The sequence below is a fragment of the Lytechinus variegatus genome, chromosome 7 (assembly GCF_018143015.1).
Source record: "Lytechinus variegatus isolate NC3 chromosome 7, Lvar_3.0, whole genome shotgun sequence".
Taxonomy (NCBI): domain Eukaryota; kingdom Metazoa; phylum Echinodermata; class Echinoidea; order Temnopleuroida; family Toxopneustidae; genus Lytechinus; species Lytechinus variegatus.
The window spans coordinates 32,502,630-32,790,987 of record NC_054746.1 but is presented as its reverse complement, the minus strand read 5'-3'; the positions used below and the strand labels follow the sequence as shown (position 1 = coordinate 32,790,987).

General features: G+C 35.1%; 9 protein-coding genes and 1 long non-coding RNA gene across 16 annotated transcripts; 4 read left to right on the top strand and 6 right to left on the bottom strand.

The window, feature by feature from the left end:
• Nucleotides 1-28,919: 28,919 nt before the first annotated feature.
• Nucleotides 28,920-39,353, bottom strand: LOC121419049 (39S ribosomal protein L48, mitochondrial-like). The gene is made up of 6 exons (XM_041613334.1): nt 39,236-39,353; nt 33,741-33,819; nt 33,058-33,224; nt 32,383-32,494; nt 31,088-31,177; nt 28,920-30,612 (listed from the first exon to the last, which is right to left on the bottom strand). The coding sequence occupies exons 1-6, from the start codon at nt 39,292-39,294 to the stop codon at nt 30,550-30,552; spliced, it is 570 nt and encodes a 189-aa protein (XP_041469268.1). The 5' UTR covers nt 39,295-39,353; the 3' UTR covers nt 28,920-30,549.
• A 2,482-nt stretch (nt 39,354-41,835) lies between these two features.
• Nucleotides 41,836-79,369, bottom strand: LOC121419048 (RNA helicase aquarius-like). The gene is made up of 41 exons (XM_041613333.1): nt 79,248-79,369; nt 69,043-69,174; nt 68,429-68,469; nt 67,519-67,600; nt 67,029-67,103; nt 65,772-65,915; nt 64,666-64,734; nt 64,292-64,392; nt 63,861-63,937; nt 63,408-63,472; nt 62,540-62,653; nt 62,014-62,127; nt 61,582-61,685; nt 60,935-61,037; nt 60,544-60,664; nt 60,230-60,322; nt 58,601-58,701; nt 57,883-57,909; nt 57,044-57,143; nt 56,507-56,674; nt 55,955-56,124; nt 54,849-54,958; nt 54,161-54,292; nt 53,423-53,572; nt 52,936-53,005; nt 52,556-52,666; nt 52,017-52,126; nt 51,442-51,577; nt 50,303-50,470; nt 49,818-49,859; nt 49,334-49,471; nt 48,789-48,860; nt 47,725-47,912; nt 46,971-47,142; nt 46,158-46,328; nt 45,697-45,782; nt 45,000-45,111; nt 44,475-44,537; nt 43,328-43,441; nt 42,339-42,601; nt 41,836-41,892 (listed from the first exon to the last, which is right to left on the bottom strand). The coding sequence occupies exons 1-41, from the start codon at nt 79,248-79,250 to the stop codon at nt 41,868-41,870; spliced, it is 4,437 nt and encodes a 1,478-aa protein (XP_041469267.1). The 5' UTR covers nt 79,251-79,369; the 3' UTR covers nt 41,836-41,867.
• A 2,745-nt stretch (nt 79,370-82,114) lies between these two features.
• On the bottom strand, nt 82,115-128,252 carry LOC121419047. 5 transcript variants are annotated; one of them, XM_041613328.1, is made up of 23 exons: nt 128,017-128,252; nt 116,216-116,307; nt 110,173-110,330; nt 100,867-100,997; nt 99,861-99,996; nt 99,429-99,571; nt 98,478-98,575; nt 97,902-98,130; nt 96,606-96,790; nt 95,581-95,682; nt 95,036-95,107; nt 94,377-94,427; nt 93,961-94,025; nt 93,208-93,348; nt 91,577-91,773; nt 90,752-90,939; nt 89,500-89,546; nt 89,093-89,134; nt 87,573-87,762; nt 86,765-87,019; nt 86,416-86,537; nt 85,895-86,014; nt 82,115-85,036 (listed from the first exon to the last, which is right to left on the bottom strand). In XM_041613328.1, exons 1-23 carry the CDS (start codon nt 128,114-128,116, stop codon nt 84,898-84,900), a joined length of 3,003 nt encoding a protein of 1,000 aa, XP_041469262.1. In that variant the 5' UTR covers nt 128,117-128,252; the 3' UTR covers nt 82,115-84,897. The 5 variants fall into 5 exon arrangements, with proteins under 5 accessions (XP_041469262.1, XP_041469263.1, XP_041469264.1 ...); XM_041613329.1 differs by having other exon boundaries at nt 98,478-98,569; XM_041613330.1 differs by having other exon boundaries at nt 98,478-98,551; nt 128,017-128,251.
• Nucleotides 128,253-137,724: 9,472 nt separating this feature from the next.
• LOC121419046 (cryptochrome DASH-like) lies at nt 137,725-150,166 on the top strand. The gene is made up of 13 exons (XM_041613326.1): nt 137,725-137,841; nt 138,645-138,764; nt 139,100-139,272; nt 139,785-139,884; nt 140,299-140,426; nt 141,971-142,119; nt 142,754-142,842; nt 146,400-146,473; nt 146,860-146,949; nt 147,453-147,532; nt 148,002-148,219; nt 149,267-149,386; nt 149,933-150,166. The coding sequence occupies exons 2-13, from the start codon at nt 138,699-138,701 to the stop codon at nt 150,149-150,151; spliced, it is 1,506 nt and encodes a 501-aa protein (XP_041469260.1). The 5' UTR covers nt 137,725-137,841; nt 138,645-138,698; the 3' UTR covers nt 150,152-150,166.
• A 7,656-nt stretch (nt 150,167-157,822) lies between these two features.
• On the bottom strand, nt 157,823-162,520 carry LOC121419045 (trafficking protein particle complex subunit 6b-like). Its single transcript, XM_041613325.1, has 5 exons — nt 162,357-162,520; nt 160,299-160,478; nt 160,055-160,138; nt 159,005-159,098; nt 157,823-158,494 (listed from the first exon to the last, which is right to left on the bottom strand). Exons 1-5 carry the CDS (start codon nt 162,435-162,437, stop codon nt 158,463-158,465), a joined length of 471 nt encoding a protein of 156 aa, XP_041469259.1. The 5' UTR covers nt 162,438-162,520; the 3' UTR covers nt 157,823-158,462.
• A 7,222-nt stretch (nt 162,521-169,742) lies between these two features.
• On the bottom strand, nt 169,743-198,478 carry LOC121419044 (transmembrane protein 62-like). The gene is made up of 15 exons (XM_041613324.1): nt 198,019-198,478; nt 196,384-196,573; nt 196,030-196,141; nt 185,938-186,075; nt 185,336-185,381; nt 183,080-183,227; nt 181,745-181,878; nt 180,923-181,045; nt 177,968-178,123; nt 176,448-176,607; nt 175,556-175,666; nt 174,941-175,025; nt 174,340-174,438; nt 172,964-173,082; nt 169,743-172,456 (listed from the first exon to the last, which is right to left on the bottom strand). The coding sequence occupies exons 2-15, from the start codon at nt 196,567-196,569 to the stop codon at nt 172,124-172,126; spliced, it is 1,950 nt and encodes a 649-aa protein (XP_041469258.1). The 5' UTR covers nt 196,570-196,573; nt 198,019-198,478; the 3' UTR covers nt 169,743-172,123.
• Nucleotides 198,479-220,936: 22,458 nt separating this feature from the next.
• Nucleotides 220,937-242,473, top strand: LOC121419042 (estrogen-related receptor gamma-like). Of its 2 annotated transcripts, none has more exons than XM_041613323.1 (9): nt 220,937-220,960; nt 227,622-227,765; nt 229,452-229,713; nt 235,656-235,772; nt 237,189-237,296; nt 239,109-239,279; nt 239,755-239,882; nt 240,607-240,754; nt 241,378-242,473. In XM_041613323.1, the coding sequence occupies exons 2-9, from the start codon at nt 227,694-227,696 to the stop codon at nt 241,623-241,625; spliced, it is 1,254 nt and encodes a 417-aa protein (XP_041469257.1). In that variant the 5' UTR covers nt 220,937-220,960; nt 227,622-227,693; the 3' UTR covers nt 241,626-242,473. The 2 variants fall into 2 exon arrangements, with proteins under 2 accessions (XP_041469257.1, XP_041469255.1); XM_041613321.1 differs by lacking the exon at nt 220,937-220,960 and adding an exon at nt 220,996-221,118.
• A 14,218-nt stretch (nt 242,474-256,691) lies between these two features.
• Nucleotides 256,692-269,947, bottom strand: LOC121419039 (ADP-ribose glycohydrolase MACROD1-like). Its single transcript, XM_041613318.1, has 9 exons — nt 269,626-269,947; nt 267,797-267,934; nt 263,717-263,842; nt 263,017-263,112; nt 262,101-262,121; nt 261,466-261,819; nt 259,839-259,912; nt 258,609-258,693; nt 256,692-257,491 (listed from the first exon to the last, which is right to left on the bottom strand). The coding sequence occupies exons 1-9, from the start codon at nt 269,945-269,947 to the stop codon at nt 257,448-257,450; spliced, it is 1,260 nt and encodes a 419-aa protein (XP_041469252.1). The 3' UTR covers nt 256,692-257,447.
• On the top strand, nt 269,867-287,998 carry LOC121419040 (ribonuclease H2 subunit C-like). 2 transcript variants are annotated; one of them, XM_041613320.1, is made up of 6 exons: nt 269,867-269,956; nt 271,013-271,204; nt 285,744-285,812; nt 286,306-286,349; nt 286,761-286,880; nt 287,364-287,998. In XM_041613320.1, exons 2-6 carry the CDS (start codon nt 271,051-271,053, stop codon nt 287,430-287,432), a joined length of 456 nt encoding a protein of 151 aa, XP_041469254.1. In that variant the 5' UTR covers nt 269,867-269,956; nt 271,013-271,050; the 3' UTR covers nt 287,433-287,998. The 2 variants fall into 2 exon arrangements, with proteins under 2 accessions (XP_041469254.1, XP_041469253.1); XM_041613319.1 differs by lacking the exon at nt 269,867-269,956 and adding an exon at nt 270,157-270,244.
• Nucleotides 271,482-283,428, top strand: LOC121419041. Its single transcript, XR_005970544.1, has 4 exons — nt 271,482-271,854; nt 277,080-277,262; nt 278,239-278,333; nt 280,392-283,428. It is a non-coding gene; the product is annotated as an uncharacterized LOC121419041 (long non-coding RNA).
• Nucleotides 287,999-288,358: the final 360 nt, after the last annotated feature.

The window sequence follows — 288,358 nt, the reverse complement described above, 5'->3', positions numbered from 1 at the left end:
TGACATTTTATTTCACACACTCCCCGGATTATCATTACCTCGAGAATGTCAAGCACTCTCTTGCTTGAGCATGTTTAAGTGGAAGCATTTTCTAATAGAAAAACACAAGGATGATATGATGCCCGTTTTGTCAAGATGCAATTCCCCTTTTTTGCAAGTATTGTATTTTCGTATAGTCATTTCGTTATTAATGTTCTTAGGTAATTCTGTTTTTGCATAGTTTTCACTCATATTTCCATACCTTGTCATGACTTTAATAGTAAATTGAGTTTATGTTCATTATTTTAGGCTTTCATTCTCTTTACTGAAGGGTCAGTTGTTCATTTTTAAATGAATTCAATTGCAAAAAATATTGACTTTAAGTCTCTTAGAAAGGCTGTTGTATATGAATCATTTTTTTATATACGGATTAAAACCATCATTATCGTCAATTTTATCATCATAAGCGTATTTGCCATCATTATGGGCATCACCCCTTTCCCCTTTTTATATTCAATTGTTATTATGATTTTTACATTTTTTATTACCATTTCGACAGTACTGGTATAATCAAGACTACAATTGTTGGTGTTGTTATCTATTCGTTGTTCGTTCTCAATTCCATCTCAGTTCTATACAGTTAGATTGAAATCAAGAGACAAATGATAAACAAATCGAGTGAGAGAATTAGGTAATATGTGTGAATACATAATGAGTCATATTCATCGTTAACACTTATGTAACGAGTTCGTATAACGAGAGATATCAATCGTGAAAATATGAAGATACTTGCAATTTCTTTAATGAATAATAAGTAGAAGAAGAAGTAGAAGGAGAAGAAGAAGAAAAAGAAGAAGATGAAGGAGGAGAAGGAGAAGAAGGAGATGATGAAGATGAAGAAAAGCAGAAGAAGAGGAAGAGAAGGAAGAAGGAGAAAATGAAGGAGAAGAAGAAAAAATGAAGAAGATAGCAGGAGGGAGGGGAGAAGAGCATGAAGAAAAATAAAAAGTATTAAAAAGGATGAGCTATAAACAAATCGATGAGAGGAAAATGGTTTGAGTTTTAACTTCTATTATGTCAGTTTTATCACTTGTAGAAAGCGTCGTCATCATGAACATCTTTCAAACGCCAACTCTGTGGTTATTTTCATTAATATACCACTAATCTGATTTATATGGTAGAGTATAGATACAGCAGGTGTATTATATTTTTAGCTAAGATTTTTCCTTGTGAAATATAAATTCATTCCCGTATAGAAATAAAATGTTTGCAAAGCCTAAAGCTTTTTATTCAGGCTCTCGAAACAAAAGAAGAAGATCTATGGAGGTATATTTATTTCCTTCAATATTCAACACACAGTGTAAAAATGAAACGCATATACTAAAGGGATTACAGTAATAAATGATTATGTGATATACAATGTATCTCAAATATTATTTTCTGTCGATAAAAGTGTGATCATGTTTGTGAATATCATAACATTTTTTAGATTATATTAATGAAAGTGTCCTTAAATTATCTATGCAGTCGAATTACGATACAGATATCACACTTTCAAGAAGACATTTCACACTCTTTGTATTTGAACGATATTACCGTATTAACTGCATTTGTTTATTTCATATTTGAATTTCGATTTAAACTCTCCTGTTTTGCCTATGACATGAACGCACTTGTGCTTGATTATCATGATTATATTTTACTTGTGTTTTAATGCATCCGTTTCTCCGACTTGAACCACATTTCACAGAGACAAACGTATATTACAGAATTAAAAGTTTTTAGTTTTTCCCCCGTTTTCCTGTTTTTTTTTTCGTTTGTAATTTTTGTTTTGGTTCATTCTCAATACCTCTCTTCATGATATCCTTTTCTCTCTTCCGTCTCTCCCATTTTTTTTCTTTTCTCTCTCTCTCTCTCTCTCTCTTGCTCTCAACTTGTGTGTGTGTCGCATCTCTTTCAAACTGAATAAGAGTCGTATTTTATTCGAGTTTTTATTCCTATGGAGTACGCTATTATCTAGCGCTGTTTGCCTGTTTCCCACTCAGGTTATCTGTCTTTAAAAGTTGATGTCGGGTTAAGAGTAATGTGAACAAATTTCCTTTATGTTACACGTGTTAGCATCCAATGGATTAAAAAAAATTGTGGCGACCAGGAATATGGTGGCTTTTCTTCCTCCTTCAGAAAAGATCAAGGTACGACGGAGAAGATTGAAAAGATCAAGCCACGATCAAGCTACGATATACCACGCTTTGTCGATTTTTGACGATCGCAGCAGAATCGCCATCTCGTGAGGTGGGGGTATAATGAATCGGAACCTCAGAGTCTGATGGAAGATGCGATAGGAACTTGAACTACAGTATCGAGTTTCTTGACTAGACAGATAGCAAAAGTGTCAAGCTGTAAACACGCTCCCCCACCCTTATCTAGTCCATCACCCTCGCCGCCCCTCACCCCCGCCTCCCCCCCCCCCGCTCTCTCTCCCCCACCCTTACTTTCTATTTTTCTCTTCTTCTCCTTTCTTTTTATCTATTTCCCTCTCTATCGCCCACTTTCTCAACTCATCGGTGGGGGAAAGAGATTGACCTATTTCGTGCTGACATGTCCTCTACAGGGTGTTTGTCTGTTAATAAAATATGAATGTTCAGGTCTCCTTTGACAATATCGATGTGGATATCACAGGAGGGAGGAGCTTGAAAACAAACTGCTAATGAATATCCATCAATCATTATCTCATTCACTTCGTCATAGAGATACGTAACTATTAGCTTCATTTTTTATCGTGTCATGTGCTCTTAACTATGGGCCATGTCTCTCTCAACTTTGTGAGTCCAGCATGTCCGCAATTCAGTTAATTCTTATTTCATTAATCCTCTTAATCTAAATCCATTCTGATAGGCATACAATTGAAAGACATCTATTATGAAACTTTCAACATCGGTTGGCGGCATGACTCATTGATTGAACGCATACTGCATAAACACCACTAAGCATTGTGGTTGGACTAGTTGGAATTCATAATGTTGAAGATACAAAGTAGCTGTGAAGGGGGGACTGTGCAAAACTTCAGATTTTTTTTATCAAGAAGGTGTTAGCTCTTTAACAACCCATCATAAAGTGTGTCCTTACCATGACGTCATGAATAAAAGTGCAAGGAGTGAGATCGTGATGTCATCCCTAGGATGAGGGCAAAGCTTCATTTCCTCGGAGGATCTCTGAAGTGGAACTACCCCCACCTCCTCCTCCACACTCATACACACAGTCACACACCCTTTCCCCATTCTCCATCAACATCTGTTAAACTTGTTCCTTCATTTAAATATGTTAGATTTGGTTCGTTCATGATCTATACCGTGTTTACCCATATCGCGCATATCAAAGAAAAGTTCCACAAATATCTGATATGGTTATTCTAGTTGCATACAGAATGGGATGATATCATTTAAGTCAGAATCATTACTTATTCATCATGCAATTATTGTCTTGTCACAGATATCAAAATGAACTCCAATGACTCCGGTCTGTCACAAAACTGCAGAATATATATTACAGCTGGTACTCCACAGGGACCATAACGCCCCCATGTTTCGAAAATAATTTTCATTAAAAATGCAAATGCTCGTTGTGTAGAGGTGAGATACTGCTGAATGAATGACACAAGAATATTTCTTATCCATTCATGATTCGGATGATCACTTGTTAAATTCCAGAGCACTTATTGATAATGACAATGATGACGATGATAGTGATACTAAAAAAAAACGTTTTATTCATCAAGGATAATCGTTTAAGTTAAACTGATCTAACAACATAGCCTACATAAAATATTGTTATCATTATCTGCCTCCAATCTAAATAGTGAGTATTTCATGATTAGAGCTGAATAATATACATTTTTGTATTTGTCAGTCTTTGGTATGACTCGCGCGAGGATCGAACCCACGACCTCCCTGATAATCAATACATGCATATTAAGATCTATCTTTCCCTTTATCTCTCTATCTTGTTATCAACAATGAAGTTACAATTGTCATATTTCAACTACCAAAAAAGCGAAGGGCCCTTTTCTCAACGGGATAATGTAGGTGAACCATGTTCTAAGAATACTTCACCCCGTAAAATGCATTCACCTAGGTTATTTCGTTCTTTTTTTTCAAAAACTGTCTTGGGAATCCATCAGGAAACTTTAAGAATGGGGCAATATGGGGCACCAGTTTTAGTCAAATATCTGTTCATCGCTCGAAATCAAGGGCAAGAATTGCATCAAGTGATCTTCATCTTGGTAACCTTCATTTGTTTCCTCTTGTAGAAACCAAGGCATCCTTTTGGATTCATCGATGCCGATCTCGCTTTCAATGTCCTTGCTCTATTTCAGAGGATATCTTCCTAGTAAATAGAATGAACTTAATCGTAATTGAATGTACCCTTCTCTTTTTCCAGTATTGTGCAATATAAAGCAAAAATCAGTGTTTTAAAAACATTTCTACAATTCACTTACATCTTTGGAATCCATTGATGCCAGACGAATATTGTGTGAGAGATAACCAAAGGAACTATACTAATTGAAAACAAATACATTGTCAATGAAATTTTCAAATGTATAAGAAGTATTTTAAATGTGTATTTTCTGTATTCATTACATCATTTGAAAATGAAATTACATTGTGTACTCAGTATTCATAATACACAAAAGATATTCGCCCTTCCCAGCTCATTTTTACTCTTTCGTTCTCTCTCTTTGATAAAAATTCTTGTTAGATTTGTCGTACAGAAGACATTTGAAATTCAAATGTCTTCTTCTGTACGATAAATTTTGAATCGAAAAATCTATGGATTATTTTTCTTCCTTTATTAATTAATACAAGCTGCGGAGGTAAAGCATCGCTGGTTGATCCTCTTCTCTTTCATCAAGTGTTACTTCCGGTGGTAATATGACCACAAAAAATATTCTCTAAATATGGGTCATTATTGCTGAATATTTGATGAATTTCGCATCGCGATGGTCTCATTATAAACCAACTCAATTTATGTCTCTTTTAACGTTGTCTTGAAATAAAGTCTGAAACTTTAAAATAAAAAACGTTACTGGTTCCTCATCTTCCTCTTTCATCGTCCTTATTTCCCTTTCGCTTCTACTTTCTCTCACTCTCTCTCTCTTTGAATGATGTCTGTTTTTTCTTCTTAATTCTTAACTCCGTTATCTCCTCCTTTCTCTCCCTCTTCTTTCTTACCTTGTTCCACTTCGTCCTCTTCTTCTACTTCTACTACGACTACCACAAGAACTGCTTTTCTCATTTCTTTTGGTCTCTCTCTCTCCCTCTCATCGTCTTCTCCACATTTTCCTCCTCTTCTCCTACTTCCTAATCATCACACCATCTTCTCCATCATAATTTTCATCATAATTTACACCGTCATCATTTTATTCTTATTGTTTTTTTTCCTTATAGTGTGCCGCAGTCAACCCCAGAAAACTCTTATTCTTTACCCCTCCTGCGCAAAAGAAATAGAGTATCTTCGCAATAAGGATTACTTCGCTAACATTGTTACTCCTTTGCTTGTGATTACCGAAATGGGGTCACGACTTGGCGCTGCAGATTATTAGCGAGTTATCTGTAGGCGAGAGAATGACATTTGATTGAACGTTGTATTGCCGGTAGCTACATGATGGTGGTCAGAATGGTAATAAGAAGATATTTGATTTCATTTCTGAGGGTATGCCTACACTCCTGACAACCAAAACACCTTTATGTGTCCCTGTTCGTGTTTTTTGTACTATATTTTTTTATCTGTCTTCATCATCTTAACGATCTTCCAACTTGCAACAATTCCCCCAAATAATGTCACATATACCTTTCCTACCCCGACTTTTCGCCAGCTATCCCCACTCCCTCTCTCTATCTATCTTTCTCTTGGTCATTCTCTCTATTTCATATGATCTTCCAGATAATGTATTATCTTATTGTGAAACGACGATCTAAGAGACATTTTTTGCCATTACAACTAGTAGTCAATTTTAGTGATGTTTTTTTACTCTACTACAAAAGTTCAATTTGATTATATTCAATTGAAATCAGTTTCTCCTAGCGATAGAGTGCGGAAGATGTGATTTCAACTTTGGTCCCAAATAGAAATGTTCATACCAATTTGCTACGAAACTAATGGGGGTATTTCTTCCCCAAATGAACTTATATATACATGTATATATATATGTTTTAAAGGGCTTATGCATTCACACCCCGCCCCCGGTTAAAAATTCTTTGGATTAAAATTTGCTCTTTTTTAAAGAAAAGAATCTATATTGAAAGAATCTATATTTATCTCAAAACACAAATATTTCAAAAAAATTCAGCTTATATTTCTTGTGACACGAAAGATTATTGTCGGTCTGGACAAGCCGGGGGAATTCTAAGATTCCGGGCTAAGATTAAACTTGTCTATAACCTCCGACGTCAACGTCTGGATGAATAACAATGTGAATATCATAATTATGATTTGTTTTAATGTTTGATTGTTTACTTCCGAACACACTATACAGGTAGTACATTTTAAAATACTTGAATACGTCTAGAAATATTCAATTCAATTCAGCATTTATTTTCAATTCATTAAAAACAACTTGATATCGTGATATTTACAGACAAATAAATAATAAAAATTTAAACATATCATTAAAACATGAATAAATGCAGACGAAAGAGATAATCGACTTAATAGAGACAGTTTGTGTAGATGACAAGAATATATTTCCCCAAATTTAGTTCCAATAGGTCAAATGTGAGAAAATAAGTGTTATAAAGAATAAATAAATGTGTTTTAGCAAGTCATATTTGAGTCGATTTAAAACTCCAATAAAACGAGAAACCTTATTACAAATGAAATTAAATATGAACATCCCACAGAGTGTGTTACTCAATATAACACCTAAAATTTGCAGAGTCATAGAATTTGAGACGGGTTCCGTCTACCTTTAAAACTATGTCGCAAGAATTATACTGCACACACCTCTCTTTTGAAAGATCACACATTGCGTTTTACTTTTATCTAATGAAAGTTGACTGCACTTGAACAATGAAAATTATCGGGCAGGCTTTCTATGCAGAATTTCAGTTAAGATATCTATATTTTCATGAGAGGCACGAAGTAATGTGTCATCTGCATATAATATAAAAATTAGAGTTATGGCAAGAATTAACAATATCATTTATGTGTAATGAAAATAATAAGGGTCCTAGAATGGATCATTGGGGCACAACCATATTAACATTTCTAAAATATGATTTAGTTTAAAGTGAATTGTTCTCTATTCAATGAATATGACCTAAACCAATTAAAGGGTACACCTCTAATACAATAATATTTCAGTTTGTCCAATAAAATATCATGTGAAAGGGAGTCAAACGCCTTTGACAAATCCATGAAAATACCAATAACCTTTTTTATCTTTATTTAATTCACTTATTATTCGTTCTTGTATTTCGATAACTATACCATACGCCATATCTGTTGGAAAATTCTTGCAAAATACATATTGACTTTTATATAGAATATCATTTTTCAGTAAAAAAAAAAATATATATATATATGTATATATATATATATGTATATATATATATATACATGTATATATATATATATATATAAAACGCGTTTCCTGCTAATTCTGTTAAAACCCAATTTCTCTAATATTTTTTACATTCAAGGCGATATTGGGCGATAATTAGTAAATTCTTTTTAAATACAGGTACTACCTTAGCTATCTTCAATTTGGAAGGTACATATACAGAACTTAAGGAACAATTAAAGATATGGCTAAGATGATCTACAATATAAAATATCAATTTTCTAACAATAGAAGGATCGATTTCATCGAAGCAACGACTTTTTCCAGACTGAAAAGATTTACATATCTCTAGTACGTCACTATATAGCGATGTTTATTATGCTTTATTGTTTAAATTTTGCTTGAGGTATCTGTATTCAGATTATTTGTATCAATTGGCTTTTTACTGACATTGAAAAGAAATGAAACTTAGGAAATTGAAAATAAAACAAGACCATAGATACACAAAGGAATAATAATGAAAAGATTAATAAATGAAATAAAGTCAGATATTCCGCAATGTAACGTTTTTTTCACGTCTACTTTGTAACTGACACATTATTATACTTACATGTATTTGGTTTTATAGATTTTTTAATGGGACACGCGATCCATTACTAAAATTAAAACGAGCCATTATTTCCTCCGTACTTTTCTTCTTTATTTTCCCATTTTTACAATTATGTCATTTTTTGCAGTTTATTTTGAGGCGCATTGAAGCGACTTTTAAAGCCTTTTATAGTCTTTTACGTATTTTGTTTCATGCGTTCTGACATTTGTGCGGTTCCAATACACAATCCTAATAATCTATCACCCCTTAGAATGACGATAAAGCGTTCTTACACGTATTAAGAAACACGCATTATTAATGTAATTCATACTATACTATCAATCCATATTCATGAGTAACTGCAATTTCAATTACTCATGTTTCAATATGCGCATTGAAGGTAATCCCAAATGGAATACATAACATCGACTCGATCAGTATCAAAGTCATGTCTCTTTTTTTTCATGGTTATTCCCAAATGCCTTTTTGATAATGTATTTCTTACATTGACATGATTGAGATGCCGGTATGTACCTGAGAAAATAATTCCAGTAATTATTAACTTTAATTTGAGATATCCATTTCATTTGATCGCTTATCTCCCACCTCTCTCTCTGTTCTACTTCCAAGACTTTCCCACCAAAGAAACCATGAAGTGTTTGCCTTGATATTTAAAAGAAAAACATATTCTTTGATAAAGCAATTCAAAAGAAAATTATTTCTAGGATAAATATCAAACCATTTCTCCTCTTGTAAAAGAAAAACTTTATCCAAGTGTATTGTGATAATTATGCTCCTTTCGATGAATGTTGAAAATAGTAGGAATTCATTCAATTTGAGTATACATGTAGTGCATCTGATGCGAGGGTACATTATGAATATTGCATTCTGGGTATAGGGAAACGGAAACAGAAGAATAGTAGAGGGCTTGTTACAACCGATAATGTCGCAGCAACGCATAATGTCGCAATAGTCGCGATAGTGGGGAAAAGGCAGTAGACGAAATGGTAATAAAGCGACAAATATCCATACAAAGAGTAATCCTGATTTCAAAATAATTTCATTCTCTTTTTCGTGTCTCAAAATACTAAGTCAAAGCATGTTTTATATCTTATCTGTAGCTCGAGTCCTGAAGAAAATACCGCTGTGACATTATGCGTTGTGACATGTGACATTATGCGTTGACGATTTGCTGCGACATTATGCGTTGCGACATGTGACATTATGCGTTAGAAAAACTACGACATTATGCGTTGACTGCGACATTATGCGTCGGACGCTCTTGGCATAATGTCGCAGATTGCGACATTATGCGTTGCTGCGACATTATCGGTTGTAACAGGGCTGAAGCTGATGTTTTCCAAGATAACGGTGATATGTTGCCTTAACTGTTTAAGCAGTTAAGAGGCCGAAAACCCCTCAAATTCAAATTTACTGTTGCGATAAATTATAAATCGATCTTATATACATATGCTTTGATGACCATTGGTTTGGTCTGAGTTTGAAATCCGAGAAACGGAAATCACATATTCTATCCATAAAATGAACCAACAACATACCGAACAACCACAATGTATGCCTCCCAATCGTGTCAAGTTTCATATGCATATCGTGTAACCACACTACATGCGATATGTGAAATAAAATAACACTGACGTTACATATAAATGTTTGCAATACAAAAAATATAAATTGAGTGTAGTGAATAACCAATACTTTATCGAAGATATATATAAACATGTATTTTTATTTGGAAAGAACATTGAATCAACATAAAAATGTAAAATGTTTACAATGACGCAGAAATTTCGAATTGCATGAAAAGAAGTACAGGACATTTGTAGGATAGTATGCTGCAAAGATGCAAGAAATATATTACAAGCATGTAGTAAACTATTTTTGTTAAAGTTGGTGAGGAAGAAATGGTTTAAATTTAATTACAATAGGCACTTAGGACAAAATTAATTTCTTGAAATTATGATTATTGATAAAGAAAATAGAATGAAAATAATGTATAACGACCGTGGTTGACTTTAAAATTCTTTCACTCTAAACCTTTTATAATAAACCACTTTTCCACAATCACTTTCGCTGAATATATAATTGGATAAAGGTTGCTACTTCTCTCAAAATTACATAAATTGTATTCAAATTAAATTTGTAGTTTATATACGGTGGTTTTATACATGCGCTGCGCTGTAGTAGGATAAATAGGATTCCGAGAACTTACATATAAAATGGCTTTTAACCAATAAAGATTCTACTCTGACAAATAGTTGAGGGTAAATTCAAACTAAAAATGGACTTACCCCGATTTTTTTGTTAGAGGAAAATAGAATGCATTAAAATAAACTAGGTTCAGACCATCATGCTGGGGGGTTTTATATACTAAAAAAAAGAAACATTGGAATCTTTATTATAATTGTATGGAATTGGCAAAATAAAAAAGCCACAATTGTTGTCACAGTTACAACGGTAATATTTTATTCAATATTTGTTTATAATGACAAGAGGAATTTTGAAGAAATCAGACAGTGGAGAAATTATGAAAATGAAATATGTTAAATTTCAAGGAAGATATATGCATGGAATCATGACCACTAAGTGGAGAATAAACTTATTTAACAAGTAGACATCGGGGCGGGGGTTCAGAAATAAAGATGTTAAGATATCAAGTCAGAAACGGAATATTCGAAATATTCATAAATGTACGGATAAATGATATTGGCACTCGATTGTTTCCAATTACCTTTTAAAACTAAGCAATCAATTGATCATCTTATTCTATTATCTAAAGTGATTTATTAAATTTATCTGGCACAACAAATTTCAATGACAATGATAACAAAGAAGTTATATTTCGAAGCTAAAATTAAATACAATAGAAATAATCTTTGCATCTCATAAATACAAGAATCGCAACAAAAATATTTTTAAAAAAGCGAAAAAAAAATAAAATCGAGTAGACGTGTTTTTCATGACAGTTTCAGAAACAAATTTTGAATTATTATTTTGTTTTGTCACACATATGGTCACTGGAGAAGAATGAGACTTTTTTTAGAGCTATGCTTCCTTTGCTTTTAAAATTTATGATTTTTGCTTTTATGGCATTCTATATACACATAATTATCTGTAAAAAGAGAACTCACAAGTCATATACCATTTGCATTACCAGTTTAAGTTAGATCATTATAGTTGGTATCTTTTTATTTCAATAACCCTTTTTTTAAGCTTTAATGATTTTCATGTTTTCAGATTTTTTCTTCTGTATTGTTTTTTTTTCAAATATAAATCAATCTACGCATGCTTAGTCGTGATATTCCTAAGGATCAAACATGCGCAGATTTCGTCCTACTTTCCCTTCCGCCGTGATTTTGAAGCTCCCTTATGTGAGCAACAGAGGAATGACAATTTCTGTAAAATATGGTCTGAATATTGCAATAGTATGATGGAAATAGACAACTGAGCTATTATCCCGTCGTCTATATCAAGACGACAAGATTTGATATCGATAATGGTGATCGAATGGAATAAGGATCAACGTTCCTCTCATCACCGGAAGTATGAAGACGCATTGAGTGAAACACGTGTAATAAGATACAATCCGAGGAGGGGTGTCTTTACTACATGCTCCGAGCCCTGCTCTTAGGTTGCATCTAAACTCGGCCTTCGGGCTATTAACCTTATTACAATGTCATTGGGCTGATTTATGCATGGACTTGCTTACTTCATGATAGAGGAAGTGGGATTTGATAAAAACAAGATGTATCTATATTGTATACCTTTTTTGGATTGAAATTCCAAGAGATCTGAATGATAAGACTGATAGAAGATCGATCGATCGATCGATTGATTGATTGATTGATTGATTGATTGATTGATTGATTGTTAAAAGAAAGACAAAGAAAAAGAATTATGTAAACTCATGATTAATAGTTTACAGAGGTAGAGATTGGCGAGGGAGCGAGTGAATGAAAAGGTAGTATTTTGTTCTTAAGAGTGCAGCAAGAAGGAAAAAAGAAAGAAAATAAAATGTGTGTGTGTCAGGGTGTGTGTGTGCGTTCGTGTAGGTGGGTGCACGCGATGCGCGTGTGTGTGCATGAGAAGATAGGTGAGTTTGTACGTGTGTATGCGAGTGTTTTCGTTCCTGTGTATGGTATGGATGCGAGCAGGTACATGAGTGTGTACATGTGTGTGGTTGTGGGTGTAATTGGCTTTGAGAGAAGGTGTGGGTGTGTGTCGAGACAGAGAGAAGAGAGCACGTCCAATCTGAAAATAATATAATTACGTTGTGTAGTATACAAGCATAGGAGAAAACTTTATGTTCAATATTTCAGTCATTCATTAGAATTATTTTCAAGAAATCAGTCAAATACAAAACTAACAACCTATTCCTAACAAGTAAAACAATTAGAAAGAAATTAGAAAAGAAAAATCAGAACTTACTTCAAATTCTAAGAGAGCTATTGTTAAATTACCCTTAACAATGTGCTTTATGTAATACGTATAAAGTGACAGCTAAAGTAGTGTAAGAAAAACAACTGAGCTCGATAAAAAGCAAACCTTTACACGGAAAGATGAAAGCAAGGAAAATCGGGTGCACACAAGTTACCAGACAGAAGCATACAGAATGCTGTCTAGTATTTGTTATCAAAATTTATCATCACAATGGATAGATTAGAGGTCATTATCGAAATTTGATGGATCGGGAACACATCGTATTAAGATTCGGACCGGACGAAAAATTGCAAATATGTGGTTTGTCCAGAGTCCAGGACGGCACTGCTGTTTTGATTCACCGATTCTCGACAAAGGCTGTTTTTTGTGAAGTGCATTTGACAAAAGATTGTCAGCGTTAAAGAAAGCGTTTCCGAAGTGATTGCTAATAATGCTTCAATAAGGACATCAGCAACACAGCACGACGTAATTAAACCTCAACAACATGTCTCTTGATTAGCGATAGTTTTAAACACATCTTGCAATATCAATACAAATCTATGAACAGTTCAGATTCTTAAAAAAGTAAAAACAAATTTAAAATTATAATTTGTTTACAAAGATGGTTGGACAAGTCATAGCATTATAACTCAGGGTGTTATACCACATCTTGGTAGCATGGGTTTGCCTGCGCAATTATGGTTTTTAAAAAAATCAGTGAGAAAGGAGTTTTTATTCCTGTAACGCGTATAAAGCGTGATGAGGGGATGATTTCGAATTGTCTATGTCTCGCTTTGCATTGTAATGTATTTTCTTGTCTTTCCTTTGGTTGAGTCACCATAATTCGGTCATGGGTTTACACGTATACTGTTATCTTCACATTTACACACATCACACACATCTATCATATACCATGATGTTTGTGAATAGACGTGCTTGACAATTGAAAAAAAATCACTTTATTGAATCCATATAATGTTATGCATTCAACAAGTCACAGTTATCATCTCCATCATTATTTATTACATTGATTGTGTACTACGAGTTTTAATGGAGTTCTTAGAAGGTATATCGCTTTCTCATTGCAAGTTTAGTGCCGTACATAATAATAAGTCAATTAGATATTGGTAAAGAAAGGGAGTGTCTCCTTTTTACAAGCCCATGACAACCACAGGTTGGGTGCTCTCTTATACCCCCTTTCTCTCTCCCCCCCCCCCCCCCCTCTCTCCCCCTCCCTCTCTCTGGCTGTGTGTGCGTGTGTGTGTGTGTGGGATGTGTGTGTGTTTGTAATTGAATGCAAGACACGATGGGCACCGTACATTCCCCCCCCCTTCATCGTTTTCCATTCTCAATTGAAAAGGATCATATAGTAGCATTCACATAAATAATCTTTTAAGGAAGGTAACAAGGTCGTGTTGGATACAATTCATGAAATATCATAAGAATGCATTGATAAGTTTTTCCTTACCTATTTGTACTGCTCCTCTGTCTCAATCTCCGTCTCTCTCTCTCTGAACTTCTTATAACTTTAGTTAAGAAACATCTACTAGTTGTATTACGTGTCAGAAAAGGCCACGTGTAACATACAGTTTAATCACTCGCCACCTGATTAATCCAAATTAAAACGCTCGTATATGTAATGTGTCTGTGGTTTGAAATGTCTACAACCTACGTTTATTCCTCTCAGTGCAGGTACAGTAAATCGTCCTTAAGTTAAGTAAAGTGTCTGGACATCAATTAAAACGTTACGGGGCAGCGAGGATTAAAGTCCATCTCACTTATGTTTGATCTTGTCCAAAATGAAAGCACTCAAAGTTGAGATGTTCGGGTTGAGTCCCACGAAGCAACCAGTGATTGCATATTTCCCAAGCGATTTCAATTCGGCGGCTCGGGGATCGGGGATCCACGGGAAGAGTCATGTATTGATAAGGTTGCCAAGGAAACGGTTAGGCGGGTTACTTGACAGGAGGAAGAGTACAAGTCAAATTGTGAAGAACCGACTCATCCAAGAACAAACCGAGTCGTGGCGCGCTACTTATTGTGTGGGAGGGGATCATCGCATCACCACATCAGACGACACAATCCTATCTCTCAACCTCTACGAGCTTTTTCCTTCTTTTGGCTTCCTCCACGATGTAAATATTGACACCCTTTATCTCTTCAATAAACTGATTATCGTGACAAGTTTTGTTTGCCTCCCTTCTCCTATCCTCCAATTTTAGCTGGAATTCGGTAAGGATCCATGGGAGGATGGCACGACAAACCTGTGGAGGTGTATGTGACGTATGGTAACATGTTGCAATATCGGTTAAATATTGAGAGAGAGAGAGGACGGCGAATCTCAATCGCGTTTGATTAGATTTGTGTGTCAATATTAAGAAGACAGTCATTTAAACTGAATGAGAACCACTCAATCCCAAAGGAAAATGCTGACACTGAATAACCTCCAAATACCAAGAACTTAGAAGACTAAACGTGCAGAAATTTTACTGACTAACGACGGAACAAATTAACTTGTGGATAATCCCCAAAATACACAAGTAATAAAGATTTTGCTATCGTAATCGGTTTGAGGTACTATTGTGTTCGTGTTGTGCTTCACGGTTTTAATTCGATTTCTTCATTATGCATGATTGAACTGAATTGACATCTTGATAAAATAAATTGACAATGACATCGAAAAATGTACGAAAAATAGAATTCCACAATGAGATCAGTATTATTTATTTATTTGTATTCATTTTAATGGAATTCGGATTCGTATCATAATCAATTTCTAATTCATATCTATTAAGCATATTTTGTTATATCAATTCAGTCATTTCATCTTTTCAGTTCGTCACATTGTAATGATAACTCTATTATTTTATTTTTATTTCATTGACCTTTGTCCACATAATATTCATTAAGCCTATTCCATACTACCTTTTCTTCTTCTACTACTACTACTACTACTACTACTACCACTACTGCTGCTGCTACTACGTTTTCTTTTTCTATTGTTGCTTCTAAAAATATTGAAGCATTGAAGCAAATTCCAGTATCTATCCATTGCCGTTCCTTTCCCATGTGTAATCGTATTACTGCAAATGGGGAAAAAATAGAATAAATATTATGATGCTAAATAAGTGCACAAATAAGCATTTCTGATATGGTAGAATGCTCCCAAAGTCACGTTCCTCCGATCAGTTTTATTCCTGTCGCCTTTGTAGAAAATAATGCCGAGTGAAATACCAGTTTTACGTTTCATTGTGATCGAGGTAGATTCCATGTTCACCGTGCATTCCCGCGTATTCATCTTGTCTTGACTCTCGTATGCTATACAGTGCGTATCAAAAAAAAGTTTACACTTAGAAAAAAATCCTGTAAAATTATATATTTGTAATATCGTGAAGATTTTTCCACATTTTAACATTGGTACCGATCCATTTAAGCAAATGACGATATAACTGTCGAAAAATATTTCCGCTTGAGTGAGCACCACATACTTTTAAAAAGTTAGTGAAAAATGATTTGCGCAGAACTTTAAAATAGTTATGTGAATAAAAATAGACCTTAATCACGAAAAACACATGGAATTTAGCTAGTAAATTGATTTCAAGATATCTTCTACTTTTTTTAACCCGTTTCCTTGCCCAAAACACTTTGAAGAGTGCATTGCGCCCCACCCCACTCCCCGACACACCGAGGCCATCGTGACGATATTTGCTTTACACTGAGCTGTGATTTACACGAAATGGTTTAGGCTTGATTTTTATTTTGTTAATCATTGTCAAGCTTTGAAAAAGTGTGGAGAAACAAGTATTAAATGAAAAGTGAAATATAAACCCACTTTAAATGATAAAAACTTAGTGGAAAAATGCTGGAGATTTTTGTTCAGATTCAATATTACGTCCTCAGATCCAGCTGGCCCAAATGTGTAAAGATTGTGCTTACTAAGTGTTGAAATTTTAATTTGGGTGGCAAAATTGTTACAAAATGCTTGAATTTATCCCTTTTATTTAAATTGACTTAAAGAGCAAGGGAAATGTATGATAAATGTTTCGCAGGGTAAGTTTGATTTCGCCCTTTCACCTTGACACAGCGTGAAAACGAGCATTTCTGCGCAAACAGATTTCTGCGAGCTTTACAAAAATGGACAGTGCTCACTCAAGTTTGACATTCTGTCAAAACTTTTACTTTCATTGGATAGATGAGACCCAAACCCAAGATTATATGTGAAAAAAATTACCCACATGTTGTATATTTTTTAATTCCCAGGGCTTTTTCAAAGTGTAAACTTTTTTTTGATACGCACTGTATATTTCCAACAAAATACACCACGCGTCGTTAAGTGAAATCTTATACATTACTTTTGTTTATTCATTAACATTATCAAGATATTTTTTGCAGGCCATTCGATATTATTGTAAATTCGACAGCCACATATTATTGTACATCATACTAATTACAAATCGAAAATTGAAGGGACATAGAAGAGTATAATAATCTAACATCTTAAGTTTAAAAATGCATCTCTAAGTCTTGTAAATCCCTTGGATTACAAATAGTATCCTAAGACCGAAATTGTTACTATCCCTGTTGAAAATTATAGAATTATTGATATTCGTTATTCGATATTTAACGCTTTTTAAAGATATTAATGATATTCATGCAGTGTGAGGCAATGTTCTTCAGTAAAAATGATAGCTGCTTTAAATTCCGACTCAAAGAATCTCTCTTAGGAATTGTAGTTTTAATTTCATTTTTAGTTTGAATCACTTTTCTAAAACAAAACGAAAATTGAATAATGATTTTAATCATATAATTATATGTATAGTAAACGATGAGCCAGTAGAAAGAGCGTCGGTATAAAAGAGATCTAATCTATATAATTTCATATTCTAGCAAATTGGTTCTACAAAGTCGTGATAAATATCAGTTGTTCTGTTCACCGTGCATTGACTTTTTTGGGGGGTCTTATATTGCATTATTGGATATGCATTTGTATGGTTGTTATCTTTTTATGTTTTTTTTTTCTGTTTAAAGATAAACAAATTTATCTTGTTAATTGTGTGAAAATTGCGTAGTTATTCCTGTTGAGTTGAAATGAAATAAGCTGAAAACGTGAGACTTGAAACTACAGAGGTCCCTTTTAGTTAAAATGAATGGAGTGGAACTCGTCTATGGTTGTATTGCTAAATGAGTGGAACACTGGTGGCCCATAATTAATTTCTTTCATAAGAATAGTAATTAGCATTCGGTTGGTTAATATTGTCCTGCTCGCAAGCTAAGAGATTGAGTACTTCGAGATTCACCTTACCTTCACTTTCTCTTTTCTCCCCCCCCCCCCTTTTTTGCCAACAGATTGTGAGAACGTAACCACCCCCCCCCTCCCCCCGCCCCGCGCCGCACCTAACATCGCCTCTAATGCGGAATAAAATGGCAATTATTAAAGTATGGTCTGTTTAAACGATAAAGCTAATAAAACATTTAATCAATAACTTTCTGTTCATTATGTTGCACACACGAAAAATATTCTACCACAAAAAACACTAACACATCTCCACATGACATTTCCCTGGATTCTTTTTCAGTGTATCATTCTTGTTGTTATTTTTTTCTAGGTAGCTTCAAATTTAAACTGTTTATTGATGTTGACCTATTTTCTTTTCTTGTACTTCCTATAATAATGTCCTCCACATCCAATTTTATTAATGATCATTATTTACCCTCGGAATCTTCAGCGACCTACAGCTCTGAAAAATAAAGATAAATGCTTTTTATCTAAAGTGGCTTTTCCCATCAAGACAATCAGTGTAAATATCCTGCAATTTTCCACTACGAGGCCAATCACCAGAAATAAATTGATAATTTGAAGTCATACATATTTCATGGCTAGCATGGTTTGGCTGCCATACTGAGCTCATGAACGTGAATGGTATATTCATAATTCCATTGATTCCCTTTTATTATGGATTGAGATCAAAAATACCACCAAATTTACTAGGCCTAGTCGTTTCTTTAAAAACGAAATAAAGAAATATAATTTGTTTGAATTTAAGTACACCCTTTCCGCAATGAATCATCTAAATTGATTTTTTTTTATATATATCATTACGTCACTGCGAGAATTCTTCCGGTTTCATCACCTTTGGCATGAATGAGTTGATTTTGTTTTAGCTCAGCAACGTCTCTGCAACGGCTCGGAGACTCGTTGAAATTGAGGGGTTGTCACATAAACGTCGGAGCCATTCGTTTTGAGACGTTTTGGAGGCGTTGCACCTATTGACTTCTGTGTTGTGGTCGTTTCTAAATTTTATCGAGAGGGGTCACGGAAATGTTACACGACGTGTCTCCTTTGTTAGAACGCAAGGATTTTTTTTATTAATTTATTTTACACGAGTAGCAGATCAGAGCAGAGCATTGTGAAACCTGGCCTTCAACAAATTGGGGAGAGCACAACGTTCATTGGAGTGTCAATTATACTTCATGACCATAATTTCCATAACAGAAGTAAAGAAATAGGTACTGATAGGTCCTGTGGTAAATGTCTCAAGCCTAGATTTTTATTAGAGCTCGTTGATCACAAGTATTGTGACTCTGCTGTCGACAAAAGGTGAATGTACAGAAATATTCGCAGCCTTCACCTCTGATTTGTCATCCGAGCCGAAAGCCTCGACTAAGTTGTTGTAATTAAAGACATAATATGCTTTTTAAGAGATGAACATTCTAGTAGACGGGAATATCAGAATGAAATCAATTCTAAGATGTATTTATCTGAACGGATTTCAGATGGATATGGAATTATTTGGATTACATGGTGCAAGACATATATTATGTCTCTTTCCGTGATGATACTGGTAGTATTTTTAATGGGGAATGAAACCTTTGGAACAAATAGACTTGTGTAGAAACAGAAAAATCAAAGAATAAGAATAAAGAAAGTTTGAGAAAATCGGACAAATAACGAGAAAGTTATGAGCATTTGAATAATGCAATCACTAATGCTGTGGAGATCCTTCTGTTGGCAATGCGACAAGGATGTGTGATGTCACTGATGAACAACTTTCCCTTTGGTGGACTATAAAATACCCTCAAAATGTCTCTTTTTGCTTTTTCTAATGATGATACAAACTCTTTATCCATGATGTATTCTTAAAAAATATGTAATACATGCCCTCATGTAGAAAGAACACATGATCTATGGATAGATGTGATAAAAGAGGCAATTCAAGTGAAATATATACTAAAGTAATGGGGAGAGTTGTTCACAAGTGACATCACACATCTTTGTCGCATTGCCAATTTGCTATCTCCATAGCATTAGTGATCGCAATATTCAAATGCTCATAACTTTCTCATTATTTGTCCGATTTTTCTCTAACTTTTGTTGATCTGTTTCTTTGATTTTTCTGTTTTCACACAAGCTATCTTGTTCCAATGGTTTCATTCTCCTTTAATGTTAGAATCGAGAGAATGATAGAACTATATTTAGAAGTACTTTTTAACTTTATACTGTAAATGTTTTCGAAGTAAGTTAAGTCCATTTTACTTCTTAAAATCATAGCTTCTTAAAATCATAAATTTCTATTACAATAATTATAACGGCAATCATCATGGCTGATTCATTCAGGTTTATTTCACTTGTGTTCATTGGTTTAAATTTATTTTGCATTTATGTTCATTATTTAATGAAGTGGCCTTTAGCAAATCAAAAATATGGGAGGTTGTGTTCTTGCTGAGATCAGGTGGAAGCAAAAAAGATTATTTTGCCCCTGTTTATCTCCTGTAAACTATTTTTCGACGGGCAAATACACAGCAAAAACTGTGGTGTTAACCGGTGTACATAGAGGACCACACCAGTTATTTTACACCGGTGTTAAATTGATGGTGTTAGTTTTACACCTATAGGTGTTATTACAACACCTATGGTTATTACATTTACACTCTTTGGTGTTATGTTCAATCTCTAGGGTGTTATTTTACCACCTCAGGGTGTGGTCCTCTATTTACACCAATTGGTGTCCGTTTTAACACCACAGTTTTTAGTGTACATCCGATGGTGGTGGCATTACTTTGGCGTCTTTTTATCTTTTGTTTCCCTCTTCTATAGCATGTTAAGAAAATCCTAGATCCCTCTCTTTTATCTCTTTCTTCGTCCATCCCCTTCTTTCTCAAAATGTTGGGGTGCCACGTGCCTAATTAAAACAGGAAGGCAAAAGATATTCATTCGACCCAACACATTTGATATTTTTTTATACTGCTGATTGACAAAAGTGTATGCATGTGATTGACCATCCAACATTGATTATAAGGTGGCAACTGCTGAACTTCCTTTTCCCAAATTAGGACGAAATATTGATGACTTTGGAACTATTTTTTGGCTGGCGGAAGAATCAGGGCTACTTTACTGTGTCAGGTGATGAATTAAATCCCTTGAGGAGATGTCCTCATAAATGCCGAATTATTTTTAGAATGAGCGAGCTAAGGTACCCTATTCTGTTCAGATATGGAATGTCTGATATATATACAATCCACTGTAAACATTCAACCCTTTAATTTAAACTTTATCTTTTAAATTATTTAACAATACCATTTTAACACACGGGTCTATGGAAATATTTCTTGCGCGTGATCCCTTCAGCTGGGAAATCGAAAATCCTAATAAGTGAGAAAATCTTTTGTTTTGTTGTTATTACTTTCTTGATTAGGAAGAATGTTAGTCTAGAGGCTCTGATGATAGAACTTTACAGCTGAAGACGATATTTTAAGTTAACAGTTTGGTATGATCATAACTATAGATGTTAAAAATATTATCTTCTGCATCATCATATTATTATTATTACCAATAATTTTATCATCATTATCATCAAAATTATTTTAATTCAATACAATTCAAAATATGATAAAAATAAAAATCCATAATTACTAAAATTCATTGATGTGAAAAAGGACACAAACAGAAGCAGGGCTTGTAAACAAATTATTTCTTTCTTTCTTTTTTACAAATATCATGGATAATGAAATAGCAAGGCAATGATATATACACAATACAATTAACAAAACACAAAGTAATACAATAAACAAACAAACTAGGAGAAAAACTATATATTGATCATTATATACATAGAATAGGTTGAGTTTCATTTTATATTTGAATGGACTGAGACTATTGCATTTTGTAGTATTGTTGTTTACAGAATTCCATATTCTAGGTCCCTGATGTCTAATTAATTTAACGACCTTGTTAATTTTGCTCTTGTTTATCTTCAATGTTTTTTGCTATTTATCTTTGTTATACTTGAGCAAATGATTATCTTGATCACGACGTGAGTGCAAAACATTATTTCCAGCATTATGCTGTCGAAGTGGGTATAATTGGGACTGATTGATAGACGGAGGAGGATTTTTCTCCTGATGACGAATAGGTCCTCGTAACTGAGACACGAGTGATGATGTAGGTACTGCCTTCGCGAATCTTGAGCAAAGTGATCATCCCTCTTTCCTTCCGGTACGTCCTGCTTCCCGTTGCATTAATGAGTTTGACATCGCCGGTAATTTCGGCACTGCCATGTTCGGGCACACTTTGCTCTTCGGTGTCATAGCTGGGGTACAGACATTAGTTGGCACTCAGTGTCAACGGGGGCACTCTTGCACTGGGGCATGCTAGATTGATGAAAACAGTCATATTGATCTGGGAAGAGAGACAGGGGCACATAAAGGCATCTTATTTTCTAGCCGCCTTTCTTAATATCACTCTTTTACCGGTGCTTAAATTTCCTATTCATACTCCCCCTCTTTCTCGAAAGTCTATAGGGTAGGGTCATGATATGGGGCAAATTACCCGAGGCTGCGAGCGAGCAAAAATAACCCTTTTAATACAAAAATCAATTTTTTTTTATTGATTTGACATAATATACATGAAATAGAAAAAGGATTTCATATTTCACAACTTTTCCTTTCTTTTCCTTTCGTTTTCTCCTATTTTATTTTGGTTGTGTAACTGTTCTTAGGCATGGCCTCTCAGGCCCACCCCCCCCCAATCTGTACCCCAGTACTACCGCACAGACTATAAGACACAGGATTGAAAGAGCTGGTGTGTAGGACAAAGGAGTTTTTCTTTCAAATAATAAAATATCAACAACATACATGTATCAGGAAGGTAAAATGAACTCTTCCTCTGAGGCCCGTTGCATAAAACTTTTGCCATAAAAAAAACTCTAGCAAATTTTTGCCAGAGTTTTGTTATGGCAAAAGTTTTATGGAACGGGCCCTGGTCTTTAATTATCGCCGGTATACATTTCCAAGTCTCGGTATTTTCGACGGGGTGGCATTCCCCTTTCCCGTAACGCCATTGACAACTATAATGAACACGGTTTGTCCTTGGAGGAGATTCTGTGCTCGAGGAACAAATTTTTGTAATTAAGAACACAATTATATCTAAATTTAGGATGGTTCAATATCAAACGGTATTCTTCCTGTGGTTTACGATTGGCTCGAAGGTTCGGGAAAAGCATTTCCTGACAAAAAAATTAGCCCCCCCCCTGCCGTTCTTGCAATTAAATTTCACCCCCTTTTTTTAAGGAAAGAAAACGAAATGGAGGGATCTAAGCTTACATCGTTTAATGACGTCATTTGGGAATTGGTCATCCTACATGTAATGATCACTTAATTGGACAAAAGTTATGTCATTTGTGACCCATCGTGTGAATAATGAAGAGACAATATTGACAGCATGTTCTCAATGATGAAAGTACACGACACAGAAACATGCTAAGATAACCTTATTTAGGTTTGGGGATCCAACTTGACTTCTTTGAAAATTGAATTACAAGTACTGGATAGATATTTCATTTTCATTTCTTCAAACAATATTAGACAGTGCAATTGGTTTATGTTTTGTGGTCTACAGTTCTACGAATTTTTTTTTCTTTGTAAAAAAGAAATATCTAACATCTAACTTTCTTCATATATAACTTCAGTCCGAAATCCTAATGAATGTATAAAACAAATGTTAACATTAAAACAAGAAAACAGAGTTTAAATTTTCCTATGACTATTAAAAGATAATTCCAGCTTACGTCACGTCCTATGTTATCTACATGTGACACATAATTTCAAAAAGTTGTCGAAATGATTTTCATCTTCTCTTGAGTTGTATTTCAAAAATAGACACAAATTATATACCTATATCAACTAATTTTCGTAAGCACTTCAAACTGGAGAGCATTTATCCAATGTTGCCGGTGTAGTATGACATCGTCAATGACTTACCAAGTTATCATTGATTAACCCATTGCGGCAATTACGGGATCTCAATTTGGAATAAGCATTTCACCATGACGTGTTATTTCTATCTTGTTCTGGTACAAGGTGATTATCGCTGGTCATTAATGAGAGAAATTAGCCAACGGACTCCCACTTCACCCATCGGTTGACTCGTTTGAGTCCTCTTCTATCCGATGTTATCTCGTTTCCATAGCAACTAATTATTTCCGTACCTCGTGGATAAACATGTCATTGATAGCCTGGAAAGAGTGAAATTAAAACTTACTGAAAATTTGATGACATGCAGATAACCGCTTCCGACATTATTTTTGTTTCCATTCAGCTTATCATCGATGATAAATGAAACTAGCCAGTTTTCAGATATCAATTGTTAATTATAAGTTAAATAGAAGCTTAGGGAATCCCAAGAAAGCATGATATAAAAAGATATTTCGAGGTTGACTGATTATCAGCCATATGCTTCCGGTCCATTGCCTCGGTAAGTGACTCACGAGGATGACCTAAAGTGGATTATATTCTAACTAAATTGATATTAGGTATTATCATCAGATATTCAACCAAAAAAAAATAGTTCAAGGAAGGTTCAATATCCCTTTACTCTTTTCTTCTAAAACATTTCAGCTGCACCAAAGGGATTAGGAAGTTATTAATGATTATTGCATATTGACGTATGAGCTCTGATCGGCAATGAGTATGACGTCACTGGGGAGTGATGGACATAAACAAATTGATTAAAGAGTGGGAAAGTAAATAATCCACATACTCAAGCTGGATAGAAACAAGAAGTGTATATATGTCATTAAGAAATGCTAAATCGATATTTTTATCAATAAATGACATGAAATTTTGAACACATGTATAAGTTCATGATCCATTTCCCTCCCACTCTATTTCATCATTCCTATTTTTCGTTGGTCATTTGTGAAGTTTTATCCCTAAGCGGCGCCTTTTTTTACTACATGTGAAGTCAGATTTTGGCAACTACAAAATATATATGTGTATTTTTAGAATTGCGTTGATTTTATTGCATTTAATATTTATCCGCTCCTGTCTGCAATAAAAAAGAGGACTTCTTAATCTCTAATGAAACTATGATAAAGATAATGTCTCGCAAAATGGGGATAATTTTTTTTTCTCGACGTGCATGATCTAAGTGTATGGAAAAGGGAAAGGTAGTTTTTGTGAAAATGATGCTTCAATAATAATTGTTTAGGAGTTGAAAAAAAATCCATCCTTCATATGTGTTTCCTGTGAACATCATACCCGGGACAACATACTAGACTGCTAGCATGCTTGGAGTAAGCTGACTTCCACGCAATCTTATCACATTCGTGAATAGATCCCCTCACTCTCTTTGTTGTAAATGTTGAATGAAACTGTCGTCGGTCAAAGACAGTTCAGTGGCTTGCTTTAGTCTTGTTATCATTAATCATTTTAATAATACAAGAGAAACCACAAAGCACTATATGATATTCATATATCTTACCAATTTCGGTTTGGATTGCTTGGTCAAAAGTTGTGGGGCACCACAATGAGATATATTATACAAGTAAATAACTGGGAGGTTTTCATTCCTTGTAAATTATCCAGGATTTTGAACTTTGTGTCCAGATTCTTCTTGTATATTTAATTTCGTTTCTCTCCTCCCTGTCCACCCTATTCTCTCTTTCTTCTTCTTCTTCTCCTTTTCCTCTTCGATCCTTCTTCTTTTTCTCCTATTCTTCTTAGTTGTTTATTTCTCGTTTATTCTTTTCCTTCTTCTTCGTCTTCTCTTTCTCCTACTTCCTCTCCCTTTCCTCTTCCTTCTTCTTTTTTCTCCTATTCTTCTTAGTTGTTTATTTCTCGTTTATTCTTTCAAAATTCGTATATTTTCGTTCTCACATTCCTACATTTTCAAAGGATATGGCCCTTTTAATCAAGGAGTCAGCAGTCACTGCCCTTCTTTTCATCCTACTTTTACATCGATAAATTGTTGAAGCAAAAAAAATATATATATCACCAGTCTACCCAAGCGCCAATATTGCAGTTATTGTCATAAATTTCAGATGTCACGGGGATGCAGATTTACCAATATATCATTCGGGTCGAGTTATTAAACCTTCTGAAGTGTCAACGAGCTGGACATCGTATTTCAGAGTCTTCCCCAATATTACATGCCCGTTGTGTCATTGTATTCTATAGAGTTGCCATCTTTTTTTCTCTCTCATTTTTTTTATTATTTTGTTTGCCTTTGGCCAAAGTTAAAGCTCTTCATGATGATGATGAAAAAATTGTCGTTGGTTCTTGTCAAACAGTGAACTCCCGAAAGGGACTGTGCATCAAATAAGAGATGGGGTAGCATCTTTATTTAGAATCTATACTACGCCTGTTAAAAATGCCAGATAAAAATGAGTTGGTAATTATAAATATATCGTCAAAATAACATTAAGATATAGGAAGCATCAACATTGCAACTTTGAAATCATACAGTGTTGTATAGTTTCAGGGGCGCGGAACCCCGCTCCCACCCCCAGAAAAGTGTATTTGATTAAAATAATATTTTGGAAGGGAACTTTGACATTTATATGATAAACCTTTTTACTTGTTTGTCAGATTTAATGTGATGGGATTTTCTTATATTTAGGGTGAGGAGAACAAATTTTTGACAAAGAATTGTCCCTTAAAGAAAATGATTATAATAATGATGTTATTAATAGTAATAATACTAACAATAACAATAATAATATAATTCTAATAATAATAATAACTGGAAATGTATCGGTAAGAAGAAAGTATGTTAAGTATTATTCAATAGACATAGACACAATTTCTTTTTTTTTCTTTTACACATTTATCTATCACTCGTTTCTCTACAAAAAAGTGCCCCTCCAAGATGCCGCACCCCTCGACTTTCTCTTATTCACCATCGTTCTTACTATTTTCACATTTATTCCAATGGCCATCTATACGTTATCTAATTCTGGCACATATAGATTTTATTCTTTCAAAATCAGTTTTACATATCAGCTGTCCAACTGTCGATTTTATGCATAAACCATCGCATTAAAAAAACATCACTACCAAAATACCTTAAAGGGTTGTAAATCGAATATTCGTTATTGACTGCAATAATGGAGTTAGGTGCTCCTAGATTTTTAAGAAAATATAGTTTGGCTTGACATTTAGACGACAAATTTACCCCCGAGTGTTTAGTTAGCATACATTTTTCTTCATGAATTCGGCAACAGAGACAATTTAAGACGGGTCCTTTTCGTAACATTAGTGTAAAGGTTATTTATAGCTACGAATATATTAGCCTATAAAATTTATGTTGTCATAAATGAAATATAATTTTCCATAGATCCAATATTTTGGTGGATAAGAACGTTACATTATTTGTCATTAATAATAATTTATGCAGTCAGTGAACTCTCAGATGAATTATTTTCCAGGCTGATGATCAAATCATACAACACTGGTGCACAAATTTTCGCCGCTAAATTATTCTATTCTCCAGACAAAAATGAACAAAAAATTCTGAACTTTGTTAAAATTAGAATCACGTTATTGAAGTATTATCTAATAATACTACGTGTTATTTTCCAGGCGTTGTGAAAATAAACTTTGGTACCTGAGAACCAAAATCTCACAAAATGAAGGTATAAAATTTCTTGCTAGCTTTAAACATCAAGGACGATTATTGCGAGGTTTAAAGCAATTATTCGCAAATATGAACAAGACAGGAACGTGAGGCAGGTTGAACAGTTCATATCGCGCTCGACTTCCTATCAAAACTGGTTATCTTGAGAATCAAATTTAAATCCTCGACCCACAATTCCTCATTCCCTCTCGAATTCGAGATTAATGAGGAGAAAGACCTGAAAAAGCACCCAGGTTTAATGTCTATTTTAAATTTCGGAATATCTATTTCCCTCGTTTGTCTACAATCACATCTCCGTCATGGGAAGAAAAGCCTTCTTTATCCCCAAGACTGGGAAAACTCCTCGTATTTCGGTAAGGATTTGGATGCTTCGGCGATTGATAACGATAGGGGAGACAGATAAAAAATAACATATTCACGATCTGGGAGGGACGGAAAAATCAAACGACTTCCCTCACGCTTCTTTGCTTTTCTATCCCAAATCTGTCTCATATTCTCTCTCTCTCCCAATTTTTAATTCTTAACTCTCTCTCCTTTTCTATCAATTTCCTTCCCCATCCTCTATCGCCCTCTCTATCTTTCCTGATCTTCCTCTCGACTTCCTCTACCTATTCACGGACCTCTTCCATCCCTCTCTCATAAAAACACTCTGTTCGTGTATCTCATTTATCTCCACCCGCCCCCCCGCCCCCCCCCCCCCTCTTCTCCCACCTTCTCCATTTTCAATCTCCCCCGATACCCCTCTCCCTCCCCCTTTCTTTCTCTCTTCCTCCTTCCCATCTGAATATTTTAAGCATCAATTCCCTTCGAGACAAGAATTTGCGTGGCATTTCTTGTATAAAACAGCACACCGCCAATCAACAAATTGACATCAGTTTCAGTCGCATAGAACAGCAACCAAATATCATCCATCAGAAACTCGGACCATCTTTTTTTTTTCCTTTCCTTTCCTTTTACACAATTTTCAAACTAATCCTCACGTAACGCATCGTTCAATAAGATAAGCATTGTAATTGGAGTAGAGATCAATTCGAAAGGTATCGATTACCTTAAAACGTGTGTAATCACGGATCTCCAAAATGGTTTCTCTTGCTCCAATTAAACACTGCTGTATTTTCCCAGAAGAAATACAGCAATCACTGCGTCCCCTTCTAAATCACACGTCCTCATCCCTTTTTCTCACTTTTGAGAAGGTATTGAACCAGAAATTCCGCGATCAAACAGATATTTAATATCGTCTTTCTAAACGAATCGTAAACGATCTAAATTTGTTTTTGCCGATGAACTTGATCTTCATCATGTTTGACAGCTCAAATGGCCATCTAGATGCATTTAGATAATGGGAGTGTGTGTGTGTGGGAGGTGTGACGTCACGGCGAGTATGAACTTGGAAAAAAAAGAGGCCTTCCCACATCAAGACAAAAGGATCACATCAAAAAACTGGATTAAATTGTAGCAACACATGTTTTTAGGATAAGCGGCAAGTAATTATATAGCTGCTCGAAGAAAATATAGGCCTACTGCAAAGTTTCTACATCACAAAAGGCTACGTGAGTAGAAAAAGTGAAAATATAAAGTAGATCAATTGAAGAGCTACAAGAATAGTTTGAAAGATTCAAGGTACTTTGGGGTGAAGAAGGAGAAACGGTAAACATATTGAAAAATAAGTTTATAGTGAAAGCATATGAATACAATTGAAAAGTGAAAGAAGCAGAAATATTTCTGAAGATAATTTTTTTTTGCACAAAAGTCAGAGATACTACCTTTTCAATAACCATCAGTGAGGACTGAAACAGTAGTATGAGGTACAATAACAGCAACTTCCACGAAACCTACAATAATTTTTCCCAACAAACATATATCTTTTGGCCTCACCAAAGTTTTCACAGGATAAATAGCTCTGGGCAAACTCGATTCAAGCTACGCCTACCATTGTTCTCTTCATTCGTTTCTATCACAACATTCTTATATGTAAATAAAAAGAGTTTCCAAAGCTGTTGTACACGTATAAATTCTCACATGTATATATACGCACATATATTTATATAAAGTAGAAATTAAGAGCTGGCATATGGCTCATCAAAATATGTGACAATGAAGTTTCCTCGTCAATCAAACAGGAACAATTCATAGGAATGAATACAAAATGAAACAGCTTTCAAATAACTCAATTCACCCACATCTTTATTTGTACTTTAATATACTGATTTTCAAAATATTTAATAACTTTACATGGATAAAGTAAAGACAGTAATGCAATTCCAATAGCAATCATTGTTATTCAAATAATAGCTCGTCCTAATGCATATTGTCAATAACATTTACAATAATTGCACTGGTACATAAGTGCCTTATACTTCAATACTTCAATACATGTTGATTCATACCTGAGGTAAAGGTAAAGGTAAATCTTTAAGTTTTTAACTGTAGCAATAGTCGCCTAAAGGAGATGATTTGAGTACCACATGTTTGAAATGTCCTTTTTTCAGATTTGTATGATATTGGATCGATTTACTGTTTCAGTACATTTTCATAGTTGATAAATGACCCAACATAACATGTTGAATTATTTTGCCTTTACTATGAAGAAGAATATCCCCGAATAAAATAAATAAAGTTGTTTCCTGTCATTTTTACTTTCCATTATCTTGATGACATCATCCATGTATTTCAACATTGTAATTTCTTTCAAGAATTTTTGACACCTCTATATCTTCCAAGAAGAATTTCAGTAATCAATTGCTAAATCCTCCAATTTCAACAAACCAATGGGGGATATGGAAAGCAAATGTGAAATCCAGCATCTCAACACAACCTTCATTAATCTTCAAATATGGCTGTACTTTCTGTCAAATCAAGATTTGATCAGGTCACAAGGTCACATGATCAGGCCAGGTGATCGGGTCAGGTGGTCAGGTCTGCAACATGAAGTAGCATCATCCAGAATACTGATCACTCTCTCTTTACACATGCTGCACAATATCCATATCCTGTTTCATGTCTATCTTTCCAAGGCCACAATAAATTTCTACACAAGATGATAGTCTTTTATGCTACAATATTCTTGATAGGTCTTCATAATAATGAGTCTGGGATCTCCTTCCTGATGTAGCGCTCCTTGAAGTGTTCTTGAGTGTGCTGTACAGGAAAGAATGAGAGCAAGAAGAAAGAATACTGGAAAAGTTAGATCGTAATCAAAACTTAAATGTCCAATCTTATTAACAATAATCCAAATATTTTGAGTAATTAGATTATCACACATACCAAAAAATAGTTATAAAGAACATTAAGAGCAATAAAGCTTGTCTTCAAACGCTTTCATAATTTTAATCCAAACTAATATGCATACATGGAATAAGTTGACATTTGATTAGTTTACTGGATTTATTGCAAATGACATAAACACAGAAAGACTAAGTATCTAGTTACTGACTACGATAGGCAGAGGCATAAAAAGGAGATAAATGTTACCTACGTTCAAGATACCAAAGTCTGATGGCCATCTTTAAAGAATTCTGGCAAAAAGATACTTGACAATACTGTTTAAGTTCCATTTCTTTACTCAATGCAATCACTTTCAAATAAGAGTAAATGTGTTTAGAGTTCAACTTACTGGTTCTATCTTCATTTGTACACCCTCAGGTAGATTCAGCTGAAGCATTTCAGTGAAGAGAGGTGCTGTCGTGCTTGGAAGATCTTGAATCTGAAAATAAAACAAAACAAAAAATATTTCTGAGGCATCATGGTCCACTGGATGCATCTACAGATTACACCTGTAGATCACTAGGTTCAGGGTTCAAACCCAACAGTGGTACTTTTGTCCTTCGGTAAGACTTCAGAGGTCAAGTCCACCCCAGAAAAATGTTGATTTTTTTTAATCAATAGAGAAAAATCAAACAAGCATAGCACTGAAAGATTCATCAAAATAGGATGTAATATAAGATAGCTATAAAATTTTAAAATTACACTTATTTTTCATAAAACAGTTATATGCACACCTTAGTGACATGCAAACGAACAAGTCGATGATGTCCCTCACTCACTAATTCTTTTGTTTTTACTGTTTGAATTTGACAATATATCAATTTTTACCGATTCGAAAATAAGGCCCAACTCGACTGAACCATAAAATGTTAAAACAATAGTAATACCTCATGTTCAGGTAGAAATAAAACTTTGTTTCACATAATGAGGAGAAAATAAGAATAATTCATATTTCACATAATAAAATACAAAAGAAATAGTGAGTGGGTGACATCATTAGTCCCCTCATTTGCATAACACCAGATGTGCAAATTACTGTTTTGTGAATCTAAGTGAAACTTTAACATATAGGTTTCTAATTTAACACCTGATTTCAATGAAATTTTCAGCGTTTGCTTGTTGGATTTTTCTCTTGTTATTCAAATCAACTTTTTGTTGGTGTTGGACTTGCCCTTTAACTTATATGTTAACGTATCATGTTCAAGATTTTGTTAACTTTTCACTGATCAAAAGTTATACCCCTTCAAGATCCTTACGTTCCTCCTTTTCGAATTCTCTTGTTACCCCCAAAGTTTCCAAAACCTGGGGTGAAAGATCATTTGTTTACTCATCCTCTAAGTTATGGAATAGCCTCCCTGAAAACATCAAACAGTACTTGACCTCTGAAACTTTCAGACATTACCTCAAAACATTTCTCTTCAATTCTTCTTAATTTCTTTAATAATTTCCTAAAAAGTGCCTTGAGCACTCTACAGAGTGGATTTGGCACGATATAAGTATAATTATTATTATTATATGAAAGTTTGCTAAACTCAAGCTAGGTTAGGTAAATGATTACCTGACAGGAACCTATAAAAAATATATATATACATTTTTCATTAAATGTTTGTTTTACAAACAACCATATCATAAGAGAAATCTTACCTGTATAACTCTTTCATGTGTGTGTAAAGTGAAGTCTCTAACTTTCTCTTTCTCAGGTGTACCTGGTTTTTGTATTGTATGTATCAGCGTTGATTTGGTGGGCATAGCATAGCTGTAAAATTTAATTATTTCATAAATGGCAATTGAAAAGAATCAGAAACAAGAAACTGAATATAATTCTGGTTCAGAAGATACTTAAATTGTGTTCAATCACTTAGGTTTCAATGATAATCCAAGCGATGATTAAAAGAGGGGAACATTTCTATTTTTACTTTATTACCAGCGCAATATATTACATAAATAAAAAAAATAAAAACATTTCAAATTTCTTGACAAGATATATAACTGCTGCATGTTTTGGTCACTTGTCAGATGTAATTATTTACATGCACAGGATTAGTTTGATGGAAGTATGATAAAAAATATCTGAGAAATTTGTTGGAAACTGCATGATTCACTTTTGACTCTATATTACCATTTTACCTAAGATTCCAGTAATGTACTAAAAAGAAATGAGAATGATATGACTTAAGATGAAAAAAAAATCAAGGGGACAATAAATAGTTTCTGTTTGGGGGCTATTCTTTCTGCTTCAATTCTCTCCATATGTCATTTGTCATTTTTAAATTGAACTAAAGGCATACTCTTCTGACTCAACCAGGAAATGATAAATACCTCTCAAAGATATTGAGTTCCATGTTCTTGGCTAGGTTATGGGCATACTGAGCAAAGTGTTCAACCAATGTACAGTCATACCCTTGGACCTTGAAGTTCATGATTTCATAAACTGTAGAGTCTTTGGCTGGAGGAATCTCTTGGTCTGGAACCTGTTGTGTCTTCATCTTTATGTGTAATGAAAGATGGCAAAATAACAAAAAATTATACCACAAACTTGAAACTATGAACTGTTCATTAAGAGTATGTTACCCCAGATTATTTGACACCATTTTTGCATTTACTTTGGAATAAACAAGAGACTTTCTTTAGGTGCATTAGTATAAGAGTCATGTCGTGCAGAATTTCCCACATACTGATTGAAAGCTGCCATTCTTTTAGGTAACAAATTATCATCCCTCCATACATTTACATAGCCTATTTGGATGGTGAACAGCTGAAATAGCTTTGTGCCATTCAAATCCAGGTTATCAATATCAAATGAAAATATAAACCCTGTCTTAGTGGCAACCTGTCTTTAATGGAGCTAAATCGACTCTAATTTGAAAGGAATATGTGTCAAAGAACCTGTCTTGTAAAGTTCAATTGTCTACAGTGACCACTTTCTCTGTTTCCTTGTGGTGGCCTAAACAGACAGGTTTAACTGTACATTAAACATCCATTCATTATGTGAATATTTTTACCTGCTCAAATTCTGTATCAAAATCATCATAATGACGAACTTGTTGGTGAACCATGGATGGCAGGAGATATTTGTGAACTCTGTAGAAGAAAACAAAAGGGAAATATTTAATGAGATGTACTGTAATTATCACGATTAGATGTTTTTTATTATTTTGAAGTGTTAAACGACAAAGTGAAAGATCTGTAAATTACTGCTGTCCTACCCAAGTTAGATCTCAACCCTAACTGCCTACTCAGCCAGCGACACCAGCCGCAGATGTGCATTTCTCCAGTCCAGATCCAGTTCCCTTCGCAACTCTTGCACACCCCCCCCCTTCTCTTTCTCATAATTTTAAAATTTCATGGCTGCAAGGCTGGTCTTTGAACTTGTAAACTGCATAGATTAGTTACCTAGCCAAGTAATATTAATAAAGAGGAACTTGCCAAAAATTTGATAGGTTAAGCTTTTGTGCAATGTTTTTTCTAAAAGATATTTTCACAAAATGAAATTTGCATCAATGTTTGTTGAATACATTTGCCTATTTTCAATTGCAATGTTATTTTTAACTTCCACCTCAATATTTGAGAAAATCTTGAAATGTATCACCATACATTTATTTTGCGGCCACAATATGACAGCTCCCTCCCTATGTTTGACACAATTTGACAATGCATTTGAGTTTTACTGTTTTTCTTTTTCAATCTGTCCTTTTGAAGATACTATCCTATATTTTCTCACAAAGTTCATTAATTTGGAACCAAAACCACACTTCTTCACTTATAGCGCATTTTTGCGGCGACCCCACTTTCTTAAATTTGAGCTAAGCCGCCGTTTGCACTGGATACATGGTGCAGATTCTGCATATTTAAAGTTTGACTTGGGGACTTTGGATTTGAAATCAGGAGTTTCCAGAATCTGAATGGTCAAGTCAGCAAAATGTTATTAATGGACACTAGGCCAACTGCAATGATCCAGTGAGCTGTATTATGGGGGGGGTTTGGGTGTCTGGACACTATTTTTGAAGCCTTCTTTTTTGTCTTTGGATTACACTAAAAATATGAATTCAATAGTTGTAATCATCTTCTATTTTGTTCCCTATAATATTTCCTAAAAATTTATGAAACTTCGCTTGTAAATTTTTCCAGATGACTTTCTAAAATTGATCGTCCAGACACACAACTGGGTATACCTGTATATAGAAGAACAATGACAGTGTGTGTAGTGATGACCGATTATGCTGGCTTGTGTTAACATGGCGGCCATGTCAAATGTTGTGGCGGCCATGAAAAATTCCAGGCAGGGCTGGAGTGTTATATTCATCGCTTTTGTTAACATGGTGGCCATGAAAATTCCAGGCAGGGCCAGGGTGTTATAGTCAGACTTAGACTGATAAATCCGCTGCTTCAGAGGATTTTTTCCTGATTTCTAACATTTTCTGACTTTTTTTGTCCTCCTACACAGACAGATGATAGCCATTCGGCTAGTAGTGGTTGAGCTCCACCGATGCCTTAACTACTGCATCTATGGAGAATAGGGTGCAATTTTGCACCCTCCTCGATGACACAGGAAAAAAGAAGAAATGATTAAGGTAAATCTAGACCCTCTTTAATAAATACTATCAGCTTACCACCTTTCCAAAAAATATGCTGGAATACAGCAAATTTTGATGAAAAACAGACGAAGTTCAGACTGTTTTTTCTTTGATCGCCGTAAGCTACAGCCCAGCATACGGACATGCCAGCCAATCCGCTAGTGCATTTGTACAGCGATGCCAAGTTCAAAGACCAGCTATGCGTGAGATTTTCTGTGAATCTGAGTGAGATCACAGACATTGTGTACAATGTATATGGGGATAGGCTGTGATAGTTGCGTGAGACAGAGATTTGAGGGGATGAACAAGAGTCCAAAATGCTTGCGTGAAACTTGGTAGCTCTGTTCGTGTGCTCAGCTGTAGCTGACAACTAACAAAGAACCTAGCTGATCCTGATCTGTTTTTCATAAAATTCGCTATTTTCCGGCATATTTTGGGGAAAGGTGGTAAGCTAAACAGAATGTATTTAACTTTATCTTAAAATTTGTTCCATTTTACCCTCTCAAAAAGCAAAATTTAGGGCATGCCAAATTTAACAGTAATCGAGGGGGTTGCAAAATTGCACCCTTTCTCCACCATGCTGGCATAGGGTCTAGTCATAAAAAGTTGGACATATTTTTCATAACGTTAGACGCTGTCGTTAATCAGTGGTTGTTTGCCGGCATTGACAGAAATCTTATCGGTCTGTCATGTCATGCATGTCGATGTCTGTCTTAAGTCAGAGTCGATTAGGCCAAGTAAAATAGGAAAGTAGTTGATCGTCCTCGCGCGCGTCGATTTTGGCCGCCGCATGAAATTTTTTGCTATTTGCTATTTTCTAAAAAAAAAAAAAAAATATTGTGTTGTTTCTCGTCTGCGCCCTCTTCCCTTTTTGATTGCAGCATCAATTTTCTTGTTATTACCTATTTTAATGGCTACTGAATAGCGAAAAAACTCACAAGATTTTTCTGGGATCTCTCTCGCAACTTCAAAAACAATTGCAAAGTCTGATATCGCCGTAATTGCAAGAAAGAAAAAAAATTCTGATTTGGTTTTTTATTGGAATTTTGAAGATACCATCATAAATTAGCGAGGAAATAAAGTTTGCAAACTCGGATAAGATCACGGATTTCTTCATTTTTAGTGCATTTTCGGGGACCCCGCTTACTGAATCTGAACTAATCCATCGCGTGCTTTGGAAATATGGCGCAGATAAATCAATTTTAATGACGTAATTTGTATTTCAGCGGGGTTTTTTGGTGAGTGAAAGCGCCTGTACTTAGACGTGTGTTACGACTTACGGTGATTGTGTGCTTGTGACTCTGTTGGATGAACTGCATGTGTGCTAGGATGATGTGATTGACTGTGCTGGCGTGACATGTGAATTTGTGAAATGCATTGAATTTTCTGGCGAGTTTTCTAATGTCAGCAGGCAATGCATCGAATATTCAATGAGGGATTTAATATTCAATATCAATTTTAAAAATGAATGAAAATTGAACAGTATTAAACATTTTGTAAACGAACAAGCAGCTGGAAACTGCAATAGACCTTATCGCAAATAGCGTCTGTCGCGTGAGGGCGTCTGTCATCGCAGAGGATCATGGGATGCGAAAGGGGGCAAACGCAGAATCGGCTATTGGGAAGCCATACAACGCCATATGTTTTGCGCAGTGTCACTCAAAATCCAGGCTTTCTTTTAAGTCTGATTTCTTCGTATTTAAATTACTTTGGATACTTGAATGTGGATTTATAGAACAATATATGTATCATGATTGCCCAGTGAAAGTATGAACTCAATACTCACCATATTTTCGTTTTATGGGGCTAAACTTGGGAAGATTTTGTGGGAAAAGTGAGACGGTGATTGCGGGTCAACTTGCCGATCGACTTAAGAAAAGAGCACGTCGGCGATCCCAATTAGATAGCAAATTTTTCCATGAAAGAATATTCATGAAAATCATAATGTAGACCATATATCTCCATATAATTTAGCTATATAGCTTTGTTATTTTGGGGCAAATATAACTCGGGCTCTTTAGTTTGATCATACAAGCTCTATATAGGGGGTGAGACAAATCTAAAGTATATCAAAAATTAGCTATATATATATATATATTTATTTATATATATATATACATAATGAAGGACATATAAAAATGACTTGCAGAATAAATAAATCCCTGAATTTGAAACATCCCTCCAACTCTCTGTAATTTTATTTTGTCTGAAACTTAGTAGATGATGGATATTTAATTCATATAAATGATATATATTCCATTCTTTTGATAAAAAAATCTTATTTCAACATTTACATCTTCAATTTATTTCATCGCATTCAGTCACTTCTCTTACAGATCACCTTCCTCATTAATTTTCTTTTTGTATCTTATTTTTCTCTCAATATATTTTCGTCTATGCTCATTTTTTATTTTCTTTTTTTTTCTCATTATTTCATTCATTATTTTGTCTAAGCATGCCAATGATTAAACTTCAGAATGTCCGACCACGATCCTGAATAATATGCAACTATTATGTAGCCTACTGTGGAGAGAAAAAGAAAACACAGCTCGGTTTTTAGGCCTACTGAATAAAATCATGATTGAGATAATTATTTATGAAACATGTATTCTTGACTATCGATTGATATTACAAACATACATAACTAGAATAAAGTAATCAAATGTACTGCAGAGTTTGTTTTATTGATCATCATTTTATTTTTCCTCCACTGCCTCGCCGACGTACAGTGTCCTCGGGCCGAGAGTGCATGCCCATTGTCCGTGCATGCACAGCAGCTGCGCAGCTCAAAACACGCACAGACAGTGCGCAAAAATGAAAGAAAATTATACTTTTCTTCATAAAATCTGTGGTAATTCTTGCAGCTATAGATAGCACATCTATCTCTGCCACCCATGATTAAGAAGAAAAGTGATGTTAGACTCTGGAACAAATATGACGAGGCGTTTACTGGAAAATTTGCAAAATGTCGGCTGCGGGCGTCGATCGTATTTTGATACACTATGGAAATCGTACACTTTATTGTCGGCTGCTTGCGCTCGCATGGTCGCATCCGGACAACAGCGGCGCTATTGCCCCCTTTGCAATCCCATGATCCTTTGCGTGAATCTATTTGCGATAAGGTCTATGCAAAAACATGCCCAGAGCTTAAAAAGAGATTGGCTCTGGAAAACTGAAGATGACTCCATCATTTCCATGGTAATAAAAATTACCCCCCCCCCCCATGCATTTTTTGCCCTTACATATATAATGTTGAAATTATTCACTTGAACATTCTGTTTCACAACAATACAGTATCAGTATACATCAGTAATGCATCAATATATTTTATCGCACAATAGGCCTACATTTTTTCCATAGATTTCCAATCAATCGTAGATATATTGATACATACATATATTTCTACTCATTTATTATTAATATTGAGCATGCATCGATCACATAATTCGAGCTTGACATGGCCTGACAATCCTTTGAATAAAAATAGCAAAAAAAATAGTAAATAGTAAGGACCTCCCTCAACACTGATGTCAAACATCGGGCCGAGAAAGTGCCTCCTTGTTTTTAAAAAAATAGCAAGATAGCAAATCACCGCTCTCAAAAAACCCGATCAACTACCATGACTACTATCTTTTTTTACTTGGCCTTAACCTCTCTAGTCTAGATCTAAGTAACAGTCACCCTGTTGTTGCCTCTTAATCAACGTGCATCTGCCCATTGACAATGTCATTGTCAATGATTTTAACTTTACCGGTAGACCTACGCTACCGGCGGGGTGCAGCTGCTGTTTTATTTGACGATCTGCACATTTCCTACATGTATGATTACGTGTGGGACCGAACATAAACTCAAGATATAAAATCGTGCTCGAAACAAGTATTTTTACCAGTTAAAATATTATTTACTCATATATTGCAACTCACATTTCTTTCCTTACAAGGACAGTGTGATTTCGAACAACATTCAATATGTTTTTCAACATTTTTATCGCAAATTTGAAACTGAATTGTGAGGAAAACAGGCGATGACTGTGACCCTTCGTTTACGGTGTCGCTGATCATCAAAAATGAAAATGTTGAACTGACTGCAAATGTCAAAACCGGGAGTAAGACGCACAAAGGGCCCAATTTCATTTTGTTCACATTGTAAAAGCTCCGATACAGACAGACTGCTGACTCTAGGATAAGGTTAGTCAGGGCTGAGAAGGGGTCAGGAACAAAAAGTTCAATTATTTCCTCTAAAATCTTCTGACGAAAATGTTATTACTCCATCCCCCACCCCCATAATTAAGGCCAGGGGCCAAACACTTATATAATTCATATATATATTTTCAAATTCTACATTTTCCTGAAGAAGTGAATCTATTTAATTGCTGCGACTGGCCAAGTGAAACTTTACACAAATATTATGACTCTCATTATTATGCGCATATACTATCAATGAAATATATTTTGATACTTTGTTACTAGACAGTCATTAATTTTCTGAATCTGCTCAGGACAAGTTCCGACTAATGATACATCATCATCATCATCATCAACAACATCGTCATCATCTTCATCACCATCAACATCATCATCCTTGTCATCGTCATCGTATCACCATCAACATCAAAATCATCATTGTATTTAGGCCTATTATTACTATCATTATTAAACTCTATAAAGATCTATAAAAACATACCTAAACTTTTCAGATATTATTTTAAAAATGAGCCAATACAGGAATATGAATATGTTGTGTTTGTAAGAATCGGTCATTGTCTCATGGACGATCAGAAAGAAATCTGAATGATTCTCTCTTCATCCAATGTACTCAATCATTTGCAAAAACAAAAAATTTTGTACTCAAAAATTGATTTTATTTCCATCCTACGTACAAAAGGTAATATGTACAATGGTTTGACAATTCAAGGCTTGATATAATAACTTACAAAAATTATAATCATGAAAAATACTGCAGTATTTAGGGCCATGATGGGAAAGATGTTACCATGTTTATAACTAGGCCCATAGTACAAACAATTTTAACATCTGTTCAGACACTATAGATTTTATAAAGACTTGTTTCTGTATCATAAAAGATGCATCTAATAATTGAAGATGTTAGGAGCCAGGGACATTTTTTTCTTCCAAAAGCAGATATTTATAGAAAATTACAGGAAAAGGGTGGCTCTTTTATGGTTAAAAGCAAAATGGTGTTTTCTATTAACAAAATAGATTTTTTTTATGACTTTCTAGAAATGTGTCACCACATGCTTGTGACAATAAATGGTGAGAGACAAGTACTTGAAAATAAATAGGTATTAAACATCCTCATGGTGAATATGTATTTGTACAATTGTGCCAAACATGATGTGAATACATGCAAACACAATCACAGCCAGCAAGATAATACATGCCATTAAACCTACTGTTGTAACCAACTGATATACAGGTAACTCTGCGTATGTCCTATCTACCAGAATTTGGACCGAAGAAATCTGTTCAGTTTCAAACATTTTAAATAATCCGGTCTGAAATATCATAGAAGGTCGACTTATATAGAGTTTAACATTACATACCATTGACATTTGAGAGTATAACTGTTACAGGACTTTGTTCTGGAGAATTTATTGAAAACAGATTTCATTATAGGGTTGTTTATATACACATACAGGAATGAAATGTAATTCAGGGTTTAATCTTAAAATGTGATTAAATGTAGCTGTGATCACTGATTTGAAAGTTTAATTGAGCTCAGCAGAGCTCAGTTTTATCTAGCACAAGGGTACAACCCAGCATGATCTTTTTAGGCCCATTTGTACCAAACTCCTCGGATGGCACAGTGCTATGAATAAACCCTGTATGCATCACAGGCATAATCAAATATTTCCTCAGTCCCTAAGAGCCTCGGTTGACTTGGTAATAGTTAAAGGGATCGTTTAACTTTGTGAGCAGCTGATTTAAAAAATTCTCAAACTGAGACGAAACATGTGTAGGAGTGCCTGTATTTGTCCTCAAAAACCCTGAAACAGACCACAATATAGGATGAAAAACTCTAATTTAGGTACAAGTAGCAATTTATTAGCCTGATTTTGAGAACCGTCTAGTAGATGGGTTCCAGCTTATGACCAGTTTTCTCCAATTCAAAAAGTCCGTTGGCTATGTTGACTGCCTTCTGCTGTATCTCCTATACACACCATATTGTTAGGTGCACTGTACATTCAGTGTATACCTTGTAAACACTGTATGTAGGTCATGCTGTGTTCATCTGTGTTGCACAGATTCGCTCTATACACATAGTCATTGAAACCAATTCCCAATTATTTTCAAACTTTGGTTTACATTTCCAAGGTTTTGAAATTGATCCTGTAGATATAATACTTTGAAACTTTTGGGATGGTATTTTTACACTATAAGCCTAATATTTAGCCCCTTTTCAAGAACCAAAATGAGAATTTTTTAAATCAGAACAAAGTGAAATGATCACTTTAATCATCATCATCATTGATTTTTGTGGCCATCCTTGCTGTATCCTTTTGAACGTCATGAAACCTTAAATATCCACAAGCTGTTAAGTTTCATCCATCTGTTCAATCCTGTTTGAAAAAAAATTAGAAAATTCAAAATTAAAAGTTATAAGTCAATAACGGTGAGTTTCATTATTTATTTATCAGAAAAACTCCAATGAGGCAACAAAGAAAGAATAAGGGGAGAATCATCAGAAGCTGCAATGTGTACCTTAGGATGTTGACAGAACAAAATTACACAGATATCCAAGGAACAGCAATAGTCAAATGACTTGTATCATCGATGCAAATCTTTTCATATGCAAGCTTGATAATGATATAGAAGTATAATTCTTGCAAAAGCCTCTTAATACCCTCTGAAGTCACAACTGAAATTTGGAAGGACTCCCTTGCACAAAAAAAAAATCATAACTATAAATATCACAATTGCTAAATTCAATTCCTGCTATCAAATTTTCCATCATAAAATAACACCAATAAATGTATGATACAAAATCATTAAAGAAATAACTTACGTTTCTGATTTCTCTTTCTCCACAGTGGTCTCTACCTGCTCTTTTACTTCCTGTGTTTCCTTCTCATCATCCTCCCCTTCTGATTCACTGCTGCTCTCCCCTGGATGTTCTGGCATCTTGGAATGGTCCACCTCCTCCTCGGTATTTACCACCTCTTTATTGGCTTCTTCATCTAGTTTAGTCTCCATGGGTTCTTCCACCTTCTTTGGAGGGGGTTTGTGAGACACTGGAGGCTTGGCAAGACGTTCCATTCTTCTTTGGCGCTACACAAGATCACCAAATCATTTCAAAGGTCAATAAGTTTGGGGTTTGATTGATTGAATTGATTGAATTTATGTCCGTTAAAAAACAAACAAGTATATAAATTGAAACATGTGAATTCATATATGAAAACGGGAGGATGGCCTTACTCAGCAGCATCAATCATGGTGCTGCTGGTCCTCGAGGGGTGTAATAAATGAGAATGCAATGCCCTTTTGAAGCTCCAACATAACCATCAGTAGTATAATGAATAACTACCCTACAACATCCCATTATGCTTAGGGGTATGTTCAGCTCGTTAGTAATCAACAATTCACATTACTCATAAACAGAAGAATATGGCAAGGCAACATTATGTAGTTTCTGTGCATATCCTCATTTCACCCCTGTTCTACCTTTAGGCCAAATAAACAAAGGAATATTATTCAGTTTCAAGGCTGAGATGGAGCCCCATAGCTGTGTAACAGAGATTTCATTAAAAGTCTGTGGTCAGCAAAATGAAACATTCTTTCAATGAAATCTCAAGTAAGATTCATGATAATTTTTCTATTGTCAGCCATAGTCAAATGAATGTAAAATTTATCATCATTCTTTCACTTCATACTCTCACTGCTGCTATTATCATTGTGATAATGTAACATATGTATTTTGAAAAGTGATAACTATATAAATCATGGATTTTCTATTGATAATTTGATTTGGTTTGATTCAGTATAAATCATACTTACCCCAATCTGTGCATGCATTCTTTGCATACCATCATTGTACATGTCAAATACAAACTGAGCCATATGAGGCATATCTTCAATCACCATCACACGACCTTGTACAGGTTGCCCAGCCTGAATAAACAAAACAAAAGGAAAAATCATGATGCGTTGTCTCAGAACTAAGTGCTACTTAGTGTCATAAAAGTTTCCAAAATGTTGTACATAAAAACTTGAGATCCAGGGCTCGGGTCAGAGGCCAGATTCATGCCCTTCTCCTTCTTAGATCACATTTTCGGATTTAACAGCTGTTCTGAAGTGTGACAAATGTGTTTAAAGATAGATTCCAGTTCTGGTAACTATCTCAAAATTACTTTTTACAGAAACTAATATAATGACCACCCAAGTGTCTGTTTGTATGAATAAAAAATATGTGCCAAAGGATTCTGGAAGAAATTGTGTAATTGCTGAGAAATAAGCAAAATAAGCGCAAATTTGGTCACTTCCGTCGGGTCTTTATTCCAGCAATAATAATACAATGTCCCATGTGTGCCTATTTGTGTTGGTGATCTTCAGTGTGAACATTTTTCAGTGTAGATTTCAAGAGTTCACAAAGTTCAGTTTATGTAACTGTACCAGATCTAGATCCTCGATGATATACTGACAATTAAGCCTGGTTTTACAGACTTTCTCATGAAATCAGTGTTTACTGCAACTACTGGTATTTCTCTTTAAATCGCTCTTTTTTATATCGTCTTTTGTCTCACTGTCAATAAAAATAAAATAAACAAAGATTAAATCACAATCCCAACACGATGAATCTCATGAACTGACGTTTCAATTTCAACCATTTGTTTTCCTCTACTTAAAATAAAAACTCTGAAAGGCTGGGTGAGGGGTGTAACATTGTATCAGTATTACAAATCACATTCACAGTTTTAACTGGTAAGTCAAATATTAATTTAGGATCAATTACTACTAATATTACTATTATTACAATGCAGCAATTATACACAGATAAATGGCAATACCATCACCTCAATTAAAGCATGACTACATTGATAAGGTGCATGAGCAATCAAGGAATGTCTTCCTTTAGAATTCCAATTTCCTTCTCCAGGATGGATTACACATAAGAATTATATTAATATCAGGCTTCTTTACTTACCTTTCTTTGTGGTGGGTAGGTCTCAGTTGGAACGAGATGGAGGTGAATTGGTCTCGACATCAGCTGCAAATAAAAAAAAGATAAATACGTCATTTCTCTAATTATCCTTACTCTTTATCTATAGAACAATATATCAAGCACCATACCAATCTAAACATTTATCCTTTTAAATTTCATTTAAGATCTTTTTTATTGACATGGAAATTACTTTATGGAAGCAATAACTTCAAAGAAAGTTAGATAAATTCAAGAATGAAAATTACAAAACAAGAAATACATAAAAAGATCAATAAAACTTTGGAATTAACATCCATCATTGTAGAGAATGATCAGAATCCAAGAAAATATAAAGTATGAACCTGTCACTCCCAACTACTACATCTATAAAAGTTTGAAAAAGCTGAATTGACAGTTGCTAGAAACTAAATGGTTATCAACAACAAAGGAAGTCTATCTAAAGTTATATAATCATAACATTCTATTTTACAAATACTTTAGATTACTGGTAAGTGTGATTGTTCTTACATTTTGGAATGTTGGTGATAGTTCATAGCAGTTCTGGAACAGAGATACCCTGGCAAAGACATAGAGACCAAGCCTAGCTCTAGACATGGCCACAACAAGTCTCCTCACGTCTCTGAAAACAAGGAAAGCATTTTGTACAATTATCACTGATGCCACTTTGATTTTCATCTAAAATATGCCCTTTTTCAGAAAATAAGGTGTATTGTACAAGGAGTCAGAATTACTGAAAATTGCCCGACTGCCTAGCCATACACTGATTCCTAACATAGACCCTTAAAATTTTGTTTGGCAGGGATAAAGTTATAAAGATCATGACAATATTTTATATTATTATAACAATTATTACTATCATTATCAACATTATTATTATAAATATCATCATCATCATCACCATCGTCATCATCATCAATATCATCATTGTCATTGTACATCAGAAAGCTAAATACAGACTTACTCCCATTCCACGATTGAGCAAACCAAATACTGTACTTGTATGTTAACAAGCCCCTTTTTCAGGCATCTCTGTAAATTATACATTTTTTTTAATTAGACCTGATATTAACTCTTTCACATGTTTTTTATGATTTAATCATTCTCTCTTTTTTTGCTGACAATGAATCAAAGCACTGTAAGAGTAACTATAAATTACTCCACAATAAAGCTTATAAGACATTGATAAAGTTCTATACAATTATACCTGATGTGTCCAACTGCCTTTGTTCTCACGAGTGAGAGAAGAATGTAGTCATTCTGTTGTCCCTGGAAACGATCTACTGTTGTCACCTGAATTTAAACAACAAATCAATATTGCGTTTCAATCCAAGCATTGAAAACAATTTCATACACAATTGTTGAAAACCTCCTAAGAAGACAATACACTGAAATAATCTACATTTGTAACTTTTATTTCACTATCCATCATCTTTATGGAAAACAGGTGAATTTATGTTCTGTGTAGGTGCTGGTGTTGACGTTGGAAGCACAAACTTGATTGCCTTCCCTAGCTTTAAGCAAGTAATTCAAAATTCAATATATCTTCAAGTTACATTATTTTGAGATTCCTCCCGGGACTAGATCTATTTAGGTTTGGTGTTGTGTTGATATAAAAACCAGCCCAACCACCAACAGTGAACTTGAAATCATCCAATGTGTCATTACCTTGTGAGGTTGACCAATCAGAGGATTGTCTGAGCATCGTTTGTTGATGACATCACGGATGAGATGCTTCTGACCATTGTATGTAGTGAGGATACTGATCTTCTCTGCCGGGTATCCCAGCAATCTCATGTACATGAAGAGCGCCACCACATACTCAGCTTCAGCCAGGTTCTAAAAGCAAAGGTAGGAAAAAACAGATATTTAATAATATTAACTGCACACTAAACAACCGATCTGTGATGAAATTTTGGAAAAACCAACTTTCAGCCGACTTTATAGAACTATAAACAAATATAATTATCTAAACTGAGAATCAAAATAAACATATAAATACTGGAATCATCAATAAATCTAGATTGGCTACAAATCATTGACATGTGTAAGATTGCACTGTTGCGATTAAACCTGACTTTGCTGGTATATACACATAAACAGGGTTCATACCATGAACGTTAAATTTAGTACCCATCCAAACATTAAATATAAAAAGGGGGTCTACAAAAAATGTTTCAGGCCAGTTGTGTAGTATGTGGTTAGCTTAAGTAAATCATAAATATGAAAATAATCTTATGAAATGTCTACTTCTTATTCACTATCTTTCCAACTTGAATTATTTTTGACCATCTGTTACATTAAGTAACAGATTTTTACTTCATAAAAAAATTAAAATGAAAATCAATGCAGTAATATCCTTCAACAAACTGATGAATGAATTACTTCTCATCACATGGCCGCCATTAGATTCATGAAGGTAGTCATGAATACAAAAATGGATTTGATATTAAGACCAAAATGGAACCTCTTGTGTTTTACCTGATAGAAGTAAGGATTGGGTTCTGATTCACCGACTCCATTGAAATTATCTACATTGATGAGTTGATAGTCAAAGGCCAACCCTGGGTTTGAAGTCTGAAACTCAGGCATCCTATTCACATGAGGCAGGTTTCCTAGGCTACGATACCTCCAGTTGTAGAGAGTAGCAATGCTATGAGGAATTTACAACGACAACAAAATGAGAAAGACATTGATGACAAGAGGATGGTCAGGAACCCTCATTCATTGCACATTGCTTCCAGATTAGGCACCAAAGCAGAATATCAATACCAATTCATTGATAGTTTAAGCAACCTATTCAACAAGAAATATGCAAATGATTTAAACCCTAAAAGAAGCTGGGTGAGTGGTCCCGTAATGCACTTCCCAATACTTTCCATCAAAAAAATTGTTGATGATCATAAGTGTTTATGTTAGAAAACAGCTGTATATATTTCAACTCGACCACATTATGAAGTTTGGCCAAATGACTTTCAGTGCAGAGCCCTAAAATAATGAAAAATATATCCTCACATTAGCAATGAAATATAAGTAAGTTGCTGCTTTTTCACATGAATTGGCAAAAGTAAAACTTCTTCAGACATATTTTATCAACTTATATTAGCTTTTAAATGATGAACTTTTATGTTTGCTTGTATTAATCATTATGTAAAATCAATTAATCAATTGTAATAGATCAGTTGTAGAACAATTCATTTGATTTCAGGCTAGAGTGAATTATTTATTACCCTACCTTGATCTTGCTCTACCCTGTGCATCCAGATCGACGGTAGGGACACCTAACCTGACGAACCGGGTGAAGAGAGATTGCTCCATGTTAGAGAACTTCTGGAAGGCCATGTTCTTGATGACCGGTGGCAACTGATGATGATCACCAATCATTATCCATCGCTTCAACCGATTGAAACCATCCTCAGGATTCTAAATTGTCAAATATAGGCAATTCCATGAGCTGGTGGGTGTTTCATAGAGCTGTTTGTAAGTTAAGAGCAACTTTAAGAATGGCTGGTGAACCTTTCTTACATGCAAAATAATCAAAAATGAACATTTAATGGTGAGTATCATTTACCTCAAAAAAAAGGACTACCAGTCATTCTTAAAGTCACTATTAACATTATACGAACAGCTTTATGAAACGGCCCCCAGATCAACTTTCTTGTACAGAAGGGATGTAAGGCATCACAAATAAAAAGAGCTGAAAAAAACTGAAAAAGTGTCAAAGTAAGCTGAAATTGAAGAGTTCCCATACTTTTTGTAAGAGGAAAGCTAAAATAAGTTGAAATTAATCTGTAAACCAAAAGCAAAAAAAGAGTTTACCTCTCGCAACCCTAGTACGTCTAATGCTGTATTTACTTCACAGAAAGAAGTACACAAGCTATGATTACAAGAGAGTATTACATGAAACTCTGAAAGGGTTTCTTAAGAACTGACTATGAGGTGTAGAATACAGAGCCTTGGAAACTACAATCTACCAGACAGGAGAAAATAAGTCTAAGGGAACTATAAAACTGGAAGTGTGAAAATATGAGACCTTGATAGCTGCATATACATGTATGTATAGGCCTACATACAAATCCATAATGAACCTCTTCACCTTATCTATATTCTTTGGCCGCAGTCCCTCAAAAGGTGAGTGAACAGCAAAAAATATTTGTGGCGCTTGAGCACAAAAAGGTGGCCACAAATTTGAGATGAATGATCTAAATTTGATAAATTCTTAGCAATACTTTATTTATTGTTAAATGAATAATGAACACCTTTCTCGATTACCCTGAATAAAAAAAATGGGGAGGTTACCTGAAGGAGCAGAGGGATGAAGGTTTCTATCTCTAATATTTGAGCAGATTCTTCCATCAAGATGTTATCATACTGTCGGGGAAGATAAAGAAATACAAAACATTAACAGTAACAATGACGGGAGCATGAGCCGTTCTCATACAATGGGTCATTTACTGGAATAGAGTTAAGAGTAAGCTTTGTTAAATATATATGTATATACATGTACTTGTATTTTCGAATCCATTTTTACATTACCAAGCAATAGGAATTATCATTGTTATTGCTTGCTAGACCGCTAGATAGCACTCAAAGTGTAAAGTAACAATTCCATGTCAACATGAACATTTCATAGAATTACAAATTTATGTAAACATACATATTCCAATTCAAGGTCTTTGTTCAAGTAGGAATTGTGTATGTACATTAACTCTAAGTGAAAAAATTGTAAACATACTCAAAAATTTATGACACAACCTCCCACCCTCCTATTTTTTATAAAGAAATATTCATGTCAATTTTCAAATAAGGTGAACTCTAGAATCAACATGAAAGGAGAAGCTTACCTGGAATCTAACGTCGACCAAGTCTCGCCTCTTGAGGGCAGCATGTGTACATGTCATTGCGATGATCTTGGCTTCCTTGATGAGCAGGTACTTGGATCGGTCTTTCCCGCTCCGCAATAGCTCAAATGCTCGGAATTCCTGTCAATGTAAAAAAATTCCATTATTAGTCCTTATTTTAGAAAAAATTTTATTAAATTGCATTATCAAACACTGAAACAAAATAATGAGAGCAATTCATCCCCTCATGCAAAAATAGCCATTGTAAATAGCAAAATAACTCTCTTGAAATAATTTAGGTTCAATTCAAAATGAAATATTAGATGTAATAATGAAGAAAAAAGTCACTGCTCTGAAAATCTTATCATTTTTTTAATCCAAAAAAGTGGTGTTTTCAAAGACTCAAAGAATGATGAGAGCATACCTCCTTGAAAAATGAAATTCAGTTTCTTTGAAAAATAAAACAAAACTTTGATACTACTCTTACCTCAAGCTGCTGGAAGATCTTCTTGATATGGCGATAACAGCCCTGTAAAACAATAAAAAAAATTATTTTGCCCCTTTTCATAAAATGTCATAAAATTCAAATGATTTGGAAGTATGTTGGAATAACTAAGTACAGTTTCCTTTAATAGGCAATAAACAACCTATAAAGATAATTGAATTGTGAAATACATAACTACAATCTTAAGTCGATGCTCCAGATGAGTGGGCAGACAAGTATTTGCTGTGGTGAGTCCTCATGTGAGAGTAAAGACCAATTTGTGATGCACACAATCGACCACAGCTGCTACAAGGGAAGGAATCCAAAGTGAGACTCCACTCTCTTTTGTATATACCTTCATGGGAAAATGCTCAAAATTTGCCACAGCAAATTTCGCTCCAATTTACAATATCAATAGTGTGAAGAATTGTGAGCAGAACAAAAAAAACATATTCTATGTTAAATACTGACAGAAACAATGAACATACCTCTGCAATGTCCATATCCTGAGCATAGGTCTCCCCTTTGAAGACTGGTTGTGGGGCATTCTCAAAGAATTTATGGAAAGGGAAGTGAGTGACAATGTCTTCTACTCCAACCTCCTTGCCTCCCTTAGGCTTGACCTTACTCAGAAACTTCTCCCATCGTGCTACCACCTGTTAAAAGAATGACAAGGGTGATTAGAAGGTCAAATATTAGGAGGGTGACATTACAGAAAACCTTATTTGATTGGTCAGATATTTCAAGGAGCTTTAACCGATTCACTCCATTCTTAGAAAAATAAATTCTTTTCACAGAAGCAGAAAAAATACAACTGGATACACCTAAATATTCAAGGTTCTTTATCCATCTATCTGAATATTATTTGATACACCATGCTTGCTCACATAAAAGGGGAAATATCTATGTTCTGGTTCCATGGTTCCATATTTCATGAGATGGGAGGCCGAACAGATTTCCAAAAATGCAAGCCTCTGCATTTTGTGAGTGAATCTTGAAAGGAATTCATTCATGACATCACAATGATCACAGTAAAAAGAATGCACATTTTGCCAAAGAAATTTCTGCGCAAATAGTGGTGCACACTGGATGCTTAGATACGTTCACAAACAAAGTAATACGGTCTCATATTAAATGGTTGAAATGAGCGGTCATGCAAGTATTTTGTCTTACAAACAAATTGGCTAATCACAAAACAAAAACTCATGAAATAATGGCCACATTAGAGATAAAACCTATTTACCACAAAAAATAAGAGTTTAACAGATTCCTTTCAAGCTTTGAAAAAGTCCCCTCTGAAAAAAAAAATTTGAAAAATAGCCAAGGGTCACTAAGTCACCGCCAAAGTCAGAGGCGCCTCGGTCAGGGTTACAAGCTCTTGCATAGTAAAGAAATCGAAAGTGATTTTTCAAGGTGAGTCTGCATGATAGTGTTATCATTTTACTTAAAAAAGCAGTTAAAACAGCATGAGAATGTTCTTAGGCAAAGGATTTCACCCCCCCCAAAAAAAAAAAAAATCTGAACAAAAATTATATATTATATTATTCAGATTTCAGTCAGGAGTATATCATGCCTGTTACTGCTACACATTTCCACATGGAAATATGTTTTCAGTACTGGAATTTACCTGATAGAGATAGAAGTGACCAGCTGTCTCACAGGTGTATGCAACATCACCAGGAACTCCAAGACTCTCCTGTAATCTCTCTACCTCTTTGAGCAGCTCAAGACGACGACCAAGAACATAGTTTACACGGCCATACCTGGTAATTGCACAAAATGAATTCCATTTAGGGCATGTTGCAATAAGGGAATACTGCAGCTTAATCTTGAACTAGTAACTATTTACTTGTATCCTTAATTCCAAGGAGATATTTCACCGTGATTACTATACTACTACTAGTAATAATAATTGTTTATAATTGTTATCATCTTTATCATCTTATCTGCCTAAAACCTACCATAAGAGGAATCAACATTAAGGAGAACATTGGGCTTATTCCATAAAACAACAGGGCAAGTGATGATAAGGAGAACCGAATCTACATTAGGAAGGATTTTAAACAATTGGAGAGGACAAAACATTTCCCAGTAACATTGGTATAAAGTAAAGGAATTTATATCATTATCATTATTTTCATTATAAGTATCATTAGTATTAGTATCAATATCATTTATAGTATGAATATAATCCTCACAAACCTGCTGAAATCTTTTTCTGTCTCAAGCGCCTCCTCACCATGACCCAACCTCAATAAATGCCTCTCATCGATATCTAATGCCATGATCTTCTCAAACAACTGATTCAAAGCCTGATTAATACAAAAACAAAAAAAATCAATGGTCATTGCTTAGTACTAATCATATACAGAGAAGTTTATCAATATAGATTTATTTTGAGAGCAGGATATGTTTCATTAAACTGCCCATAAATGTATGCAAGAATTTACAGCAAATAACTTTAATATATGAAATCCCAAAATGCAAAGCCAGAGATATTTTTTTTTATCTAGCTGTTTATTAAAAAAAATTCCTTGTTCAAATTGTGACAAAAACCGTACTTTAAATTAACAACATCTCTTTTAATTAACTGGTAGAAACTGGGAAAATAATATTTTTTTCCAGTTCTCAGTTTTAGAACTGCTGGATATAGACAACTTTTATGAAAGTGTCCCCAGGTCACCTACTCCATTGGGGAAGAATTTCTTGGGGGATAATGCTTTGTCCATTGTCTTTCTTACCTGGTTAGAATGTGTGACTATAAGAGTCCTCTGCTCTGGGAAGTTATGATAGATGTTGGAGATGATCTGAACAGCAACATCGGTCTTACCAGTTCCAGGAGGTCCAACAACCTATCATCAAAACAGAAAATTATATTTTCATCAATTTCCAATCAAAAAGTACATTGAATTGGTACTAAAACCTGAAAATACAGGTTTGACTATATTAGATAAAAAAGTCAAGAAAATACTACTCCATAAATAATGGTATTTTGTTTTACATTATTTTTGGTGAACCAGTTGCATGCATTTCATTATAAATATTGAATATTGTTTTTCAATGCCATAATCACTTTACAGGCAAAAGTCCAATATTATATAATGAAACTGAATCAATTTACCATTGTAAGACCTGGTTGCATGCCGGCTCTGACGGCTTCTATCTGTGTTGGAGTAAACTGGATGGCATTCCTGTGGAAACAGAGAATATGATTTAATAAACAGAAGAGATATTTGAATCCCTGCATCACTAATACTTTAATAAAAAGGAGCAGTTTATTCATTAATTTCAATTCATCATCCAGCTATTTTAGCAATAATATTCTCTATTAACTGCAAAACCATAACAGAGTAAACCAAGCCACTGAGTTACTTGGGGATAATATCAACAAATCAAATTTCATATAGTACTTAATAGTGAAGTTTCTAAGAGATTTACAAAAAAAAAAAAGAGGGATGACAGCATTACAGAATTGAATATATGAAAAGATTTAATTGAAGATTGAGGAGGGGAAAACAGTCTCCATTCTTGAATTTAAATAGTAACAATGTACATGTAGATGTGTATTTTTTATGAAATGATAACATTTTTTAATTATATTGACTGACTTTTTGGGTTGGTTGTATGGATAAGGGCCTCTGTTAGGTATGATGTGAGGTTCAACGATGATTTCCTTCTTGGCTTTCATCGGAGTGGTGTCATCCACCTTACGTTTCTTTCCTGAAGTACCTCCTTTCTCAGCTTCTGGAAATGTTATCCTGCAATCAGAAAAAAGGGAGGGTAATCTATCTATCTTTTTACAAAGAATCAAAGGATATCATACTTCTTACCCCCCCCCCACCACCACAATCACCACCACCAACACCACCACCACCACCACCATCACCAACACCACCAACACCACCACCAACACCATCACCAACACCACCACTACTACTACCACCACTACTACTACTACTTCTTCTTCCCCCACCTCCTTTAAACTTGATTCTATTTCTCCTCATTCTTTTCCTTCTCTTCATTATTTATTCTCATCCTCCTCCTCCTCCTGCTATACTTTTCACTCTCCTCTCCTCCTCTCATCCTCCATCTCCTTCTCTTTCTCCTACTTGTTATCATTCACCTTCTCTGTATTCTCCTTCGTCTTTTTTAAAATTTTCTCCTTCACTCCTGTTTTTGTCCTTACTTTCTTCATCTGCATCTTAATCTTCTTCTCCATGGTCTTCTTTATTTTCATCATCTTCTTCATCTTTAACCTAACTGAGGTTTTATCATGCATATGCTTAGTAGTAAGGGTGAGAATTTCAATCTGAATATGAGCCTTTCAGTTGTTCAAAATGACAAACCTGAAAGGAGGCACTAATTTGGCTGGGTCATCAGTTATTAACTTGACCGTATGGTCTGGGAAGCTAGCCCTAAGATGGTCAGCATTCAAAAATGTGTCGTTCCAGTCCAAAGTTGAAATCTGTTTGGCCATCCTGTAAAAAAATGAGAAGAAATTATCAATTTCACAGTTGTAGATAAAAAATAAAAGATGAAGGGGTTAAATAATTGATTTAAGTTGTCATGTTCTTTACATTAACTCTGAATATGAACAATTTTGACATCGTTCTCGTATCATTTTAACATTCAGATTTCATCATTATTAGAATAAAATTTGTTAGAATAGTATGAAATCTACATTGAAATCCTCAAATGCACACTGTTGTTGAAAGTGAAAGGCAACTTCTTAAGCCAAACTGAAGAAAGATAGCATATCCATTCATATTGCTGTGGAATGAACCCTGTCTCATCCAATTTAGGTATCATAAATACATGAAATTTTGCTAAAATAAACTTTGCAATTTCTAAAGATAACGCTAATTTTAAAGAACAAAATGAAATGAAGTCTAAATCCCACTTTTTTAAATGGTCATGACAAATGAAACAAAAAATGAGGAAAAAAATCAATGATTTTACTCCCTGACAACAAACAACATACATATTTTATTAGATTGACCTTAAACCCCAAAGAAACAATAGTTCAGTTCTTACTTGGAGTAATGAGCTGCTCCTGGATCCCCATACCCTAGAAGAATATCATGTAACCAGTCAGGTACTACACAGTCAGTATTCATCAGGTCACGGATAGTCTCCAGAACAGCCTACAAGCAAGGATCAGATAACATTACATAAGCATTACAACCAAACTTATGACCTTGGACTGAGGAACTGTTTATTGTAATTTTTGTTAAATGAAATGTCATCATCCTGGCTACTGTTGTAATCAGAATTCATACATGTTTATCAAGATGTCAACAATGGAAAAATTCCTATCTCGATAGGGTACAAGAACTCTTCAATTTTTCGGAGAGGCAAGTCTCAGTGTGTTGCAAACTGGCTGTGGTCACAATGGTACTTGCGGGTCAGCTGTGCACTCTTAAAGCCTGTGTATAGCTTTGGTAAAGGGTCAATAATGTGATTGATAATCGAATATCATCTAATATGACAGTCTTACTGAAGCGTAGAGACCGTTAGATATTTTTCCAACTGCACTTCTCTGAGAAAATTTCAAATATTCAAATCTTGGATATATAGCGCCCTCTCTCGGCGTTGCTTGTTTTAAATTAAAACATGGGCATTCAAGCACTTATCTTATAAATTTAGTGATTAGATATCCAAAAGTTACAGACAAAGAACATATCTTGAAAGTTTCAGCCCATTCCATGATTTGGAATAGGATTTAATGGAAAGACAAAAACACACAGATATTTTAATTTGATCGGGTGACCCGATCAAGTTAAATTTCCATGTAAAATCGCAAAATTTATCCCGTAAAACACATTTTCATTTCATATCCTCCACATCATAACTGTTATAGGGCATATCCATTCATATTAGCTAGTTTTGAATTAGAATAGTGATAGGTGCATTTTGGTGGATTTACCAAAACTATACACAAGCTTTAAGGCACAGTGTACAGCAAACCTTGATTATAGGTTGTTTTTTCTAGATAGCTGAAAACTACTATTTTATCTAAAAATATCTGATGTTCTTAATCAGATACTTTGAAAATGCTTCAAAATGTTCTCATTCCATCAGAATCCACTTATTCTAAATTCAACAAAGTTAATTCATTTTTACTGATTGTTTCGACATACCTTGAAATTGTTTTCCTTTGGCTTTCTCCTCATCATGATATTGAAGCTCTCATAAACATCCTCAGCCCCAGAAGAAGCTGTCTTGGCCATGTCCTTCTGGTACTGGTTAGGGTCTAGCCATACTCTGTAGGTTCTGGTGATACCTGGTAAATCAGGCTTGGGTTCTGGACCTAAACAAAAATATAAAGAGTAAATATGTGACAACAAATCTCAAAACATTTCTTCTCATCATGATTATAAAGCTCTCATACATGTCCTCAGCCCAAGAAGAAGCTGTCTAAGCTATGGAAAATAAAAACATTCATTTAATAATGAAATACTAAGTTTGTTGTCCTCAAATATATTTTTGAATGTGACTGAGAAACTAATTAATTTTATAATATTTGTGATATCAAATTAATAACATGATAACGATGCCATCGCAACTGCTGACTTCACAACCACCACTGCTATGCAGGCGAGACAAAATTGTAAGAATTGACTATAATTATGAACATTATTATCATAATTAATACTTGGTTATACAGAATCAAATCACATATTAGAGCTCACCTTCTTCAATCACTTCTCCTTTCTCATCCAACATGCCTTCTACCTCACAACCTCTGATGTAAGCAAGTCCAACCTGATCAATGAAATGCTCTTTATTGGTGAAATGACTACCAATCTTCATGGTTGGACGGACAGTTACAAGGAAAGCAACATCATGCTTCCGAAGAGCTGGATGGGGGAATGAATGGAATAAATGCAATTATCATGGACAGGTTAATATTTACAGTGCTGATGGCATGTTTGTGAGACTACATTTTGAATTGACCATTTCTTCAGAAATCTTTCAAAATATATCCAAATTAAAAAGATATATTGAATTTCTGAATTTTTACCATTTACATGTATATGTGATGAAAGACAATAAGCTAATTTTCTTAGATGTTTGTCAATTGAGCATTCAAATTATATGGAATGTCTTGACTGCAAAGTTTAAGACATTTTGATCTCTCTAATTTAGCAATAATCTGGTGATAACATTGATAGCATCAATCAAATAGTGCAAATGTTAGAAATATATAACAGTTGTTGATTACTTACATTCCCACTCTGACTTGATATGCTCACGGAGGTTAAGGGTCAAAGTGATATCAGCTCTTACACTTGCTGGGTGATTCTCACCAATGTTGGGTTTTGAAACCTGCAATGATCAAACCAGCAAAATAATCCCGTTTTAATAATCTACTGGGAAACAAATAGCATCTCATTCTGTTGTATTTATAATAATATCTGTTTTAGAAAAGATGGGAACAATAAATAATAAAAAAACTTGCACTATGAAAATAAAATTTTATATGATAGCCTTTATTAGAAATTGGGATGAAAAATATAAAAACTCAATGCTAAAAAACATAAAATCACTGAACAAATCACATTTTTTTTTCTTTTTGTTTGTCTCCTTCCATATGAGAGCCAATACATATCAAAAAAAAATTTTAAACTAAAATCTCCTTTGAATTTGTATAACATTCCAATTAAATTTTAATAGATCACTGGGGTTTCATACTAGTATTACAGCACATGGGACATGGTGGTGATTTTTTACCTGATTGCTAAGAAAGCATAAATGCTTAAATAATTAAATGAATAAAAACATGCACTATGAAACTAAAATTCTATATGATGGCATTATTAGAAATTGTTTTGAAAAATGTAAAAACTAATTGCATTAATGCTTAAATAATTTAATGAATAAAAACATGCCCTATGAAAACAAAATTTTATATGATGGCATTAATAGAAACTGTTTTGAGAAATGTAAAAACTAATTGCTTAAAAAAAAATCACTAAACAAATCACAGACTCTTCTGTATAAGCAAGCATATCTTGTTGAAAACTTCTCAATCATACAGAATATTTGTGTATACATAATTTCTTACCTCAACTACTGAGAATGATGTGATCGGCTGTAAGAAAATACAAAAAAGAAAATAAAACAATCCAAATTAACAAACATTTACAAATGAGAGTGAAAGGTTAGCAGGAAGGGTGATATTGAATGTAAAAAAAGTACCTGTCATTATTAGATATAATGTATATTGATACAATCACCTGGTATTGAAAATAATCATGTCTTTACATGAGAATTGGCATATCGTCAGTCATGATCACATGCATGTCTGGACATGGCAGGTAAAAACAAACAAAAAACTTTCTAATAAACTGGAACTGGACTTCAATTATTCTGAAATGGAAATCCATAATAAAATTTATAAGGCATAAATATCAAATTCAGAACAGACATGGATGGACATACAGATTTATAATACTACTAATAATAACCTGCAAGTACAGTCAGATAATGCATGGTAGTAGTAGGTTTGTCGTGGTCTAGTGGTTCTGACTCTCGCCTTTCAGAGGGTTGTGGGTTCGAATCCTAGCCATGGCGTGTTTTCCTTCAGCAAGAAATTTATCCACACTGTGCTGCACTTGACCCAGGTGAGGTAAATGGGTACCGGCAGGAAGTGATTCCTCAAAAAGCTGTGCGCACCAGAATTGGTAGACTAGCTTAGCCGGGGTAATATAGGAGCGCCTTGCAAGGTGGATACGTACCCTATACAAATCCTATATTATTATTATTATTATTAGAACACTTACCTGTGCCATACGAGCCCACCCTCCAAAGAAACAGCTCCCATCCTCAGCCTTCCAGGGTTTCATTCTTAGTACAGCATCCTCTATGTCCTGTCTTATCTCATCTAAAAAAGATAGTCAGCAAAATAAAGCAAATAATTAGATTCAAATACTGCTATTATAAGAGATAGTCTTTGAAAAAAAACCCATTGTATTACAGTCTTGTGATGCAACAGTTGTGCCTCTTGTAGCATTCACATACTTTTGAAAAGATCTCAATCTACACTTTGCCAATCTGAGATGAGAACATCAAGGTGTTTGGCTTAACAATTCATTTGACTTTACCATCTCATTGATGGTTAAGCATTTATAAAAGCTGAATATTTAGCTAATACAATATACCCAATTAAAACTCTTCAAAAAATAAATGTTTCAAAAATTTGCAAGTAATTGTGGAAATCTGTGTGAATTTGGAGATGAAAAAGTAAGAATGTGACATCACCAGGGATGAATTTCACAAAAGGGTGAGCATGAATTGAAGTTGCACTTGGAGGGGAAGTTCACCCGGACAAAAAAAAATTATGTAAAAAAGTAGAAAAAAGAAATAAATATATTGGCAAAGATTTCAGGAAAATCCATCAAAGAATAAAAAAGGTATTCGAATTTTAATATTTGATTTGTGATGTCATATGCGAGCAGCATTCCTACATAGCAAAGGGTGAAAAAATCAATGAAATATCATTTTCTCTAAAAATTGAAAATTGTATTTTTTGTACCATCTGCACATCAATAGACAAATCATTTCACAACCGCTCCTAAAAAGAAAAAAAAATAGTAATCACGAACCATTAAAAAATTTAATTTATGCATTTCATATTACATGGCTATGGCCCAGCTACTCGTAAATGACATCACAAATCAAAAACTTAAAATTCTAATAGCTTTCCTAATCTTTGATGGATTTTCCTTAAAACTTCACCAATATTTTTATTATTTTTTTCTATTATTTTTACTACAAACTTTTTGTCAAAATTCCAATAAGGGTGCAGTACAATACACATCAAACTTTATCACACATTCCTTTTTTTAGATCATGCTTAACAATATACAACAAGCGAATAGGCATGAGTGCGATGGTGCGAGATTTCGCATGAGGTGAAAGAAAGATGCTCTATTCAACTAGGCGTTAGCTGAGTTGCATAGAGAACAGAACAGTGTTTCGTTCTTTCACCGAATGCGTAATCTCGCACCATTGCATGAATAAGAATATTCGCTATTTGTGTTGCACAACACCTTGGAGTTAAGCAAAAATATGGGGAAAAAGAGTTTTTTCTTGCAGTATCTATGAAAAGGGAGCAAAAAATTGAAAGCAAAAAGCAAATCCCACAAGCGCGCACATGACCTCAGGCAGCTTTGCGCATGTAGCCAGCAAGCTATGCGCGTATTTCACCATCATTTACTGTACGCAATGAATTGAAACATATTGTGACGTTACCTCCCAAAGCCGTGCAACGGTACATTTTGGATGGTACATCTTTTGTGCAACAGCACAAATGTTTGACATTCAGCCTCCCATTTGCTTGCGTACAACAAACAAAGTAGGCGTTGTACAATATACATCAACAGCAATGAAACATTCATTCTGAAACTTACATGTGGACTCTAATCTGAAGAGATGAAAGTTTCTGAGTAGGTAGTCATGTAGTGTTAGCATCTGAAGATTCAGTTTAGGAAGGGCAAGACAACCTGAGAAGAGAAAAAGTTTCAAGAAGTTTTATCCAGTTTTTGAGAACGTAGTAATCATTCATTCCTATGGTGATAATGATGATAAAATGAAGCCTCAAATATGAAAGACAAGACAATTTTTGTCTGCATAGTATGAATACTGGGAAACATATTCTTTGAAAAAAAAATGAAAGAAATGCAATTTTTTTATTTGAGTGAAAAGGAGTGATAGTGAATGATACCTTCACCCGAATAGAACTCAGTAGGAACCACATTCTCATCCCATAGGATCTCTTCAGTTGGGTAGAGTGGTGTCTCATTCAATGACTGTATTTGGGATATCCTTCTCTCATGATGGGAAACCTGAAATAAAATATATAAATAACAAATCACATTTAAAGAATAATGGTCAATAATTGAAATAATCTGCTTTGGTATAGCGCTTAGTACATAGGGATGGCATCTCAAAGCACTTCAAAAGATAATTACACGTCATTGTAAGAGTGCCCACACACAATGTATGCATTTTCAACACTCCTTGACGAACATTCCAGCAAAATCTTCAAAATTAAAATGCTGAATTATGCGGTGAAAAGAAAAACAGAAGATATAATTCTTATACACTGTTCTTACCATGAGATCTAAAAGGAAAGTCTTCTCTACCGTGGTTTCATCATCTTCACCAAGAGGGGGCAGCAGATGTAAGAAAGCAGCAAAACGATGTAAGTCTGATGCACTGGGGTAGAAAAAGGATTTGAGATGGCGTTATCAATCATCTCAGTTGGATCATATGATGCTGCACATGTTCAAGATAATAATAATAATAATAATACATTAAATTTTCATAGCACTACTTCCATTCCGATTAAATGCTCAAGCCATTTTGAAAGAAAGGGGAAAGGGTCACTGAAACAAACATAATTTTAATTTGCTTTTAAAGGAACATCCTGCATGAGCAACAATATCCAAGTAATATTTTGGGAAAGTGGCACATGTAAAAGGCCAAAACTGAAGGATCTATTAGGCCTTTTTGAGGCTGATTACGACGTAGCAATACTTTTTATAGTCATGGGCTATAAACCTGAAAAACAAAACATTGGGCATTTCTTTATGAGCAATTATCAAATTTCTCTTAGCAACAAATGGGAAAGTTCTACTAAAATAAATTGATGAAAGGTTAACAGTGAAATTTAGTCATTTCAACATTATCTGTACAGAAACAAGCCAGTTCCTGAAGGCAAAAGGTTAATAGATAGTCAATATCAATAGTATGTACCTACCTTAGCTGTGTAAAATGCTTGGTCAGTGTTTTTCTTGTGTCAATACTGGCTACATTTGACAAAGCAAATCTCTTCAACTCTGGAAACAGCTTGAATGCTGCTCTCTGCATGACAAAAAAAAACATTCCAAAATGAAATCAGTTTCAAAAGGAGAGCACAAACATAACAACCTGTATCTTTCACACAATATGCCTCATGACATACTCTTCACTTCTATTATACACTATAAAGAATTATAATCTTCGGATTTACCGAAAAATTACTACAGGCTTTGACAAGTAAATCTGTTTTGCAATTATTCGATTAGTTTTAACCCAACCTTCAATAGGAAAATTTAATTGATTTGTATAAGAAAATAATTAAAATGTGATTATAGTGAATACAATAATCATAAGGTGTGCAGTGGCACTTCTTAGAGGAGGGAGTATGTACCTGTAGAGAGCTTATCCTGTCATAGTGTATATCAGTCATTTCATGATCTGTAAGAGCTGTTCCTGTTGAATCCTTGATCTCAAATCCAGCATAGAATGTTAACATGTCCAGTAACTGTCATTCAAACAAACATAATGATTGTTTCAGAAATAAACAAAACTGATGAATAAGTTAAGGATTTGAAAATAAAGACATTGAATTAAGTTGGCTTGTGTGATGTATGTGCCAATACTGACAGCCAGCTAAGAAAAAGAAAAAAATTACAACGGAATTCCAGGGAATAGGAAAATCCTTAAATTTCCTTTCCAATGCTACAGAAAAAAATTCCACACAAATAGGAAGAAACAGGTTAAATTGGCAATTTTGTATGCTAAGCTTTTTTAATTACATTTTCAAAGCTGCTAAATAAAACATAGAGTAGAGTATCCAATAAGTATCCAATATGGTAAAAAATGATCAAATGGAATATCACTCCAAACTTCTACCTATCATGTTCATGCAGAATTGAAATTCATTGATACTTTACCTCACTGAATAGCTTGCCTTCCTTCCTCTTTGCTAGTGCCGAGAGACGACATCGTACAACTACATGGGCATCATCCATGACAGCATTGAAAAATCGCCTTGTTGGTAGTTGCGCCTTCATAAATTTAACAAATCAGAAAACTTCAAAGTTTTAGCGATGTTGGACTCGTTTCATACTTCTAAATCCTTGTTAATAAAAATATGCAACATAGTTCAGTAATATTTTTCAGTGTTGAGACAGAACATGTATGCTTCAAGTCTTCAAAATTGTCCAAAAAAAGTTTCACGGATGGAATGGAATGATTGGTGGGGATTTTTACCTGATTGCTAAGAAAGCATGAATGCTTGTAAGCACGCAACCAGAGGACCAACGGCTTACGGTCCCCTCCGAAGGACCAGGTAATGAGGATTAATGCCTTACCAAAGGGCACTAGCGCACCAAGTGGGAATCGAACCCGGGTCACCGGAATACGAATTCCCCGCTCTACCAACTGAGCTACCGTGCCTCCATAACTCATAACATGATATGACTTGATCATGTCATGATGTGGATAACAGAGCTCAGCAGCCAGTCAAAACCAGGGTTTCCAAGGTAATTAAACAATGAAACATACCTTAGTTGTAAGGTTTTTTTTATGAAAAAGGCCCAAGAATTATATTTATTTTTACAACAACCCCTACCTCTTTGACAAGAAGTCACTTCTTTCTCAACCTTTTTCCATGAAATATTGAATCTGATCCTCCAAGGGATTAACTACGTGAGAATGGCTACATGGTAAAATGACAATTACAAAATGATTGTGTCATGTACCATAGAATTAAAATGTATAAAACAAGGACTGTAGCCTACAACAGAACAAGCATCATACCTCTAAGTCTACCATCATCTCTACAAAGCGCTCACAGAAATGAACCTTGTCCATTGGTGCATCACCTGCAAACAAACAACAACAAAAAACAATGAAATAAAAAGGAATAGAGCTTTAAAATTCAAGCCTGTTTCTTCAGGTTGACTTTTATATCAATCTACAGTGCTCTCTATAAATACAGATTTGGTAAGTTTTTGTAAGTTCTCTGCAAAGAATTTTTGAATAAATGTGGCAAGAACTAATTATCTGCTTTTAGTTCCAATTCAAACTACAAATGGAGGGAAAAGGGAAAATTAGGAAAAAGATATAATGACAGCACTAGTAGGTCAATAAGTTTGCTTGATCTATAAGTGGAAGCAACATCCATAACAAATAAAATACAAGAGAAAACACTAGCTGTCATTAGTCATTTTTCTGTTAGATTCAATAAATATTTGGATGTTTTATATTCACCTTCCTCTGGAATGGAATCCAATATTGTATAGAAGAGCTGGATTAACTTAGCAAGAAATCTCCGCTCAAAGTCACTCCTGTTATGATATAAAGTAAAGAAAAGTAATGAAAGAGTAATATTGGATTACATACAATTACAAATCATGAAAAGTAATCAAAATACCCTCTTCTTGTTATGAATAGAATAGTTGGCTCTAGGTTAAGGATAGGGGAGTTTGCTATTACATGCATATTCAAAGAACATGCTACTAGATGATATGTTGTGTATTTTCATTGTGAAACTCCTTGGCTTTGAATTTAGAGTTCCGATTGTTTTAAAGCACCTAGTTCATACAAAAAAGTGCCTTCCCTTGAGATTCAAACACAAAATACAAAAAATGAAGTTGAGGATAATAACTTTATCTCAGTCTCCTAATTAAATCTTCTCTTACCTCTTCTTTGTCTCCTCAACTTGTTTTGCATCATTTTTCTTGATGATATTCCAAAATTTCTTGTATTTCGGATAGGCTTTCAGCTCTGTTTCTAGTCTTCCCTGATGGCAAAAAATAGTAAAAGGGTAAACTTTATTGTTTATATATATTCTATTTTATATTTCACCTCACTTAACCTGTACTTTAGAACAAATCGTCGCAGTACATCAGAGCCGAGACAACAGTAGAATCCTTCAAGAAAGCAGTCAAATATCATCTCTTCATCCTAGAATAAACTTTCAACAATTCATCTATTGTACTTGATTATGCTGTCTTTAACTAATGCAAAATTGAATTTCTAAAATGAAAAACAAAATAATGGTGATGTAACCTACCGGTAGAAGACACACCCACATTGGAAGGGATACCAGCCTCTGAACTTGCTCTCGTATCACATCAACTTCCTGCAATTACAAAACAAGTCAAGTGACATTTAATCAACATATCAGATTATCATGACATCCTTACTAAATAAGGCATCATCTTGCAAATAAAAGCTTTCTAGATCCATTGTAAATTGTAGAACAAAAGGATTATTATTTTTATGCATATCTTTTTGGAACAGAGCCAGGTAAAAAATTCATGTAGATCATCACTTATGATGACCATCACTATGTAGATAATCACAATGTTGATCACTATGCAGATCATCACTTTCATTATTAATCATATTGATCATATTAATCCTATTGCAAAATACATAAATCCAATTCCTCAATGACTCTGTGATGTGCAAAGAGATTACATTCTTCATAATGTTAGAATTATATTCACTACCATCATAGGAAATAACTATTTTTCTACAGGGATAACATAAAATGTTATTTATTAAATCAACTTTCTTTATTTTTTTCAACAGGCCTATTATGAAGTATATTTAATGAACAATCAATTCATCTCACATTACAAACAAAACAAATCAAGGAGCCGGGTGGGTGTTTCATAAAGCTGTTCGTAAGTTAAGAGCGACTTTAAGAACGACTGGTGATCCTCTCTTGTGGTAAATGGTATATACATCGGCGATGGTTAAGCGCGTAAGAATGGTTCACCAGTCGTTCTTAAAGTCGCTCTTATCTTACGAACAGCTTTATGAAACGGCCCCCAGGTCTCCTAGGAAAAATCAATAAACAAAGTACATGCCAATAGATGCCAATTAACTTTAAATGTCAGAAACTTATGTATTGTCAATATTCAAAGGTTATGAATATCAATCAACATCAATAAAAAACAATAACCCAACTTGCCATATGAATTGGGCACTCAGAAAAATCCATCTAAGTAAAAAGAACGAATACTCTTTACAATAGGGGTGCTTAACACAAAGCATAATGATTAATCACAGGAGGAATTAAGTAAATACATTGATAACCATGTACAAATCAATTGTAATATTGATCAAGCAATCAATAATTATAGCTTTGTGTTGCAAGGTTTCACCTACCAGACTGTTGAAACAATGAATGAGGAAGATGAGGAGTACTGTTCGTTCTCTCAGTGATATAGTCAGATCCTTTATGGTACCCAAGGTAAGCTCTAGAACTTGGTGGAAGAATGCTGGAAACTGCTCAGGTTTCTTCTTGCAAGCCTAAATAATCAAAACGGTAATAAATAAGAAAATTTTCATGAAACTAAGTGTTACTCTTAAAAAGTGCGCTTTTCAAATGTCATAAAATATAGAAGTGATAGCAACATTGTTAAAAAGCATACAGATCCATTCCAAAGAATGCTCAAAGTACCTGTAACAATATTAACAGCAGAGACATTAATCTTACAGCATACACTACATGTAATTCATTGGTGCATTTCAGTCTTTTTTCCATTTTCAACTCAAAGGTTTCAATAGTGAAAAAGCAATAGCCAGTCAGATCATTGTTGCACATACATTTTGCTCCAACCATGATCATGAACCAATAAGAATTATTTGGTGCTATTGTATTAATTCATCAGAAAAAATTGTAGCCCAGAACTTAAAGGTCAAGTCCACCTCAGAAAAATGTTGATTTGAATCAATAGAGAAAAATCAGACAAGCACAATGCTGAAGATTTCATCAAAATCGGATGTAAAATAAGAAAGTTATGACATTTCCAAGTTTCGCTTATTTTTAACAAAATAGTGATATGAACGAGCCAGTTACATCCAAATGAGAGAGTTGATGATGTCACTCACTCACTATTTCTTTTGTTTTTTATTGTTTGAATTATACAATATTTCAATTTTTACGAATTTGACGATTAGGACCTCCTTGCCTGAAGCACAAAATGTTAAAATAATGGAATTCTACGTGTTCAGGAAGGAATGAAACTTCATTTCACATGACAATGACGAGAAAATCAAAATATTTCATATTTCAAACAATAAAAAACAAAAGAAATAGTGAGTGAATGACATAATTGACTTTCTCATTTGGATGTAGCTGGCTCGTTCATATAACTGTTTTTGTGAAATGAAGCGAAATTTTGAAATGTCATAACTTTCTTATTTTACATCCGATTTTGATGAAATTTTCAGTGTTATGCTTGTTGAATTTTTCTCTTTTTATTCAAATCAAGTTTTTGTTGGGGTGGACTTGTCCTTTAAGTTTAGCTTGAATGTTCAGATTTTCCATTAACTATTTGCATTTTAGCTTCACTTTGTCAACATAATTGAAAATTATAGAACTTCCATGACAAAAATAAAAAGCATTTTTCAAAATCTCACCTCCCATGCTGGAACTCCTTCTCTGAATTTCTCATTTATCATGACTGCAATAGAAATCAGGTGACTGGGGCTTGACTGAAATAATAAAAAAAAATTGTAAACACATCCATCAAGTTTTTTCATTAATAAAAGGCAAAATATATCACCAAAAATGACAGGGTGGTGGATTGCAGTGATGCAAACATAATTTTTTTCATTGAGATTTGTATGTTCAAAGTGACCATTTTACTTATTTCATATATTGCAAAACAATTTTCATTTGCCTTCTTAATTCATATCACACATGCATGAGGAGATGAATGCTTAGGGTGAGCTGTCTCTTTGGAACAGTCTGTATAATCATTCATTTTGTTGTTTCTATAAACTATTATACCTGTGGAAGGGTCTCCAATAGATAGGTAAACATTTCAGCAAACACCGGTTAAAAAAAAATCATCCAATATACTTGCATTGTAAAAACAACTTTTCAATTCCAACAATTGTGTCTTACCTTTTCAGAATCATAGTTTGGCCATAAGTAGTTTTCAAGATATTGGCTAAACTCGAGCACCATGATACGACGTGCAGCAAACCTGCATGTAAGTAAAGATCCAGTTTAAACCATTAGAAATGTGCATTACAACTTGAGGAGGTACAAGTGAATTGAGCATTCTACATCACACAGGTGACAACTTGTTTTTTATTGATCACATCTTTACATCTGATAACTTTCTTATTATCTATATGTATATTCAATCAAACTCTGTAACACAACCAATACATGAGTAAGGTAACCTTAAACACTACTTTTTATGTCGTTTGTTTTCAATGAGTTTCAATTAAATTAATTTTATTTATTACAGATATTGCAATTTAAAAAATATGCATAAAAATAAACACAGGTTGCAATTCAAGAAACTTAAGCTTTTAGTAGGTACTCTCATACTGAAACAAAATGACATAACACATAAAAATACAAAGAAAAAATGAAAGACTAAAAAACAAATTAAAATTTAAATAAATGTACAAGAAACAAAAAGTTTATGCATATGTTTAACAGAATAGGCAGGAAATTTTAAATATGCATTTTAAAGTCAATATCAGAGGAATTACAGTTTTGATTTCAGTGCTTGGACATGTGAAGTGGTAATTGGTTAAGACATACTGAATATAACTAAGATCAATATTTTAATAGAACCTTTTTTCTATTTGGCGTATTGCAAGAAACTTTTAAATTGCAATCCATGGCAAGTCAAATTAGAAAATAATCCATTTCAAATCTCAAAATCAATTATAAATCATGCAATCATTTACAATTATGGAATTGACTGCTTGTCTCCTTCATCCATAAAATGCTATATCGCTTGAATCGCATTCTATTAACATTTTAACAAATTCCCTTAGAGTCATTTTGATCTTACTTGTTCTTCAAGAGTTCTTTCTTGTAAACATCTTCAATCACCTAGTGAATAAAAGAAAAGAATACATACTTCTTGACATTTAAAATAAGAGGCATTCTGTTAAACATTTTGAAGGGTTTTCAAAGATATTCATTTTGCGAGAAGGGTTTGATATTATTACAATATGAATGGGAAATTACACAAATGGGATAAAAAGACTGTAAAAATACTGTAATTTATTTTATGTGAAGAAAATAATCTTCAAGCAAACATTTAAGTATGAATACTCTTGCTGCTTTCGACTTATAAACAAACAGAACACCAATGAGAGTCATTATGAGTTCAATTTTGTTACCTCTGCTTCTTCTCCTTTGTACGAATGTCCGCTTGTTATAGGTGGGAATAATAGATTTAACTTGTTGTCTTCAGTTTACATCTCTTTATTAAAATCCAGTACCTTAATTTAGTTTATAATCTCAAGGACTGGGGGGGGTAAGAACCATTACAATGTATCATACATTATTTCTGATTCATAAACATCTGATACAATGGATTATTTTTATCAAAACAAAATGAAGAAGAGTTCTGCACAGCAATCAACTACTATTTGGATTTATTTATCTCCATTTACCCACCTTTGGATCATAGGCCAAATGTGGTGTAGGACTATTTGGAGCCCAAAATCGACTACCAAGCTGTGTCAAAAAGTCTGCATTAAGCTGCTCCACTGTAGGAGCATAACTCTTCCTTTTCTGACTGCCACTCATCTGTAAAATACAACCAATACAGAAAAATAGGTAAAAAGTAAGTATGATGAGGGGACCTAAAGCTACGCACCTTGTTTACAGACAATAAAAACCATGCCAATTTTAATATTCTATTTCTAACAGATCATCTTTAACAAATTTGTGTTATATATCGTAAAAAACAAAACCAATAAGAAAGTATCACAAAACTCACTAGACGAAAATCGCTGGAATTAAAAACACGGGAGGCGGACTTACGAAAAAACTCATCACATGTGATGATGACATTTTGAAGCTTTGAATTATAATTAATGCCTATTGTAGGATATCATGCTGACCTATATGCCCACTTTGAATAAAAGGTTATTTCCTTGCAAGCCAAATCCCATGATAACCCAAAATTACTTTTCTTTTTCCATTCAACTTTTCTTTGTAATTTCCTTTGTGTTTTTTTTTCTTTCATTGTTATTTCTATTACAATCTCTAATCATCTTTTTTGTTTTTTTTTCATTTGCTTTTGTAATTTATATAATATGTTCATTTTATTTTATATACATTGTTGTATGTTTTTCTCTTATATATTATGTGTGCATCTTGACAATCTTCCTTTTCATGCTGACATGTTCTTTATGGCGCAAACAGTTAGATTTCACTTGAAATTGTATACTCAACATCCAAATGATTAGTATAGAAGAAGCCATTTGTAGCTCCTTAGAAAATAATTCAAGAATACTAGAGCTTAGTGATACTGATGATTTAGGACATGCTTCTGCAATTAACTGTCAATACTATTCAGAAAATCAGTTTATTAATAGTTTTCAAGACAATCTTGAAATTGCTACTGTCTTGCATTTAAATATGAGAAGTATGCCTAGGAACTTGGATGCATTTAGTACACTAATTGACAAATTTGAAGATAGTAAAACAGTGATTGGAGTCACTGAGACGTGGTTCTCGAGTGAGAATGACTCAAATCTTTATCGTATTCCTGGTCATAATCTTGTGTCTAATCATAGATATGCTAAAAAAGGAGGTGGAGTCGCTTTATATATTCCAGATTCGGTGGACTTTCAATTAAGGGATGAGCTAAATATGATGGCTGAGCATATGGAATCAATATTTGCAGAGTGCTTCATTCCAGGAAAAAGAAATGTTTTATTTGGAGTTGTGTATAGACCTCCTCAGAGTAACTTAGAGAGTTTTGTGAACGAAATGCATAGTATTCTTTCAAACCCACTTTTCGTAAACAAAACAATTTTCATAATGGGTGACTATAATATAAACCTCCTTCAGTGTGATGAAAATTATCATTATGATGCATTTCTTAATATGATGCTGTCTTTTTCCTTAATGCCATTAATTATTAAACCAACAAGGGTAACTGAAGCTTCATCTACGCTCATAGATAACATTTTCTGTAATAGACAACCTTTTCCATCCTCAGGGATCATTGTATCAGATATTTCAGATCATTTCCCAATCTTCGCTCGTCTAAACTTGGATAGAGGCTGTAGACAAGAATCCAAATCAATTCGGAAAAACACTTCCGCTAATATCGCAAAGCTGAGAGCAGCATTAATGGAAACTGACTGGAGTGAAGTTCTTAAAGAAAATGATGTGAACATATCGTTTAAAAGGTTCTTACAAAAATTCATGTCTCTGTATAATAAAAATGTACCAGTCGTAAAGCAAAGTAGAAGAAATCGTAAAACTGTTCCTATTATGCCATGGGTTAGTGCTTCTTTGTTGAGATCCATTAACAAGAAAAACAAGCTGTATTATTCGTATAAAGTGCGTGGTACTGAATCTTCACGTAAACGTTATGTAAATTATAAAAATACTCTTACTTCAGTTCTTCGTACTGCAAAGAAATCATATTATTGCACTCAATTTCAAGCAACAAGAAACAATATCAAGGGAACTTGGAAAGTGATTAAGAAAGTATTCAAGTCAAAGGAAAAGATATCACATGTAAAGAGTATTGTAATTAACGGTCATGTGGTGGAAGAAAGGAATATTATAGCAGACAACTTTAATGATTACTTTTGCAGCATTGGTCCAAAACTTTCACGGGCAGTGCCACTTTCTCAGCAGACTTACAGAGATTTTATGAAAGAGCGAAATAGTAAAGTTTATTTTTCTTACCAGTAGTTCGGGAAGAACTGCTTACCATTGTGAAATCTCTTAAAAACGGGAAAAGTCCCGGTTATGATGGGGTTACTAACAACTTAATTAAAGAAATTATCTTAGGAATTATTCAACCCCTACTTCATGTCTTTAATCTATCAATGTCATGTGGGGAAGTTCCTACTGACATGAAAATTGCGAAGGTCGTACCTATTTTTAAGAAAGGGGACCCTCAATATCTGAATAATTACAGACCTATTTCTCTATTGACTGCATTCTCAAAGATTCTTGAGAAAGTGATCTATGTTAGAACTCTGAAATTTTTCAACAAGAGTAATATATTTTCTAAATTTCAGTTTGGCTTTCGTGAGAAACATACCACCACCCATGCCTTGCTACATTTTATTGATAAAGTATCACAATCCATAGACAAAAAGATGCATACAATTGGTATATTTCTTGATTATTCGAAAGCTTTTGACACAGTAGATCATGATATTTTGATTGGCAAGTTATCACATTATGGTATCAGGGGTACAGCATTGGACTGGTTCAAGAGTTACTTAGCTGACAGGAAACAATTTGTCTCGATAAAGGATGCTGAGTCAGGTTTACAGAATGTCACTTGTGGTGTTCCCCAGGGATCCCTCCTTGGTCCGTTATTATTTATTGTGTATATTAATGATTTTCACTATTCCTCTGATATTTTATCATTCATTTTATTTGCAGATGATTCAAGTTTGTATTATTCCCACAGAAATCCTGAGACCCTTTTAAAAACAGTTAATAGTGAACTGAGGAAAGTCACTTTGTGGATTCAAGCAAATAAATTATCTCTAAATTTGCAGAAAACAAATTACATGCTTTTTAGCAACAGGATTAGAGAAGTTCCAGGTGATGTTATATTTAATGATGTGTTAATAGATAGAGTAAAGACGACCAAATTTCTGGGGTTGCATATAGTGAAAAGCTGATTTGGAAAACCCATATAAATCATCTATGTAAGACATTATCAAAAAATTGTGGTGTAATATACAAATTGAAATCCTTTTTCTCTACTGATATTCTTTGTATGATGTATTCAACACTAATTCTCCCTTATCTCAATTACGGTGTTCTTGCATGGGGTAATTCTCTTAAAACTAATCTAGAAAGGGTGTACTTGATTCAGAAAAGAGCTTTAAGAATTGTTTGTAATGTTAACTATCGCTCGCATACTACCCCACTTTTTTATGAGCATAGAATTCTTAAATTACAAGATATCTATGATTTTCAACTTGGTACTCTAATGTATGCATACAATGCAGGCATCATGCCACCAGCTCTGGTCACAATGTTCATGAAAAATAGTGACATACATAAGTATTATACACGAAATGCTTCTGCATTCCACTTACCAAAGTTACATACAAGTTTTGCTTTTAGGACAGTTGTAAATACAGGACCCAGGTTCTGGAACTCTCTCAATTCAAATATTAAAAAATCTGTAAGCATTTATACTTTTCAGCGTGTACTTAAAGGTTATCTTCTTAATTGTTATTTGTGAGTTGCTTTAGGTTAAGATATGCTTTTATATACTATGTTATTTTTTAATTTTGGAGCCTATAAAAAACTGTATATAAGACTGGAGAATGTTATGATATATCAATATTTATTTATTTTGTATCTTGTCTAACTGGATTCTTCTGCAGAGGGTCAGCCCATGTTTGTTTGTTTGTTTGTTTGTTTTTTTTTTTTCTTGTGTATCTTTTACCTTTGTCATGTTTTGTTTTTTACTTTACTATTTTACATACGATCTTCCTCTTTTTTTTCATGCCATATTATCCATACTTATTCCTTGTTCCATCATATATACCTTAATTATATCATATTGTTGTTAGTTTATTAGACTTCATAATTGTACATTCAAGCAATGTATTCTATTTTTTAGTGTGTTTTTGTCATTGATTAGTTTTAGTTTTTCTTTTTTGTGTGTGTTTTATTGTTGTTGCTTTTTTTTAGTTGTTTTGTTTCTCTTGTATTTTTAAGGATATTACATGTACACACTGAATATTATTTAGTCATGTACTTGAAACAAAGGAGACCCTAGCCTTACAAGCCTTGCTTTTTCAGGGGTTCTCCTTGTCTTTCTCTCAATACGTAATTAGTTATTTGCTGTGTTTCTTTTTTTTTCTCTACTGTAACAATGATTTATGGTTAATTGATTTTCATTTGTAGAATGTGAAATCACACTTGTAAGATAAATGTATGTGCAGACAGAAAGACGAATAAATATCTTATCTTATCTTATATCGTAAAAAACAAAACCAATAAGAAAGTATCACAAAACTCACTATACGAAAATCCCGCCGTGTTTTCCGAACACTTCTTGATTTCACCGCCCAATATAGAAGGGGTCCTAAAGCTATGCACTCAATTTATCATGCAAAGAAAAAGTATTTCCTGTGCCTAAACTTCTGAATAATGTTCATATTCTTCTAGGAAAATATAAAATCAAAGTAAATATAACTCCAAAATTCCAAAGAGTTGTTGGTTTTCTCTGCACATAGCAATTTATTGCAGCCTCTGTAGAAAAAACTGAATAGGAATCGTTCGTCACACTGTAGAAAAAAACTGAATATAGAAATCGTTCGTCACATCTGCAGTCACTAGCTCCACACACAGAGTGCACATTTTGCAATTGAAATTGCATGCACATTGTATTGGTGCATAGCTTTAGGACCCCCTACCACACATAAATTGTTCTTAATTTACATTTAACATTGTTGGCAATTCTAGCCCATTGGCATCATTTATTCAGACCCGCTTTAGTTTAGTTTTATTCCACTAAGTGACCCCGGGGTAAGTGACTAACCTCATTTTCCCCTCACTTTCAAAAATATTTTTATTGTTAGACACAAAAGCCTTCATAAATTGCCTGTTCAAAAATGAACAAAACTCACTTTCTTTACTTCACACACTCACGCAACATGCGAGTTTGTCACGACTCCCTGGGTTATATTCAGTGAGCAAGTATAGTTGTTGTGTGTCCAGACAGGTTGTGTGTCCGGACGATCAATTTTAGAATTTTAGAAAGTCATTTGGAAAATTTACAAGCGAAGTTTCATAAATTTTTAGTACAAAATGTTAGGAAATATTCTAAAGAACAAAATGGGAGATGATTACAACTATTGAATTCATATTTTAGTGTATTCCAAAGACAAAAAAAGGCTTCGAAAGTATAAAGTGTCCGGACATCCGACCACTCCTAGTACCAATGAGGTCCAAACATTACATGTATGGACCTCATAGGCGACATCAGTGCTAAAATTGGGTTAGAGATTTATGTGGATCTAAATTTATTGTAATTTCAACAAAAGTACTAGCTAAATTTGAGGCTTTTGTTGAAATTTTGCTTTAATGATACATTTATGCTTCAATAAGTAACAAAAAATTGAAAGAAATGAAGGGGAACTTACATTTTGACGACTTTTTCCTGATTTTCTTGGCAGTTGTCCTTCACTTCTGACTCTCGATCGGACCTGATATGCAGATCACGTATACGCGTTCTCGTCAGGTGATCGGTCGGTTATTCTTTTTGCCAGATGTTGATAATTATATATTTCATAACGCAGCGTTCATCGCAAATTTAGCTGAAAGAGATTGAAGTTGAACAGCGCAAGCTTTAATTTATTCAGAAATAACGTTTGATTGCACAAGTTTCGCCTCGGACATTTAGGATCATTTGGTCCCATATTGGCGTAACTACGGGGGGGGGGGGTGTCCCTACCACCGTCCACACCGGGCGTCCACAAGCCAGCAATTATCTTTTTTCTCTCTTTTTTTAACCAAAATGCTTCCCATTACGAAAATCTCCTGTTTAAATCTCTCCGAGTTAGCCCTGGCAAACTCGGAATTGAAACATTGACTTCTCTGCAGCACCCCAAGAAAACTTATCTGTCCCCCAGACCACAGAATGCCCTCGGGTGTGATAAGGGCATAAAGGGCTTGATAACCACAGAATATACAACTACTGAATTCCTACTAAGCTGCATGGTTGAATGATACTCTCCTGTCACAAAAGTTGTCTCTTTTTAATATAATGGAAAAGTTGTTAACAAGAATTTGTATCCCAGAATAAGCTTTAAAGCATGAAAATTTGATTGGAAATAGATGAAATATTACTCAAGAATCCTCTAAACACAGACATGATCAACTTGCATTGCGAAGGGAGTAGCCAAAATATGTTGTTTACACAATAGTCATCGCCCATCACTGACCTTGGCTGTGGTTTTTAGTTTTACCGCAAGTGCAGATTAATCTGACTAGCTTGAATTTCTGGACATCATGATTCGTTTTCTTGTTAGTTATTTCATCTTCATTTTATTATAAGGCTTCTTAAATTGATAGCTACCCCAGATATAACTTTGAATTTCTGAAAAGGACCGAGTATAAGCCAAGATATGTTATATTCAGTGTCTCTCTGCTGAGCGTGCTGTCAACGCTCTTCATGTGTTCGTATCGAACGGACGCATTTTGCCTCGTTTAAATTGAAACATTGACTTCCGAGTTTCCCATGTAGACAGTCTTCGGGAACTCGGAAGTCAGTGTTTCAATCTGAAAGACAGCAAACTCGTTATCATTGACTAGTCTAATTCATAGACCAGACTACTGTTCTATAAGTGTATTTTTGGTTTCTAATGTAAATGAGAGGGGTGTGAATCACTTCAAAACTTTTAATTAAATGATGGAATTATGAGGTTAAACGTGGCAATGATAATACTCCTAATAAATAATATTTTTTTAAAGTATGAAAGTAGATCGCAATAGATATTAAAGAGTGAGTATGCACTCATTATCAATTGCACAGATGGAAAGTGGAGTGGACCGGGGGAGTGGATAGTGAAACAGCTAGGAGAATGAGGAAGGAGGATGAGGCAGAAGGGAAGAAGAAGAAGCAGAGGGAGAAGTATATAAAGAAGAAAAAAAGAATCAATGAATGATGATATCAAGCGGAAGAGTATAGAAGAAAGAGGGAGAGAGGAAAAGAGAGGGAGAGATGACCATGACAAAGTGATACAGGCAGGAGCAAAGAGAGAGGGGGAGAGAGATGAACGACTATAAATTGCGCCAACAAATGTCTGACTACAAGACTATCCAACCTAATGGGTTTCATTGATGCGGTTAACTGTTGCCCACAAGGGGGTACTTGTGTTTACTTTCTTTGATAAGCTTCTTCGAGTTGGAACTCTCCCCTCTTTCAAAGGCAATGACTCAAAGTTTAAACGAGAGGTTTTCGTCATGCCCCCAGAAAAAAAAGAACCAGGGTTAAAGAGAAAGACAATTATGATAGAGGAACACAAAATACTTTATTTTTTCAGCTTTTAATGCATCGACTTATAATCAAATATTAAATGGGGCTCAGAACATTTTTTGAAAAAGTCATTTAATAAAAATATTCCGCTCTTCGGGATTTGAGCTTTCATGAAATATCAATCTTTTTCATGATTACCGAAAATACTTCAAATGTCCAAAAAAAAATTATCGGTGTATTAGCTGATACCTTGCGCCCGCCTTAATTATTTTAATGTTGAGATACTTTGCTTTAATTTAATGAATTCCTAAAAGCATTAATTCTCAGATCATTTGTCGCAATCGAATGATTCGATTGGTAAGCTAGTTGTATAATTATTATGATTCATGAATTGTTTAAAATGTGTCTCTCTATCAGTTTTGAATATTTAAAAAAATGTCAGCTCGTGCTTTTTGCTCGCAATATTTTGATTAGTAAGAAATTCTTGTGTATGCGAGTTTGATACATAAATAACTAGAGAGAGAGAGGGGGGGGGTGTCCCTCAGCTACTTGTCCTTGCTTATTCCATATTTTTTTATTATGCTCGTGTTGTATTTCAAAGTCTTTTCTTTTTCTCACCCTTTTTATTGTCTCGGAGCTTCCCTCTATTTCTTTGCTACGATGTATAGCCCATCTTACTTGTTTCATTTTTTTATGTTCTCATTTCATTGAAAACATAATTATTAAACTGACGTAGAAGACTTTGCAACAAAATTTTGATATTGTTTTTTCTTGTTAGTTTGTTTGGCTTTCTTTTTTCTTCTCCTCAGTCCTTTTTCTAATTAGTTTCCCTTTCCTTATTTTATATTATTTCATTTCATGAGGCATCCGCCAACTTATATACAACAACAAACGTTAGAGGCGGATATCCAGTAAGGGGGCGTGGTGGTGTGCCCTCTAAAAAGAGGAAAATAGGAAGGAAAAAAAGCAGGAAGGAGAAAAAATAAGAAAAAAAGACGATGATGGCAATGATGATAATGATGATGAAAATTATCTTGGTGAAGATGATAGTGGTGGTGATGGTGGCGGTGATGATGATGATGATGATGATAATAATGATGGTGGTAGTGGTGATAAAGATGAGAATGAAGTTGGTGACGATGATATGATGATGATGTAATTTTGTCTTTAAAAAATAATAGTGCAAAGGCGAAATCATTTAAAGTTTATTATGAAAATAGCAGAAAAAAATAATTTGAAAAAATTGTACGTATGCATATGGAAAATCCATCCCCCACCAAAAAAGAAAAAAAGTGAGATTTTGTTTTGTTATTTGTGACGGCGTAGGCCTATGCGAGCAGCTGTGTGATATAATTGTGGTAAAAAAGTAAATGAAATGCCAAGAAATACATGATAATGACTTTTATTGTACATTCAGTATATCAGTAGATAAATTCATACTCGTTCCAAAAAAGAAGAAAGTGGGTGTATTATGGACCATTAAAAATGGGCAGTTGCTCTATATATTATATTACATAGAATATATAGAGCAACTGCTCGTGTGAGATCCCCCATAATTTTGTTTACCCATCACATTTCTCCTATTTTCTCCTCCCTTTTATTTTCCATTAATTTTTCTTTCGTTCACTTTTTTTCTGTCGCCTTTTCCCATCTAAGTTCTATTTTTTTTCTCGTCTCACCGCTTTTCCTCATCCCCAGCCCTCGATCGACGCCCGTGCAGATTCGCAAACAATATCAAGAGTATGTCTACTTGCAAGGGCGGAAATCTCTCCCCAAAGGTAGGGGGACCAGGGGCTGGAAAATTTGACAAGAAAAAAACAAACAAAAAAAGAAGGTTTATCACCCTCTAAAGAAGGTCATCTTGACCAAAAGAAATTTGACAAGCAAACAAGCAAAAAAAAGGGGGCATGCCAAAAGTAAGATCGTCTCTTCCAAAATACATTTCGAATTTGAACGAAATGACCAAAAATAGTAGGGGGACATTTCATAATGTGCCCCCTACTATTTTGGGTGAGGGGACATGTCCCCCGGCCCTGGGGTTTGCGCCCATGTGGGTGGGGGTGTTGCGCCTCCCTATCGGGATCATATCACAGCGAGTATACACTCTTCCATATTGGAAGAGTGTTTACTCGCTGAGATTTCGATCTCACACATAATTTTATAAAAATAGAACAGCTACGCCTTGAACACAGGCCAAAATGCCTAACGATTTCTCCGCGGCATTAACAACTCTCGTAAAGGGCGCTCCATTTATAAATAAAGTTGCATGAACAGCTCTCTATGGCGACAAAATTTAACGCGGAATTGTAGCCAACATCGTGGGAAATTGGCAGAAAATTCAAGAAGAGAACCGGTGAGTACCGATTTAACAGTATTCATGTATTAATTAATATTTATTTAATCATAAGAATAATTTTTTTTACGGAAAGAAAGCTTAGTTCTAAGCTAGGGCGGCCCAAATGCGAGTGAGTGGAGTCCCAGTTTCTTAACACGGGTAAGTATTGCGGTGTCGCCTAGAGTGCATCCGACCCCCCATCCTAACACTAATTGAGTTTGAATGCCTAACGTAAAAATCAACGTGTGGGACTGTCTCAAACGGTAGAAAGCCCTTAATTTAGAGGCTTAACATGTTTTACTGGCTATATGAAGATGCGATTTCAATTAAATAACTCACCATGATTATATACACATAAAGCCGTTATTTGACGAATTCTTAACCTTCAATGAATTGCCTACAATTTTGTTGGAACACGATTCACAATCGCCGCAACATGTCCATGGCAGGAGCCATCTTTGCCTAGGGTTACCTTTTTTTACGTGACAATTGTAAAGGCTATAGCTATGATGCGCAAGCAGCGCGATCGCGCCGCCGGCGCGAGATGCCGCCGGGGCCCCGGGTTGTGGGGGGGGTGGGCTTCTGGGGCTTCCCAGGTGCTGCCCCTCCCCTCTTATTCAACATCATATTCCACCCTCTTTTTTTCTCTTGTTTCATTTACTTTTTTACATGGTCTTTTTTCAGGGCAATGTATGTTATATAGGCTTACTTCCCTTTTTCATATTTTGCTTGCCTTTGTTTACATAACACATTTAATTTATACACATATAGCTAGCATCACTGGTATTTTTGTAAAGGGATACTGATAGGCTACTCCTGGGTGAAAATTTTTTATTCAAATTTAGGGGAAAATTCACCTTGAGCAGAATGCTAAAAAAATGTTATCAAAATCTGATAGCAAATAAGAAAGTTATTGAAGTTTATCGAGCAATATTTTGTGGGAACATTTATCCTGTATGCAAGATGTAGGCCTACATCATGAATATTCAACAGGTGATTAGTATGATGTTCCCATTTTCCATTTTTTTAACATAAAATCATCATATCTCCATACATGTTTGCATGATAAGTGATGTCCTAGTTGTTACAAAATGAGTTAATGCAGAAAGTCAAAGTGATGCGGCACTTATAATTTAAAAAATATTGGGGCATATGCAGAAGCGCATTTACCTTACATTCTTCAGTCTGTTTGTTTTTTGGGGGGGCGGGGGACAATGCTACTGACGGGGGCCCCACCCGTACCCGTATTCCTCTGCAAAGTCAATGAGAGGCAATTTTCACTCCCCCTTTAAAACAAACACAGGCAAATTCTGAGTGCTTATATTGCAATTTATAATGTGTTCCTCTCAGGGAACTTTTAGTAGTTATGGGAAATATTAGAAATATAAAATTAGGCCAATGATTCGTCAACTGTTATTCACCGTTGGTATATACCCTAACATTATATTTTTTACACTTTTACCACAATACCATCACACCATTACAATTATTGTTATCTTTATCACCACCATTTTCACTATCACAATTCTTATCATCATCATCACCATCATCATCATCCGTTTATCATCACCATCATCTTCATCATTATCATCATAAATATCATCTTCATCATCATCACCAACATCATCACCATCCTCCTCCTAATCATCACCATTATCATGACCAAAACAGTCACCATCAAATACACACTTTATTCAGGCCTACTCAGAAGGAAGCACTTGAGAAGATGGATGTGACAGGGCTTGAGTTTACCCCCCCCCCCCCTCTCTCTCTCTCTCCCCCTGAATACTTCCCAAGATGGAAAAATTAAAATTTAACTTTTTTTGGGGGGGATAAGCATGTGAATTACAAATAAAGAACAGTATCAAACAAAATATTAATAACATCTAAATGAAATTGTTTGTTGGGGAAACAAACTGAAATCATTCCTTTTAAGTGCACTCACACGGTTTTTGTTTCCCTTTATGTTCAATTCAGAATTTGCATATAGGGTCAGGGTGAACGTTTTGTACAGGCTGGTAGAGCAGGTTCCTGTTTCATGAAACTTGAACCAACTCGGCCAATAAACTGCCATGGCTTCATTTTAAAAAATTGTGAAAGAGGGAACCTATCTTGTAGAGTTTGTGGGAAAGTTTTTTTTTACCAACAATTGTCTTGACCAGTTTATAACATTTATCACATATTGAAAATTAAGCATTGATGTCTCGAAAATATAGGACCGTATTTAGACATTAATCTGGCATTTGAAGTCCCTAGAAGCAATAAATTAGTTTGAATAGTATTTATCCAAACATTTTCAATTAATGAGAGAACATAAAATAATGAGAACTGAGAGAATGAATGCAATGATATAAATATAAACTTAATATTTATTGCTACTATTTCATTTGAAATACTCAAATCTGTAGATATCTTTTCTCTTTATCCATTGATGACAGGCATATATGTTCATAATCATGAACAGTTGAATTTTGAAATTATATCACTATTAATTCCCATTAGGAACTTTATCAAAAATCATATTTGTTGTTTACCATTACATCATATCATACAAGAAACAAAAAATAACTTGAAGCTCCTTCACATGTTCAGTCATAGAATAAACAGAAAGACTCTGTAGATGAATTAAATAACACTACTATACATTGAAATAAGAAACAAATACTGAGCCAGTACACCTGGGCCCCATCTTACAAAGAGTTATGATTGATCCAATCAACCTCAAGTATATGGAAATCCATCAATAACATAATATTTCTTTAGGAAATTTTTTGCACAATGTCCTTCGTAAACAAAGAGAATCACACTGAACTTTTAAGAAAACTATGAATAGACAAATCATATCTAGAAAATGTTTTGAACAAATATGAATATTCGATGTTGACGTTGCTGGCTTTCCATAGTTGTGGTTGATTGGCTCAATTGCAAGTCTTTATAAGATGGGGCCCTGTAACACAGTTGCAACTATATGTACACAGTTTGCTATTGACTTACAATCATTCTTAAGTGTAAGTTTGATTGCATCATTTATTTCACAAGGCCATGGACTTGATCAAAATCTGAGGATGTTTTCTCTCCTGAAGGGGAGTGGTTTGTGTGGCAGATTCTATGTGATTCTTATCTACAAATTTTATCTCAGCCAATCAGAAGTAAGAATTTCTGTAGCTTAAAACAACTGTCAACAAAAATCAGTGACTAATTGGTTCATGACAGACTTCCAGAAGCATATAAATGTATAAGATTGACTGTGAAACCATTCTTGGATTCAATTATAAAGAGATACAATAGTTCTATTTTTATTTTTTCTTAAACATTCATCTAGATAAAAATCAAAACTTAAATCACATAACTAGACATTGCTCTTGAAGTAAATAACAACGTAAAAACAGAAAATAAGTATAATTTTCAGAAATATAGCATTAATCTCAAAGAGATACTTACTAGATCTACTTCCCTTGAATACAGCTTTGCTTACAAGAGATGTCTTACCATACAAGTCAGGCAAAACAAACTCTTTGTACTGAACCAATAATACCACTGTAGTAATTACATTCTTTTCCACACAATATGCATCATCTCCACTCCCTGAGGAGTAAATTGGAATTTCAATACAAAGTGATACCGCTATACAAGGAACATTCATTTCTTTTTATTACTAAAAATCATATTACCCCCAAATATTCAGATTATTTGCAAATTGCAAGGAATATTCTAGCATATGGCACTATATGGATATCAAGGAAGCAGCTCTCAACATAAAGGCATCCACCATCCTATCCCATATGAATAGTGAATAAAAATGGCAGCAATCAGTACCAGCACCATCACGCTATGAGGCATAATTTGCCCCACTCTATCCTTTCTTTGGGGGAATGTACATGCTTATCAAATTATCAAACACTGTCTGCCATCTTACCATATCTCCTGGCAAAGTATATCCTATCATTCCATTCCATGCTAAAAAAAAAATCTGCCTACAAAAATAAAATTAAATGCATTTTTTTCTCACTTGCTAGTACTGAATCAAAGGTAGTGTCAATAAAGTAACATTGTACCAACTATGGGTATTGTACTAATTACTACAATAGACGAAAAGGAAAATGCATGCAACTTCAAGATCAATGCAGCACCAAGATATTTTGATAGGGGAGAACAAACCCCTTTCTTCCTGAATTCTTGCATTAGTTCTTTTGGACCACTTTTACAAAATGACAGGGAATGGCTTTCAACATGGACACTTGCCCATGGTATTAGTCATTATGGTGTCCTTAAAAAGCAAATAAATGAGGGGGGGCAAACTACAATACAGGGGAATTGATACCATAGGACAGGAAGGATAAAGAGTGAAAGGAAAGTGAGAAACATGTGAATTAAATAAACAGTAAAACATACCCTGGTAAGGCACTTTCATGGTTGGAAACCATGACCACTACTGTATGGAATAAGATAAACGTAATGTACTTTTCAAAGCATTTTATATACACAGAGAAAAAACAATTCTGTTCTTACGCCTCTTAGCTTTCTCAACTCAATCATCCACTGATAAATATCTAAAGAAAATGAAATGTTCAAAAAGAAACGATAAATTTATAGACATAAGCATAATGTATTTTAAAAAATCTTGCTTTTGTTGATAAAAGCATCTAACATGAACACATACACCAAATTTCAAGGTGTTTTGCAAACTCCTCCTTGAGTGAAATATCTCTCACAGATTCATTACACATTTCCAAGTAAGCCGTCTGCAGAAACATTTTCAAAGAACTGCAAATAAATAAAATAAAAATGATCATGATCAGCCTTTCAAGATGGATTCTTTATCACAGATATTCCAGTAACTAAACAATAACTCACGAGAAACAGATATAACATGTCAAAGTATAAAAAAAAATATTCACAAAAAGACACCTGGGGCCCATTTCATCATTGTCATGACTCCAGCCTGATAACATCTCTATGGAAAGCCAAGCTGCACAATACAATGATAGGACAAGATGCCCAAAAGAACGATATTTGAACATAGGAAGCATACGTCTGTTCACAGACAATTATTGTCCAGCTTGGCTTTCCATAGAGATGGGGTTGTGCTGGAGTCATGATGCTTTCAAGAAACGGGGGCCCTGAATATGAACAAAGTACACACATTGGCTCTTATAATATGCCTAGTGGAATGAGAAGAATGTGTGGTCAAAGAATTGCAGCAACAGGTTACCTCTCTTAACAACATCAGGATCTAATAACACAAGGCTCAACAATTGATTTTAATGTTGATAACGATGATTGATTGCATATCATAATCTACAATCTAGTCAGTCCCAGGATCAATTGCTACGTTTTGTATTAGAGGACCAAGAATTTGTCTTGCACTTAAAATCACTATCTGAGGCAAACACAAAACATTCAAGTCATATAAGATATGGATAAGATGACCCACCAAGAAATAAAATTCACAATACATTTAATGTAAAAGCAAAAATATACATTTCATAATAAATCTATAATTAATACTTCTAAGTATCATATAAACATATTTGTTCACCATCTTTGAATTGGAAATATAAGCATTAGGTAAAATATGAAATCATACAAAAAGTAAAATCATAGAAATATCCATTATCAAAATAAAGAATTGATACAGGTTACAAGGTCATTCTAGGAATCATTTTCCCAAAATAATAAATTTCTCAATATCATCTTATATATTCATATATATTGTTGCAGATTTGACAAGACCTCCTATCTAAAATTTTTGAGGAAAGTTAATAATTAATTTCTTTTAATTTTCAATGACTTGAAAAATTATTAAGTGTCCTATTGTCCATATCCAAGCTGTTTACCACAAAAAATGACGCCACTATGCGATACCAAAGCAGAGACGATCAAATTGTATACAGTGTAATATTTTTTTCCCCCACTCTCCTGAATATTCTGAGATATGATATAACTGGCTCCAGCACTGATGGCTATTATAAAGTAAATCCTTTCAGTACTAATCTTCTGTCCTTTCGGCACCTTCTGGTACTAAATGCTTGAGGACACCTTTGAAGAACATCCCTGAATCCTCAAGACCAGGCTGGAAACATTGATCTAACCAAACCGTCCTGTACTCTTCCATCATACTCAATAACCTGGGTAATAAAAAGGGACAGTGATGTCATGGTTAACGACCATCATAAGGTGCATTTGTACGTAAAGTTCCAAGGGTAGAATGAAAGTTTTGAAATGTACATTGTAAACTCAAGGGTCAACAGACAATGAGCAATCTCGGCTTTCATGGGATATCCTATCAGGGCATTTGAAACTTCCAAACCTTCTTTGGGTTATGTATTGTTATACAATGAGAGTATATGAAAAAAAAGACCTTCTATGTGTCATTCCTATAGGGGCGTCATGGTGGAGAACAGCTTTCAGAACTGAAGTGGCTACCCTGAGTAAATATACCATTATTATCATGAAAATCAAAATGTGTACTGTAATCTCAAATCTAAGATTGAAAACTATTGGGCACTATTTGAGCAACCTACAAGATATATTAAAATACATGTAATTTTTCAAAACTAACTATATTTGGCATATCAGGTCCAAAATTACTGTCTTTTTTTTTTTTTTCAATTTTAAGCCTGTGCATTTGTATTATTTGCATTCATTGGCCCATATTTTACCAATACATTAGAGAAATTCTATTGGTTTAATGAGTTTCATCAACTTTTGTCATCTTGCCAACTTTCCTTGATTTTCAAAGGCTACGCACATGTGTCAACTGTTACTATGGTAACTGTCAGACTAAACATCAGACAAGTACTTTCATTAAATACTCCCTGGGAAACCTGATGAGTAAATGGTCTTTCAAATTGGATTTTCATTCCTATGAAACAGATTGAAAAAGGTGTGAGCTATCCTACTTCAGCTAAAACAAAATGGAAACAAAAAAAATGAAAATCAATTTAAAACCTAACACAAAAAAAAGTAAATATCTATATGCTTACTTATTAGCTGAATCTGTCTTTGTGGTGGCAGATAAGTTGGCAAGTCCTACGTTGATGACATTGAAACCACTCTGGGCATGGTTGGGTTTCTTACCAGCAATCACTAAAGCTCTTACAATCCTAGGAAGAAAAAAATGTATGTCAAGCTATATCTCTCATGGTGCCAATTTTCTTTTAAACTCTGAACAATGGATACCTCTAACATCTACACTCTCTATTACAGTAAATTCACAAAGTTGTTCACAAAGTTGTTAAAACTGCATTACTTTTTAGAGTGATTCTAAATATGTGTAATTCATTCAATTTTATGTAAGAAACATATTATGCAAGAAAACTGGGCTTTATACATTTTGTAGACAATTTCCATTACATCCACATTGTTTGCATTGATAAATTTCTACACACATTGTTTTGCTTTTTTGTTAAGCAGTTATTACGCAGTACTGATACTCTTGATCCATATATTTTTTTTTGTGTTGCCCCTCATACTTGATTCAGCATTTAAAGTGTTTGATACTTACTTGCAAGCCCAGAACATCAAGTCTAGAGTAAGATGAACCTGAATATAAACCCTCCTGTCGAGCTTGAGTTTATCTACAGCATTCAGAGAAGTTTGTGACTTGCGTATCCTCCTCATGGCAGTCTACACAGAAGGAAAAATGAATGAGGAACTGTGAAGATGGTATCAAACCAAGATGAGGCACAAAGAGCAAAACCAACCCTATAAAAGATCAGTGGGAGGATGGTATGAGTCCATCAATAATTCACAAATACAGACCCATCAACCTCCTTTTTAACACTCTTGTCCACGTAACCAATACAGTCTACATCTAGTCATAATACTACCACCATGACTCTAGGACAACTTACATTGATGACTTCCAGTGACATGAACTCCAGATCAACACTGTCCGTATCCTGGATGACACGACAGAGGAAGGAGCCTTCTTTGGCCGGTATGACCACTGATTTGTGAGTGATGGGTAGATCTAGTTGATTGAGTGATGCCTGGGTGAGGTAGGTATCGATGCGACCGACCTCAAGGATCGCTTCACCAAGCGGTGAGTCAGGGTCCTGTAGCATGTGACGATTGATCATTGCAGACAGGTTGCCATGGATAAATTCCTGCAAGAAAACAAACAACAATATTACTTGATAGCAAAATTTTTCATTTTGGGTCTGAAAATTTTAACACCTTTGAAAAAAAAATGTCATTCAAATGTATACTTTGTCTTTTGCAATCTTAGTCACTCACAATTGCAACCACAAAAAAATTTAAAAAGAGACAAAAAATTTGAAGCCTGTTGCATGAAATGCAAGTACCAAATATTAGCATTTGGTTGGTTGAAAACCAAATTAAGTTTCAATTTCTAGTTTCATTTGATTGCAGAAAACGCTTGGTTATGTGTTGGATAGTGGAAATAGAGGTATACATACTGGACTACACAAAAATGTTTCGCCTGAATTCTTCAGCTGTTCCTTGTCACATACAAGAGTAATCTCAATGATCAATAAGAGGTGTGGAGTGCTTCTTAAGAGTATGATCTAACCAATTTGTGATGCATAATATACCACTCACAACTGGAAGATAAAGGTAGATTTTTAATTACACTTAAATCTTTGTGAACCCCCCCCCCGAGTTCCCGATGATAATGACAACGACGTTGATATAACTCACCAGAGGTGTTGATGCATTCCAAGACAAGCCTGCTGCAGCGATGTAAGCTGGCCAACTAAGTACTGGATGGTTTGAGTATGTACAACCAGCCCAGTTGGTCAATAGGAGACCAATGGCATTGGGGTTTGTAGTAGCTGTCTTGATGGCATTAAATATGTTACAGATAGAGCCTTCTGGACCACCACCCAAACTGAAAGAAGCAAATTCAAAGATGTAAAGGAATAATAAACAATATCAAAAGAAATGCAAAAATAACATCAGATTCAAACTATAGAAAATATAAATATATGTATCACAACAGTAGTGTAAAAGATTGTGATGCAAACGTAATTGATTATTTCAACAAATTATACTACTTTGAATGAGGGTGTTCTATCTAATTATAAAGGAATGCAATAAATGATAAATGATTAATAATGTGAGATTCTAACCCAAGTAACAACAACTGAAGTACTAGTTAGTCCGACCTCTCTTATCCGGCCTCCCCTTATCCGGATCTCTCTATTATCCGGACGCACACTTACCGAGATTTTTTTTTTTTTTAAATCTAGTACAGGTATGTGAGGAAATGAGATTTCAATCTAAACTCAATCCTATACATAAACCCACTCTGATTACATATATATTTCCCAACATAGTCACCCTACACCAAACATATTTTTCATGAAAATATCTCACCCAAATCACCAAAAGAACTTTAGGAATGATGATTTCCAGTAAATCCGGTTGCAGCGCAAACATTTCATCACGTTTCTCTTTTTGATTCGCGGGAAAAACAACACATGTCTTGCTAGCTAACTTTAGGCCTCAATACGGACAGCGCCATCTATCATGTTTGAGCCTACAGTCAGTGGAACAATGGCTGACATTGCGAAGATGCGATACTCGCCGCGATGATCTAATTTTAAAACTTGGTTTCATCGAGTCATTCACTTTCTTTCGAAGTATGCTCGATGTATACCTCAGTCATTTTAGCAGGTAAATTATTCAAGAGTTTTGGCCATCGATCGATTTTCATTTCAATAAAAAACACTGCCTATAAAGTATAATTTGCACTGACTCTGCAGTGAATATTGTCTTTACCGTACGCCCACTACAATAGTGCAGTGTAGCTACCGCCGGTGGCCTGGGGAGGCAGCCGGCAGCGCAGCTGCGTGTATTTAATATTGGGTCTCCCAGATCCGGATAAATCCCTTATCCGGATTGGTGCTGGTCCCAACGTGTCCGGATAAGAGAGGTCGGACTGTACTAGTTAGTCAAAAGAATGTGACAACTATTCAAAATGATTTACATAGTCACTTGATCATGGAACATACATGTACAAACAATTAACACTTTAAGGGCAATTAGTTGAATATTATTCTGTAAATAAATAAAAACTTGTTTTTGGAAGAACACATAACTTGAATGTAGGATTTAAATAAACCATTCCCCTTTTCTATAATAATGTAACATCTAATTCCTGAGATGTATTCTGCAAGAGTACAGTTTGAAAATTTGTTGAATATAAATAAACCTACCTATTCCAGACACCTGTTCCAGGGCACACATAGAAACCTTGTCTGAAAGGAGATGAAAAATTAGACCAAAAAATGTGATAAATGTAAATTAAAAAAATTACATATCAACTCAGCCTGCTTAAAAACTATGAGTGGTATTCTGATACTTAAACTGGGGTGTAACTTCAGACTAAATTGAAAGTTTAATCCACAGGTTTATGGAATGTTGAGCTCTTCTTCCTTATTCAACATTCATAACAAATATAACAAATATTTTAGATAACTTTTCAAAAGGGGATTACAATAGTTCGTACTTTGTTTATGAATTGGCAATTGGCATCCATCAAAGCAAGCAAGAGAGATAGGAGGGGGGAGGGAAAGTAGTCCTATTGCAACCAAGAATATGTGACTGTGTACATATAACTCACCCATTTCCAAGTAGCTTCTTTCCTGATTTCTGAAAGTCAGAGTTGCTCTGGAAACAAAATAACCATGCTTACTTTTAAAGGGATGAATTAACATTGTACAAATAAGGATAATATACTTCTGATCAAATGAAACCAACATAACCAATAATGTCAGAATGTCTAAATAAACGAAAGATAATAAAAGCTTACTTTACACCGTGCTTGCAATTTAAAGGCATTCATACATTATAATACAAGAAGTGTGATAAGTTATGAAATCTATCCTATTCTACACTTGGCTATTGCATATTATCAGATATTAATAATATTATTTAAATAGCGCACGTATCCACCTTGTAAGGTGCTCAAGGCGCCCCTATTATACCCCAGCTAAGATAGTCTACCGATTCCGGTGCTCACAGCTTTTAGAGGAAATACTACCTGACAGTACCCATTTACCTCAATCAATCAATCATACAGTAGTCAGCAGAGGAAGAATGAATATATACTACTCTAAACACTGAATATATACGACTCTACACATACAAGAAATCACGTAGAATGTCTGTACAAGAATCCTTATACAAGGGAGTATTGTTCTTCACACCAATGCTAATCAGATGATCAAGGTGATTTTCATGAGGATATAATATATGACAATAATGATCTGTATAGGAATCATCGCACAAGGGTATTATGGCTTACATACCCTTGCCTCGGAATCTTATCTAAACAAATGGTTCAGTTACTCTCTCTGCTCAAACAAAATGCCAAACTGATGATCTTAAAGTTCAGCAAGGTTTGTACAAGCAGATATCATCCAAATACATTTTTTTTGTAAATGGATTGGGAAATTAAACATGAGAAAATAATGACTTGCTCATTTCATATTCATTATAGTAGAAACAATTACATTGAAAATTCCAAATACCATATTTATTGGATCACACAAAGCTCATATGAACAGGAATCAAGCCATAATGGTCAATGCTGATAGTCAGATTTGAAAACACTTGTGCTCTGCAAATATGACTAAATTTTCTAAGAGTACCATTTCCATAATTAAATCCAACCATAGCACTAATACAAAGAATTGCACTTGGGGAACAAAAGTGCCCAGGTGTTTGAACAGAAAACTATTCCTCACATTTAAATATAAAAAGGAAGGTAAGATAGAAAGCATGCAAACAACCATTACAAATATTGTCAACAGAATTTCATTGACCATGTGGAATTTTTCAAACTGGAAAAGGCAGTATAGAGTGCAACTTACTTTGGAGCCATACAGCATAGCTACACTTCCAATGGGGAGTTGTTTGAAGCTGGCCTCATATACAGAGATAACATTAGCACAGAAGAGTGCTGTTTGATTCCTTCCAACGCCTATCAACCTCAGTTGATCTTGTATACTTAGGATGAATGGTGACGGTCTTGGGAGTTCTACTTCATCCTCTTGTGGTACTGCCATACAGAAAAGAAAATCAGTCATTTAAAACATGCCATTCAATCATAGTTTAGAGACATTTTCACATCAGAAAAAAAAGACAAATAATGAAAACAAATAAGCAATTTGCACATTCAGCATTTCTCCAAGTACTCTAAGGAGATGAAATTTCATTTGTTTATTAGCATGCAATGTGACATTCACATTTCTTAAGAAAATAATGCACATTCTTGCCTTCCTAAATGAGTTCTTTGAATTTTGCTTTCATACTGCAAACATCCATGAAAACGTTCTGGTACTACTAACAAGATGTTTGCATTCACACTTGCGCATTCTCAGGTATCATTCTTATCAGCAGGAGTAAAAGAGTATACTGAATCTTTCTCTTCTCACATTACTTTATATACCATTTCATTGCTTTTTCTCTATGAAGATTAACAAATCAAAGTTGATTTTGGCTGATTTACCGATGATTTTATTACCTCTGTGGTCAGTGATTCAAACGACAAAGGTTTGCGATTGATAGGAAATACTGAGTATGAAAGAACGACATTCATTGGTTTCTGACCAGTGTTTTAAACAAAACGTGCATATAACATTGATCTTAAATGGCCATTGCCATTTAACAATTGATCACCAAACTTCCAGGTTTACCTTCTGCTTCTGGTTCCGTCTCTGTTTCTCCAGACTCTGTTGTCTTGGTGTCCGATGATTCCTTCTTTGTAGTAGGATCAGGTGTCTTTGACTGATCTGTTGAGGTGTTTCCATCTTGTGGTGTTTCTGGACGAGGGCTTGGAGGAGGCACTGAATCTAACAGCTTCCTTGTCAAGTTTGGTCCAATGTTCACAACCCTGCAACACAGAAAGCAAAAGAAGTAGAAATGCATTTGGTTACCATAGTGTTCAAAGGCATCAAGATTTGCATTAACATACTCATTAACAATAATTTTGATGTACAAAGATCAAGAGCATTTCATCAACATTTCTTGTCCAACAAGTTGTCGGACCTGACAACTTTCTTTGATAATGATTTGCTGAGAAGCACTGTTACTGTATAATGTATAACAGGTAACTGTCGGATAAACAAACTTTGTAGGATAACACATCTGACAAGTACTTTTATCAACCGTTCCCTAGATTTCAACATGATCTGATGGGAATCACTATAATTTAGCAACTTAGAAAAGGTCACAGATCGTGAGTAACATACAAATAACTTTCTGACAAACCACCTAGGCATGTTATATCAAGTCTGAATCAATACTTTTAAAGAAACAAAAATTTAAAAAGCTGATTTCTTGATTTTTCCCCCTGATGCTTCGTCATAAAAGTTTGAGTAATATATGTCCTGTTGTTCTATTATCTTGCATTTTAATAGTTCTATATCAGGTTATAATTTGATGTTGCTAAACCAATATGTTCCCCCACTAGGGTAGCCAACTCAACAAAACTTGACAAGCCACATGGCTTTTGTTAGCCTATCCCTAAATTCCCTTATTACATGTACATTTAAATTATCATATATGTGTGCATGAACCAAGGTTTATTTACCCAGTTTATTCTTCCTCTTCTTATTATACATTGTTTGCATTGTTTGTATATACATACTGTGTTAAATTCGATACGGAACTTAACTGGATACCCCAAGCCAAGATCACACTTTTAAAAGCTCGAAGTAGAATGTTTTTCCTTCGAAAGGTTAGGACCGCGCATGTTCAAGAGAGGATATTGCAGGTCTTTTATAAAGCAATGGTGGAAAGTGCACTTCTTTTTAATTCAATTGTTTGGATACATGCAAGTAGGAAAGAGGACATACTCAAACTAGAAAGAGTTGAAAAGCAAGCCTCTAAAATAACAAAAGAAAAGGGGTGCTTTGTGGACGAGAATAAAGGTAGAGTCATTGAAAAAGCCAAAGAGATCCTTATCAATGAGAAACATGCCCTTCATAAATATCATAATTTGATGAGGTCAGGCAAATGTCTGAGATCCCTTCCCGGCAGAACCTCACGCTTCGTAAATTCTTTTGTTCCAGTGTCAATTCGTGCATTTAATAGCCATACTTGAAATTATGTTACCCCACTGCCTTTATCTTACTTTCTCTTATCTTTGCTTGTTAATTTGTATAATGTTTATTATATGTATCGTGTAATCTTCTGTGTGTATCATGTAATATTCTAAATTATTTTGTGCGAACAAATTGAATTTCCATTTGTACTTGATTGCAATTGGACAATAAAAATATCTGAATCTGAATAAATGAACTTAAAATACATGCATGGCTCTTACTTGGTGGATCCAAATCTTGATAGGACTTGTTGGAAGATTGAGAAGAGAGGAGGTGAAAGGTCACTATCTTCCATCAGATCAATGTGAGGAACTAACTTGATGAACCTCCACTGACAAAACACTTCCAGGTCAAGCAACTCACTGCATGAGATCAATCAAAGTCAGCATGTAAATGTAGTGATTATAGAAGTTGAACACTCTTTGAAAATGTTTAATGTGACTTCCAGAAAATGTCACAAACTGCATACATATGATTCATGATTATATGAAAAACAAAATGCTGAAAACAATGCAAAGAAATGTAACATTGATGTTCACTATTGTACAAAAATATACATGTTAGACATTTTGGGAAATTTTGAACTTATCACATTTTCCATAACCTAAATAAGTCTTAATGGAAGTTTTTAATTACTTTTATTCATCTGAACTACACCACTATCGAACATGTGTAGTGAACTCTGAACTAGTAGTCTGAAGTTCAGATCATACCTATATGTATAAAACCAATATTCCTATTTTTTATAATGGCTTGCCTAGGTCACCAAGGTTTGATGGGCCACATGTGGTATATGAGCTGCAAATTGAGAAGCCCTGATCTACATCATCAAATTGCTGAATCCAGATAAATACCAATACATATTTCAACATTCTCTTATTTTCTAAACTGAACTAAACCAAGTACACATTATCAATTCTGATTGAAAATAAAGTAAATTAAAAATACTTGGTTGAAAACTGGTTGAAAATTACCTTCCAGAATATGGCATGGTGTCATGTATAGGACTATCCTTGTATGCTTTCACATACAGATGAAGCTATGGTGGAAAGAAAAATCAGAATGAAACAACAAAGTTAATTTGGTGTCAAATATTTTTAAATACAAGAGCAATACTTATCTATACAGTTAGATTATTCTAAACAAAGGATATGTGACAGCCAGTGTTTTTATTTTCCTTAAAATCATAATTTTCATTGTCATTTTCATCACCATCACTGTTCTTATCACGTGTGGAAACAGCACATTTTAGCAAGCATCCCAACCAGCATCTCTGTAAGTCTTTCCCCTATCCACTTTTATTTGTCTATGATGAAAAGGAAGGGAAAGGAATGAAAAGATGTTTATAAGGATTCCCACTGAATGTGGTACAGACTTTCTTATTGCTTACCTCATTGTATTTTAGCTGAGCAAAACTATTCACAAGTTGAAGTAGGGTATCCTGAAAATAAAAACAAAACTCCAATTACAAACTTGATCACAAATTTCATGTTCTATCCAAGTATACATTTATTTACATGATTGAAAACAGATGAGCATCCAATCCATATAAATATCTAGTTTGTTTTTCACCCATCACTATAAATACCTTGCTTTTTTAAAACATTGATGAAATTCTGATTCTTATCCTTTAAAAAAAGAGCTTGAAGTCTTTAACTCTATTTCTAATGACCCAATTCTTAGTATAAAAGTACAAAAACAAGTGAATAATAACAAGTCAATGAGTATATTAACTTATCCAATAATATTATATAAAAGAGATACTGTAAACCATGTGAAGGTCAATAGTTCTAGTCTAATGCAATCTTCGTTTTGATACATTGTTTCACAAAAAGTCAAGTTTGACTAAAAGTCGTGCTAAACATTAGAAATCCATGTAAAAACGGTATATGAATTTAGGGAACATTTGGTAAATTTTAAGGTGTTTTTTTGTTCTCACTTTCTCCAAAACAAAATTTGTGAATGGTCTTTCTTTTAGCGGTCGTTTGAACATCAGTTAATAATTTTGACTGGGGTGAAACACCACTCTGATACATGAAGCTTACTCACCATCCTTGGTACTCTGCCAGCTGATAAGTCTAACATGACAGCTCTATGTTTGATACTAGGCCAATCAGATATCTAGTAGACAAAGAAACATGAAATATGAAATGTTCATCATCTATGTGTAATATTTTCATTCATATGGATCTGGATGTAATTGTTTTTTCGTTGCACCTGTGTGTAGAAAGATGGATGCAGACAAGAAAATAATCAAATACATCTACATAGATGCAATTTGCTCATTTTCTTTGATTTTTTTTAGTCACATTATGATATACTTTGATTTAAATATTTTTTTTTAGAATTGATTAATAATTTTACCTTTGTAATAACTTACTTGTTATAGGGCATACATTTGCTGATTGATATGTTTACTTCTATATTTTGTTTATTGTCAAGTGCATAGATAAGTACACCAATTATCATGCACTCTTATTATCTATCATTATTATTGAGATCAGTATTGGCGATTAATTCCTGGGAAAGAGTAAATTTGAAGGTTAAATAAGATTAAGAACCCTCTCTTGGTAATGTTTATAGGCTTGACTTACCTCAAGTTGTGGAATGCCATCCTTGTGACAGAGTTGGACCAACTGAACAAATGTACTTGTAGCATGCCATAGACCGGGAAGATCAGCAGCAACAATCGTCACCTGAAGGTACAATACGAAAAATGATTGGTTATTTATTATTTTTTGTGTATCACCCCCACCCCCCACCTTTCCAATGGTGGCTCATTGATTTCCAAATTGCTTAATGTTTCTAAACCCCAGAAAATATCATGGTCTCATTGAGGGTGAATATTAGGGGTTTAAAGTAAAGTGCATTAAAACACTTTCAAATTTTCTGTATTACGGCAGCTCATCTCCTAAATTGGAATAAGTTTGTTCAGACTTGACTAGCATTATCTTACACTTAAATACTGCAGCTTTCAATCCTATTGAAGCAATTGGATTGTTTCATTGGTCAGAGTCACAAATGTAGACTTTTTTTGTATGACCTATGGTCAACACAACAGTGAAAAGCACAAGAGCATGTAAAGAGTACAAGCAATTTTTCCAATGAAGCCCAACTGTAAGTTTTTGTCAAATCATGTTCAAAATGTTATTATCAATAGTTCATAAAAGTATAATTGTACAAATGTTTTGTTTAAAAGGCTTATCTGCCATTTCTTTATCGCTTTGTTACCTGGCCAAGAAGGGATTTTTTCCCATCTAAGCTGTAGGACCTTTGCAAACTATGAAGCCCTCCAGCACACAATCTCTTTGGCCTGAATTCACAAAAGTGGTTTGGAAAACCATCGGTTGAACCCATCCATGGTTTAAGCAGATTTTTGTATAAATTATGCTTAATTTACCATGTATGATTAAAAAATGTCCAAAACTGACATACGCTTATGTCATAGTGCACCAAAGTGGTGCCTGTTGCCATGGTTAAGAATGCTACTTTATTAATGATTCCACTGTTTTGAACAGTAGACTCATTAATTCAAAACAGTGGACTCGTTAATAAAATAGCGTGCTTAACCATGGCAACAGGCGTCAATTATGCAAACCAATACGAAGAGGTTACTCACCATTTTTTCACTGACTGATAACCTATAGCTTTCCTCTCTGCAAAATGGCAGAGGGTTGATAGTACAAACAATCTGAGCAGTAGGATCTAAGCATACTACAGAGTTCTCCAGCACACAACGATAGCCTTTCTCCATCAAGACGGCTGACTGGATCGTCCAGAGGTCAACCATGGGTTCAAGGGTACCTGTACAACGTCAAATCATCAACTACCATGTTGAAGCTAGTATTAGTTGATAAATGGTGTCATTATTTTGACAGATGTAAAATGAACAACTAATGATGAGATCAATGCTGAACAAAAAAAGATTGTATTTTTATTTAAACCACCATATTATTGTAGATTTGGGCAAAGTGTGTCAAGATTTGTCTCAATCCCCTAAATTTTATGCATTTTCAGATGTTCAGAGCTGCAACCAAATTTGGAAACAAAATCAATAAACACATCTTAAAACATATCTCATATACTTTTCCAGATGCAGAAATTTTGGTATCATGTATAAACTTAACTATATGTAAAACTTCTGCATTCAATATCATTTTTTATGTTCATGTCTATATTAAAGGTTAAGTCCACCTCAACAAAAAGTTGATTTATATAAAGGAGAAAAATCCAACAAGCACAACACGGAAAATTTCATCAAAATCAGATGGAAAATACGAAAGTTATGACATTTAAAAAGTTTCACTTAATTTCACAAAACAGTTATCTGCACATCCTGTTCAGTATGCAAATGATCACAATGATATCACTCACTCACTATTTCTTTTGTATTTTATTACATAATATCTGAAAATTTCTTTTTTTCCTCATAATTGTCATGTGAAACTAAGTGTATTCCTCCCTGAACATGTGGAAATGCCATTATTTTAATAGCTTAAGGTTAAGCCAAGTTGGTCCCCATTGTCAAATCTGTAAAAATTGAAATATTGTATAATTCAAACAATGAAAAACAAAAGAAATGGTGAGTGAGGAACATCATTGACTCTTTTATTTGCATATTACTGAATGGTTCATATAACTGTTTTGTGAAAAAATAGGCAAAACTTTAAAATGTCATAACTTTTCCTATTTTCCATCCGATTTCAGTGTTATATTTTTGGACTCAATCAACTTTTTGTTGGGGGTGGACTTGACCTTTAATGTAACTTTACACTAATCTATGTCAACTTCATTTATTGTATGCTCAATTTCTATTATTGATGTTTGTAAGCATTATAAATGAGCTGTCCTCATAACTGTTTAATTTGCCGTTTTCCAAAAAATGAAACCAAGTAAAATACAAATCAGTCATCACCTGATTGAGGCATAGCTGCTAGTTGTACACTGAAATCCTGGCTAAGAGTAAATTTGGCTCCATTCTTCTGAACAAGCTGCTGAGGTTTGGGCCAGAGGAAGGCCAGCCTTGGGTCTTCTTCGACATCCTCCTCCTCCTCTTCCTCTTCTTCTACTGTCTCTACCTCAACCTCCCCGTCATCTTCCTCATCCTCATCTTGGACTGATGATGATACTTGAGGACTTGCAGCCTGCACAGAATATTTTCAATAAACTATCATATGTATTCATTTCATATCACTTGTATACTACGGCCACTTTATTGAATTCACAATAGACAAATGAAAAAAATTTTAATGTAAATATTAAAATTTGACAGTTTACGTCATGATACATTACTTGATTAAGTTCTCAAAATTTCTTTAGATTTGATTTGATATATATACTGAGTTTATCATAAAGGAATGAATTTTACAAAAAAACGTAGACCTATTACTGTCAATGCAAGGCAGCAAGTTGCATTTAAATTAAACACATTGCAGATGGCTCATACATGTGACCATGTGTAAATAATCTGAAGTGGATAGGTCCTTCTTACCTCTGGGGTTGTAGTAGAATCATCCTTGACAGATGAATCCTTCTCTTCTTCGGTCTTGACCTCCTCCAATGTGACTGAAAAGAAAGGCACATCTACACCTACGTAAAACATAACAGTACTCAACCTACTCTACAATTAAACATGAAACAAGGCAAAAGCAATTTTGTGTCTCGCCCACTTATGAAAATAAAAAGAAATATCATGATTTTTGAGGGCACGCAAGAGGATTATATCGAAACTTCATTGTGAAATGACTGGGATGGAATAACACTTGTCATAAGAGCCTTGCACGTAAACTTTAATGTTGACCTGAAAATGACCTTTGACCTTACCATATGACCTCAGACTGCAGCATAACATGCAGGTCCCCCAAGTCCATCTACCATCCAAGTTTGGTTGAAAAGCGACTTACAGTTGTGGAGTTAGGTGTCATAAGAGAGTCTTGCATGTAAACTTTAACGTTGACCTGAAATGACCTTTGACCTTACCATGTGACCTCAGACTGCAGCATAACATGCAGGTCCCCCAAGTCCATCCACCATCCAAGTTTGGTTGAAAAGCGACTTATGGTTGTGGAGTTATATGTCATTACAGGTTTGTGACGGACGGACGACATTTGGATCCCTAAGTCACGCCTTCACCTCTGGTGGGCGAGACAAAAATAACATATCAACAGACTAAACCATACAAGCTTTAAGAGCATGTAGGGGCATACAATCTTAATTTGCAAAATTTGAAATCCCTTTAAATTGATTTGAAAAATTTGTCGGCCATAACCTCAATTTTTTTGGGGGGAATGGGGGGGGTGGTCATTAGCAAAATTACCAACATTTAATATAGTCAAAGCAGTCCAAATACCTTCTGTTATCACCTTGGTTATGTCAGAAATGTTAAAATCTCCCTGTGTAATTCATTAAATTCCCTGACTAATAATAAGAATAGAACACTCACTATCTGCATCATCAGACTGCTCTACTGTTTCACCATTCTGTCCATTCTCTGCATGTCCATTCATGATGACTGGTGGGACTAATACTTCCTTCAGTTCTTGACTATCCTCTGCTAAATCTAATGGACTCTTTCCTTCAGATTTACTGAATGGCATGAAAGCAAAACAGCAAATAAATTTTTAATCATTTAAAGATGACAAGGCAATAACAACTGTGCACCTAGGAATAGAATATTTGTAGATACATGTAGACAGAATCCCTAAATAAAGACTTTGAATATTCTTTGTTTCATTCATTGTCTGTTTTTAATGAAACCAAGTGTCAGGATAAACTTCCCCTTTGAATTAAAGGCCTCATATCCAAATGACTTTGTGTACAAAATGTCTCTGAGCTTTGATGCTGGGCCATCCTATACCTTAAAGACTTTACTCACCCTCCTGTTGCTTTAGTATTGATGTCTGCACCCCCTGCTACCAGCTCCTTCACAATGTCAACATCCCCCCTCAAGACAGCATCATGTAAGGGTGTGGTCCCATCGGAGTTAGTAGCATTCAGGTCTGCATTGTACTCTATATAACATGAAAAACAGCAACTTAATTCAAAGATTCAAATCACATAGTATCAATGGGGGATTTTGATGAATTTGGTCATTTGAATGAAATTCATCTGCGATCATCAACTAGCCATAATCTATAAAAATCCTTCAATGTCTTACAGAAAAAATATGTTGAAAATGTGTCTCTGCTAATGAAAAACTGATTATTTCCAATGACTTTTCAGACAAGCTGTAGAGGCATTCAAACTCAGTTATGAAACCTTTCTGTTGCTAGGTATCCATCCAATAAACTTAATTTAACTTTGTTAAACATTTCAATCAACAATCATTGTTATTGGTATCATTTATATCAAAACAAATGAAATATCCATATTAAGAGATAACAACTGCATAAACATCAAACATGGAAAACAAAAACCAACTTTACATATTGATACAAACAAAAATTATTTTACTAGCCAATGAATTTATTAAAGGTCAATTGGCGAGTGACCATAAATCTTATCCTTCAATAGAAAAGTGTATCAACCCAATGTTGCCAAGAATTACATTCAAGATCTTTCAATTAACAAGAATATTCTGAAATCCAATGCCTTGAAAATTAAGTATCTCTTATACACAAAAAAATCAACTGATCTGAGAATTAATTTGATTAACAGACTGGTATTATTTGAAATGAAATTAAATAACCATCAGTTATGAAGATAGACTGCATTTCAAAGCACTTTGGAGGCCCAGTATATGCAAAATCATATGAATGGAAACATAATAATAAAAAACAATGTTGAAAGATATGTATTGTCTCTTTGTGTATGTACTGTACATGTCTAGTAGGATTAAGGTGAACTGTGTTCTAAATAAAACGTTTTATTTCAAGCCTTACCTAAGAGTATTTTGATGATTTCTAGTCCTGAGAAGCTTGCAGCCCAATGTAGGGCTGTATTGCCGCCTGTTGCTTCATCTTTATTATTGATATCAAGACCACTATCTAGCAACTGCTTCACTTGCTCTGCCCTAAAAGAAAAATAGCCCAAAAATATCAAATGTTAGAAAGTGATGCTGTTCCTACTTTGATATTAGCTAGAAAGGCAGGTAAGCTACAGAGATGCACTGTGACATCTGCATATATGCCATTTGCAGGGGCCTCAAGAATCCCTAAAAAATAACCACTTTTAGATAGTTTACTGATTGTGAGTCACCACCATGATTGTCTTCTTCTACATCATCACCTCCTCCTCCTTCTTCTTGTTCTTCTTCATCATCATCATCCTCCTCTTCTCCTCCCCCTTATGACCATCATCATCATCATTATACCGTATTTGCCGGCGTAAAGGCCGCAGCGGCGTATAAGCCGCACCCCCGATTTTGCGAATCATCTTTGAAAAAAAAAAAAATGCGCATGACAGAATTGCAGAATTCCCGGCGAAGTCGGACAAAATCTTGGTTGGAAAATTGTTCAACAATCGCCGCGGAATGGGAAATAATAAACACGCATGCTTTAAAGGAGACACCCGAAGAATCCAAAGTATTTTATAATGCCTTTTTGTGGTCATCATTGTAAAGGGGAAGTATTACTAATCAGATATATAACTTCACTTTTCAAAATAGTCATTAGAGTTTGCAGAAATCAGCTCTCAAAAATGATTTATTTTCATGCCATATTTCTGCCTTCCATCAGTCCTCTTGCGAGCTCCAGCTGAGTGACGTCACACAATGAGCGTGAGCAGCTGAGCTGACAGCAGCCCATTGAAGACGATCTTTCCAATCAGCGTTTTTTGCTCTTAGAATTGTTTATTCCTCACAAGATTGGTCTTGTTATATAGATAAAAGTTTGAATTTACTGAACAGTGAAATAAAGTGCACATTTAACGTATTTTGGTAACCGATATTTAGCTTAGAAAAAATGATTTTTTTTTTCAAGAAATATATTTGAATAAACAAAGCATATTTTCACTTAGAAATCACACTTGCGACAAATTGATATTATAATCAATATAAAGCATAGACATTCTTCGTCACGACTGAAAAAAAATTATGAAATTTCATTACGTAACAAAGTCAGGAACCACAAAATAACATGGCAATATCCATCTCGAAATGATTGAAATTGCAGTTGAATTGCCGAAACATGATAAGCCCACAGCGGCGAGCGGACTTTGTTTCATATATCTTAAAAGCACACAGTAATGTAGAGAATGGTCTGTGGCCAAACGTGTTGGCCATCGTTTTGTCGTGTGCGAGGACCCTGGTTCAAAACTCGGATTAACTTGGTAATTTTTTTTTATTCCTTCTCGTCCCTACCCAGCTTTTTTTTCTTGTGAAATCCCATTCAGAACTGTATTTATCAAATCTTATTTAATTGCTGCTTTTGATTTTCAAGTTCTTGATTAGATTCTACTCTTATTTGGGATGGGAGGGGTACAGGATGAGTTAAAAGTCAAGTCCACATCAACTAAAAATTATTTGAATAGAGTAATTTCCCTTGCTGTTTTTACTCAAAACAGTCACAAAACAATGATATGCAAATTAGTGTTGTCACTCACATCACATTCGTTTCTAATTTTTTGTGGCATTTTGTTTTTTAATTCTTTGCAGATTTGAGTATAGGAATTTCTTCATCCGAACACAATAGGTTACATTTACGGAACTGTAACTCTAAATGTTATTTGGAGGAATTAAAATCCCTCTGAAAATTTTTCAGAAAATAAATAGAAAATTAAATATCAAATCTACATGTCATGTAAATATATCAAACAACAAAATACAAAAGAACTTAGTGCGTGTGACATAACGGTTAGTGTAATTTGCACATCGACACAGATGAGCATATCATCGTTTTATAAATTAGGCAAAATTTCTCAATGTTAGAGTAGTAATTATATAAATTTGAATCAAAGTTTTTATGAAATTTCCTGCAATATCTTATTTTTCTTTAAATTCAAATGAATTTTTGATTGTGTGGACTTCTCCTTTACTCTTAATGTAGGGAATGCATAGCAATATTTATCCAGAAACAAAATTGTCTTAAAATATGCAAATCTGTAATTGGGCACATGTTCACTTTTCTTTCATCCAGGCCACTTCCTCACACCCACCAGGCTTACAGTCTTAGAACAAAAAAAATGATGAACCATCACACAACAGCACACAACATTCAGTGCTTCACAATAAATATTTCACTTCTGTTCATACATGTACATGCAATAAATATTGTGGAAAACAAATAGAAGGCGTACCCATATTCAAATACTGTTTAAAAGGACAAATATATTATACCTTTCGAGAAAAATCAGCACGTTAGATATCTGATAACAAAACACAAATATGGGGCACTGCAAGAAACTTATGTTCCATTGCAAATCAAGCGTAAGTCTTAAATTCAAATTCAAGCGTAATAAGGTCGAGTTGCAATAGCAGTTCAACTACATGTACATGTTTGTCTTTAATCAAAGGACTTACCCTTGATTTGGGACGTGTGATTGATTAGAAAATTTCTTGCAAAATGCCCTAATAACATTAAAATTGTTTTTTTCGTTTTAAGTTGTGTGTTCTTATTTTCGACAAGCTGTATTCCTGTCCAAGTCAATTTTTTTAGTTCTCTCCAAAACTGTGCTCAAAATCGTTTCCAAGATCGATAAAGATAAATTTTCTGTTGCATCATTATCAGTCCAAAACTTGCATCGTAGCTCCTGGAAAGAGTGAAGAAAAAAATGGCTATATCCAAATCAGTAAGAGGACATGATGGAATCTCCCAGATTGAAGTAGCAAGCAGAGACCAGAAGTCACCAGAGTCAGCAAGTGTGCAGATCTGTGTGTAGAAGAGAGAAAAAATAAAGAAATAATTTAAATAATCAAATCAAAGTATGAATTTCATTATCTTGATGATTGACGACGTGCGGTGGCATGTAATTCCCGGTCAACAACAAATAATAGTAGGTTTAGACACCTGAAAAATTCCACTCAGAACACTGGTGCTCTACCTCAACGCTCAAGTGATGTTTGTGTAGGCCCCACTCTACTTACCGCTTAGCGGTAGTGAATCACTTGAGGTACGGTACTCTGTGTCATTACAAAGAGTGCATTTATCTTCATTGTTTTATGTTGAAGGCACTACGCATTCATATGTAGAAGCACTCTAATCAGAAAGAAACACCAGACTCTAGTTTTGGCCAGGAATCAGCATGATCAGGGTAACCACTGCTGAAAATTTGTCTTGCTTCATGACATCGGCATTATGGTGATATAATTCTGTGTATCTGGATGTATACGATACAGGGCCCTCCTGAGCATAAACGCATTGGATACTAGACCTGTGTATAATAAAAACTTAAACATTTGGCCTTATCGTGAAAACATTTGGCCTTATCGTGAAATTTGGTGTTTGTGCGTTCATTGTGTACAAAGTCAATGGGAGTGGATCACTGCCGTTGACGAAATAAACGGCAGTGAATGGACTGGTGACAAAAACTACGATAATGCCAAACATTCCTCTGAAACAGCATATTTTCAGCCATGGTCCATGCCAGTGCTCCTAAATAATTTAATCGCCTGAGTCCTGACCAGTTTATTTAGAAATCTGACTGAAGTCTTTGTGAAGAAAAATCTGCTGGAATTGTGCAAAAACATTATTTCTAAAATAAAGACTTTTTAATTTTAATAGTAGTCATGCCAAAATGCATGATTCTAAAATTATATCAGATCTGTATCTGTCATCTGACCTGAATGCATCGTCAGAACAAGTACAGACTACAGTTTCCAAACATGCTTACCTTGACTTTTGACTGGATCAAACAGCGTAACCTGCATCGGCAGCAAGTGAATGGGACCGTACAGCTTGGAATCAGAGCAACACAACGAAGACTGTCGAGTGGACAAAATCGGTCTTTCCAGTTCATAACTCAATAAAAATGGACAAAGTAACACAGTTCTGGTTCTCTTATAGTCTGAAGATGTCGAAATCGGATATCACAACACATGAAGAAAACGGTAAATTCGAAGAAAAATAGAGACCAGGAAGGTGTATCAGTGTATTATGCACAGAGAGATAGTGTGTAGTCGATCATGTGACGTCATTATTCTCGACTGTTTTCGATCGCGTGAATGTCTGCCTGGGGGCGGCTGGGGGCTGAGAAGGGTCTCTATTAATTTCATTTCTTGCATTTCCACAACATCTGTAAGACTTTTTAGTGACATATTTGTGTATAAAAAGACAAGACCTTTCCATTCATATATAATTTGTCTATAATCATCACTTTCGTGAATTTTCTTTGTGTGTATCCTTTAATTCTTCTTACTACCGTATTTCATCTTTTTCGGAAGGCGACGCAAGGAAAATAATCCACCATCGACGTGAAGAAGCGGCCGTGGTAATCAAGGGCTGCAGAGGTAAACGAGAGCTGCGGAGGTAAACAAGCGCTGCGGAGGTAAACAAGCGTGGCGGAGATAAACAAGCGCTGCGGAGGTAAACAAGCGTGGCGGAGATAAACAAGCGTGGCGGAGATAAACAAGCGCTGCGACGGTAAACAAGCGCGGCGAATGTTTTATTTCTTTCAATTAACGTCTTCTTTTCTTACAAATAAAGTTGAATAAATACACAAGCACGGGCGGTGTTTCAATGTTTGTTTTTATTGAAGTCGGCGATGTCGTATGAGAGAAATAAAGACTGAGAGAGGTAAAGACCAAGTGAAATAAAGACATTGGCGGCGGAAGCCCAAAAAATTAGAGGGGTCTACCTGAAATTTTGTGATGGACAAATGTAAAATAATTTGACAAGCAAAAAAAAATAATTAAAAAAATAAGAAAGGTCATCAACCTAAATTTTAGGGGGGGGGGACAAGAGACATTTTAAGGGGGGTCCACAGGAAACAAAATTGTTTCCTGTGGAAATTTAGGGGGGATCGTCCTCATCTCAAATTGTAACAAATGTAAAATAATTTGACAAGCAAAAAAAAAAAGGTCATCAACCTAAATTTAAGGGGGGGACAAGAGACATTTTAAGGGGGGTCTACCAGAATTTAGGGGGGGGGTGCAGGAAACAAAATTGACAAGCAAAAAAAAAACGTTATCAAATAAAAATTTAGGGGGGATTGTCCCCCCCCCATCTCAATTTTTTTGGGGGACCTGCATGCCCCCCCCCCCCCCCCGCTTCCGCCGCCTATGAATAAAGATGAACACTGATTCTTTCTTGGAAGTTTGTGGTCTTGAAAAAGACCGTTATTAATTCACGCACAAAGCAATTTCAATTGACATACCTTGTCATGTTCCCTCGATCTCTTCCTGAGCGGGAAAATATTGAAGGCGGCATGATATCTTTTTTTAATACTTACGCTATTTTTCCACCTGCAATAGAATATTAAATTGCATGCAAACATCGTGTATCACGTACGTGTCATCATTATTATCGCACGCGTGCAAATCGTGCATCATCAGTTACTATTGTCAACATAAACATGCTCTACATCATCATCATCGTCGTCATCATCATAATCCAGAATGCCTAACAAGTTAAAATTTAATTCACTCATCTCAATGTTGTAACTTTAATTATCATTTTCAAATAGCAATTCATTGACACAATCGTACTATATCATTATTGTCACCATTATCATCACATAATTCATCCAAAATATTATTCACAACCAACCAGCCTAATCAGATCATCACCACTACCGCCATTTCCCGCAGCAGACCACAGCACACATCGCAAGGTAGGTTTTTATTATTATTTATTTTTTTTTAGTGGCCGATGAGACTTGGAGATGCAAAACAAAAAAAAGATCAAAAGGTAAATATTTTATTTTCCATTACGATCGATGACGATGTAAAAACAAATTTGAAAAATGTAGAGCGAGGTGCTGCTAATCTTCCTGGCTCCTGCAAGGAAGATAGAAATGAAAACATGTTAAATCAATGTTCCACATAATTTCATAAATAAATAGTAATGACATTCATTACAATTACAATGCTTTTTGTCGACAAAAGTCTACCAATACATGTCTTGGATCGCCGCGAACAAGCTGCCTGCAATTGGCAAGTACCCGGCCCGCAGTATACGCAGTACGGTGCGAGCGCTAGAGCGCGGAAGCCATACATTGCAAACGTATTAACAAGGAGCTTCTAAGCTCTAGATCCTGCCTTGGTATTAAACATGACATTGCCGGCCGCCCAGACAGTCAGATCGCTGGCACGGTCTCTGAGCTCTACTGCGTTTTATGGAAACAAATTTACACCTAAGCAGAATTAGATTTGAGAAGTAAGATATCACGTACCGGTCCTGAAAATGTTTGATTAAATAAGTAAAGATTTTTACTGTTTCATCCTATAAACGCGCTGTTTTAACTACCATTACAATGAAAGCGTCACTGTAGTCCCATACGTACGCACACGCGATGTTTTGACCACGTATTCAGCGTTCGCTGGACGCGGCTTTTGACTATCGTCACGTATAGGCCGCACCCCGACTTTGCTTCATTTTCTCATCAAAAAAAAGTGCGGCCTATACGCCGGCAAATACGGTAATCTTCATTGTCATTTTTAGGTGGTTTCAGACCGCCTCGAAGTTCGCCAGTTCCAGGTATTCTCTGATCGGGAAATTTACCCCGATCAGAAAATACCAGGTATTTTGGTAATGTGAAAGCAAACTACGCGTAATCTCCCCGAAAGAAAATACCCGCTAAATAGTAGGTACTTGGCAAAATTACGAGAACTTTCGCGGGGATTTTTCCAAGGTCGCAGGTATTTTGGCGATGTGAAAGCAAATTACGGGAACTTTTAGCCCAGCGTGTCGTTGGGCGCGGGAGCTGTGGGTGGCTACTGGGCTAGTGATTTTGAATCTCGCGCCTTGCCTGCTTATCAGACCATACTGCGCATGCTCGTAACTTCAGGAACTTATCCCGAAGGGTATGTTTCAGGGCGGTGTGAATGCAGGAATAATTAACGGGTATTTTTCAGCCTAAAAAAGTTCTTGTAATTTAACGGGGATTCTTGTGATCGAGGCGGTTTGAAACCGCCTTTTGTCACCATCATCTTTATCACAAACAATCCTACATGTGTTCAATTCAATATCAGCAGCACCATCATCTTTATCACCATCAGTCCATGATCATTACCATCACTGTCACGTGTATTGTCTTTATCATTATTTATCATTTTTATCACCACCACCATCACTGTCATCATCATCTTCTCCTTCTTCTTCATCATCATCACTACTGTCATCATCATGTAATTTAAAAGCAAGTCAAGCTATGGTTTTAAAAACATTTTGGGACCTTATCCACTTCTCCTTCATTCAACTGTACAGTGAAATGATGGATGTGAATGTGTTACTTATCAAAAAACTGTGCTGTACATTCAATCAAAATCATCAGCCCATAATAAGAGAATTATGATCACATGAGGTATAACTATTTACAGTGGTTAACAAACCATGACAGAATCAATACTTACGGCTGAACAGATCAACTTTCACATAGGGTTCATATATAGAAAATAGATTTTGGCAAACATCAATTTCAAAATAGGACTTTATTTCTTTCCCAGCACTTTGTTCTGTTTAAGAAGCCAAGTTAACAAACACAATAAAATGCTGTTCAGTGAAAAGCATTGGACATGGCCTTGGGAACTGCGCTGAACAATCATTAGTTTATAGCAAAGGTATGATATAAGGGAAAAAACAAAAAACAAGGCCTACTTTACCACGATCAATCATTTTTTTCTGCTCAGAGGTCATGTACATAATTATGAAGAGTTTTCAAACAAACAACTGTGCATGTGTACATGAAATACATATTGGTCTGCCTTATTGCGGAACTGAACTTGACTGCTGTAATGTTCAGAAATGTTTGGCAGGAAATGCATATGTACCACAAATCATCAATCAAACTTTAAAGGATTAGATAGCACAATTACAGTGCATACAATGCCCATGAATTTTAACGAAATTTTCATTGATTACGCTGACGCTTGTTGAAATTTTCCACATAGATTTCATTCAACCTTGAGCTGTATAAATGAACTTGGCTTTTAATCAACTACAAGTTTAATATTTACTTACAAAATTTATCAGAAGAAAAAAGGTGTTCTCACCCTCCAAAATAATAAGATTTTATGATAAAAAAACCTTTTTACCAAAATATACAGGGAGGTGTACATATAATAGAAGAGCCATAGCAGAGTGGTCTTTAGTGCCAGACGAACCAAACCTGACCAAAGATCCTGTGCCCCTGAGCAAGGCATCTACAAAATTGCTCTTTCAATTCTTTAAAATTCTTATAGTGACATTTAAGGTCAGTCCCAGACATAAATATTAATTACACATTTCCGAAACAGACACATGCAAAGAGTGATTGAAGAGTGCGGGCAGATAGATCCATAAAGTAAATATCAAATAGCCTTTATCCTCTCGGCATTCTATTGATTGAGTAAACAATTCATCAACACCAGATGTTCATTTTAATTGTATGTGGTGTAACATGTCGTGATTCAAGAAATTTATGTAAAATGGGCACGAAGAACATTTCATGCATTATCTTTTGTATGAAGTGAAAATGTCAGTTCGTGTTTAAATAAAAAGAAACAATCATCACAGACTGTTCAAATGCAAGTCAACAATATAGTCCAATACATGTATTCACCAAAGTCATAGCAATTTTTAAGGCTTTTTAGGGCAGATAAATGCAAATTATATTTCATATCTACCTCTTCTGAGTAGAAAAGATTTAACTTCGACTTTGTTACACTGTATCTACTAGTATTACTGTATAGATACTAGTTTAAGCCAATGGTTAGTCAATATGGTCCTCATCATATTTTTATGAAATTCATATTTCATTTAAGAGAGAGAGGGGGGAGGGGAGTTGTTTCCATAAAGCCGCTCATGAAGTTACAGATCACTTTACACGTAAGGAGAATATTAAAGGCCTACATGTACAGTAGTAGGGTGCATAAATCAATTACATAATCAATTACATTTAAACTTTATGATTTTTAAGTGAATCTTTGCACACTGTACATATTACATGCCATGTTTCACATGATTTTGATTTAATCCAGTCATTTTTAGATACAATGCTGAAGAAAAAAAACTATACTTGCATTCTGGCACTTTATTCTTGTAATTCGAGAAGTCGTGTATAATTTTAAGAAAAGCTTTGTGAAACAGACCCCTGATAATAATATCAGAACTTACTTGGATTGAGCAATGGACTGCAGAAGAACATCATGAAAGACCATGCTGAGTTGTTTGGAAGCTTTAGCGATGTCGTAAGCTGTCTGTTCTTGACTGTCTTTAATAGTAGGATCAACACCAGACACCAACAAGGCTCTTACAACATCAGCATTACCAAGCTGTAAATGATATCAAGAAGGGACATTCATAAGCAATGGATGGTAGCTAACCTGAGAGTTTGAATAAAGCAAACTGGAAAATGTTTTAAAGCGATGTTGTATCGTATTTATAACCGTCAGATTTCTACCATCATAGAATCACCATCTGATACAAAGCTCTCACAATGTATTTTGTTGTCAGAAAAAGATATTGCTCAAGATGATTACTAATGGGTGCCAGCTAACTCTGAACTTTGTGAAGTGCCACCTATGTATATCAATGCAGAGCAGGATGACACTTGATGAGATTGATGAGATGTTCTGGCTTCTATTTTGAACACCAAAAGACCAGCCCATTGACCAGGCAAAAGTAAATTGATGACAGGATTCTATATTAGGCTTCAAGATTGATAAATAACATTCCAGTGTATCTGGATAGAGAACAAAGTTACAAGTGAACTCAGTGGTTGCTCACTCAACAAGGTTTCACCCAGAAATGCTCCAATAGCTTGAGTAAACAGCTTTCTGTACAAAAAGTGACAGTCGACTAACAGACTGAAACTAGTAAATAAAATGAAGGAAAAATGGAAAATAACAAAAGCCTGAGATTGCACAATAGTTGTACCATTTAAATCCTGAAAAAAATGTGAGTTCTTAGAATAAAAATGACCTCCATACATCCTGTGAAATGCATGAATTTTAACAATATACTGTACAGATATCTTTATAAGACAAATCTCAGTTCTGGCCTGGGAGTGGTTTTATTTGTTGACCAACAGGTTTTCCTCTTGTCAGTGCCAACAATTACTTTCATTAAATGTACTCCACGAGAGCATTTCATCAAAAATTTTCATCTAACAAAGTTGTCATATCTGACAACTTTCCTTGATTGTGATTGGCTGAAGAGCACTTTTTAAAATGGTTACTGTCTACGTCTCGCAAGACCTTTCATGAAACACACCCCACATCGAGAGGTTCAGTACTTTCAATAAACAAAGTTATTTACTGTACCCCTTCCTCCTCCCCTCCCTTACCCCCTCTCCTCTTTCTCCCTCTCTCCTGTGATACAATGGAAACCTACAAATTATTGTTTTCACAGTACTGTATACAGTAAGTCTGAAATTGTGGAAATATCTGTAAGCAAACATACGTGAATTAGCTTTTTACAGTGCATGCAATTTTACAAATTTAAAGATAAAGACCACCCCAGAAAAAATGTTGAATTGCATACAGAGAAAAAACAAATTAGTATAACGCTGAAAATTTCATCAAAGTTGGATGTAAAACAAGAGAGTTAAAACATTTTAAAGTTTCCCTTATCTTTCATATGATATGCACAACTCAGAGGCATGCAAATGAGACAGTCGATGAGGTCCCTCACTCTACTATTTCTTTTGTTTTTGATTGTTTGAATTATACAATATGTCATTGTTTACAGATTGGACAGAAAGGACCAACTTTACTGAACCATGTAGTACTAAACAATACCAATTCCACATGTTCAGTGAGGAGAAAATTAGAATATTTCATATTTTCATATAATAAAATACAAAATAAAAAGTGAGTGGATGATGTCATTCTCCTCATTTGCATACCAACCAGGATTAAATTGTCAGTGTTATGCTTGTTGGATTTTTCTTTTTTATTCAATTCATCTTTTTGTTGGGGTGGACTTGTCCTTCAATAAACTTCAAAAGTCATTCTCCATAAATCTCTATTTAATACTAATAGAACAGTTCTTTAAAAATGGACTATGTGGTAATTATTCAGGAAAAAATAAGCTGCCATCTTAAAGAATGAAAGCTGATCAAATAGGGCTTTAAAATTCAAATAAATATTTGTGCTGAATGTGTACATCATTTACTTTAATACAAGAAGGCTAACCTACACAATAATAACAAATATTCACTGCTGAATGATACGCGCCGTACAAGCTAAAACAACAACACTTCTTGACCAATCTGTCCTAGCATTCAGTAGTACCAAACAGCTCTCTACTTATTAGCTTATGTATTCAAGTTTATATGAATGAAGGAACAGGATTCTAACACTTTCAGATAAAAACACACCCAGGATATTGATCAATCTTTTTGTTGTATCTCAACATCAGACAAACATGTTTAATACCAGTACAAATGTTTGTACCAGTACAAATGAGTACTGAAATTCAACCAAGGCATAAAAATGGGGTAAACAAAAATGTACTACCAGGACATATTCATGAACACATGTAGTGTTCAATTTTTTTTCAAAGAATAAAATCAATGGGAGTTCTAAGACAGCACTGATAAACAGACCACTAGATTTTGGATGATACCACTTGTACTGGTATGAATTCTAACTTTTTAAAAACATAGAAATAGCCATAAACATTTGAGACATGATGAAGGATTTTTCAAAGTGTAAATTGTACCAGTACATATCCGCAGTCATATTAAAAATATTGTATCACAATTTTTCTATAAAATATCCCAAATTAGACTAAAAAAAGAAAACTCTTTTATCAGATTGAGATTTTCAACATTATTTTTTTATTGGCCCCTCAGTCATATTATAAGTCTAGAAGAAATGAAGATAGTTCTAATAAAAACAAAACAGATACTGAACAATGGCCATTGGCTCAATTAGGTCCTTATCATACAGTAATTAATTCTACCATTTTGGCTATATGTTATCAAGATAAATGTTATCAAGTAGCTCAACCAAATCATTTGAGCCTATACAAAGTAATACAATGCCTTAACTTTTACCCCCATACTTCTCCTATTAACTTACATGTATTATAAGTTAATAGAAGTATGGGGGTAAAAGTTCTTATGAATTAATATGGTCTAAATACCAATACCTATAGTTCATTATCCCAATGTATTACCATCCGTGTCATTATTGCTTGATTCAATAAGAAAATGACGATCTAATTCATATCTACATATTAAAAAAAATTATGTAAGGTGAACTTTGTACATGTTTTTCAAAGTTTTTGATGAATTCACATTTATAAACCATAAATTTATAATTTGCTTTGTTACCCTAAGAGAAAAAATAAACATAATAATTCATAGATTAATAAACGTGTGACTTAAGCAATATGATCATGTAACATTTTTTTTTGAAAAATGTTGCTTGTTGCTGAGAGAGGATCAGGGTACATGCATTTGGGGGAGAGGGACCTACAGGAGTCAAAACAACTAGGCTATCAACTGAAATATCAAGCTTCTTCTTTTTGAAATAGAATGAATTATATTCAGTGATAACCAACAGATGATGCAAAATGAATCACAGATAGAAATAACTTGGAATGCATTGCAATCATCATTTTGGTGCACTTACATATAATAAATACCAAAATTTAGAAGAAAAAAATAATGATGACCTGCTTTCCAATCTAATCATTTCAAACAATGATATATATATTCACAGGATAATCCCTTTTCTTTCTTTTTTGTAAGAAGTTATTGATTATCATTTTAAAAATCCTTTACTAATCCTGCTGTTTATTCAACAACATCAAAGTAAGTTATGAAGACTCACCAATCATTTAAGGTCCAATAAAATGAAAGTGTAAAATTGTCTCTGTCGAACACGAGTAAACACACTATTTCTCTCAATGATTAAAATACAGAGCAGATCTGTATGTATGGCTTAATACATAGCTGGTCCAGAAGCAAGTGAGGTTTGTTGTCTCATTGCCAGGAGAATTACTTTGCATTTGGGTTTAGAAGGGTATTGAGACTGTGAATTGAACAGGTTAAGCATACAATCCATGTACAGACTAAACCCCCTATTTAAACCTCCTTGTTTTCACATCAGCTTTTGTTTGGATAGCGATGAATAGAGATTTGTACAAATGAGAGAGTTTATTCCAAGTTTTTCTAAAGGGTTGGTTTTTTAAAGAAACATGCAAAGGTTTCTTACAATAACTGTCTGAAGCAGTAACTTGTGTGATATTTGTTTAATGGGTCAGAAGTTGTTCAACCTTTAAATTGGAATCTCTTGACTTTTAATAAGTGTCGCACCACCAAACGGACTCCAATCATTCCACACCAACTTGCTCACATTGAGTCTGATCCCTTGTCAACATGAACTTCATTGTGGGGAGTATTGAGGGATTAAAATACTAGTATTCCCTATTCATATTCCACCCTGTAAAGCAGTCACTTTAATTTTTTGAATAAGTTTTATGAAACAGCGCTTAAGATAATGAATGGTTTCTGGATGTCAAAATATGGATTTTGCAAATTATATTCAAATTAAAAATCACGCTCTATAGCACTGCTACAGTGTACGTCATGTGTGGGTGTGTTCAGTCAGGTTTCCATGGTTCAATGTTGGTTTCCAAATTTGAACAGGCTCAATTTGAATGAGTGAAAATGCTATTACAAAGCACACAGATATATGAGAAACAAAGGGTGTGTTCAATATCCTCCATTCCCAGTTGTGTAGTCTTTCAAATCTCGATTCAGAGGAAATTTTGAACATTGAAAAAGATACATTTGGAAATGTGATCAGCTCAGATTTTATGACCTTCAGCAGATGTCAAAATTGAACACATGGTATCCTAAAAATAAAATTTCTACTAGTAGGGGCAGCACAAGGATGTTTGAAGGGGTGGGGAATACTATACTATGACCGGGCTCTCTCTTTTCAATATTCTTCTTTTTTGTCTCTTCTATTCTTTCTTTCTTTTCCTTTCTTTTTTTAATCATCCAAAATATCAGGAAAGGGGTCTGTCATCGACATCCCTGTCTTATTAAGTACATGTACTGTACTTAAACTTAATAGTATGAAGTGCACTCTCATAGATATTCAACAAGGAAGCAACAACATTGGCATCATTCCCAATGCTTTTAATAGTTTGTATTGTCTATCATGCCTGTGCCCCTCTAGCATACTGAAGAAGGCCATATGAGGTCAAACAAGAATAGTTTTTGCTTTGAATAGTATGCACATGTAGTTTAAATCAATAAGAGAAATATCATCCTGTTTCTCAACTCAACCTTATGATCTGGTCATGAGATTGATTTGTGGAGGAAACTTTCTTAATTTTATTAAGAAATAAAATTCAAACTTTTAATCATTCAATCTTAAAAAATAAGATTATCAAGCAGGTTTTCTCAATTTTCTTGCTTTTATTTATCAGCATGTAACATTGTATCCTTACATTACGAATGCTTGGACACAGCTATTCTGTCTGTTTGTTGAGCGCTGTGAGCCCTAATTTTCACCTTTCCAAAAACAGGAGTATCTCTTTTGGTCAATAATTAATTACAGAAAAATATAAGAGAAACAGATTAAATCAGTAAAATGAAAGTTGGAAACAGATCATATTATCAGAGTAATAAGCAATTCAAATACACATTAAATGTGAATCTCTAACAAAAATAATGTAGTAATAGCTATTTTTCCCAAAGTAAGTTCTCATTTGGAGGAACTTATGAGCATACATGACATGCATTCTGAATGAATAGATGATCATGAATCATGAAAATATGCACATTAAAAATCTAAATTGTGCATTGAAACAGTACAGTAAGGTAATTGTAGCCTATTACCTTGTTCGACTGAATATTATACTACATGTAGATGAATGTCGAGTGTCCATATTGTAGTATAGGCCTACATATTGAATGAAACTGGATACAAATGTAACTTTTATAGAACTATATCACATAGTTATTCAAAATGTATTCTTCTCTAAAAAATATTTTCTTTTGTCTAAAGCCAATAAGTTACTATGCCTAAGTATAAATATATAAAACTTATTGAAATTGCTAAAAAATAATAATGAACTTGGGAAAGAACCAAACATAAATGGTGAGTAACAAATGTTTTGCATGAATTGATTACAAAATGCTGTACCTGCACATAATTTTGGTGTTTTGATATTTTACTTAAAAATAAATTACCTTAGCAGCTAAATGTAGCATACTCCCATGGTCTGGGTTGACCGAATTCAATGCATCCAAGAGTTTGGTATCCATTGTAGTATTTTGGTTACCTATTTCAATAAATGAAAAGAAATTGAGAAAACAGTATTAATTATCAATAAAAAATCTAAAATATACTAGTTTATTTTTATCGAAGATACTCATAATTTTTACTGAATGATATCGCGATGATATTGAAAATATCAAAATCAAACCAAGATTATAGAGTCTACATATAAGTCAACCTTTACAGTCAAATCATTTGCAAGACCTGAATTTGCAAAATGTGTTCTTTACAGTTTTCAACCAAAGTCCTGTTGTCCAAGATATTCAACTAATATTTATTTTTGTTACTTTTCTTCAATTTTCAAAATATTCATGAGGACCTTTGTTGACCACATATTCACGTACACACTTCTGTCAGGATAATAATTCAAATCCCATACAGAACACATGAAAATGAAACAAATAAGAAGTATTAAGAGACCATTATTCAATTATTCAAGGGATAGCAATATTCTAACAAGCATCAACAACAATTTACTTGAAACTAAAACCAGCAATCTCTGCAGCATATTCATGTACGGTCCAAAGAGTGACTATGTTATCAATAGTTCCTCTACCACCCATGTGAAATCTTTCTTACTTTGGGTAGCTTTGAGAGCTGAATTTCAAGTTATTGAAGTAAACATCACTGATTGATATGAAGTGACTGAAGTCCTGTCAAATTTTCAAACAATACAAATACACGTAGTTCCATATCTGAAAACAAAGATGAAAAATATCAAAGGTGACATAACCAAATTACAATCATAACGTATATCTACAGTGTACACTTAAAAGTAAAAAATATGCTGAATATAATCCCAGTCCTTTTTAAGAGTGAGAAAACAAAAACATAACAGACAGAAATAATTACAAATTTCGATCACTATTTTCCAAGGAGGTGAAAATCCTAGAACTTACAAAGTCACTGCAAATGAAAGAGCAAATACATACCCCACTCATACAATGTACACACAGGGAGCAAAATTTTTTTCAGTGAATTTTACTTTGCAATGAGAATCAGTATATAGCGTAGTAGTGGGAGCTGATACAGGTGATAGGATCAGTGAACAAAATGAAAGGACACTGACACGTGGCGAGCACAAATAATAAAAGGGTGGAGGGATAAAATCAGTTAGCCATGTTACAAAAATATCATTATGAATATAAAGATCTTTCATAATAGCAAAATGCTTTGGTGTAGGTTCTTGTAAGGTAGGCATAGCCTAGGTCAAAGTTCATTGGTCTTTAGTGTTGAGAGATCAGTATTTAATACTGTGCTGTGATTGTAAACTGTAATGTTTGTACTGTGCAACATTATGACAAACAATGTATGAGATGTTCAGCAAAATTCAGTGAACTCAAAGAACTTTAATGGCATGCTGAAGTCAAATTGGTTCGGATAAAATATCCATAGAAAAATAAATGAAACTTATTGAACATGGAGTAAAATACATCCAAATAATGAAAATATATTCATATTCTTATCAGGGTGCTACATAACTTTAATTAAATTTAAATTTTTAAACAGTTTGAATATACTTGCCCAAAAATGTATTTCACTTGCCCGAAAAAAATCCTTGAAAAAAAAATTACCTCTTCAAAAAAGACATATTACGGTTTAAAGGTCCTATGAAATTAAAACTAAAGATGCGTTAGTAGAGGTATTTTGGCATGAAAATTGCGAATCTGTGACCTATTTTTGCGTAAGATTGATAGTTTCAGCATAGAGCTATTAACAGAAGGAGATCTGACTCTCTCAAACCATAGAGCTATTAAATATGGTTTCAGAGTTATTCCCTGACAAAGAACTTGACAGGGAACACCCACCTTTTTTCCGACGAATGAATAGAGCTGTCAATCATAATGACGTCACTTTCAGAAGTCGGCTTTCGCTAGCGGCTCGCGTTCGGCTTTATTTACTGTATGTTTGCGTGCACTTTGACAGAGCTGAGCTAACTTTACTGAACTTGAGATTGACCTTTACTAATAGTAATGGCGAATTCCTCCCCTTCGGATGAAGAGTCAGCATCGGAGTGGTCTACTTCTCTCTCCGAAAGATCTAGCTTCGAGTCTGATGATGGTAGAAATGGAAATGATGGAATAATTAATCCATATCAATTTGAGCCTGCAGCCAGTGACGGAGCTGACGAGGAGGAAGATGATGCCAATGGCAATGCCAATCTGGATCAACAAAGGCTTGTTGACAACTATTGGTAGGTTTATAATTCCAGATTTCTATTCAATAACAATCTATCTGAGTTTTTGTATAATAAATAGTCCCAATTTGTATGTTTGATCTCATTTAGTTCTCTTATTTTCTCGCCTCCACTCGTCTGTGGTGTAGAAAATGCGTCGATGCTCTTGCTTTGGGCGAGCTCCTCGATTCGTTCATGCACGGTGCACTAGCGCCAGTGATCTCTATGCCGGATACGCTGCTCGCGCTGCCGCGTACTCTGCACTGAATCGAGGCCCAGAGGCTCGAAATTTATTTGGAAATCACGATTGTGTGGTATGCCTTAGATTCTGTAAAGATCGAGATTTGCATAAAATTAAGATTCAGAAAACAGTTTTTGTAATTGTAAAAAGGCTGATTCAAATTCCAGAAGAAAGTTGAGCAAGCTCGAGGACCGAGTCAAATAAAAAATCACGAAATTACGTTCTGATAAGTCTTGTGAGTGATGCTCTAATAAAAAATGAGAGCTTTTCGGAGAACAATATCCAGATTTTGAGTATGCTACATAAAAATATGGTTATTTATCAGGCAGGTAAAAATTGTGTAATGTGAAAGATCTGCTTGTATTACATTCAATTCAAAAATACAATAACAAACATCACAAAGCGAATCCACACGTGAAACCTATGGACCGTGCAGCAAAACAAACCACCAGCGCTGGTGCTGCTTTCTTCGAGTGACGTCACTGGTCACGTGATACTCCGAAAAGACGTTCTGCAGAATTTTTGTGGGCGGGCGTTTTGGCACAGAAAATGGGCAATTTTCCACTTTCATTTGGCTGTGAAATTGAAATAATATTTTTCTAAAGAGAATGGTGCAGAGAATTGCGATGTGGGAACACTTGTTCAACGAAAAATCGAAAGTTTTACAATTATTTCATAGGACCTTTAAGAAACCATTGACCTTTTTTGTCCTCTCTTTTGACATAAACTGATGAACCTTGTTCTTGCTTTCTTTTTTAACACAAAGTAATTTTATCTTGCCTGCCATGACCAAATTTAGGGTCTGTATATTATATTGACCCTAATTTTGGTAATTCTACTGTGAGAATTTCTTGGGTAAGTAGTTTTGGTCTTTACTTCAAAACACTTGCCTGACTTTACCTTTCACTTGCCCCGGGCAATCAGGCAAGTGCTTACATGTATGTAGCACCCTGTTCTTATTAATTAAAGTTTATCTTAATAACAAAAAAATGAGATTAAATGGCCACAAAACCCCAGAAAACATGATCTCACTTCGCTACAATCATGACAATTCACACATAGTGACTGCACTCGACATTAGCACACTAGATTGTACCCCGCGCCCATACCCGGCCAGCCAGGTTGGGCTTAATAACTGCATATCGTTCCAACTACACGGTCCTGCGGAGTGTGTTGCTGCCCTCTACGTTTGTTTGAAGATGTAACAGCACGATATCGTGGTCTTAAAATCCAAGGTCGCTCCAAGATAAAATCCAAGATGGCGGATTGGCAAAAGCCGTTGACTAATGATAACGATGGCAAAAGCCGTTGACTAATGATAACGATGTCAAAAAAACCCCAAAATTATCAATGAAATATCATTTCACCGTGAAGTAATGCTAATAATGTGAAAGGTGAGGATGTATGCATGCTAAATATCTCTGTAAAAATATTATATATGCCCGCATAGATCCTATTTTGATTTTGGTACAGTAGCAGATACAATTTTTGACCAGTGCGAGTGTACTTGTGATTTTGCTATTCAATGTTTAAACGGAATTGTCACTTTTCCGTGTGTACAAAGTCTATGGTGAAATGGAATTTCCGTTTTCTGACATTTTGCTATTCAATGTTTAAACGGAATTGTCACTTTTCCGTGTGTACAAAGTCTATGGTGAAATGGAATTTCCGTTTTCTGACATGCTGAAACGGAATTTAAGATTTTCTGAAACGGAAAAGACAATTTTTTGAAACGGAAAATCACTGTCCCTACATCACATGCTTCTACAGACAAAAAAACTATGATGAAACATTTCGCAAAATTTTGCATAAAGTATATATAAGATAACAATTACATGTACATGCATGTGATGTCAAAAATAACTTTAAAATCCTTCTACATGTACAGGCTACCTTCATTACTATTTTTTCCATTTATCAGATTTCATTAAAACTTGGCATACATGTACACGTAGGGTCTTAACCCTATCAAGGCCGGGGGGGCCTCGGAGGCCCCCCCTCAACGAATCGCAAGATATTTTCGCCGTGCGAAATTTTTTGACCACGCCGCTCGCTGACTTTTTACTTTCAAGTCTTGCGCAACTTTTGAGACCAATTTTGCGTCACCCGGGTACGTGGTTCCGAAATTACGCAACATTATGTAAGTGCATGTCAGACCGAAAATTGCTCAAAAACGTGATTTCGTGTACAAAGTCAATGCAAATTGTGTTTTCAACCAAAATTCATAAATGTATGATTATTTTTAGTTTTCCTAGTCTAAATGTATTCATTTTATGCTTTTTATGATCACAGAAGAGTCCCCAACAAATTTCATTGAAAAAACGATGAAAAACAAAAGGTCAAAAAACAAAGAAATACATAAGAAATTGCAAAAAACAATATAATACATAAGAAAATGATTTGATATCACAATTTTTTCATGTACACTTGCTAAGGACACCACAAAGAGTTTCTATACCAAAAATTAGTACATTTGGAGCTCTATTTAGGGAGTTAGAGAAAAAAATATGATTTCGCATACTAATTACGCATAAATTAGCATAATCACTTAATAGTGATTCGCATGAAAAAAATTACTATACAATCTTGTAGATTATGTCCCAGGCAACCCGCGTGCCAATTTTCGGCGCGATCAAGTGGTCGACGGCCGAGATCTTAGGGGGGGCCTGGGAGGCCCCCCCCCGGCCATAGGAACTCCCAAAATACCGGCCTAGATAGGGTTAACTTTCCCTTTGACAGTTGCAACAGACCCATTTCAACAATAATGTTAAGTCTTGCTGAGAAGGTGGTTTTACATTCTTTATACATAATAGTTTGTGCATATATTTGGTAATATATAGGAAGATAACTTATTTAAATGTAAAACTTCATTATTTTTTGAAGTTTGAATATCAATGTTATGTTTTTGTCAATCTAAGCGTAAACCTGTCAGTGTCTCTAGAAATTTTAGAAAATTGATTTGATCCAAAAAGAAGAAAATCACATCATTTATTTTTTAAAATATAATTGTATAGCAAACGCTGTAATTTTTGCAGGATTAATTTTTCACGCTTGGCGGCTTCAAAACATATTCGCGGGTTTTTTAATTCGCGCTGCACACTCCTTAATCACAAAGTCACTTCCTTTTTGCCCATCTGTGAATGGTTTTAATTAATATTTCAGCAACCAAATTGTATTTTCTGATCATAATTCTAGCTCTAGGGCGGCATAATTCAGCATTATTTTGATCTAATCATGAGCTTTTGTGACATTTAGCGCAACTTTTCTTTGCGGGGAGGACATCGGGGAAGGCAAAACGGAGGCGCTGCTAGGGCTGCTAGCTTGGTATGGACGGCCAAGCACCGGGTAAGGACCAGGGGATTACGGCTATTCAAAGTGCATGGGATCAATCAACAAACATGGGCGATCGGCCCAACATCTTCTCAAAAACTAAACAGATCTAAACACTCACCAATCAAACAGCAAAAGCAATTTATGTTTCAACCAAATTCATAATTTAAATACCGATCTGCGACTGTTAGAAAAATATTTGATTGCTTTGGAACAAATTCTCGTGATGCACATGAGATTGGAGCTCAAGCTTTGCTTGCGTAAATGCCACCCTCTTGAGATCAAATTATGCAATCTCTTTTTGCCAAAACGATACACGCAATTGAACCGCAGTTCAAAACTTGCATTAAAATAGATGCTCATAAATTCGCATGTTTTTAAATTCGCGCTCGCCGATCTTCCATGAAATACGCAAAAATTTCCACTTTTACAGTATTCAATTTTCACATTGACTTGCTGAAGAATTCAAACCTGATTTGTCCACTTTTCTTTTAAACAAATACAAAATGGTTATAAAATGAAGACATTCTTATGGCATGAAAGCATGCTGGTAGGATTCATTTTTAATACAATGTATAAATGTTTCAATTAATTTACAAACTTTTATTTATTTTGATCTCACCACTACTGTACTTGCCATCCATCAAATGCTTTACACTGTACATCCCCTCTATAATGATGTCCTGCTTTGCATTACATATTACAATTTTCTTGCATATGCATATTATACAAGTGGCCTCATGACAATTTTAGAGGAAGCATGGATCTACATGTACTCCTGGTGGAAGCAATGTTTATTTACAAAAAAAACCCTTAAAATTTATATTATATTCATTACGATTTACAGCAACTTTCATACTTTCACCTTCTTTCTACACAAATTATCACCACGGAGAAGCAAGGCTAGAATGTGTATGCTATTTGTAAACTATTCAGGGAAACAATGGCTATATGCCAACCCAAGGCCACTCTTCACAAGTTATTAAAAGGAGAATTAAGCCCTTGGGGCAAGTTGGCTTGTAAAAAAAATCAAAGAATATGATCAATGAAAGTTTGAGAATAATTTGACAAATAAGAAATTTGATTTTTTTTAAGAATGTCACAAAAACTAAAGCTACAGAGATCCTCTGATCGGCAATGTGACCTACATTGATGATGTCACACAAGTACAACTCTCCCCTTTGTACACTGAAAGTTGTGATTACATTTAAAACAAGTGGAATGCCTCTGGCCGTCTCACCTGCATCACGCGATTCAACATAGCAGCAGTGCTGACTTTGAAAACTACTATAACGCGCACAAGATGTTCAGTGATACTTGGTTACTCTTATTTCCACGTTTTATGAACTAGACCAATACACTTTACAGAGATAGGATGGTAATTCAACAAATATCCCCAATGTGGCCAAAGTTTATTGACCTCACATGACCTTTGACCTTGATCATGTGACCTGAAACTTGCAGGGGATATTCAGTGATACTTGATTACTCTTATGTCCAAGTTTCAAAAGTCAGATCAATAAACTTGCGAAGTTATGATGGTAATTCAACAGATACCCCCATTATGGCCAAAGTTCATTGACCTTTGACCTTGGTCATGTGACCTAAAGTGCGCACAGGATGTTCAGTGATACTTGATTACTCTTATGTCCAAGTTTTATGAACTAGACCAACATACTTTTAAAGTTATGATGGTAATTCAACAAATACCCCCCAATTCGGCCAAAGTTCATTGACCCTAAATGACCTTTGACCTTGATCATGTGACCTGAAACTTGCACAGGATGTTCAGTGATACTTGATTACTATTATGTCCAAGTTTAATGAATCAGATCCAAAAACTTTTAAAGTTTTGATTGTAATTCAACAGATACCCCAATCGGCCAAAGTTCATTGACCCTAAATGACCTTTGACCTTGGTCATGTGACGTGAAACTCATGCAGGATGTTTGGTGATACTTGATTAACCTTATGTCCAAGTTTAATGAACTAGGTCCATATATTTTCTAAGTTATGATGACATTTCAAAAACTTAACCTCAGGTTAAGATTTTGATGTTGATTCCCCCAACATGGTCTAAGTTCATTGACCCTAAATGACCTTTGACCTTGTTCATGTGACATGAAACTCTAATAGGATGTTCAGTAATACTTGATTAACCTTATGGCCAAGTTTCATGAACTAGGTCCATATACTTTCTAAGTTATGATGTCATTTCAAAAACTTAACCTCAGGTTAAGATTTGATGTTGACGCCGCCGCCGTCGGAAAGGGCGGCGCCTATAAAAAACTTAAAAACTTAAACTTAACCTTGCTTAAAATTTCAATGTTGGCAATGCCACTGCGGTTGGGAAAGTGACCCCTATAGTCTCGCTCTTCTATGCGGGCGAGACCAAAACAGCATGTACTTGTATTCAGCATTGTAAATTAAATTGAACTTAGGCAGCAGGGCCGGGGACTATTATAATTTCCAGACCAAAAAGAAAAAAGTAATCCAAACCTTTTACTCAAGAGCTGTTAAAAATTGAATTTGTTTTTCTCAAAAATATATATGGTAAAAAATAGCTGATCAGCGATTCTGAATATTTCCAAATTTTACCACAGCTCAGAAAACACAATGTCACACTATACCCTTTTCAAGTGACAAAAAAAAAACATGTCAAATGCAGAGGGGTGCAATCAGAGTCTCCAGCTGATATCTAAAAACAGCAAAACTGATCTCAACTCACTTCTCATTTTCATGCTCACTGTTCATCAAAATGTTTGCTGAATTTTGAAAAACTATTGTGCTTGACTGCTGCTTGATATAACTGAATTTATAAAGTGTTCGGAAATCGTACTTGTTGTTGTTTTTCTTTCATTTTGGGCCAATTCTGCACACCCTTGGTGTAGAAAGCTCAAAGTCAAACTACATGTAAGAGCAGACCAGTCCATTTTGGTCAGATTATGCTCCGCTGAAACTTTGTTTTGCAGCATCCCCTCCCTCAATAGTTTCAGACCGAAGTGTCCCGTATGCACAACAGTGGTGGTAGTGGTAAACACCATGCCATGATAAAAGAACGCGATTGGCTGGGGCATGTATCGCTATGGGGCCCGAGGTGCCCGTTGCAGAAAGAGTTGCGTTTAAACGCAAGTCAAAAAATCAATCGCAAGTCAAAAATGCGCGCTGTTGATTGGTTGAAAAATCAAGTTACGCGTAATTTTTAGAGTTGCGTTTGATTGCAACTCTTTCTGCAACGGGACCCAGGGTCATGAAATGGTCTTTATTAGAACCGCTCTACATAAGAACAATATATCGCTCAACTGTTTCACAAAGCCGATTTGGGCGATACGAAGAATGGTCCTTGGAAAGACACCTCCAGACATGTCCTACATAGGCATGATCTTTGCACACCACCCACCACCGTCGGCATTGAGAGAAAATGCGTTTACGGCAAGCCACACAAACATATCACCTTTAAACATTTTTGGGGGTCATTTGATAGCACTTTGATGCATTTTATCTGGGATGGCGCCAAGTTATTTTTTATATGGGGGCTGTCATCAATTGCATGGCAAAACAGATTTTATTTTAACACATCCGGGGTAATCTAGGCCCAAATAATTTTTTAGAAATATACATGTTTCCTTTTATTTTCTCCCTCTTTTCCCCACCCTTTTTCCAGTTTTTTGTTCAACCAAACTTGAAATATCGAAATGGATGGCAATCTCTCTTATCCCTCATGCTTCATCATTAGATTAACAACATAAAAACAATTCTTTTAAAAAGAAATTTTATGTATGGTAAAGAAAACATGTTTATAACGTTCTGCAAAAAAAAGGTGATACAAAAAGAAGATGATACTAAACATGCTAAATCATTTATTTTTCTTTCATTTTCACTATTATTATCATTTTTTGCTGAAATTGATTATAATCAATGAAAATTGTTGGATTTGTGCTAATTCGAGTTGATGAATTAAACAAAAAAATCTGCGGTAACAAAATAGCAAGGGCCTAATTAAAATATTGATTAGGCCTATAGCTGAATCAATCACAATCATTACTAATCAAGATAAGTTGTACCTATATAAAAGAAATGGTTATTGAAAGTCCTTACGAAAAGGAGCATTTTAAATCGTAGGGTAGGCCCTTCATGTATGTCATGTATGTCGACTCCTTAACTCTGAAGTGTTGAACTTTGATTTAAATTTGATCGTAAAATATTTGTTTCAGTCAAAAAATATCATTTAACACGTGTTATATTTTTTGAATGAAACAAATATCTTACGATTCGTAATATTTATTAGCGATGCAAGTATATTTTAAATCTTAGACTGCAGGGGCCCGTTTCTCAACACCGTCATAAGTCTAACTTCTTGACTAAATCGGAGATAGTGAGCTACTTGTCCGCTAACCGTTTCACGAAGCCCTCTTTACCAAGATCGGGTACAACAACCTCACTAAATATTTATGACACCTCCGAACCTGTCATAACTTCTTTCTTAATGACGTAGTGGCATCACGTGGGTAGACTATGACATGCAAAAGTGCCGAGAAATTTGAAAATTATAATCTTACGTAATCAATCATAGAGGTTGAAATTACATCCCAAAATAAGTGGGATAATGCATTCAATGATCATTGTAATACAAAGTAACTATGAAAACTGTTGGTAAAATGCCACAAAACCATTCATTTTGAAATAGTAAAATAATCTAATCGATAAAAATTCTACCACGTCAGGCCATCCATAACTGGACTTGTATTTGTCGTTTTCAGACCCATTGACATTTGGATAAATTCTAATCTCTAATTTATGCATAGAATTTGTCAAATCGTAAGATCGGTATCAAGGATTTATAAAAAAAAAGAATGTTAAACTATATTTCGATGATGTTTGGAATCGTAAAACATTGTATAATTATCATAATTTTACAAATAAAACCGTTTTGGTTTACTTTCGTAAACTATCAAAATTGGATATCCCGGGGGTACCCATCTCAACGTAAACATGTGATTTTTTAGTCATGAAATAAATTATTCATAATTCCATTTTTCAGCAATTGAATGCCCCAGTCTTCATGGTATAAGTATGTATGATGCATAATTTACCTGTGCTATTATTTTTAAAAGATGTAATTCCCAATTCATCACAATATTTGCAATTTCGTCATAATCTTTCTTTTTGAAAATTATGCTATTTTGTGACTAAGGCTACGTCTCGTCTGCTCTTTTTACCGATAGTATCGATATCAAGGTATTTTAGTTAGGAAGCCTTTCGTGAAACAGGTTTAGTAAGATTGGAACTAACTCCGTGGTTTGTGGATAAAGATATGACTAACTTGTCCAGGTGTTGAGAAACGGGCCCCTGCTCTACACGCGTGTGGTATCTTGGTATCGAAAACAAGATTCTAAAATGGCGATGTAAACAGACTGGGTAAGTTATGCTCGTGCTCTTAATGTTTCTTTTCAAATTTAGCACTATTTATTTAATAAACATAATTCAATTAATAAACAGGGGGTTAATATGGTTTGGGCCCATTTAGGTGAATTTGGGCTCCAAACCTTACGGAAAAGTGTTGATTTAGCCTGACTTGGATCGTGGGAATCTCATTCCGACACGGAGTCATTGGGGAGTATGCTCACAAAGTAAATGTTTTTTACTCCCCAGACGCCTCGAGGCTAGTCCAGAATGATTTGTTTGGAATCAACATTTTGAATATTAATTATTCTGAGAAACTGGTGAAATAGTTTTAGAGAATAAGAAGTTACCGGTACACATTTGGGATGATATCAGCTTCAATTTTTTGTGGAATAAAGAAAATTCATGTTAAGTTATATTAGGTGCGCAGAAATGCCACCCCCCCCCCCCCCCCTTCATATATCGGTCGACTACGGTCCTTTACGGAGCTTCCACGCTGTCGCTCCCGGCCCTGCCGGTGAGGATGACCGCACATTTCACTGTATCATTCGTACCGTACTCACTTGATGACTTTGGCGTAGAATGGTTATCAATTGCAAGACGAATCACATCTGTTCTACCACTTTCAACTGCTAGTTTAATTTGCTGAACAGTTTCCTCCATACGATTTAAAAATGATCTGCCTCTGAACCTAAAAGGAATTAATTCAAGTGATTTTTTTATAGAACGAAATTACGGAGCGAAGCGCTTCCAATTCCACGACCGCGGCGCCACGTCCTGCTAAAATAGTCTGCATTCAATACTCTTCCACAAGTTCCACTACCAAATTTAATAATTACGAGCGAACCTTGTGGAGCCTCGGGGGAAAAAAGCGGCAATTTAATTTTTTCAGTCATATGGCTTTATACTAGTACATGTATGTAAAAATCCTAAGAAATCTGAGTGGTAGAAATTATACGGAAAAAAAATATATTCCACAAAGTTCCACATTTCACAGACTAGTTTTTTTTTTTTTTTTTTTTTAATAATGCATAAAGCATTTCCATTTATTTGAAAGCAGGATAAAAGAGCATTGTAGATTAAATGCCTTGCTCACGGGCATCGGTGCCGCGGCCGGGATCGAACCCCGGACTTTCCATGTATAGCCAGGCGCCTTAGACCACTCGGCCACGGCACCTCCACCTCCAAAACTAGTTGTTTTTTTTTAAAGGATGTTTTATTATATTCTCTCAAATCAACATACATACTTTGTACAAACTATTTGAAACATAATTACAAATTATACAATAAATCCATTACAATATAATTATACAACTTATACATCAAACTTCAAAAATACTAGAAATTAATATACTAATGCGTTTCAGCAATTACAAAATGAAATATTAACAAAATATATGACATGATCAGAGAGAAAAAAGGATAAAAGAAAAAAGGATTATGATTTTTTTTTCCCAGCCCTTGTCATTCCCCCCCCCCCCCACCCTCCCTTGAACACCCCCATCCCCTATCCGGTGGAGAACTGGCTCTGGGCTCCAGTATATGGTCTAATATTTAAGTTTTCCCATTTACAGAAATGGATTGTAAGAGTCCCCCTCTTTGTTGCTAATTTCTTTTCTTCTCTTTGATCCCCCCTAATACTATTTTTTATTTCAATCAATGAAGGAGGTTATTTTAATTCTCGGTTTTTGTAAATAAGATATTTAACTAAAATCAAGACATGATTAATTAATTGATATTTACCTTTACTTTTCTCCTGCTTCCCGAAAAGAATTTCCTGCCAACTAAATTTATCTATTTCAAAATTTAAACTTCTTGCACATAGATCCCAAAGTGATTTTGAAAATTCACAAGTATAAAATAGATGTTCATACGTTTCTTCTTCCCTTTCACAAAATGAGCATAATTTGGTCGAAATAAGACCAAAACGGAAAAGGTGGTGGTTAGTGTATAAAATATTATGCAAGAGTTTATACTGGAACTCCCTTAATCGACTATTCAGTGTGCAATATCTTAGTCTTAAAAATATACTTTCTATTTCCTTATTGGTAAGATCATAATTCGTTCTAATTCTGTCAAAAATGGAAGGTTTAATTTCATTTTTATATAACAGCTGTTCGTATATTTCTTTTGATTTTAAAAACATCAAATTAGTCATTTTCTTACCCAAATTGAAATCGATTCCAGAGTTATGCTTTGCATTCATTTCACTATTGTTCTTCCAACTAACAGATAAACAGGCATAAATATGCTTAATTTTTTTAACATCATTTGCATCTAAATTCAAATTAAGAAAATGTGTATCACATTTTAGTTTACCGTTATTGTCCAAAATATGATGCAGTCTATAAACCCCTTTATCGTATAAAATCTTATCAAATATACAACTCCCTTTATATCGAACAAGCTTATTATTAAAAAATCACCACTTTCCCAAACTCTGTACTTCTAGTATGTCTTATATTTACCCACTCTTCTAATAAGTCCATGTAAAATTTGGAAGCTGTTACTTTCAATAAACCTGGTATATAGTCACATGAAAATAACAAATCTCCACCCAAATGTTTAGTGGCAAAATTAAAGTACCGTTTCCATTTCATATCTTCATCTTTATTTAAAAGTCTTTTAATCCACATTATTCGCTGTGCCTTTACCTGTACAGGGAAGTTTAACATCTTTAATCCTCCTTGCTTATAGTCTAAAAACATTGTATTCCTATTAATTTTGTCTTTCTTACCTTTCCATAAAAAATCAAAAGTTAATTTATCCAATGACTCATAAACCCACTTAGGAACAGGAGTAAGAGACGCTCGGAAGAGGACTTTAGAATAGATATGCACCTTCAATAGTTGAATTTTCCCCATGAGCGTTATATCTCTTAGCTTCCAAAAGTTCAAGAGTGTTTTAATTTTGCTTAAGATTTCTTTGTAATTAAGATCTTCTTTCTTATGTTCATCTAAGGTGAAAAATACTCCTAAAACTTTAAGAAAATCCACGGTCTCGCCGAAGGAGAAGTCATAATGCAAATGTTGGCATGAACCTAATTTTAATACTTTAGTTTTGTCATTATTGATTTTTAATCCAGAAAGTTTTTCAAAATCTGCAAATAGAACTTTTAGCCTATCCACTGATTGTACATTACGAGCAAAAATTGTCATGTCATCTGCATAAAGAGCTAATTTAATTTCTTCATCTCCAAATTTAATTCCTTCAATCAGATTATCTTGTTGTAATTTATGAGCCATTACTTCAATACACAAAATAAAGAGGTAAGGACTAAGCGGATCCCCCTGCCTTACCCCCCTTTTTATTTCAAAATAGCCGGTGGAATTTCCTTCATTTAAAACGCAACTTAAAGTATCAGTATACAAAACTTTGACCCATCTCTGAAAGGATGGACCAAAACCAAAAGCCGTCAGAGCCTTTTGAAGAAAATGATGTGATAACGAGTCAAAGGCCTTCTCAAAATCTATAGCAAACAAAAAGCCAGGTAGATTAAAATGGGATGTATGAAAAATAACATCATCTATAGTACGAATGGCTTCACCAATATTTCTACCTTGTATGTAACCCACCTGATCCCCCACAACGATTTCATTAAGTATTTTCTTGATTCGCTTAGCCAAAATTTTTGTTAAAATTTTATAATCTACGTTAAGAAGTGATATAGGTCTATAATTTTTCAATAAAAGAGGATCTTTCCCATCTTTAGCGATTAACGTAATAACTGCCTGTTTTTGCGACGAAGCCAATTCCCCGGACCAATATGCCTCATTTAAAGCATCTTTTACTAAATCTCCAATATCCGGCCAAAAAGTATAGTAAAACTCCGAAGAAAGACCGTCATTTCCAGGTGATTTGTTATGTTTCAATTCTTTCAAAATTTCTAGACATTCTTTGTTAGTTATTACTCCTTCACAAAGTTCTCGAGATGACTCCGCCAATTTAGGTAATCCTTGAAAAAATTCATCAAAGAGGTTATCTGAACACACGCACATTACTTTATCATACAACCTACTGTAAAATTCTCTGATTTCTTCATTTATTCTTTTTTCATCACAGCAGATGTTTCCATCTGTGGTTTTAATTTTTTTAATTGTGGTTTTTCTTTTATTACTTTGCATCAACTGGTTGAAATAACGCGAGTCTCTTTCACCACATTCATACCAGGAGGCACGAGATCGAACCTTAATACCTTCATTAACATAACTATAGATTACCCTTAATTTCTCTTTTGTATTTTCTAGTTTTTCTAAGGTATTTGCATCAGTACGACCTTTCAATTGTTCCTCTAAAAACTGTATTTCTCTTTCTAAATCCGCTTTTATTATCCTTCTTTTATCAGCCAATTTTTTCGAGAATTTTTGTGTGAACCTTCGAATTTTCATTTTTAGAAAATCCCATAACAACCTTTTATCTTTTATTTCAGATTGCAATTCATTTCTCAATTCATGAATTTCTTTCCTTAATTCTTTAACATAATCTTCATTTTCACATAAACTGTTATTAAACTTCCAATATGACCTCTTCCTACCAATAATGTTATTTTTTCTTTTGTCGAATAAGTGTACAAAAATTGAATGATGATCAGGGGCCACAGATGGAATTATATCGCACTTTATAACCATTTCCTCTAAACATTCTGAAATTATCCAGTAATCAAGTCTGCTTTGCATAAAGGGGTTCTTTTGCATATATGTAAATTGTCTTTTCAGGGGATGTCGAACCCTCCAAACATCAAAAAATTGAAAGTCTTCCATAAATTTTCCAAAGTCTCGATTAAATCTATTTGAAATCCTATTTAGAGATTGTCCATTATAATCTAAATTATTGTCCCTGATCATGTTAAAATCACCACCTATTATAACAGGGTATCTATCTTTATTCAACTTAGCAAGGGTATTTCGTATTTGTTTTAGAAATTGCAATTGTTCATTTTCAAAATTTCTTGTAGGAAAATACACATTTCCTAAAATCAACCTAACCCCTTGAAACTTACAATCTATGAATATATATCTACCCTCATTGTCTCTTAAGACTTGTAATATCTCTATATCTACCGTTGGCGCAATTAAAACTAATACACCCTTGCCATGAGCTGAACCATGACTAAAATAACTGGTGCCGTCCCACGATGAATCCCATCTATCCTCACATTCCCTAGTACTAAAGGTTTCTTGCAAAAAGACAATATCGGCCCCTTTATCTTTACACCAAAAAAAGATACGGTCTCTTTTATCACTATCTCTAATTCCTTTCACATTGAGGGAGATCAATTTACAACTAATCTGGAGACTCATGAAAAAACCGATATAAAACAAATAGCCGAACACCGGAGCCAATCACCCACCAAAGGGGATCCCAAAACTTGAGGCCCCCGTCCCCTCCCACCCCAAACCCTCCCAAAAACCCAGGGCAACTCCGAAGAGTATTTTTTTTTTATTTTTTTTTTTTAACAAGTGCACACCAAGTTACCAATAATGCATATAGCATTTCCATTTATTTGAAGGCAGGATAAAAGAGCATTGTACATTAAATACTTTGCTCACGGGCATAGGTGCCGCGGCCGGGGATCGAACCAAGGATTTTCTATGTATAGCCAGGCGCCTTAGACCACTCGGCCACGGCACCTCCACTAGTGCGAACGGGAATCGATCATAGAAATGTATATTATTGAATACATCTCTATGGAATCTATGTATCCGCGGGCTGATAACCAGATAATGCAGTGTTGGTATAAATGGTAATATTAATAACTAATAAAAAAAATTCTGCTACCAACTGAAAATACGTGATTGTATGGCCTATGTGTATGTCATAAAATCTTACTTTTTGTGATGACAGTATAGATCTGTGTATATTATCTCAATTGGTCTTTTGCTTTGGTATGTAACCATGTATTGTGTGCTTTTACTTATGATCCACGTTTTCGAGGAACCAACAACTGCATACATGTGCTGATAGTAAAGTCACATAAATCATATACCAAATTATGAGAATTAAAATATTTATTATTTATTTGGTTTTATTTATTTTATACTGCAGGGTAGGCCTGTTCAGTTCTTAAAACTGCTTTACAAAGGCGCCCTGCAGTTTAAAATACATGTCAAGATAACTATAAAATATATCATCAAAAAACAATCAACGTCAAAAATACAAATTACAAAAAAGTTAACATCAGAAACAATTAACACCAAAAATATAGAGTGGGAAGTGACAATTTAAACAAACAAGTACATAGCATTGTAAATCAATGGAATATTATTTCGCTCTTTATCAATTCGTATGTAGAAAATCTATTAATCTAAATCTGAAATTATCAATACATTGATCATCTAATCGGTGATTGCATGATCTGAATTGAGTCTTTGTAATTATCAGGGTTGGTGGAGCGAATTTGAAAGTGGGGGGGAGCACAACTATAGTATTCAAAAGGGCACTATAAAAAATTGGATGTAAATAACATATAGAGTTTCGCTTAAGTCACAAACGAGTTATATTGAGTCTTGATCGGGATGCAAATGAGGAGGCTGGTGACATCACCCACTCACCATTTCTTTTGTATTTTACTATATGAAATATAGGCCTACAATATTTTAATTTTCTCCTTAATATCATATGAAATGAGTTTTGATTTCTCCCTGAACAGAACAGATCTTGATCATGTCAAATCAAATCTGTAAGAAGTAAATTATTGCATAATTCAAACAATAAAAAAGAAGAAATAGTCAGTGAGCGGCATCATCGACTCTCCTATTTGAATATCACTGAGTTGTATATTTAACTGTTATGTGAAAAGTAAACAAAACCTTACAACGGCAGTTTTCTCAATGCACATGCGATGTTGATGACATTTTCAGCTTCATGCTGTAGTTTGATTTTTCTCTAATGATTTAAAATCAGCATTTTTCATGGCTGGACTAGACCTTTAATCACCAACGAGATCTGCCAAATTGGAAATACATGCTTTTAACCATCTTTTCTTCGTCTTTTTGATGATAGTTGATGATAAAAAGCAGAAAGACAAAGGTTAAAGCTTTCATTTTTTTATTTGCTTGTTTTATGCTGATCCTTTAAAAACGACGAATATCATAATTATTAACAGATGGATATGTTACCTATAAGCCCAAGAGGAAGGATGATGCCAATCATCCACGGGATACACTGATCATTGTTAACTTATCTCACCACAATACTGCTGGATAATTCATAATGTAATTATCCAATAGATTGCGATCAGGGATCAAAAGTTCATCAAGTTTTCAACCAAATAGACTCTATTATTCGCTTGAAACTTTCCATCGAATTTTGGATTGGTCAATGCATGATGACCAAAATATATTAGTTTGACTTTCAATCTACGGAATTTAGAGAGTAATTTTTCATGTATTCCGATTTCTTAAAAAAATGTAGGCTCATACTTTCTCCTTGTAATAATAATAATTTTTTATTCTAACTTGACCTCACAGTAAAATTTACTGTAACAAATTATTATCTGTATTTTCCTGCGAAAGATATACATCTGCCATTGCCCATTACAACAACTTTATATTACATTGATGGTAGCGAACTGATTGAAATATTGAAAGAATTATGGATGATAGATACCAGGGCGGCGATCCGGGGGGAGCGGGGGCACAGTGCCCCCATTTGAAGCCTGTTTGCGCAAGTAAAATGCCCCCTCACGTACGTGTACAGGGGGGGTCACAGCCATCCCGTGCCCCCCTTGAGAGGCACAATTAAAATTTGTAATGTAAAAATGTCAATAAAACAGAGGTGTGCCCCCTTTCGAAAGTGAAGACTGTTTTTTTACTTGTCATTTTGCCCCTCCCCAAATTTTTCACGACGAAGAAGAAAAAAAGAGAAAAGGAAAGAGAAGTTTTTTTAGTATTAGTTGTCAAAATCTATCACGAAATTGGATTTTCATTATAAAAATGTCATTTTTTTTGGCTTGGTCGCAGCTTCTTATAAACTTATATTATGTGATAAGCACTATAGCGTATCTACGGGTCACAACCCATGCAAAGGACGTATCCCTGCCCCCCCCCCCCCTGACGAGCTTGAAAGACTTTTTTGCCCCCCCCCCCCTGACGAGCTTGAAGACCTTTACTGTCCCCCTGACGAGCTTGAAGACCTTTTTTTTTGCTTGTCAATTCTTTTTGCTGGTACGAAATCCTTTATTTGTGATTGAAGACCCTTTTTTTTCTTTTTTTTTGCTCGTCAAATTTTTGGTCGGACGATTTTGCCCCCCCCCCCTGTGGAAAATCCTAGGTACGCCACTGGTGATAAGTCATATCCAGCCCCTCAAATTCATTTTTCCCCCTTTGTTTTAAGAGATGAAATTTTCATTGTTATGCTTGTTCTCCTTTTATTCGAATCAACTTTTTGTCACGGGAGTGGACTTGTATATGGAAGCTGGAAAATGACACCCATATTATGTTCAGATAATAATCTTGCTACACCCTTAGTAAAAATGACCAGATGACGATCGAGATCTCGAATCTCATCATGTTTACATCCGATGGGAGAGATGATGAGATGACAATATCTTGGATCTCATCATATATACATCCTGTGGGAGAGATAATCAGATGACAAGATCTTGGATCTCGTCATGTCTACATCCTTTGGAAGAGATGATCAGATGACAATATCTTGGATCTCGTCATGTCTACATCCCGGGGTCTACATCATGTGGGAGAGATGATCAGATCATAAGATTTTGGATCTCGTCATGTCTACATCCTGTGTAGACACGACGAGATCCAAGATCTTGTCATCTCATCATCTTTTTCAAGGGTTATAAATATGACGAGATGGTTATTTGAACATCTGGGTGGCATTTTCAAGCTTCCATATAAACTTGTCCTTTAAAAAAGCAAATAGATCCAGGCCGGATGCAGAAAGATAATTAATGTAGGCCTATTATGGCGTTACAAAGCCGTTGATAATAATGATTGATTCTGAGAATGAATGATGATTCATCTCAAATTACGACCTTTATAGCTTCCAATGAAGAAATATATATATATATTATCAAAAATATATTGCTTTGAATGCCAATAGTTCACAACGTGCCCCGGCAACGTGCACATGATTTTCTTGTCGCCAAATGGTTTGAGAATTCAATGCTGGCACTGCAAACTAGAGTGGTCTAGCGCCATCTACCGTTTATCTTGAAACAATAGTGCAAACCGCCCGCGCCCCACTAAGTGCCCTGCCCAAGGCCCTGCCTCTTGCCCCCTTTTGAAAAACAAAGTAAAACAAAATAATTGATATATGAGTGACGAAATTCCTACGAATTTGAAACATCCCTCTTACTTACCTGTCTGTTAACAATCTTTTATTTATAAAAAAAATTACTATAGAAAAAAGGTCGATCAGGAATTACAACCCTCTCGTTTCTAACCTTATATTTAGTTTAGACAAGAGCATAGGCGGCGGAAGCGGGGGGGGGGGGGGTTGTTATTGATAACCTTTTTTTTTTTTTTGCTTGTCAATTTTTTTTCATGCGTCCCCCCCCCCCTAAATTCACGTGGCCCCCCCCCCTGAAACGTGTGTTGTCCGCCCCCCTAAAATTTAGGTTGATGACATTTTTTTTGCTTGTCAAAAATTTTTACTAAAATTTAGGAATTTTAGGTTCATAACCTTTTTGGGGAGCGCTTGTCAATTTTTTTACCTGTGTCCATCCCAAAATTTCAGGTGGACACCCTCTAAATTTTTGGCTTCCGCCGCCAATGGACAAGACTACAAGTTATGCCCGTGATAGATAGATAGATAAATAGATAGACAGATAAATAGACAGATCGATAGAAAATCCCTTGATTTCTTTGAAGAGAAAAAGGTTATCATTCACGTGAATCACGTCACTTAATTGTCTCTGTGATCACTGGTGAGCCGCCCGCATAAAGGCCAGTCCATTCATTATATTGTTGTTTTTTTTCTTTAATTCCTATCCTCATAATTGTTTACCTACCATGCTTCTACCTATTTCGATAGACGGCATTCAATTTTTCCATGGAGCTATTAGCTTCATGATTCTTCGAACCATTGATCTTCTAACGTGAGGCCTACTTTGATATCTAGATCTATACCGCCTACCATCGATTCGACGTGGATGCCTGCATGTCAAACGCCCCCCCCCCCCTTTCGTAAGATTGTTTTGTAAACATCCCAGGGTTGCACGTGAAGTGTGCACGTGTTCACAAGTTATAAAACCTCCGAAATTTGCGACTGGCTTGCGCTTGCAAGCGCTGCATGCCCTTACTATCCCCATGCTATTCTCTGAAGTTCTGTGGTGCACAAGCCAAGCGATATTTTCAGAGTCCCGTCTGTGCGAGTTATCACACGGCTGAGGTTTGTTCAAGACTATAAAGCCAAGCAAACAAGTAAGATCATTTAATAATTGTGTTAATCTTTAAATTGACTAGAATCGTATTTCATACCGAGGCGATATGGACCCTGGATAGGATGGTAAATGTGACGTTAATTTTAAAAGGCCTCTAAATTGATGTATGGTTCTGGACGCAGGATGTATGGTTCTGGACAGTGATGTCTAAAGAATTAGCGCGGTCCGGGGAGGACCTTATAATTCTCGATGTGGAGTCTCTCACTCAGTTATAAAAAAAAGAATGTTTGATCATTAAAGTATCTGTATCATCTTGGCAAGATTCCTGCATTTCCCAGTGCAGAGCTACCAAGTCTCACACATGCGTGAGATTCAAGCATTTTGGACTCTTGTTCATCCCATTAAATCTCTGCCTCACGCAACTATCACCAATGATCATGATGATCACAGCCTATCCCCATATACATTGTACACAATGTCTGTGATCTCACTCAGATTCACAGAAAATCTCACGCATAGCTGGACTTTGAACTTGGCATCTCTGCCCAGTGGTGTGATCACACTGTGATCAGTTCTTTTAGCCTAGCCTAAGTTATCTTTGATGGTGAATGTTGAGCAGGTATACATGGTTTTCAGACACTTCTCACAGAGTCTCGGGCTTTTTGTGCCAGTGGTATCCTTAACATGTTTAAACTAAAGAATTATGTTCAGAGATTTGGGAAAAGATCTAAACAAATGATTTCCCAAAGAAGTATTATCGTACTCAAAGTGAATTTTCATATTTATCCACCATGATAGAATGACATTTCTTTGTTTCCTTTTCTTTTTTTTTACTTTATGTAGCATCTACTGATTTAGTCAGAAACCTGTGTAGTGCACTTTCTTCAACAGGCTACCATGGCAGGAAGAATGAAGATTATTATTTGTCTCCTTCGAAACGACCTACGTTACCATGATAATGAGGTAAATGCTATGTTAAACAATTCCACCTGCAGTAAACAGTCTAAAGATGGAAAATGCATATGGATTTTACTCAAGAGGCGGTATGATAAAAAATTGATTGGACGGAACATGACATGTGGGGAAATAAGTTGCAATAAGAAACTAAAGTACATGCACTAAGTCAATTACCGAACATATCGCTAGACATACTGTAGTGAAAAAAGTTTTATTATTCAACAGAGTATAATAAATGGGGCCTCTAAACCAAGATAAAACTTTTCTTATGATAATTAAAGGATGTGTAGGCCAAGCATAAAATATCAAGCATTTTAATAGTTGTCTCCTTTCACCTGTAGGTTCTCTTTTGGGCACATAAGAATGCAACCAATGTGATTCCACTCTACTGCTTTGATCCTCGGCATTATAAGAGCACGTATAATTTTGGATTCCCAAAGACGGGTCCGCATCGTCTCAAGTTCCTCCTGGAAAGTGTTGAGGATCTCAGAAAAACTCTTCAGTCAGTCGGAAGGTTGGTCCTAGATAACTTTCAAGAATTGTTTGTGGTGTCGTGATGTGTGTGACAATAAGTGCATGAATTTGTAACACCATGTATCTATATCTTTTGTGAAAGGGAATGGGTCTTATTGTTATTGTCAAAGTGTTTACACTTCAAACACGTTGTGGCTTACCATTAGAATCCAATGTCATGTGATATAATGTATCATGTGTGTGATGACTCGTTCTAACACAACAGATGTTATCCATGCTCTCATAATCGATTATGACATTGGTTTGTTCGTTTTTAATGTTACTCCCATATTGCGTTAGTTTTTTCCAGAGTAAGCAAGTAGATATCATGAAGACAGTTTTTCAAATTGATTGCATGCCCATGAACAGAAATTTGGTGAACGGAGATAAAATTATCTTCTTTTTTCTCTCTTAATCCCTCTTTCCCTGCCCTTCCTCTCTCTCTCTCTCTCTCTCTCTCTCACACACACACACACACCCTCTGCGTACTTCTCATTACCATTTCTCAATCAGTGGCTTGGTTGTAAGGAGTGGTCAGCCTGAGGATGTGGTACCTCAGTTAATCCAGCAGTTTGGAAAAGATGAAGTTGCTGCAGTTGCACTGCAAGAAGAGGTGAGGTTTTCTCATACATATTTACCTTAAATTTTATTTCGAGTGTTAGCAGATCAGCAGATGAAAGGACATACAAAGGAAAACAAATAATGATATGATTCATTTGATGGTGCATAGCTCACAGTGTGTTTATCGAATGGTAATTATAAATCAATATATAAACATGTACTAATGTTAAAAAGCAATGCTGTAGCATGACAATTGATCATGCTTCACTCTGGTGAAACTCCCTACAGGGGCTGGTTGCAAAAACAGTGGCAATGAATGCTACCAAGAATCATATCTAATTTTATTTTCCACCAATTAACTATGGAAATTTGGGCTATTGTAAACTCTTTATTAACAAAACCCTTCTGCGGCATGATCCAGGTCTTGTTTTTATTGATTGAATTCCAATGTTATTTATTTGATTAGGTGACTTCTGAGGAGCTGGATGTGGAAGCTGGTTTGCAGCAATCTTGCTCCAAGCTTGGAGTCCAATTGAAGAAGTTCTGGGGATCCACCCTCTATCACAGACAAGATGTACCATTTGATCCACAAGGGTGAGTGTCAAACAGTTCCATTGAAAATTTTAATGAAATTGGGTATATCCCACCGCTGCCACCCACAAAACATATGACAAAAAATGATAATTCCAGTCATGTGTTTGGCAAAGGATTTGTTGTGAATTTTCAATGTAAGAATTAGTATGAAATCCTTCCTGACTTATAAGCACAAAATGAATAAAAAAAATTATTAAAACGACCTATCAACTTTGATATTCTTGTGAAGTTTGTATATTATAGGAATATCAGGAAGTATATGGATATTGTTGAGTATTTAAAAGTCTTGATAGTCACCAATTATATGGCATTAGTTCAAATTCTACTCCTGTTAACAAATCAGATGATTAAAAAATAAAGAGAGAAACCAACTACACGTTTAAATCACTTGAAAAAGTAGTCAGTATTATTACATGAATACATATCCCACCTGCTGCTTGTATTGAAAATGATTCTCTTATGAATAGTCACCAAGTTGAATGTTATATCCTACCGCTGTAACCAACTTATATTTCAGACAAACCAACGTAAGAATATAAGTCATGGACTCAACTCATCCCACTGCTGCTAATTACACAATACTCAACTGAAAAAAAAAATCCTTGTCACTTAATCAAACCAGTCAGCTTTTATTCATATTGCTATCATGGGCTCTCCAGTACGCTGGTATTGGTACATATGTAGTATGTAATTGATTACGGCTTTGCCGTTTTTTACTTCTCAGTTCATGAGTGTTATTCATGGAAAAGAAAATTTCATGTAGAAGGCCTGAGCTGATGCACAAAACTTCAAATATGTAACAGAATATGTCCATTTCATCAAATAATGGTTCCAGATTGAAGAAAAAGTGAGATTTTGATGACATAAAGTGAGAGAGGAGCCGCTACTCCATTTGGCTGCACATGCTTATTTATATAAGGCAATGCACATGAAAAAATAAGTTACATAGAAGACTTGTCAAGTTGTCATTTTGATGGTGTGGGTTTACATCCCACCGCTGCCACCCATTCACTTGAAACTATTCTCTTGACTAAACCAGTCACCTAGATGATGAAGATTTCATGGGAGTCATTCTTATGTCCTTGGTGAATGAATTCTCATTTGAATTTCTGTTGCTCGGCTCTTCTGCTGTGGATGATTGTGCTTTGTTATTGTGATACAGAAAAAGAAATAAATCACATAGTGCTATTTATAGTGATGTCTTTAGTATAGAAGGTAACACATATCTGATCATTCTGATGATGTTCATGCATGGATTTTAAGGCTGGGCCATTAAACTCCTTTTGACCTATGGCTGCCCACCATGTCCATGTCATCAATACAAAATATTGTACAAGCATCTTAATACCTTGTCCATTCAGTTCTTTTAATGGATGTTATCTTGTTGTTCTCTTTAATCAAGTATTAGATTATATCATCTGTAGTCAACTACTCAGTGCCCCTCCCTTATTTGAATGCAATTCAGTTATGAGTGACAACTGTATATTTTGTGATTATTGACCATAGTCTGTTTATTCTATTCATTTGTTTTCCTGAATATGTAGGGTGCCTAATGTGTACACAGAGTTCAGAAAGAAGGTGGAGAATAGGTCTCATATCCGACCGCCTATCAACATGCCCAATTCACTCAAAGGTCTCCCACAAGGAACAGAAGAAGGGGATATTCCTACATTCTCATCGTTTGGTGTGAAAGGTATCTCTTAAATCTTTCTTCATATTCATATATTCATTTACCATTATTATGGCAGTGAAATCTGCACCATAGAGGTTCATGTGTGCTATGTTGTGTCAACTAGTAACCTGGCCATGTTTAGAGTAAAACTTACCTGGGGCCAGTTTTACAAAGATAGTGATTTATCTGATAAATGAATGCCATCAACACTAACATAATCTTATTTTGGTAAGGTTGTCAAAATTTATGATTTAGAGTTAATTAATTTTTACGGCAATTGTTCTTGATGTTTGAATTGAGTATGTGATCTGAATCCCCTTGAAATTAGGCTTTTCCATTTGTACTGAATGATTGATACAGGATGCAATAACTTTATACACTGGCGTATCGGGGGGGGGGGGGGGGCAGCACAGCCAGCATGTGCCGCTCCCCTTTTAGAAGCGAAATTGAAATTTGAAATGTAAAAATGCCATTAATGAGAGGTTTGCCCCCACTTGTGAAAGTGAAGACTTATTTTTTTTGGTATGAAATATCCTTAATTTTTGGTTAAAAACCTTTTCTTTCTTTTTTTGCTTGTCAAATTTGTCTTCCGAAAAATGTGCCCCCCCCTTTGGAAAATCCTCCTCTGACTCTATTCTATTTTATTGTTTATCAGATCCAGGTTCTGATTCAAGGTCAGCATTCCCCTTCCGAGGAGGAGAGAGCACAGGCCTTGCCAGAATTGAAGACTACTTTTGGAAAAGTGTAAGTAAAATACCTATCCTTGTCAATTTTTTGATCATTCTTAACCTATTTCACTGTTATTTTGCTATGACTCATAGCTATTTCTGTGGCTCACCATGTCTTGTGCTAGTGCTGCAGCCGAACCGAACGGAAGTTCGCCGAACTTGGCACTTCCGAACCGGACCGAACCGAACCGAACTCAAAGGCCTGGTTCGGAAGTTCGGTAAAAAAAAAGTATGTTTGTATGCAATGCGTGAATGCGATGACTACATAGATTTAAGTATAAAATTAATAAAATATATATTGGTTAGTGATTGTGCACAAAGAGAATTCCACTCAATATATTTTTAAAATCCACTATGATAGCTCCCATCTTGTCTTTGATTGAACTGTTATCAACTTAAGAATATTTTATTAACATAAATATATTTTTTCTTGATAAAATGAGGGGGCATTTTGAAGCTAAACTCTGTATAAAAGTGTGGTGTAATTACGTATTGCCGTAATCGATCGTGATCGTAATCGGACCTAATCATTTTGTATTTAATAAAGAAAAAGAACCAGACATAAATTCATTCCTCGTAAATGACAAAGTATGACAGTTTCGGTCTCGTGTTTGATTAAATTTTTATCATTTTCATTTTTTTTATAAACATGAATAGGCCTGGGAGTAAACATCGATTGATCGAATGGTTCGATTGGCATGCCGCCAATCACCAATCGATTAGCAAAATTTACACTAATCGAATGTTCGGCAGATCCCGATTATGACGTTGGGATAACTCTAATACCCAAGTAATAAAAATAAAATGACAAGAAAACAATGATGACAGCTGTTTTTTACAGGTTTAAAAATTATGTTACCGAGGTAATGTTTCAAAAATTATCAATGATTGTATCACATTCACAGTTACATACCAACATGATAGCGCTCCGAAAATGTTAATCCCACCCGACCTTGCCCTCATACACAAAATAAGTCATTGTGTGCGTGCACAATAATAAGTAAACACATAACCAGCTCACTTGAGCTGATTGGACCTTCGGATAGCCAATGAAACTTTGGGAAACAAAGAAGCGGAAGGCATGTGGTTCCCTTATCAGGAAAGGTCATGACTTCAGAAATAAATTGACCCCTCCCCCATCTGTGTGTGTGTGTGTGCGTGTGAGGGAAAGAGAGAGGGAAGGATAGGGGGTGGGAGCCGGAGAATTTCTTTCATGTTTCAGAACAATGCAACTTTTTTATATCCCCCTCAACCAATGAAAACTACATTCCAACACGCGCCCGCCTTCACCAGTACTTTCTCGACTAGTCTCCAAAAATAGACCCAGTTATACATGTAGGTTCAAATGATTAAAAAAATCGTTATTTTGAAAGGTATTTCAAATGAAATATTTTTTTTTAATACATGTGTAGCATCGTGGGCAGTGCCACAAGTGGAGGCGGGGACATGGTGTGGGCAAGGGATGAAAATTTTCAAGTGAAATGCTCCACCTGGGCTCAGTCTCAAAGAATATACTTCATGAATGAGTTGTTTACGTCTTTGGACTCGGCGGGGCTGATTCATTTATATGCAGGGGTGTGGCACTTGGAGGGATGAATGCATAATACCAGGGTACCAGTATTAATTTAGGAAAGATTTTCATTGGAACAATAAACTGAAAGATTTAATCTCATTTCATGAAGTTTCTTTTGATATAAAAAAATCATGGAGAAGGGGGAAAAGGGCCTCATTTATGCTAAACATGTGACTTTGATGGAGATTTCTTCATGGGGGGGGTCACCATAAAGTAGGACAACTATTGTGACTTAAAAGACGTGATTCCCGACGAACAATCGAATCATTCAATTATTTTTCCAGGAAATAATCGAATGGTAATAATGACAATCGTCCCAGGCCTAAACATGAATATATTTTTCCTTATAAAATGTGGGGACATTTTAAGCTTAACTCAGTTAAAAAGTGTAGTTGAATTACGTATTGCTGTAATCGGATGTACATTTAATTGAAAAGACATAAATTAATTCCTTGTGACTGACAAAGTAATGGTAAAGTATATATATTCCACCTTCTGAAATTTCCATATTAATATAAAAGATAAATAAATAAGAGATGAAGGAATGAGGGTGAAAAAAAAACAAAAAAGATAAAAATTCAAACCAAGTCAACGCATGTTCCCTGATCGATGTTCCGGAAATGGTTGGTAAGGAAAGTTGAAACAGGAAGTGCAAACAACCTGCTCTCGGTCACTATTATACAGGTAAAATTCGTATTCCAAACTTGAAACGTTTTTCCATTGTCAATATTTTCTTAAAAGTGGTTTAATCTGGCCAATTACTGAGAATGAAATGATAAATTATCAGTTCCGTCTTAGTTCTGACGATCAACGCCGAGTGATTTCACAACACTAAAATACGCAGTACAGTCCCATGTACTCATTTTCGTGTTAGAAATATGTTTGAAGTCACGTAGCGTCGATCTTTCTGGACCAAGAATGGACTGATATTTTATCTTTTTAAAGTAATTCATTGACCAGATTTTACCACTTTTCAGAAAATAGGGACTTTCTAAAACACTCATATTCTTTGGAATGTGAATTTTACCTGTATAATAACAATTGAGTGGAGGTTGTTTGTCTACTATTTCGACATTCCCGATCAACACTTTCCAATTTGAGAAGCTGCGTTGGCAATGACATCGTAATCGATCATGATCGTAGCTACATGATATAATCGTGAAAAAATATTCTGATCTTTGTAATTCTGTTCCTGTCCTGATTCTCTCGTTATCAATATTTTTTTCTTTTTATTTTTTTATTTTCATTTTAAAAATGAGAGTAGAAATAATTTATTTTTTGTTAATTAACACAAAAGAAAGTTCAACAATTATCTTAACTATTCTTTTTAGAAACAAAATTTATTATTAATACATGACGGATCATGCAAGAGATTACTTGTTTGTAGGTCGGCGATCTTTTTTTTTATATGTTAAATTTAATTTGGCATTTATTGCCGAACCCCGAACCGAACCAAAGTTCGGAAAAAAATTGCCGAACCCTGCCGAACCGAACCAAACCCGAACATGCCGCCTGACTTGCAGCACTATCTTGTGCTCTATATGTCTTAAGATATGGCATACAAACTAATCATTTCCCAACACACAATTCATTTTCAGTTAGATTTTTTTTCTAGAATTCCACAACACAAGTAGCTTCAATACTATACCTTATCCGTATCATTTATTTTGTAATTATCTCTGTTATTGTTTGAATATTTTTTGTGTCACTATTACCTTGTTAATGCATCACAATCTGGCCTGAGCCGCAATGACGTCATGATTTTTATCAATAAACCATTTATCTATGATATGTTATTTATTGATCATTTTGTTGAAATAATGAAGTGAGCGAGCAGGCATCATTTATTGTCACTTTGGGAATTTGATTCCATTGCAAAAAAATTAATTCTTATGTCCTTCATAAACAATCTTTCGCAGTCATGTTAAATTAGTTACTGCAACTTTTCAATTATAGAACAAGAAGTACAATTAATTTCACTCTATTTTGGAATCAAACAGGACTGCATCTCACAGTACAAGGAAACCAGAAATGGTCTGATTGGGTCAGAGTACTCTACAAAGTTTGCAGCATGGTGAGTTTTTAGCAAAGATTGAAGTTTGCTGATGTTCATCGATTACTGAAATTATTTTGAAACTTTCAGAGGTAAATTTTAGATGGACAGCAAACTGAAAAGAAAGCAGTGAAAAATTCAGACAGGAACCAATTTTTTACGTTGTTCACTCTTAAAAGGATTGTGATTTTTTTTTCTTCAAATATATAAATTGTGTATTGAATTGGCATTAGTTATTGGAACCAATATAGAAACCAATACTTACATATTGTCAGACTACCATAGAATCAATTTATTTTATCATGAAAAAAATACAGGTTGATGTGTCTGTTCAAAATATTAATAATGTGATGTTCAGTTTAGAGATGAGTGAGGTATTTTTCTTATAAATTTCTTTTAATTTTTAGGTTAGCACATGGTTGTGTGTCACCCAGGAAGATTCATGCAGAGGTGAAGAGATATGAAAAGGAGAGAACTGCAAATCAGTCAACATATTGGTGAGTGTTGTCTCATTCTGTACATTGTTCAGGACTAATATTTGAATTCTGTAGTTCCTTTTATTTATTTCTCTTTCTCTTCTGTACTCTTCTCTTGTCTACTCGTCTTTTCTTGTATTTATCTTTTTTTCATCTTCTTTCCCCCCCCCATCTCCCACCCCCTTTCCTCTCAGTTTCACTTCTCTTTTCTATTGTTATTTTTCAGTCATATTTCATAATATCTGCTAACAATCTACCCTTCATATTTTTAAATATTTTTTCTTTAATCCCTTTTCCAATTTTTGTTCATTTTCTGTGTTTCTTTGTATCTTCTTAGCTCTAATTTCTTTATCTTATGTATTCCTAGTTTTCATTTTCTTTTTTTTTCCTTTTTCTTCTCTCATCTGCTGGTCTTGTCTGGTATCTATTATTTTGACATGTAAAATTGTCAAGACAAATAGACATTTAGTGATCTGTTGAAATATACAATGATTTACTTGCTTCTTTCTTGCTTTTCATTTTAGGGTCATATTTGAGCTAATTTGGAGAGACTACTTCAAGTATGTTGCAATGAAGTTTGGAAATAAGATGTTTGCTCTGAATGGTAAGATTCATTATTTTCAATCAGTTGATATTTTCTGTTTTGAGTTTTGAGAGATTGCAATTATCTGTTATGAAAAGAAATTTGCTAACAGTGAAATGCATGTACAGCAGAAATAGCTAATAGCTCATTGTTTTTCCGAAGTCTTAATTTAGAAAACTATGTAATCTGGGAATACTGAAATGATGATAACTGACACTGCGATGGTAATCTCTTGTCAGCTTGCTTTAGAACATGTGACCGTGGTCAACACATGTTTACTGTACATGAAACAATATTCATAATGGTGATGAGAAAAGTTATGCAAAGGCATTCCAGTAATATTTCATTTTATTTCTGGATACTGTATAAACATAAAGTTAAATCTTTAACTCGGATACAAAAGCGTAATTGTAAATCTATGTCAAACCATGCACAAAATATTACTATCAATTGTAAATTTTATTTGTATTTATTTATGTAATACCCCCAGGTCTTCTTGATGTTCAGAAACAGTGGACAAAGAATAAGAGATGGTTCGATGCCTGGTCTAAAGGCCTAACAGGGGTACCTTTTGTAGATGCCAACATGAGAGAGGTAGCCGCCACCGGATTCATGTCCAACAGAGGGCGACAAAACGTGGCCAGTTTTCTTGCCAAAGATCTTTGCCTTGATTGGAGGCTGGGAGCAGAATGGTTTGAACAGATGTTGGTGAGTATCTCCTGTCCTCCTGATTTTTCTAGTTTCATTGCTTTGGGTTTCTATGGGAGCCGAGTGGGTGGTTGGTGTAAAGGTGAAGAGTTACAGATAGCAGTTCAATAAAGCTGTAACAGTGTTATATGAAGAACCAAGTGACAAAATAATTCAGCTTGTATTTTTGAGTGAGCTGTAGAGATGATTAGATTTCGACATTCCTATAATAGAAATTTAAGATCACAATTCAATGAAATTGTGTGTAGATTGTTATTGTATACCTATTTGTTTTTAAAAAAATAAACAGATTTTCATGAAAATGTTCATAGCATTTAGGTCAATTTTGGGATTGTTGATATGTCAAAATTTTTGGTCATGAGGATATGTGAAAATAACATGCCTCGTAATTTTGGAATTTCTTGATTGGTCAGTTTGAAACAGGCTTGTGGCCACATAAAGGCGACCGCACACCTTACGATTGGTCTACGATCCGATTTCAGAATAAAATGTAGTAGAATTTGATGCTAATATTGAGACTTGGAATATCTTACTGTGTAATGTTCAAAATCATCGTACGAATACCTATGTTAAAATCGGTGACTATGCTATCATCTTTCTTAGAATAAAAGTGAATTTGATATCTAGTCGTAATGATGTCATAGCAGTCATACGATTGGCTACGATTTGAAACAAATTTGGCCTCAACTCCAAAATAAAATCTTGCAATCTTTCAAAATGGTTATATTGGTATTCTTTCAAAGAATTTTAACCTCAAATAAAATGATATGTTCCATGCACATTTTCAGAAAATGAGCAAAATGCGATTTGTTCCAAAATCGGATCGCGAACAGTCGTAAGGTGTGCGATGGCCTTAAGGGAGAGATGGTTACCTTTCAACGAAGTAGGGTCACATCTTCACAGAATTAGAGTTAAAGATAATTGAGGTCACATTGCTCCCATTAAACTGCTACTAGGATATTTGAATAAAATATTTGCTAGTTTGTGTAACATAAGAATGTTTTAAAGGAAGAAAATACATACATTTCTATGTTTGTTTAAATGCAGGTTGATCACGATGTAACAAGTAACTATGGCAACTGGCTGTATAGTGCTGGAGTTGGGAATGACCCTCGTGAGAGCAGGAAGTTTAACATGATCAAGCAGGGACTTGACTATGATCCACAAGTAAGTTCTCTACATGAACGTTTATGAATGGGTGGTGAAATTCAGACAGATTTATGTTAGAAAACCAGGGTAGGAGGGGTTGTTTCACATAGAATTAAGTCTAACAAAGACTTTAACTTTTATTTTCCAAGTTGCATGCTGTCTACTATATATCACCTCACTGAGTCAGTCAGATCATCCTCATGAGATCTTCTCTGTCAAATTTTTGTCAATGAGATTATGCATGAAATATCAGTTCGCTGGTCACTTAACATGACTTTTAGTCAGACTTGACTCTGGTGAAACTCGCCTCGTTGTGGCGATTTCAAAATAATAAAATGTAACAAAATGACCATGTAGTGTCTGTATGTATGAAAAAAAAAATTATTTTCATGTACTTGTTGAAAATGAGAAATTGCTCAGTTAAGCAAAATATGCATAGCATTCTGTTACTGGTAGGTGGTTTTTCAAGTGATGATTTTATGCCCAGGTGTCTTTATCTCTGAAAGCATGGAGAAGAAACAAATGTTTTTACCATTTGCATAACCTCTCTTTGGACTGATATAGGGTGACTACATCCGCCTGTGGATACCAGAGCTGAAGGGCATCAAAGGAGGAGCTATTCACATGCCTTGGACCCTTAGCAATGCAGAGCTCAACCAGGCTGGGGTATCTCTAGGGGAGACATACCCCTCCCCCATCGTTACAGCCCCAGAGTGGAGCAGACACACAAGCAGACCAGTAAGTGATAAAGTTAAATTAATTTCCGTCATTCTTCACATTTAAAGCCACTTGGTCTAATATTTATTGGTCGTCTAATTCTAATGAACTTTGGTTCTGAAATAATCTGCTATGAAAATAGTTATATTTCCATTTTATCTCATGGTGTAATACCTTTTGAACTTGTACTTGTACGATCTGGGTAAGTTTAATTTTGCCTCATGATGGAATGGACATATTGTCTCTCTTTATTTTTTTTTTCCAATTTTAACTACTGACCTTTGATTGTTTTCCCAGCTCATATAACTTCATAGATTAAGTGATGGTAGACCAAGTGGCTTTCAAACTAGAATTCGAAGGTATGTTGGGAATCTCAAGAAACAAGTACATGTTTAGCAGCAATAATACCGGGCACATCTAAACCACCAAAAATTTCCCAGTTATCGTTCAGTCCTGGACTGATTGTGAAAGACGAAATCTTAAGCTGTTTAATGATAACCCAGTAGCCTTATATATTTCTGTATGAAAAGGAATAATATCCCGTCATACAGAATGTTACTTTTGAGGAAAGGATGTTATAAGTTTGTTATCTATTCAAGCATTCTGTCTAATACCGCAATGGACAGGTTTGGAGAACTTTCTGTATTCATTTGATTGTCTTAAAATTTTGCATACTAAGCATATCCTGTTCACAAGTTTCTTTCTTAACACAGGCAAAAAAATAACAGATTGTTTAAAAGTACAATTTTGGTGAAAAAGATAAGAAATCTTGGCAGTAAACGCCACAGTATTGCATGCCAAAAACATTTGTCAATTCAAGAAGAGGTTTAAAAATAGGTATTTATGAAGCTCACCATTTTATGATATACAGCTTTGTACTAATTTATTTGTATTTTTATTCAAGAATGATAATGCCTCTCATTATTCTGTCAATTTCAGATCAATATTCTTGCCCTATTAATATGGATGTTGGGTTAAATTTTAAATTGTATGTCTATTTCCGTTTTTAACCCCACACTAGAAAAGTGGAAGAGGAGGAGGGGGCAGCAGGAATCAATCAGGGAAGGGTCAGAGAAGGAACCAACAGGGTCAATCAAGGGGTCAACAGAGAGGATTAGACTTCTATTTCTCCAATCCAAACCAGAGGTGAAATACGCATTCTCACTTGAGATCTACTAATGACTTGAATAGAAAGTTTAATGCATGCCTGTGTACAAGAGATTTGAATATCGGAGCATCTGATTTCCACTGACTCTCAGGAATCAACGTACATTTGAGTAACTAAATATAATACTTGTTAATATTTATTTTATTTTTCTTCAGTGTAAAGCAAATTTCACTTGAAAATTCTTGTACTTAATTACCCTTTTAAACAATAGCTCAGTCAGTAGAGTGGGGGTTTCGGATTTCGGTGACCCGGGTTCGATTCCCAAAAGATGCGCTAGTGCCCTTTGGTAAGGTATTTATCCTCATTACCAGGTCCCTCGGAGAGGACCTTAAGCCGTTGGTCCCCTGGTTGCTTGTTCACAGGCATTCGTTCTTTCTTAGCAGTCAGGTAAAACAAACTCGATATAATATAACAAAGTGATTTCAAAATATAATATAGCTCTTATATTGGATTACAAATGTGCTGAATTAAACTCGTACTCTAGATCAAGTTAACCTCTGAAGGGATAGTAACATGTGGAATACAGGGTACTTCTTTTACCTAGGTAAAAGCGTTTGTTGAACATTAATGTCTTGCCAAATCTGTAGGTATACATGTGTGTTCGGTTATAATAACTTCTGCAATCTTGATATTTGAGTTGAGAGCCAGAAGGGTCTTTTTGTTCAACATTCTATGGTGTCATGGAAGATAACTGTTAAATATATCATTGTTATCGTTAAGCTTACATTTTACCTGTATTCATTATGTGATTATGAAAATCAATTCATCTTTTAATAATTGACTACCAAGAGGGAAATTTGGTTCAGGGTGTAATAGATAGAGAGGGGAATAATAGTCATGAATATTCTAATTCGTAAAGTATATTACATTATCAAAGCTTACGTAATATACTGTGACTTCAGTATTCACCATAAGAAATCCATAAGATAATAATGATACAATTTCTTGGTATAATGTTAAATTGACACACCATGTCTTGTAGATATACAAGTTAAGTTACTATTACTACAAGTATGTACTGTAAGGTCAACAAATTTTGCTCGTCAATCTGTGCAAATGTATAATCCTTGAAATGTAAAGAATATTAAATATACTCATTATAAATCTATTTGAAACAAATGTTGTAAATAGTAGAAGAAAAAAAAGCTGGCTTTTTTGATGAGGATTAAGGCTGAGGTTTTAGAGACTGTTGAAAGCAGATGTGTGATATATGTGCATTAACAGATGGTACTGTGCTGTGGTATATGGAGCTTGTCTGCGGTTTACAAGTTTGACTCAAGACATTTCCTAGGGTTACTTTTTTTGAGATGTATGAAATAGACAAAGGTTTTTGCATTGAAGAATGAATTTATGTTGATTATATCTCATTTTCCTAGACACTGAAAAGAAAATGCAATTTGAATATATATACATGCAAATGATAAGGCATGATTAGGCTTGACTGTACATTCAATGCCCTTGTAAAGAACCATTATATACATGCCTAATGTACCTGTGTTTCCAACTTTCAACAAAGGCATCTTCGACAAATGACTATCTGTTTAAGTGTGTGACATTAAATATGTGTGCCCTTTTTTCATGAACAGTATTCTTTTACTCAAAATATAACCAATAAATTATTCAACTCAGGTGTAATTATATTTTTATAGAACTTTTTAAGTTCATATATTTTCTTTGTCTTTTGAAAGTTTTGGGGAGAGAAGTAATGTCATGTTATTCATTCAGAGCTGCCAAATCTTGTTGGAAAGTTATAAAATCTTTGTTTTTTATTTATTTTTCAAGTTATAATCCTATGTCTCTTTAAAATTTTGAAAAACAAACCAAAAATCCTCATTCTCACAAGTTTGAATTATCTTTCAAGGGGGAAGTCCTATATTAGTGTCTTAATAATTTTCCTGTTACTTTGGATAAAATCATAATTGGCAGCTCTGTTCAATGCAGGAATATAAGAAATTCAGCAGATTTCATGTTCTCATGCATGTGTTGAATATGTCATTGTGTCCTGTTGATAATACTAGGGGTTGATTTTAATAATGAATGTGTGTACTTTTCCTTTTTGTAAGCGAATACAATCTTGACTTAGAAAGTTGTATACCGGTAATCGTGTAAGTAATAATTGAAAAGTGTGCTACCAATGAGGTTCATTTCTTGTAATCTCATATTTTTTAAGATTATGAAGTTAAATGCCAAGTTAAAAAAATCATGATTTACATTAATCTAAAAAGAAAATGAAGGTGTTTGAAATTTTCATGTTTGTTATGTGCCTGGTCACAATTGCTTGTGTTGAATGGTGTGTGTGATACATTGACTTTGTGGTTCTCCATGATTAGATGACCGAATGTTTTGAATAAAAAATATAAAATCAAATACAATGTAGAAATTGTGTCTGTTTCTTTTTTTTTTTTTGTTTTTTTTTTGTTATTGGTATTGGTGTAGTGTAATATGTTTATCAGTATGTGAGTAAAGAATTTTTGAGAAATGTGATATACATGTTAACCCCTCAAAAAAGTTCCACAACTCTAGTTTGAAGGGTCATACCTTTCTTATTGCTCCATTATGTTAATGTAGTGTCCTTGAAACTAATGATTATTCTTCTCAAATTTTTTCTGAAGTATTATTTCTTATGCTTATGTAATCGTGAAATGTTCAGTCTTGATTAACCCTATCTAGGCCGGGGTATTTTGGGAGTTCATATGGCTGGGGGGGAGGCCTTGAGATCTCGGCCGTCGACCTCGCCGAAAATGGGCACGCGGTTTGCCTAGGACATAATCTACAAAATTGTATAGTAATTTATTTCATGCGAATCGCTACTAAGTGATTATGCTAATTTATTCTTAATTAGTATGCGAAATCATACTTTTTCCTCTAACTCCCTAAATAAAGCTCCAAATGTACTAATTTTTGGTATAGAAACTCTTTGTGGTGTCCTTAGCAAGTGTACATGAAAAAAATGAGATATCAAATCATTTTCTTATGTATTATATTGTTTTTTTTTCAATTTCTTATGTATTTCTTTGTTTTTTTACCTTTTGTTCATTGTTTTTTTCAATGAAATTTCTTGGGGACTCTTCTGAGATCATAAAAAGCATAAAATAAATACATTTAGACCAGCAAAACTAAAAATAATCACACATTTATGAATTATGGTTGAAAACACAGTTTGCATTGACTCTGTACACAAAACCACGTTTTTGAGCAATTTTTGGTCTGAAATACACTTACATAATGTTGCGTAATTTCGGAACCACGTACCTGGGTGACGCAAAATTTGTCTCAAAAGTTGCGCAAGACTTGACAGTAAAAAGTCAGTGAGTGGGGTGGTCAAAACTTTTCATGCGGTGAAAATATTGCACAATTCGTTGAGGGGGCCTTCGAGGCCCCCCCCCCCCCCGGCCTAGATAGGGTTAATATGCAAGAATGTAAAAATTAAATGTTGCAAAGTGTATTGTATTGCGCAGAGAATTTGAAAATGGACTGACTTTGGATGATGCTGAATTGCCGATGGATGAAAGTCCACTCATGGTGTATTCTCAATTCAACAAATACCCTCAACACAGCCAAAGTTTATTGACATTAAATAACCTGTGATCTTGGTCATCTGACCTTAAACGCGCAAGGATATTAAGGGACACATGGTTGCCCTTCTGTCCGAGTTTCATGAACTAGATCCATAAACTGTTCAAGTTACGACAATTCCACAAATACCCCAACTTTTTACCAAAGTTTGTTTGAAACTAAATGACCTTTGACTTTGGTCATGTGACCTGAAACTCTGACATGATGTTCATGTATACTTGATTGCTCTTATGTCCAAGTTTCATGAACTAGGTCCACATACTTTCTAAGTTATGATTTCAAAAACTTAACCTTGGTTAAGATTTCAATGTTGACGCCACTGCTGGATAAGAAGCACCTAATAGTCAAAATAGACAAAAACAAGTGTTTGTTTTAGTATGTTCATTTTCAAATTAATTACTTTTTCATTGATCGCAGTTATCAATTTTGTCCAGGATTGAACATCAAAATATATGTTCCAGCTACTGTTGTAATCAAAATTGCAAATAATTGGAAATGAAAATGGAATCTCCAGAGCTTCATATACTAAGTGATCATTCATCTCACAAGAATTTTAATGACACTCACTGGCCTTTTGAAGTCAGGTTTAACTTAGACCACGTTCTAACTCTGTGCTAAAATTATGGGGAGCCAAAAAATCTGTTTATATTGTATAAATGTTAACAATTTTGTTTCATTTTTCTGTCATAATGAAGAAATATACTTCAGTTGTCATTCCCAGACAATTATGAACGATTTGAATGCCACATGAGTTAATAAATTGAATGTGTACTGTAAGGGGTTTGTGCTCCAATTAGCTTTCCATCATTAAACCAGGGTTTGATTTAAACCAAAGTTCAGAATGCAGGCCATTTTGTCTTAAACTCTTGTACTGTAGGAAAAGTGAGTATAACTCTCATTCTGTCAGACACAAATTTGTCTACTTTGGACAATGTCGATTCATTAACAAGTATTATGAATCAAGTACCATAGTTATTTCTATGAAGTGACCAGAATTTTAAGACTCCTTGAACTAGTATACCACAAATTTTGTAGTTTCATCACTGTATCTAATGGGTGTTCTTCCCAACGATCTGTATTTGTAGTAAAATCTGAAATAAACTAATGACCATGATTTTTGTGTGAGAAGGGGAAGATAAGGGTTGTATTACTACATAGCTATGAAAGAAATTTTTGGAAGACCAGGGAAACTAGTTAATAATTTGCAGACAATCAAATCCAAGAACAGTTAAGAAAAAAACAATCTCTTTAGCAGAGAACCTATAAGAGTTGCTAAATGTCTGCATGCTGTATCAATTTGATCGGGATTTCAACCCAACAATATTAATTTATTTCATTTACACTAAAAATCTTTTGCAATCAAAAACGTGTAGTAGGATGGTCTTGGCTGAAAATATTTATATCTCAATAAATAGAGTAAAATTCACAGAGCAAAATGCTGAAAATTTCATTAAATTCGGATAACAAATAAAGTTATTGAATTTTAAAGATAGTCCATAGTTATTTCTATATAGGCATGTCTTCATGAATAATCATTACTTCTTTTGTATTTTATTATATGAAATCAGTTTTTCAAAATTTTTCTACCAAGAACTAAAACAACGGGATTGACAACTGATTAAGTGCATTAGTTATTTATTGCCACAACTTATTTCCTCAGCTCGCTAATGGAGACACATCATTTACACATGTATGAAAAAATGAAAGAATTATGATTTCATGTAATAACATAAGAAAAAGGAAAGTGGGGATGTGACATCATCAGCCAACCTACCGGGTAATAAATATTCATGATGATGTGCATATGACTGTTTTCAGAAAATGATGAATTCTAAAATTCAATAACTTCGTTATTTGTTATCCGATTTTGATGAAATTTTTAGCATTGTGCTCTGTGAATTTTACTCTATTTATTTAGATATATTTTCATCCCGGACCATCCCTTTAACTCCACTTCATTATATTAAGTGTCATTTGTTGATACTAATTCCATACCAGCACATTAGATCTAAATTTTCTAACAAGAAAGAATGTTCAAAGCGTTATCAAGTTTTGACATTCTCACAAGTCCATAGTTCATGTATGCAATCATCTGAAACTCTTGGACAGAAATATACAGAAGTAACTTGAATAACATTTTGTGATTCCTTGATCCTTTATTACATATATTGTATTATCATCATACATGTATGAATATTTACAGATACATGCTACCTCAAACGCAATTCCTGAATTCCTAAAAGTAATTTCAACACTGGTTTGAGAATTTAGTTAATGCAGATTTCATTACGGTACATGGTATTTCAAGTGTACATTGAGGATGTCCCAATATTATGTGTCCTTTGTCACAACGAGGGATAGGAGTTCAATTTTCAAGACAGATTTATTGCACAATAATATTTTATCATACCCTCCTCTATATCTAATGATAAATTTAATAATTTTGTATTCTATTCATGGTAACCATCAGGGAAGGGATAATAAATTATAAAAATGAAACTTAAAATGATTTTCATCAGAAAATAGCCCAGGAAAACAAATGTGAGCCCCATTATATTCTGTTGTATCAACGAGATAAAGAGCATTTAAATGCCCTTAAAAATCAAGCACAAATTCTAAATGTGCTCTTCTCATTGGTTGAAATCCAAGTTTGATTTTTAGGCCGTTGCACAAAAGTTACTATCATAGTAACGTCGCCATCCAAAGGTAACTGCCATGGTAACAATCCTAATCAGCCAATCAGAATCAAGGATTTCAGGGAAGATACCATTGGATGGAAAAGATACTATAATAGTAACCTTTATGCAACAGGGCCCTTGAGTTGCATTTGATTGAAACTTTTTTTTTAATGTAACCCAGATATCAATTCATTTTATCATCTAATCATGTCAGTATCAAGAAAACTGATCAGGGGGCGTTTCATGAAAGGACTTGTCAGACGTATTATCCGACAAGTCCCATTTTATCCGACAGTTACCATAGGAACAGTGCCTCTCAGCCAATCAAAATCATGGAAAGATGTCAGATCTGACAACTTGTCAGATGAAAATATTGATGAAACGCTCCCCCAATGTCCAAAACTGAGCCCATATTAGTTGTCTGATAACAACTTTGATAAAGGTTCTAGCATTTCAATTTTCACAAATTCTGTAGAATTCAGAGCTTCATGGAGATGACTGCAACTTGCTACAACTCCAGTTGCAAGATAATAATCCTGATGTCCGATTCAACAAAACATGAAATGACAATGTGGTAGTCATTATGACTATACCAAGCAATAGTCACTCGGATGATAAATTAGAGTAGAGTGGCAACTGCCTAAGTTGGTCATATCCTCTTGTCAAGTTTCACAGCTAATTGCCTACTGGAACTGTGGGTCCATGTATACAAAGTCTCTGGCAATTACAGAACATTGAAGTCAATGAGTTTACATCGTGCTAAATTCCATTTTTTATCTACTGAGCCAGTAAACCAAGTCCAGATAGAACATCGGAAGACCCAATGCCATGCCATAATGCTCAGTCATGGTATGATCTATATATACATATTCTGAGTCAACAGCACTGTCCAGGCTTCATCCTTGGCCCTTTACATAAAGAATCCAGACACGGCGAGCCACTGATTGATGCTATGTTATGTCCTCTGAATCATGATCTGAAATTTACCTGCAAGTCAAAATAACATCCAAGGATTACATGAAAGAGTAAGGCATGACTTCTTATACAGGTAGATACATTCCACCTTGACACATAGCATAGATATCATTATCAAAAGGCCCACTTATCCCTCATCAACCTTTTACAATGTCTTTGTCCTAGCAGATATGATTTATGGTTTTGACATCATGATTAATTCAAGTTTTTAAGATTTGCTGTGAAATTTTTAATCATCTAGCACCATTAGTGTGCTTAATGCCTGACATTAATCTTGAACAATGCTACATACCATTCACATTTGCCTTATATCTGCAGCAAGAATGAAATATGAAACAATTCCCTTTCAAATGCATGAAAATAAAGTATGTCCCACTGAATACCATTTTATATTTCCAAAATGGGTAATTTTGGATTAACTTGAATGAACAAATATCTTAAAGAATATTAAAACTGGTTACTACAGAGAAGATGAATTTAATAACATTAATCTAGAATTAGCCAGTAGATGATCGTACTTACATGCTGGCATCGTGCTGACTTCTGCCGTCACGACACAGTTGACTCCTAAGTTTGCCAGACCACCTCGTATCAAACCACATGGGAATGCTAAGTACTGTTCAGTGGTAGGAAAAGGAGAGGAAAGAAAATATGATTGACTTTACGACTATTGCACTGTATTTTCTTCTTTTTTTTAATGAATGCAAACAGAACATTTCAGCCATCAATTTTTTTTGACAATCTAGTGATCTCATCTGGACTATAAATACATAGATGTATAACAAATGATTTGATTGAAAATGGATTGCTCACCAATTGGTAAAATAAAGAAAGCCTTTATGCCCATATTTTTTCCAAGATGTAATATAACGTGCTTGATTGTGTTGCTCATCAGTCTGGTTGTTTTTTATTTCTTGTTTTTTCTAGCATTGGATTTTTAGTAGGTCTTCATTCTTTTCATGTTTGCTTGCTTTACTATGCAATAGTCAACTAAAAATAATAAAACAAAGTTGGAAAAGTGAATGTTCATATAAATTTTAAATGCTTTTTAACATAGTTATTGCTGTTTATAACTTTTTAACTTCAGCTTCAATTGGGAAAAAATAACTAAGGATATTTGCAGCCATATCTGATAAGTGAAACAGTCAATTGGAAAAGTATATAAGGCCTACTGAAAACTTATCCCACACTTATTCTTGACTTCAACACATTCAAACAACATGTTATTTGAACAGATTTACTATGGTATCCAGTCTGCTGTGTGCCTACTTTACTTACTATTTACTTTCTTTCTAGTCTGCAGGCAGAGACCTTTGAAACTCAAACCTAAAAGTAGGTCTTGAGACTAGTTTAAGAGCTAAAATTTGCTCATCCATTCAGCACCTGGTAGGTTTCGAATTCAGATCATTTTTCTTTTTCACCAAATCAAGATATGTGCTGACAAATTACAATGTATCTATGATTGCATACATGTAGTCACAATGGTGAGCACATGCTCCCTACCATACCCTAAAGGTCTTTGGAGATGTGACAAGATATGCTTTTGACTAATAAATGACAAACTTCTCTTACCCGTGGTGCTGATTCAATATACTGTTTGCCAGAGGACATCTGAGTGAGCAGTCTGAATTTGTTATCTTGCAAAACATACACCCCCTGTGACATGAGAAAATAAAAGATTGATTAATAATTATACCAAGCTTAAAGTCATATGGAATATATGGTGTGAATTCATTTCCATTATAAATACAAGTTCAAATTAAACCACTAGAAGAAATACTTCATGAAGATAATTATTTGTAAGATCCCCCTTTACCTGATGGTTTGTTCTGAGATTGTCAACCTGCTTCTTGTAGACCCCATTCCATAGATCCTTGCACACAAATTTGATGATGTCCAGCTCACTGCTGAATCGAGGGCTGTCTCTCGTGAACTTCTCAATCAGACTTTGGCCCACTCGATAACCCATCTGCTCTAGCTTGGAAATCACTTTATCCTGAAATAATTGCAAGGCAGAAACAATCACAGTAACGTCTCTAGAGTATGGAGGCAATTGATTACAACAGAATCAGGAATGCAATTTTAGATTTATTGTACTTTAAATAGTTTCAAATTGGTTGCATGCATTGCTTGAAACATTGCATATGCTCACTACGATCCATTTTGCTAATTTCACCAAATAGTTATATGTGCACATCTAGATCAGTAATCAAATGACGTTTCTCACGTACTATTTGATTTTCTTGTTTTAAATATGAAATATATTCTCCACATGATGTGAAAACAAAGTCTGACTGCTCCAACTATGGAGTTTTAATTTATACCATAATCTAGTCTCCATATCCATATTACAAAATCTGCAAAAATTGTATATACAAGAGTACAAAAGAAAAAGTGACAATGACTCGGATCTAAATTGTATATTACCACGTTACAGTGGCAAATTGCCCAGTGACTGCGTTCAACTAATAGCCCAGCTCTGCTCCGTGATTCAGAGACCACTGATTGGTTCTTTGAAATGAGTGATTTCAATTTCAGAGTTCGTAGCTAGAAAAGTTTGTACCGAGCTCGGTTCACAGGAACGATACCGTTAGCGCTTCGATAGCCTATGACATCACGCCTCTACGTTGCTGATCATCTTAACTTTACGTGAGAACTTCTCAACAACGAAAGTGAAAGTGGGGAGAAATTTAAGTAAATCACATTTCACAGAATGCAAAGGCTGAAAATAATTCAAAAATCCAAAATAATGTTGTCTAGTCATGTGTAACAGTATAACAAGGCTCTAATGATTTGCACTCATCTTGTCTGTCAAAATCTAATTTTACGAGGATGTTTCAGCCTGTTCACTGTTTGTGGGCTTCCAAACACCACACCAACACCGAACTTGAAATCACGATTTTCCCATTCCCTGGGGCACTCATTCTATGAACAAGGTTATGATATAACCTGGGGGTGGTGTTAGTGAATGGGATATTACATGTAGATCGTCGACATCAGCTGTGATGCTCGGTTCAGCAGACATTCAACACCAAAATGCTCGAGTCTCACGCATAATGCGTGAGACTTGGTAGCTCTGTAAAAATGGCGATGTAAACAGACGGGGTAAGTGAACCCTCTTGCTCTTAACTTCTTTCAATAACATAAAACTTGCCAATAGGCAATGTACATAACTTTGGGCGAAAAACAAAAAATAAAATTGGTGATTTAGGTCTAGGTTCAACACGGGTAATCCTGGCCTCCATGGAGAGGCATGTAAAGCAAATCCAGGCGTTAGGGGAGTGATATACGTAGAGTATTAAACTTTCACTCCCCAGACGCCTCCAGGCTAGTTGCCACCCAAATAATATTCCCAAGACGGCGTATTTTACCTTTGTGGTCTGTTCCTTAGACCCCCATTTCAGGGTTTCTTGAGGCACACCTCCATCAAATATAGCCTAGCCCTAATAGGCTAATTTGATTTTGACTGTGCCCCAGCCCCGGAGCTTTTTTTTTTTTTTACTTTAGACATGACTTTTCAATAACAATGATTCTAGGAAATGAAAAAATCTAATGACAATGTCTAATGTCATGAACTGGAATCACATAATAAATTTTTTCCTCTAATTGATGTAGTAAAGAACTGATGACGTAAGCCAAAACTTGTTAATATTTCAGATTAGAGTCTACTAAATAAAAAATATGGAAGATTTCCCCGCGAGTCTCCACTATGTGGTTCACCGGTTCCTTGATCTCGAGCCCCGCCGCCGATACGGGGAAACTCACCGAGGCTAAACGGTAACCCGCACTTGTGGGAGTGGCAGTGCAGTGCCAGTGCATTGCAGTAGCACCAGTGGCAGTGCCCCCCTTTCTTAGACCAAGTGTCATAGTTTACCTTTTCATCTGGGTTTGTTGTTCGCTGCACAAAGTCAACTACTTCCATATGGAGAAAGTCAAAAATAAAATCATCTGCCATTTTCACTGGAGAAAGTAGTTTAAGTTAGAGATAAGAAATTAACTCTGCGATATCCGAGCAAATATCAGCTGACGATAGCCTGCATCTGCTAAATACCAATACCGTACTAGTGATATGTGCATGCATGCGCTTCAGCTATGGATGCTAAACTCCAATTGTGCTAAAACGAAAAGTGGAGGATTTGGGGACCTTGTTTTTGTTTATGGGTATATCTTTGCAATAATTTCAGTCTGTACAAAAAAAAGAAATAACACACAGTTTACACATATAGCTATCTTGTAAACACTGATTACAATTTTTGCTGGAACTAATCAGAATCAACAAATCCCTCCTCAACATTTGAAAGATTCAATTGGTCACTTTCCTGTCATTTTCATATATTCCTTTGTCCTCCTTTTTACAAATGGTTCATATTTTTCATTGCTGATTTTTCACATATCTGGATCATTAAGTTAAATACATGTAGGTCAGTAAATTGCCAATTAGTACACTCATCCAATCACCACATGGCCTACTTTCATTTAGTCTAATGCCATTCTGTCCATGAACACTCTGTCAAACAACCCCGCGGGCAAACAACCATTTGGTCCAATAGCCATTTGGTCTAAGAATCACTTTGTCTGTAGGGGAATGAAACCTTTGGAACAAATAGGCTTGTGTAGAAAAAGAAAAATCAAAGAATAAGAATAAAGAAAGTTTGAGAAAAATCAGACAATAAATGAGAAAGTTATGAGCATTTAAATATTGCAATCACTAATGCTATGGAGATCCTCCCATTGGCAATGCGACAAGGATGTGTGATGTCACTGATGAACAACTTTCCTTTTGGTGGACTATAAAATACCCTCAAAATGTCTCTTTTTGCTTTTTCTTATGATGATACAAACTCTTTATCCATGATGTATTAAAAAAAATATGTATTACATGCCCTCATGTAGAAAGAACACATGATCTCTGGATAGATGTGATAAAAGAGGCAATTCAAGTGAAATATATACTAAAGTAATGGGGAGAGTTGTTCATCAGTGACATCACACATCCTTGTCGCATTGCCAATGGGAGGATCTCCATAGCATTAGTGATTGCAATATTTAAATGCTCATAACTTTCTCATTTATTGTCCGATTTTTCTCAAACTTTTGTTGATCTGTTTCTTTGATTTTTCTGTTTTCACACAAGCTATCTTGTTCCAATGGTTTCATTCTCCTTTAACCATTTTGTCTATGAATATTTCATCTCATGAACCAGTTGGTATATATATTCACTTCATTTTGCACAATTAACATTTAGTCCAATTAGGCCAAATGTATATATGGACTATTGGACCAACTAGTTATCAGGCGAAATAGTGAGTGGACGAATTAGCAATTACACTATGTGGATAGTGGACGAACTGATAGTAGACCAAATGATGAGTTGGCAATAGGACAAATTGGCATTAGACGAATTGAAAATAAACCTGTAGTCTTATATCCGGTCTATAAAATAATATATTCTAGGTATAGCTTACATGATACCACAATCTTTCACTTATTCCAAATAACCTTTTATGACACTACAGTGCGTATCAAAAAAAGTTTACACTTTGAAAAAGCCCTGGGAATTAAAAAATATACAACATGTGGGTAATTTTTTCACATATAATCTTGGGTTTGGGTCTCATCTATCCAATGAAAGTAAAATTTTTGTAAGAATGTTACACTTGAGCGAGCACTGTCCATTTTTGTAAAGCTCGCAGAAATGCTCGTTTTCATGCTGTGTCAATGGGAAAGGGCGAAATCAAAGTTACCCTACGAAACATTTCTCATACATTTCCCTCGCACTTTTAGTCAATTGAAATAAAACGGATACATTCAAGCATTTTGTAACAATTTTGCCATCTAAATTGAAATTTCAACACTTAGTAAGCACAACCTTTACCCTATTTGTGTCAGCTGGATCTGAGGACATAACTGAATCTGAACAAAAGTTTATATCAGACATCTCCAGCATTTTTTTCACCAAGTTTTTATCATTGAAAGTGGGTTTACATTTCATTTTTCATTTAGTACTTTTTCTCCATACTTTTCCCAAGCTTAGCAATGATTAACAAAATGAAAATCAAGCTTAAGCCATTCCATGTAAATCACAGCTCAGTGTAAAGCAAATATCGTCACGATGGCCTCGGTGTGTGGGGGAGTGGGGTGGGGCGAAATGCACTCTTCGAAGTGTTTTTGGCAAAGAAACAAGTCAAACAAGGTAGAAGATATCCTCAAATCAATTTTATTAGTTAAATTCTGTATGTTCTTTATGATTAAGGTCTACTTTTATTCGCATAACTATTTCAAAGTTCTGCGCAAATCATTTTTCACTAACTTTTCAAAAGTAAGTGGTGCTCACTCAAGCGGAAATATTTTTCGACAGTTATACCGTCATTTGCTTTAATGGATCTGTAACAATGTTAAAATGTGGAAAAATCTTCAGCATATTACAAATGTATAATTTTACAGGATTTTTTCAAAGTGTAAACTTTTTTTTGATACGCACAGTATAGGCACCAGTTCCTTCACTATTTTCAGTATTCATACTTTATTTATTGCCACTCAGTGCCCCCAATGCTCTCTCCTTCCCCCCCCCTCTCTCTCCCTCCCCCCTCTCTCCCCTTCTGACATCCTCTTTCCCCCTCTCTCTCTGTCTTAGTATCCTGGTTGTTTTCCCTTTAACTCATTTTCGATGCAACATAACACTTGACCATAAAGCCCTGTAACCCATATTTGAAACTTTCATAAAAACAGAGATATATTATACAAGGGCTATATATTTTCTTTAATCCATCCAATCTTACATAGTTCTATATTGTTGGTCATTTATGGTTTGATATGAATTCAAAATGACTGAATGTGATCAGAAGCTGTATATTGTCTGTCTGACTTATTTTACTTTTGTTTTTCTCCTTTTCTACCTTGTTTGACAATTTGTATAGTAGCATGCACCAATGATATATTGTTTTTTAATATCAAGTGAGCATTAATGTGGCTACTTTGAAAATAAGGCTTGGTAAAATTACCAAAAAAATAAATATAATTCATAAATGATTTAACATCATTTTCATGTTTTATCTTTGTAGATGGTATTTCAAACAACTTCAAGACAATCAATGAAATAATGAAAATAGATCAGATTTGTGATATAAAGGGATGCTTTATTTTAAATCCACTTTACATGATAGTACATGGAATTCCCATGACTCAAGTGAAATTGCACTATTATTAAGTGATCACATAATACAGCTTGGTTGTTCACTCTTCTTCCATTTTCAAAGATGGAATATTGCTTCTTAGTAAATTTGCAAGAAACATTCCAACCTCTTTGGAAATAAAATACATAAAATATCAATACCATTAGGTCAAATAAACAATGAATGAATCACTGGATGACTTTTCTTGAGACTTAGAGTAACACTTCAATTATGAATAACAGATCATACACAGCCTGCATGCATTACTTGCTGCTATGTCAGGTAATCATAAAAGTTGTCTGTAGCAGCATTTACTCAAGAACCAATAGAACATGATTGAGCTGGAATACTTGGAAATCCTACATAATTCCAGTCCCTGCCAGCAGCAACTTTACTCAAAACATATATTCATGAAGTCGTGAACCCTATTTTTCAACAATTTATTTGTGTTTTTTTTTTCTATGATATTCCCAATTAATTGCAAAATACCTAAAGTGAGATATCTACATGCACAGCATGTACAGTGGTGCTAGATGTTAGTGAACCCGACCACAAAATGCACTTCAGCATGATGAGTGTTGAATGAAGTTAACGTCACCTCAAGGTCGGGCGAGCCCAGAGAAACAATCTTTATTGAATATAATATTTTTATCACCTGTCTTCGCTACATAATATCTATAACATGGCAGAACTTGAACACTTTCCAATATTCCAAAAAGACATCAACAAATATCAGCATATCAGTATTAAGCATACCCGAAGCTTATACATGTGCAAAGATAATTAAATATATATTTCACCCAATTCTAAGTGTGCAAAATGTTTTGCTGGAAACAGAAACATTGCTATTTTCCTTATTTTCATACAGCATTTGTGAAATGAACTCCTCTCCAAGTTTTCTTGTCTAGAACCTGTCTCTCAATTCTTAATGTTTTGCATGTCTCTTCACTGAATAATATATTCAGGTTTTTTTTGTCTGCCTAGTAAACACTATATTAATGATTATAATATCAACAAACATTTTGATGTCAGCAAATTCAAATCCCCACTAAAAAAGGAAAATACACTAATAATACTGTGAAGTTCTTTTCACTTGAAAATATTGCAAACTTTTACTATTAATACAAATTGATGAAAGAGTCACACTACATTCTTCTGACCAGGTACACATACATCCATTGTCTTTTCATTAAACTCTTCAATAAAAGCCACTGCTGTTACAAATTCAATCACATATGAGAATTCTGATTACATTTAATGGTATACTGATTCATATTCTTTATCTATATAAAAAAAGAATTTTGAGCCTCTATTTAAATAGCCTTACATGATTAATTAAATCAACAAAAGTCCTAGGATGTCATATTCAAATTGAATTGTAAGCATAAATTTGGCAGAAATGGTAGGTATGATGGTTATTTTAGATTAAAAAACAGAAGCAAAATTTCTGTAGTTGATGGGGTTAAATGTCAACTTATTACCATTGTAGTGATAAATATTGCAAAAATAGTGACAATCATCATTATTACTTTTAATAAATTATACAACTATATATATATATATATATATCTTACATAAACTGAATCGTGTATATTCTTACTGCAGTTTGCGATGTTGAAAATGAAATGCCCACTGAAGAAAATCTACTATTCTGTGATGTCAATGATGGAAAAAAGCACTATTCAATTATTGACGTCACAGATCATGCAATCTCTCGCACACTGTTTAACAAGATGTCTCTACTGGGCAAGTCCCATAAAGGGACGGCGCAGGCACTAATCTGTGTCCTACTGAAATCGTGGCTTCAGGAAAAGTAGGTCAGTCTGCACAGCGCATTATCTATATTTTGGTTCGGAATAAAAAACCTACAAGTACAGGAACTGGATTATCAAGATCTTTTTTTTTACTTACTACAAGTAGGATATTAAACAAATATACCAGGCCTCATTTTGAAAGTATAGAGGGAAATATTCATCCTCATTTGTACTGGCAAAATTACTATACTATAATATTACTATTAATTGTAATGCCAGTCCAACCTTGGACAAATAATTCCTATAATACTTACTCAAATCCTGGTATATTTATATGATATTTTAATTCAAATTGCTATACATTACAGTATTTCATGATTTTTATTTTACACATTCCTCTCAAATTAGTGTGCCACAAAAGCATGTTTAGTCAATGTGATATATTTTCTTTCACAATCAAAGGCAAAAATGCCACTTATATTCATATATAAATATCAAATGCATTCTGAATAAGATATTTAAATAGCATACATATAAATAGTTTGCATAAAAAACAGAATAAAGTAGTGTCCACTATTTTGCATAATTCTAATTTAGGAACAAACAGTAGAAACCCTTCTATTCACATAGCAGTAGAAATTCAATCAAGATTGGTTTTGAGTTGTATGTCTACATGAATAGTAAAACAGTGTATTTGTAGAAATAGTAAATATCTACTTTGATATAATTCAACAGAAGATACGGATGAAACAGCAGAATTTTATCACCATCATACCCCCACACCCATCCAGCCATACACACTGAACAGAAGCATGGACATGACATCCACTTTTTAGTATTAATGGTCCATCTAATCAAAGCCAAAATCGATAGTAATTCTGAGAAAACAGCTTTCCATGCTTTAAATACAAAGACAATGTAGATGTAAAACAGTACACCTATACATGATAGAAAGAAACACTGATCACTCTGCAATGAAACACGATCAAATGAAAAAAAAAAAATAACATGTAAAGAATCATCCATCAAATGCAATAAAACTGAAGCATTTCGTCCTTTGAATAAAACAATGAATTCATTTTTTTAATGCTTTGATTTTTCTTGATCCAGCGAGACAATGACTTCTACAGCAAGACTTTGAAAAATATTAAAAGCATACATATAATATCCGAGGCACTTTATATCATCATATTACAAAGGTTTGATAATTTGATCAAAAGATTAAATGAACTTCTTTCTCTCTACAGTGCGTATCAAAAAAAAGTTTACACTTTGAAAAAATCCTGTAAAATTATACATTTGTAATTTCCTGAAGATTTTCCACACTTTAACATTGGTACAGATCCATTTAAGCAAATGACGATATAACTGTCGAAAAATATTTCCGCTTGAGTGAGCACCACTCACTTTTGAAAAGTTAGTGAAAAATGATTTGCGCAGAACTTTGAAATAGTTATGCTGATAAAAGTAGACCTTAATCATGAAGAACATGTGGAATTTAGCTAGGAAAATTGATTTGAAGATATCTTTTACCTTTTTAAACTTGTTTCCTTGCCAAAAACACTTCGAAGAGTGCATTGCGCCCCACCCCACTTCCCCACACACCGAGGCCATCGTGACGATATTTGCTTTACACTGAGCTGTAATTTACATGAAATGGCTAAGGCTTGATTTTCATTTTGATAATCATTGTCAAGCTTGTGAAAAGTGTGGAGAAACAAGTATTAAATGAAAAATGAAATGTAAACCCACTTTAAATGATAAAAACTTAGTGAAAAAATGCTAGAGATGTCTGAAATAAACTTTTGTTCAGATTCAGTTATGTCCTAAGATCCAGCTGGCACAAAAAGGTTAAAGGTTATGCTTACTAAGTGTTGAAATGTCAATTTGGGCGGCAAAGTTGTTACAAGATGCTTGAATGTATCCGTTTTACTTCAATTGACTAAAAGTGCAAGGGAATTATATGAGAAATGTGTCGCAGGGTTTGATTTCGCCCTTTCCACTTGACACAGCGTGAAAACGAGCATTTCTGCGCAAACAGATTTCTGCGAGCTTTACAAAAATGGACAGTGCTCACTCAAGTGTAACATTCTGTCAAAACTTTTACTTTCATTGGATAGATGAGACCCAAACCTAAATTTATATGTGAAAAAAAAAACCCACATGTTGTATATTTTCTAATTCCCAGGTCTTTTTCAAAGTGTAAACTTTTCTTTGATACGCACTGTATAATGGAGATGCTCGCAAAGTCTGATGACGATGGTGAAAATGATGAAGATGATGATGATGGTGGTGGATGGAGTGATGAAGATAACGTTGTTGATGATAATGATGATGATGGTGGTGGAGGTGGTGGTGGTGATAGTTGTGGTGGTGATGATAGTTGTGGTGGTGATGGTGGTTGGGGTGGTGGTGGTAATGATCAGCAATTTAGGAAATACATTTGTTTCCTTCTACATTCAAATCATTCAAATGGAAACACATTACAACATAACTATATATATGACACACACAATGAAAATGCTACATGTATAAATCATTGTTCCCATTAAATGAAATTCAGCAAAACCTAACTTGGCAGACACTGCAAAATAAAAATAAAAGGAAGATGTTTAACATATTTAAGAGCTTAAAAGCACCCTGTATATTGGAACTGATTTTCTTTTTCAAGAAAATCATGACAAAATACTGGTAACGGATCTGTAAAATTATCACAAATACAGATCAACAATGGGCAAACAATTGGCAAGGTCAGAAGTCATGATTCTATAGGCTACTGTAATGAATCATCCATCTTTTATACTCAAATATTGCAGATACGATTCATGGAAAATATGTTTATATGTATAGGTAATATGGGAGGAATGTAATTTGGTTCAATCTCATTTTGTATAATCCACATTTACAATGTAGTCTCATATCACATACACTACATCATCCCCTTTTTTCAAAACCAGTATGTCATTTAAAATTTAATGTATTATCATTTGTCTTATTTCCAGGTTAAACAGATGTGTCAATTTTGTTTAATACCTGTAATCACTCTAACACCACTTAAGGGGGTTTAAAAGAAACTTGGAATTGATTAAAAGTCAATTTCAGGTCCTTAACTCAGTCACAAAACTGTGTATTGGTTTGCGACTGATTACAGCATAGATTCAATTTGTACAGTCAAAACTGATCTTTCAGTTGTGAGTTTGCAATGGTTTCCAAAAAGTTTCTTGCAACATCCACTTTGTCCAATACAGAAACTGGAAATAACATGATCACATTTCTATCCAACATGGAGGGTCTTAAATTGAAATTCAACATTAACCTTTTCAATCATACAAAATTCCAAATTTCCTGTACTTACACCAAAGGTCTGCTTGACTATTAACTACTATCAAACAGAAACCATTTGATCATTTCACAAAAAAACATCCCAAATTGGTTTTATGAAATAAAAATGGTAGTGTACACACTGTACTTAGTTATTCAACCCAAGTGGATATAAGCCTACACTGTACTCAGTGACATGGATAAGAATCTCAATTGAAATTTCTTTGTATTGCCTGACTGTGTATTGTAACGAAAAACTTTTAAGTGGTGTTGAATGCTGGTGTTGGTGTCAAGGCAAAATAAGCATCTGCTATAACACCAAACTTGAAACAAGGCTTGTGTTAGGATGAACATTGCTTGGTATTGTGCTTTCAATAACTGATATTGGGTGATTTCAGGATCACTGATGGTATTGGTGTTGTGATAAAATAAAAATCAGTTTCTTTCTTAAGGTTTTCCAAGCTGATTATACGCAATTTCATCAACAGAATACAGACAGGAAAATGGCTGGTTTAATCATAAGCCCATTCAAAGCTAGATATTCATATCCTCTTTTCAAAAGTTGTCTTAGAAGGTTAGCTATATCCTTATTCTTTCGTGTTTGTGATTGCTTTATGGCTGATCAAAATTGGTTAGGCAAATTTTGCTATTTTGATATCTCAGTTTAAGAGCCTCTGCTGCTTTTCAAAGTATATGAATGACAGCAATTGTGCGATGTGCGACAGAACTATGTATTAAAAATTCAACATACAATTAGGTTAAAGGTCAATTACACACACAAACACACACAGACACTGCAAGATCAGCATAAGCCACTTATTCGGTTTACATTAATTGATCTCTAATATCTTACATCAATGTAAAAAAAAAAGTAAATTTACAGAGCTTTTAGTACACTAAGTACATGAAATATTACAACATTTCATCACAGTGCAATATAAAAACTACGTTACAATATTCCAGAATATCTGGAGATTGACTCAAATCTAACTACCAACAAGCACATCAATAAAAAAAATGTTAACTCTCATTCAAAACATAGCTCATAACAGTGCACTATAAAATAATTCACCTCGTTATACTGTAAGTATCAAATGGTACAGAATTATCATGTGCATAATGCCGTGTTGGAAAACAACACTGGTATATATTACTTTAAAATAGTAATAAGTTACTTGGATACACAGCGGACAGAAAATCTCAACAAATGCTTCAAATATCCAATATATATATTCTCAAATGATTCATACTTCATGAAGAGTCATCACCATTGTTCATACACCATTTTTTGGTCAATAAACATATAGACCTCTCTTGATCACTCATTTCATTTGGTTTATTTCATAATTCGACGGAATGCACCAGACGACTGAAAACACCGCATTTAAATCACGTTAACAGGACCGTTGACGAACCCATACAGGTCCCGCTGTCACTGCGCGATAGGCAAGGTAGTACGACCAGAGATAGGACCACAAGAACTTGGGAGAGATGAAGAGAGTTAACCATCCATACGCGCTGTACAGATTGTAGAGATTGTAGGCCTGAAATAAAGCACCCAGGATCATGCCTGGTATACTGACCAGTGTCCATACAAGATTGAGGGCGCTGTTTTGCCTCTTGGCGTTCCGATTTGAGCTGGAGACCGTCCCGTTGGACACATGAGGGGGTGGTGGTGACAGGTGAATAGCACAGAAGAGTATGAGCGGGATATATATTAATAATGTCTGTTGGAAAAATAAGGAGAAATATGAGATCATAAATAACAACTTTCACTTACATACACTTAGGCCCAAAAGTTAGTATACACCTCAAAAATGAAATCATATCATCAAACATAGCAAGATATTTCTCTGAATGATTTGATGCTTTCAAAAAAATTTGAATGAACGAATTTAAATTAAAATACACTCTGAAAATATTTCTTTTTAGGAATTTCATTTGAATTTTGTACTGCAAAATGTTGATGTTGCAAACCCCAGATCAGAGTACAACACAATTGAAGACAAAAAAAAATGCAAATTAAAACAAACAAAAAATATTCAGTCTTCTGCTCAGCTATGAGTCATTCTCAAGTGACGGCACATCATAAAGATAAAGTATATGATTTAAAACTAAATGATTATAACAAAGGTTTGAGATAAATCACCACTTCAAGAAAAGTACTAAGGCAACAAGATCAATCTAGCAGAGATAATGTGATATCTTGGTAAGAACTATCTTTGTATACTTACATCAATTACTGTAACAACCATGCCAAATGTCTCTGGAACCCAGGACCCTATTGTATAAATACCATAGGCAGTGGACACTCCTATGTGTCCAGTCAAAAAGTGACCTATACACCATGGACCTTTCATGAAAAATATGAAATATCGCAGGTAAGATTTGAAATAAATCTGAATATTCAGTGAATACTTAAGATACCAAACCACTAAACTTACATGCATGATAATAGAATGGTAGAAAGCTCTGAAAATGATTACAATATGAGTTCCTTCATTATGAATGAAGGCTTATGATTTGTTAAATATGCTCTCCTTGTCATTGCACAATTTATTATATGGCTACGAACCTTTAATATTCTGACAATTTCTGCACTTTTTTGTGTACAAGTTCCCATATGCCATGATGTGCCAAAATTAAATTACCTCTCTGATTAAATCATTACACATTTAGGTACCACCCACATTGCATGTTTTGGACAGCCTTTGGGAAAAATGTTAACATTTTTAGAATAAAAATCTATTTTGTTAGATAGATTTGGAATAATTTTCAGAATATAATATAAAAAATCCATTCATAATTTATTGTTTAAAAATATCTTATTGTTTTATCATTCCTATTCTTACCTTTTTTTCTTTTTTTTCTTGGCCATGGAACTATGTTTTCTTCTATTTTCTTTCTTCCTCCTCCCTTTTTTTTTTGGGGGGGGGGGTGGGGGTGCCCCCATTATATGGCGTGAGTAGTAGCTGTAGTTATAGCAATAGTTGCCATCATAGCCATAGTAGGAGGAATAGTAGTAGTAGTAGTAGTAGTAGTAGTAGTAGTAGTAGTAGTAGTAGTAGTAGTAGTAGTAGTAGTAGTAGTAGTAGTAGTAGAAGTAGAAGTAGTAGTAGAAGTAGAAGAAGTAGTAGTAGAAGTAGAAGTAGTAGTAGTAGTAGTAGTAGTAGTAGTAGTAGTAGTAGAAGTAGTAGTAGTAGTAGTAGTAGTAGTAGTAGTAGTAGTAGTAGTAGTAGTAGTAGTAGTAGTAGTAGTAGTAGTAGTAGTAGTAGTAGTAGTAGTAGTAGTAACAGTAGTAGTTACTATAGTAGTGGTAAAAACAGCGGTAGAAGTAGTAGTAGAACAATCTCAGAAGAAACAATACAAGAAACCTGTATATTGCTCCTGATTTGCATCTATAATAGGCCTAATTATTTGTTGACTTTGTGGTAAATGCACGACCTCTGCACTATTGAATTTTAATTGTAAGGCATCTCTCTTGTTCTCTTCTAAATATTTCACCTAAAAACACATATCTTCCTATCCTTATTCATTTGAGTATTAATTGTAATTGCTCTGGATTTCTCTTATTTCCTCTTATATGGTAAATACCAGTCAAATTACTCACCTATATAAGGATAGACTAACAGTCCTATTATTGAGTAGAAGAACAGATCCACATGTGAGAGACGTATTAAGCCCCTTACTACAACACTACGGTAAAAACCTGTTATCAAAAGGATAAAAAGAGATTGAAAAATATTAAAGGTGCTTTATAAAGATCTTCTACACACAAAAAAAATTATAACCTCCAGTTATAGATTTTCAGAAATATCTAATTCAAAGACTATCAATGTGTGGAATTTCAGGCAGGATACAATGAATCAAGACACAAGATGAGAAATCAGGTGTATGGGGATAGGCTGTGATGTAGGTATGAAAAATAGATTGGGAAGAATAGCAACAGCCCCTAATGCAGGGATTTCAAGCCTAGTCCATAAGACTCAGCATGACTATTTTTTCTTAGTCATTTAAAAACGCAACTACATTTGATACATGCTATGTATAATATCATCAAAATTTCATACTTCCATTCAAACAAGTGCAAAGAAATAAAAATATACATAAAGATCTGCTACAATCACTTTTTAAACTTTCAATTTAACTTTAAATCTTTCATATTTTAAAAATAGATTACAAACTGTTTTAATCATTAATGATTCTGTTACCTGCTGCTGTTTTTCTGACTTGTGTACGAAGCATAACAAGAAGAAGTATAATTGGGCACAACATAAGGAAATTCCACAGCATAAACTGAAATGAAAGAAATATAAAACAACCACATCATTTAATGTTTTAATGCTGCTTAATTAAACTTGTTGAATAATGCAACTTCATAATCTCTCAACCTGTTTTATAAAATGAATTTATTATTTCTACATTTTCTACAGTCTCTATTTGGGTAGTATATGAGCACCAAGTGAAAACCATGGTTTTGATTGGCTGTCAAATATTGTTCACTCATTGTTACTATGGGAATTGTTGTAAGTGAATGACAAACTCGTCAGTGCTCAGGTGCGGATCCAGGGGGACGGCACAGGGGGAACATGCCCTCCTTTTGAGAAACAAAATTTAAAGATTTAATATAAAAAATGCCTTTAAAGCAGGTTTTTTTTTTTGGGGGGGGGTTTGACAAAATTTTTCTCCAAAAAATTTGCCCCCCCCCCTTTGGAAAATTCTGGATCCGCCCCTGCTTACCCTTTTCACAACATGTATTGTACAAATACAATAATATAGGTGTAAAATGTGATAATCATATTAAAATGGAGAAACAACAGACTTACTGCTTTTGTGATATCTATAAGAAGAACAACTGTTGCAATGAACCACTGTTCCGGCTTGCTGTCATCCAGCGAGAAGTGCTCTTTGTTGACGTTAGATCGCCCACTGAAATCCTGCAAGAAAATTAAATGAAATAAATCAATTATAAGCTGCTTAAAATGCATATGTTAAAAAGTATTTCATTAAGTCTTCAAAGAAAAATTAGTTTTCAAAATATATAAGCATGCATATCTGAAAATATATATAAACACAAATTTGTGATACAGGATGTTTTTCTTTGAATTACAATTTGCATAATGAAAATTTTAATATTACAAATGATAAATGAAACAGTCAAACTACTGGATAAAGATATACATTCAAATAGAAAGAAATAAGTTTACTTTTGCTCCACTTCTGATCTCATATGAAAATACAAAGTAAGCAGAAATATAATTCTTTTTGTTCTTCACACAAGAGGCTTTGACTTGACCCTTGTACAAGACTCAATTGGCCCTTACTCTGAAGTGCGCTAAAATTATTGGAAGCTGAAAGTATCAAAATGTTGTTCATATTGGATGTTTCTCTTTATTTTGCTCTCCCCTCATGCAGTTAATTGTGAAGAAAAGTATTTTACTTGACATTTCAAGAGTTTTTAACGGTTTGAGTACCAAATCTAATGACAACTTTAACATATCTGTGTCACAATTGGCTTTCCATATTTTGACCACAGTTGTAATTAAATCCGAGTTCAGAATACGGGCCAATGATTCTATTTTACAAATATTGGCCATTCTAAACTAATTTTGTTCAAACACATGTTACCTGTGTTAATAATTTATGATCTGACGTCAATAAAGTAGTGAAATATCCCAAGTGTTACCTCTCTCACTACTACACATCTTCAATACTTGCCTCAGCTATGACTGATATTTCATGTAACCCTTTTGAGTACATTCCAGGTTTCCATGGTGCTACATATAGAGGGCCTTCTACATGTTTGGCAGCTCCAATGACATGTCCATCAATGCTGATTGTTACTACTTTAATGGGGTCTGGCGAGAAGACTAGCACCCTGTGAAGATGTAGAACAGATTCTTGAATGCTTGGGAAGCCCCAAATTTATTAAGAATTATGATAAAGTGCTTTAAATAAGGATAATATTAATGCAACATAATCATGTAGTGCTTATATCCACTCTGAAGAGTGCTCAATGATCTAATCGTCATTAATACCTTGGCCATCATTCCTGGCATAAAAGCATTTCAAGTAATGAATATTGGTGATATTTGAAAACCAGGAAGGAAGATACTTCTATAAAGAGGTTATTTCCTTTTCCCGAGTCACGATCTTATAATGCCCTGATAACCATCTATACCTACGAATGAGTGGTACCTCCCTCCCCCCCCCCCCCCCCCCGCCCTCCCTCAGTCCTTTACTTGCAAGTGTATTAAACATCTATTCATCTCCACTTATGCACTTGGTAAACAATTAATTAACAACTTTGGTTTCCACTGAAGTATTATCCTATAGTACATGTATGTATTACAGGAACCTGTACACAAAGACCACCTGCAGTGTCTCCCTTGAGTGGTCTTTATATACAGTTTCAATGTATACATTTAATAATAATAATATAGGGTATTTATATTGCACACATATCCACCTTGTTAGGTGCTCAAGGCGCTCCTATATTACCCGGCTAAGCTAGGCGTTCATAGCTCACACAGCTTTTTAAGGAAAATTCTTCCTACCAGTACCCATTTACCTCACCTGCGTTGAGTGCAGCACATTGTAGATCAGTTTCTTGCTGAAGGAAATTATGCCATGGTTGGGATTCAAACCCACGACCCTCTGTTTCAAAGTCCGAAGACTAATCCACTGGGCCAAAACGCTCCACATTTAATTTATATATCAATATATAATTTGTCCATTCACCCAAATGAACAAAATAACATTTCCATTCTGCTTTCTAAATGTATCTATATTAATTCAATGAACTTTATTCTGGGGTTATCATTTTATTTCAAGCAATCTGCTTACAATGACAATCCTCCTGCAAAATGTAAATGTTAAATTTTCTTAGTTGGTAGTATATCATATTTGTTTAGAATAATTTTTTTATTTTTATTTTTTCTCTCTATGACTCATAACAAAAACGATAACCAATATATTATGTTTGTTACATGTACGTAATGAAAATTGTATTGTATACCAATGTTAGGAATGCAGAAGAAAACAATAAATCAAATCAAATCATACTGCATGATTTCCCATTAACAAAACTACACACATGTATGAACAAATAGAAATTCACATGTGATTCAGAACAACACAAGGTTCATATTCTGACAATAGTAAATCGCAATTGAATATAGGCAAAGCAGGAAAGATTCTATCGCTCCAAGATTACAACTCACAAGTTAAGGAATTACCTTATGTGTGTTGAATGGATCATTTTATGGACTGGTTCATGTTCCGGTGCCATAAATCGAGCTCTCTTAGGGTTGGTAATGACAATGGCTGGCCACTCGTTCAGCTTCACATCCACAAAAGACAGCATATCATGATCAAATGCCATTATCCGGTACCTTTAGAAGAAATGTAATGATTACTATTTAAGCTTTAATACCTGAGGAAACATATTAATGTTAGTGATGAACTGATGATGATGACGGTGATGATACTGAAGATGATAATTATGATGACAATGATCATATAGACAGCAATACCAACAGCAATAACAACTAGAATTTAATTCGTCATGCGGACGAATTAGGTGGTCTGTCATGATTTTTCATTCAGAGTCGGCTAATGTATAAAATGAATAATTTAGATATGATTGATAATCTTGATTCTAGACATCCTAAGAATAAATTTTGACCATTGCTCAATGTGATTATTAATGTTTCCCATAGACTTTAAACGTAAGCAATTTTGAGAATTACAATTCCAATATTGCAAGTGAAAAACGGGCATGATCCCGGCATCTGATCAAAAAGTGGAGGGCACACTACCGAAAGCCCAGAATCTCAGCTATAACATATTAAAAGCTCCGGCAAAACTGACAAGAAGAAATGGAGATATGGCTCACGAAATAGAGGAATGTCGAATCTAGTTTTGAGAAAAAGTCATGTCCCATAGAGATTACACACAAAATACATGTGATATGAAAAAAACAATTATAATCTGTTTTATCTTGCTAAATTTTAACTTTCATACCTTTTAATTATCATAAAGGATCATGTAAGAGGTGGCAAAAAGAAAAAAAAAATGAAAAAAAAATCATCTTTTCTACCCCAGGAATCGAACCTCCGCCCTCGAGAAAGCAAGTCAAATGCGTTATCCATTGAGCCACGATATTTCCCATAGAGATTACACGTAAGCAATTTTGAGAATTACAATTCCAATTTTGCAAGTGAAATACGGGCATGATCCCGGCATCTGATCAAAAAATGAAGGGCACACTTCCGATAGCCCAGAATCTCAGCTACAACATGTTAAAAGCTCAAGGAAAGCTGACAAGAAAAAATGGAGATATGGCTCACGAAATAGAGGAATGTCGAATCTAGTTTTGGGAAAAAGTCATGTCCAATAGAGATTACACGCAAAATGAGGAAAAATGACATGCCTCTTTTCATCGCTGTTTTACGCAATGATGCGTTTTTCAAAACGAATATTCATGTTAACTGAGGAGAAAGAGTACATTATAAACTACAACATATCGAAATCTGGGCGAAAAATAATCTATATTCGAGAAGTTACAGCCAAATTTGCATAAATTTGATGACGTCATTTTTGAAAAAAATAAAATTTTTAGTTTGGGCGCCTATTTGATGACGTCACGATATAATTTAGGGACAATGGTGACATGAAATCAAATCTACAACTCATACTCTATCGATATATGAAAAAAAAATTGGGGGTCAACGGACTTTTTAAAGAGCTACAGTGAATTTACAATAGGCATGTTTTTGCCCATATATGGCCTATAGTGAGAGCTCGCGCGCACACGTGCTGCAAACTTTAATGGGTGTTAAATTCTATATTAATGGTTGTAGAAGGTTGATCAAGGTATCAAATTGCTCAGAATTTTATTAGCAATGCAATGATATTAAAAGAAACGGTTTTTCTGCGTTGTGTTAAGGTGTAACGCGCGGAAACGCGCGCGCATATGTGCGGAAACACATATGCGCGCGCAAATTTTTGAAATGCTTAAAATGACCTAAAACGTACCCAAAAAATTTTATAGGTCATTTGGACGATTTTTTTTACCTTTGACGCGCACGTACGCGCGCGTCATGACCTCTACATGACCTTTGATGACATTGACAGTTGACCCTTGACATGAAGTTAATGTCATGTAAATATTGTTAATTTTTGATAATTGATAATGAAGATATGATCAAATGAAGAATTTTACAAAATGGCGCGTAGATGACGTCATCATGACCATATGACCTTGAAAAGCTTATTTTGCCGTCTCTATGATAGATTCTATATATGACGAAAAAATCAGCAAAATTGATTCAGCCAATTTCGAGAAAAGTTGGCGACAAACATAGGTGCCAAGAATAAAGAAAGAAATAAATAAAGAAAGAAAATTCTGACGAAAACAATAGGTGATCTGTCATAGACAGACCACCTAATAATGATGCCAACACACATTCCCTTAAAGCACACATCAGCAAATAATAATTGCATATCTCTTTTCAGTTGAAAAGTAAAGTAGGCCTACTAGGGTTCATTTCTGAAATTTACAAGGCACTAAATAATCTTTTGATTGATGAAATAGACATCCCCTTGTCTTGAATATATTCTGGTAAGTTATGGCACATATCATCTGTGGCATATAACTATGAATTTGTCACATGGCATCTAAGCCTCTGATTGACATTTTAAATAGCGAAAACTTTAAATAATGACTACAATAGTCAACAAATGATACATATTGGTATCATATTTACCCATTTTAATAGCCCGAATTCACAGAGGTGGTTTTTAAAACCATCGGTTGAACCCATGGTTTAAGCAGATTTCCTGTATAAGATACGCTTATTTACCGCGTATGATAAAAAATTCCAATGCTGATGCACGCTTTTGTCACAGTGCGCCAAATTGGCGCCTGTTGCCATGGTTATCCACGCTATTTAATTCTCGAGTCCACTGTTTTGAATTAATGAGTCCACTCAAGGCATCAATTTGGTGCACGATGACAAAAGCGCGCATCAGCATCAAACAATTATGTAATATATGCAGTAAATAAGCGTAATTTATACAGGAAATCTGCATAAACCATGGGTTCACCTTATAGTTTTAAAAACCACCTTTGTGTGAATTTGGGTCAATGTGTTCCTATTAAAGAATGGCTAATAAAAGGGTCTACTTACATTCTATTCACCTTCCAATCTTCAACCTCTAGCTCCAGTGACCCTGTTTTATGTGTGGCTTCCATATGCCTGGCTAACCCACCAAGACTATGCAGATGACCACACAGATATGCTATACCCTTCCTACAATGATAATCAATTCATAGCAAATAGAATTAAGGCATGATAGGAGGTCATATATTTCAGGAGATTATTACAAGGCATTCCTGTTAGGTAATAAAATCCAGAAACATGCATGTAAACCTTTCCCCATTCACAGCCACCACAAAAAATATACTCAAATTAACAATTAACACCATAAAACATTCCATGCACAAATATCTTTATTGGCAAAAATTATGTTTTCAATATATGGCTGTGAATGTATACAGCTGAGTGCCCCCCCTCAACCCAGGATGAAACCAAATAAAAATTCTAGTTGCCCTTTATCATCATCATAACCCTTTGAAAACTTTCAGTCCTCCAGTTCCTTACTAATGAGCATTCAAACCTACATGCGTGTATATGGACTTTCAAATGGACCAAAGCAAGTAATCACCAATCTTTAAATATACTGAACAAGTATTTTTATCATCCTGAAATATGCCTCATGTATTCTTTCATGAGAGCATGGAGGTAGTGAAATAAATATTCTTTACATGTATTCAGGCTGATTTTTTATAGCTTTTAAACTGTGAACATTGTCTTTCTGACAAAAACAACCCTTTTTACATGTTTTTGTGTACAATTAAGCATTATATCCATCTTTCATGATTGCACCCCCCCCCGGAAAAAAATTGGAATGAATCGGAAATTAGAATGAAGAGACAATCAAGACTTTACCTCAAGTTTTGTGTAAGTCTCCTATGAGATGTGAGGATGGTGGACGTTGGGTAATGACCAAAGAAGATGGTGTGGTTGTTTGAACTCTGCTTTTCAACCTGTGATACATACGACTCCAATCGATCCATCTCACCCTGAATAGGGTAACACAAAGGAAGAAAAAAAAAATCATCTGATTAGGAAGGCCATTATGTTTAACCAAGGAGTTGAGTCACCATAAGTCATGCTTAGGCTTTAAAGAGCGCATGTTACAGTTTATCCACAGATAAATTAGCAGAAGTGCACATCACCTGAGCAAGATCTGACTAATATGGTGATGCAGACTATTTATTACATACTACCTATACTTGGAATAAAAAATTGATTTTCATTGGATATGAATCTTTGTGAAATACCCCCAAATAATTTCAGGCAATAGTGTTATCAACAACATTAATTACATCCAAACACTGCAGTGTGCTTTCAGTACTTTCAACCAGTCGCTGCCGTAGTCAGAAAAGTGGTGCCTATTATAGTCTCACTTGGTTTGCAGGCGAGACAAAAAAAAGAACATTCCTAGAACTAGATTTTGAGTAAATAATGCTGAAAACCACATGCTTTTGTTTTTACTTTGGACCTAAGTGCCAATATCATCTGGACATGCACCCAACTCCTACACAATGCCAAATGTACCAAAGAGTGTAGTGCTCCGCAAGGCTTAGCTGATTGCTGGTGTAAAGATTCTCGCACAATGCGCATGAGGCTGAGGAAAAGGGTTGCGCAATCAGCGGCCAGGGACTATGCAATGGTTGGAGATTCTTCTGTTTGGAGCATGATGGAAGGAAGATTCCAATTTCTGGGAACTGGTTATTGATGGGGAAATGGTATGCCCTGAAACAGAAAATTGAGTGTAAGAAAGGGGGGCCCCCGCCACAGCACTAAACCCACTGTCCAAAAAATACAGAATACCCCGTCCTGACCCCCATCTCTCTTATTTATAAATGCAGGATGATTATTTGTAAATGCAAGGCAATGGCTGAGACAGTTCCATTTAAGCTAGCTTCTAGTTAACTACACAGGTATACCTCCTTTGTTCCTATACAGGCGAGTGTGCCCGAGTTGAATCTCTCCCTTTGGGCCACACAAATCTGTTTGACTCAAATAACCTAAAGAGGTTAAGACCACATGCTATATGCATAATCTGTTCTGAAATTTACTTCGGCGATTATTCAACTTTAAAGGTCAAATTAAGGGCAGACTAAATTGTAAACTTAATCAAAAAATTGAAACACACATTGTTGAATGCTATACAGTTTGTCATCATTAGCACTGATTATTGCTCCGAAAGGGAAATACCTCAGGAATAGCTCCAAAGAAGTTGAATGGTCTCTTTGGTCCTGGATCAAGTAGGGCATACAAAGAAATGAAGGAATAGGTCCCAAATGAGGTCTTGTGTTGGTACATGAATGTTGTATCTCCCTGTTCTCCGAGAACTGAATACTTCCTAAAGAAACATAAGAGAAAGGAGGGGTTAAATAATAGAATCCTCCAAGAAAATGTATGTTAGATGCATAATTTACAAACAAAATGAAGATGGTAATCTAATTAATGCTACAAATAATAATAATGACATGATGATTTCAATAATAATCGTGATGATGATCATTATCATCTTCAGCATCAAGAGCAGGATATATTATCATTTATTTAAACTACACAGAAAAAAGAGATTTAAATGATTTTGTTATGTTGTGGCATATCTATATTAACCTATATCAGACACTTACATCCCCCTTACAGAATGAAAAAATAGGGACTAAAAACTACGGAATTAAAATATTCCATTACAACTTACTTTGAATAAGACATGAATCTAATAATTATTACTGAATACAACATGAAAGATTGTCAGATCTCAACACCTCTTAAAGAAGAAGCCTACAGCCTGATATCAAGTTGGATTTAATCATAGCAGAATAATGAGATAAACATTAATTTTTTTTGAAAATCCATCAAAGAATATCAGACTTTATCCACTTTATTCAAAAATTTGTATTTAGTGACATCACATGCAAACAGTTCCTAAGAAACATGATTCATTAAAATTTGTAATTTTCTAAGAAAAAAATGAAAATTAATGAAGCTGTACGTTAACCATATTTCACTAGACATTTAATTTCACAAAAAACTTGTAAGAATAATATTTCAATCATCATATTCATAAGCCATTAAAGAAATGGTACCTTATAAAATTTAATTACATGTCATATTGGGGGGGTGCTGTTTGAGACATCACAAAATTAAAATTATAAAAAAAATCATATTCTTTTATGCTTTTGTGGATCTCTTACTAAAACTTCAGTATTGTTTCTCTAAATTTCATGCCAATATTACAACCACCTTTTTGCCAGGGTAAACTGCTCCTTTAAAAAGGCATGACAACTGTTGACATTTTTACTCTATAATTACCTATTGTTCAAAGCCCAAAACCTTGTTATCATTCACCTTTGCTCTTTCACTCAAACAACAGGTTATGATGATCAAAAACAAAATTTGAAATTATCAATCAACATTAAAGTAGGTTGTCATGAAATACATATCCACTTACATGTATGTACAAAAGAGAGAGAGGGGGGGGCTGGAGTCCTCTGCCCATAGAAAAACATGGAAATTTGCTAATCAAATTATTGTATTGTGTCTTTCAAAATTATACTTTTAATTGAAATATAAGCTCAATTTTACTTTGAAACATTTACATCCCAAATATATAAGAAAGATTATAAATGCAAAATGTTTTTTATTTGGCTTGCTTTGGAGTTTTTCTCAAAAATTTAGCCCTCTAAAATTTTGGATAGTTTAGCTACAGATACATGTTAATGTGTGCATGAAAGCAGGGGCAGATTCCCAGGTCATGTACACTTCCCTAGTCATATGACAATTCTCTCCTAATTTATTACATTATATCACTCTAATAATATTAACCTCTTTCACAGGCATTAATCATACACAGCAAGGACTCTTTTACAGTCACAAGATAGCTTTAGTAATTTTTCCTGCCTAATGGTAATTGATACACCAGTAATTTGGTTTTGGTTAGCATAAGAAATGAAGGCTTTTATCACTACTGATCTGACAAGCTGTTTAAATAGGAATGATAAGTGTTAATCAAAAATCAGGCAGGCATGAAATTCAATTCATGATTATTCCGATGCATCATAATATGAATTTTAGATGATCGAATCCCAGTACAGGATATCTTGATGGAACTGATACATAGCAGTCTTGGACAGATGAATTCAATAGATTTTAAATAGAAGTCTGCAGGATTGTAATATAGACAAAAAATATTATAACTTATTATAACAAAATTTTAGACCATGACTTTCAGCAGGAATTATACTCAGCACAATTCCTTTCCAGTGTCCTCCCATTTAAGAGACAATGGATGCTGATGGAATTCTGCTCTAAGACACAGTAGGCCTACATACTTTGGTTGATATACAGAATACACTTTACAGACTAAAAATTATACTCCTTAAAGACTAAATATAAATATTCATTAAAGATTTGTGAATCATCTTTCCACACCAAAACACATTCATTGGAACTCACCTATAATAATTTGTATCATGTCTAGTGTGTGGAATGTCAAATGCATCTGAAAAGAGAAATATAATCATTCAATTACACCCAAATGAAATGTCTTAGGTTTATAATTATTAACTAGATTGTATCAGTATAATATGTATCATCTCAATTCAGTATATATCTATTAACTGCCTTGATTAAATTCCATTGCTTAGTCTCCATGTTGATTGTTACTAACAATAATTCTTATGTTTCTTAGATAATAAAAAGCCTTTACCGATCACTTGTGAAAACTCATTTCTCAAAACAAAATAAAGCATTTAATCAAAATGGAAAAGACGCTACATAAATCATATGTATCATTATTATTAACAGAACAAACTATTTATCATCCAAACACATATTGAATTCTAACGTGCATTTTTTTTCATGTTTGCACTTTAACCAAAAAAAATAAATAAATAAATGTACTACTATATCAGATCTCTGTAACCAATAAGCTTCAATTAAGTTTTTCCTTTTCAGTGAAGTCATGCTGGTTGGAAATCTTTATGTGAAATTGTGCAAAATCATTAACCCAATCAAGTTCAATCCCCTTATTCCCAGATAAATATAATATGTGTTACCATGGTTTCCTCTCACATCAAGCCATACAGTTCTCTCAGGAATACGAGCATGCTTGATTGTGTTCTGATATGTCTGCCACTCGATCTCAAACTGCGTTGATCCAATGTTGTCGTATGTCTTGGCGTCAGTAAGATCCCCTGCAGGAAATGAATATTTAGCAAAGGTCAAATGTCATCTGATCAATATTGAACCATTAAACTTTAAAGTCCATTTAACTATTGAGAAAGAAGCCATACTTGCTCAAGGCTCCTATAATGTATCATATTAATGAACGTATTTTAATTCAAGAATATGTATGAAATGTTCACTTCATAGTTATGCACAAAACAGAATAAAGTGTTCAGCCAATTGTACCATTAAATGTCATCAACAAGACCTGCTACTAGTATATTAAATCATAATAAAAGGATGCAACCAAAACTGTAATTTTATATCTCAGGCAGCTTTCAAAGCCTAAAAAAGAAAAACAGAGCAACATTTACTACATTGTAAGCACATTTTGCACTCAACCTTCATATTCATTATTCAAGAAGGGAAGAAAGTCATGAAGGCTTTATTTTCTTATTGATCATTCATGTCTGTCTTTCTGTCTCAGAGACTCAGAGCCCTAGTAACTTAACAAAAATATTTGATTACATTTTTATATGAAAAAAAATTGCCCTCATTCAAAAAATATCAGGGAACTAACGATTCCCTGGAAAATATAATTTAGTTCCCTGGTACACGGGTATATCAAAATTGTAAAAAAATCATCAAAATTCTGTTGGGAACTTTGGAAATGTCCAATGATATTAACCTTCAGATCTACACAATGAATAGGCCTGTAGGCGCTGCTGCACCAGCCCGAGTTTGCTCAATCTATAGATTTTAGACCGATCAGCCCTCTTCGCGATTAATCTCGAGATTCAAGAAACCCTGTCTCCACCATCGTAAGAAGAGCGATTCGTGCTTGTGCGAGGCATCAATGCATTATGGTTTGACACTGTGAAATTTTAGTGAATAAATAATCCAGAGAGCGTCTACACCTGTGAATTAGCAGGAAAATTTGTCAAATAGCGTGCTATTTTACAAATAATTCCAAGTTGACTTGGGATTGCAATCTCGAGATTAATCCAGCGAACTAGCGCGATAATTGCGTCTCCATTACAAATAATCTCCAGATTGTTCAAATCAGGATAATTTTCCGGATCAGAAATAGGGCACTAATTTAAAAACTCTGGCTGATGCAGACAGCCCTTATGTGAATACACTTTGTTCATTATAATATCGCTTAACTGCCAATTAAATGCACATGAGTGAATGGCTGATTTGCTAGAATGGTCTTTTACAATTCAGAGTCAATGCGATATTATGCTCGCATGATTCACATTTTCCATGATAATCCAAAATACAATTTCAAGACTATGAGGAAAGCGTATAGATCTGTAAAAATCAAAATCATCAATGTGGACAATATTTTACAGTTCGTTTGTAATTTCTTAACTCCCTCAAAATTTCATTTCATTTATTTCTTTTTGTCCAGTCAGGGATAAACGTACTGTTTTATGAAAAGGGGCCAATGATGGGCCAGATCTGATGACTGGTCAATTTGTTTTTCTTCATTTCTTTTTCAAGTTCTTGTTGGCAAATGGCAAGAAACTACATTATGACATTTACATGTAGGGTCTAACTGTGACAGATATCTGAAGACTAAATCAAATAGATTCATCTCTTTATGTGTACATTTTCCCCAGGTTTTTTCTAATGCTTTGAAAGATGATTAAAGGTCAAGTCTACCAAGAAAAATGTTTAATTAGAATCAATAGAGAAAATGAATCAAGCAAAACACTGAAAATTTCATCAAAATTGAATGCAAAATATGAAAGTTATGACATTGAAACTGTTCCCTTATTTTTACAAAACATATGCACAGCCCAGTGATATTCAAATTAAATAGTCGATGATGTCCCTCACTTACTATTTCTTTTGTTTTTGTTTATTGTTTGAATTACACAATATTTCAATTTTTTACAGATTTGACAAGAAGGACCAACTTGAATGAACCAAAAAATGTTAACAATGGTAATTCCACATGTTCAGGTACGAATTAAACTTTGCTTTGCATTCACATGACAATAAGGAGAAAATTTGAATAATTATATCTAATATTTAATACAAAAGAATTAGCGTGTGGGTGATGTCATTAGTCCCCTCGTCTGCATACATACCAGGATGTGAATATATTAAGTGAAATTAAGCAAAAGTTTTGAATGTCATAACTTTATTATTTTTCATCCAATTTGAAATATTTAGTAAATGATTTTTCTTTCTTTTTTTTCTCTTCTCTCTTTTTTGTACATTGATCTGCAACAGGCCTATGTTGCATCATGCATTATTGGGCTGCAGGGCATGAAGATATCATATACCCATTTGGAATATTAGTTCTAATCACCTAATTACCTAGAACCATTACTTTATCATTTACAGCAGGGCAATTAATAAAGCATTTCCACCCACTACCTGTAAACAATTTTTCCTCTTAGCTGGAAGTAAACAGTTCCTTTCTTCATGAACAGGAAGTCACAAGAACTATCACCCATTGTTATGGGTCAAAAGCACATGTGACTTGAGAAAAGTCTGTTGACCCCTAACTTGGTCCAGTGTCAACAAACTATACCCATTCAATAGGGCATTAGTTGTAATGTATGACCTATTGTCAACTTGTCAAGAATAGCATTTCTACATTGTCAATTTATCTGTCATGTGAGTAAGATAAAGAGGTGTTTTGTGTCAATGCTAATGGTTGGATGATGATTCATAGCATCCATGTGAAGGCTATTAGAATAGCTGTACACCAGTGCACGTACATGTACATGAATTTACTACCCAAGGTACTCCAATATCAAATTGATATTAACAATGCCCACACAGAACATTTGGCAACACACTGTATACAAAGGTTAATTACACCCAAGTTTACATACATGTAATACATTGTTAATGAATTGCATGATGAAGAATGGATATCTTTAAATGTTTCAAGAAAAAAATAGGAACAAGGAGGAAACAGTACCTGTATTGTGACATTACACTACAAGGTGACTATAATTGAAACAATTTATCATATCAATATTCATGCATATATATTGGATTATATTGCAATAAAAACTATCAAAATACAATCACAAGAAAGTTTGCATGTGCAAATAGAAACATAACAAAATATAAAGTAAAAATTATAAATAAATATTGTAATTTATCTATGAGGAAACAAAGGATACATGGCACTGACAAGATTTCAAAATGCATATCTAGTTTGGAACTCTGCATTATTTTGTATACTGAAAAGTACACATGTTTCTATTTGCACACTCTTTTATTTAAAAAAGAATTAAGTCAAAATGAAAGTTCCCTTTCATGGCAGTAACTACAAACATGGAAAGTTTTTATCTGCATTCTGAAATTGCATGGACATGGTCTAAAATACATGTATAGAGTCATAAATATAATACAACCAAAGTAGCAAAAAAGAATGATTTTGTGTGTAATTCTATGATGTGTCAGCTTATACATGTATATGGTGTAAATACCCAATAAATGTATAATCTGAGCGTTTGGGTCATGTAATATCAAAAGTGTTAGTAAAGATGTGACGGTGGTGGTGGTGGTGGTGATGATGATGGTGATGATGATGACAATAATGACAATGATAATACATACAGGGGCAGCGGCATGGTTTTCAAAGTGGGGGGCTGACCATGCAAAAAATCACAATCCTAGGCTATGGTCATTTTTACGTTTTTGTACATGGTTTTGGAAAAAAAGTGGGGGGCTGAACCCCCCCTCCCGCGGCCCCTGACATAATTGGAGTTAATTTAATCAACCTTCTGATTATTTCAAGCATGGATTACAAAACCGTATTGTTTTTATGCATTTTCACTTTCCAGAGAGTACAGCTCAAATTTCACTTGTTGAGATGTAACCTGAAAGTCACATTCAGCTTGTTTGGGTCTATTAACCACCATGTAGGCTGTCACCATGCATGTCGATAGGTGTTTTCAGACCGCCTCAAAGTTTGTCAGTTCCAGGTATTTTCTGATCGGGAAATTTATCTGATCAAAAAGTACCAGATAATATTGGCAATGTAAAAGCAAATTACACGTAATATCCCCGAAAATACCTACTAAATAGTAGGTATACTTGGCAAAATTATGAGAACTTTCATAGGGATTTTTCCAAGGTCACAGGTATTTTGGCAATGTGAAAGCAATTTACGGGAACTTTTAGCCTAGCGTGTAGTTGGGCGAGGGCGCCGTGGGTGGCTGCTGAGCTAGTGGTTTTGAATCTCGCGCCTTGTCTGCTTATAAGACCACACTGCGCATACTCCTACATGTAACTTCAGGAATTTATCCCGAAGGATATGTTTCGGGGCGGTGTGAATGCAGGAATAATTAATGGGTATTTTTTAGCCTAAATTAATGGGTATTTTTTAGCCTAAAAAATTCTCGTAATTTAACGGGGATTCTTATGATCGAGGCGGTTTGAAACCACCTACTGATTGCAAAAATTAGCATTCTTGTGTTTAGTTAGTCAGTTAGGACCTAACTGAATAATTCCTAGATACTAGTATTCATGCTTCCGCTTTAGGGGGGGGCTCAATGCCTTACAAAATCTGATTGCTTTAAATACATTGATCACCAGTAAACTCAATTACAAAACCCCATTTTATCATAACAAGAGGTGAAAGGTCTACATAATACATATAGTGATATTGGGATATATTTCAAAGCCCCCCTCCCCCTCAGCTGAGTTACTTAAAAAAGTGTTATAACATCAATGGACTAGAGACCCATACATTAATTTCCTTAGAATTTGTAACAGATCAGGTTATACATGTATCATGTAGAGTTGAAGCCAGACAAATGAATATTATGCTTCTAACATTACTACCATTTTTTTTTCAATCACACGGGGGTCAATTAAGTTCTTGCATTGTCTCAGCAAATGTGTACAAAGTATTGGAACAGTAACCTTTCAAGTCTTCATAACAACTACAGTGGCAGATCTACCAGGGAAGGGTGTTTAACCCCCCCCCTCCTTGGGCTGCCAGGTAAAAAAAGGTGCATTAATGTTCATTAACAAGTGGAATGCCTCTGGCCGCCTCACCTGCATCACGCGATTCAACATAGCAGCAGTGCTGACTTTGAAAACTACTATAACTCGCACAAGATGTTCAGTGATACTTGGTTACTCTTATTTCCATGTTTTATGAAGTAGACCAATACACTTTACAGAGATGGGATGGTCATTCAACAAATACCCCCATTATTGCCAAAGTTCATTGACCTTTGACCTTGGTCATGTGACCTAAAATGCGCACAGGATGTTCAGTGATACTTGATTACTCTTATGTCCAAATTTTATGAACTAGACCAACATACTTTTAAAGTTATGATGGTAATTCAACAAATACCCCCAATTCGGCCAAAGTTCATTGACCCTAAATGACCTTTGACCTTGATCATGTGACCTGAAACTTGCACAGGATGTTCAGTGATACTTGATTACTATTATGTCCAAGTTTCAAGAATCAGATCCAAAAACTTTTATAGTTTTGATTGTAATTCAACAGATACCCCCAAAATCGGCCAAAGTTCATTGACCCTAAATGACCTTTGACCTTGGTCATGTGACGTGAAACTCATGCAGGATGTTTGGTGATACTTGATCAACCTTTATGATGACATTTCAAAAACTTAACCTCAGGTTAAGATTTTGATGTTGATTCCCCCAACATGGTCTAAGTTCATTGACCCTAAATGACCTTTGACCTTGGTCATGTGACATGAAACTCTAATAGGATGTTCAGTAATACTTGATTAACCTTTTGGCCAAGTTTCATGAACTAGGTCATTATACTTTCTAAGTTATGATGTCATTTCAAAAACTTAACCTTAGGTTAAGATTTGATGTTGACGCCGCCGCCGCCATCGGAAAAGCGGCGCCTATTGTCTCACTCTGCTATGCAGGTGAGACAAAAATCACTATTATTATGTCCAGACCCACACAATATAAACTGCCTTTTATGGTCTCCATAGCACTAGTAGATGCCAGGAAAACATCACTTAAAGGGATACTCCCGCTGAAGAGGTTTAAATAGAGTAGAATTCACACTGTAAAATGCCCAAGAATTTCATTAAAATCAGATAACAAATAACAAAGTTTGATATTGAATTTTAAAGATTTGCATTATTCCAGTGAAACATTTATAGGCATGTCTTCATGAATAATCATTAGGTGGGCTGATGATGTCACATCCCCACTCTCCTTTTTCTTATGTTATTGCATGAAATCACAATTGTTTCATTTTTCATAAATGTGTAAATGATGTGTCTCCTTTATGATGAAATAAGTTGCAGCAATAAATAATTAATATTCCAGTACTTAATCAATTGTCTCTCCTATTGTTTAAGTTCTTGGTAGAAAAATTTTGAATAAACCTCATGTAATATAATAAAATACAAAAGAACAAGTGGAGATATGACATCATCAGCCCACCTAATGAATATTCATGAAGACATGACTAGAACTATTTCACCGGAATTAATGCAAATCTTAAAAATTCAATAAATCTGTTATTTGTTGTCCGATTTTGGTCAAATTTTCAACACTTTGCTTTGTGAATTTTACTCTATTTATTGAGATATGAATATCTTCAGCCTTGAGCATCCCTTTAAGGAGGTTCCAAATAGACCCCCCCAAAAAAAAAAATGGCTCACGGTCGCTCACCGCTACATGGTCCTAGTTAACCCCCTCCCCTCAAAAAAGCTAGATCAAATCCTGAACTTTTTATGATTACTACACAAGTATCACAGCAATAAAATGTGAGATATCATTAGGAATGACATTTGAGGAAAAATCAATCATTGACTTTCAATTCACATAAGATTTTATTTTATTCCACAACTGTGCAACATGTACATGTATGATACTGGATGGAGGGAGCTTCATGGATACTGCTGCAGTTCTGCCATACTGTGATAAATATTATTGCCCATGAGCCAGCTTCGGTAAGAACGCTGAGAAAGGGACTGAAAATGTGGCAATGCACCAATGGGGTTCATAACATATTTTGCCAAACTACATGTACATGTACTCCTTTCATTTTGCAATAATGAATACATGTGGCACTACTTTTAAGCACTTACAGTGTATATTTGTGAAATCATTCAGATTCAGTCTTCTTTTGAAAAACAAGTGGAATGCAGTCTTGCCTGCATTATGCAATTCAATATAGAGCAGCAGTTCTGACTTTGAAAACAAATAAGATGAATATACATGTTTAAAAAGAAAACAATTCATAATATAAGTAATAGGTTCACTGACCCTCAATGGCTTTGACCTTGATCATGTGACCTGAAACTTGTGCAAATGATCAGTGATACTAGACTACCTAATGTCCAAGTTTCATGCAATCGATCCAATTTCTTTCAAAGTCATATCAACATTCCAAAGACTTAAACTTGGTTTAGATTTCAATGTTGACACCATAACACGGTCAGACGAGACAAAAATTATTATGAAGCTCATACACACAACAGCAAGACAACTGTGCAGTCTTCCTTGTAGGAATATACCTGTCTGCTCTTTTTTTTATGTTATTTCAACTTAATACATCTGTAGGCCTATTCTTCATATAAAGCCTCTTTTGGCTCCTTCTAAAAATTACAATATTCACACCTAAAAATGTGTTCAAGCTAATAGTTTCGCACACAGAGGTCTCATCTAAAAAGTTTATGGAATGTGGGAAAGATTTACAATTGTGCAGTTCATACATGTAGTCATCTCATGCTTTTAAAACAAACAATTATCAAAAGGAAGACACAACCAAACATTCTGTCAGTAATAGAAGACATCTATTCATGAAAGAAGGAAATAAAAAACGGGGAAATTACATATAAAGTTTGGTTTCTATTTCCAAAGACTGATGACAGTGCTAGTATCACAAAGGAATATTGCGGTTTATTTTCCTACACAAGGAGCAGATTTATAGGAGTGCAACGTAAAGAGAGTCTCTTGTACCTGTACCTGTATCACTTTATCAGGCAATGTTGATGGTAGGCTGTGAGAGATTTCAGGAGGATTACTGGTATGTAATATACCTCTTCCATAATTCAAAATATCTCTAGTCAACCTCTAAATTCTTTGTTGCCTGTAGTTATTTGTTGGTTCATCTGAAGATCATTTGGTAGTTAATATATGTTTCAGGGAAGGAAATAATTCTTTCATTCTTAGTGGCTATTTGTCTTTTACACATTGGGGCAATTGCAGAATTTTAAGGCTTTTTTTTCTTTCATTTGAAGGGCTACTTTTAAGGGATAAAAAAGTAATTGTGCAGGAAAAGCTAATGTTATTCAAATTCAAATTTATTTCCACAATTAAAAATATATGTATATACAAATTATTGACATTAAAAGATATATTACACGTGGAGGGGCCAAAGAAAGCACAACTGCTTGTATAAATTGGCCCCCAAAGTAAGAATAAATCATATTAATACATGTAAAATAAACAAACAATATAATCATAACATAATTAGCATAATTACAAATAAGTCTAAGAGAAGGGAGGGGGTGAAAACAAATCATTACAATAAATGGAATGCCGTGTTTAGAAGTGTTTTGTTTTGAAGACATGCACGTTTAAATTGATTTAAAGATTTTGATAACTTAAAAGAATTTGGTAATGAGTTCCAAAAAAGTGGTCCAAAATAAAAAACAGATCGTCTAGTTAAAGCTATGCGTGGCAAAGGAGGGTGATAACTGTTACAATTTCTAGTTTGATATGAGTGATACAAATTATTCATTTTAAAATAATCTTGAAGAGACTTAGGTAACATATGGTTGTGACATTGGTACATGAATAAACAGGTCTGTAATGATATGATATTCTGAATCGGTAAGATATTGTTTCTTTGGAAAAGAGGTGCACTTTCAAAGAGGTAATCGGAATGAGTTATAAGACAGATTGCTCATTTTTGTAAAATAAAAATTTTCTGTATATTTCTTTTAGTTGTAAATCCCCATGCAATCACTCCATTCTTCTGTCACAGTTAGAAAATTAATTTTTTTTAAAATAATCTTCAGATCTATTGCATAGTTCTGACGTCTGAAATAATCCAAGTCAATCTAGAGAAAATTGCTGCCACAGACAAGAATATGAGGTTCTTGGGGAGGGGGAGCACTCGCCTACTTGTATTCTTTCGAACAGGGAGCTAAACCTTGAACCTGAAGCCTATCAGCAAATTTTAATGGAATAGCTTACCGTATATATGTACTCATGTTTTGGGATTTCTCACAAAACAAAATCCATACTTGAAATTTGTCAAGAAATGGACCCCATTGGACCATTTACAATGTACAAACTCAATAGGAATTGCTTGCATGTGCCACCAAATTGAGAGCTTCATGCTTGGCAAGAGCGGTACATACATGGAAGTCACAAGAGTATTCACAGATTATAAAAAATTGTCTGCCAGAACTGAAAACCATCAACTTTACTCTGGCCAAGATATTTCTTTCCTCAAGCATCAAAGAAATACATTCAAAATAAACGTATTGTACACTTCAGAATTTGGGATATATATAAAATGCTATGTTTAGGGATTTTGTTGAAAATGTTAACTCAAGTTTAAAGATATTTTATTCTAGGAGAAAATGGTTCCCATGTTGCATTTTGTTTGAAATAGAAAACTATTCCTGTGTAATGTGTGTGTGTGTATATATATATATATATATATATACATGGAAGGGTTTACCTATGATGTAGAAAGGTCATGTGCATTGGAAAAAGAGAAGAGTTTAACAGAATGCCATGATTATTCTTCCTCAGAATAATAAAACAAATCTCCAGTTGATAATCATAATGTGAATTTACATACATGTAGGCCAACAAATATCCAAGAAAGAAAAACCACAAGTGCCAACGTGATGATAATCTTGTTTTCATGTAATTTTTGTAGAAATATAATGACTGCAATATTTATATCTGGTACAATATCATGAAATGTCGTTCAAAGTAATCAAAATTTTGAGAAAAAACATTGACTTTACCTGTGACAACTACAACTTCTGGCCTGATGACATCAATGTTCTCCATGCAAAATGTTTTGAAGTCTACAGCTCTTTGTGGGTCTCTGAAGCGGGAAATGTGGATGTCTGAGATCTGTCCAAAATAAGAGACAATATTGGTTTAAAACTGAGAAGCATCTAAAGGCAACAGGCCATTTCAAAGCAGAGCAATGACAATATGGTCTGTAAGTATTGCTGATCATTCACAGATCACACCGATTCTTTACTAAAGTTTATCTCACCTGAATGCTCTAACCCTCCTAGAAAATTATGGCCACATTCAAAGTTTATTTTCTACTTAAATACACTACAGCATACATATAAATTACTACTTACGTGTATAAACCACCAGAGATTATCAGCTGTAGCACCTGGGTAGGGGGGTCTGTCACCTTGAGGGTGGGGTGGTCCATCGTATGGTACAGGATCTGTGAAGTATGATAGGATCATGCCACTGACCCAGGCAGCTATCATCACCAGCACGACCAGCGTGATGGTACATATACCAAGAAGCCTTGCCATTCTCCTTTTTATCAAATTGAAATGGAAAAAAAAGATAGATTTAGGAATATTATATACCTTTTGTTTGTATAAATATACACTGGACCCCACTTGGTAACTTGCAATTAGTGTCTACAATAGAAACTTCTCTTTTGATTGGCTGTTGAGCCCTGTTACCTTGGAACTAACCATACCGGCAACACAGTAGCGGACCGTGACCCAGAGGAGACAAAGCATTGAGGGGGGCTCAGCATTGTTCACAAACAATGCAGTGCCCCCCAATGCTTTGTCTCCTCCGGGTCACGGTCCGCTACTGCGGCAACACCATCATTGAGGTTCCCTATGAAACAAGTCCCCGTTCAAATTTTGCTCATGGTCAGAAGTACATTTTTCAATTCCACTTTCTTGGTGGGCTCTGAAAGTTTATCCACTGATTAAAACACTATATCACAAAATAGGATTCTAGATTTAAAATAATATCATGACGATGAGGTCAAGAAAGTAAGAAGATTTCAAAAATAAAATCTAAATTTAGTGTTTTTTCTCATAACAAGACCTTTAGAAACAGAAAAATATTCACAGTTGAAATCTTGATTTGGTGAACATATATTGAGTTTTAAAATGACAAGGTAGTAAGCTACATAGAAGCAATAGTTTTCATTACCATTAGGTAAAAAATATAACTTATGACATTATTTAATAGGAGCCATATATGTGGTGATAAATGAGCTTTTCATCAAATTAATAAAAACAGAAAATCAATACATGTTGGTACTAGTAACTTGTTAGTACTTCTTTGAACCCGAGGAATTACACCAAGATATCATAATTGTTGGAGGAAAATGGAAACATTCAATATTTCAAAATTACAAAAGTAAAATACAAAAGATAAAAAATATTAAATGAAATGAGCAGCTTGCATATTACCAATGAAAGGCAATTAATGACTCACATAGATATCTATATAGGCCTACATCTATTATTGGTGATATATGCTTATTTCACTTTCCTCTAATTCAACTAAACTTTTACGTTTTGTAGATATAATTTCATCAAAACTTTTTAAAAATGTAATTAAATACTACATTTGATTTTGGAGAAAGCTTCTGGGTCATGCTTGTTTGATTTTTAAGTGGTATGACCAAGGATTGGAGGTACAATGTAGAAAAGAATTACTTCCATTGTTGCACTTGACATTCAACACTCACATGTACCCTTCAAATTCTCTCATCAAAGCATTACAGCACCACTGTCACTGATAGTACCAGAATAATTGTTATGCTATGTAGCGTAGGTTACAAATATTTTACAGCGCATTGTCAATGATTCACTTGCTTCGGTTCTGATGGCATGCAAGAATGATGTACAAAGTACATTAAAGTACGTGTGATAGATTCAGTATTTTAGATCTTAACATAAAACATACCAATGCGGTATTTCGGCCTCAAGAGTCAAAGGAAGGAGACTTACCTCACGGTTTAGCGGCTAACTATTAGCTATTCAGACTATTCTATGTTGAATCTACAGATATGAATGGGCAGATAGCCGGTAGTAATCTTCGCAGAGAAAATGTTAATTCGATGACATGGCAGACGAACAATGAATCATGAACAACTTGGCTTCCCTGCGTGCAAACGATTTCGGATTCTACTCTGGTCTTATCATGCACTCATTGCACTGCATCGTCTACATCAACGAATGGTCTACATGCGAACATCATGTGATCGTGTCTCAACGTCAACATAACAAAGAATGAACGAGCCGAGTTCGCCGGTCGATGATCATCATAATGCAATGTGTCGTGTGCTCGGAAGGAAAAAGAAACCGGGGTTGGTTCATCAGAATGTAAACAACACTTGCACAGCTGATCGACCGGAATTTGACACAATGACGTTTTGTCTTTATTGCGTAATATGACGGTAGCAGGTACCGGAGAGGTACCCGCAGAGACGTAGATGGTAATGACAGATGGTGCAAATAGAGTAAATCGAAGAAAATGACGGAGGGGTACTTTCCCGGGGTACATTAGAACAGAGCTCGAGATGGGGGGGGGGGGGCGGCGGAGAGAGTACAGTACAGGACTAAATAGAGGACTGGGTCTTACGCTGTTCTTCACAAATTTGTATTTTTGATATAAGATAAACCAAGCTAAAGCTCTGATCATTTGCATAGTTGGCCTATTTTACTTTTCATGCAAAATTTAATTCGTGCTAAATCAATGATGATGATCAATAATAAAAATATAGGCCTACGTGTGTGATAAAATCCCATGACTGATTGTAGCATGACTGGTCTGGAGTACTGAGGAGGGTTGGGACAGTTGACCCCGCCCCAAAGGGGGAAAAAATCCGCAACCGAGAACAAAAAAGGGGGTCTAGCTAGAAGAAATGAACGGGGAAGTGTTAGAATGTGAATGTTAATCTGTTTCAAAATTATATTTTCAATAAAGGGCAATAATTTTCTCGATCGCTCACAACTTTTAAAATATCTCTCTCCCGCCAATGTGCCATGTTCAGTGCTCGTTCAATTTATTACTCACATCAATGTTCAGCTTCACAATTCATTTCGAAAATACAGATAATAAAACTAAAAAATTTACAAAGGCTTATTGGTTTGTGTTGATGACTGATGAGAACACTTAGTATGAATCATGGATTGTGATCATATTTTCTCGCCTTTTCTGAATTAATCGCAACCGAAATGGAAATAAATGCAAGCAGAAGCCGCCGATAGTAAGGGCACAGGTCTACGGTTAAAAACGGCAGAATTTCACTGCACTATACAAGTAAACAAGGTTTTCATCACAAAAACAGGCTAGCTACGCAATTAAGAGTTCGTGCTGGCCGAACCAATTGTGACGTCACGAAACTTCATGGTCCTGTAATCTCATTGGATGAAAGTTTGTGCGTTCAAGGTTGCGCAGCTTTCTCAGCCAGTCCGCAACACGTAATTGTAACGCTTAACAATCCAATCAGCGAGCTGCAGAACCTTGAAGTTCTAACTCAGAGGTGCCGTGATCAATTAGTGGTTTAACGGCATGGCGAGGGCAATCAGACCAAATTAAGTTCTGTTAGTTCGATGAATTGACATTTACGAATTCGGGACGACCCAAAATGGAATGTGTGCACAGATCATGCCGATAAACAAAATATATGAATATTGAAGAAAAAACTACGAAATACTTTTAATGAGAAAGGATACAAAAAGCTATAAAACTAGGCCTGAGTATTTTTTTTTCGAATGCTACGCAGATGTGTGGGGGTACTAACTTAATCGACAAATTCAGCAATGATGATTATACCAAAAGTGCTTATAAAAAGTACAATTTTTAGGTCAGAATATCAAAATTTTCATGTCGCTCTCCGCGCTCGCATCTTTATTGTTTAGTGAGGTGACGATCCTGTTCATGGTTAGAAAAAATTCTTAGAATTCCAACTTAAGGTCGAAAGATAAAAAAATGTTCAGCTCGTGCTTTGCGCTAGCTCCATTTGTTTAGATAGATCCTGTTCATGGTCACGAAATGTGCTGAATGACAAGTTTTCTGTCGGAATATAAAAAAATTCAGTTCGCGCTTCGTGCTCGCATCGATTAGATGCCCACCCTATTCATGATTATAGAAAGCGTTTAGGATATCAAAACTTTGGGCAAAATCTAAAAAAAAAATCAGATCGCACTTCTCGCTCGCATCAATTGTTTAAATAGATACCTATCATTTTCATATAGTGACAAAAAAATGCTTTGAATATCCAGTTTTTGGATCGGAAATTCAAAAATTGTCAACTCGCGATTCACGCTCGCATAAAAGGTTGAGATTGTTAAGTTGACGATCATGTTCATGGTTAATGCTTAGAATGTCCAACTTTGGGTCGGAATATCATAAATTTTATGCTCGCGTTTCGCGCTCGCATAAAACAATTTGCCATCCTGTTCATGATTACCAATAGTGCTTATAATGTCAAAAATTTAGTTCAGAATATCAATTTTTCAGCTCGACTCAATTACCATCCCCTGATCGTGGTTACAAAAAATGTCAAGTTTTGGGGTCGGATATTCAAACATTGTCAACTCGCATAAAATGTTGAGACAGATACCCATGATATTGTTGATTACCGTACTTTGAATATTAAATTTTTTAAGCTCGCGTTCCGCGCTCTCATCCATATTGTTTAGTTTTACGTTTACCCATGATGTTTACGGTTGCAAAAAAAACATATGCTTAGAATGTCCGATCGGGAAACCATGGGTGAAAATATTCCCCCGAAAGCTGGATCCACCCCTGGTATAAAGAACGGCTCCCGTACATAATTTTAGTATAGGGCCTAACACTCTGATGAGAGGTCAAACCAAATTGAGACGCCAAAGTGCTTAAAATTCTATGCTTTTGTGGTCGCATTTATTCTTTCAAAAAGTGGTATTACAACATATTCATGGATACTTTTTTTCATGAACACGTTAAACAAAAAAAGTGGTCTTCGATTGCCCTTTTTACATAATCATGAAATAATATAATTCAACGTGCATTTGAGGCACCTATATGATTGCCTGGCGGGGTGGGGCGCCATTTTCCGACAAGTTCACAGGGACTCCAAAATTAGGTCGGGCCCACGGGGTGAAAAATCTTGGATACACGCTTGCAAAAAGCACAAGGTTCGTAGGCCTATCCGGATTTTGAATAACAATCAATTTTCTTAAAGAATGTAGCAGAAATAATTTAAACTGCATTCAAAGTGACACTTCCAGAATCTTCCCTATTTTATTGGGTAAGAATGTATTTTAAAACTTTCAGTCAGTGAAATAATGCAAAGAGGTAAATCAAATTCATTTTCCTCACTGACGGTACAGATTCGGGGCTTGAGCCCACGGACTCCCCCTACCAAAACATGAAAATAATAAAATAGAAGAAATAAATGAATGAATTAAAATTCCAAAAATCACAACTAAGAAGAAAGGGATATAAAGAAAGAAAAGGAAAAGAAAGGGTGTGCAAAAAATACTGTTTTCTAAACAAAGATTATGTCAAAATTCAACAAAAAATATAATCTAAAACGATCTTTTTTTTTGCTCGCTCGCATTATTTTTTTAAGAAAGATGGTCCCATACGCCATGTCTGGCCCCTCAATATTAATGGGAAATTACGCTACTGGTCCTAATCATGATATATAGAAATAAATTTGTCCTCTATATCTGAATCTCACCATTTTTTTTTGTAATTTAATTGTATTAAAAAAAACAAAATCTCAGATCAATTTATTTCGATTCTGACAATAGCTGGCGCTGTTACTTTTCGGCAAATAGCCTTTTAGCGTTTACTCCTTTACTTTTTCTTTGCAGCTCATTAATTTACGGAAAGCATGCAATATTAACAATAAAAAGCGGGTTGTCGGGGCAGGGGGCGAAAGGGTGCCAGGTAGGTAAATCATTCGTACTAAATCATGATAAAGAGAATTTCCAAGATAGGTCAACTGATGAATAATTTGATACAAGGACCAAGAGCAGCAATATAAATATGCATTTTAATTATAATGTGTATCTCATTTTTTTGTGAGGGGCATATGGGGGTAGTTCCCATCGGCGACCAAGTATTGATAATAGGGGGCGACCTCTGGAGCGACACTGGCTCTCTATTGTGTTGGCATTGATCTCATATTGCATATTATGTTGATTGTGCGGAAACAACTGTAAGCCACAACACACTTCAACACTCAGGGTAGCAATCATCTTTTTGCCTTGAGGCAAAAAAAAAAGATTGTGGTGTAATACGGTGATTGAGTGACCGGGTCGAGTGAGAACACTTTAATTTTGATAACAGCACCTTAAATGACTATATTGAGGCGTATATCCCCCCCCCCCCGATAACGCATTTTGAAAGAGCCAGAAATTTTGCCCTTCATTTGAATTTGGGATGTTCCGTCCCTTGCCCCTCTACCTCTGGGGCACCTCCAATCAATGCCTCGATACAGGAAATCTTTTTTTTTTTTACAGTTTTGATTTTCGATCTTGACAGATGCTAAATTTTCTATTTGTTGATGATTCATATTGAAAATAACATTATTATAGGCCTATGACATTTCAACATATCCAAAGATATAGGCCTACTTGTGACTCAATTTATTGTCTTCATTTTTAAATGATGTCGCTTTAGATTTGCAATTATTATGTGGGGAAAAGGTTTTATCTGTGGAATAACGGTATAGTGCAAATCAAATCTGATATTCCGTCAATTTTTAAGAGCCTATATAGACGAGGTCTGATTTCAGTTTAACTATAATGACTATAGGCTCATTTCTCATTTAAAAAGAGGCTCATTTCTCATTTAAAAAGGGGGAATTATATACGATGTACTTCCCTTTATTTTGATATATCTTTTTCTCACAAGTATCGTTCCCTCTTTATAGAAAGTATATAGGATCCATGATAAGATTTTGTTTTGTCTGTTTTTTTTTTAGGTGGCTCCTTTTTCCCTAGTAATAACTTGGCTATGCATGTACGTAATTGTCATGTCGGCATTGACTTGAAGAAATGCAATAGGGTATTGGCAACTTTCAATTATGATTTTATGGGGATTGTTTTACAATGATTTATTTGGATGTTCATTTTCTTTAGATGCTTGCACCGTCGAGATAGCCATTTTGTATAAAAAAAATTAATTATTGCTTGTATATTGTTAACTACACTTTTATATTTATATTGTATCATTTTTTGTATTCATCATCTTTTGTTTTGTTCTACGTATAGACATTGTATCTACATATGTGTAGACCAGTGAAAACAAATTTCCTTTATGGACAATAAAGTTATTCAATAATTATTCAATTCAATTTTAAACACTCTCTCTCTTCTCTTTTTTTTCTCACTTCGGTGTGTTTCTATCGATCTTAAACACATGGGGGCGCTAGATATGAAATTAAACGAGAGAAGAAATCCCGCAGGTAGATACTTACGTGGTGAGTCTCAAAGCAGTTCTTTCATTTATGTATGATTTTTTATTATTTTGCTTCACTGTTTTTGCAATTTTATTACTTTATAAGTGATAAATAGATTTGATGCTAATTCTGAGGTTAAAAAAGGAGAGACAGGAGTTCGGTTGCTTGAAAAAGACCGACCTAAAAACTGCGTTGAAAGAAAGATAACACTCGACTGAATATGTATGGGAATGCATATCCATGTCAATTTTTGTAAATGTGCGTGTATTGCTGTAGTTGTGGCTGCTGGTGCGTCGTCGGCCAGCGATCCGATCCCTGGCTGCAGATGCTGCTTGTCCAGGGGCCCGTTGCAGAAAGAGTAGCAATCAATCGCAACTTGATTTCAGGGCTGCCAACTCTCACGCAGTCTGCATGAGTCTCACACAATCCACCAGATTCTCACACTGATCACTGGAATTCTCACGCTGAACCCCGAAAATAGAAAAAGTTAGGCAATCCTGTATTTTGTGAGGTTATTGCCAAAATTATTAGCCTAGCCATAGGCATAGCCTAAATCGGATTATTAACGTTACTGTATGATGGGGGGACCTAAAGCTACGCACTTTGTTTACAAACGATAGAAACTATGCCAATTTTAATATTTGAACAAATTATCTGTCGCTAACTTGTGGCAAATATTCTAAAGATCATTAAGCAAGAACAAAATATCACAAAACTCACTAATACGAAAATCCCGCCGTGTTTTCCGAACACCTCTTAAATTCGCCGCCCGATGTTAGAAGGGGTCCTAAAGCTACGCACTCGATTTATCATGCAGAAAAATAGAATTTCCTGTGCCTCAATTTCTAAAATATGTTCATACTATCATAGGATAATATGAAATTAAAGAGAATATAGCTCAAAAATTCAAAACAGTTGTGGGTGTTCTCTGCATTTAGAGATTTACTGCAGCCTCTGTAGAAAAAATTGAATAGGAATCGTTCGTCACTCTGTAGTCACAATTCCACACAAAGTGCGCATTTGCCCTTAAAAACTGCATGCGCGATGAGTGGTGCGTAGCTTTAGGACCCGCGCAGCTTTAGGACCCCCTACCATATAACCTAGACAGCTGGCAGCCATCTGTTTCGAGGATTTTTAAAACTTTTTTTTGTTTATTTCTCGTACACAGATGGCTCGCTATCGTGCAGCCACCATTAGGGAACTTGCAATGCAAAATCCCCCTGTCGGGGCTCTTCAATTTTTGTCTTTAATGAATAAAAATTTTGAAAATTAACGCGACCAAAATGCAAATTTATAATTATATTCCCTCTTGGCATTAATTGCCAAAAAACAGAAAAATGAAGTTAGAAGGAACAAAAACAGTGACTTACCTCGGCTGTCGCGCAAATTCACTTCCCCATTTTATCCGACCTTAAGTACATAAACATGGCCATTGAGTCCCCTGTACAGATCGTGCTAGAACTTCGGTCTCTGTATTTGGTGAGTGAAGCCAACTGAGTTCAGCTGAACAACCAACATAACAGAGACCGAAGCTTTTGGTCTACGTTAAGCCTTAGTCATATCGATTATTTTTAAAACCGGTGTTCGACAGCTTTAATTCGATCGAACATCGATGCATCGAATATTGACGGCAGGAAAAAAATTGCTCCGGCCATCGCGTCGATGCGCTATGCATGCACTACGGACTTGGGGTATGCGCTGGCGGCGTTAGCCGGGTGAGCGTTGCACAAGCAGATGACAGAGCAAAGTTCGTTTGTATTTTCCATGACCACAAAACACACACAAAAAAAGGCCGGGGACCAATGCAGAATTCTTCCCAAAATATCTTCAACAATGATATTTGCAAATGACAACATATAAGTTTAAAGTGAAACAATAATAAAGACATGAATCACGCAGAGTCGATCCGAATGATTTTCGGTCAACTAGCATTCGCAGTCCAGACTCGCATTCACCAGCCCCGTACACTCACTCTCCCGAAACGACAGGCGTGCTTGTCAGCGCCAGCAAACATTGTGCAACCAACGGAGAGCGCTATAACTTGCCTGAGATTGTGTAGTTGGCTCCAAAATGAGTTCCAAATAAATTTATGCGAATAAATACGTAATTTTCTCTGGACGGTCATTTGAATTGCTATTCAATGCTGATATAACGATTGTGAGGAAAGATTGTGGAATATGAGTTATGACGATGTTCGAGAATTAATCCTGATGATGACAATCCATTTTTTCTTGTTGACACAATAATATTGAGCATGCGATCGAAATAAATACGAATGTTTCGAATCAAGCCCTAAGTTCATATAAATTATTACGATTTAACAAGATTTTATGGTCATACTAAGAATATTGACGATGTCAGCAAAGTATGTTATGTTCATATGGAAAAATTAATACTGGCATTATTTCTTTTGTTATTGCATCTCTGGACGTCTTCTCCGTGCTCCGAGAAAAGCACAATGCGCATGCGTGTTCGATGACGTATGACATATTTTCCATTCATGAAATCAGAGCCCAAAGTTGGGCACAAACTAGCTTCAAATTGATGGGGAAAAAATATCAAACGCAATTTTCTCTGTTTTGTCATGTAAAATGTTATTATATGGTTTTATTACGATCTTGAAAAGAGTTTTTGAATGTAGGCAATGTTCGAGAATCAATCCTGATGTGATAATTATTTTTTTTTAGACAAGTGCACTCTCTCGACTCAAGTCGATCGTCATGAGATGTCCGCCATTGAAAATTGAAACGAAATACAAACGTTTCACATCAAGCTCTAAATTCATATTAATGATTATCATATGCAAATTATTGTTAAATATTACGATTAAATAATGTTCTGTGATCATGATATTAATATTGTTCATGAAAGCAAGATTTATTTTACGTTGATCGCGTCAATCTCCGGCCATTTTCTGGTTTGATTAAAGAACAGTACTGCGCATACACGATCGATGGCCATGACTTCCATTCATGAATTCATCGCGCATAAATTATCTCAGCACGAGCAGACGAGTAAGACTCGAAGTATGATCGAAATAAACTTCAAATTAATGGTGAATAGGCATCATAATTACACAATCGGTTTCATTTGGGGGGCAATAGAAATCAAGTAAGTAGTAGTCAAGTTGGACATTACTGATATTTTGATGATTGATTGTGTGATCCAAACGAATCGGCCGGCCGATGTATTTTTTTTTTTTTTTTCGATGCACCGATTTTGCAAAATCTGCACCGGTGTTCGATGACATCTATCGAACACCGATTTTGAAATCGATTCGACTCAGGCTTAGTCTACGTATAACCCAGCCAGGCATAAGTTTCAAAGTTACTAACCACACAAGCGCAAAGCTTAACCATCAATGCAAATTGGTTTTGTTTTGCCACGCAAAGACAAGATATTGAGTTGCGATTCGCTTACTGGGATATCCCGCGTGTGAGAGCTGGTGACGTCAAAATTTTACTATGAAGCGGGGTTTTTGTGCGAGGCACAACGACCAATTGAGCGTCAATGCCATGCCATGGCGAAAGCCCGCCGGCCGGCATGGCGCTCTGAATACATGATAGCCCCACATACATGCATTTGTGTGTGTGTTGATACACTTGGTTTCTTTCATAGCTTTATTCTTAATTGAGCCAACAAGAAACTGATAATTTATTTATGATGATTTAGCCTTTGTTTTCTTTCTTTCTTTTCAATCTTTCTTTGTTTCTTCCCACTCTTCTTTCATTTTTTTGTTACTGTCTTTCTTTTTTAATTTTCCTTTTTTCTTTGTCTTACATTCTTTCTGTCCTTGCACTTATAAATGTGGATTTTTTTCTAGGTCAGTGAACTTCATTAAAAAAGTCAATTAACCTATTTGAACCTGCCTTATGTATTCATGGAATCAGAGTTAAAAGTATGTGCCAGATTGCACCATTTGAATTGCAAAATTGTAAAAGCTCCCTACCATGGAAGGGGGGACACCCCCTTCCACACCATCCCCCCCTCGGGCTTGGTCACTCCCTTGCAATGTCTCGCTCCAAACGCTTCTCAAAAGTTGGCAGCCCTGTGATTTTCAACCAATCGGCAGCGCACATTTGGGACTTGCGATTGATTTTTTACTTGCGTTTAAACGCAACTCTTTCTCCAACGGGGCCCAGGACCAAGGCAGGGCAGCCCAAGCTCCAGGGGGGAAGGGGGGTATAATGGTATAATGAGACCACCACATATCGACCACCTCTTTTGGAATTGACCGCCTTCATGTATTAAACTTATTGCATATTACAAACGATATGCAGTGTCCACAGGAATGGTAAGAATCGATTGTATGACCCAAAAAATGTGAAAATTTAGGATAATTAATTAAAATTGTATTGACCAGACCTTAACCCCGTTGAAAACAGTTATTCATACAAAAAAATCCGATATGAAACAGTTTTAGAACAAATATCCATTGTCAATTCTTAAATCATGTGCCGGAGCTCGCAGTCATAAACTTAGTGTATCGTGGGTGTTCGGTTTCAAAAGAAGGGTGCAAAATGTAAAATCGTCGCATTCGTTGTTCGCCGATATATGTGCGAATAGAATCGGGGTTTTAGATCTAAATGTGGGAATCTGATCTGCTCAATTTTATGCACAAATTAGACAAAATCTAGGTAAAAGAGAAATATTTTTGCAGATACAATGCTTGGAAAATTAGGTGGTCAATATGGGGTAGTTCCAACCATACTCTGTATCAGTGGGTATGTGCCGCAGAGGGGACCCTAGATTTTACACTTGATTTTCATTCCAGGGCATCCCATTTTCCCTCTGACTGTGACCCTGGCCTTGCCTCCATCTAGACCAATAGCTTCAGTCTCTATATTTTGGTTGTTGCTCTGACTGAAGAGTTGTTGGCCCGTACGTACAGACAGCATATTAGCAGTAATGTTAGATCTAGCATTTGGCGGAAAACCGATTTTCGGATCGCTTTTTTGTACATAAAATGTCACATTATAAAAAAGAAATTACATCTAAACTTACGAAAAAAATATATAAAATTCAGAAATATCGTACCTCAGACTGCAGTTACCGCCAATTGCTTTCAATTGATGATCAAAACATAGTAATCTTCGATCCTTTCAATGGGCAACGTAAGTTGCCATCTTGGATGACATCATCATCCTTACAGACGTATTTACCAGTCGCTATATATCGCGATTTGTGCCGCTGCTTTGGGCTTGTAGATGTGCGTGCGTTTGGAACTTGTCGCTTGCGCATTGATTGGCCAGGATATCAAAAATTTAATCGGAAAGCCTTGATAAAAGCACAACTTGTTAAACATAGAGGGCAGCAGCACACGGCTGCCATTTTTCCTCTCTGGCAGAAAAATAGAAAAGATAAGGAATAAATCATCTGCAACGTATATTTTATATATTTTCTTAGAATATAGATAGTATCAAAAGAAAGATTACAGTCTAATGAAAATAGTGGGCCTTCGTTCAAGATGATTCAATGTCATTTAGAATTTAAGAAAAAAATCTATACAAAACCCGATCGCCCGAATTGGTGGACCTGATTACACATGCAGGCTCGCACTAACACACTACCGTCGGTGAATGGGGATTATAGTAAAATGTCAGAAATTGTTAAATAAATCTCAAGAAACGATGGTTATTCCTGTCTAGCCTCTGTCTAGCCTGGAGAGTAAAAGTCATCTACTATACGTATGTTTACTATCCATGAAGCCTGGGTCGGGATACCATTGCTCTGCACATACCGTAGGTTTTCCCCACAGTGAAACTAGACCTCAATCACACATTTTACTTAGGGTTTTGAGCCCAAACTAACGTAAATGAGCCAAAACAATATTTACCCCTGAATCTGATAACGGTGCGTCTATTTATTCAATGAAAAGTTGTAAATTAGAAAATAATTAAGAGCATGAGCGTTTACTTACCCCCGGGGGGTCACTCGCCACATGGACTGCTACCCACTCATGTCCGACAACCTCAGAAAAGCACTCTAAACGGCGTAAGTACATTTGCAACCCTAAATGGCGTAACCCATTAGAAAAGCCACCCTAAGTGGCGTTAACAGGGAAACCCCCTAATTCGATACCCTAAGTGGCGTAAACATATCAAATCAATTAATTTGATACCACACTGATCAATGTTAAATTGATGTGGTATAACGGTTCTGAATCAGAGGGTTGTGTGTTCGAATCCCACCATGGCCCAGCGTCCTTTGGCAAGGCATCAATCCACACTTTGCCACTCTCACCCAGGTGCTAATTGGGTACCGGTAGGAAACAACCATCATTATGGTTGGTTTAGCAAGTGTGCGCCTAACAGGCTGCTTGAAATGCCATGAGTCCAGTGACCGGGTAATAATTGTGAAGAGCTTTGAGCAGTCGTAGATTGATTAAGCGCTATATAAATGCCAATTATTAAGCTACATTCAGCAGGTATAAATTCCCGGCATCTTAAAAAGTTAATGCAAGTAAAAGGCCAGCATAATTTACTCTCAATGAATAGCCTTTGAATAGCCATCTTTTAGCCTAAATTACTGAATGCAAGTGAAAAATGTTGCTTGCCTTGACTGACTGATGCATCACTTACCATTCGTTTTACCAATTTCATCAGAACTTGAAAAAAAATGGAATCCATACCAGTTAATGTGTTGAAAAATACATACAGTAATTAAACCTGTATCCTCTTTTTTGTGTGTTTTTAATGATTGATAATGAAAAAAACAAATCAATATAGGAATCTTTGGTATGAATCAAACAAAATGGTATAGACTATAGGCCTAACCCTAGGCATGCTGCCTTGTATAGAGCCGGGTGTAAGACTAGAGACTATACTGTGCGAGGGTATTCTCTCATAAGTGATGCGCTGGCCGGCGTGTGCGAGGATTATTTTGTATCCCTTAAAATCATGCCCTTCTTGGTGTTTATGGCGTAGGTCTCCTCTCGAATCTTCTCAAATGTGCAACCCTAAATGGCGCAGATGTATTCATATTTGCATCCCTCAATGGCGTAATTTTTATAAGAAAAATTAGAAACCCTACATGGCCTGAAGAGAGTGAGAAAAGGCTACCCTAAAATGCGATTTACCAGCGAATGGTGCTGAAATGCAACCCTTTTTTGCCAAAGACGTCAACGACGCCTGAGTGCCTAAAACAGAACCCTTTTCGATGCTTTTTCTGAACACGGGTGCGTAGCAGGCCATGTGGAGAGTGACCCCCCTCCTGGTACTTACCCAGTCTGTTATTGTCGCCATCCTGCCGTCTATGTTATCGATACCTAGATACCAGACGCGTGTGAGGGCGACAATACCATGAGCAGTGCCAACTTAGATTAAAAAAAAAGTAGTTGCATCGGCCAATAAATATCATTAATCGTTAAATACTTGCATCGGCTGATAAATATCATAAAAGATTTATATTTATCGGCCGATGCAAGTATTAAACGATTCTGATTATTTATCGGCCGTTGCAAGTATTTTTATATCTAAGTTGGCACTGTTCATGATTTTGTAGCCCTCTATACCTCTGTCTCAGTGAACGCGGCCAGGAGAGTGCCAAATTATAAAACCGTCCCAGGCCATTCTGGACCGAGGCAGCAATAAGGATTTGTTTACCTTCCGCTCCAGGGGAAACAATTTTCATTCCACCCCATAGTTAATGACGTCATCTTTTGAGCATTTTCCGAGGTGTTATAGATTCTGCTCTTGCTGCTTTGATTCTTGGGTTTCCCAAGTCTTCATGCGTAAAGCTTAAAATAAACAAATTTGAATGGGTAGCAAGCTAGCTGTCTACAGCTACATGCAGTGCAAGGGGCAGTGCAGTGGTGCTTGCCTGCGCCTGGGTACGTATCATATCATAGATCCAGCGCTGCTAGCGGGGATGGAGCAGTCTGAGAAAATTTTTATTTTGTTATTCGCCCATATTGCAATATTCTTAATCTTATGAGAAACTAAATGATGTACTACCCTATCATGTGAACATAAAATAAAATTAGGTATAAAAGAAATCTACCTGTCGTCAATTTTAAAATATATTTCTTTAAAGATTATCATTATGGATCTAACCCCTTTTGCAAGCAAACTGAAATGAATCCAATCCCTTTTGAATAAAAAATATGATTTTTCTTTGCCACTTTAACTCATGTTTCAATGTGAATTTCAAATTTTGTTTGGTATCATCAGAGCAACTAAAAATTTATAGGTTTTGAGACAAAAAACAATAAAATTTATGAAAAATGGATCTAACCCCTTTTGACAAATGAACTCTTCAGAAGAATGGTTGCAAAATGGGTTAGATTCAGTTCAAGAATTTAATTTTCCTATATATTGCAATATTTTTATGCGAAACTAAATTTTCATGATACCCTACCATGGGAACATAAAATTGGGTATAAAAGAATTCTACAGGTCTGTTTTTATATTTTTTCAAAATATTCTTTTCCAAAAAGTTTCTTGGGGATCTAACCCCTTTTGCAACCAAACTTAAATCATCTAACCCTTTTTGGAAAAAAAAGTGATTTTCTTTGCCATTTTTGTTCACGTTTCAATGTGAATTTTAAATTTTCTGTGGTATCAAAGTCTTGATTTCAAATAAAAAATCCTCTTTGAAAAGTAACATGAAGAAGAGATTTAAGGAAATGAAATTGGTAACGACAGACGTAGTGGAGCAGTGCAATTATTGGCCCTTGTTATTTTGTCTTTACCTCAAGAATATTCTTAAGCATGGCCTGGAAAACCCATTTTCCTGCTGAAAATGTGTGCGACAAGTGTGTAACAATTGTCTAGTACCAGTGAGTAGCAGTCAAGTGGTTAATGTCTTGGTATTTGATGAACAAAAATAAAAGTAGATATTGAAAGTGGTTAATTTTTAAAAAAATTTTAATCCTGTATTGTTTTCAGTAATACAAAATCTTACTAATTGATCATACAGTTGATTGAATGTTAATGGTTGATGAAAGCAATTTGGAAAAAAGAAAACGGCCTAGGAGCAGTTACTTACTGTAGCTTTTATAGAACGGGTTTCTGCACAGGCTGACCTTGATCTCTTGATGATCGATGTTTAGTCATGCCCACACTTAACCCAGTGGTCATCCTGTTGGAAGTGCATATAATTAAAGATGAGGTTAATGGTCATGAAAAGAATTCCAGTAAAAGGAATTACTATTAGTAGCAAGGGTCATTACATGTACATGATGGAGGATATATGGAGGTTGATGCCTCATTTGTAATTGGGAGGTAAAGTATACGAAAGCTTAGGGATTGATCCTACATGTACATGTAGTTTAGTGTGATGATTTTGCATGTACATGTAATGATCAATGCTATCAATTGTAAAAATCAGCACTACACCTTATCACTAAGCTTTGTGTTATAAGACCCTAGTATGGTGGTATCTGTAAATTATGTGTATTCATGGCTTCTATAGGGTACATGTAGGTGAACTTAATTTTTACTTTAACACTTTTTTAAAACCTTAGAATCACAATTTTCATTACGATGTTCAAACCTTTGCTGCTTTTAATTAAAGTGCATTTTTGGAAATAAAAATGAAGCACTTTTTTTTTTACATAAAAAAACAAAAACACTAATTGGCATCTGACTTCTAGGTTGCAATCTGGCAAACATGTATACTTGTGTGATGTTCCATACACTGATCTTGCAAATTTATTGTAATATGTTGTCAAATCAAATACACAGGAAATGAAACTTCCATTTTCTCTTTGGTTTATAAAAATAAATCCAATTCATTAGTTGTAATCATTTAAGAGCATGTACATCACTTTCATAGTTTTATTAATCTTTTGACAGAACTGTCTAATTATAGCTCACTTCAAGTGGGTCATTTTTGTTTTGATATGATGTGATATTTTGTCTAGTGTTGATTCTTTTTAATTGTAACTACTTGTCATCTACAAGGGAAGGATCATAGCAATCTTTAAACTTGCAAATTGAAGTTTTTATATTTTCATGTAAGTGAAACTGTTTTTTATCTCTAATATTGATGAATTTTCAGGGTTATACTTATAGCACACCATTGCAGAAATTATTACATATGTTCAAGAAGAAAAATATATGCAACAAAATATGAAATGATATATGTACATGTATGTTCAAGAAGAAAAATATAGGCAACAAATATGAAACATATATTCAAGACCAAAAATATTCAAAATATTTGGGCATTTTCACGGTAACTGATGTTACATGTACACGGCACAATTTAACACACTTTTCATTGTGTTTATCTCTATAACAACAAATGATGGGAGTTTCTTTTGATAGAGTTAATTAAGTGAACCTTGCTGTATACTCTGATACTAAGTTTTTCAATGTAACCACATTTGTTGCGCATCAGCAAGCAAAAATGTGTCGGTAACCGTAACTGACATTACGCAAAAAGGACAAGCAATTTCAGGGTGTTCAGTATAATTGAAATATATCATGTCCCTGATAAGATAAAGTAATAATTTGAATATGTAAATATACCTTTGTTACAGGGTTAAAAAATTTCAAAATATTGAATAATTTGTTTTTGTCTTTTGGCGGCTGTGGTAAATTCTCCACGACCACGCTGGTAACTGAATAATACGGTGACTGACGTTACACTTAATTTGCTTCTAGAGATAACACATGGAAGTCAAATGTGTGAAATCATTATTTGTATCTTCTGTGCAGGGCTTCACATGAAAGTGAGCTTGATGTGGAAGTATACCCGAGTTTCTAGGAACATTTCAATATTTTTTTTAAAATTCCTTTTCTTCAATTTGAACATTTTAAATTGTCGGTAACTGACATTACACATTAACATATACCAGTGCTGTATGATTTTCAGAGGCATAATTTTCTTGGTACTTAAAGGGGAATGAAACCTTTGGAACAAATAGGCTTCAAATAGGCTTGTGCAGAAACAGAAAAATCAAAGAATAAGAATAATGAAAGTTTTAGAAAAATCGGACAAATAATGAGAAAGTTATGAGCATTTGAATATTGCAATCACTAATGCTATGGAGATCCTCCCATTGGCAATGCGACAAGGATGTGTGATGTCACTGATGAACAACTTTCCCTTTGGTGGACTATGAAATACCCTCAAAATTTCTATTTTTGCTTTTTCTTATGATGATACAAACTCTTTATCCATGATGTATTCTTAAAAAATATGTATTACATGCCCTCATGTAGAAAGAACACATGATCTATGGATAGATGTGATAAAAGAGGCAATTCAAGTGAAATATATACTAAAGTAATGGGGAGATTTGTTCACAAGTGACATCACACATCTTTGTCGCATTGCCAATTTGCTATCTCCATAGCAATAGTGATCGCAATATTAAAATGCTCATAACTTTCTCATTTGTCTGATTTTTCTCAAACTTTTGTTGATCTGTTTCTTTGATTTTTCTGTTTTCATACAAGCTATCTTGTTCCAATCGTTTCATTCTCCTTTAAACATGTATGTAAGGCTTTTTAAAATCATAAAAGTTTCATAATACTTCACATTTTAAATCATCAAATAATAAGAAATGTATGTTTTACTTACTGGGGGGGGGGGTCACAGCAGCTACATGTATTCCTATAGTAATTTAATATTGCATTGACTGTACACATGGATTTTTCTGACTATACACCCATTTACATATATTCATCAAGTTTTATATTGACTTTTTAAACGTTTTCCTTCTCCAACCCCCCCCCCTGGCAATGCTCAAAAGAATCCTAGAAACTAAAGGGCCCTGGAAATCCCCATTCATCGCAATGTTAAGCTTATCAAATGTTGCAGTATTAGTATTAGGCAATAGGTTGGGAAAGTACCCTCTTTACCTCTCACCCCAAAAAACGAAAAATAAAGATTTTGTCTGATACAAACAAGGACCTTGGTAAGTACATGTACATATATGCAAAACAATTTCATAGTAATTTTTTTTGCACGATGGGATTGCAACTTCCTTCATAATTTTATATAGTATTCCCTGTGAACTATAGCTTCTAAAAGTCAATAACAAGCTCCTTCTGGTGTGATTTAACTATTAAAGTGAAAGACTTAAATAACAAGTATTCAATATTTCTTCACCATAAAATTGACCACATATGCATTTCACTATTGGTAACCAACGTTTTATCATGGTAACTGACATTACATATCGGTTACTGACATTACATTTTCCACTTGGTAACTGACGTTACACATATTTAATGGTACCCTATGGCTCGATTGTTAATTGATTATGAAATCTTTAATTTTGGTGTAGAAGGGAAGGGTGTTACTTAAGGAGGAAATCTACCAAGTTTCATGTGATATATCCTCTTTTCTGGGAAGAGTTTGTTTAGGTGCGTAATATTTGAACATGGCATGTACTGTACATGTAAAAATGTCCCCCGAAATACCACAAACCTGATTTCATGGGATTTTCTACATAAATTTATACTAGTTAGGCAGAATTGCATAGGGCAACTTTGTCACCTGGTTTTGTCACCTGGGGGCCGTTTCATAAAGCCCTTCATAAGTTAAGAGTGACTTTAAGAACGACTGGTGATTCTTTCTTACGCGCTTAACCATCGCCAATGAATATAACATTTACCACTAGAAAGGATCACCAGTCATTCTTTAAGTCGCTCGTAACTTACGAACAGCTTTATGAATGAATTTGTGTACGTTGTACATCTATGTCTTGTGTCTCTTTCTTGTGCTATTTGGTATCCCTATGTATGTGAGTTGTGTGTGAAAGTCATGCGAAACTGCACGAACAGCTTTATGAAACACCTACTAGGTGGGTGTTCCTTAAAAAGTACTAGGGATCCTTTCTTGTGGTAAATAGTATATACCAAAATGTTTATTGCTGATGGTTTAGTGCGTAAGAAAGGGTCACTAGTTGTTCTTAAAGTCGCTCCTAACTTACGAACAACTTTATGAAACGGCCCCCAGATATTATTTAGAGATGACACTTTGATATACTCATGAATGCAAACAGTGTATTGAAACATATTGACTGTTGAATGGAGAAACTGAACTGAAAGCTCATTGTAGAGAGTGTAGAGAGGTTATGTAAACAAATGCACCCCTAGATGCAATCACAATAGGATTGGAACCATTTCCTAGGGAAGGGTGTGCACTCAAATAACAACAGAACATAAGCTACATTATAAACCCCTCAAAAAAGTTTTGCAACTCAGTTTTGGGGGATGATATCTTTTTGGTTAATGAAGTATAAAAGATGAAACTGGTATCATTGGAAATCTGAATTATTCCTCTTTACAATGACATGCCATTTGCTGTGATTATGTAATCATGGAATATGCAGTCACCCTGAACATTGAGAAAAGTCAGAAGTGAAATGTTGCAAAATGCATTGATTTCTAACAAGAGTCTCCAGGTGATAGTGAATGCACTCGGTCCATCCTCGAAACAATTGGAGATTCGCTATTGGAAACGACGCATTTTGCAATATTTCATTTCTAACATTGCTGCGTATCATCATGTCTGTGTATTTCATGATAACACTAGCATTACAAATGACACATGATTGTAAAGAAGAATAATCATGCTTTCTAAAGATATCACTTTTACACATGATGATGGCACATTAAGAAATTTATTAGCACTCAAACTTGCAGTTTGAGTTGCAGAACTCAAACATGACTTGGCAACGAATTTTGCAACATTTCATTTTTTACATTGCTCCATATTTATCATGTCTGTGTATTTCATGATAGCACTAGCATTACAAATGACACATGATCGTAAAGAGGAATAATCATGCTTTCCAATGATACCACTTTTCCATATGATGATGGCACACTAAGAAATTTATTAGCACTCAAACTTGAGTTGCATAACTTTTTTTGAGGGCATTATATATATTAGATCTTGTTCACAACTGAGTTTGAACATTCTTATTAGCAAGTAGTATACATAGATACTTCTCACCATGAATTCATTGTCGTTTGTTCTTATTTAGGTAGTGCTGTTGATTTAGCACCATGCTTTTGTTTGGTATATTTCAGGATTTTCTGCTAGAAATTTTGTTTGGTTGAGCCTGGTTCTGAGGCAGGGATGCCAACCCCTGAAAAATGGCCCCAACTCACACCCTTGTTATTGCTTTCTTAATCCCCCTGAAATTAAAGAAAAGAAAATCTTGTAAGCAAATGCATTATTTAAGTTATTTCTGTGATATTTTTGAAAAAAATATTGAATATGCATAATTCATGTTTATTCCTTTAAGATAAATTCCAGTTTTGGTAATTAACTCAAAATGAGTTCAAACAGATTCCAATTAAATTACCACCAAAGTGCTTGCATTAATGAAAAGTATGTGCCAAATAGCTCTGGAAGAAAATGCTTAATTGCTGAGAAATGAGCAAAATAAGCACGGAATTCGATTAAATGTCTGGTATTTTTCAAAGCAATGTTAATACACTCCCACATATGCTATTCTGAGTTAATGATCATTAGAATTATTGATTTTGAGCTAAGATTTCATGATGTTACAAAGATAAGACAATTAACCTTGATTGAAAAGACTTTCTCATGAAATACATGTAACTGATTGCTGCAACTACTCTTTTACCTTTAAGAATGTGTACAATGTATATTTGTACAAGTTTGTTTGAACATAAATGCGACAGTCATTCTGGCACAAATATTTGCAGTAGTGAGAGGATGTGTGATTTTTAATAGAAAATTATTATAATTGGGACATCTACATGTATTCTTTATCTGGAATAGGTGGATCTTATATAGGAAATTGTATTGGTGTCTAATAACAGGCCTCAATTCAACTCACCGAGATCATAAATATTGATTTAATTCTTGAGATGAAAAGGGGCTTGCGCACTTGCCAGGGCAATATCAGGGATACTTTTTAGTCTACTGTTCAAAAAGGAACCAGCTGGCTATAACTGCACCTGCCCACACTAGGCCCATGTTTTCATGACGTCATCTTCCGGAAGCAATAGCTCACACAAACTACATGTAAGCCATGCATATAGCGAACTATCAAGTGAAGCAACATGTAGGTTTGGGAGCAGCTTATATGGCTATTTTGGCCAGAACCTGCTATTTAAAATTTATGACTTAGATGCATGGACCAGGTATGGACTAGTAAGATACCACAGATGCCACTTTTCAGACTTTAAAACTTATTTTTGCCCTTAGAAACATAGTTCTTATTTTCAAATGGCACATGCTTGATGATATTCAGATGTACTTTATTTTTATCAATTTGATAGGGGCATATCTATTTCGTTCTCCCACTCCTTTTTTTCCCTGTTGCTCCTACTCTTCGTCTTTCTTTTCCACTCTGCCTCTCATTTTCCTCTCTTTTATACATACATGTATTGATTCCCTCCTGTCTGTCTCTCTTCTCCCCCATTGTAAGGGCCGATAGAATGTTCACATGACTATGTACCTATGGTCAAAGTACAAGATTTAAGTATAAATCTTAGGAAGAGGAGATTGATGGGAAAATATGGATGTGAATTGTGAAGTATTTGCTTTCTCATTTCAAGAGCGTATTAACACAGTAAAATTCAACAAACTAGTTAAGTAATAAGTTTGTAGTGTTGCCCATTGAGTAGTATGAAAATCTTCTTTTCATTATTTAGAACTTGTTCAAATGTGCATTTTCACAAGCTAAAATTCCCCTTCCCGTTTTCAACATCTGGTCCATGCTGTACATGTAATAGTCCACTCCAAGCAGCAAAAATAGGGAGTTTTATGCGCAGTGAACGAGAACAACGTAGCAGCCGTCTGATTATATGAGTCAACGTCGTCGTCTGACCTTGTTCACTACAGATAAAAATATTTCAGATTTCACTTGACTTGTATGTGTACATACGTCCACAAGAAACAGCGTGATAATTAGCAGGTCATGATGCACTGCCCAACCCGGAAGATCTGGCGTACCATCCTGTCACGACCCGGTCCAGTGATGCGAATGTGCAACTCGTGCACACTTGCTCTTGCACTTGCTTTGATTCCTTCTTTTGCGAGTTGTAAAAGAGAGCAATATATATTTTAGAGTTTAGAAATCCAATTCATGATATTGATAAACATAATGCATTATACAACTTACATTTATTTTGTGAAAAGTCATTGCAACAGCGTTTTATAAGGGAAAGGAAATATTGCGACTGATCTTCATGCTGAGCTTGAGCGGTTGAAATGACATCATTCACGTGCACGTCGACTATGATTTAGGAGAACCGCAGAATAAAGGTGGCGGGGTCAATTCTGATAGTCAATTAGAGTGACGACCCGTTGCATTTGGCAGGCCAAAAAATGACGTCATCTCGTACCAGTCATCTATGTCGATGTATGTTTCTAAAAGTGCTCAATACTGTTGCAAGGACCCTCTTGATAAATAAGTCTGAAATGGAGCAGTTGTCATGGTAACTTTTTTGAAATTGAAATTGAAATTGAAATTGAAATGGTTTATTCAGAAAACTTCATCGCAGCCAAAGGCTGAATTGCGAAATTCTGTACAAGGTAAAATACAAAATATATACAAAAACAATTGCTATAACAAAATGACATATAAAAGTAATGAAATAAATAAATGTTATATGTTGTAAATTAAGAAAGGAGAAGATTAGAATAATTTTATACATGGGATAACAGTAATATTGGATAGTTGTAACCACAATATGATTCTGTGGGGATAAAGTCAGTAATTCATAAGCTTGCATGAATAAAATAAGAAACAAATTATAAACAAATGATATTTCTTTAAAGAATTGAATATGAAATGTAACTGAGCCGGAATAAGGGGGAAAATGAAAAATATGTTGATGAGGTTGGTAAAACTGATTAAAGGACTTCTGTCAATGAGTTAAGTAGTATTCAACTGGCTTACACGGAAATAAGAGATATCATAAATCTAATGATTGATTAAATATTTTCTCGCTGTATATGTATAAAAATGGAATTAGCATACTAAACAATTATACCAAGATGGGATAAAACAGCAATGCCCATTGAAAACAAGCAATGCTAGATGTGGTAAAATACATCTGACATCAGGTTAGCATGTGATGAGAAGCTCAGTTTTGTGCTTGCTCAATAAGTGATCAATTGAACTTGCTAGGAACTTGTTTGTAAGCAGTTCAGACTTTAGTGCTACCAATTAATTAATTTAATTTGCTGGTTTGTGCTGGGCAGAAAATTTTTAATATATCTACAGGTATAGGGCTATGGAAATGTCTGTTATTACGATTTGAAAAATACTGGAAATAGCAGTTCACACTTGATGAACAGCACACAAATAATAATATTCCAATCTGATAGGTTTCTGTGGATGAATTTAATGTTGACCTTCAAAACACTTGATCATTTGGTCTCTTTTAATTCAATTTCTGAGTAAATGTCAACATTTACTTTTTTGGCAAATCTCCAGGCCATCAAATGGTAGATAAAGCATACAGGTTCCACAGGGCATGTGGATTCATGTATGTACACACAAGGATTATATGTGCTTAGTGAACACAGAGAAAACGAAAGAGGTAGGCCTATTCAATATACATGTACTCTGCTTGCTTCTGTACAGAAGTTGCATTTTGATTGCTCCAACTTATGGTACTAGCTGGCATGCTTCAACACGAGTCCGACCACTTAACTGTTTTACATGTTTTTATTCAGATCGAGCTATTTCAGCTCCAGGGTAGGTTGTGAAAATATTGATTTATTTGTTCGTAAGCAGTCATGCTGTATTTTACAATTAGAATACCTGGCTTAAGTTCATAGTACATTTTACAATGCATTTAATCATCAGTTGGGATTTTTTCTTGCACTGAGACTTGCTTCTTATTTTACATTGATTGTACCAAATGTATATTTAAGTATTTGGGCCCATGAAATATATCTGCAATATTTTATTGAAAATTGTCTCTACAGTGTATATTTGATAATTCATTGTTGGACAGTGTGTAAATAGTGTGGAATAATATTGAAATAATTTGTAGGGTGCTGCTATATCTACCAAATATATGATAGTTAGTAGGATTTGGCATGCTTCTTATTATGTTAATTTATAAGAAATTCTGATGAAATAAAAGGGTTACAAGACTCTGTTCCTGATGATGTATTCTTAAAGCACAATCTAGAATATTCAGAAATTCTGTGTGACAAAGTACTGTAGAGGGTCAAACCACCAGCACCTTGTCCCTTTATTGATATGCATGGATACATACATGTATATGTGTGTTTACCTTTTTGAAAGTGAACCTGGAGCTAATGTTGTAAGTTAGAGCAATTACGGGATCGGAGTTCGGTTCGGAAGTTTTGCTCCTAAAATCGGAATCGGTTCGGATATCGGATCGGAAGATATTCAAAAACAAACAAATACATTAAAATTTGTATGTGGCCGGCGCGTGGACAAATGCGGCACGCTACACTGATGGCAGAATTTGTTTTGATCTCCAACAAAAGCGGAGGAAGAAGATGATGAGTTGTTTTGATCTCCGACATAATCGGAGGAAGGAAAATAAGATAATGACGTTCCAGCACGCGACACTACCGCCGATCAACGATAGGCCTCTTCTCTACAACATCGTGGTGATGGCGGAGTCCGTCGTGAATTTTTAGAGGCCGCATAACTTACCGAAAAAGACGCACTATTATCCAAAGTTGTTTACGATGATATTCACCTTCTCTACAATATCGTAGTGATGGCGGAGGTAATCGTAAACTCTTAGAGGTCGCATGACCTCCCGAAAAAGACGCATTATTATCCAAAGTAGTTTACCATGATATTCACCTTCTCTACAACATCGTAGTGATGGCGGAGGTGATGGTAAACTCTTAGAGGTCGCATGACCTCCCGAAAAGGACGCATTATTATCCAGAGTTGTTTACCATGATATTCACCTTCTCTACAACATCGTAGTGATGGCGGAGGTAATCGTAAACACTTAAAGGTCGCATGACCTCCCGAAAAAGACGCATTATTATCCAGAGTTGTTAACCATGATATTCACCTTCTCTACAACATCGTAGTGATGGCGGAGGTAATCGTAAACTCTTAAAGGTCGCATGACCTCCCGAAAAAGACGCATTATTGTCCAGAGTTGTTTACCATGATATTCACCTTCTCTACAACATCGTAGTGATGGCGGAGGTAATCGTAATCTCATAAAGGTCGCATGACCTCCCGAAAAAGACGCATTATTATCCAGAGTTGTTTACCGTGATATTCACCTTCTCTACAACATCGTAGTGATGGCGGAGGTAATCGTAATCTCATAAAGGTCGCATGACCTCCCGAAAAAGACGCATTATTATCCAGAGTTGTTTACCGTGATATTCACCTTCTCTACAACATCGTAGTGATGGCGGAGGTAATCGTAAACACTTAAAGGTCGCATGACCTCCCGAAAAAGACGCATTATTATCCAGAGTGGTTATTCATGATATTCACCTTCTCTACAACATCGTAGTGATGGCGGAGGTAATCGTAATCTCATAAAGGTCGCATGACCTCCCGAAAAAGACGCATTATTATCCAGAGTTGTTTACCGTGATATTCACCTTCTCTACAACATCGTAGTGATGGCGGAGGTAATCGTAAACTCTTAAAGGTCGCATGACCTCCCGAAAAAGACGCATTATTATCCAGAGTGGTTATCCATGATATTCACCTTCTCTACAACATCGTAGTGATGGCGGAGGTAATCGTAATCTCATAAAGGTCGCATGACCTCCCGAAAAAGACGCATTATTATCCAGAGTTGTTTACCGTGATATTCACCTTCTCTACAACATCGTAGTGATGGCGGAGGTAATCGTAAACACTTAAAGGTCGCATGACCTCCCGAAAAAGACGCATTATTATCCAGAGTGGTTATTCATGATATTCACCTTCTCTACAACATCGTAGTGATGGCGGAGGTAATCGTAATCTCATAAAGGTCGCATGACCTCCCGAAAAAGACGCATTATTGTCCAGAGTTGTTTACCATGATATTCACCTTCTCTACAACATCGTAGTGATAGCGGAGGTAATCGTAATCTCATAAAGGTCGCATGACCTCCCGAAAAAGACGCATTATTGTCCAGAGTTGTTAACCATGATAGTCACCTTCTCTACAACATCGTAGTGATGGCGGAGGTAATCGTAAACTCTTAAAGGTCGCATGACCTCCCGAAAAGGACGCATTATTATCCAGAGTTGTTTACCATGATATTCACCTTCTCTACAACATCGTAGTGATGGCGGAGGTAATCGTAATCTCATAAAGGTCGCATGACCTCCCGAAAAAGACGCATTATTGTCCAGAGTTGTTTACCATGATATTCACCTTCTCTACAACATCGTAGTGATGGCGGAGGTAATCGTAAACTCTTAAAGGTCGCATGACCTCCCGAAAAAGACGCATTATTATCCAGAGTTGTTTACCATGATATTCACCTTCTCTACAACATCGTAGTGATGGCGGAGGTAATCGTAATCTCATAAAGGTCGCATGACCTCCCGAAAAAGACGCATTATTGTCCAGAGTTGTTTACCATGATATTCACCTTCTCTACCACATCGTAGTGATGGTGGAGGTAATTGTAAACTCTTAAAGGTCGCATGACCTCCCGAAAAAGACGCATTATTGTCCAGAGTTGTTTACCATGATATTCACCTTCTCTACAACATCGTAGTGATGGCGGAGGTAATCGTAAACTCTTAAAGGTCGCCTGACCTCCCGAAAAAGACGCATTATTATCCAGAGTTGTTTACCATGATATTCACCTCTACAACATCGTAGTGATAGCGGAGGTAATCGTAAACTCTTAGAGGACGTAGAGTCAGATAGTCGTAAATATTACCGCGCATGTCAGCATGTTCAACTAAATCTTATTTGCCTCCGCTTAAGATCAAAACATATCGTCTTTTCGTTGTTTTTTCTTCCTCTATTTTTGTCGGAGATCAAAACAAATTATCACCAGTTATCATCATCATCGTTTTGTTCTTCCCCGATTATGTCGGAGATCAAAACAAATCATAATCTTCTTCTCCACTTGCCTTTCCGCTAATATCGGAGATAAAAACAAATCTTAATTTTCTTCCCCTTTATCTTCTTTTCCTTCCACCGCTTTTGTCTGAGATCAAAACAAATCACCAGCGCATTTTGACGGCAAACATGTCGCCACGTGTTTTTTTTTTGTCTTGTTATGTTTTGGTTTTTCCGATCCGATTTTTTCCCCACTGGTCAAAAATCGGAGTTCGGAAAAATGTAGAAAAAAGGGGAAAATCGGATCGGGAATTGGAATAAAAATCGGTTACAGCATTACCTGGAGCTCTGGAATTTGAATGGAGACTTTGATGTCTTCAGATAACACTAACAGTATTTGACTAACTGAAATGTGAATCTGTGCAATGAGAAAAAAGAAAAACAATTTTTTGATTGACATGGGTGATATCTTTAAATGATATAACTATTTGCTGAAGTGAAGTGTGCGATGTCAAAAGAATCTGTTCTTCAGCGGACTTATTTTCACTTTAATAAAGGTGCATATATGGCACACTATCAAATGGGAAAATATTCAATGAAAATACCTGTAATATTGGACACAAATATCATGCTTCAGACGTTTACCTGGGATTCCAATCTGGGGTTTTACCATGATGTCTTCTATGTGTAGCTGTAGCTTCATCAAAGAGTGTACTGATTGTTTTGAGATCTGCCTGTTATACACAGGTGAAATTTGCAAGTGGTGGTTGACAAGACTAATTCCTTGAGGGGCTTTCACAATTGGTTAATTGATTAGTCGCTAAATAAAATGGCCTATCACAATCATCGTTGCATGTGCATTTTGCTCAGTAGACTGACAGAGAACCAATCAGAATTATTCTTTCAAATTAGCGATTAATCGCCAACCTTCGTGTTTATGGGGTCCTGAACGCAACCAATGGGTGACAATGTTGCTAATGTTTGCATTGTCAGAAAAGGTCATAAAACCAGTTATCAAAGCCCCTGTTCCACATTGATATTCCTGCTACTGTTGGCAAATTTCTAAGATTGAGTAGGATAGTATGAAAATGAACCTATGACATGGAAGAGTAACAAAATATTTGCCAGAATGAATACCTCCACAGGATAACCACATCACATCAGTGTCATGTTCACATACTGTCTGGAAAGACCTTCCCATACTCATCGTGCTGCTTCATATCATGTAGTTTAGATTCACTAGTTTTGTTTTATCTTTAGAGCTCTGTATTCAATGTTTTAACATTAGATTCCAGGTTCTTCGTTGACACATACAAAACATTACAATAATCTCTTTTTAAGAGTGTGAATTTTAGAATTTTAGAAATGCACAAACACATGTATGCAAAATTTAGCAAATTAGGTTGGGTCAGCACTCATCAGACTTTCTAATGGTGAATGGTTTTCTATGGGATATGAGCTTTTATTCATGATTATCACTGCACTTTTCATATTAAAAAGTCAAAATTGTTAGGCCTTAAAAATTTCATTTTCTGTGAAATTCTGGGAATTGTATGTTCTTTTGAATGATGTGAAATTTTTCTACAAATGGGGGTATTCTGACTGGAAATGTGGCTGCTGATCTGCAGAAACGTCACTTATCAATTTTCCTTGTCGTTTTTGACATTGGTTCAATCCATTTTTCAACTGATCCATGTCCCCTCTCCTTAGATTGGGAGTTTCAGTTCATGACAGTGAAACAGTGGTTTCATGCATAGTCTGTTTATACCCAAGAAAATTAAGGAGATTTTTGCTAGCAAAAATCAATTCTTAATTTTCATATTAGGGGCTACTTTTCACAACTTACATGTACATGACTACCTGAATCTGCAACATAGGATAAACTTTAAAAATGCAACAAATGGGGATATTCCAGGGCTCTTTTGAGCATTTTGGGGGGTAATCATCCAAGCCCCTGTGTATTTGTTTCCCTGGATTCATGTACCTGTTTATACCATTGTACCTTTAAAATATCTATCCTGTTTCTCCTTTGTCTTTTTTCCTCTTTTTTCCTGTTTTTCTTTCTCTTTTAAAAATGATTACAAACATGAAACTGATTTCTATAGTGTGTGTTGGACTTTGTTGTGTGCTATCTCTTTCACCTACATTGTTATTTGCCTGTTTTCATTGTAATCTGATACACATGTACACTGCACCTTTATAACCTCTATGATAGTTGACACTCAAATGTAGAACTTTGATTATGTACGAGAACCGTTTTAGTATTTTTGTATTGAATCTCCTTTTTTTTTCTTTCCACCTTTCTATTTCCCTATTCTTCTTTCCTCTATATGACTTTCTTTTTTCAGGCTCCTTTTTATCCTCTCCATCTCATTCCCTCTCCTTCTCCCCCTTCCCTTTCCTCTCCCCTCCTCTTTCCTCTCCCCTCCTCTTTCCTCTCCCTTCACCCTGTCTTCTCACCCTGTCCCCTTAACTCTCCCTTACCCCCCCTTCTTTCACCTCTCTCTCTCATCTATTTTTTCATGGTAACACTGATTGGAATTATCAATGCATGTAATCTGTGTGTAATTACTCCCATGATCTGGCCTTGGTTGTTCTTTGTATTCAATCCAATCTATTCCGATATGCCCTTTGATCCCTGCAACAAGAAGTAGGTCTATACTTCGGAATTGGTTTAATCAATGCTCACAGAAAAGCTGACATCAATTTGCTATGAATTGTTTTGTTACAATATCCCGCAGGATGATTTACATGTATTTCTATTATCAATATGCACATGCATAAATGTGAAGATACTTCACTTTAACATTTCAATGGCATCTTGGGTACAGTAATAATGTGTTAAAAATCTGATCACTGTTACATATATATAAATTGGTACACAATACAAATAGATATGAAAGCGATGTAAGGTTATTTCATCACTCATGAAGCGATGTTCATTTTTTCTGCTTGCCTAAAAATCTGGTAATTGTATTATTTTTTTTTTCTTCAGATATTTAGACAAATTAACTGATCAATATACTTGTACAAGTATTATTAATCATTTGTAAAAGAAGGGATGAAAAAAAATTGTTTATTCCCCAAATTTAGTAATTTAATATAATAACAGTTTTGTTGAGCTCTCGTTTACTTGAATTTCTACAGTATACATGCAGTGCAAAATGGAAATGTTTATACTCTTATATCGTTAAATCTAACCATTATGTCATTTTGTATTTTTCAGATTGATGAAGAAAACATTCTCACCCTCTGCAACCTTTCTTTATTGTGATGTTCCGAATGGAACGATGTAGCCATGGCTTCTTCAGACGAAGGTGACTCATCCGCACCGTCAACGCCAAACTATGCCCAGCTATCGGGATATTCCGTAAGTGTGCTACACACTGTAAGCCTCAGTCGAATCCATTTGAAATCCATTGATTCTGTCAAGCCCCATTTTTGTCTCACCTGCGAAGCAAAGTGAGACTATAGGCGCCGCTTTTCCGACGGCGGCGGCGACGGTGGCGGCGGCGGCGTCAACATCAAATCTTAACCTGAGGTTAAGTTTTTGAAATGACATCATAACTTAGAAAGTATATAGACCTAGTTCATGAAACTTGGCCATAAGGTTAATCAAGTATTACTGAACATCCTATTAGAGTTTCATGTCACATGACCAAGGTCAAAGGTCATTTAGGGTCAATGAACTTAGACCATGTTGGAGGAATCAACATCGAAATCTTAACCTGTGGTTAAGTTTTTGAAATGTCATCATAACTTAGAAAATATATGGACCTAGTTCATGAAACTTGGACATAAGGTTAATCAAGTATCACTGAACATCCTGCATGAGTTTCACGTCACATGACCAAGGTCAAAGGTCATTTAGGGTCAATGAACTTTGGCCGAATTGGGGATATCTGTTGAATTCCCATCATAACTTTGAAAGTTTATGGATCTGATTCATGAAACTTGGACATAATAGTAATCAAGCATCACTGAAAATTTTGTGCAAGTTTCAGGTCTCATGATTAAGGTCAAAGGTCATTAGGGTCAATGAACTTTGGCCGAATCGGGGGTATCTGTTGAATTACCATCATAACTTTGGAAGTTTATTGGGCTAGTTCATTAAACTTGGACATTAGAGTAATCAAGTATCACTGAACATCCTGTGCACGTTTCAGGTCACATGACCAAGGTCAAAGGTCAATGAACTTTGGCCGAATTGGGTGTATCTGTTGAATTACCATCATAACTTTGAAAGTTTATGGATCTGATTCATGAAACTTGTACATAAGAGTAATCAAGTATCACTGAATATCCTGTTTGAGTTTTAGGTCACATGATCATGGTCAAAGGTCATGTAAGGTCAATGAACTTTGGCCATGTTGGGGTTTTTTGGTGAATAACCATCATATCTCTGTAAGTTTATTGGTCTAGTTCATAAAAAGTGTACATAAGAGTAACCATGTATCACTGAACATCTTGTGCAAGTTAGAGTAGTATTCAAAGTCAGCACTGCTGCTATATTGAACCGCGTGATGCAGGTGAGACGGCCAGAGGCATTCCACTTGTTGTTTTGGTGAAGCCGTTGCACCAATGAGATGAATGAAAATGGCAATGCATAGGAAAGTGGTACTTTTACCATACAGTGTCAGAGAGGAAATGGTGGACAGTATTGTCTTACTGTTTTTAATTCAAATTATATTCGCAGGTATTATGAAAGTCCTTTCATCTCTGATGCATTTTTCCCAGTAATTTGAAGTTGCCTTTTTATCTCTGACAGCAATGAACCACCCAGGCAAAGATCGGAATGTTTATCAAAATGTACATTTTCTATATAGGATGTAAAAAAAAGCATTGAACTTGTACTTGAAAAAGAAATACAATAATACAAAAAATTTCAAAAATTAAAAAATGGGGAAATTGTAGATCAAAACAGTGATAAATGATTTGGTCTTTTCATAATTTTTAAGTTGTTTGATTTGAAATAGTATTATCTCATGAATTTAAAAAATAATATAGTGGCTTTCAAGGAGCAAATAGAAATAAATCAATTTACTTTACATTGCAGCCTCCTGTCAATGCAGCTATGGTGAAGGCCGAGTACGATGGGAGCCCCGGTTGCAGCAGCGACAGCGTCTGCTCTCCCGAGTCAAATGGCGCCCTCATCAACGGCATCCAGAACACCCTCCTTGACGAGGCTGCCAAGGGGGATGGGGACCAAAGTGCTAACCCTAGGCTATGTGCTGTATGTTCAGACCTGGCATCTGGGTATCACTATGGCATAGCATCCTGTGAGGCTTGTAAAGCCTTCTTCAAGAGAACAATTCAAGGTGTGTACCATGTTTGTGTCAAATATTTCATTAAACATTGTGCAATATTGAAAAATATTTGAGGATGGATTATCATTAACATTAAAATCACTCTTTTCCATGCATTTTTCTCTATATTTTTTTCAGTACATGCAGTTGAATATCCCCCCCCCCCAAAAAAAAAAAATTAATAAATAGATAAAATGGAGTTGGTCAATAAAAAAAATCAAATAATTTTCTGTGGTTTGTAAATAGTGGTATCTGTCCTAGATGAATCTTGTTGAATAATAAAGAGAGAGTTATCCACAAATTCAACAGCATGAAATACATTAGTATTCATGAATTTATGATATTTTAGAATATTCATGAATCCATGATATTTATCAATTTTTGATACTCGTATCCATGATTTGAAATATCCAATTGCTATACCATGTTCAAACAAATCTTCCATATTTATGTTCATACCCTCATCAGTACGCTTCTAATGATATTCAGTTAGGCCCGAGTCATTTTGTTTATTTTGAAAAATGCTATTAATGAATGGGCGGTTAGGGTTAACTGGCCGGGGTAAAAAAAGGAAAATCTTCCCCAAAAGTTGCTGTAATGTCACATTTCATATCTCTACATTCATAAAATGGCCATCAATTTCAGTTTTCCATATTTGGCTGAAATTAGATTTGTTTTAGTTGGAAACTATATAGAAAATGAAAAAATATTTCCTTCTTTCTTGACTCTGATCACTTAACATGAATGTCTACTTGTGGGACCATAAAAAAAACAATTCCAAATTTGGTCAAAACAAATTACAAGCATCTTAATTATAGAACTGAACTTACATTTACAGTGGATAAGCCAAGTAAAAGTCAAATTGAATAGTTTATATTGAACTTATTTATGCATTTGGGCTCATTTTCTTGACTTGGAAATAAAAATCCTCAACTTTTGGGGAATTTTTTAATTTTTTATTACTTCTGTTCAAACGGTTGACAAAATAGGAAAACGTCTATGCCCTGAACGATAGTTTGAACTGTGTTTAAACGTTTGGACTCAACCCTATATTCAATATTCCCGCTTTTTCTTTGAGTAGGTATTTCCACTGTTGAATGTTCCTTAAGTTATAATACCCAGTATTTCAAATGCCATAAATGTGCAGGTAGGTCCTCCAGAATATTTTTAAGTCAATGTGTAGACTGATTGATAAGAGAGTGGATCCAGTCGGTACCTTAGATCTGCCTTCTGTAAATTCTTCAAGTGCTCTGTTGAGGGGGTGTTTGGAAAGATTTATACCCCTTTCACACCGAGCGAACTCTACCTCGGTGCTCCCTGTAATATACAAAGTTGGCAAATTCTTATCTAGAGACTGTATCAAATAAGTTATCAGACTTAATTGGGTTACATACCAGCGTGGGGAAATACATGTACACGAGGGCAATTTCACCCTGATGACAGTCAAAATCCCCCTAAAATGCATGCTAGAGGGGCAACCATTCTTTTAGATTCACCCCAAGATTTGTCACAATGTTCAAGATGGAAAATAAAAAATATTTAAGTATGGCAGAATGATGACATTTGCTTTTACTGCATAATTGCTTGTTACCCCTAAAAAGTAACCTTTAAAATTAAAAAAAAAGTGGCCGTAATTCTGCTATCGCCTCACTGTGGAAGAAAGAATAGCCCTCCACAAAATAAAAAGTATATCCCACTAAGTTAATGTGTAAGACCATCAATACGATATACATGTAGGTGAATACTTTTGTGGGATTAGAACAGGTGGAAAATCATCATGAGAGAATTCAGTGGATTGAACAGCTTGCCCAACTTATTTTGGCTACTCCATCGTCTCCATGCTAAAAATAATGTAATTTGCGTATTAAATTGTTTAATAGTAAATTTGAAGAAGGAACATACTGAGAATTTCATCAAAATTGAATATTTAGAAGTTGTTCATTAATTTGGCTGACAGAGTTCTACATGTAAGTATGTCATCGTGAATATACAATGAGCAAGGTGATCATGGAATGTCCCCTCTTTTTCCTTATTTTTTTTCATTTAGTCCCAATTTCTATTCCAAGAATCTGATAATGGGATTTAAGTCTAATGTAGGCCCTAATGTTGAAGATCGTCATCATCTTGCAAAGTATTACAAGGAAGATTACTTTACAATGATACAATAATCAAATATGACATTTTTGAAGGCTTCATTATCATGTTGGAAATATCAAGAAAAAGGAAAGTGGGGACAAGGCATCAACACCTTGATCATTGCATGCATGATGACATGCATACACCTGTGTCACTGAAATAATAATGCAAAGTTTTTGTTTTCTAAGCAATGATTTTGATTAAATTTTCAATGATTATATTTACTTAAATTTGCTTCTTTTTATTTTACTAGTATTCAAATCATAATATTTTGGCCTAGATTACCTTGTGAAAGAAAAAAGTATGAGACTTTGTGAGTGTTCCCTTCCCCTCTCTGTCCGTCACCCCCGAGCAGTTGACCCTAACAATTTGCTTCTCAAACCACAGGCTGTCATCAGAATATAAAGAGAGCTATACTGAGCTCAATCACAACAACCATATTTTTTTTCACCAAGGTATTGTCTTATGAATAACATCCTCTGACCTTGAATAGGGTCAATGTTGAATAATCATCTAGTATGTAAAAAAGAAATGCATACTATTAAAATGGAATGATAGCAAATGTTCAATGGCTTTACATTAAAAGCAGCTATCTTTCATACTAAATGCCAATACCAATTCCACTTTACATTTTAAAACATGATAGCTTTGATAAGTTCCCTCAAAAGGTTTTGATTTATTCTTTTCTTTTCTAACAACTATCCACTTGGGTTGGAATCCATATCGAACTGTTTCAAATTTTGTATACAACCAAATTACAAAACTGCTAATCAAAATTGAGTATACAGTCAACACAATAGTTGATGTAATCTGCTTATGATTTGCCACTTCCTTGCTTTGTATATTATTGATTGTGAACTTTTGTATCTCTTTGATCTTACTTACTGAAAATAAGTTATCAAGAGTTTTTTAATAATTTTTTTAGACAAGTGACTGTTATTCTATTGGTGCTTTTGAAAACATTAGATTTACAGTATGATGTAATTCGGACTACCTTTCAGATTTTGATAAAAGCGGTAGCCATTTATGCTGCAAAATCCCTGTGTGAATTGTACATCAGCGTCATATTACTATTGTGTGGATAACTTTCAAATGAAAGCTATGCGCACAGGGGCTTTGAAAGTTCTGTCACACCCCCTTATCAGAAAGGGCAGAATTACTATCTGCCACCGAAAACAATTTGGGATTAGCTCTTTTGCATCATGATGTGAAAGTACTCTACATGTAATTCAAATGAACATGTACATATGATTATATCATCAAGATTGTTGTTGCAACAATCGGAGGGTGGAGGGACCTTTGGTATCTCTTATACCCTTTTTACACACGCTAAAATTTCCTTAACCCCGTACTATAGGTGGGGCTAAATTGCCATTTAGCCCCACCTATAGTACGGGGTTAAGCTTAGCCCACTTTCTTTTTACACAGCATTTTTGCAAAGTGGGCTAACCCCACCTATAGTACGGGATTATTTGGCCCTGCAAAAAAGCAGGGTTATCCCAGCAATAACTAGCTAAGAGCGATAGTACGGGGTTAAGATCGCTAGTGTAAAACGAAAGTGGGCTAAGCTTAACCCCGTACTATAGGGTTGGGCTAAATAGCAATTTAGCCCCACCTATAGTACGGGGTTAAGGAAATTTTAGCGTGTGTAAAAAGTGTACGAGTGAAGTACTTGTACTACGAATGATCGACAAAAACCACTAGTCCGGGGTTAGCGAGTTTCGTGTGTAAAAAGCAAGCATTCCTTACCCGGGGTTAGCAATACCAATTTGGCATGTGTGAAAAGGAAAAAAAATAGTACGGGGTTAAGGATAGAACGGGGTTAGCGATAGTCCGGGGTTAAGAAAATCCTGTGTAAAAAGGGTATTAGATCTCATTTACTGAAAAGGGTTTTTTCTTTCTTTTTTTAGACAAGTGACTGTTGTTATTCTATTGGTGCTTTTGTTTATGTGGAAAGTTTGGGAACATTATAACATTAGAATTACAGTATGATGTAACTTAGCCTAGGCGGAGGGACCATCAAGTCACAGTGATTATTAGGTTTGCTCTCCTCTTCCCTGGCCACCAACTGATGCACTGGGCAAACTGCTATCAAATATTGCATGCACCTGTATGATTTTTCTGTCATTTTATGTAATGATTGATATTGCTTTTGTAATCTTGAATATGTTTAAAGTGCCGAATAAATAATAAATAAGTAAATAAACACCATCTAAAACTAAAAGCTTTCTCAATCATAGTATTGCTCTTATTGCTTATTCACACAGGTTGGATAGAAGGTCACTCCTTATCAAAATGTTTGTGCAAGCAGATCAAAAGTTTATCAGTATGAGAGATTTACATATTGAAATGTTAACAACATACTGGAAAGATGTTAAGTGGGAAGAAATTCCTTAAATGCTTGAGCGCCTGATCAGTGTTGCTATGCTGAATAATATGCAGTGTTAACAAACTTTTGCATGATGGCTATATACATGTACAGTAAATGTTGCATATTATAATTGACCAATTCCCATCATTGAGACTACATGTATGCATTCAGAGTTCGCATATAAATCTACATTCTGACAGGTTAATAATCATGATGAGAACACTCCTCCATACATATATGTTATCATTTCATAGTGCTCATTCCATGAATGTTGAGTACTCCTTGATTTTATTGATGTATTTATCAATCAAGACTGATAACTGAATAAGTTTGTTATAATAAAAAATGATAATGTTGATCAGTAGTGTAATTTCTTAAAACCAAAATTAAACTCTGGTAAACTAGGTGGTGAGTAATGATTTTGAGATAAAGGTTTTAAATTGTTAATGATGATTTTAAGGCCTTTATCTCAATATTATTGCTTGCTAGGTTTACTCAAGATAAGTTTACAAATTGATGCTAATAACCAACAATATTATTGTTAGATTAACACAATTTGTGTAGCGTTGTGGCCCAGTGGATTAGTCTCCGGACTTTGAAACAGAGGGTTGTAGGTTCAAATCTGAGCCATGCATGTAGCGTAATTTCCTTCAGCAATAAATTTATCCAAATTGTGCTGCACTTGACCCAGGTGAGATGAATGGGTACCTGGTAGAATTTTTCCTTGAACGCTTTAGCGCCTATTAATATGGCGGCTCAGCTACAGCCGGGGTAATGATATGCGCTATATAAATGGACATATTATTATTATTATTAATTATTTAGTTTTCAGTCTTGATTGATTTTTATACCAGAGGTAACACCATGTGTAAACCAAGAGATTTATTTCTTTCCTTTTGGGGTGCAACTTTGCAAGGGACATGTGCATCTACATGTACGATAATCAAGTTGCATTAAAATGATATTTGCATCAGCTGTGAATTGTTAATCATTAACTAAATTTTGGTTTTATGGACTTCATGAATATTATTCACATTGAACAGTTGTTGGATGATAAATACAGGGATATTTGCTGAAGTGTAAAGTGTACTGTAATACATTATTATGCTAATTTTCAGTAAATTATGGATCATCAAGACCAGCAATTCACCTTTCATACTATTTTGCAAAACATTAAAATGTGCTCTCATTGAAGTGCAAGGTTTCAGTAGCCTATATGTATATGTAGGCCTATATCTTGAAATTTTCCATCAGATTTAGAAAATTTCTTATTCGTTTTTTTAGGAGCAAGTGTGAGACTATCATGATCAGTGACAGGGCATATAGGTGTGATGGGTCCTGATACTGCTGCTTCTTACCCATTCAGAAATTGACTTACATGTAGTTTCATTTACTTTTAATTTATTAATTTTCAATTTCAATATCATCTTTTTGTCATTCTGATCAGGTAACCTGAATTACCAGTGCCATTCCACAAGAGCATGTGAGGTGAATAAGAAGAGGCGTAAAGCATGCCCGGCATGTCGCTTTCAAAAGTGCATCAATATGGGCATGATGATAGATGGTGAGTCTGGTTTAATTGATCGATCATTGATCTGATGGTAGTCATAATCATCAAATTAGATGAAAACTTCACTTCATGAATCCAATGTTAAAGTTATGGTGGGAATTTTCTCAATATTTTTGGTCATTTTAAGAACAGAAAGTTGGATTTATTTGTCTCCAATGGTTTAACCCACACTGATGTATGTGATAAATGGATGCTGTGAAAAACATTTTGTATTCAAACATGTAAGATCTGGATTATGAGACCATTATTATCATAGACTCAATATTCATGGAAATATAAACCAATAGATATCCTACTGGGTTCAATTTCAATTTATTTCTTGCTTTTTTACAGTCATTATCACATACACTATGCATAAAGATTCTGTAAAAAATGAATCTTCAGTGAGAACAATGGCAGGAAATGGAAGTTCAATGACCTCTACCTATTTGTTTACAGCACTGATAGCATTGGTGCAATAGCTGTGATGCAAGCAATCATATTAATCACTTTCATATTTAGAGCATTGAAGAAAAAGTAATTAGAGAGAATAAAGTTCCACCCAGATAGATTAGAAATAGGATTAAAAGATAATTAGTGGACAATGCTACATGAATGTCTTCTGTTCTGCATGCTAGTATTCTAAAAGGTGACAATCATGGAATTAGTTCTTTGATAGAAATATATTTTTGATTTCACATTTTCAGGGGGAAAAAATCAGCCATGCAATTTAATACCTACCTTGTATTGATATGACAACATGGTTATATGTCAATTTCAAATGTCTAGAAACATATAAATATTTCATGTATTATCACTGTGGATGCACAGGAATTGGAAAATCTGAAATTACAGATGATTTGTGGATTTTACTACAAATTTGTTCATAAATGTAAAACTAAACTCATATTCAGGATTATTGCAATATGTGGAAGACCCTACTTATTGTATTTTTTATGTCTTTTTGATTTTCCCTCACTTTACAAATTATGATGTCCTATCAGCAGTTTTTGTGAATTGAATGTTGGTTGTATGACCATCAATATTTTAAGAAACTGCATCTGACTGATTCCCTTGTGTTAGAATCCATTTCATTACTGCCAAAATTATGAACATTTTTAAAAATAGATGGCTAATGTAGAATCAAAAGTAGTTGTGTATATAGTACGCATTCTTTGACTTGCTTCTCCAAGTACGCATACTTTTTATCCGACAGTGGATAGTACCCCAAAATAATTTTGCAATGAAATGAGAAGTAGAAGCAATTACAAGTATAAAATAATATAAAGTTATTTTTGTTGAATTTTGTCTGTCATAAGTATCTAAGGAAGATTGAATTTCTAGCATTTTATAAACATGTAAGTGAGGGCTAGTACTCTGTACTTTGGGTTAGAATTTATGTTTTTTCGCCATTTTATGTGTTTCTTATAGGAGTTAGACCTGACAGAGTACGAGGAGGCAGGCAAAAGTATAGAAGGAGACCAGAAGAAACGGACTTTGCTCCTTCTTCTTCAGCGAGAAGAGCGAAACATAAGAGAGGTAAGGTCCAAACTTGAACATTTAAAGAGGATTACCGGTTGCATATCAGGTAGACTTTAGTCTAACTTGGATTTTTTTGTTATCTTTTTGTTGTGTAATGATAAAAAGAAACTGATAAGAAACTGAAAACGAGTGATTGAAACGGAGTGATGTCATAATTGCCAGCTCATTGCTAAATAACAAGACTGTTTAGTGATAAGTAGCATTTTAAGTCCCACTTCAAAAGTGGGTGGTATGGAAGGAGGTATAGAGGTGGTGGTGAGGGATTGAAAAATATCCAATGACTTTATTAGAAAGATAAAAAATAGTATTTAAATATGAATATGATTTAAAGGATGTATCATAGGTCATAGTGTATCATGGATTTGTGTCTGCATGCGGGTCATTTATTTGTATAATAAGAAGAAACTGATAAGTAAAAAAGGATTAAATAGATTGATTTCATAATGGTTTACTGATTGCTGAATAACAAGACAAAACCAGAGATAAGTTTCCATTTGATTTAGACATCAAGGCTACCTTAAGAGTTGGTTCAAGGGAAAGAAGGGATGGAGAATGGAGGAAAGATGGTTGAAGAGAGAGGAGCAGAAGGAATCGATGAGGGAAGGTTGAGTAGGAAGTGGGGAGTCGGAAATACATTGCAGAGATGGAGAATACTTTGATAGAATGATGAATGACTAGATTAGGAAAGAGATTGGTGGGATTCATAGGAATGAAAAGATTAGAATGATTGCGATAATCAGAAAAATACAGCATTAATCATTTAATGAAGAGATTAATGGTATGTACGTCTGTTTTATTCAGTTTAAGAAAAACTGCATTGTTAGTTTGATTTTTATTGAATGCACTCTGAATTGTAATGTTTGTGCACATGTTCAATTCAATTTCAATTCAATTCAATTAAAAAATGGTCTTTATTGATAATCAAACATGTTAACAATCATACATGAAAAAACAGCAAAAGCTGGAAAGATCATGCTTACAAGTTGGTTTTGGCACATTATTAAATACATAGTAAAATGCATTAAAAACGGTTGCACATTTAAAAGTAAATACATTTTAAATAAGGCATAAAAGACAATGAACATGATGAACGAGTGAATGTAATATGATAATGGCAGACTTGAAGGAGAGGAGACTGACACTTATTTAAATGACAAAAATAATTTTATAATGGGGTGAGGATGACCATTTGCATTGCCTTTCTTAGTCTACATACTCATCTTTTGTTGAGTATGTCTACCAAAAAAGGTAATGGACTGTTTTTAAATCTTGTTGTTCTTATTGGAAACTGTTGATAGTTGTTTGTACGACGAAGAGATATGTTTGGTACATGTGGGTTTAATCTTAAAAGATTATTCAATGAATAGAAAGAGTCTTGCATGTACACACAGGGCAACGGAACTGTTTTGAGAGGGGGGGGGGGGGCTGAGCAGAAAGTGGAGGGACTGACCATGCAAAAAGTCACAATCAGATGGCAAATTTTATGGGGAAAAAGTGGTGGGGGGCTGAGGCCCCATCAGCCCCCCTCCCCTCCCTCCGCTATTCCGCAGCCCCTGCACACTCATACATCTTTTTTTTTTTTAAAAAAAATATTATTGTAACATAGTTAATAGAAACTTAAAGTAAAGACTACATGTATATGATCATTCTTTCTTTGTCATGAAATATTTCATGCAATCTTGTTGTGGGAAAATAAACCAAGCAAATGCCTGTATTGTTAATTATAACTTTCCATTAAATTTGAGAAAATTGTCATTCAATGTCAGTATAGAATTGAAATAATACTAATCATGAAATTAATTCCTTCAGCCGCTGAACTGACCAAGCACCTTCTGAAGATAGAACCACCTGTCAGTACCCTCGGACCGATTGACCCTAGCCTCAAAGACAAGGATCCAGCCTTCCAGGCCATGAAGATCATCACAGACCTAGGGGACAGGGCTCTGGTCAATGTGGTCCAGTGGGCCAAACAAGTACCAGGTGGGTGTTTCGATGTACAGATATCTGGGCAGTTAATGAAGGAAAACAAATCAAACCACAATGAGAGGAAAACTTATTGATATTTTTCGATGTAATTGTAAACAGATTTCCTCTAGCAGCATTTTTAGTACTGCTTTTTTGGGGTAGAAAATTTGAAAATGAGACTTTTATTTTAGCCCATATAAGTGGCCCAAACAAGATTTCTGACAAAATATTCCCTACAGGTCAGAGGTCATATTGTCCATAGCTGAGCTGAGTGATTGTTGCTGTCAATATCAGACAATAGACTAGAATTTGCAAATTTATTATAGGTTTTCCAAAACTGTTGAATGGAAAAACCTATCATACTCCATACTAATTGTTAGCTGAAAGTGTATCAGCCTTAGTTGAAAAGAAATGAGTTTGCCCTGACTTATGTGTATACATTACCGTTGAAAGAAATTCTTCAGTGACGTATTCATTGTGTTTGCCACAGGTTTCACAGAACTCTCCCTAGGGGACAGAAGGATTCTTCTTCAAGATGGCTGGATGGAGATCCTTCTGTGGCAGGTCATCTTCAGATCAATACCTCTCACAGACCCTGACAGAATAGCTTTCACAAAGGTTTGCTCAATTCACTCTCATACTAGTATATTATCTCCTTGGTTCAAGGACAAATCCCTTTGAAAGTGGGGGAGTTATCATTTCGGAAAGATTCCTCAAGAAAGAGTTGTCCTCAGAGGAGCTGTGCCCTGTCAGAGCTGCCATGTTGGAATTGCGTTGGGGTTTTGTCCTTCAGATTTATGTTATGTTCTCTCGAAAGCAAAGAGAAGAGGAAAGTAGAGTATGTATCACTTAAATGGAGCTACAAGTACCCACTTGATCGGGCAGTTTCAAAACTAAATTGATAAAGTAAGAGAACAACCATTAATACAAAATCCCTTGGAACATATGGCTGTCATTCCTATGGCTACTTGAATATAATTATTTTTTAATTGCATCCATCAGTTTTCTGAGTTAGAAACCTGAGGATCAAAAGAAAATGGCCACTCACCCAGGAATCCTGATGAAAGCCACAGTAAAAAAATTGCTCAGACATTTGTTAATGGACTTAGATGCCCTGAAAAAAAGTTTGCTGGGGTCTTTCCCATGCAAGATTTCACAGCTACTTTCTTACTTTTAGTCTATGCAAAGAGTTTGACGATTGAAAAGTAAATACGTTAAGTAGTGAATATATGCCCAGACTTTTGTCTTGATACAAAATCAAGTATTTTAGATTCCAATGTTAGTTAAAGTCTGAACCATCATGTCAAACATTGTGTCTATTGTAACTTGTCTTGTTGCCTAGGGTCTGAGTATGGATGAGGAGCAGGCAGCAAGAAGTGGTCTTGGTTCATTAGTGGCAAAGGCATTACATCTAACAAGAAAACTCAGGGACATTGGCATTGACAAGGAAGAATATGCTCTGCTAAAATGTATCATACTTTGTAATGTTGGTAAGTGAAATTAACTGATCTGTAGTGTCTGAGTGTAGGAAGAGCTTGAGAGACAATTTGATGTACTTTCTGTGATACAACATTAAGAGAATACTGTACATGGTAGATAGCTTTTGTCAATATAGAGCAACTTTAGGTATCTCTTTATTTTGCTTCTAAATCCTCTTTGGAGGTGGTAGTTTACTTGAAGAAAAAAAAATTCATGACAGCTTTAGGCTTTAGGCAGTCTCATAAAATTACTGGAACAGTTGTAGCACTTGACAGTTTATCTGTCTTGCCTGTTGAACCACTGATACCACTACACATTCCATCTTCTGGTCAATATTGTTTCTCATTGGAGCATTAGGAAAGATAGCTGTCCGTAAAATTGCTTGGGTTGTTTAACAAAGAGTTCAGAGAGACTTGAATCGTACTTAAACACTATCATGCGCTTGGCATGTAATGTGTAATTCATTGATGGCACAAGCCAGAGTCCCCCAAGCGTGACTTTAATTCACACTTGATTATTTGTGAATGAACTCTCAGATATTGATAAGTTTTCTTTCAGAGAGATTAATACAAAGGGATGACTGTATATCCAGATGGAGCCCTTTTTCTGAATCACTTTTGATTGTTGTTTGCAGAGTTATCAAGAGTGGAGGAGAACACCCATCTGGGGGAACTTCAGAACAATCTGTATGATGCCTTGCATCATCACATCATGAAGGACTACCCTGGAGACAGCCGCAGGGTCTGTCATCTCCTCTCCACCCTCCCGACGCTTCGCCAGCTCTCCTCCGAATCGGTGGACCATGTCTCGCGTAATTCAGCGGAGAAGAGCATCCCCATCCAGCAGCTTTTCAGAGAGATGCTGGAATCAAAGTGTGATTAAAAGACTAAGGGGATTTAAATAAAAAAAAAAAACAAGCTCAAAAAGTATGATCCAAAGAATCTCACAGACCCACATTCTGTAGAGCTGTAGCAGTGTGGACATGCCACATAGTGGAACTAATGTGTCTAGGACATTATTGTGTGATTCAAACATTGTTAAACAAGTGCAGTGGTAACAAACACACTTTTGGAAAAGATAATGATGGGCGAATGGACTCTCGATAGCGATTTTTATACTTTGTTGCATGATAGCAGCATGGAATTGCTTTTGCAGCAAATCTAACAATGTGCAAAGTCAGTTTGAGTTCGGCATAGCTTCAGGAACAAGAGTGTGATTTTTGTAGAGCAGTGGCAATATGATTGCTTATCAAGATGGTAGTCCACTATGAAACTACAGAGTCCTATAAATGATGACACTTTGGTGGTGGACAGAAACAACGCAAGGTTATTCATCAGCAGAGCAGAAACTGTGGCAGGAGTCTTGTTGAGTGATGTCCAAGTGAGGCTACCTGAAAGAAAGTTACAAATGGAGTCCATTTGTGCATAGTCTGTCATTGAAAGATTACTACAACTAATGGGATGGTGATGAGTGGGATCAGTTTAAATGACAGCCTTTTTCAGGTTCTTGCCAAATTTAGGACCTGGCCTACCATTTATGGCTACCCTCCGGATCACTGCAATGCACAGTGTATATGAGATGCCAAGCTGTCCTGGTCCCTTTGCAAGTCTGAGAGAATAGATATATTTTCTTTTGCATGTTGGTGACAAAGAATCACAATTATTATTATTCGTAGTATTATTAGTGTTACTTTTAATCTTAAAAATGACAATGTATATTCGGAATTATAGTTATCAGTGCAAATGCAGTATGTGAATGTGTGTGATGGTTGAGGGGGAACTAATGACCATTTGTGAAGGGAATGGTTTTCAGAATTAGGAATCAGGCAACAAAGAGTTCTAGTTTAAGAATGTCATATTTTTAACATTTACTTGTACTCATAGCTGATTATTGAACTTGAGTAGAAATATAAGTCAAATTATACTATAACACTAGGATATGTTACTGCCATAGGGTTTTTTTCCCCCATGTTCATTAGTGGGGGAGGGGTAAATTAAAGCAATAGGGTGTCCTGAGTAGATATTTTCCTTTGTTTGAGCATTATTGATCCCTGTTTATGTGGAATAAAAGATATTTTAATTTGTCTAAAATACAGTGCGTATCAAAAAAAAGTTTACACTTTGAAAAAGCACTGGGAATTAAAAAAAATATACATGTGGGTATTTTTTTCACATATAATTATGGGTTTGGGGCTCATCTATCCAATGAAAGTAAAAGTTTTGATATAATGTTACACTTGAGTGAGCACTGTTCATTTTGTAAAGCTCGCAGAAATCTGTTTGTGCAGAAATGCTTGTTTTCACGCTGTGTCAAGGGGAAAGGGCGAAATCAAACTTACCCTGTGAAGCATTTATCATAAATTTCCCAAGCACTTTTAGCCAATTGAAATAAAACGGATACATTCAAGCATTTTGTAACAATTTTGCCGCCCAAATTTGAAATTTCAACACTTAGTAAGCACAACCTTTACCCTTTTTGTGCCAGCTGGATATGAGGACATAACTGAATCTGAACAAAAGATTCAGACATCTCCAGCATTTTTCACTAAGTTTTTGTCTCACCTGCATAGCAGAGTGAGACTATAGGCGCCGCTTTTCCGACAGCGGCGGCGTCAACATCAAATCTTAACCTGAGGTTAAGTTTTTGAAATGACATCATAACTTAGAAAGTATATGGACCTAGTTCATGAACTTGGCCATAAGGTTAATCAAGTATTACTGAACATCCTATTAGAGTTTCATGTCACATGACCAAGGTCAAAGGTCATTTAGGGTCAATGAACTTAGACCATGTTGGAGGAATCAACATCAAAATCTTAACCTGAGGTTAAGTTTTTGAAATGACGTCATAAATTAGAAAGTATATGGACCTAGTTCATGAAACTTGGACATAAGGTTAATCAAGTATCACTGAACATCCTGCGTGAGTTTTATGTCACATGACCAAGGTCAAAGGTCATTTAGGGTCAATGAACTTTGGCCGAATTGGGGGTATCTGTTGAATTCCCATCATAACTTTAAAAGTTTATGGATCTGATTCATGAAACTTGGACATAATAGTAATCAAGCATCACTGAACATTTTGTGCAAGTTTCAGGTCTCATGATTAAGGTCAAAGGTCATTTAGGGTCAATGAACTTTGGCCAAATTGGGGGTATCTGTTGAATTACCATCATAACTTTGAAAGTTTATGGATCTGATTCATGAAACTTGGACATTAGAGTAATCAAGTATCACTGAACATCCTGTGCGCATTTCAGGTCACATGACCAAGGTCAAAGGTCAATGAACTATGGCCGAATTGGGTGTATCTGTTGAATTACCATCATAACTTTGAAAGTTTATGGATCTGATTCATGAAACTTGGACATAAGAGTAATCAAGTATCACTGAACATCCTGTTCGAGTTTCAGGTCACATGATCAAGGTCAAAGGTCATGTAAGGTCAATGAACTTTGGCCATGTTGGGTTTTTTTGTTGAATAACCATCATATCTCTGTAAGTTTATTGGTCTAGTTCATAAAAAGTGGACATAATAGTAACCATGTATCACTGAACATCTTGTGCGAGTTAGAGTAGTATTCAAAGTCAGCACTGCTGCTATATTGAACTGCGTGATGCAGGTGAGACGGCCAGAGGCATTCCACTTGTTATCATTTAAAGTTGGTTTACATTTCATTTTCATTTAATACTTGTTTCTCCACACTTTTCCCAAGCTTGGCAATGATTAACAAAATGAAAATCAAGCCTAAGCCATTTCATGTAAATCACAGCTCAGTGTAAAGCAAATATCGTCACAATGGACTCGGTGTGTGGGGGAGTGGGATGGGGCGCAATGCACTCTTCGAAGTGTTTTGGGCAAGGAAACAAGTTTAAAAAGGTAAAAGATATCTTCATATCAATTTTACTTGCTAATTTCCACGTGTTCTTCATGATTAAGGTCTACTTTTATTCGCATAACTATTTCAAAGTTCTGCGCAAATCATTTTTCACCAACTTTTCAAAAGTAAGTGGTGCTCACTCAAGCGGAAATATTTTTCGACAGTTATATCGTCATTTGCTTAAATGGATCTGTACCAATGCTAAAATGTGGAAAAATCGTCAGGATGTTACAAATATATAATTTTACAGGATTTTTTCTAAGTTTAAACTTTTTTTTGATACGCACTGTATAATGTCATTAATCAAAACATGAGTTCATATATTTGTATATTTGAAAATGTTGCTATGAATATGGTAAAATGTTATATGCACAGAAGAATAAGGGATTTTGTTATGTATTAAAAGAAATAAACATAATAAACACAGACAGTACTATAGCCGTGAGAGATGCACTTCATGAGATTCAAAATTAGTATGTAGTTCAGATTTATACCTGAATTAATTAGCTGGTTATATTTTAGATCATAAGAAGAAATGGTCCATTATCAAAATTAGGAAGTATTCTCTTTTTGCTCCTTGTCTGGAATTAATATCTGAAACGTTGATATGTATCTTGCCAATTCAGAACCAGGTTAAAAATATTATTAAAATATAGAATGAAGCAATTCATATTTTGTTTAATGAAAGAAAGCTTTTGTTTATTTTATCAGGTAAAGCTAGTTTCCAGACTATATTAATAGTGTTAATATTTCTAGAAGTAAGATGATGTTAGATAACAGAAATAAAGACATTACATGTAGTTTTTAGTGTAATAACATATATTTTTAATTTCTTTGGCTATTGATTGTTTTGTAGCATTGTTAATCAATGGACACCACACACTAAAGAAAAATAGATTAAAGTGTACTATATATACTAAACAAAAAAAGGGGGAGAAAATACTTATGTCAATTTCTGAAAGTGCTGACATTCAAGGAGTATGTAGCTAATTTAGCAATAGGCAGGTTGTACAAAATAATGGCAAATGAACCCAAATGTGTATAAGAAAAGGGTGAAGTGAAATAATATTGTATCATAAGAGTAACAAAGCCTGTATTTGGTAATGGACAGTGTCTGCCAAACTTTCTGTTCAGCTTAATTATGTTGGTATTTGTTTGTTATAATACACACACATAGTTTGGTGTGATTAAATTACTTAATGCCTTGTATGACATTTGAATCATATTGACATGTGCATATGTTGAATGATTCCAACTAAATCAGGAAAAAACTTGCTCGCATTATATACACATCTTATTCATAATGTCATTGCCTTTATCAAGGCTTGGTAAACTTACTTTCAAACCTTCCAGTAATGACATATAATAAAGTGTCTGCATTTGAAATTTTTGAATTTGATGGGTTTGTAAATAATTAAGATTTATATTTTTAAACATGTGCATGTATCTCAGTTTAAGCTATGTATTTAAGTACATACCTGTCCAATGCCTGTGAAGTGTTGTTACATCCTTATAAATGAGGAATATTAATTATCAAATTTTGATAGATTATTGTCGAAAGGGATTTTTTTTGGTTCCCCAAACTTTAAAAGCAATTTTATATTCAGCTTTCATTGGGAGTTTGATACTAATCTGGTGCTTATCCAGTAACAGATGTAGTCCATGACCCAGGGTAGAAAAGTTTTATTCAAAACAAATGCTATTACACAGTTAGGGCTGGGATTAAGACCCGGGTCCCGCCCGGAAGCCTCAGGTACCCGGGTAGAAAAATTGATACCCGAACATTGCTTACCAGTATAACGTAGATGTAATTGATTTGATTTTGACTACACAAGTCTCATTTTGAATCTCACCAATTACCCTCAAAATATCCTTTTTCAAGTGATGATGGTGTGACAGAGATCATTCAATCGTCGCAATGTTTCTTTTACAGCGCAGCTTGAGCATAAGAAGCACCAGCCAATCACGTTTGTGTTACCATTTTCAGTTCATCATAAACCAAAAATGGTAACACGATCATGATTGGTTGGCACATTTGACGCTCCAAAACCCTAAAATCAATTGACTTTGTGCACGTAGCGATAGATTCTACAAACTCACGAACACAATGTAATATTGACGCTACTTCATAAGATTTTGACGGAAAAGCAAGAAGTAATAAAAATTTGCTTACATTTGCGGTATCGGTGAGAAAACAGATCCTCTGAAAATACCTTTCATAATTCATGAAATATAGGAAAGTGGATTTCTAGGTCGATTTTGGTACGAGGTGACAGCGTATTGCAGACTTGTTTTGATGGAATACTGGTGGGGCACGGGAGGCTTGTACTACGCATGCTTACTATATTTTCATTCATAAATTGGCTTGCGGTGCAGTGGCTGGATGACGTCACCTATGGGGTTTTTCCACCAGTCGTATTTCATGTGACATGATATTCGGGTACCTGCCCGAAAATTACCACGGGTACTCGAAGACAAAAAAACACAAAAGCCCTAATCACACTGTATATAACATTTACATTACATTACTGTAATACACTGTATGCACCTGCATATTGCCTCATATGGTGAAAAGATATTTCCCTTCCTCTATGGCCGAGGTTAAGAACATATATCACATGGACAGCAAGTTAGATGAATTCACCGATGTAAATTTATTATCATTTCCAGTTCTTTTCTCTATTTTGTTGTCAGCAAATTATAATCCGCTCTCCATGACATCTGAAGAATTTAAAGAGCTAGTTGGCTCCACTGTTATCACTTTTACAGATTATTTTTGACAATTCTTGGGTCAGTAAATTAGAATCTTTTGCCCATGATAACTGAAGATAACTTGCCTTTAATAAAGCATATGTCCTGCTATGTTATAGGTAATGGTATTACCCCCCCCACATTTTCCCGCCCTCCTACTTTTTGAAAAAATCTTATATCCAAATGGAAAGGACAGGGTTATATATTTTGTATATGTTGATTCGAAGATTTAATTTTCAATAATTTTTTTGTAATGTAATGTTAAAAAACAATACAATGTAATGTTGGGAGCCAGCTCGGTGAGTTTGAGAGACTTCCCCGAGCCAAGCTGGTCTGGGATGATAGCTAATACAGCAAAGATCAGAAACTGTTATGTCTCAGAAGAATGCCAAATAATAAACAATAAGATAGTAAGAACCATTTACCTCCATGCGTGAACTGAGCTCAGATTTATTACCAAATATCTAATTTAACTAATCCTTAACCTGGATTTCAGCCTCATCGAGCAAATGTAGTCTCAGTGAAATCATATATAAATTGACTAATCAGATTGACTTAGCAAATAATGATTATTTGCCTTTCAGAATCGCTTACTGGTACTTCCTATATTAGATCAGTTATAAGGATAAAATGTGCCTGTCTGTATTCCTTTCTTGAGCCTAATGAAGAAAATGTATGTTCATACTTTTCACTGGTATGCTATTAATCTAAATTTTCACAAATTATGATGTTGGATAGTTTGGAGTTCATTATTGGTCACCAACCTACATTTCCAGTATGCAAGAAGTGCATATTACATCATGATATTCATATTTATATTCTTGAATGGACATAAGTGCCAGGTCTAACATAATGATTAAAACCAATTATTGCCATAATTTCATATAGGTTACCCTCTCAGCAATTAATTATTGAAAGTATCCTAAGAAAGGTGAATTTAAAGTTGTGTAGTTCTGTATAACATAAAATTTACTAAATAAAAATAAGGCATACTCCAGGCCTATGTGAAATCATGTTTGTGTAAAAGGAGGGGGTAATATTTATCAATAACAGATAGTGCACGTACACATCCAGCAGAACTACATTACAATTCAAATTAGATGCAATATATACCGTAGTTCATTTTAGTCAAACTTCTGTTATGGTATTTGTCTTGATTATATTTTTTATTATAACATTCTGAACTACCGTTGGCTAACTTTAATGGAAAAACGTCATTGGTGACAAGTTGACTTTGACATTATTTTTGTCAAATAAAAAAAATGTTGAAAATGAGACAAGAAAAAGGGAGGTATTTTGACTTACTACATGAAATATAAATTCTATTTTTTATTATCAGAGAGATGTTTTCAATTATGCTTTCTGTATAAGCATGTATTGAAAATCATTTCATTTTTATGGATGTATATGTATAGAAATTTTCTGATATTTCTCAATTTATAATGGGTATTGTACATAGATATCTGTTTACTATTTTTTCCATTTGCTTGAAATGTATCATTTATTATTTTCTGATAATGCTGTTGAGCATGAAAAAACAGATATTGTGATAATAATGGCTCATTATGGGGATAATGTTCTTATTTCCAGTAAAATGTCAATTTAAGGGTTTGAAGAAGGAATAAGAAAATAATTCTTTCCTCTTTCCATTGTAAATTTCATTATGTTGTGATGAATTTCTGTATGTAAATTGATGTTCAACTACAATATTGTATATTAAATAATTTTTCATGCAAATTTATAATGTTCTTGCTATGATGTGTGATGTTATTTAAAGAATTGCCAGTTTGTGATTGAGTTTAAAGAGTTGTATTCCATATCAATTCTTTCAGAAATTGAACTTGAATCACTTTTCTGTCCATTTCTTTAGTTCTCTCCTCCACCTTTCACTCCATTCTTTCCGTCTCCTTTTTCCCCTATTATTCTTCCATCTCTCTATCTGGCCTCCTTTTCATTTTACTCTTTTCTCCATGTCCATTTCTTCTATCTTTTTTCCCCATCTAATATACCTCTGGTTATTTCTTTTCCCCATTCATTTTCATTTACTCCTGTTCATATTTTATTTCTCCTCTTTTTATGCAATATTCTTCCTTGATTCCTGGGAATTGGACCAAGTATCCCATCAACAATTCAGATGTTCAGGTTTATCAAGCCATCCATTTCAATATCAGCAGTTAACAGTATTTTTTCTTCTTCTTTGTCCTCCTTTCTCCCCACATCTTTTTCCTTAAGTTTAATCCACAATCCATTTTCAAAGCGAAATGGAATGTAAAACAAATTATATGACACCTAGATAGATCACTGTTATTTGATCGGTTGTTTGATATCGATAATTCAGCCCATTTTACAATTACATCATCTGTGCAATTTTTTTATCCATTCATGAAATTTTGGATCCATACGATTTTGTCCATTAGTCACGCACACGGAGACTGCAGGCACCACAAGTAAAGACATTTGTGTTTGCAGCATGTATGCTGTACATGTACCATATGTACGCTACAGTCAACAGACTGAGCTCACACTGCATGAGCATATCATGGTGCATCAAAATCCATAAATTTCAAATAAAAAAGTATCTATTTTTAGGTGTCATATAAGCCAAACAATGAATGTTCTTTTCATTCGTAAAATGGACAGAATACTTCATTCAGTGAAAGATGAAATGAATGATCCAGTCAACTCAGCTATGCCTCTTTAAAGATCCAGACCGGACCCAAAAATGAAACCGATAAATTATGTACCAATAGAAAGCTTATAAGCTACTAAATACAGCAAGGTATGCTTTATGCATTTTCACCGCTTCCCAGCTGAGTATTTTGCTCAAGAATATTCCAATTATCGGGCTTCGAACCCCGTTTAGAAAATAGGCTCTATTGTGCTTTTCACCTGCCTCGAGACTGTGACGTCACGTTGTGTAAGAAGCGTCGTGATTCCATATGATTGTACACAGAAAAACTGGGTGATTTTTTTGCTTTCCAGATAACGCATTTCATTCTCTTCACTTCTATCATAGAGGGATATCACATATATTTTTCCCACAAGCTTGAATTTATGAAATCTACAGTTTTGAACTAGTTTTTGCCATATTTTATTTCCTGCTTATTTGTCGCAGATTTCAATTCTATCTGCATTTAGATTATGTATAACAACTTTTCCTGACATAGCAATTTAGGCCCAATAAGAGCCAAACAAAGAAATCACAAAAAAAGGTAGTGAATAGTTGTAGGTTTACAACAATTTGAACAGAGAATAATTTTGAGTGCCATTTTCATCTGAAAACGAAAAAAAAATAGATTCATAACATGGAAATGGAAGAAAATACCCAATGCTTTTGTACACAAACCTATGGAATCACAACCTTCAGACACAACGTGACGTCATCATTTCCAGGCGACGTGGGGGTGCAGCGTAATTTGAAGGAGCAGTTTCTTTGATTTTTATTTAGAATTTTTAACTATTGGAAGGAGATATATGTACTAATTTTGGTATATTTGTATTGTATGAGTCATTGCCTTTATTTTGATATATGATTGTTTTTACACCGGTCAGGGTCTTTAAACGGATCGTTTTATCTTTCACCTCGTGTAGTATTCTGTCCATTGCACTCATAAACATTCATTATTTGTATAATATAACAAACAAAACTTAAAATGAATATGCAGAAACTTTCATACTCTAATAAAATCTATTAAGCTTTACTTTTGATGGATAAATCAAGTTATTTTTTAAACATTTTGAATCACAGTCACACACACACTGTGATAGTTATTAGACATTTCATTCAGAAAATGATTAATCACAAAATAACTTAAAATCTCATATGTTTACTACATCTGTTGAACATGTGTAGCTGGCCAATTTAAAACATTACATTTACACTAAATACATCAATCAGAACACACTGAACAATTGATGTTAACCTTCATGTTACATACTGTATACAAATAAATACAGAGAGAGAAATATCTGACTTCGTATCCAAACTCATGTAAACAAGAGCAAATCCTTTGTAATGAAATGAATTCGAGTTGAAGCTTGTGGCAAGCAATTTTTGCTGCATGCAAAAGGAAAGCTCTAAGCTATGCATAAAACACTGAAAATGAAATAAAAAACTTTCACTTAGTGCTTGTGAATGATGAATAAAGGATTTTTTATTAAGTGTCAACTCCGAGAGCAGGTCTATTCACCTAAAGAACTGAGCACATTAATTTCATTGTGCTTCATTGAGTATGCCTGACCACGTCTTCCTTTAAGAAATATACAGGAATAAGCAAGCAATCTACGCTAAGGTGCAACTGTAGCATTAATGTTTACAAAGATTGCACAGTTACCACTACCAGAATTGAATCAAGATTTGATACCATCTTATCGTACTAACAATCCAATCGGTAAACATATCCTATGTTAGTTTATTGATGAACTGACATTATAAGTACCACAGTTTGACTGATAAAAAAAAACAGAATCTCTGTCTAATGTTAATCATTTAATCATTATGAAGTGAGAGATCACTTTGAAAATATGATCTGTAATAAACAAAAATTATATATGATTATCATCATTAAGGGTGCCTGATTGGAATGAAAATACCTGGACAATGAAACCAGGTGTGAACAAAATTGATTTGAAGTTACATAACACCAAGCTCCCATGTTTATTTAACAGATATTTATACCAGCACAATAATACCTCTTGCTTCTTTATACCATTTTAAAAACATTTTCAATTATATTCAAATTGTAAAGAAAAATGAGTTTTCAAAAGTGATACACTTTATATGGATTTCCAAACTTTGCTATTAACCTTGCATGGCTTGTTTTGAAAAAAAAGGATAAAATCCTCATTAACTACATGTACCTAATTGCGATCACACAGACTGACAGTTCCATTAAATATACTCCACAATACATCCTTTATCATGCCTAGAATTTCAAATACAATCAGATTTAGATTACTCCAGTGTGGTACCAAAGCACATACAACATAGTGCCAAATATGAAACTACTACTGCTTGTCTGCTTTTCTATAAAATTCAAATGCTACATTATAGAAAATAACAGCACACTGACCTATGCAAGTAGCTTGAATATTCAGAGGTAATTACACTTTTTTATTGAAGAGATTTTGTGAATACAATAAGCCTGGAGATATTTGTTATTCATGTATCTTTGTTTGAGAATCTTTACTGTAATGGTTTAAATGTGAAGTGTTACATGAAGATTTAAGTGTGACAAAAATCACTTTAATTAATTCCAAGTTGCATGTAGTATAATGCCCAAGGGCTGTACATGTATGTGACAAAGTCAATGAGATTATCTGTTAATGCACACATGTCAAACTTATACCCTTTTCATAAACCTATCCTCCAATTAGCCACCTAAGAGTAATGCAGACAATTCAATAAAAATTGCGTTCATAAACTCCGAAAATAAGCCGCATTATTTTTACGAGCGCCCGTCCTGAAAGAGGCGGATAATCGTCATGACAACTGGACATGCCCCCTCCGATACGGTTGTGTTAGAAAAGGGTGACCTTGTGACCGCACCATGGCAATTATCCGCATTATTTGGAAATGCGTTCATAAACACAAAATCTTGTCCCGATGCTGCTATTATGCGGATAATAGCAGCATCAAAATAATGCGGATAACTCTGGTCCTCCAATTTTACGACCAAATTTATGCTGCTATTAGCCGCATAATTGGGTTTATGAAAGGGGTATTAGTTCTTTGTGAAACACCCCCCCTCCCCCCTTGACAAACTGGTCATAGTTACTACTAAAATGGTCTCTAAACACAGGGAAAACAATGTTAAAGGATATGTTTATGAGAACATTTGATATACAAGTAAAAATGACAATAAGTCAGTTGGTATGACCGTGGGACAAACCAATAATAATACTGCAAGTCCAATGATTGAGAAAGGTAGTAGAATGAAACTTGCAATCGAATACAATCAATATTAAATCAATGAGTTCATCCCAAGTGTTACCGTGAATTGTAAATTTGCAATATATTGCAGGTCTGCTTCTTACGACAGAGGGTATAATTTGATTTTCTATAGTATTTTAGTGAACGACCATTCTAAACTTGCTATCAAAATTTGTGATCAATATCAAATAATTTTATTGCAATGGAAATCTGATAAACTGTGACAGATTGTGCCTACTTCTTGATCTGCCTTGTTGGTAGGCTTTAGAGTATTTTAGCAAGAAGTCTGAGAGCAACCTTAAAGATGAAAAGATAACACTAACGCATTCACAGAGGTTAAAGCCTTGGACGATGACATACATGAACAAAATATGATTTTCATAATTCATCCACGAGTACTATTGCCAACTGAAAAACTTCTGTCAACTCGCATATATAAAGACCATGTCACTTAGTGCTGTCTATTAAAAGGCAACATCTGCCCCATCTAACAATGTTTCATCAGACCGTGTTAAGACTCCCGAAAATTCGATTGAACGAGTCCACATTTAATGAAAGTTTTTTACAGTAAACACCATGTATGTAGTCCTGAAAAGGACTGTTTGTTAGTCTTTCTTGATTGTATGTTAGCTCTGAAAAGAACTGTCCACATTTTAAAACTGCTAGTGCCATCCGTATATGTCTAGATACCTCTTTACCCCAGATAAACAAATGAAAAGGTAAATTATCTTGGACAGTATTGTTCGATGGCAATATGTAACATGGCCTATCTATGTATAGTATTATCAGCTGCATTTGTTAAAACATACAAAGCACATAGTATACATACGATAATAATAGACAAAACAGTACCACAAATAATCGGCCCTTAATGACACCATAGGTAAGGCCCAGCTTTAGCTATATGTATACACTATATTTCTTTTGTTGATTGAAATGCTTCAATACTACTGCAATGAAAATGATTGACACATCACAGCCACTAGTTGGTGGTGGTTGGCATGATGCAATGAATGTCTTATCAAATGATTTGTTTTTGGTTTATCCCCCCCTTATTTTAGTTAGTGTCTTTATGCACCTACATGTATATTTAGATACCATTTACTGCAGTGAACAATATATGATATGACAAGCCATACCAAATTAATGTACGCTTTTTAGCTCATTTCACCAAAGAACAATCCTCCATGTTCAGAGATATCTTTATTATTACATTTGTTTATTTAATATGTATTGTTCCATTGAATAGGCAACTACATAATTGGCAACACAGAAATGCTATATCATTATTATCATTATGTTTCTACAAAAAAAATAATTGAAAGCAATTGATAAAATCCTCAAACTGGCAATGTGATAGCTCCAAATCACTGTCTCTCAATGAAAATCAGATTAACTCTAACTTCAAAACATATTCTTCATAACATATACAGCAAAAGTGAATACTTCTGTTGCTAATTTGAGGAATTACAGCTGATCAAATAATGCTTCAATTACATCGTCTCTATTTGCTTACACAAAGAAAATGATGCGCGCCAAGGAGTGGTTTAGTTACTGGCAGGAAATGGTATTAAGTCACCTTACTCTGTCATCATAAAGGTAATTATATGTAAACCTCTAGTTGTAGACAATGTATGCTTGGTATATAACAATCAAATCATGATGAATCAAATATCCCTAGAAAACTACTTCAACTGTCCATTTTTTCGGCAGATAATGCATTGCTTGTTGACTTACATGTATTAATTTCGTTTTTGTATGTATTTATGAGGCAATACAAGGATTCCAGAACTTTAGGCAGATGATTTTTCTGTCAAAAGAAATGTTTTTCTTTTCTTCAAATGAATGAATGATGATGATGATAATGATGATAATATTAAAGCATATATGGTACCATCTATCTAGAAACCTTCTTTACTGAGGCGCAACTTTATTATGAATGAGCATTGTTTCAGCACTTGGGACCTGTTACCTGCATTTTGGTAGTTAGGGTTAGGCCTATAGGCCTACCAATGAAATATGTAGTGATTTTCTTGACCATAAAAGTGTGAGACCAGGGGAGCGTTTCCTGAAAGGACTTGTCGGACGTTTTATCCGACAAGTCCCATTTTATCCGACAGTTACCATAGTAACAATGCCTCACAGCCAATCAGAGTCAGAGAAAGATGTCAGATCTGACAACTTGTCAGACAAAAATGTTGATGAAACGCTCACCAGAACATCAGAAAAGGATCAGCATGAGTAAAACATTTTGACAATTTGTCTCTGGGCTGTTAAACCCGTGTATCTCAAATTACAATATGTTGATGACAGCTCAGAATAAGCTTGATTTTTAGTGATAATATAGGTAGTAACCTTTTGCCTAGAAAGACTTATTTTACAGGTAACAGGAGAATGTTATCATACAGTATAAGATGATCACCATTGCCATATTGATAAAATACAGCTTTTTCTATGTTGCCCTCAAAATTCTTCAATTTTGAGATACAAGGTTTTAACAGACCAGCCATGAATTATTAGTTCCCTATTGTATTCACCGCAGCTATATTAACAGATTTAAACTGCTGTTCGTAATATCAACCACCTAATCTAATAATGATTATCTGATGCTTACAGAGTTTTCAAGTTTGGCACTCCATTCATATATAGCAATGCAGTGCAAATCTAGGAATATTAGTAAGGCTGTTTCTTTGCATATGCATATTTTTTTAAGCAAAATCTGAGTGTAATTTTCATTGATAAGCTGAGGTAATCACTAGTCATGTCTGATCTCTACAGTAATAATTTCTGACACATCCTGAGCAATTTGTACTGGATAAATGAAGAATATATTCAGATATCATTTATGCAGATCCCATGTTGATAGCATCATGCAATGAAATTATAGCGCCTCTAGCCTGGGTAGAAAATAATTTCCAGGTACATAACCAACTATAATTGATACAGTATTCTATATTTACACTTAATACTGTCACAAATATAAACCAATTTCAGAGTGATAATTTGTCATCTCAACAGCATAATTGATAGTATACCAAACAGGGGCTTTTAACAACACTTTCGAGTACCTTATTACAGCAAGATAGGGGTAACAAATTCTGAAGTTGAAATGTGATCAAATGGCAAACCCAAGTGAAATAGGCTCGGAAGAATGCATTTGAGAAGCAAAACATCCAACCAGTGGGCCTGGAAAGAATAGACTAGAAGGATTGGAGGGGCACAGCACTGCAAGCACACAATGGCTTGCCCCTCCAATCTTATGTCCACTTAAATACATTTAATTCAGGCACCACTGCATCTAACTCCCAGCAGAAGAATTGTTGACAGATGAAAAGGCAAAAGCAAAAGATGAGGTTGAAAATTAATGAAGAATTTCAATTAAAAAAAATTGCAATATGTACAACCTGTGGGCTAAAGTTGACATATATATTGCCGTTATAGCTCTGTCCTATTTTGCGATATTTATGCATCAGTAAGGTTTTTTTTTCCAAATTTGGAGAAGAAACAGACCAACATTCAACAAAAACACTGATAAAAATGAAATCTACTTCACTACTAACAACTTCATATGCAGCTCATGAATATGCATGTAGAAGGAAGAGATATATATATTTCAGGTGCCTGCATAATAAAAGTAACAATCTTTACATGATTACCATCATAAACAGCAGACATGTTTCAATTTGTGTCCACTCCCTAGAGCAGAAGAGATAGAAAATGAATAATATTACTGGAAGTACAAAAGACCACATCATGTCTCCTCTTATCGAGATCAGTTCACTATTATTCTTTGTACATCAAGAAATTTGTCCCACATCACAAAGCTTTATAGCAACTGATTGTCAAACCAAATTACTTTAATCTGTCTGTATTATTTGAATGTTTCCATGGTGATGGTAGCTTTGATGGTTTGTTGTCCAAAGAAAGGGGATTTGGTTGACCCCTGAAAAGAATGTCCAGCTAAAGTAATAGGGTTTACTTGCAAACGATTCAAGCAAATACAATCAGTTGCTATTTTTTGTGTTTCCGGGCCTAGGTAAGACTTTGCAATCAATTTATCTTATACATGACTATCTGTACACTGCCCCTGGGGGCACACGCTGCATTGGTTGAAAGCATTTATAAGGTTCAAAGGTCAAGACTAGGTCTCATCCTCTTCTTCTGTTCTTGAACTCGGTGATGTACCTGTAAAAAGGTTATACATGTAGATAAGGTCAAATGTCAAAATATAAGTTAGACAATATAAAAATATAGCCATTTAAACTATTAGATAATTCATTGATCTAGGGGTAATTCACTAATATCTTAGATCAATATAAAAAATTGCTTGTGAGCTCAATATCATTATGACAACCATAAGAAATATTGTACATTGATAAATCAATAATTTGATAAATTCTGCATTAATGAGTGAATGATTTGACAAAATTTACAACAAATAATTTTAAAAATTTGCACTAACAGATTCATAATTTGAAAAATTTGGTAATAATAGAATAGCTTAATGAATTTTGCATAAATATATATTTTGTCCACATTTTATAGACAGGCATTTATAATCATGATTCCTGGTCTCAGTGCCTTTTTTTTCTCCACATCACATCCCATGGACATGCAAACTTGCAAATGGTTGGAAGTGTTTTTCAAAGGGTTTTGCTGCATATCTGATCAAGCCTTTGATGCCTATTATAAAATTGTCATTTGGATCGTAATCAAGTGATTGGCTGAAATCTATCACATGACCAGACATTTAATTTAGCTATTCCACAAAAATTTGCTTAAGGCTGGTACTAATGACTGGTAATACTGACTGGTACTACTGACTAGTACAAAGGACTGGTACTAAGGACTGGAATTAATGACTGGTACTAAGGACTGGTACTAATGACTGGCACTAATGGCCGGTACTAATGACTGGTATTAATGACTGGTACTAATGACTGGTACTAATGACTGGTACCAATGACTGGTACCAATGGCTGGTACTAATGACTGATGCTAATGACTGGTACTAAAGACTGGTACTATTGACTGGTACTAATGACTAGTTTCATCGTCTGGTCATGGTTTTAGATGAGGCTGGCTTATCAAATATGAAGAATCCACAACACTATTTTATAAAACAAATAATACATATTATTGCACTCAGGCATTAGAACAATCATACCCACTCGTTACCTTTAAAACAGTCTAAATGCCCTCAGGTCTGCCTCGGGCATGTTAGAACTGCTCCAAATGTACCTCATGTGGGCAATTCTTATTAATGCCCTGAGTGATGTGCATTGTTTGTATATCATCTTACCTTCCAAGGGGAAGAAAGTTGGAAGCAATCTCTCATAAATCTTGAGATCTTTTTCAAGGAATACACAGAACACTATCTTATCCATCTGTGTAAAAAAAAGATCATAGGAGTAAAGAGGCTTAAATGTAAATTCAACATTGGTAACAGAATGATTGATGACAAAATAAAAATATGAAGAATGGGATGATGAATGTTTGACAGAAATTGGACAAGAAATTAAGTTAAGGCCACTTAAAACTTGATCACCGAAACCAGGTAAATCTCATACTGGCAATTCGGTATCACTTTACGAGAAGTGGAAGGGACATCAAATTTGTGATTTTTCTCCTATTAAAATTTTTCCCCTCAGGAGAGTAATAAAAATATAATATAGACAGCATGAAAGAAAAATATTCAGGTGAACATTTGGTCAGTTTGTTAATTAGAGCAAATGGAAGAGTTTTCTACCCTTCATAACAATGATATCACCTATGGGGCCAATATGGAGTCCCATACAAGTAGGTACGTAGAGATCTTTTTGAAAATCATATCTCTCAATTTCATCAAACTCTGAAAGAACTTAAGAAAGTTATGGCATAGAGCTTTGCTTAATTCCACAGAACTTAATAAGCATGACATGGGTGCCATACAAGTTACCTTATGATTGGCTTTTCCTATTGTATTTCATTAGAAGTTTTAAATAATTCTTTGAAAATGTCAAAGGGTCTTTATAAAACTAATTATGTTATGCACGACTTCACAAATAACTAAAACATGTTCTTGAGTGCTACATCAGATTCCCAATCATTTTGATTCACATCAGCTTAAGTGGAATCCAATCTTCATAGAACAAATTCATTGTTGTGAACAGCATGTGAATGCAGAGTTTATTTCTCACAAATGATTTAACGATGGCATGATGAATAGAAAGTTTGGGGTTTCTCATTTAACACAAGAACATGCCACCAGCCATGCATCGAGTTGTGCATAATTTAAGAACAGCATTATTACCACCCACCTGGGGGGTGTTTCACAAAGATTTAAGTATGACTTAGGTCGCACTTGAATGCCGACGCGTATCTGAAATGCAACGTGCAATCTTATTGATCAATAAGCAGTAGTGCACGTCCTCTTTGCATGATCTGACCAATGCGGTCAAGCCTTTTGTACCTCGCACAACTAGGCATTTAAGGGTGACTCTAAGTCATACTTAAATCTTTGTGAAACATCCCCCAGATTTTCAACTCTTACCTCCTCATGATTTTCTTCTAGCCAATCTCTGACTGTACCAAGGGCCACCCTACAAGCTTCTTCCTGTGGGTAACCTGAAAATCAGAGTTTGAGAGAAAGGAATTATATGCACAGAGAAATCTACCCAAGTCAACATGCTTTAGGCCAAATCAATCGGGGGAAAAGTGGAGAAAAAATTGAGACCAGGGTCGTGTAAAACAAAGGTTATCGATTAATCATACGCCTGAGTTTTATGATTAATTGTATATTTTAGTCTATGCAATCAATCGTTAAACAATTTTCTACAATGATGCTAAGTTTCATGTTACGGGCCGCTGGGGAGTGTTTCTTCAACCTTTGTCTGACAACTTTCCCTAATGTTGACTGAGTGAGAAGTTCTGTTTCCATGCTCACTGTCAGATAAAACTTCAGACAAGTTCTTTTGTGAAACACTACCTATTATGCATTGATATATTAGTATTATGAGCTAAAAATTCACCTCAACCAGATAGATTTTTAAGTCCCAAGGGATTCAACTTAACCTGAACCTTTAGTTAAACCTTGATATAAATACATGTGAAGTTGCCAATTTCATTCATTATTTTCATTTCCATTTCAATTTGAATTCTAACAATCCGAACATACTTGGATGATGGACATTGGTAAGAGAAATTGAAGATGGATTCGTTAGATTTGCATGTGGATTATTATGGATAGTTTCATCTTTAATTTGTATCAAATCGCAAAGGTAATTGTTATGTATCTATATCTAACAGATACACATTTTGGTCTTGTTGTTGACATGGTCTCTAGGGACACTTGCTATCCAGAGGGTACTATTGAAGGGGTGGGGTAGTCTGTGTCCTAAGGGGATTTCTCATCTGGAAATAACTGTTTCTGGAAGAGTCATGTCATAAATTCACTGATACAATATTCATATCATGCAAGAGATTCAACAAGCAAATAAAACACCAAGTACAAAAACATACAAGTATTCATGAATGTATCACTCAAAGCATTCTGACATGAGAATCATTTAAAACCCCAGGTCCAAAGAGATGCACATTCAATCCTGTCTCTAAAGACCATCAAAAGGAGACAAGTAAAATGGTCTTCATTGACATGTGGTGTTTATGGACAGGTTCTAGGAGTACATAGTCCAATTTGGAAAATCATCCAAGGAATACCAAACCTGACGCGTGTTGTAAAAAGTTGTTTGTGATTTACGAGTGACTTTACAAACGACTGATGATCCTTTCTTTAGGAGCTACATGTATCTCAACTCTAATTAAAATTTTGTGCGCAAAATTTACAAGAAAGGATCTTCAGTGGTTTGTAACTAGGTGCTCCTAACTTATGAACAACTTTATGAAACACCCACCTATGGTCTTAATAGGCAGGTGGTCTTTCTATGCAGGTAGACACTAAAGCTGGATGGTGTTTCACAAAGAATTAAGAATGACGTGTACACAATATGAAACATGCAATCTTATTGATCAATACACAATAGTTTGTGTCCTTCTGGCATAATCTAACCAGTGCTGTTATACCTCTTATACTGCACACAAATAAGAATTAAAGTGTGGCTCTAAGTCATACTTAACTCTTTGTGAAACACTACCAGGTTTGATTGAAAAAACATACTCACCATACACTCCTGTTGATATACAGGGGAAGGCAACTGATCGGATCAAGGGTTCTGCCATTTCCACATCCTCCTGTAGCGTCTTATAATCGCTATCCCCTTCCTCTTCTGATGCTTGCCTCCCATTGGCTGAAGCATCCTCTTTGCTCTCTTTCTCTTTGGCATCCGTCTCGTCTCTGCTCTTCCCATCACCCTTTGCAGCATCCTGTTTCCTCCTGGCTGCCTCCATCTTTGAACGGTTGTTTTTGTTGTGTTCGAGGATTTGCTGGAGGCACGATGCATAGCAACTGGTTAGGGCTTCCCTGTGGTTTTGGCTCGGGTTGCCATAGACGATCGGGCCCACTGTGTGAAGGACGTCTGTAAACAACATAGACAAATTTAACAATAGATGTAAAAACATAACATGCCTTCATGATGATTTACAGATTTAGGCAATGATATTTTCTGAAGTCTGAAAGGCATAGATATAGAGATTCAAGGAATTTTATGGAAACCTTTAATTCCAGAGATGTTTATTCATTTAACTTTAGATAGGAAACTCAAGGGAAGGGGGATGACAAAGCTACATTCCTGAATTTTCAAACCAATTCTTTATCAAAATTACAGAGGACATGTAATTATAGGTATTATGTACTTACATCTAGCTGGAAGGAGATAACCTGCAAAAAGGGAAATAGTAAAAATAAAGGAAACAAATTGTTATTGTGAATAACATCAACAGATGGCAGTATAGGAATTGACAGACATTCATTGTATTTTAAGGTTTATTACCAATGCAGCTAAATAAAATTGTCATCTGTACATGATCTTTCACAGAATAACTTTAAATATCCTTGTGATGCTTGTTTGTCAACAAAATGAGAACAAATGTACAGGCAGTACTTTGGGTTCATTTCTTTGTTGCTAAGCAATTCAATGAAATGATTTTATTACTGTAATATTTACCCCCATTAATAAAACAATTAGAATGGAAAAGCAAAAACATATACATGCCTAAATGTTGTACAGTATAGCTGCAGTATAGCTGAGAGTACAATTCATTCTTTCATCTTCACAATGATACGAAACCAAAACTTCCCATTCTATTCATTTTGTTGTCAGGTTCATTGATGTTTAAAGGTGAGATATGGCAGAATTCTGATGACCTCTTTTTTTTGTTGATAAGAAATTTCCCTCCTCCTGACAAGTTTTGAAAGGCATGCTACTGATTGTGCCATCAATAATAAATACCTCCACACATACATTTGCATACAATTTGAATGAAGCACAGAATGCAACATTGTACTGCGAAAATTGCTAATGTTATAGTACATGTACATGCAAATACAATGAGAAGGAAAACAAAGTATTTCAAATCATCATATTGATGAAGATTATGGTTTAGAATAACCACATACTGTAGTATCTTCACCAAATGGGGAATTAAGAGGGAGACAGAGAAGGTGAGTATCTGTGAGAATATGAGAGAGGAAAAGAAGAAGGGAAGGGAGAAAGACAAAGAGACAAACAGAGAGACAGACTGAAAGACAGAGAAAGAGAAGGAGAAGTACTGACCTGCAGTAAGCTTAGCTTCTCCCGTTTCACATCCAGCTAATTTCTTACATTCTTGAAGGAGATTTGAGCCAGCAGCTCGATGTATTGCTCCATCAACTATATCACAAAGACGTTATAAAAGAAAAACGGTGTGTTTTATGGTCGTTAGATGTTTATTAAGGCTTCATGCATGCCAGGAACAGAGACCCATCACATCATGCAAGAAATGATAGAACCTAGAATTAATAGGAGGTCTGAGTATTATTAGTCTGTTTATCCAAGTACAACCCCAATCATTATCATTTATAGGTAAATTGACAGGCTAAGAGTTTGTATAGTTTGCTGTTTTCCTATTTAAAACAATGGGAAAACTAAATAATTACATCAAAAAACTGAAACAGATTAAGTTCATCATTTCAAAATTTAAATAAAAAAAACACACACATAATTATGATAGTGTGACTTTCACTGTTAGTGTCAGTTTTGATTTTTCAATTTTTTTTCCATGTTTGAATAAAATTCATAGAAGATGGAAATATACACTGAAACTATTTTCTTATTGTTACTGCAATTGATTGATCCAAATGGGAATAAAGTTATACAAAATGCTTAAATAAAGACAAGGTTTTATGTTTTCTGCCTTAAAAATAATTGTAAAGAGCAAAAAGTAACTTAGCTAAATAATGCACAATCAAAACAAGAATCTAAACAAGAATCTTACCTCCTCCGCCTCCTAGTAGTGATCTATTAGCTGCGTTAACGATACAATCAATGTCTAGCTTTGTAATATCTCCTTGCCATACACTCACTCTATTATTCAAGTCGGCTTTAGCTGCTGATGTGGACTCTATAAAAAAGAAAATACCCAGTCTGAGAGGAGACAAATTTGTATATGAAATCATCAAGATTTAGTCCTAGATATTGATGGTTGCTCGCCCCCTTTTTTTGGGGGGGGAGGGTCTATAATTGGGAGCATTGAGGTCTAGAGGACTCTCATCTATCAATCACAGGGCAATAGTCCGGGGGCTGGGAGAGTTTATTCAGCTGATCAAAAGGTCTGATGGTCCCATCATGTTGGCATGAAGGTAGTCATCAAGGGAAAATGTTGCTACCGGGCCATATCCTATACGGAAGGCCCCGATGGCCCCAAACAGGGGCCCAAGAAATTGGCTTATTCAGCTGAAAAGGTACATGGTTAATTCTTTTTGCAATGGACTGAGTATACATTGTGATTTCCCAAAATACCCATGCAAGCAACTTTATCCTGTACGGGGGCCCAGACAGTAGGCCCAAAGGGCCCCCCCCCCCGACTAATGGGTTTATTCAGCTGAAAAGGTACATGGCTAATTCTTTTTGCAATGGACCGAGTATACATTGGGATTTCCCAAAACACCCATGCCAGCAACTTTATCCTGTACGGGGGCCCAGACAGTAGCCCCAAAGTGCCCATATATCCTGTATATGTCCCACGACTAATTTATCAAGCTAAAAATGTACATGGATAATTCCTTTTGCAATGAAGGCAGTATACATTGGGATTTTCAAAAATACCCATGCAGCAATTTTATTCTGTATAGGGGCCCAGACGGTAGGTCCAAAGGGCCCCCGAAAATAGGGTTCAGCTGAAAAGGTACATGGCTAATTCTTTTTAAAATGGAATCTGCATACTTTAAGGCTCACAGAAATACACATGCCAGCAACTTTACCCTGCATGGGCAGCATTCTACCTGTGTGGGGTCCAAAACAGAATTCATGCAGGGCCCATTAGAATGGTGCCTTATCAATGTATATATGTATATTTTTTTTTTTGGGGGGGGTACAAAAACATGAAGGCCTCCATTGATAACAATGTAAGGGATGGGAGTGTTGATTGATTGAGGAAACATGCAGGATATAGAGACGATCATAGTGATAATATGGAAAAGAGAAATGAATAACAGTAAATGGAAGAAATGATTTTTTTTAACAAAAGCCCTTGCCATCTCGTAAAAAATAATAAAAAAATAGGGTTAAAAAAATGAAAAGGGAAATATATGGGAAGATGTAGTTGGATCTTGGAAGCTGAAGCAGCCTTGTACCTTTGATGTCGACACAAAGGATTATGAGGGACAAAAGAGGAAAACAACAAGAAAGGAGGAAGAAGTTTTTAAAAATACATAGAAGTGGAAATGGAAAGAAAAGTAACCAAAAATATCACACCTTTCAGGTTAATAAATTAAAATACTATTCTACTATATTCGGGCCTTGAACTGTAATCAATAAAAGTGATGGTAGTATTAGGCACACGGCAAACTACTCCCATATCCATAGCCCTTGTTGTGATATTACAAACCACTTGAAAGTGGTATTTGGGGATATGCCATTCTGTGCGCTCGCTTCGCTCGCTATACTGCTACTGTCATTATTTCAGTTCAAGAAGATTATGCATGTTTCAATCTATTTTGTAAACCCTCACTTATAGTGTAGTTATGTAAATAATTATCCCTCTATGTATTTAGCCCAGTAAATCAAATGTGGGATTTCCGCCAGTTCCAAGCATATATATTCGATATCCCCAAATGAAACTACATGTATAGGCCTATTTATTGCACACTGGGCCCCTTTCAGGCATATATTACTGGAAATAAGGACCAAGGTATACTGATTACACTACAAAATTAATTACCATGTACTAGTATATCCTGTTATCCTAGGGGCTTTTGGGGTTGACTGCATGTCTGGGCCTTATACAGAATAAACTTGATGGCATTGGCATGATTGGTATCTTTTAAAAACCTTAGCTGAGTGCATACAAATTCCATCCAAAAAGGTTATATCCATGTATCACTTCTGCCGAAAAAAATTGGTTGTTAGACATCTGTTTCCTTTTTGGCTGCTATCTGGGCCCCCATACAGGGTAAATTTGCTGGAATTGACAATTATCCATGTATGTCTTCAGCCTAAAATACACTTTTTGGGGAGGGGCACTATGGGGCTACTGTCTGGGCCCCCGTACAGGATAAAGTTACTGGCATGTGTATTTTTGTGAGCCTTAATGTATGCAGATTCCATTTTAAAAAGAATTAGCCATGTACCTTTTCAACTGAACAAACCCATTTTCGGGGGCCCTTCGGGCCTACTCTCTGGGCCCCGTACAGGATGAAGTTGCTGGCATGAGTTTTTCTTTTCAAATCGCATTGTATACTGCTTCCATTTCAAAAGGAATTATCCGTGTACATTTTCAGCTGAATAAATTAGTAGTGGGACATATATGGGCACTTTGGGGCTACTGTCTGGGCCCACGTACAGGATAAAATTGCTGGCATGGGTATTTTTGAAAATCCCAATGTATACTGCCTTTTCAAATTGCATCGTATACTGCTTCCATTTCAAAAGGAATTATCCGTGTTGATTTTCAGCTGAATAAATTAGTTGTGGGACATATATGGGCACTTTGGGGCTACTGTCTGGGCCCCCGTACAGGATAAAGTTGCTGGCATGGGTATTTTGGGAAATCCCAATACATACTCGGTCCATTGCAAAAAGAATTAGCCATGTACCTTTTCAGCTGAATAAACCCATTTCCGGGGGGCCCTTTGGGCCTACTGTCTGGGCCCCCGTACAGGATAAAATTGCTGGCATGGGTATTTTTGAAAATCCCAATGTATACTGCCTCCATTTCAAAAGGAATTATCCATATACATTTTTAGCTTTATAAATTAGTTGTGGGACATATACAGGATATATGGGCACTTTGGGGCTACTGTCTGGGCCCCCGTACAGGATATAGTTGCTGGCATGGGTATTTTGGGAAATCCCGATGTATACTCGGTCCATTGCAAAAATAATTAGCCATGTACCTTTTCAGCTGAATAAACCCATTTTCGGGGGGCCCTTTGGGCCTACTGTCTGGGCCCCCGTACAGGATAAAATTGCTGGCATTGGTATTTTTTAAAATCTCAATGTATACTCGGTCCATTGCAAAAAGAATTAACCATGTACCTTTTCAGCTGAATAAGCCAATTTTTGGGGCCCCTATTTGGGGCCATCAGGGACTTCCGTACAGGATATGGCCCGGCAGCAACACTTTTCCTTAATCACTGCCTTCATGCCAACATGATGGGACCATCAAACCTTTTTGTACCCGATCAGCTGAATAAACTCTCCCAGCCCCCGGACTACAAATTGTTCAGTCCTAGTCATGGCATGTTTTCCTTCGGCAAGGTATATACCCACACTGTGCTGCAATCAACCCAGGTGAGGTAAATGCCTGGATGCCTGACAGAATTCCCTGGGCACTGGAAATGGCAGCTGGAGCTAAGTCAGCTAACTCCAAGGTAACAGCATTTAGTGGACCTTGGAATAGACTAGTACATGTATCTAGATGGAAGGCATTATAAATACAAAGATCTATTATTCATTATAGCCGTATGAAATACATAACAAACTATCGTAATTAGCTTGTTGTAATAGTACTGTATTCTACATTATACAATATTAACAATACAGAGCAGAAATTTATTCTGCTAATTTATAAATGTCACTATCATATCAATATTCTCTTCAAACAAAATAAGAAAAATCAGGCATTCACTGCATTGCTAGTATGTGTGTGGGGGTTGTGTCACCAAATGTTCCATGAGTTGCATTATCTGGCCATTTAGATTTAGACCACAGCTTGAGCTTGTTAAACATGAGTTTGTACTACAGATTTGATGATATTTATCATATGCATATTCTTTAGATGTATACCACAGCTTATTAAGTTAATAAACAGAGGAGTTAAAAATAAAGGCCTGCAGCATCCAGGTATAGGACTTACTCTTTGCCTGTGGGGCATCCAGTCCCATGTCATCTGCATACTCTGGCCATGTTAATACTTCTCTCAGATCCACCAGATCTTGTCTGTACCACCTTGCTTCCTCAGCCTTCTCATCCAATGTCTTGCTCAGATACAGAGCTAGTAAACACAAATGCAAAAGAAGATTATTCACCAAGAGCTAAAAGCAGAATCAATAGAATAAATTTTGAGAAGCAATCATCAGTGATTATAATGCATCCCATAATGAACATGATGTTCCTCTATGCAAATTAAAAAACCCAACAACATTGTAATGTAACAAAGAAATATGAGTATACATGTAGGCATAGAGAAAAAAAATGAATAGTGCCGTTGTGTTATCAATACAATATATCCAAAGATCAATTTGCAAATTGTTTTACTGTGGAAGTCATGATCAATTATAGAACATTGTTGATCTCATAAATAACTCTCGAGATCAAAATATAGTATGAATTAGGTAATGTTTATAAATAGATCTCTTACAAGACATGCTTATGACGACTAAACATATATCAACCAATTTTTATCCACATATCAATTGTTGATTGAGCAATTTTTGTCAATTAAAATCATAAATTTATGTAATTATAGGACATAGAACTAGTGCAACCTTGTTTCTTTATCAAAAAAATTCTACCAATGAATTTGAACTTTCATTTGAACTTTGGTCATGTGAATATCAAGATATTGAGAGAAAGAATCACACTCAAACTTGAAGTTGGTGAAATTTCTGACATTACTGTATGTTGTCTATCTGTCTCTCCATATATATCTCTCTCCCCCCCCCCCCTCTTTCTCTTTCACTCTCTAACTCTCTTAATTACTTAATCAATCAATCAGTCAATCAAGAATTGGTTGATCAATCTTTGAAACCCTACATACAACATACATGTACCTTTCTCAGTTCTCACTCTTACACTCAAGTTACAGTAATCCTCATGTTTATACCCCCAAGACAAATTAAAAGAGCATTCTCTGTCTTCACCTTTATAGGCCTTCAAATGTTTAAAAATAATCTCATTAAATCTCTTTGGTACAAACAAGAGGCTCATTACACTAAAAACAGAGATGTGAAAAGGTGTATTTCACACATAACATAAAAACATTAAAACTTCTTTTCCCTATATGCAATAAGTCAAATAATATATCAAATATATATCAAATAAGTTTTTACCGAAAGGGAAACAGGGATGAAAATAGGTTTGCTTCATATGAAAGTATTTTGCAAATTTCAGTAACCAGTTACCATGCATGCATCATGAACAAAGTCAAAGACAGCTGAAATTTATCTTTATACACAATCACTGCACAAGAGTTCTAAATGACAATACTCTATTGCATATTATGATAAAGAGTTATACATGAAAATCCGCAATGATGCTAAAACTAGCATACAAAAAAATGTTAACCATATTCACTGATGACTCATGATTACATGATGAGCAATCGTCCATGGTGGAATAAAAAAGCTTTATTAATCTTTTGCATTGGAATGAAGTTGACTTACTAGAAGTAAACAAAAAAGTTACATCAACAATAACATCTAGCTTTGATTCCATCTAATGTTAGATCTACTTTAATCAAAGGAAAAAAAATAACCTCTAACAATTTTTAACACAATTACAAAGTATAAATCATAATAAGCAAGAACAAATCAGGATTACAAGGAATATAAAAACAAAATACATCAGACTGTAATAATGAGTACACTAATTAAAGGCCACACCCATATCACCCCCCCCCCCCCCCCCCAACAACAGATCTACCCCTAAGACTTGGCTTAGTTTTTTTTAAGGCCTAGGCCCTACCTCTTGTTTTCTTAACTTTGGCCAGCGATCCTGATGCTGGTTCATCAGTGTAGAATCGCCTGAGACTAGGGGGCAAGAAGTCTTCCATGATACCGACTTTTGATGTAAAAAGTGGACCGAAGATGTTATAACTGATGCCTGCAAGATCGACGGATGCCGATGGTCGAAAATAGCTGTAGTATTTTGAACGGAGATGGAGCGGCCAGCAGCAACGTACAGCAGCAGCAATGGGATCGGGAAAACCTGGCGAAGTAGACACCACCGAAATCCGTATGGAATGTGTTATTTTGCGATAAAGTATCTTTCCCACAGTAGAATGCATTGATGAGGGGTAAGTAAATCTTCTCTTGGGCTTGCTTGTAAACAGTTGAGTTTTAACGAGCGTTTGAGGTGCTGGAGCTTACGTTAGCTCGACAGGGGACTTTCCATGTTTACAAAGTGTAGAGGAGGTGACACGGAAGCAAATCTGGCGCGCGCTTTGTATTATATTGGTAATGGTATCGCGGGAAATTCATCACTGCATGCATGCACTGCATTAAAATATCACTATCATCAGATCAGCTGCTCTGATCCGCTCCGGCTAGCTACCTGCACTGCAGTCCAGTGATCCCAGAAATCGGTATGTTATTAACATATTTTCATGTTTCCACGCTTATTCTTGAATCGTATTGTGAATAAGTGATCGCTTGTTCATGACCAGTAATTGACTACATTATTAGGCCTAGATTAAACGTTTCAAATTGAAAAAAAATGTCAGGCAGAACCAGAAATTGAATGGATTAATTGTCAACTCATTGATTAACAAACAGAGTTAGTGTCAAGTTCAGTCTCTTTACATTGTTCCGCAGAACTAAAAATGGGAATGATAGTAAAATGTTGAAATTGTTAATGAATTATCCCCAGATATGCAGAAACAAGTCAAACAACTCTATATATTCCTGTCATAATGATGATTGATCATTCATGATTTGATGATTGAGTCAATTGACTTGTGATTATCGTGGTTGTGTTGTGACTGCACCCCGCAATTCTTGTCGCTTTCAAAACTGGCTTGGATAAAACTCTGGCAAAGCAAACAGTTCTATAGACCTTATCGCAAATAGATTCATGCAAAGGATCATGGGATAGAAAAGGGGGCAATAACACTGCTGTTGTCCGGATGCGACCATGTGAACACTAGCAGCTGACAATGTAGTGTACGGTTTCCATAGAGTATCAAAATGTGATCAATGCCCGCAGCCACTCAATGAAAATGGTATATAACCATGTTCTCTGTTACTACTCCATGTGTGGCAAAAATACATCAATTATATCATATAACCTTGTTCATTGAGTGGGCATGCAAAATAAGGTATTATTTCACAATTTCTCTTTTCCTTTCTGACAGACTAGCACAGATCAGAGATTCTACAACTAAGTGACAGCATGGCTTTGTGTGTAGATGGAAAATCACTTGAGGATGTTGGATGCGCAGACCTTCACCTGATGCCATGCACGATAGAAGGAGACGGAGAGGCCAATGTGTCTCAATTTTTTACACCTGCTATCAGACAGAATGAGGAAAGCCCGGGCACAACAGGTTTGTACCAATCTTGGTGGTGATAGTGATGATGGTGGTGGTTGTGATGCCAGTGGTGGTAGGGATAATGATGATGATGATGGTGATGGTGATGATGATGATGAAAATGATATAATAATTTAACGAAAGTAATTGTAATGATCATGATGATAAATATGGTGATAACATTAATGTTAACAATGATTTTATTGAAATATCAATAGCAGATCACAATTATATACATTGATAGATCATACATAAAATATACCGCAATAGATAACAAGTTTAGAGAGTCAGTATTGTAACGCGAGACCCCCTCAAATAATAGTATGCTGCCACCACAATAGTTTATAGAGTTATTGAGCTCTCGACCAAGCATTATTTAACACTTGATCGTAAATGAAGAACTTTTCCTCGATGAGAACTTTAATTAAATGTCCAGTAAACCTCCAATCAGAATAGCCGTCTCATGATCCAATATCTGAGATTACGCTTCGAGGCCTATGATTGGTCCATCTTCTTGCATCGACCGCCAACTTTTAGCCTCTCCGTTCTGCCACAGTCATGGATGTTGAAGGAGCTCCGATGACCTGAAGAAAAACCGTCATTTCTCCCGTCTTGAGACTTCAGACATACTTCTTGACCCGGACTCTCGCAACAGAATTTAATAGGTGAGTTTACTCACTGAGTGACTTAGATTAATTTAAATTACAAAGCTAAAATTTCCCATCTTTCTTGATAGAGTAGCCATGTAGCAAAATCTCTATTCACTCACGTACAATACTTGTTCGCCTCGTGTTTCTACACACACGCTCAGGCATATCCACTTCACACACGTGCAGTCACCTAAATTAAATTATGCACATCGACATCCATAGAAGCGTTCACTTCAGGCAATGCTTCGCAACCAATCATTCTAGTCTGTTTCAGTTCTCAATTCCACTCTTTATCACTGGGTCTCACTAGGTAAGCGTAGTTTCCCAAGCTCGATGTCGCGTTCCGTTTTCTTGAAATATACAAGGTTGGTCTATAAATAAACTAAGAACCCTAACTTAAATAATGCTTAAACTAAATGTACGGTACTTCTTATCCCTAATCACATCATCAATCAATCATCACTAATCAATCGATCACCATTTCTAATTCTAAGACTTAACAACAAATCCAATTTATTGGATTCATCATTCTCAAACACTGATCACTAATCATCTTCCTTCTATGCAAAGTGTGCAAGTCCAATTACTGATTCCTAAGAAAAATAAAATAAAGTTCAACTGAACTTTAATATAAGAAATTTGAAGTTAACAATTCTTCTGAACATTTCACAATAAAATTTGGATATTTACATCAATTTACATAAGTATAAAAATTCATTGAATATGGAATGAGCAATATTAAATTGTATAACTTACTCTACGTAGATAAGAATTTAACTGTAAGTCTGTGCATGTCACTCTTAAATTGAAAGAATGATAAATAGAATAATAATTAATTGCTAAGTTGATAAATCCTATGTATTACTGTTACAAATACACTATCGGTATCGTTTGTAAGTATTGATTATTACCTAAGCTACATCCTACTTTAGTTCCGTACTTTATACTCCGTAGAGTTGTGTTCCCTCTCAGAGTTATTTCCACTTAAAACTGTAAACTACTCTCCACAAAGGTTCCAGGACCAATGGTTCTTTTCTGTCGATCTGACTTATGTGAGTAATCCTATCTAAACTGCCAGCAGTTACTCAATATCTTTCTCCATCCAATGTCACTAACCCAATACAACACACCAATCTCCAAAAAATATCCTTATCCTATCAACCTCTCAACGGGCCTTGTTTACCAGCCTTACAGCGCCTACAAAACTCCCACTCACTTTGTCGGTGTGAAGTTTGTATCAACATCCAACATTCTGTGTGATGAAAAGCCTCAGAAATCCGTAAATATCCCTAATCATCACGGGTTCAAGAATAGACTCACATAGTACCTTTCTTAGCATTAAAGCCTACCGGAAACTCTAACCTCGTCCCTGCTGTCTGAGCATACAGCTAAGCAAAACAAGTCTGAAAGACCAACACCTTATTCCTATTTCAGTGTTAAGTAAATCAACCAACTATTTATACAATGTCAATGCTCTAATGAAGAATTAAGCTTCATCCATAAATTGAGTTTACTTCAGTCTATAAACATCAAGTATCCTTAATAAAATATGTGAATGACTGCACAGACAATTATTTACAAGTTATTTACAAATGCTTTCTGATTGATAATCAGGTATTTACATCTCATCTATTGTTTACGTCATTCTGATTATATGGTAATCTTAATCAGAATTAATATTCAGTATTCTGATATTATAACATTAAGTATTTTGATCTTATAACATTAAATAATCTGATCTTAACAACTACGGGAATTGCATGCTTGACACTATGTAACACGTGACCTTAACATCCACACACTCATGATGGCTAGTTTTGTTTAGTTTTGATCCTATTTGTATATGATGTAAGAAATGTAAATAAATAACCAAAGTCATTAATCCTGAAATTAGAATTGAGTTAACGACTCTATCAATAAATATTGTTTAAACAACCAATGTGGAAAAAATGCCAAAGTCAGATCAATATTCAAAGCAATACCAAAACAACACACATTCCAGAACAACTTGACAGTTTTATGCCAAATGTTACTGACCAAAAGTTAATCTCTGTTTAGAGATTGAAAATCTGACACTAGCCTTTTCCACGCTGGTAGAATAATTTTATCAATGCAGTAATTTAATTACTCTAACTAGATAATTTGATTAAGTATTCAGACTGTCAAGAGTCCTTAAAAGGACTGCCTAAAATATAGTCATCAAGTCAGAAATAAATTCATAATATAAAATGCATAAATCATCCAATTTCATAAATAAGGTAATTAAATATAATCATCCATTCAGGAGATTCCAGAAAGATAAATTAATAGTCAGCATTCATGTTCACTATCCTGACCATCAATTAATTTCTATCTGCTTTTAAACAGCTGTGTTCATGTCAAAAATGAACACAGACAAGCACCAATAAATGCTTTCATATCTTCTCTAGATATCGATCAAACAATCAGTAGACTTGATAAATCAATCAAAGTCTGCGAATGAATAACAAAAGCTGCCCAATTTCTGTGAACAACTGATAAATCCAAGCTGACTATAAAGAAATACAACAGAGTATTGGTTGCCAAAGGTCGTCACGAACCCCAAAAAGGTGACGAACGGTTTCAAATTTGTAGCCAAAATTCATCATTATTCTCGCTGAATTCCCTGAATGGAACTAAGTGTCATATTATGACGTAATGTACTCACAGAAGAATGCTAAAGTTGAATTAACAATGGTTCAGAGAGAGAGTGAGTGAGTGACTTTCAACGATCCTTCTCTAAAGAGCTTGCAGACGATATGGCAAACTCTCGAAAACCTCGCCTATTTATAGACTTTTGGCCCCCCCCAGAATTTTGGCAATTTTTGAGCTCATTACATTACGCGGCGGGTTGTTATGTAATTTTAGTGCTTTAAAAACCACTCAATTCACATAACATTACGCGGCGGGATGCTATGCAAATTCAGTACTTTAAAATACACAAGATAGTGCGTCTGTGCGCGTATGCGCGCATCAGAGCTTAAGATCCAAGGAAAAGTTCAAAATACTGCCGGTAATCGTCTCAGAATAAAGGAAAATAACAGTATCCAAACATGAATGAAGAAATTCCAGCAATAAATTAGTGCTGTCATCAACTTTCATGGAATTTACACAAAAGGTAAGATTCAAATTTGACTTAGAGCTATTTAACGCTCATAAAATTTCATAACAGACCATACCGGTCCCATAAATAGATCGTACTGCTGGCTCTACGCGATTATGGCGTGACTCAGCAGAAATATACCAATTCCTCTGCGCTAACACGTATGCGCGCACACTAACAATTAATCCAAAGAAATTCACCAGTCTCTCTCTGGAATTCAGGTCACAGTTCACGTAGTAAAAACAGCTGATCACCGGCACTTAACCTTTCATTCAATGACTATAATGGCTTTCAGTTACGTTATGTAAACAAACAAAACTCCAGATGAAAAGGACATTTTAGAAATCTAAATATCTCTTTTAAGATGAGATTTTCCTATTCACGAAGGGGGGTTTCCTTCACACTACCCCCTGCCAAATAAGTCACTGTCCCAGTGACTATATAAATAGCATTAAATTTCAATATATAGCAATACAAAATACATGAATATTCATTCATGCACATAAAAAAAAATATTCTTAAACGTCATAAGATACATAAAGCTCATACAAAATACATGAGGATCATAAAAATGTACAACAAATTACTTTGTAACTTTTGGTCTTTTCTCTGGATAGTGAGAGTCAATTAATCTTCTTTTTAGAACATATCCATTCTTTGTCTTGACATAGTAAGATGTGGCAATTGTAACCTTGGTAACTATTTGGATCTGGTCATTCTGGCATTCAGGAAGGTTTATGGAAATAGTCTTCTTATCACTGACAAGTTCAACAACTCTGCATTCTGGGGTCTCATCTGTGTTGCCTTCTGAATTCTCAATCTGTCTTATCTCCTCCTTCAGTCTCTTCTCCTCCTCTTCTAATCTCTTCTTCTCAAGCTCCCTTTCTTTCTCTAGCCTCTCTTCTTCCTGTCTTCTCTGCTTTGCTTCCTTGTCACGTTTCCTTCTCTCTAATTTTCTCTTCTCTTCTTCTAACCTTCTCTCCTCCTCTATCTTCCGCTTCTCCTCTTCTAGCTGCTTTCCTTCTTCATCGAGTTGTCTCTCTTCTTCTTTCTCCCTACTTTCCTGTAGTTTCCGTCTTTCTTCTATGATCTCCTCATCTATCTCGTCTATCTTGCTCCTACCAACCCTTTTCCAAACTCTTTCCTGGCTATCCTCCTTCCTCCTTTCTTCCTCTACTGCTTCCTGCCGCCTTCTTTCCTCCTCGATTCTTTCCTCCTCTTTCCTCTTTCTTTGTTCTTCTCGTCCGTTCTTCTCTTTCTCCCTTTCTTCCTCTATCTGTCTCCTCTTCTCCCTTTCCTGCTGTTCCTCCATCCTTTCTTTAGACTTACATGTAGGCAAAGTCGGGCTAGATCTTAGTGTATCCACTTCTTTGATATAAGCTCGGTGATGTCTTTTGTAATGCTGTCTCATTGACTCTCTTTTATCAGTCTCATGATTACATCTTTCACAGTGAATAAGAAAAGTCATTTGATGAACCTTCCGTAGATGATAATTTAATTCTGGATAAGATGAAAATACTCTTTTGCAGTGCCTGCAGGTCACTTCCATCCTGGTACTGTAAGATACAAATTACAAAGCATACAAGGCATATATATAATTGTATGTTGTCATACATACAATCAAAATGATAAAGAAAGGAATATTGTAGAATAAATTTCTGAATACAGCCATCATGGTGAAGATGTATTGTTTTTGTGACTCAAAGTTCAATGTATCTTTGTGGTGGAACCCTGTTTCTATTTGGATTACGCCTGATTTCTTGTGTCAACCAGTTTTTTAAAGGCTTTCCAGTATAAGCCTTTAGTCGATCGATGTGCACCACCTTTGGTTTGCTTCTCGATGATTCCTGAATTCGATACACAACATCTGAAAGTTTGGTTACCACCATAAATGGTCCTTTCCATTTCATGCTCAGCTTAGGACACACTCCTTTCTTCCTTGATGCGTCGAATAACCACACCCAGTCTCCAGTCGTAAAACTTCGCTGAATAATATTTCTATCATAAGACTTAGCCTGTCTTTCAGCTGCAATTCCAAGTTTTTCTCTAGCACCTTCATGTACCTCATGTAACTTTTCCCTCACATCACTGACATAGTCCGATTCTTCTTCATTTGCAGGTGTTGGAGAAGGTAACAGCAAATCTACCGGCAGACTGATTTCTCTTCCAAGCATCATCATAGCAGGACTCTCTCCAGTTGATTCCTGGACTGCTGATCTGTATGCCAACATAGCAAATGGAATCCTCTCATCCCAGTCCTTCTGTTCACCATCTGGATCGAGCAGTGACGACACCATACCCAGTAAGGTTCTATTAAATCTTTCTATAAATCCATCTCCTTGTGGGTGTAGTGGGCAAGTCCTTGTTTTCTTAATACCAAGCATCTTACACATCTCTGCCATCAGCCTTGATTCAAAATTCCTCCCTTGATCGCTATGTAGTTCTTTTGGTATCCCATACCGACAAATAAACTCCTCCACTAGTACCCTAGCAACCGTCTCCGCCTCCTGATCTGGTAATGGATACGATTCTATCCATTTCGTGAAATAGTCTCCCACGACTAGCACATACTTGTTTCCACTGTCCGTTTCGGGTAAAGGGCCCAAAATGTCCATCGCTACCCTTTCTAATGGTGCACCAACTCTATATTTCTGAAGTGGAGCTTTATTCTTCTTTGGGGGGTTTTTCAGCTGTGCACAGATAGTACATCTCTTAATCCACAATCGCACATCTGCAGCAAGTCCAACCCAGTAATATCTCCTCTGTACTTTATGTAATGTCTTATTGACTCCAAGATGAGCAGCTGTTTGAGAACCATGTAATTCCTCCAGTTCTGTACTTCGCAAAGAACGAGGGAGTACAATTTTCCAAGTTATCTCCTTTCCATCTTCTGATTCCCATCTCCTCATCAAGACACCTTTTTGTACTTCTAGCAAAGTCCAGTTTACCCAGTAAGCCTTAGTAGCTGATGATAGGTGCGAAACATCTTTCCAGCTCGGCCGCTCTCTCCATATTTCCTTCCATCTCAAAATATGCTTTATATCTCCATCTTGTAACTGTGCCTTCCTGATTTCCTCTTCAGTTATTGGCGTAAATGTTAAGGTAGACATCTCCTTTTCATCACACTCTCCAGCCTCCATGTCAAAATCTTGCGTTAAGTAAGTAGATAGAATCCAATATAGTTCACTACGAAAAACAATGATATAAATTCAATTAATGTCACAAATTCACATTCAAATGGAAATAAGTCTATTTCTTTACTTCTCTTCCATTTCCAGTCTTCTAAAATCTCCTACAATGTCGGCAATCGGTGCAAGGTCGTCTGGATAACCCATCAGCATTCAAGTGGACACGTCCAGCACGATGCTCTAAGGTGAGTTGGTACTGTGTTATCACTTCAAGCCATCTGGCTAACTGTCCTTCAGGATTCCTAAACTCTAGTAGCCATCTAAGTGCACCATGATCTGTTCTAACTTTCACTTGTTGTCCATACAGATAATGACGGAAATGCTTGAGAAAGTTCACAACAGCTAATAGCTCCCTCCTTGTTACGCAGTAATTCTGTTCTGCAGGATTTAGAGTCTTACTGGCATATGCAATAACCCTTTCCTTTCCCTCTTGTTCTTGTGAAAGTACTGCTCCTATTGCAAAATTGCTGGCGTCTGTATCAAGAATGAATCCAACATTCAGTCTTGGGTAGGCTAGAATTGGGGCGGTCGTTAACATTCTCTTCATCATCTGAAAAGCCTCCTCGCATTCTGTTGTCCAGATGAAGGGCTCATCTTTCTTGGTTAGATTGGTAAGTGGTTTCGCTACATCAGAGAATTTGAGTATGAATCTCCTGTAGTAGGATGCTAATCCAAGAAAACTCCGCACCTCTGTCTGGTTGGTTGGTGTGGGCCATGATTTAACAGCCTCTATCTTATCCGGGTCAGTCTTCACTCCATCGGACGATACCACATGTCCCAGATATAAGACCTCCTTCTGAAATAGATGACACTTCTTGGGTTTCAATTTCAGGTTTGCTTCTCTTAGTCGCTGTAGAGTTATTCTCATTCTATTGATCATCTCAGATACATTAGAGCCATAGACTATTATGTCATCTAGGTAGATTAAGAGTATCTTCCATTGCAGACCTCTGAACACATTTTCCATCAACCTCTCAAAAGTAGATGGCGCATTGCAAAGTCCGAATGGCATGACCTCGAATTGGTATAATCCTCCTGGTACCACAAATGCTGATTTTTCTTTAGCATCATCATCTAAGGGAACTTGCCAGTAGCCTGAAGCTAAGTCTAGCGTGCAAAAGTAACTTGCACCTTCAAGAGAATCCAGTGATTCAGCAATGTTAGGTAATGGAAACGAATCTTTCACAGTATTCTGATTCAGGAGTCTGTAGTCTACGCAGAATCGTTTGGTTCCATCCTTCTTATCCACCAATACTATCGGGGAAGACCAGGCACTGGATGAAGGTGTGATGATCCCTCGTGCTAGCATGTCTTCAATTTGCTTTTCTACTTCTTCCCTCTGACCCATAGGGTGGCGTCTAGGTCTCTGCCTAATAGGGGCATTGCTTGTAGTATGGATACTGTGCTTCACCTTGTCGGTACATCCAATATCATGGTCACCTTTTGAGAATACATCACAGAAATCTGTCAATAGGGTAGCAACATCAGAATGGTGAGCATCTTCAATGTTCGGTTTAGCTCTCTCAAAGATATCTGTCAAATGTTCTGGTATCTCCTGTTTGATGACCATCGCCAGTCTGTTACTTCTGTGATTTGTGCACGAAATAGTCTCTCCATGTAAGGTTACCATCATTCGCTCACAATCAATAGTTGCATTTGTTTCTTGTAAGAAGTCCATTCCAATAATTCCATCCACATCTATTCCAGCTATAATGACAGACACATCATACATCCTTCCGGAAATGCTCATTGGAATAACTGTCTCCCCAAATACTTCAATAGGGGTTCCATTGGCTTGTCTCAGTTGAATTTCTGTCTCCTTCACACCTGGCATTCTATCATGGTATGCTTGACCCAAAATAGCTCCAGACACAATAGTTATTGTTGACCCAGTGTCTACCAACATATATCTTGTTTCACTCCTTATATCTACTGGTATATACATAGCTTGGTTAACATCTCGAATAATGCAAATCAAGGGATCCGCTGCTTCTCGTTGAACATCTAGTTCTGTGGACCTGTCTGGTCTGGCCGTCCCGTGGTCCTGCGAGTTGGCCTTCTGTCGTTTCCCTGGTATGGTTTGCTGCAAACACGACTGATGTGTCCAGGCTCTCCACAGTTGAAGCACACAATTCGTGGTGGACCTCCATTCCTGTTCACACTCATCTGTCTCATCATTGATTTGATTTCTTGTAGGCTTGACTTTAATTCTTGTATCTCCTTCTTTACTTTCTCATCTGCAGGTGACGACTTTACAGCATCCCCTACTGCTCTGACGTGACGTGGCCTAATCCTCTCTCGTGCCTTCTCTGTCTGTAGAAAAGACTCTGTAGTCAATGCAGCACTAATCGCCTCTTCAAGTGTTCTGGGATGAGCTCGGAAAATGGCAGCCCTGATTTCACCATCATCGATCGCTTCTGAAAAGTGTCCACGAGCAAGCCTCTCTCGAGCATCGTTGCTTAGCTCCGGGTAGGCTAAGCAGGTCAAATCTCTAATTGCCTGACCCAATTCCTGTAAGCTCTCCTTCGGCTGTCGTCGCCTAGTCCTCAACTCCAGCAAGAAATTTTCAGCATTCTCTCTCGGTCCAAATCGTCGCTCCAAAAGAGAAGTTAGATTGGAGTATGTGAGATCCTGTCCAAATGGAATATTATTCAAGACCTTCAGTGCAGCGCCTTGCAGTCTCGTGGCGAGATATTGTCCAGCCTCGACATCATCCCAATTATTCAATCTTCTGCAGACGTCAAAGTGTCGGCGATAGTCCGTCCATGGTACCTTCCCAGCAAACTTATCCGGCAAAACGTCCCTGGCTCCAGATCCTCTCAGTTTCTTCGGGTCGGTCGTTTGGTGACTCCCAACATAGGAAGCATTATTTCGGAATTGAGTTGGCGTATAAACCTGGCGCCTCTCCGCAGGAATAGCATCTCCATAATTGGCCATGTCTACCGCTATCTCCGGATCCTGCTCATCTAATACCCAGCTCCTCTGGACTCCATTATTTCCAGTATCTCCTGCTGCCAACTCAGCGTTTGGTTCCATCATACCGAGTGCTATAATTTTTAATATATTTGGATGTATGTTTATTTTCTTGTGTTTAAGTATAAATATACATGTTTTATATTGTGTCAAGCAAACGTACCCTTACATTGTAAAAGGAATAGATTTCCTTGTAATTCACAGTGATTGATTCACTGTTAGTATGTCCATAGGACATATAAATGCTCATTTTCCATATTCAATCTTAACTTATCTAATGCACACTTGTAATTAGGAACTCAAAACACAACTTATTTACTATACATAGCTTAAACAATGTATTCCTAAATATCTACTAGTACCGTACACAACTATACATAATAATAGCAAAATTCTTATATACTTAATACACATCATTCTACTACTTAGTAGACAAAATGTAGTCTTTTTCTCTTTTAAAAGTGGAGGGGTTCTTTGAAAAGACCATCCCACACCGCTACCAAAAATGTAAATTTTTGGTGCAGGGACTCTACAAAAAGACCATCCCACCGCCGTGCCACCAAAAATGTAACGCGAGACCCCCTCAAATAATAGTATGCTGCCACCACAATAGTTTATAGAGTTATTGAGCTCTCGACCAAGCATTATTTAACACTTGATCGTAAATGAAGAACTTTTCCTCGATGAGAACTTTAATTAAATGTCCAGTAAACCTCCAATCAGAATAGCCGTCTCATGATCCAATATCTGAGATTACGCTTCGAGGCCTATGATTGGTCCATCTTCTTGCATCGACCGCCAACTTTTAGCCTCTCCGTTCTGCCACAGTCATGGATGTTGAAGGAGCTCCGATGACCTGAAGAAAAACCGTCATTTCTCCCGTCTTGAGACTTCAGACATACTTCTTGACCCGGACTCTCGCAACAGAATTTAATAGGTGAGTTTACTCACTGAGTGACTTAGATTAATCTAAATTACAAAGCTAAAATTTCCCATCTTTCTTGATAGAGTAGCCATGTAGCAAAATCTCTATTCACTCACGTACAATACTTGTTCGCCTCGTGTTTCTACACACACGCTCAGGCATATCCACTTCACACACGTGCAGTCACCTAAATTAAATTATGCACATCGACATCCATAGAAGCGTTCACTTCAGGCAATGCTTCGCAACCAATCATTCTAGTCTGTTTCAGTTCTCAATTCCACTCTTTATCACTGGGTCTCACTAGGTAAGCGTAGTTTCCCAAGCTCGATGTCGCGTTCCGTTTTCTTGAAATATACAAGGTTGGTCTATAAATAAACTAAGAACCCTAACTTAAATAATGCTTAAACTAATTGTACGGTACTTCTTATCCCTAATCACATCATCAATCAATCATCACTAATCAATCGATCACCATTTCTAATTCTAAGACTTAACAACAAATCCAATTTATTGGATTCATCATTCTCAAACACTGATCACTAATCATCTTCCTTCTATGCAAAGTGTGCAAGTCCAATTACTGATTCCTAAGAAAAATAAAATAAAGTTCAACTGAACTTTAATATAAGAAATTTGAAGTTAACAATTCTTCTGAACATTTCACAATAAAATTTGGATATTTACATCAATTTACATAAGTATAAAAATTCATTGAATATGGAATGAGCAATATTAAATTGTATAACTTACTCTACGTAGATAAGAATTTAACTGTAAGTCTGTGCATGTCACTCTTAAATTGAAAGAATGATAAATAGAATAATAATTAATTGCTAAGTTGATAAATCCTATGTATTACTGTTACAAATACACTATCGGTATCGTTTGTAAGTATTGATTATTACCTAAGCTACATCCTACTTTAGTTCCGTACTTTATACTCCGTAGAGTTGTGTTCCCTCTCAGAGTTATTTCCACTTAAAACTGTAAACTACTCTCCACAAAGGTTCCAGGACCAATGGTTCTTTTCTGTCGATCTGACTTATGTGAGTAATCCTATCTAAACTGCCAGCAGTTACTCAATATCTTTCTCCATCCAATGTCACTAACCCAATACAACACACCAATCTCCAAAAAATATCCTTATCCTATCAACCTCTCAACGGGCCTTGTTTACCAGCCTTACAGCGCCTACAAAACTCCCACTCACTTTGTCGGTGTGAAGTTTGTATCAACATCCAACATTCTGTGTGATGAAAAGCCTCAGAAATCCGTAAATATCCCTAATCATCACGGGTTCAAGAATAGACTCACATAGTACCTTTCTTAGCATTAAAGCCTACCGGAAACTCTAACCTCGTCCCTGCTGTCTGAGCATACAGCTAAGCAAAACAAGTCTGAAAGACCAACACCTTATTCCTATTTCAGTGTTAAGTAAATCAACCAACTATTTATACAATGTCAATGCTCTAATGAAGAATTAAGCTTCATCCATAAATTGAGTTTACTTCAGTCTATAAACATCAAGTATCCTTAATAAAATATGTGAATGACTGCACAGACAATTATTTACAAGTTATTTACAAATGCTTTCTGATTGATAATCAGGTATTTACATCTCATCTATTGTTTACGTCATTCTGATTATATGGTAATCTTAATCAGAATTAATATTCAGTATTCTGATATTATAACATTAAGTATTTTGATCTTATAACATTAAATAATCTGATCTTAACAACTACGGGAATTGCATGCTTGACACTATGTAACACGTGACCTTAACATCCACACACTCATGATGGCTAGTTTTGTTTAGTTTTGATCCTATTTGTATATGATGTAAGAAATGTAAATAAATAACCAAAGTCATTAATCCTGAAATTAGAATTGAGTTAACGACTCTATCAATAAATATTGTTTAAACAACCAATGTGGAAAAAATGCCAAAGTCAGATCAATATTCAAAGCAATACCAAAACAACACACATTCCAGAACAACTTGACAGTTTTATGCCAAATGTTACTGACCAAAAGTTAATCTCTGTTTAGAGATTGAAAATCTGACACTAGCCTTTTCCACGCTGGTAGAATAATTTTATCAATGCAGTAATTTAATTACTCTAACTAGATAATTTGATTAAGTATTCAGACTGTCAAGAGTCCTTAAAAGGACTGCCTAAAATATAGTCATCAAGTCAGAAATAAATTCATAATATAAAATGCATAAATCATCCAATTTCATAAATAAGGTAATTAAATATAATCATCCATTCAGGAGATTCCAGAAAGATAAATTAATAGTCAGCATTCATGTTCACTATCCTGACCATCAATTAATTTCTATCTGCTTTTAAACAGCTGTGTTCATGTCAAAAATGAACACAGACAAGCACCAATAAATGCTTTCATATCTTCTCTAGATATCGATCAAACAATCAGTAGACTTGATAAATCAATCAAAGTCTGCGAATGAATAACAAAAGCTGCCCAATTTCTGTGAACAACTGATAAATCCAAGCTGACTATAAAGAAATACAACAGAGTATTGGTTGCCAAAGGTCGTCACGAACCCCAAAAAGGTGACGAACGGTTTCAAATTTGTAGCTAAAATTCATCATTATTCTCGCTGAATTCCCTGAATGGAACTAAGTGTCATATTATGACGTAATGTACTCACAGAAGAATGCTAAAGTTGAATTAACAATGGTTCAGAGAGAGAGTGAGTGAGTGACTTTCAACGATCCTTCTCTAAAGAGCTTGCAGACGATATGGCAAACTCTCGAAAACCTCGCCTATTTATAGACTTTTGCCCCCCCCCAGAATTTTGGCAATTTTTGAGCTCATTACATTACGCGGCGGGTTGTTATGTAATTTTAGTGCTTTAAAAACCACTCAATTCACATAACATTACGCGGCGGGATGCTATGCAAATTCAGTACTTTAAAATACACAAGATAGTGCGTCTGTGCGCGTATGCGCGCATCAGAGCTTAAGATCCAAGGAAAAGTTCAAAATACTGCCGGTAATCGTCTCAGAATAAAGGAAAATAACAGTATCCAAACATGAATGAAGAAATTCCAGCAATAAATTAGTGCTGTCATCAACTTTCATGGAATTTACACAAAAGGTAAGATTCAAATTTGACTTAGAGCTATTTAACGCTCATAAAATTTCATAACAGACCATACCGGTCCCATAAATAGATCGTACTGCTGGCTCTACGCGATTATGGCGTGACTCAGCAGAAATATACCAATTCCTCTGCGCTAACACGTATGCGCGCACACTAACAATTAATCCAAAGAAATTCACCAGTCTCTCTGGAATTCAGGTCACAGTTCACGTAGTAAAAACAGCTGATCACCGGCACTTAACCTTTCATTCAATGACTATAATGGCTTTCAGTTACGTTATGTAAACAAACAAAACTCCAGATGAAAAGGACATTTTAGAAATCTAAATATCTCTTTTAAGATGAGATTTTCCTATTCACGAAGGGGGGTTTCCTTCACAGTATTTTGGAAGATCATTTTCGAATAATATCTGTTCTCTTCTGAACATTATGCCCCCCCAAAAAAAAAAAAATTAAAGATTTTGAAATAAGTAAATAAAATTATATAAAAAGAAAGTATTTTATTTGCTTTTTCAGCAGGCGTGTTTAGTATTAAATAAAAACAACATTATCTTTCAGGTCAGCAGGTATCATTCCGAGGGAGACTCCTTAGAGGTCAAGAGATTCCAATCCCTGAGGGATATAAAGGTAAACAAGAAGATATGTTATTACTCTCAATTGTTTTTTTTTTTTTGAGGAATCTTACTGGGAATTTCCCATCAATTAAAACAATAAATGGTACTGGACGGTTTGCCTACATATGAAATGGGGGAATAGAAACAAAAACCTTTGTTAGTATACTATTTTTCAAATCTATTCCATCTACACAATAGAGCTGCATTTCAAGAGTGGAGGTTCTTGATACTTAAAGAATGGTAAAGATACTGGTCAGGAAAAAGTGCTGAAAGAAAATTAAGATAATTGTATTTAATAGCAGTGGTATTTGTTCTTGGCAAGTTCTGTAGTACAAGCTCCTGTATTAAGGATATTAGAAATTATTGCATTTACAAACAGACAATCTTTGAGGACCGTTGGTTTTTGTATTTTGTCCTTTGATGGTGTATAACAGATTATTTAGAGTTGGCTGTTAGGTACGAATATGTTTTAATCCTATTTTATATTTTGACTCTTGATTTAATAGGTGTTATTCTGAAAGAGCCTAGTAAACCCTTCACTGAAGATGAGGTAAGTTTAGCATGCCTTTCAAGTACTTGTGGAAATAAGATTTGCATTCTTTATTACTAGAAGGGTTTATTTTATGTAACCAATGGTGAATGACTAGATAATTATTGTCACACTGGATATTTATAATTTTCATGTATAAACTGCATTTTCAACCAAACTGTTGTGTTCAAAATGCTCCCATTATCTCTGCATAGCTGTGACAGGTAAAGTCCTCACAAATTTTCAAGGAATGTTTTTTTTTTCTTGCTATCAGCAAGTATTATGCAAGTAAATTGTTGAAGAAATTATGATACAATTACTTTTAAAATATTCAATATCATTTTATTTCTTTTTATTTACCTTTTGTAAACCAAATTTTTAAATCTAGTCTTTCTAAAACTCTATCCTGATTCATATCCTCTTCCAATGAAGGATCGTACTTTAAAAGCAACCCAAAGTTTTGACAAGTTTACCTATTGGAATTTGGAAACGGCACCTTCTACAAATGACACAATTCAACGAGCCTTGGCATGGACCAATATAGCTTCTGCAGTGAGTTTTATATGTTTTCAACATTCCATTTTGCAGTAAAAATCTCTAAGAAGACTATCCAAGTATAAAATGTCATACAAATTCATCATATGCAGATTTATCAATTGTGTATAAAGAATTTGTTTCCTTAATATATTTTGAGAAAAGAAAAAATCTGTGAAGAAAAATTATCTTAATGTCTAGGAATAGTGTTTTTAAAATATTTTTTTAAAAATTGAAGTACATGGATGCACTGTTACTGGTCAAATAATGAATGTATGATTAAAAGTGTCTCATGGTTTTCAGAACCAGGAAGGGGAGGGGGCTTTTTCAGTAATTCTTTCTTCATCTTTACTTTTTATTAGGTTTTTGTTGTGCATTTTGTATATTATTCATTTCATTTCATGTACTGTACGTAAAGATGTGTACTTAAGCCATTGGCTACTGACCATAAAAAAGGGATTTAATGATAAACCATTAATATTTATCCATTTTACTTTTCAGTTACACAGTCCTGTATCATCTGATAAGCCATCTTTGGAATCCCAGGGCAGTGTAGCTGGCTGTAGATGAAATTCAACCATTCCAATGTACTCCTACCTGAATACTAGTGGTCAGATTCAACCTGAGATCATGATGCCACTGTGTTCTCTTGATGCCAGGCCTTTCCAGCTTACTCCAGAGTTAACCATTTCATGAAAGTTTTCAGCACCAACAAGTCATCGTTATTGGATAAATGTGAAAAAGATGGGATAGTTAACATAGAAGCAGTCAGATATATTTCCCATTAAGTCAATCGAAAGCAAAGGAATTTGTCTGATAAAAGTGTTGATGTTATCCTACAGTATGTTACCATGATGAGGAACGAAGTCAAGTCCCACAGGAATACTTGGTAGTTCTTAAAAATTCAATTGGAATCTATTTTTGTTGATTCTCGGCCATTGCATTATATATGAAGATGCGGGAGTCATTGTGACCTTTCCCACTTCTAAGTCACTGTACCTTCCAAGATGTGAATTGCTTTTCTGCCAGAGACTCTGTAGGGAGGGTGTTTGATATACCTTGTGATGTAACTTTTTGTCATTCTGATTGATAATACTGTGAATTTCTTTATGATTAAATTTTGTATGTAAAAAGTGGAGATGAATTGTGTTTGTCATTTTACTTCATAAGTCTCATTTTATGGTTAATTGCTTAATTAGCAGATGTTATTGAATTGTAATATATATGCATGTATATTTGATGGCATGTCAGCAAGCAAGTTGACCTGCCACAAAAGCCTTGGAGGACTATTATAGTTTTTCCCTCCTAAAGTATGCTAGATAATAGTGATTTCTCCCTTCCTAAACTCTGTTTCGTGTTTAACCCAATGGAAATGGAGATTTTTTTTGGGGGGGGGGGCTCAAAAGTAGCCCTATACCTGCAAATTTGATGTGCCATTTTTTTCTCTTTTAAAATGTTAAATACTAGTATAGTGCACATCTTCAACTATACTATGA

Excerpts from the sequence above, each read along its gene's own strand:
- LOC121419048 (XM_041613333.1), bottom strand. Across the intron at positions 51,578-52,016 it reads ACAGAAAAAGATTTCAGCAG|GTATGGCCGTGTAAACTATG; the intron begins GTTTGTGAGGAT and ends TGCAATTACCAG. Across the intron at positions 41,893-42,338 it reads GAGAAAGAGAAATCAGAAAC|GATTGAACAGATGGATGAAA; the intron begins GTAAGTTATTTC and ends TTTTTCAAACAG.
- LOC121419040 (XM_041613320.1), top strand. The coding sequence starts at position 271,051 with ATGGCTTTGTGTGTAGATGGAAAATCACTTGAGGATGTTGGATGCGCA. Across the intron at positions 271,205-285,743 it reads GGAAAGCCCGGGCACAACAG|GTCAGCAGGTATCATTCCGA; the intron begins GTTTGTACCAAT and ends ATTATCTTTCAG. Across the intron at positions 286,881-287,363 it reads GGACCAATATAGCTTCTGCA|TTACACAGTCCTGTATCATC; the intron begins GTGAGTTTTATA and ends TTTACTTTTCAG.
- LOC121419042 (XM_041613323.1), top strand. The coding sequence starts at position 227,694 with ATGGCTTCTTCAGACGAAGGTGACTCATCCGCACCGTCAACGCCAAAC. Across the intron at positions 237,297-239,108 it reads AAGAGCGAAACATAAGAGAG|CCGCTGAACTGACCAAGCAC; the intron begins GTAAGGTCCAAA and ends TAATTCCTTCAG. Across the intron at positions 240,755-241,377 it reads TATCATACTTTGTAATGTTG|AGTTATCAAGAGTGGAGGAG; the intron begins GTAAGTGAAATT and ends TGTTGTTTGCAG.
- LOC121419044 (XM_041613324.1), bottom strand. The coding sequence starts at position 196,569 with ATGGCAAGGCTTCTTGGTATATGTACCATCACGCTGGTCGTGCTGGTG. Across the intron at positions 175,667-176,447 it reads AAATATCAGTCATAGCTGAG|GATTTCAGTGGGCGATCTAA; the intron begins GCAAGTATTGAA and ends ATTTTCTTGCAG. Across the intron at positions 174,439-174,940 it reads AGTCAGAAAAACAGCAGCAG|GTTTTTACCGTAGTGTTGTA; the intron begins GTAACAGAATCA and ends TTTTGATAACAG.
- LOC121419047 (XM_041613328.1), bottom strand. The coding sequence starts at position 128,116 with ATGGAGGAAACTGTTCAGCAAATTAAACTAGCAGTTGAAAGTGGTAGA. Across the intron at positions 94,026-94,376 it reads CTCAGCTAAAATACAATGAG|CTTCATCTGTATGTGAAAGC; the intron begins GTAAGCAATAAG and ends TTTCCACCATAG. Across the intron at positions 91,774-93,207 it reads TCAAGATTTGGATCCACCAA|GGTTGTGAACATTGGACCAA; the intron begins GTAAGAGCCATG and ends TCTGTGTTGCAG.
- LOC121419039 (XM_041613318.1), bottom strand. The coding sequence starts at position 269,947 with ATGCATTCTACTGTGGGAAAGATACTTTATCGCAAAATAACACATTCC. Across the intron at positions 261,820-262,100 it reads TTATCTCCTTCCAGCTAGAT|ACGTCCTTCACACAGTGGGC; the intron begins GTAAGTACATAA and ends TGTTGTTTACAG. Across the intron at positions 259,913-261,465 it reads TATATCAACAGGAGTGTATG|GTTACCCACAGGAAGAAGCT; the intron begins GTGAGTATGTTT and ends TCTGATTTTCAG.
- LOC121419045 (XM_041613325.1), bottom strand. The coding sequence starts at position 162,437 with ATGGCAGATGATTTTATTTTTGACTTTCTCCATATGGAAGTAGTTGAC. Across the intron at positions 160,479-162,356 it reads CAACAAACCCAGATGAAAAG|GATAAAGTGATTTCCAAGCT; the intron begins GTAAACTATGAC and ends CAATTATTTCAG. Across the intron at positions 158,495-159,004 it reads AGTCAGCACGATGCCAGCAT|GTAAATTTCAGATCATGATT; the intron begins GTAAGTACGATC and ends TTTGACTTGCAG.
- LOC121419046 (XM_041613326.1), top strand. The coding sequence starts at position 138,699 with ATGGCAGGAAGAATGAAGATTATTATTTGTCTCCTTCGAAACGACCTA. Across the intron at positions 147,533-148,001 it reads TAAGATGTTTGCTCTGAATG|GTCTTCTTGATGTTCAGAAA; the intron begins GTAAGATTCATT and ends TAATACCCCCAG. Across the intron at positions 149,387-149,932 it reads GACTTGACTATGATCCACAA|GGTGACTACATCCGCCTGTG; the intron begins GTAAGTTCTCTA and ends GGACTGATATAG.
- LOC121419049 (XM_041613334.1), bottom strand. The coding sequence starts at position 39,294 with ATGTTGAAAAACATATTGAATGTTGTTCGAAATCACACTGTCCTTGTA. Across the intron at positions 32,495-33,057 it reads GAACTCAATATCTTTGAGAG|CTATGCTATGCCCACCAAAT; the intron begins GTATTTATCATT and ends TAAATTTTACAG. Across the intron at positions 30,613-31,087 it reads TACAAATGAAGATAGAACCA|CACACTCAAGAACACTTCAA; the intron begins GTAAGTTGAACT and ends TTTCCTGTACAG.